The sequence below is a fragment of the Pogona vitticeps genome, chromosome 4 (genome assembly GCF_051106095.1).
Source record: "Pogona vitticeps strain Pit_001003342236 chromosome 4, PviZW2.1, whole genome shotgun sequence".
Taxonomy (NCBI): Eukaryota; Metazoa; Chordata; class Lepidosauria; order Squamata; family Agamidae; genus Pogona; species Pogona vitticeps.
The window spans coordinates 214,399,926-214,688,283 of NC_135786.1; the positions used below are offsets into that span (position 1 = coordinate 214,399,926).

Below are 288,358 nucleotides of genomic sequence, written 5' to 3' on the forward strand. Positions count from 1 at the left end.
TTGCATCTTCCTGAAAAAAAATCCCTCCTTCCATCCTAGTATAAAGTGAATTTAGCTTAAAAGATGACTAGTTAAATCTCTAAAATGTTATTAACAAAGCAAATTCACCATCAAATCAGACTCCAAAAAAATGGCTTACTCATTATAAAGCCTATGGCGTTTCTCCAGTTTCCAGATGGGGCCAGTCCAAGCTATTTGGTTGTCTGAGTCAAGAGAGGAAATGGTGGCTCATATCTCTTTTCATTCCATGTATGAAGACCAACTGGAGGTATAGTCAAATCTTACTTCAGCTGGTAACTGGGTGGCACTACAACTAATCGGGGGGTGGGGGGGTAAGGAAAGGGTTGGTGGCACTTACACAGCTCTTTTCTCCAACAGGTGGAAATAACCAGGGATCACATCTTCTTTTTGGAGTGGTGAGCACACACTGCCTAACGTAAGGGCTGCCCTGGCTACTGCTGAACTAGACTGTTGGGAAAGGCCAAAGGACAACATGGATCCACTGATGTTGTAAGAGCTGGTGGTAATTATTTTAGCAAATAGGAAACTAGTAAGGAGAGCATATGGCTATCCGTCCGGAATAATCACTCAGGATGCTTATGGTAAAGTAAGAAAAAAAACCTTGGTTTTGTTGTTCTAGGAAATCCATTCAGGACCAAATGTAGACTTCAATACAAAAATCCCTAGAAGCCCCTTCTCTATATACAATTGAAGACCAACATAGAGGTGGTCTTCCACTGCAGATGAAGGACAACAAAGAAAATCATCTCTCTGTGAACCAGACATTCTGGGGTTGTGCTGGGTTGTTCTGGTATTCTTTGTTACAGATTTAAATAGGTCATGCCATTATTAGCATCCACACATGAGGAGGATGCGGCTGGATGTATTGGGAAGCACAATGTCATCCTAGTACCAATCATCTACATACAGTACATCTGGAATTACTACCTGGCATCCCATACCAAAAATAGATTTTTCTTTGGCCCATCTGCTCCTCCATCTCCTTGCCTACTTCACTTTCTCCTCCCTGTTTTACTCACATACCATTCTCAAACCTTCACTTTTTGGGTACAATGCTTTCTAATTTTGGTTTTTAAAATGTTTTGCATTCTACCTTTGTGCTGTGCTGCAAAAACGGAAACATTTTTAAAAACGTGCTTCCTGTTGTAGATACGAACAAAAAGAAAAACAAGTACTGTATCCAAGTATCATGGAAGTCACAGTTCTTTTGGATACATCCTTTATAGAGCCTAGTGGGCAGAGCCGAAAGGCCCAGTATTTTAAAAAAAAATCCAAAGCCCTTTTCTAGAACGGTGAAACCAACTGATGTAGTGATTTGAGTTTCCGAGCTGCAGTTCAAAAACACAAAACAGCACACCTCTAATTGGCATCCGTAGGTTATTTTAAATGCAACATTGCTGCACTCATTCTAACATATGCCAACAGGAAACAAGGGAGGAAGATTGGCTTCATGTCCTTTTTGTGGTTTTTCTAGCAACAACTGGCTGGTCCTATCCAAATTATGATACTAAGTGCGACTCAACAAGATTCTTTTACATTCTTGGCTTTTTTGTATGTAAGATCTTCCTGTCCCATTTTCTGTCATTATATGCATACAATACTGCAGTGAATTTAGAATTGCAGGAGCTCATCAGGACCAGAGCATGGAAGATTCTGGGAACTGTAGTGCACAAAAACATGGAATAGTGAAGACAGAAGGGGCCTATAAGACCATCAAGTCCAACCCCCTGCTCGATGCAAGAATACAAGTCAAAGGATATTTGCCAGGTGGTTGTCTAAGTTTCTCTTGAATGCCTCCAGTATTGGAGCGCTCACCACCTCTTGAAGTAATTGTTTCCACTGTCTTACTGCTCTAACAGTTAGGAGGTTTCTCTTGATAGCCAATTGAAATCTGGCTTCCTGTAACTTGAGCCCAAAGTTTCAAAACTCTGGGTTGCAATATGTATGCACAAGAATTGATGGGAACCTTCAAGCCAATCAATCAAGCTTCATAAAACTATTGTTCTACCAACTGTGGCTGTGTCTGATTTTGGAGATCTCCCAGGAGAACAATAGATATTCAAACAGTAATTTGGTGGGTGAAGCATAGGCTGGAGTAGAATCAGCTCCCCTATTCCTGTGTTGTACTTCAGTAGCCCTTGAAACTATATAGTGTACTGTTTCATACCAGGCCAGTTCTTTTACCCACCTAGCAGCTAGATTCTTAACCAAAAAGGCCATTCCAGTCATCTGGAGTCCAGACTTTTTTATAAAGAAAAAATGCACTGAAAATTCAAGAATTTAAATCTTGACCACCCACATGAAAAGCTCTATCACTGAGCTATGGTCTCTTCCTTATGCAGATCTGAAAAAGTTGCACTTTTGGACTATGATTCCTAGAATCCCAGAGGCATCATCATGGCCAGCTTCTGGGATAACTAATATAAAAAGTAAGTCACATAAGCTCTTCCTCCAAGGAATCCTTTGAATGGCATAATGATTCCATGGCTACAAGCCTAGCATACATCCCAGTATATTAAGGCATTCACTAAGGCTGACAAACCACAACAGAGCACAAGATGATGCCTTTTCTGCCCTTCACTCCAGTGTCTGCTGCCTCTCTCTCTCTCTCTCTCTCCCCTCTCCCCCTCACACAGACAGACAGACAGACAGACAGACAGACAGACAGACAGACAGACAGACAGACAGACAGACAGACAGACAGACAGACAGACAGACAGACAGACAGACAGACAGAGAGCAACCATAGTTCTTTAGCTACCAGCCTCCAATTCACAAGTAGGCCCAGCCAGTGGGGGATGCTCTAATGGGCCAGGAGGCAAGCAGTCTACTTCTGAGAGGGAAGTTATTGGCTGCACCATCTCCTCCTGATCAGCCCTGAGTGGGCTTAGCTGGAAACAGAAGTAGCACTGTGGTGGGCTGATGGAGAGAAGCAACTGCACCATTACCATTTGCATGGGCAAGGAAGTTCTATTTTGCAAAGAAGGTAGAAGCACCATCACCTTAGAGAACGAGGGCCTGGTCACACAGGCAATAAAACTGGGATTTTACCTATGTTAAAAATAGTGATGAGTTTCACGTTCGCACAATTAATTCTGAAGTATGCATTTATTTTTTTCCAGACTTGTAGGAAGCAAGTTACAATAAATGGCCACCAGGGGACTGTTTGTTTTAGCATGCTGTCTTCTCCACCAATTAAAGCCATTGTGAATTTTAGAGCCAGTTTTAAAAGGGAGCATTTCAATTACTCAATAGGAAACTAGAAAACTACTAAAAACATGTGACTTGAATCAGCTCAAATTAAAACTCTACATACTGTGGGGTTTTTTGAGAAATGTAGACAGGTTCTGAGTAGCAATTGCTCTTAGGAATCATGATCAGCTGAGCTGATCTGCTGTCATAAGGATAACTAGATCACAATAGTCTCTATTTTTACTCTTTCTGTTTTATCCCTCACTAGCTGGAATTATCTCACTTTAGACAGAAGTAGACTGATTAGATTAGGCACCCTTCAATCTCGAGAGACTATGGTAACATACTCTGTATGGAGGACTTGAAACAGTGTCTAGTGTGGCTGAGAAGGCTAATTCGAGAGTGACAATCCCTTCCACACTGAAGACAAATACAATCTGTCTCCTGTTCAGTTCCCTGATTTTGCTGCTTTTGGGACTGCCTCTTTGCCTCGGCCTGCTGGACAAGTGTCTCTTCAAAATGGGAGAGGCGGTGATGCAATGCCTGCCTCCAGGCTGAGCGCTCAGATGTCAAGGTTTCCTATCTGTTGAGGTCCATTCCTAATGCCTTCAGATCCATATCCTTGTATCGCAGCTGTGGTCTCCCTCTGGGGCAATTTCCCTGCACTAATTCTCCATACAGAAGATCTTTCAGAATCCGACCATCAGCATTCTCACAACATGCCCAAGCCAATGTAGACGTTGCTGTTTCAGTAATGTATACATGCTGAATATTCCAGCTCATTCTAGAACTACTTTATTTGGAACTTTGTCCTGCCAGGTGATACCAAAAATGCGTTGGAGACAACGCATATGGAACGTGTTCAGCTTCCTCTCCTGCCGTGCACAAAGGGTCCAGGACTCACTGCAGTACAGGAGTCTGCTCATGACACAGGCTCTATGAACTAGGATCTTGGTATATGCCGTCAGCTTCTTAGACTGAAACTAGAAAATAAAATTGTCACATTTACAATATGCAATTAAGACATTTCTAATTAAAGACAAAAATCCCCCCTGCTATTTAACACTCTTCTGAATTGAGAAGGTGATGTGCATATCACATATGAGAAGAAATTAGAAGTCCGTTCAGTTATTTTATCTAGAATGAAGGTGTGAATTAGCCTGAACATTTTTCTATAGTAACAAATGAAAAGCACAACTTGCCTGTCCTAGTTCTCCCCTGCTCCCCACAACTGCAACTTCTGTGACAGACACTGAATAGAACAGATCAGAAATATGTTCTTAGAGCTTCAGAATCAGAAGGGACTGTATGGATCATCAAGTCCAGCCCCTGTCAAGGAGACACAATGGAGAATTAAACTCCCAACCTCTGGCTCTACAGCCAGATACCTAAACCACTGAGTCACCCATTATGCACAGAGCTGCAAAAAAGAAAATCCACTGAAAAATCTTTTATTATGTTGGATGCAGATTTAATTGTCCTTAGCCTAGATCCATTAGCTCAAATGCCCATCTGATCATACCGTTACAGTGCTAGGCAACAGGATTTCAGCCTATGTTTGTGTTTACTTGCACAGAAATAAGTTCAAACAGAAGGGGTTCAGTAAATTGTTCTCCTCTTTCCTCTCTTGGGGAAGTTCAGCAGCAATCTTTGTTGATCTGCCAAAAGTACCTGGTCTCTGTCAATTATAGATTGGATCATCTATGCCCAGGACATGACTGACCTGATATGCTGATAGATGCCTATGCTGGTGACTGCAGCTTGTGTCTGCTGAGAAGTTTTTGAAATGCATGCCCAACTGGGGGTGTATGTACCAAGAGCTCATTCTTCATGTTTTTAACCTCATAATGCCAATCTTATGGTGTGGGTGTGGAAAGCATGAACATCCAAATGTTGTTGGACTACAGCTACCACCAGTCCTAGCGAAAGTAGCCAAGGATGACAGACATATGCAGTCCAATAACTTCTGGTGGCTTACAGGTTCCCCACCCCTGCTTACACAATTCAATTGAGATGAGTATATGTTATAGTAACAAGAATCCATTTGCTACATATGATCAGAAAAAAAGGAAGCTGAAGTTTTGCACATGGTTGCCTATGATTAAAAAGCACACTTGCTCCCCCAGTGGGTTTTGATGGCTAAGTGGGGATTCAAACTGTTTGCCAGAGTCCTAGTCAATCACTCTATCCACTGCATCACACTGGGAATCACCCTGGCATTCAGATAAGGACCAGAAAGATCTGGATTTGAATCTTCACTCAGTCATAAACATTACTGGGTGACTGTGAGTCATTGACTATCTTTCATACTTAACCCAACTCACATGCATTTTGTTAAGAGAGAACTAGGAATATGTGTCGCTTCTTGGAAGAAGATAAAGTATAAAACATAACACGTAGTGTACATATAAAATGTTTTGCAGCATGGGCAGGGAGCCTTTAAGCTTTAGGGCCTCAAGCAACCCTCAAGCCTATCTCACATGGCCCTCAACCTCAAATCAAAAGCTGTCTCCAACTGGCTATATACAACTATCATCCTTGAAGCAAGTGCCTCAGCCATGCTTTAAAATCCCTGTTCAAGTGATCAGTTTCAATCCCAGATCAGTAGATGGAGAGAGGAAAAGATCATGTTGAGTGGAGAAGGTTGTGGCAGAAGAAGAGAGAAAAGAAGGGGTAGCTTGCCGACTTTTGGCTCTGGCTTCGTCTACCATTGGCTTTAGTCTCCCTCATCTCTGACATGGGGCTACTGACAAGTTACCCCCCCCCCCCGCAAAGGAATGAACCGACAGGGAAAAAGGCTGTCCAGACCTATCAGAGTTCTCAGCTGAAGATGACAGAAGTGCCTTTGGCAGGTGTTCTCAAACTATCCCAGTGAGACTATCCAGTTGTACAAATGCAACATGTTAATTGGCCAGAATTTCAACAAGGAGCCTAGGAATGGACAGTCCAGAGCAAATGTTTATCTATCATAACCACATAGACTGATGGAAAGCTACAGGCTCTCAAGTAGAGGTGCTAGGACAGAATTTGCATAAGCTACTTTGTTGACTACAGTTCCCGGAATTCCCAAGGTGATGTGGATGCTGTGGTCCAAAAACATAGCAACTTGAAGCAACCCCTCCCTTTTGGTTAAAAAATAATAGGGTATTGTAATGAACTATACCACCATCCATTTATATAAAGAAAAATTACAAAAGACTCACCAGTTTCCAATGTGTTTTCTCACGGCCACTAAACAACCACTGTATCAGTATGATCTTCCTCATGTGTATTCAGCTTGTGAAAGACATAAAAGAGAGATGAGTCATGGCAGAAAGAGATGTAGAGAGAAAGGTCACTGTGTGTCTAAATAATCTGAAAAAGAAGAAATGGTCTCCTCTCTGGACCACAATTAAATTTCACTCATAAGTACATTGATGCTGGGCAATGAGGAAAGAGAAAGACTGGTCTGTATTATTATCCAGCTGCCTATATGATGATCTGTTATTGGGAGAGGGGGTTATGCTTCCCATCTCCAAATCCCAAGGGCATCTTCCAAAATCCCACAATGCAATAAAGCAATTTAAAGTGTATTAACTGAAACCTACAAAAATATAGCAAGAGAGTAAAATCATAGTCTAAGAACAAAACAAACATATCAAAGAAAAATGAATCAAATTAAATTGTAAATCCAACAAAACCAAAAATAAGAGTCTTTGCACTGTGCCAAAATTGGTCCATAGTAGCTCCAGGAAGGATGACCGGCAAAGAATTGATGCTTTTTGAATTGTGGTGCTGGAGGAGGCTCTTGAGAGTCTTCTGGACTGCAAGGAGAACAAACCTATCCATTCTGAAAGAAATCAACCCTGAGTGCTCACTGGAAGGACAGATCCTGAAGCTGAGGCTCCAATACTTCGGCCATCTCATGAGAAGAGAAGACTCCCTGGAAAAGACCCTGATGCTGGGAAAATGTGAGGGCAAGAGGAGAAGGGGACAACAGAGGATGAGATGGTTGGACAGTGTCATCGAAGCTACCAACATGAATTTGACCCAACTCCGGGAGGCAGTGGAAGACAGAAGGGCCTGGCGTGCTCTGGTCCATGGGGTCACGAAGAGTCCGACACAACTTAATGACTAAACAACAACAACAACAACAATACCCATTGTCGTGTAGTGGATAGAGTGACACACTAGGAGGAGACCTGGGTTCAAATCCATCTTTGGGGATGGTGGCAAGACTCGTAGACCCACTGCTTAAGTTTCACACTTACCTCCAATGCCCTATGAGAGCTGTTGTAAACCAGTTCTGACTTGATGACATAGAACACATGAATCTATGCCTCCAAAATGAAAAGAGTACTATTGACTCAGGAAGTGTGTGAGCGTGGTGCACCTCAATCCCATTAATACCTCACAGTGCACAGATAAAGTGGTTGGTTCAAATACAGAAACTCCCATGTTAAGCTCTGGATTTAGTGAGATCAGAAAGCAGGAGGATTTGGGTGTAATCCAGAACATGTAGAAGGGCTTCCACTATCACCAAAGCTATTCTGCCAAAAGACAAGAGACTCACCTTCACTTCGAGAAACTGAGAAGCATTTTGGATCTTTGGCTCACTGTCTATTTTCCATCCCTGGCTTTTCCGGTAATGACCTCTCTCCATCCTGGTGTTATCTGGACAAAACCTTGGCACACAGGCACAACCATGATTTTGGAGAATTAGAGTGAAATTTGCATTGCTTACAGTAGAAAAATCATCCCCACATTAAAATGCTAGATAGAGGATACAGTATTGGATACAGATTGTGATTCATCCCCAGACACACACTTCTAGGGCAAAATCTACATTCCAAAAATTACATTCTGTCTTGGGTCCTTTGAGGAGAAAGTGGTGTAAAAACGTTTTTAATTAATTAATTAATTAAACGTATTTGTTAAAACATTATATCCTACTTTCCCCTCAAACCACAAGGTAGTGTGCAAGGTTTCCTTCTCGCTTTACCCTCAGAATAATCCTTGTGGTAAATTAGGCTGAGAGAGTGTTATTAGATTAAGGTCACCCAGAAAGTTTCGTGGCTAAGTGGGGATTTAAACCCAGGTCTCCAGAGTCTTAGGCCAACACTCTAGCCACTATAGCATATTAGCTTTTAGTCACATCTGATGATCCAGGTGAGTTTAGTGGATTTGAGTCCCTTTTTAGTTAATAAACAAGTTGCAACCATTCTTGAACAGGGATAGTGGACCTATGGTAACCTTAAGGCTGGACTATTGCAATATGCCATATGTGGGGCTGCCCTTTAGGCTGATCCAGAAGCCGCAACTGATGCTGAATGATTTTGCTAGCCTTGTGGATGAGGCAACACATAACACCTTTGATGAAGCAATTGCAGCCACTTTGCTACTGGGCCAAGTTTCAGGTTTTGTAACTTGTTTGTAACATCCTGATACACCCTGACACCAAATTATCTGGAGGACAACCTTCTCCTTGTAGACCACTCCTGAGCCCTCAAAATCATGTGGAAAGCCCTCCTAGTGGTACCACCTGCTTCTCTGGAAGTCTTCTCTGCAGCCATTTGGGGGCCAAACATTTAGAGTTTCTTCCCTCAGAGATTTCATGTGCTCCTTACATGCTTAGTCTTAGGACCATATTGAAAATGTAAGTATTTAGAAAGCCTTCTTTCTATAATCTATTTACATCATATATCTCATGGACTACACAGACATTGCATGTTAATTTTTGTATTATGAATATTTTGTTGTCTGTTTGTGTTCTGCATATATTCTATTGTGTATTGTGTCTATTATATATTTCATGTTACTGCACACCACCATATGAAGAAGGCAGAGTTGTTAATTACAGACTTGTTTGGCTTGGGTGGATGAGCTGCCTTTAGGTGAGACATAAAGACCCAGTTAACTGGTAGGCATCAATGCACGTTGGGAATGTAAAGACTAATGGCCTAATAATTGACCTCTTGTGTGTGTGCTTGTCTCTATGTGTTTCAGAGAAAGGGAGGGCGGAAGGTCGTACTTTTGATTTCTCCCATTCATTCATTCATTCCTGCCTGCAGGGACTAGGTCTCCTCCTGACTGGCTCGACAAAACACACCCATTTTCTGTCTGTGGCAGGTTGATAACCCAGCGGGTCACGCACAGGCTCCCAGTGTCGATGTGGGTAGCCCACCCTTTTTCCCTGGGCAACATAACGTCTTGCAAACTTGGGACTTTTTAAAGAAAAGGAGTCAGCAAATTAAAGAGAGGAAAGGAGCGCGGGGTGACCATTGATTGACTGACTGATTAATTGATTGATCCGCACGCCGGCTGCATTGCCATGTCGAGGCAGGGAGTGGGGAGGAACGTGGCTTGGCGATGACGGGAAAATTCAATCCCAGACACGAGGACGGCTCGGTCTTGTGTAAACGGACCTACTTAAACACACGCACACACACAGAGCAGCCCCCTCCGCCGCCCCCGCCCCCCACCAGGAGGGTGAATGCACCGGGCTGTGGGTCCCCATCGCAGGTACTTTTCAGCCTGCAGCTGGACCCAAGGCAAAGCAGGCGGCTCCCACCTGGGGATCGGTGCGCGGGAGCGGCGGCGGCCGTGGCAGGTGGGGGGGGGAGGCAGGCGCTCACTCTCCAGGCAGAGTTTGGCGGGGGAAGTGGGGGGGGGCTGCCGGTGGTCGCCATGACTGGTGCTGCTGCCGCAGCTGCCGCTTCTGCCTGGAGCTGAGTCGGGAGGCGCGGCAGGCGAGGAAGGCGCTGTCCATTCAGCACCACGGCGCCGCCACCGCCGCTTCGCTTCGGGGAGTAGCCCAACTCCAAAGCGCCGCTGATCCAAGCTGTAGTTGCCTTACTCCGTGGGGAAGAGGGGAATCCACACTGTTTATCTGCCTCTGTCAGAACCCAGGTTCGACAGCGATCGGTGCTCGGAAACGAAGGCATCATCATCATCCTGGAGGGAGGACCCCGCCCCAGAGATGCAGGCGAGGTGCTTAGGCAAGTTTCATGCTCCTAAGCAGGATCGGAGCAACAGCAGCTCTTGAGGTAAAGAGGGAGCGGGTCTCGTTGACGGGGTTAACCTTTTTTTGGGGGGCGGGGGAGGTTGAATCGGAGTGGGAACCGGGTGAAGGGCTGGAAATCATCTGCTTTCCCAATTCTTTCCTATGGTGGAGAAGGGCTTACTTTGTAAGCCTGAGAGGTGAAGGAAAAGCCCCAAAGGCACCTGCCTTGTCGCCAAAGCTCTACGACTTTAGGGAAAGAGGCTCTTGGTGTTTCACCTGGCACGGGGGAGCTGTTTTGGCTGCTCACCCCATCATTAAAACCCATGCCCTATTTCTGGTTTTTGCTCCACTCCACAGCAAGGAGGGGCTTTGACAGTCAAGAGCTACGTGTGGTATTGTGTCAGCTCCAGCACTGCCAAAAGGATGAGCGGAGAAAGAAAAGAGAGGAAGGTTAAGGAAATATAAGGTATTAATTTGTAATTTGTTCTGAATCCACCATATTCTCTGCTGTACCTAAGGACAAAAGCTACATTTCATAGAAAGGACCTGATAGCACAGCAATTTGAAGGGGCATAATGTGTTGTGTGTGCAATTGTATCTGATCCAAACAAAATTGGGGAGGGGGATGCAGATCTCTTGGCTAAAAGTGATTACTTCCTTTAATTATTCCATAGGTTTCCACTCTCCCTACCCTCTACAGATTTAGAAGACGTTCACTATGACGGGGCTCAGTCTAAGGGATTTATCCGATGTTGATTTTGAAGATAATGAGATCAGCATCAATGTTGGAGGATTTAAGAAGAAGATGAGATCCAACACCTTGCTGAGATTCCCTGAAACACGGCTGGGTAAACTGCTGAGCTGCAATTCAAAGGAATCAATTCTTGAGCTTTGTGATGATTACGATGATGCTAAGAATGAATTCTACTTTGATAGGAACCCCGAACTTTTCCCTTATGTATTACATTTTTACAACACTGGGAAGCTGCATGTGATGGGGGAGCTCTGTGTCTTTTCCTTCAGCCAAGAGATTGAATATTGGGGCATCAATGAATTCTTCATTGATTCTTGCTGCAGTTACAGCTATCATGGGAGGAAAATGGAACCAGATCAGGAAAAGTGGGAAGACCACAGTGACCAGGAAAGCACTAGCTCTTCATTTGATGAGATCTTGGCCTTCTACAACGATGCTGCTAAGTTTGACAATCAACCATTTGGGAAAGTCAGGCGACAGCTATGGCTCGCTTTAGACAACCCTGGCTATTCAGTCCTAAGCCGAATATTCAGTGTCCTTTCCATAATGGTTGTTCTTGGATCCATAGTAACCATGTGCCTCAACAGCCTCTCTGACTTTCAGATTATGAACAACAATGGGAATTTGGAAGAAGACCCTCGATTTGAAATTGTAGAACATTTTGGCATTGCATGGTTCACCTTTGAGCTTGTGGCAAGGTTTGCAGTGGCCCCAGACTTCTTGAAGTTCTTTAAGCATGCACTGAATCTGATTGACCTCATGTCCATCCTTCCATTTTATATCACTCTAATTGTTAACCTGGTAGTGGAAAGTAGCCCCGCTTTAGCTAATTTGGGTAGAGTAGCCCAAGTTCTGAGACTGATGAGAATATTTCGCATCTTAAAACTTGCTCGGCACTCAACAGGCCTCAGATCTCTGGGAGCCACCCTCAAGTATAGCTACAGAGAAGTAGGGCTTCTCCTGCTTTACCTCTCAGTTGGAATCTCTATATTCTCTGTAGTGGCCTATACCATTGAAAAAGAAGAAAACAGGGCCTTAGAGACCATCCCTGCTTGCTGGTGGTGGGCTACTGTTAGTATGACCACGGTTGGTTATGGAGATGTTGTCCCCATGACCACTGCAGGCAGGCTGACAGCTTCTGCCTGCATCCTGGCTGGCATCTTGGTAGTAGTCCTCCCTATCACACTCATTTTCAACAAATTCTCTCATTTCTATAGGCGTCAAAAGCAGCTAGAAAGTGCAATGAGGAGTTGTGATTTTGGGGATGGGATGAAAGTGGTTCCTTCAGTCAATTTAAGGGACTATTATGCCTACAAAGTTAAATCCCTTATGGCTAGTCTCACAAACATGAGCAGGAGCACACCCAGTGAACTAAGTCTGAATGATTCATTGCATTAGGCTCTGGTCTGAAGAATTATTTGCATGATGGAAAACCAAGAGTTGTATCTGTGTTTGTTGTTGCTCTCACCCCAAGGTCTAATGTTGTTGATAATTCCCCAGGGAACAGATGGTCCACATAACCATTTTTTCCACTGCAAGACATCCTTTTTTTGTGAAAACAAAAACAACAAAACTTTTGGTAAAATCTACATATGCACTGGTGTTGTGAATGGTTCATCAGGCATCCAGACAACATAAATTTTGAAGCTCACTTGGTTTGCACTGCATTTCAGGTGGAATTACTTTTGGAATTGTCACAAAGCCTAGATGCATATGAACTAACAAGCATATGCAAAGGCCCATGCAATGGAAAAGATGGTTACACAAAGCCACTTACCTTGGCAGTCCTGAAGAAGATGAATTTTAGTTACAGGTTGGCACTTAGTGGATCTTCATCCAGCTGCTCAGAAACAGTTTTCCTGTTTTCTCTGTGCAGCACATTGTTGTCTGTTGACGTTAGTACTGGTGGTGCTGTGCTTCTTTGCCACACATGCATTTTACTTAAGAAGTCCCTGTCTAAAATGAATGCTTCCAGAAAGGTAACCAAAAGAATAATTACCTGAAGAATTGGAAAAGTGGTTACTCCAGTTCCATGCACATTGTGATACAGGAGACATTACAAGCTCTATTTTTTAAAAAAAACTTGCCACAAACATACTTTGCTAACTAAATGATAATTCACTTCTGCCCCCACTGCCCTCTTAAACGTAATGATGTTGTAACTATAATCGTACAACCATGATTGAGTTTAAAATTCACAAGCAGCTGGTATTGATTTTCAGTTGTGTGGTACCTTAAACCTAACAAAAACCAAAGTCTGTCAACTATGAGGAGAAGGTGATCGCCATGGGGGGAAGGGGGAAAGTGCAAACACTCCCCCCATCCCACTTGAATGCTGTATTTGAACTGGACTGATTTTCTTACATACCCAGATTCATTGTGTTTCAATTTCTTGATGATCCTTGATTAAGGAACCATTCCTTGCCACTGGCTATGGTGGCAAATGTGATTAGAGTTGCACACCAACCACATCAGGAGAGTGGTACTTTGTCCAACTCTTGTCTAGACTCGGAGGGTGTAGAGCCAGGGTAAGAGACATGTGGTCCTTCAGAGGTTGCCGAATGAAATTCTCATCTGCTCTACTTAGCACAGCAAGAGGTAAGGGATGATGAGAGTTGTAGTTTAACGACATCTGAAGGGCTCAGGTTTTCCATTCCTGGCCCAGAATGAAAGAATATCAAGAAAGTGTGATGATGCTGGGAATGACTTTAGATCCAAAGGTAGACAGATAGATATGAAATATCCTAGGGTTTTTTTTAAAGGATCATGTGATAATGGCATATTCCTCTTCCATCTCAGGCTTACTAATAAATCTCTTATGCATAGAAGCAGAGCTCTGTCTGTGATGAGAGGTTCTGAACATACCTCTGCTCCTGAAACTCAGATTAAGGCCACCCTCACAAAATGATCTTCAACAATGACAACCTTCTCCCATTATTGTGCTCAAGGTGTAATGGGCCTAAGTAACCTAACCGATATTGCCTATAAATATCAGTTGCTGATTTCTGGGTGATTTCTGGGAGCTGTAGTCTTAAAAAGAAACTTTTCCCATCAGTGAAGTTTACACAGACATAGAAAAAAATGTGTCTGAGCAAAGTGTTCAGATTAAGCATCGATGTAACGAGAAGATGCTTTTGGCACTGTGTGTGAAGAGAAATATACCAAAGTCAGTGTGCAATGACAATAATATACAAAATGATGATTGCCTACTGGATACATAAAAATATTAAAAAGATGTAATATGCATCACCTGGACACTGTCCAATTTTCTCATGATGAACTGGTTTATAAACCTTTATGCATGAATGAAAATTGTTGTCAGGTTTTTAGCCAATCAAATACTGACATCTGGAGCCCAAACAGTAAGGATGGAACAATATATTACTGCCTCACCACCACATCTGTTTACCTCACACAGTAGTAGTTGGTAAGTAAAGGCATTAATAGTTGTTTTACTCATCCCTTTCCATTTATAATAAGTGCATGCCGTCAAGCCAATTCTGACTCATGGTGACCTTTTCTAGGGTTTCCTAGGTACAGAATACACAGAAGTGGTTGACCATTTATTTATTTCTAACTACTGTATATGCTATTCCACATATTCCCCTCACCTCAGGTTTTTTCCTTTCCCAAAGGCTAAAAGCTATGGAAACCATATAAAAAGAAAAAGAAATCTCTGAGATGTAAAAACATATAAGAGGAGATCAGTGACAAAAGTGACAAAAGCAACCAAGAGCTGAGGACTCCAAAATAATATCATAAAAATCGGTTAAGCTTAGCATTTGTTTGTATGTTTCTTTGGATTATAGCCTCCAGGGTCCTTAAACCAATGTGGCCTGGAACATGTTCGGGGGGATTCTGAGAGCTGAGGTTCAAGCAAGCAACAAAAACCCACAACCATCTGAGTCAGTTCTCCACTGATCTGCAGCTGTTTTTGTACAAGATGGATGATGGTGTACTGAAGAATAACATAACAGGAGTTGATTCTTAGAACTATTGATTTTACAGGATATGACCCGGTCAAAATTTAAATAATTTTATGCTCTCAGTGACAGAGAACAACCATCTGTCAGATATACTTTGATTTGGATTCTTGCATTGAGCAGAGGGTTGGATTTGATGGCCTTATAGACCCATTCCAACTCCTCGCTTAGTGATTGCCTTGTTTAACGATGTATTCACTTAGCGATGAGGTTTTAGGAGCGACCTTGCACTCCGTTTAGTGATGTTTCCAATGGGGGAATTTTGCATAGCGATGTTCGGGACCATGCCTCGCATAGTGATGGCAGTTTTCGCTATTTTTAAAGTGTCTTAAAAAGTTCAAAACTGTTTTAAATGCTTGGAATCGTTAGTGCACCCTGTAAAACCTTTGCAAACTTAATTTGCCTTTGTTCTGAGTCTCCGTTAATTTTTGGTGAATTTTTCCCCCCATTGGAATGCATTGACAGCTGTCAAACCTACAGTTCAATGCATTTCAATGGGGGGAGAAAAAATTCACCAAAAATTAACGAAGATTCAGAACAAAGCCAAATTAAGTTTGCAAAGGTTTTACAGGGTGCACTAACGATTCCAAGCATTTTAAACAGTTTTTGAACATTTTAAGACACTTTAAAAACAGCGAAAACGGACCTGTCAAAACCATTGAAATGCATTGAAACCTATTCAATGTATTCCAATGGGGGAACCGCGTTTCGCTTAGCGATATTTCCTATGGCGATTTTTGCTTAAGGACGGGAACGGATTATCCGGTTTTCAATGCATTCCTATGGGAAATGGTGTTTTGCTTAGCGATGTTTTCCCATAGCGATGGGGTTTTTTTGGAACCAATTAACATCGCTAAGCGAGGCACCACTGTATTCTGTGATCTATATATTTTACTCTCTCCCATTTGTTGTTATTCAGGAACTATTGAGGAAACAAGCCATGTATTTGTCACACAGTAATTATAAGTAACAAGGAGTCAGCTCATTGGAATTTTTCATCCTTACTTGGGGAATGTGCTGTAGTGTTTATAATCTCTGATAAGAAATCTCCATAAACTTTGGAGATGCAATAACTCCAAGGCTCCAGGTAAACACCAATAGATGAACATTTTAGTAACCAGAGTTAAGTTTTGTTTCAGAATCCACACAAAATTTGATCTACAATAGAGATGTTCTATGACATTTTACCTGAGTACAGAATACAGTACATGTGCATGCATGGATTGGACTACACTGCATTGTATATATTGATTGCTTTCCTTCTGAGTAGGGCACCCCAGCAATTTATAATATACATAGCAACCAATTTTAAACAAACCAAAGGCCCAATGAAACAACAGTTTCGATCATCCACTGAAAGCTCAGCAAGGACGGAGCCAGCTGGACTTCCCTGTGGAAAGAATTTCCCCACTGAGTTGCTGCTGCAGAGATAGGCATGTCTTGTGTACCCACAGAGTGAAGCCCTTTGGAATTTGTGAAAGATACACAATAACAGCAGATACCAGGAATTTTCCAAGCCACCCTCCCGCCCACTATCTGGCTTAAGGACTCCTCATGACTCATCATTAAATTGGCTGTCAGAAGTGCTACACATTAGCACCGATCTTTGAAAGCAGGAATGAGGATGCAGCAGCCACCTCCTCCATTTCCCTGTTGTCACCACCACCACTGCCCCTATCATCTGTTGCAACTGCCATGGATGGGCAGCAGCACAACCACCGCCATGTCCTTCTCCCTTTCCAGATGGAGAATTACTTCCTTCTATTTCATGGGCATAAAATAGAAGGAGGCACTTGGTATCCCAGCTGAGATGGTGTGAATGGTGGACTTTGAGATACCTTGGCTCCAAGGTCAACAACTGAACCTTGAAATGAACTCCGGAAGCAATTGGGAAGCAGTGCAGGACGCAGGTGATATTTTCACCTGATACACTGATCACAAAGCCTATGTGATGCACATTTAAATCTTGCTCTTCTGTAATGCTGTCACCAAGAGGCTTACAATGAAACAAATAAACTTCATAGGAGAAGTTCAGGAGAAAAGAACTTGGGAGCTGGGGTTCAGGCTAGGCAAAGCTGGGGAAGGGGGTATCCAGCAACCCCTTTTTCCTGCAGTCCTAAGCTGCCTTTCTTTGAAAAACTCTGGTCGTTCTGCCACCACCACCCTTGTTCTGTAATGGGAATAGAAGACAAAAATATCTCAGGTAGCTCAGCCAAGAGCGATGAGACACTTTGGACTTAAAATTGATTAGTTCTGCACCCACAACACAAGTGGACAGTTTAAAAGAGAGCAAAATTGATTCTGCAGAATCAAATTACTTAAAAGTAAAAATGGAATCTAACAAACTCCATGGCCACAGATCTTTGGGAGCTGAAATAAGGTTTTCTTCAAAATATCTATTATATCTTGCCTACACATGTCCACTTGGTAGTACACTAGTAGTTCAGTAGTGTTTACTCTCAGGTGAGTGGGTATAAAACCATAGCAACCAATTGTTTACAGATTCTCACTGACTGAATCTCATGGATAGCTCTTTCAGGTGAATTTCACAAAAGAAATGCTATAGTTTCATTAATAAAAAATATTTATAACTCACATATTGTCCCCTCACAAGGACACTCAAAGTGGTTTACAAAGATATAAAAGGAAGCCCTTAAGAAAACATAACATGTTTTAAGAACATGTAGCTTCTTCTGCTACACTGCAATTGAGAACTTGCAGTTCACTTTGTTCATGTAATGTTGACCAGTTGCCTTCTGTTAAGCTGGTGGAACAGTTCAGCCTATGCTAGATACGTATCCACTTACATTTTAACAGTTTTTGCATCGTGTTATGGAACGTGGATGAGCTCAGATAATGGCTTCATGCTAAATATGTAACATGGAAATAAGACGTGCTGATTTATGGGAGGATTATTTCTGTATCAACCCCAAACTCCACAAATAATAATATTAATGAACAGAACTGGTGGCTCCCCTATGAGCATCCACTGCCACTTTCCCGGATTTCCAATCACATGCAGGAGTGCAGCAAATTTTCTCACACTGTGAGGTAGGTCAATGGTTCAGATTACTACCTCACCAGATGGTTAGTTTTCACATATTATGGGCAGGCAAAACCGCTCAAATGGTCACGCTCCTCATAGAGACCACTACATAGTTGACATAAATATCCAAAGAGAGACTATTTCAGCTTCAGAAGGAGTTCTAAGGCAGAGCACCCCTGCTGTGTTCTACCTGGTATTTGAATCCCGAGCCGGATGCAAGACAATGGGATCTTGTTCGCAGACTTACAGTCTACAAAAGACAGGAGTAGCAGTGCAACAGGCATAGTATGTCTTTAGGGCAAAGTTCCTAGTCCCACTTAGCAGAAGAAGCAGGATAGCACCTCCAAACTGCATATTTTTTGCCAGACCATTTTGAAATAACATGCATTGCTACTAATAATTATATGCCATCAAGTCAATTCAGACTCATGACAGCCTTTTTCCAGAGTTTTCTAGCTGTAGAGAAGTGGTTTACTATTGTATTCTCGACACCCGTCAATCACAATGACAGATCATCTCACAGTGACAGATCATCACAAGGATACACCCATAACATACAAGCAAAAAACCCTGATCACCATAATCACCCAATCTCCTGAAAAGGACAAAAAGCTGATCCCACATCTATAAATACTCAACTATCCCACACACTACTCCAGAACACAGACAGAGTTCTAACTCCTGTCCTCTGAAGATGCCAGCCAGAGATTGATGAAACGTTAGGAAGAAACACCTTCAGAACGGATAAACAGCCCAAAAAACCTACAACAACCATTGGTTTACGATTCCTTTCTTCTTGTAGTACCCTGGAACTGTGCAGCTTGACCAAGGCTATACAGGCTAGCTCCTCTCCCAGAGAGGCACAGTAGAGAATTCAAAACACCCCCACTCTGACTCCGCAGCCAGCCTACCTATCCTGCCTACCCAACGAATCTCTGTAAGACCATAAATTCTTTAGTCCAAGACAGAAGTAAGGAACCTTTGGCCATCCCAAGGTTTTGGATATCAATTCATATAAATTAGTCCTACCAGGTACCATCTTCATACAATATCTCACTGTGTCAGACCATGAAAGCTATAAATAGGAAGTCCTTTCCTTATTTTTTTTTATATCTGGAAACTGCTGGAAGGTGTACTACCTATTATCCTATCGCAATGCAATTACTGTTGTGTTCTATGATGTGTATATTCTTGCTTTCACTCTCTGTTTGATGTTTAAAGACCACCTATCTAGCAGCAAAGGAAACACTGGTTGTACTATTACTCTGTGTATACAGAAAAGAGTTTTAAGTTGTTAAAGGCGGGTTAAGGAATTATTTATAACTAAGCAGCCTACTTTGTTAAAAGAGTTAGCATTTGGTCTGGAACAGAGGTTCCCAAGAAAAAGCTAGAGATTGCCACTGAAAAATTTCATATCATACATTCCTTTTGACAGCCTATGAATTATATTCTGGTTTGATATGAGGTTTAGTGGAAGTCAACATTAATTATAATAGTGGTTAATTACATCTGTCAGCAAACTTTAAGATTTTTTTTTGTCTTTTTCAAAATGACTCAACGGCGTATTTTCTCTTATTTGTTGATAATTTAATGAAAGAATTCAATTCTAAACTGATTCGATGCAATCTTCTGGGAGCAACATTGACACTTGAATAGGCACAGATTGTGATAGTAGCCTGTATCCAAGAAGTGTCTGTTGAGTTCAGGCTTTTCTGTAAACTGTTAAGTATGAACCTGCTGTTGCAAAATTTGCACACATTACATTCATAAACCACATTTATACATAAAAGCACAAGGATTTCCTGTGTAAGCCTGGAAATGGGAAATATGGGTCTAAATGTGATCAGGAGTCCCACTGAATGGTGTAAATTCTATGTAATACCTCCTGATCAAATGGTGTTACTCTAGCTGGAACTACCAATTTGATTTCGTCTATGGAGTTTGTTTCTGCCTTGTAAAACAGTATTTAGGATTATTAATATATCAAAATGGTTGCACCCAGTGTGGTGGCCTTGTGGTGCAGTGGCTAAACTGTAGTATTGCAGACAAAACTCTGCTCACAGTCAGCATTTGAAACCAACAGATCTGACAGCTGGCTCGAAGTTGATTCAGCATTTCATTCTTCCAAGGTTGGTAGAATGCGTACCCAGCTCACGGAGGGGGGCAATGTATATTTAAAAATGGTAAACCATTCAGAGAGTGCTTTGAGTACTATGATGTATATAAGCAGCACACACACACTTGGTATAGTGGAGAGAGAGCGATGTACTAGGATGCAGAAGACCTGAGTTCAAATCCCTGCTCAGGCATGGAAGAGAGCAGCACTGGTAAAAACCACTCCTTAAATATTTAAATTAACTTGAAAATCCTGTTAGGATTGCTGAAAGTTGGCTGCAGTTTAACGGCACACAACAGCAACATGTATTGAAGTAAGATGTGTTAGTTGCTATATGGGGGGGGGGGCAACATACATCTTATCAACCACATGTTTCCTCTTGCCTGTTTCTGTGTCCCCAAACCTCCAAATGTTTGTTTGTTTGTTTAAAGAGAACAATGCTCTTAGAAGTATAGTTCTCCTTTATAACAAGATGTGAAGTGTCATATGCTTAAAAAAACACATTAATAAGGGTATTGGAAGTGCAATTCTATCCTTTTTTGACATGGAGGGAACATTTGCTGGACCTCACCATGCTTCATGCATATTTCATATTTCAAAATGAATCGCAATAGCTTTAACATACAAAAATACACAATGTTAGAAGATGTATGTTTTGAGGTTTTAAAAACAATTATTTTTGTGTATCCCTTAAAACCTCCAAAGTGCATAAATAATCTCAGGTGACCCTGCTTACAGCCTGAATGGTTGGAGGCAGGCGAGGGTTAGGGATATGGTGTATCCTGAATTTGTGTTGCACATGGCCTGTATGTGGGGATCTACAGGTTTCATGGACATGATTCCAGCCCCTCCCTCTAGAATCACTATGCTGTTGCACCACAGTAAACAAGATATCAATCACATTTAAGGGCTGTCTATGCCCAACTCCTACATGAATTCAAAAAGCATTTTATAAATACAGAAGTGGAGGGCACTTGGTAGGTTACCTAGAGCAGTGGTTCTTAACTTGGGTAACCCAGGTGTTCTTGGACTGTAATTCCCAGAAGCCTTCACCACCAGCTATGCTGGTTGGGGCTTCTGCGATTTGCAGTCCAAGAACACTTGGGTTACCCAAGGTTAACCACTGACCTAGACCAACTTTCCACTTGGTCCAAGAAATCCTGAGCTAAAGCATCTCTCTCTCTCTCTCTCTCTCACACACACACACACACAGAGAGAGAGAGAGAGAGAGAGAGAGAGAGAGAGAGAGAGAGGGAGGGAGAGAGAGAGGGAGGGAGGGAGGGAGGGAGGGAGAGGGAGAGAGAGAGAGATGAATGCCAAGCCTCTGCTTGAAAGCCTCTAGTAAAGGAGAGCCCAGCACCTTCATAAGTCATTGGTTTCATTTCCCAACTATTCTTACTATCAAGAGGTTTATACTATGTAAATTGGAAGCTACTCTTCTAAGACTTTTAGGTCAAAAGAAGAAAGTGAGAAATAGTTTCATTTTTTCAGTCGTTTAATTTTGCAAGTGCTTTATTAAACCAACTGCTAACGAAAAAGCAGTCTCTTCTGTTTTTCCTTCCCTTCCTTATAAACGGATGACACCAATATTCCTGTTTTCTCTTTAGGAGACTGGGAACCATCAATAACACTCAGAGGTGCTACATCAATACGTGATCTTTCAGATCATCCACAAGGTGCTTTCTCTCTTGCTGTGCAAGTGACGGTGAGTCTGAGAAGAAAAGTGCTTCTTAAACTCACTATCCTGTACTGTATTGGTTATTTACTTTCACTCTCAACACATTTATGTTGTAATTTCTGAACTTCCCAATTATCACCAATGGGACTTTCATTTGTCCTGCCATCACTGGTTCTGTTTCTTGGAAAGCTCTAACAATGGTCGTACTATCCCTTTTCTGAGCTTCTCTGACTTTTTGTGGAGATGGTCAAATTTGGACGATGGTTTCTCTTTCCAGTTGCATGCAAGAAGGAAAGGCTATGATGAAACTCATCACCAGCTTTTATAAGTATCAGAACTACAACTTGAAGATAGAACAAGTAATTCCCATTTAATAATTTATAAGATTCTCTATATACAGAGAAAACAGCAAATAAAGAAGTAGAACTGGTTTGATTGCTTCTTTTGTCTACATATTACTTGCATTCTGTGTATTTGCAAAAACAAACAAACAAATCAAGATCTAGACAGAGATTGGAAAATTCACTCTTTGGGACTATGAGTTCCAGCACCAGCCGACTAGAATAGATTATGCAAGTTATAATTAAAAAATAAAACTTTTCCAAGGTCTGGATAAGAAGCCCTATTGGTTTGCAAGAAAAATATCAAGACCTGAATTCATGCAATACTGTAATGAAGACCAAGTGTTGGTCTTCCTCCTTTCCTGCAATCTTCAATGTTTTCCTGTATTATTGTCTTCTTCGGAGAATCCTGCCCGCTCATTATGTGCTCAAAGTAGGACAGCCTCATTTGCAACATTTTGCCTACAGAATAGTTCAGGTTTGATTTGATCTAGTACCCATTGCTCATCTTTCTGGCAGTCCAGGGTATCCACAAAGCTCTCCTCCAGCACCACATTTCAAATGAATCAGTTTTTTCATGTCAGCTTTCTTAACTGTCTAGCTTTCACACCCATACATGGTGTTTGGAAATACGATCGTGTGGATGGGTTTGGACTTGATCTCCAGTGTCACATCCTTACACTTGATGATCTTTTTAGCTCATTCATCCCTGCCCTAGTCTCAGTCTTCTTCTGATTTATTGGTTGATGTCTTTGATGATCGATCCAAGGTATACAAATTGCAGTTTCTTCATTATCAATGCCAGATTGAAATAATCACAAAATAATATTATTATTTTTGGTTCTCCAGAATTCTTTATCAGACAAGATATTAAGCAAAATGGACTAATTAGGGGGCAGAAAGCTGGTTGATGTTGAAGTCTGAAAGTCAAATTTTGCACGGAGCCAAAGTTTCAAGTTGGGGAGTAGGAGTAGATGGAAAAGTTAAGGAGATTAAACTTTATGTAAACCTATGTGGCTCTCCAAGTTATACTAACAGCTCCCAGGACAAAGAAACAAAATGGGGCTGAGCCCCCTTTGTGAAAATATCACATGCAGCAGCTGCTGAAATCTGTCTAAATGAAATAAAAGCCCTAGTTTTTTTTTTCCTCATGGAATCAAAAGTGGAAAGAGAAGGAAACTGTGGAATTATATCAGCAGAGTTAGAAATTAGTTTGAAAGAACATTATGGCTTATTGTGCCAGAACTTGGAAACCCAGTTTTTAAACTAAAGTCTTGAGAGAATTCTAGTTAAAAAAAAAATCCTCAAAGTTCCGTATACTGTAGATTGATGACTAAGCTGAAAATTCTGACACTGAGCTAGTTCGCTGTTATCTCTACAGCCTGGATTCTATAGCTACAGATGGTCTCTGCTCCTCTATACATGGCCTGTAACATTTATATTTTAAACAGGCAAAACAAATAAACATACTTAATTTTGTTTAAATAGTCCTATTTACATATTTGATTTATGCCCTAACCTTCTTCACGAAGAGCCAGTCTTATTATTTTATGTTTCAGCTGTAATACAACAATCATGATCCTAAAAGTACAAATAAGTGCCAAAGTATAATAAAGCCATGAGCTATAGTTAACAAATAAACAAATATAGCATGATACCTCCCCAACTTGCAAAAGAAAGCATGTTTTCTCCTGCTGCAACCAGCAGCACAGCCCAATTGCCACCTGGAGGGAATTCCACAGGTTTAGCGCTACATGTGCAGACTCCATTCCTCCAGGGACCCCAAGGACAGCCTTTAAGGCAGAATTTAAATCCCAGGCTAGTCAAGAGTGGGGAAGGCAGTCCTTCAAGCATTTTGTAAACTTGAATTCAGCACTTTGTGTTCAGTACTTAATATTGTGAGCTGGGCAAAGTAGCAGACTGGCAACCAGTCCTGTGATTTCAAAGCCAGTGTGATATACCCATGTTTCACTGCCCCATTAAGACTGTAATAGCAGTATCACTATCATTTTTAAGAGGCCATTAAGTGACAGAGAGGAAGAAGAGAGCTTGTTTTTCACATATTTTAAGCAGCTCTCCCTTTCATGGAGCAAAAGGCCAAATATGCACATGGTCTTTCCCTCAGTTTATCCTTGCAATAACCTTGTGCATAAGATAGACTGCCCAAATTCATAAAATGAATTACATGTCAGGGCATATTTGAACCCGATTCCTTCTGTTGCAAGTGTCTGCAGTTCTGCAGTAATTATTAACTCTAGTAGAAAACAGGACAATCAGCAAGTAATGTACAGAGAAAGGCAAACATATGGGTTCCAGGCCAATGTCGGGGCCTGGAAATGATGGCTGCTACTAGTGTTGTGATTAGAGATAAGAGTGATGGACATTAGGCATAGGAAAAAAAAATGCTTTTCCCAAGCTGGTCACCTCCAAATGTCTTAGACTACAGCTTATCTGACCACTGCTGCACTGGCTGGGGCTGATGTAGGTTGTGGTCCAAAACTTCTGCAGGTCATCAAACTGAGGAAAGCAACCAGAGACATACTAAGTAATATCATAGTCCAGACAAGGAATTCGCTCGGAGTTAACCAGACACATACTGTGCCCAGAATTCTGTTCCGTAATTTTACAATGTGCAGCTTGGATGATGTCAAAATGACTGTCATTCAAGTTGCATGGCAGAAGGTTCTGCAACAAGATTCTGGCTGCAGTCTCTCACTCTTTAAATGACTATTCTTTTTGCTCCTATCCCCACACCATTCCCATTACTATATTATCATGTATAATAACCTGTGGCCCAGATCCGGAGAAATCAATTGTATCAATGAAATCTCACAACAAAATAAATCTGTTAGTATCAAAGGTACTGAAATACTTTTTGTTTTGTTATTGCTGAAAGAGACTAATGCAGGTACCTCTGTGGAAGCTCTTTCAACTGTTATACCAGCTTAAATTGCTTGGAGATATACATCCATAAATGTGCTAACATATTTACAGACAGAAAGATTGGGTTGCCCCACATCTAGGATTAAAATGTTAATCTGGCATATATATTTCCAGTTGTGTCCAAATTTCTAAATAGCTCATTTACCTATTTTTGAGAGAGATAACACCGTCTATACCTACTACAAAAAAAAAAAAAAAAAAAAAAAAAAACTTATGCAAAACTTTCCTGTTGACATTCACGATTTTCTGCCTCTCCCCACTCTCCAAACCCCGTGTTTGACCAAAGAACACCTGACAGCTTTGGGTGTATAAACAGAACTGATCATTACGGTTAGCAATGGCACAAGGTTTAGGTTTGCCTAATTCTGCACAGTGCTATTGGGTAGCTACCAGTAACTTAAGGAATATTGCATTATGGAAGATAAACAAACCTGGATGCCATCGGATTTCCCTTCAAGTAGAGCAATCAGTCTTCAATATCCTTGACTAATGTTAGGCACCACTATGAAAACAGCCTATGGTTACAGTCAATCAACAATTTGTATCATATGTACACAAGCACAGTGGTCACACTTAAAAGGTTTCTGCTGTTTTCAAGGCTTTTCCACCAAGATGGCAGCAGCTCCCTGTGCCCAAGGACAAACCAAAGCCATTCAGCATAGCCAAATATGCAGGGTTCTTTTTTTGCTGGCACAGCCTATCTTGAGCAAGCATCAGATGAGAAAGCTGGGCAATGCAAATCTTCTGTCTCTTGCATCTCTTCAGACTGATGCTATGTGGGCTGTAGAAAAATGTACTCAAGGGAGCCACTTTAAGGGAGTCATGAGGACCCTCCTGTTCAATTGAACTGGGGGCCATTTGCATCCTATTACCTGCTTTTTTATATATGGGAGGGTGTGTTTTCAAGGAAAGAACAGCCCCCAAAACTGTAGAAGGATATATCAAGCTGGAAGGCAGTTATGTCATCATGAAGAGGGGATAGAGAAGGTGTTTTGATTTCCTTCAAATCAGATAGGCTGGATAACTGTGACAGTGGTCCCTCTGGGTTAAAAATGTGGCACCTGAATGCCAGTTTAGTCACGGATAAAACAACAGCCGCCCAGGACATGATTCTAGGTGAGTATGGCTTGACATTTTTTATGAAGATGTGGTTGGATGAGTTAACCTCACCTTTTGGGGGAGTTAATTTGTCCTGGCTCTGTTTACCAGGATACTCTGCGTGACAGCAAGTAAGACCTTGAGACAGAGACTTACACTGGTCTGTTATGATTCCATTCCCCTTACCAGGTGTCCTGTTCTACAGTCAGCTGGATATGAGCATCTGTATCTGAAAGTGGGGTCTCGGGACAGAATAGCAGCTCCAGTCCTTCCCTCTAGGCCTTCCTGGAGGGCTAGGGGCTTGGGGGAGAGTTGTTCACTATCTTGGTTGTTGGTCTGTGGGATCTCTCAGGGTTTGAGTAGATCCCATGTGCTATTCAACATTTATATGAAACTGCTGGGAGAGGCTGTCTAGACTTTTGGGGTTCAGTGTCACCAGTATGCTGATGACACTTATCTTCCATCTTAATTGAAGGAAACCGTCTCTGTCCTAAACCAGTGCCTGGGGTTGGTAATGGGACTAGATGTGGGGGAACAAATTGAAACATAATGCAGGCAAGATAAAAATGCTCCTGCTCACTCAGAAGGCAGACTGGGGAACAGGGATTCAACTTCAGCTGGGCAGAGTTACACTATTTCTGAAAACAGATGTGTCACTTGTGTGTACTTGTAGATTCCTCTCAGAGCCTGGATGCACAGGGCTTGAGAGTGGCCAGAAGTGTTTTTTGCACAATTTAAACTAGTGAGCCAGCTGCACTAGTTCCTTGAGAGGCCTGCCTCCTCCTGTTTGATGCAACACACTCTTCATGGGGCTGCCTCTGAAGATGGCTGAGAAATTCCAATGCTGTAGCCAGACTGCTGACTAAGGTTGTTTCCTGGGATCATGTGCTTCTCCCCCCACCTTGAAAACAACTTCACTGGCTGCCAGCTTGTTTCTTATTCAAAGTGCTGATCCCTACCTTTAAAACTCTTCATGGCTCAGGTGTGGGCTGATGGGCAGATACTGCAAGTCCAAGTGGACACGTGTAGTAGCATCCTCAGGGATGGCCTTATCTCGGTCTCTCAGCATGTCTGATGAGAACTCAAGTAATGAGTTTTTCTGTGACTGTCCCCACATTCTGAACCTCTGTCGATGGTCCTTCTGGTAGCAGCTGGAAACATATTATCTTCTAAGAGGCTTTGGGGTAGTCAGCAGGCAGTTGAGATGGCGAATACTTTTAAGATTGGATTTATAGTTTTGCGTAATGTTTTTAAATATCTGTACATTATTATTTTAAATATTAATTGGGTTCTTTTAATTAATTGTTGATTTTAAAATTTTGTACACCTCCTTGGGTCCTCATGAAGGGAGAAAAGCAGAATAAAAATCAAATAAATAAATAAATAAATTTCAGGGTAGTAAATCTGCAGAGGACAACCGTCACTGCTCTGCCGCGGTGAAAGCTCTCTACAAGTGATCAGCTTAGGTCTTTACAAGAAGGATCCATTCCTTCATGCAGTTTGGAGACTCTGAGAACTGTAGTCAAAAAGTAATTTTTGCAAGCTCTGGATTTTTGATACCAGACTAGTGCACCACTAGTTTTCAGATATGTCCACTACCACTGCCCCTCTTGGAAGGTTACTTTCAAGACTCCAGGCCCCATGCCCAGAAGAAAGACTGCCCACCCTACACTCTGAGAAAAAAAGTTAGTGAAGTAGATAGATAGATAGATAGATAGATAGATAGATAGATAGATAGATAGATAGATAGATAGATAGATAGATAGATAGATAGATAGATAGATAGATAGATAGACAGACAGACAGACAGACAGACAGGCAGGCAGGCAGGCAGGCAGGCAGGCAGGCAGGCAGGCAGGCAGGCAGGCAGGCAGGTAGATATCCAAAATACATATACATAAAACAATATACAAGTATAATGAAGTAAGATGTACTGCAAATATGTGGACATGTATAAAAAGCAACAGAATACTGTTATCCATCCCTTTAGCTATAGGATTTACAACTCACCAATGAAAGCATTTGTATTTTTTAAAAAAATACAAACACAAGGCTGCAGGAGATCAAAAGATATTGACAAGGACTTGAACTGAAGCTAAGCCGGAGGGTTTAAAAATGCCTGATAATGCCAATGTAGGAAAAAGATAATCTAATCTTTCCACAGGTATTACCTGCTTTTAGTAACCACTGGGGTATTTGGCTAGGCTGAAATACAAAGTGAAACAGCTGATGTAACAGATTACCAAGTATTTTTTCCCTTCTCTTTTGCAAGAACCTTGATATCAGAAGCATTTCCATGACCTTTCCTTTCTTTATTCCAAGCTGTTCTTTGTATCAGTGAGTCCAATTTAATGAAGCATAAGGTGAATACAGGCAGTTAAGGCTATAGAAACTGAAAAAGAAGCGGATATCTAATACACAGTATGTCAAATGCAGACATTTTCTTAAGAGCATTTTTCCTTCAAAAGTCAGGAAGCAGGTTAATGAAAAACAGTAATACCAGGCCTGGAAAAATATTATTAAAACAGAGAAGACGCTGTTCCTCCAATATTAGTATTCATCCCACTCTGTTCTTCAGGAAGACAGCGAATAAGAGACAAAGACAATCTCGATGGAAGATAAAACAGTCAAAGAAAACTAGCTTTGTCATGACGTGATAGCACAAGATTTCTTTTTATTATTATAAAAGACAACATCCTTCTATGCCGATTAGTGGGGAAATGAGGATACTCTTCCATTCTCCTCCTGCTTGTTGGTTTGATAAAGGCCGCTGTTGCAACACTGTGGGATTTTAAGGGGAACATGTTTCCCCTGCTGTTAACACACTTCCCCTCTCGTGACAAGAGTTCCTCATAGAATGACCACTCACTAAACAAAGCATGGCTAAATGCAAGATATGAAGGTGGGATAAAGCACAGATGTTATTCACCACTTGAAAAATCACCACTTCTAAATACGTATGTGCCAAGTGTGCCATTTTTGTTTGACCCAAACTGAGTAAAAAATATTGGTTCTAACAGGCCTTTTTTCTGACCCAGGAGGTTCCATTAGGATCTTAACTTCTTTGATTTCTATGCAGATGTTTAAGTGTAGTATGTATATTTCTTTGCACTACTGGGGGACCTGAAGGTGGTAATTCATCCAAGATACTATTGCCTTCACTGAACATATGCTAGTGTGATATCTTTGGGACAACATTGGCTTGAGAAACTGTTTCCACAGTGCTAGGATCTAGGCCCACTACACTGCCGGTTTAAATTTTGTCAATTTTTCTGTCAATCTTCATGAAAAGAAGGCCCAAAACAATGAAGGTAGTTGTAGAACCCTGATAATTTGAAGTACTATGTCAGTAATGAATAGCTTTTTGTTGCTATTTTTAACTAATTCTATCTATATACTGTACTGCCTTTCTCGCAATCCAGGGGTCCAAACTGGTTTGCCAAATGATTTTGGAAAGATAAGTTAATTATTACAATGCATGTTAAACATATACTAAAAATATTAAAAGACCACCTCAAAAATACAAAACATTTTAGAACACATAAAAAGAACTTTAAAAAGGTAACACCTCCCATTAAAAGTTCCTTTCTGTATAGTCCATTCACTTGTCAAAAGCTTGCCTGAAGGAAAAGGGAGCAACCATTAAAGAGGTCCTCTTTTATATCCTCACCAGGCATGCCAGTGGAAGCAAAGGAGCTGAGATGATTGGCTTCCATCACTGAGAAGGCTTACACAGGGAGGTGTAATGCTCCAAAATACCATTTGCATTCTTTAAAAAACTGACAGAGCTTGGCAACTGATTGTCAACATTAAACTAATAAGGGAAGCATTACTTCATAAAAATATGTTTGTTTCATTTTGATAAATTGTTATTTTAGACACCAAGCATCAACACTGTTAATTCTTGGGTAGCAATTAAGAAAGGGAATAAATTTGGGGCCGTGGCTCCTTCTAACTATATTCAGTAAATATAACTGATTTTTAAAAGTTAAAAAGTAACATATTAATAATGCATCAATAACAAAGGGAATGACTTACATCTATAGAGGTATTTCAACCCTTTGACATTAACAAATTACAATTCTTAAAGAGTTAACATAGTACTGCTAATGTTTCCAAACTGTTAAGTGGCATGCAGATAGATCCTGACAATATTTTGTATTTGGAGAAAAGAGAGAAATAATAGTGGTTTAGGACTCTGCTGTGGAGCCAAAGGTTGGGAGTTCAATTCCCCACTATGCCTCCTGCAAGTAGAACCAACCTGTGTCATCTTGGGAAAGCTGTACAGTTCCAGGGTGGCCCCAGAAGAAGGAATGATAAACCACTTCTTATTCTTAACCTGGAAAACGCTGAAAAGGGGCGTCATAAATAAATATTGACTCTACGGCACATGATTATTATAACAGAGTCAGAAACTATCACAGTGCAGAAAATGCAGGCTCTGAAGCTTCAAAAACAAAAATACTGCCCAGAATTCTATTATGCTCTTTTAGCAGAGCAATTTGTATTTATTGCCACACACCCAGTCATGCAACTGTTGTGTGGCAAGAAAAACAAGCACTGATTTGTTAATTGGTGGCAAGCAGCTGCTGAAATTTACCTTACTGGAGTTAGGCTGATGGGCATAAATAACAGGTTTCCATAGAAGTCACAGGAGTCACACAAAACCGAGCTTAGCTGAGTTTTGCTCATATTAGAGGAAGGCAGCAAGGCAACAGAGGTCTCCTTCCCCATTCTGAAGGGCTGGGTGGATGCACCACAAGAGGTAAGGCAGAGGAAGGGAGAGGCAGCAAAGATAATCTACTGGCTCTGTTCTTCCAGCAAAAGGTATGCATTGGATCTTGGTAAATTCCATGGATGAGCAGAGCCATTTATTTTACAGATGATTTAATCTAGATTCTCACCAACAGCTACGATGTTATATAATATCTTTAGTATAATTATAATTGTGTGCCTTCGATTCCAACTTCTGACAACCCTTTTCAGGATTTCCTAGGTACAGAGTACTCAGAAGTAGTTCACTATGCACTTCTGCTGGGGATGCTCAGGGACTGCACGGCTTGGCCCAAACTACTCGCAAGCTGGCTCTTCTCATTGCTTGTTTAATCCAGATAATAATTGTACATTTAAATATGCATCCTTTCAAGAAAGGAAGCAAACAAAATAGATTTAAAGCATTCAACCTGCTTATGACTTTTGAGATACAATTTTAACAGTAAATTGTAAAGTAATTGTTTAGTTCAGACAGTATTTGAAAATTCAACACGGTTATTTTGCTTTGCATGGTGGTTGCTTTAGAACAGATACTCTGAACTATTTTGTTTCATATTCAGACAGGAGAATCTACTATGCCTTCTAATGAGTTTCCAAATTCTTTTTTAAGGCATATACTATAGATGTATGTTGTAGCATACAATCCTAGCAGTACACAAAAAAGAACTGTATCTATTCCTCTGTTTCAATAAGGCATGCACCTAAATTTCAAATATGCGGGTTTGAACACTGCATTTATTTGTTTGTTTGTTTGTTTATTTATTTATTTCATTTATACCCCGCCTATCTAGTCAATTGTGACCACTCTAGGCGGCTTACAACATACACTTAAAAAATAAACATATAACAAACCTCATCACAAATAATAATTTACATAAATTAAAAGATAGAATAAACATTTTTCCCAGAGATGGCGAGAAACAGGATATATTATAACAGAAAAAGAATAATTAGGTATTAGGTGGAAAGGGGGAAGGCCTGCCTGAACATCCATGTTTTCAGTTGTTTCTTGAAAATACCAAGCGAGGGAGCTGCGCGAATGTCAGGAGGTAAGTTGTTCCAGAGGCGAGGAGCCACCGCCGAGAAGGCCCGGTTTTTTGTTTTTTCCTTCCGGGCCTCCCTCGCGTCAGACTCCTCAGGCTCACCTCCTGACTCGCTCGGGTGACACGGGTAGAACTGGGTGGGAGTAAGCGTTCCGCCAAATATCGAGGCCCTAAACCGTTTAGGGCTTTAAACGTAAGTGTCAAAACTTTGAAGTCAACGCGGAACCGAATGGGCAGCCAATGCAGCGCGGCCAAAATAGGAGAAATGTGATGGTATCTTCGAGCTCCACTTAGGAGTCTGGCCGCCGCATTCTGCACCACTTGGAGTTTCCGCGTCAGCCTCAAAGGTAGCCCCATGTAGAGCATGTTACAGTGGTCTAATCTTGAGATTACGAGCGCATGGACCAGGGTGGTGAGCGCCCCCACATCGAGATAGGGTCGCAGCCGGGCTATCCGCCAGAGATGAAAAAAGGCGGTGCGGACCACGGACGCCACCTGAGTCTCCATGGAGAGCGCCGGGTCCAGGTGGATCCCCAGACTGCGAACCCCACTCTTTGCGGCAAGAGTCACCCCCCCAAACGAGAGGGAGTCACCCAAGCTGCCAACAGAGGGGGCACCCACCCTCAAGACCTCCGTCTTGTCCGGGTTCAGCCTCAGCCCGTTCTCCTGCATCCGTTCTCCTGCATGATCACACTTAGCTGAAATTTATTATCAAAATGGGCACCACCTCAAAAAGTCATATAAAGCTTAAATGGAATTAACTTTTTGTTCATTTAGTTTCTAAATTGTGCCCGTTTTGCTTACAATTCTTGATCACCCCATGGTTTTATAAGATGTATTATCTATGGAAAGACTAAACTGCTGTTTTCTGGACATTGTTTTTTCAGCTCTTGCTTCTATCTACTTATGGGTGACCAGCCACGGTGGATTAAACTGGAAGCTTCATCTCCATGCAGAGGAAGGATTTCTGACTGCCAGGTGGTATGTACAAATTACAAAGGAAGACACCCTACCTGTGTCCTAAAGGTATCTGACACTGTAGCCTTGCTGCTGCTAAAAAGATTTGGGTCTGATCAGTGTATGAATGAGAGAGTACTTGGGAATTTAATGTACAAAATCTTTGAGGCCCCACTGAAGAAAGGCAGAGTTACAGTTAATACACTCAGTATGAATTTACCAGCATAGTTTCAAATGGATCTTCAGTCTGATCTCCCACAGCTATTTTGTCCATGTGAATTTTTTTATTCATAGGGCCCAAATCAACAGGTTGAATGAACATCTTTCTGAACTGTTCATTATGCCTGAATATGCTGTATGCGAATAATGCACAAAATAATATGAATATATTCATAGTTTCAAATATCCTTGTGAAACAGAACATTCTATTCTCCATGGTTTTTGATTTTGTATGGGCTATTTCAGGTCCTTTTGACTCAACATTAGTATTGGTTACAAGATGTATTTCTGATGTTAGGCTGAATTCATGTGCTCATTAGATGTTTCCTTTATGAATGGATTAGATAAATTACAGTGCAAGGAATTTTAAACAGCAAAATTCAATTTGGTAGATTCTCCATCATACTTCTGAATGACTTGTGAATGTGGCAAATGAATGGGAAGACAGGCAGCTGCGGCTCTGTTGTTTACACATTTTATGTGAACAGGGCCTTGCTCCTGACTGCTCACTTTCATGCATCTGTCCTCCTGTGCAACCCTATGCAATCACACACGTTATGAAAAACACATTAGAGTGCACAACCAGTCTTCCAACATTCTGGAAACAAATATTCTAAGTCAAGGATATTACCTGAGCAAAGAGAGCTCTAAATATTCTTCTCATCTGACACAGTTGGCTTTTCCAGCCTACTAGATGATCAACAAAGCACTCCTAAAACTTTGAGTTTGGCATCTGTCCCAAAGTTGACCTGTCTAGAAATGCACTTCGCATGGAAAAAATGAAAATAGCACAATGTCAGTGGCAAAAGTCTGGGGTGGCCAACTTTTGTGCTGCTGTGGAATACATCTAACTTTGAGTCAGGAATTGCATGCACCGGAAGACAGGACCAGGGATAGCTGCGGGCATGCTCAGAGCAGGACTCCATAGCCTTTCTGTGATAGACTCAGACACAAGAGACACACAGACCTCTCTCCCAAAATCCAACATGAGAAGATGAGGTTTATACATCCCACCAGCCTGCACCTTCACTAACGCTCCTCAGATGACTTGGAACCTTCCTCATTGCCACGAGGGTGTCTGGGAAATAATCATTCCCACACTTCTCCCCATCATAATTTCACTCCCTTCAACTTTCCAAACCACTGAGAGTGTTTGGACATTCAGCAGCAGGCCACAGTCCCTCTGCACGCTCGCCACTTATGAGTTGGGTGCATATGGAGATTGTTGAGGAATGCAGAGCTTGGAAAAGTCACTTTTTTGGACAACAACTTCCACGATAGCTAAGGGATCCCAGCAGTTGCAGTCCCAAAAAAATTACCTTTCCAAGTCCTGGAGGACTAAGATTATGAATAAAAGAATATTCCAAGCTCTCTCTCTCAAAAAAGGGTGGTTCTTAAAGAATTAAGATAGCAGGTAAAATAATTTTCTTCCAATAAAATGATTCTTCTTTTAAATTTCTCTGCATACAAGTAAAAATTCTGGCTCCAGGCTAGTCTACTAATAAGATCCTAAAAATAATCCATACTCTGAGCTCACAATCTGTTATTTTTAAACAGCTTCTGGGACTGAACTTTCAATCTTATTTTCAGAACAGCAGACTAAACATGCCTTCCCTTGGTGTCTACTGGAGAAAAGTCTAATACAAGGCTTAACATTAAAGCAAACAACCTTCTGAATAAAAGCTGGCAAGTTCTAAGATGTGCACATGTGGAATTAAATTCCTCTCAATCTGAATGGAATTTACTCCCAAGTAAGTATGCTTAAAATTGTAGCCTAACCACAAGTTTAAGTGTGTTTACTCAAAACTAAATCTTTCCAAGTTCAAGGGAACATTCTCTAATGAGTGTTTAGGACTGCAGCTTAAGAAAGCTTGAGCAAAAATATTATAACATCAGACACTGATGGAAAATATGTTTTATTCAAAATGTTTGGTAACAAACAATTATTTTTCAGAGTTTGGGGAAGCTGTACTTTAAAATTTTATGTACAAGACAGGAAACAAACCATAAACCAAGCTAGGTTAAAATTTCACTAAGGTTAATTGTCAACTCCATGGAATTTATTGCAAGTTTTAGTAAAATAAATACTTTACACAAGACGTATGCCTTCATTGGAGATAAAAGTGGTTATGCACACAAATTGTGTATGTTTCAGTAAATGCTCATAAATATGAAAGAATGATTAAAAAAGCCAATTATGCATATATCCTACCCCTGTCTTTCATTTCTTGAATGTGATTTGTTACCTGATCCTATAAACAGTGAATAAACTATAAATTATTTATGGGCGGAGTAGAACTTCAGAGACGAATAATTTTCAGTTCTACTTTTAGCTTAATTTTATTTCACTTCATACTGCACTGAATAAAATGTTAAATGGAGAAATGTAGTTTAGTTCATTTTTATCTTTTTGGCTGACAAATGCCATCATAAGACCAAATGGCCTGATTTAGACATATATATGCTGGCTTTTATAAGATGAGATAGACACAAATCTTGTGCCAATGAAGTCCACCTTATGGTACCCCTTCTCAGCTTTGCAGGCTGCAGTTAACGTGAGAAATCTGGGTCAACCACAGACAGTCATAGCTTCCTATTACATCCAAACCCATTAGATACAGAACAAGCTAGGTTCTGTAAACATGATTCCTAGAATGGAAAAGAAAAAGGTTGTGAGGTCTTGTACAAAATCCAAAACAAAGCTGAGTAATACCTTTACTGGACTACTAAAATATTTAAAACAGGTGAGTGTTCCAGCAGGAGATTTTATCAGGCTGAGCGCTACAGAGTTGTGGGTGGGGGGAAGCAGTAAATGCTAAATACTATCCTGAACAGTTGTTGCCATTGCAAGATCTATGTTAAAGAAATGCCTCAAGATGGAGGTATCACATTTATCCCATCAGCTTGAGGTATCAGGCTTCACTTTAGGCCATGTAGGCAAAGATCTTACAGTGTTGCTTTGTGCTGATGCATATAGCTCCACTTTGGGCTGGGAGTAGAGGCATAAAGAGACATGGCAATCCCTGTACCAGGTGGTTTAAGTTATTGGCTTGTTCCAGACCTGGGAATCATAGCTCAAATATAATGGAAAACTACTGTTAATTGAAGACTTCCTGGGTTAATCTTGGCAAGAATGAAGGTATGGGCAACATGAGGACAGAGTGCACAGTCCCAAGGCTTGTGCATATCTCAGCTTATTCAGCTGTAACTTATATATCTGAACTATGCCAGTATCTGAATAGAGACATTTCCAGATGTTCGAGATTTTAGCCTGACAGCTGACTTTCATATTGTCTTTCTAGCTAGCTCTGTGTAACAATAATCAAAGCAACACCAAAAGAGGAAGTCAAAGAATGTCTGATTGGTCAAAGATAATTATGCTTAAGGCACACCATGAAAAGACAAGGTTGAAGTACAGATTTTGAAAAGTTGTAGCTTCAAAATTTACGTTTTTTGTTAAAGGAAACTTAAGACCTTGGTTCTGCTTTGAAAAACTGTGGGCCCTTCTAAACTGCCTATAATACAGTAAGAATGATTTTTTCATTCTATGTTGTAGCTTATCTCAAAGCATAGCAATCGGAAGGTTTCATAGGTCACCTCATAAGTACCTATAATTACCAATATATCCATCTGTTAATTAGCAAAACATTTCAGATGTCAGATGTACAATAAAATGAACTACTAGTTTCACAGTACATCACAATAACTTTGATGTGATGAAAGATAGTGGAACGACCAGGAGCAAAACAGTACAGCTTTGACAAGGTTTGCAAGGACATTTTTTCCCATCACTTTTATACACAGTTTAGGATTTGAAAGAGTTTTTACTGAAAGTTATAAAAGATCAGGAAAAAATGGTTTAACATCACCATTCTGAAACATGTGCATACACATGTATACATAAAGATAACACGTGATAACGATCCTGCCCAGCTGAAAAATAAGGGAACAGTCCCATTACAGCAATCATTGTCTGTTTTAAGGCTTTTCACACTGTGTTGTGTGGCTTTACAGTTTGCAGTGTGTGGTGTCAATGTTTTACAATGATGGCAGTAGACTTTAAAAAGAGATGGAATGTCTGGTAAAATCCAGGACCCTTCAGAGAATAATATATTCTTAAGGGTTATTATGAAGATCCTTATTATGCCTGTGTACATGTAAATATATTAAGACATTTTAGATGTTATAAGAACACCACACACATGTTGTTTGGCAGCAAGAGGAAAAATAAGGACTCTATAAAAGGATACTTTCAGTTATTGGAAACAAGCACAGATTAAGGGCTGAAAAGCCCTTGCAAGCATATGATGGCAAATCCACTGAGACTGTCAATTTCCAAAAAAACCATCCAAACCTACAAATAAGCAAGCAAATGAAAAGAAAGCCCTAAACAATAGTGTTGGAATAACTTTTCCAGTAGCCAGCCTATTTAGCATGGGAATAACAGGCTGTCTAAAGGTTATAGGTATTACCTTTGCTCCTTCCTGTCACATGTACCCTGCTATAATTAAGGCTAGCTTGCTAATATATGTATAATGTATTAGTATCTTAATACATTATTTCTCAGAAGATTAAGCCTATTTCTCTTGTAGTCATATTTCCCTATAAAAATACGACTGAAAGGTATGCCACTATGGACATTAAAAGAGAATTGTAATGCTCAGAGTTTTTTGGGGGAACATTATTAAGCTTGGCTTAATGATCACTCACAATGCAGTTAGGTGACAGTGTTTTCCTTGTAAAAGTAGCAAAATGCAAATGCATTTTAAATACAGAGGCATGATGTATTTTTTTAAATGCCCTTGGCGTTTAAGGGAATATTTTTCTAAATGGCAAACTACAGCAGAGGATACCAGTATATGCTTGTACTGTAGATCAGAAGAGTAATTATCTCTGGCTTTTCAATTAGTGTTTCTTGGTGTTTATAAACAACAAAAATGTTTAGAAATTCCAATATGAGGATAAAAGAAAATGGGTAGGATAACTGAAAAAATAAGCAAAAACAATTCAAGCTGGCTTATTGATGCAAGCAAGGAGCCAAGAGGAATACTTAAATAGGTGAATACAGATGAAGGGTCGGGAACCTGCAGCCTTCCAGATGTTATCAATCCACATGTCAAACAGTCAGGGATAACAGGAGTAGGGAGAATCCTACATCATCTGGAGGGTTTAAGGATCTCTATTATAGATGGAAAACAGTGGTGAACAGAAATATGAACTGAAGGGTAGTGAACTGCATTTCTCCTGCATATAAAGTAGGGTAGGAAGAGAAAGAAATATAGGCACTTGTCTCCTCATCTACTCAGCAGAAGGGAAAGGTTGAGCTAAAAACCCAAGGGGAAACATGACATACGAAAATCACCTGGCCATAAATGAACATGGTTTAAGGTTCATTTCAGTTTATTCATTTCAAAGACAGAAGCTTAAGCTAATGTCTTTTTCTATATGAGTATTTCTCCAGGGTAGCCAGCAAACCACAAGCCCAGAACAGTGCATAAAACCACACTTCAGTTCTTGCTTCTAAAATAAATCCCATTAGACTTAATTGGGTGCATACAAGCCCACTAGAGTGAACACTCTTTACCTGAGTCAGGTTTCAATATAGTAGTAACTTCTGTTTAGAGTGTGACTTCTCTTTAGAGTGTGACATACACATTTTGCTTACTCCACCCTAACTTCCACTATTAGTATATGCATGCATCATTTATACTTAAGAAGCAAAAGCATAAAAATAAATAAGATCACCTAAGCATATACAATAAATATGCCTTTAAATGTGCGTGAAATTTAAGGCCCAGCTTTATTGAGCAATTAGGAAATAGCTTTAGGTCTTATCAAGGACCAGTTACTACTTCTTATTGTACAAGACACAGCATTGCTGAAACACAGCTGACAAGGGATCTGGAAGTGGAATGTGAAACGTCTCATTATTGAAACATGAAAAATAGGACAGTTTTTCACTTCGGTTGTAGAACATAAATTTGCTATCTTCTAGTATTTTAGCTTTAGCTGTTGTGATATTCAGAGTTGCTACTTTTCAAGACTTGTAGTTATGTACAGTTTTTACCAGAGTCCATAATGACTTGCAGCAGCATGTGAAGAAGTAATATCAGAAGTTCTGTTGCCTTCGTTTTTTTGCATCCATTGCATCAAGAATAGGTTGCCTCTTTGCGGTATATCTTTGACGAAGCTCTTCAATTTCTCTTTCCATCATAGGATCCAATGCTTTTAACCTCATCTGCAGCTCTTCCAAACTCAGATTTTTTAGCTGTTTAGACAAGAAGAAGCAGCAGCAATGGAATTTAACAGAAACAAGAAATTGTCTACTTAACATTTATTATGACTAAAACGTAACATAGCAAGACACACAACAACCAAGGAAAATTTAAAAGACTATCTTCTTACTTAATCTATCACATACTCACCACATCATGACCCTTTTATAGCATCTGCTATAAAATATATATCACGTATACATACACATAAACATATGAATGAACATACAAACAAAATGTGCAAACAAAACCTATCATGCTGCATCTTAGATTTCTTTACTCCACCAGTTTGGATTTATATGCCACTTTCTTGTATTTGGAGATTCAACCATTCCTATCTGTTCCAATATGGGTTATATACTTGTATTAAAGAGAACAACAGAGGTACTGAAATCCAAAGATGTAGACAGTAGGCTAAATTCTTGAATGACTCAACATGCTCCATTTTTTCTACCTTGGAAAGAGTAATTAACTAGGTAAAATTGGTATACTCTTGCTGGTGATCATGAACTCATAAAGGATGTAATATACTATTGAATCTGAAAGTGGTAGTTAGAAGTGCATTGCTAAAGAAGCCCTTCCTGAATCTACTTAGTTGAGGAATTACAGGTGGCATTATTCTAAACCAACTTTTTGGAGAGTCATTCTTAGCTACAGAACTTGATACAGTCATAAAAAATAGTACTGTGAATCCAGTGGAATAGCCACACCAGAAGTAATCTAAGTGCCAGCTCAGTATATCTGTATGGTGTGTGTTTGCAAATGTTGATTTAAAACAGTATTGGCCAGATTGGTGCTGAACTACAACTCTCATCATCTTCAGCTATCATGGTCACACCAAGATGAGAGTAGCTGATTCCAAATTTCCAAAGAACTAGGGAGAAAACAGCTAAACAACTTCACTAAAAGAACTGCATGTGTTTAAAGCAAGGAGACGAGTGATCCCTAATTTATTTTTTATTACCACTCTTTGAAGCACCTAGTCAAACCACTACTACACAAAATCTATTTTGAGTACACTAACCAGTCTCAAAGAGTCCTTAAAAAAAGAAACAGAATACAAACCCTTCACTGGGTCACTGCCTTGCCTATTCAAAGGTGAGTTGCTTTGAAATAACAAAGACCATTTGAAAAAATGGCCTTAGTTCAGGGCAGCTCATTAGCATTTTTCCGAAAGGGGCACTTGATTAATTGCTCACAAGCTATCTAAACATTCACATTACTGAGGGACATTTACCAAAAAAGTAGCTCTTTTGCATACCAGCTAGCTGCAATGAACATATGAAACTGGATTCTTGCAGGCAAGTAAGGGTGCTGCAGGCGGTTGGTCCTCCACCTGCATTTGCAGGAAATAATCCAGTTTCAAAATGGAAAACAAAACACTGAAGTTCATATTTATTACATTGTCCTGAGGCAGTAAGCCTTCACAGTCCTGTCAGAACTATTATTGTGTGTATATATGCCAATCAGGTTTTACTATGGTAAAAAAATCTGCCTATTTTAGGTAAAAACTGAAGAAAAAACATGAGAAAAACACACAGCATTTTCGTTTTCTAGGAACTCCACTATTTCTTAATACTTTGTAACAAACTGCTAAAAGAGAGCAAAATGAATGAAAACATGGTATCTGAATCAAGCTACTACTGAGTCAATATTGACTTCATAAATCTAGGGTATTTTTCTATCCACAAGGTCTATCTCCCTTGTGGGGATATAAATACTACTCTCAAATTTTATTTTTGTTGTCATCTAGCGCATACAAATTAACAAGAGGAATGAGTGCTATGTATGCAACGCAAGAGTGTGTTTCTTAAAAGCAATAAGCTAACTTTTGAAAAACAGTATTAGCATTTTACTTTTTAAAAAGAACATTCTAAAAAAAGAAATAAGATAAGTAAATTTTTGAAAAAGCAGAATTTGATAGTGCCCACTAAAGATATCCAACCTGTTTTTGATTCTAAGCTCTGGTTCTCTAAAAGATCCTGGAGATTGCCATATGAAAAGCCAGAACAAATAGAAAGGAAAATAAGGACAGAAGTTTTTAACAACTCTTTGTTTTGTTTTTTTAAATTTAGTACATGAGACAAGCATGGTAATAAAAAGAATGGAAAAGACTAGTGCTAACACAGTAGGTCAGAATCCCAGAACAGAGAAAGTAGATACGGCTACTGGCTTATTTATTTAAAATATTTCTATCCCATTCTTCAAAGCTTGAGTGCTTTCATGACAAAGAATAAAACAATAAATCATGGAATGATATACACATACAGTAGAATACGGATGCCGATATTTCCAACAAAACAAGAACCACAGAGGTAATGATAACAGTAGTAGTTCAAATCAATTGCAAGGAGAGTTATGTGCTAACTGTTGGTTTTGCATCAGCCAGAACCCCACTGAGCATACTTCAAGTCCTGATTCAGTCAAGAAGCCACTGTTGCCTTAGAAGATTTAGTGTATAAATGGTTAATACAGAAACAAAATTATACAACACATCAATATGTGTTGTATAATGCACTCTTACATGTTAGGGAGCCCCACATAGTCCAACTGGGTATGGTCTGTTGACATGTCACACTTAATGGATGACCAGTCCTCCCTCTCAGAGCAAAGGGGTTACTACACTCAGGGCTACCCAAAGAATTTTTATACCCTGTCCACCTTACTTTCAAACTGGCAGGGAGGAATGGAAGACATTTGCTTTTGCTGACCAAGTCAGCATGTTATCATCCTGATCAGGAAAGCTACTCTTAGAACAATAGGTCTGTAAGTACAGAATACAGTTTCTTTCTATGCTCATGTCTCTCATCAAATTTGTGATATTACAGTCATTAAATTCAGCAAACTTCTGATCCAATACAAGGTAATGGGGTCTTGAGATGAGAGGGCTTAAAAAGGCTAAGCTCCAGCATTGTGAATCATTTGCTTTGAAACAGATGGCTAGCTTGCATAACTGGTGCAATATGGGCTGTCTCTACCTATGTTAAATGTAAAGAAAAATGTTCACTAGATATGTCTGAGAAATTGGAAGAAGTTCTAAAAAACAAAATTGAGAGTAATAGTTCAAAGTAGTTTAATGTTTTATTATTATAATTATAAATTGCTTTCTTCAAAGTACACAGAAATAGCACAACCCATATGACTGTATAGAAGCAACTACTAAAATGCTATATATAACTTAGCAACTACTACAATGAATCACAAAATGTGACAGGATGGCATCCTTCGCAGAGCACTTCTCAAAGTCTAAGTCTGAGCATCTTCAGTGTGAAACTGCTATCAAAATCACATTTTTCAAGGCTACAAATCTGTGTGTTTTCCATATTTTCAAGCAGATTTCAATTTTTGCATTTTAGAATGGCAGTTACTTTCTTCGGGCCTAGGAAACAGATTAAGAAAAATGTAACAACTTTAAAAAAAATAATTTTAATTCTATGGAAGTGCATCTATTTGTTCCCTTAAAACTAGCAGCCCAAAGTGGAGACCAAAAGATATGTATTGTTTGCCTCAGTAGAATGGTTCTTGCGATTAAGTCTTCCCACATTCACATGTATGACCACCTTAAACACTGTTATTCCAATAGGCAATTTCAGAAAATGCAGCCATCCAGGAATAAATATGATTTATAAGCAAACTACACTAACAAAAAAATCTCTATGAAAGCCTTTCAAAAAGAAAATATACAAGCATGCGCTGAACCATTTAAGCCCATTATAGATTCCCTTCCACATTCCTTTTGCTATTAATTAAGTAAAAGCTAAGAATACAAATCCATAAACCACACAATTCAGCCTGAGAAGGACAGGGTAAAGCTATTGATTTGATTATTTCCGTCATTATTACTTAGGAAGGATTAAGCAGATAGCCTGTTTCCTGTTGAAGAAAACGCTCTGGCATGGAATACTCCATTGCTTTATCAGATAAAAACAATTTCCCTGTGAAGCTACTCTGTAGTCCAAAAATACCCTTTGTCTACAAAACTGAAAACACATATCATACTTTAATTATGTTGTCACACCAGAAAACAATTCTGGAATGCAAAAGAGTCTTGTTTTTGTTAGATATCAGTTGAAACAATGAAACTGCTGTTGAGAATCTCCTGGGGCAACCTCTCCTGCAATGGAGTAAGCAAGCACGGGAGCATTCCTATGTGAAAGCTGTAGACAAACAGAAAAGGCCTTTAAATGATACTTTGATGGGTTTTTTAAACTAACTGTAGCAATTCATGTACTCTTCCTAAACTAGATAACAGCACGCCATATCATCCTACCAAACTCTGCCTTTTGATTTTTTTCCAGGACTATACATCCACAATATGACAATCAACTAACTAGCTTTTATTGATAACAAACCAACAATCAATTTGGGATGTAAAATATTTACCTTTTTAAAAAGGAGGAAAGTTCCTCAAATAACTTGAATATTATAAAAACATCAGATTTCGAAACCACAAATATTTGGAAACAGATACCTTGGAGTATAAAAGTAACTACAAAGGAATGTGTACATAAAAAATAATCAAGGTATTTCCCCCCAATTGTGGCTATAGTATCTTATTTATTTATTTATTTATTTATTTATTTATTTATTTATTTATTTATTTATTTATTTATTTATTTATTTATTTATTTGTTTGTTTGTTTGTTTGTTTGTTTATTCATTCATTCATTCATTCATTCATTCATTCATTCATTCTATTTATATCCCACCTATCTGGTCAATATTATCTTAAATGTGCTAAGCTATTTTGCCCCTTTCCTGCTCCCCCCATACTTTTAGATTGCCAACATGTTGAACCAGACTAACTCAGCTACCTCTTTGAAAACTGCTTCTTTTTGTTTGCACTGCATCTCCCAACAGATACCTTCAGTGCATGAGCCTCAATTTCAATATTGAGAGAGAGAGAGAGAGAGAGAGAGAACATCTCTTTATCTATTTGTTCCACACCAGGCAGAATGTTATATCCTTCTATAATGTCTTCCCTTACTCACCTTTTTCCCCAACCTAAAAAGCTACTAAACAGTCATCATAACATCTCCTCCCATGGGAGTTGCTTCATCCATAAGTGCATAAATAGCACAATAGGGTCCTACAGAATTACATTATTTTCAACATGCAGATAAAATTCTTTATATTGCAGCTATAATCAAATGGTTTTAATATTTTCCTGTTCCAGCCTTCAGTGAAAATCCCTATATGACAACCATTTTGTTACAAACTCACTTTTTTTCTAAGTCGAAAAGTGTATTATTACATCCTTGGGTGCTTGTTCTATAGCCCAACTGATCTTACAAATATTCCCTCCTCACCAAAGCTCAACTCTGCAATTTAATCTGTACTGCTTCTAGTTTCCCCTTTGTTGCTTTTATAAAAACAGGAGCTTTTCTTTGCTCTAAAGCAGCTGAGAAAACACAGATGAAACAGAACACCTAACAAGAGCCACTTCAATGTTTCCGTCTTCTGCATGAAAGGGGCAGATAGGGGATGAGGCAAAGATTTAAGTCAGCACAACCCAGTGCATCATATTTTTCACTTGCCTTGGGAAGCTAATGAGTATAATTCATAATATTAGTACCATACATTTTAAAAGTAACTGCTAGGGGAAAGCACTGGATTGTGGAAATGAGTCATTTTCCTATTTGGAACAAGTAAGGAGTGTTTTCAGAAAACCCTCTAAAGGATCACTTGTAACATACAAGTGCCAGAGAGGTAGGCAGAACCATAATACAACATGTGGGTAAAAAGTGGCACAATGTGATGCTCACAGAGAGTCTGTTTTATTAACAGAAGCAATAGGTTTCAAAATAAAACATGGAGTTCCAATGCCAAGAGCATATTGTTACAAATACCATTTTAAAAGAATGTTAGATTTCAAGCAACATCAACATACCACAGCATCCTCTTATGTTCAAAAATTTCTCAAGATACTGTTCATGAAAAATTTACTCAAACCTAGGAATGTCTTTTTCTTTGCATGTGTTAATGAGCACAAGCTTCAAAGATTTAAAATAAATGCAACATGCTACCAAAAGAAAATGATGGCAAATGAGATCTTGGCTGAAGATCTGTATAAGAATAGCTGGGAGAACAGAACCTGGAACTCCCTTTTTCACCACCTTTTATACTACCCCATGCAGTAGTGAGAGATTGGCATCATGATTTGCACTGCAATAAGATCTGCACACATGTTATACACAAATCATTATGTCTCTTCATCAGGATCACAGAGGCAGAAGAGCTGAATATGTGATCGGTTGAACTGTGTTGCTTGGTTTCTTTTTAATACTTTGTTTTCATTCTTATGCCATTGAACGAGCTTCAAAATTGGGATTTTTTTTTTTTTGGACTTATATATCGCCCCATAGCGCTACAAGCACTCTCCGGGCGGTTTACAATTTAATTATACAGGCTACACATTGCCCCCCCCCCAGCAAGCTGGGTACTCATTTTACCGACCTTGGAAGGATAGAAGGCTGAGTCAACCTTGAGCCGCTACCTGGGATTTGAACCCCAGGTCGTGAGCACAGTTTTAGCTGCAGTACAGCGTTTTAACCAATCAACATGTCTTACTGAAAGAAGATTCAGAGTGAGGAGATTCACACATCATCATCTTTCACATGTAACCATCATGTGTTTTTCCACTACTTATTCTATCTTTCTGCTTCTACAAAAGGGTCCATTAAGGAGAAAATGAAAAATAGCTGCACAATACATTTTGACTGATAAGCATCAGGAGGTATTTCTCTTATCTGGATGAATCTTACAACTATCCTAAGCCAAACCAGTGTTCTGATCGTTAAATTCAATTTATACTTGCTAACTGAACAGGTAGGTATGACATTGTGCAGTTAGACATTTTTTAATATAATAATCACAGAAAACTACCTTCAAATTAAACTTTTGGAACAATATCCATCAATTGGTTTAATTAGGTTTCACAGTTGCAAATAGTGGCTATTTCTTAGCTCAGAAAAGGCAGAAAAGGCTCTCTCTTCGTATCATATATGATTGATGAAAAGATCAAATCTGTGCAATTACAATAAAGTGCAATGTGTTGACTGTCCTAGAGTGGCATGAGTTGATGACACAATAACTACAGTACTACAGTATTTAAATGTAGAAACATCTTAGCCATCTAAGAACAACATGTAGGTGATAGACAGCATTTGGCATGGCAATTTTCCCCTTCCTCAGTTAACTGCTAGGTGAGGAGGGAGAAACAGGGAGGGGTAGCAGGAAGGAATAAGTGGAGGGAGAAAAGTAGGTTTACCTACTTCAAGCTTTGTCCCTACCTACTGATGGCTTCAGTCCCATCCATGGTCCCTGGACGATTACATGTAAGGTCCCTGATAAGATTAGTATCTGTAAGGGATTTTTCTCCCAGGAAAAATGATAGCCCACCACTACCTTAGAGCCTACAGACCTCTTCTAACAGTGCTATGAAGAAGATGCTGGCAATCTGAAACTTCCCAGTAGGAGAAATTACTAGTAGAAGAAACATATCAGGTGATGTCAACATATTCTTGATTTGACTGCCACTGCAAGGAAGATAAAGGTTCCCCTTGATATTTAGTCCAGTTCTGTCCGACTCTAGGGCACAGTGCCCATCCCTGTCTCCAAGCTGTAGAGCCAGCGTTTGTCCGTAGACAGTTTCAGTGGTCATGTGGCCAGCGTGACTAGACACGGAACGCCATTACCTTCCCACCGTGGTGGTACCTATTTATCTACTTCTATTTATATGCGTTTGAACTGCTAGGTTGGCAGGAGCTGGGACAAGCGACAGGAGCTCACTCCGTTGCATGGATTCAGTCTTACGACTGGGATGGTCTTCTGACCTTGCAGCACAGAGGCTTCTGCAGTTTAACCCACAGCACCACCACATCCCAGCCACTGCAAGTAGCAGGCAATAAATTGGGAGAATGGTGGAAAAATGGGCTGGGTGGTGAGTACAGCTGGGAAGCAGCCACTTAATCCGTATAGTTAAGCCTCACAAGGTTCCTTCACAAAACCATCCTAAAAATTTTATTTTAACTAGGAGATTTCATAGCTGAATGGGGATCAGAAACCAGAGCTACCAGTTGCAACAAACCACAGCTGCCAAAGGTTTCAAGTTTGAAAAAATATTCAAAACTTTGAATAAATTATTTTCATTCAGGTTACTAAACAGCTGGGTCTTCATATGAAAATATCATTTTCATATCATTTCAGCCAATCACAGTAGATCTCAACCTAACCATCATATCATATAAATGAAAAATATTAATAGACTAAAGGTCTATCTAGCCCAGGATTTTCCCACAGGGATGCATGGAAAGCCCACAAGTAGGAAATGGGTGCTACTCATGCTTCCCAGCAATTGATATCCATAAATCTACTGGCCAAATTCCTGTTGCTTTGCACAGGCCAAAGCTGTAACTTTTGAAAATCATGTCAAAGATATTTTGTTTACAGGGAGAAATGGACCCCAAGTTACGATTTTGGCTTACACTAAGCAAATAAATTTCAGTCACTGCTTCATATGTCAGGGCAATGGCCAGAATCCTACTACAATTCTATTCCAGACTACGAATTGTGGCAACAAATTACAGATATTTAACAAGTATGGGTCATGTGCCTGGTTGTATGCCTGCCATGTGATCCACACTTTGATAATTTGAATTTACCACCATGACTTATTTATTTATTTATTTATTTATTTATTTAATTTATATGCCGCCCACACTACCCAAAGGTCTCTGGGTGGCTTACAGCATTTAAAATACAATAAAGTTATGTAGCAATTAAAATACAATTAAAATATATATAAAATTGCCATTGGACCCACAGCTAATATTATTTCAGTTAAAAGCCTTCTGGAACAGGAAGGTTTTGACCTGGCGCCATTTCATGTAGTCTAGAGTAAAATCCCAGTGGGATTCTGGATATTATGTAACTAGTATAACTAGCAGCCCTTTACATCCTTATCCATTGATCTCTATAATCCCATTTCAAGCCACTTGTTAGTAGAGTTCTGCCCCATCCTTTTTTGTTTTTGTGCTATATCATTTAGATTGTAACCCTGTGAACAAATATTATCTTGTTTTTATTGGATATTTGTAAGCTGCTCTATGAACATTTTCCACTGAACTTTTATAATGATGGTATAAACAAATTAATAAATAGTTCTCAGAAACAAGTCCCATTGGATTCAGTGGAATTATTTTCTGAGTGACCATGCACAGAATCAAACTGTCAATCATGGGGTGGGAAGGACACTGAGATTTTTCAAGATGCAGAGCAATCTCTAAGTAGTTTGCTGGAAGTAGCCCACTTACTGTTTAGAACAACAATGGCAGGAATGCATGGAAGCTCAAGTCTGCTTCAACAGTGGTCACAAACAATAGAAGTTTTGATTTCAGATTAAATACTGCTGTTAAATAACAGAAATGGAAGCCATCAGTTAACATCTAAAGAATAGCTAGTATTTAAACGTTTAAACAAAACAGACATTCACTCAGAAACAAGTTGTATAGACAAGTTTTGTTTGCTTCAAAAACAAGTTCTTCCTAGCAACTGTTTAAATGAATCTTGCAGATGCTACGGGCCTTATTAGAGGCCTTTGATTAAAAAAATATGGATAGCTAATACTGTATTTCTGAGTCATCTATTTTTCCATCTGCTAGTAATTCCTACAATGTGAACTATCAACATAACGACTAACAATAATTTTCTATGGCAATTGCAATGGTGAGTTGCCTGTAGCACTTTCTAAGATTTAACTAGTACATGCCTTAGATTGTTTTGAGTTGTTCCTAGATTCAAGTAACAGACACACTTTTCTTTTATTCCAAATCTGTATTCTAGTTCATTCTTCAGTGCTCGTAATAAGAAAATGGTTTTATTTTATGGACTTTAGTCCATCAAAGAGCTCATTTTATAAAAAGCTACGCTTAAAACAAAAACAAGCAACTTAAAGGTCAGCCAGTTTATTTCTTTGTCTGAAAAAACCTACAGCCCAAATATACTTATTTTTCACAGCATTAAAGTTTTGCAGGCGTTCATATGGCAACAGTTAATTGTCACTAAGGTGCCTAAAATATTGCTTTTTAAAGAAAAGAAGAGAGGTGTTGTTAGCTTTTTAAAAGCAAGATGTAATCAGTAAAACAGACATCTTTGCATCATTTGTGGTCCAAGTCCTCAGATATGAACAAGTCTTGAGAAATGAACACCCAGAAAGAAGATATCCTCTGATTCTCATCACCATAAAAGTGCACCTTAATCTTAAAACTGCAGAGCTGGAAACCACCTTATGGATCACTGAGTCCAGCTCCTGTTCAGGAAGCAGAGTGGGAAATCAAACTCTCAACTAGAGATGGGGGCATTCATATTCGAATATCCCTTAACAAGGGGCCAGCCCCTGGGGCCGGCCCTTCCACTCACACGTCCTGCTGTGGCGGCGGCGGCCTCGCTTATCCTTCCAATTGGCTCCAGAGAGCTGCTTTTGGTGCTCCAGGTGCGACTGGAAGGATGAGTGAGGCTGCCAGAGCACATGTGAGTGGATGGGCCAGCCCCAGGGGCCAAACCTCTTTAAGTCCAGCTGGGGATATTTGTATACTTATTTAATTGTATACTTACTTCTATACTCTTATCTCTACTCTGAACCGATGATGCAGCTGTTGTTGCCCACTCTGCTGAAGACCTCCAACAACACATGAATCGTTTTAGCAAGGCCTGCCAAGACTTTGGGCTAACAATCAGCCTGAAGAAAACACAAGTCATGGGCCAGGGTGTGGACCCACTTCCCTCTATTACCATCTCCACACAAGAATTGGAGGTTGTTCATGACTTTGGGTATCGTGGCTCAACGATCTCCGACACCCTCTCCCTAGATGCCTAAAACTCTCAACCTCTTGCTCTGTAGACAGATACCTAAACTACTGACCTATCCAGCAGTTCTTGAAAATAATAATTTGGGAAACTGACCAACCCCCACTGATGCAACTCCCTTCTGTGCATGTTTGGAGTGGAGAACCTGTGACCTTCCAGATGTTGTCAGACTTCAACTCTGCAACCACTGGCCAGACTGCATGGAGGAAAGGAAGAATCCAACAATATTTGGATGCCAAAATTTTTTACCCTGGCACAAATATTTCCTGATTATGGATTCCACTAATACACTACTGTCACTATGCAAGGACAAATTTGCAGACTTCTTTCACTGCTGCCATGAAAGAAGTTGTATCTAAGCACAAAGCACAGAAGACTCCAATACACAGTAGAAAGTGATGGAAGGAACAAGATTTTGCCTTTGTAGCCCAAGATTAACTAGTAGAGCAAGCAACCGCAATAAAAATCCTTTCACTAGTAAATTGACTATATTAAACTACAAGCTAAAATCACATGAATTGCTGTGATGGCATTATTACATAGGCTATTATGCTCAGAATTACATTTTAATGTACTACATTTTCTCCTTTCTAAATCCTTCTTTAAGCAGCAAGAATAATGAGTAAAGTAAAATATTCAATTGGATTATACTGAAACATAAATTGAAGTTTTACTTCAAATCTATTGCACTAAAGAGACAAAATAAAAACATTATTGAACATTTAACATAAATGTGAAAGTCAGAAGGCTTCACAGATGCTGTCTAATACGTTTAGCAATTATGTAGGACGGGTTTGCATTAGTACCTCCCCCTCAGAAAAAAAAGAGAGGCTTGTTTAAATCACTTAGAAATTCCATGGCAGAGGAGAACAGCAAACCAGTAATTTCTCAATACATAATTTAGTCTCATAGCCACTAGGTTAGATCAGCGCACACACTAAAAACAGATCAGCTCCATTGATCGTTTTATTGCCTTCCATAATACACACAATACCTGCTTTCAAAATATTCTATGCCAGGTACTTTAGATTGCAAACATTTTAGATTTTCAAACATTAGATAGCCATTCTGAAAGTTTGTTAATTTGAATAGACATTGCTGACTAAATGGAAAGAGGTGAAATGTAAACTAAAAAGGACAAGGATATAAATACATTTTTGGAGATTTAATGGTATCAAACAAAACCTTTTTAATATTTTTAAAATTACCTATGGATGTCTCAATAGGACAATAATTTGTTTGCAACTTGAAAATACAATTTCAATTTAGTACTGTATAATTTTGAGAGTGGATGTGGTGTAGTGAACAGAGTGTCAGGACTAGGAGTCAGCAGATCTGGATTCAAATCCTTGTCAGCTGTGGAAATTCACTGCGGAGGGGCAAAACATCTCACATATCTCAAAAATAGAGTTACTACACGGTGGAAGTAAAATGACAACATGTAAAAACAAGAATTAATTTTCAAAATTATCTTTTAATACCTTCTTCAAGTAGAAATTCATGATTTATAAATGCAGCAACATCAGTAATTCTGTAAATCAATAAAGTATTGTTTATGGAACAGTATATTTTGAAAAAAAGCCACTGAATACCTGTGTTTTTAAAGAGTTCAGACTACCAAGATATATATGAAATTGCAGTCCTACCTAAATATAAAGTGGTTAACAGCTGTACATGAAGTGAAAGGAAATAATATGGTGCTATACAGATTTCTGAAAATATAAATAATATTTATTCTAAAATAAATCTTCAAATAGGCCATAAGGCTCCTCTAAATATTCCACAGACTCAAGTCCATACTTAGTCATAGTTGGAGCAGACCTACTGAGACCAATATGACACAACTGAATTATGACTAACTTGAGTCCACTGATTTCAATCACTTTATAAACTGGATCCAGCTCCGGCCCACAACTCTCAAGAGCCAGTATAAAGGTTATTTTGTGGTACATAGAGTGAGTTTACTTATGGCAATTCATTATCCCATATCTGTAACTTCAAATAAAAATTTGCCTAAGTGCACAACCATCACAGGGCATTACCACAGAACTTTTTATTGCCTTCATACAATGCCTCAAACACAAAACTGCTCAGTGGCGATGACTCACATGTTCAACCCAGTGTTAATGAGGGACATCTTCAAGCAGAAGAACAGTAAACAATATGGATGTTTCTTGATTCAGCTATCTTTTATTCACATGTCCTTCCATACACGTGGCTAATTTATTATAATGTGAGATTTTGTGGATACTTGCAATCTCCTTTCTCTCTGTGGTCACACCAGGTAAGACAGGCATGCATGAGTTCTGAAGCTTGTGCATGTATCACAAAAGTATTCTTCAGTGATACACACAAAATGAGCCAAGCAGTATTAGTTGTACATAATACTGCATATTTTTACTTCATTGTAATCAAGAATATCCATGAAAATCATATGGAGATAGCATGGTAATAACCATTATGCACCATTTTCATGCTCTAGTCTACACAGAAAAGAAATAGGAAAAGTTCTCTAATTTGAGCAATGTGAAGTAAGTGAACAAATCACCCTAGATGAGCCTTAGATTACATCCCAGCATTATAGCTCTGAATAATGGCTGTTTCCGAGAACACAAAATGTTCATATGCAAAAATGGTGAGCAAAAATCATTACAGAATGAAAATGTATCCTAACTAGATATGTGTGCCGGAGAGCAATCTACAGTTCTTAAAACTCTTAAAACCATTTAATAGCACAGATATCACTAAGTTTCTACTGTGAAACTTGGCCAATCTGGAAAAAGAAGAAAATTCAGTACAGTTTAAAATTTTCCAATGTCAGCAGATTGCAGGAAACAAAACAAGGCAAGAACACCAACACATCATTTTAAATCACACTTTATGCAGAACCTCTGAAGATCTTGTGTAATAACATTCCAGGTTCCTGTACACAACTGACTAGTCTGTCCTCTTAAACTACTTCACTGATAAATGTGGACAGGAATACTGTAAGAAGTGGAGATAAGAAGAAGAAAAAAGAAAAAAACAATTGGGCTAACTACACATTATACATGTAAAACAGAAAGTTGAACAGCAGGAAAAAGGAAAAAGAAAGGTACAGTACACAATGGGAGGCAGATAGAAAAGTGAACTGAGTGATGGAAGTGACAGCTTATGTGGGGCACTATATTCTTCTGTTTTTCTGCAGAACCTTTTATTGCCAATTCCACAAAATTTCATGTATAGCACCCCTCTGAACATGCTACAAACAACCAGAAAATGCAGGTTCTAAAACACCCTGAATTGGTTGCTGTCACATTACCAGCCATTAGACCCAGCCTCTTTGCCTACTCTATCTGCCTATCCAAAAACTGAACTAAACAACTGCAAAATTACCATCTGTTGCACAGGGCTATATCAGATATCAGGCATGTCAGGTAGCTCTTTGAGGGCAAAGAGGCTTTCCAGAAACAACAAGGAGAGAAAGGTCAAGAAAACAAAATGTCCAAGAGGAAGAAAAGTAAGGTTTGGTACTCCTACTCACCTGGTTTTATGACCACAATGCAATACACATGGTCACCATTTGTTTGGCATGTCACTTGCAAATAGGATTTTCTACATATACTGTACACGGTAAAGATAACTAAATCTTTTTACTCACCAAAGTCCTGTAAGGATTCTTTTAATGGTAAATAGGCCTATCTTTTAGACTGGATTATTGAAATATGCTCAATCTAGGGTTGCCTTCAAAAACAGTTAAAAAATACAGCTGGCCCACAGTGCAGTGGCTAAATGGCTACTAGAGAACAAATTCAATTCCCCCCCCCCCCGGTTTGAAACATATGCACTGACTTCTGATCTATCTTTATGGTGAAATGAATATGTTTCTGTGATCTAGATGTGTGAATTGACCCAGGATTGTGGCTCTCCTCCAGGCTCTGTTATCTTTTGAAATACAGCGGGGACAGTTTTTTCAATGATTCCTTGTTTCTAGAATGCCCTTATACTATAAGCTTGCATCGTGCCTCGATTTATGTCACTTAAGCACCAGACAAGACATTTGTATTTTCCCAATTTTTATTGCACTTTAGTGGGATCATATTTGAATCTCACTGTGATATTTTTTCCTCATTATTATTTTTAATTGCATATTTTTACTTTTTTCTTATACATATTTTGTTATGTCCCTGTGAACTCCAGAGATTAAAGATTTTATATATATATATTGGGCTAACTACACATTTATATATATAAGATCTTTAATCTCTGGAGTTCACAGGCTAGAAGAACATAACAAAATATGTATAATAAAAAAAGTAATGCATCAAAGAATTCTGTCCATTTTCTGCCAACATGCTCATTAGTAGAGGGAAACTGCAATCTAAAAACACAATTTACTGCAGGGATGCATTAAAGTCATGTTCTTACTCCTCTGTCTGGAAGGAACTCAATCCCTCCTTGCTTCCATACGTTTTCATGAATGCCCACTGTACTACATATATTAAAATCCATACTACCAAAACCACACTACACAATATGTCTTGAATAGAGGCTGCAAAGCTACTTTTTCCAATTTAATTCATTATGCAAGTTGTGGCAAAATCTGTTATATGTATGTTACTTTTCTTGCGATTTTTTGTTTATTTTTAAAATCTAGATGCTTCAGAACAAATTACTAGTGGTGAAGACTGAAGAAGGGAGGTGAAGCAGGACTATGGCTGAATACCAAGCAGGCAAAAATCACGATTACTGAAGCATTAGAATTACATAACTTTAATATGGACAATGAAGAAATTTAATTATTGAAGACTTTCTATACTTCAACTCAATCAAATTGAGACTGTAGCAAAGAAATCAGATGACTGAGACCTGGAAAGGCAGCTATGCAGGACCAAGATCAAGATTATTCATACTATGGTACAATATTCCAAAAGTCCCAGAACCAAAACCAAATGAAATCTCCAAGGAAAGCATAGAGCTATTTAGTCACTTAATAACCATTAGCCTTGCAGAAGCTTCAGAGGCAAAGTTTCACACAAATCAAAGACATTAAGACACACAGAAAAGAACCGAGGAACCCAATGTTAGCTGAAAAAGAGCTACCAGTATCCCTCAACCCCTTTTATAGGAGAAGCAGATGAACCCATCTTATTGAACTGGCAATATATAGAACTTCAGAGAAAACTTGCCCAGTCCCCACTAAAAGTAGTTATACCAAATGTTGCAGTCTCCAGCCAAGCAACCATAAGATCTACAGTATTTCTTAGACTAAGCGAACCAAAAGACGTAAGAATTGCTTCCTCAAGGTATTCCAAATTGCTATATATGGATGTGAAAGTTGGACAATGAAGAAAGCTGTTCATTTAAAATGTGGTGTTGGATGGAAGAATTTATATGTACCATGTGCCACCAGAAAGACAAATACTGCAAGTGGGTACTAGATCAAATCAAGCCTGAACTATCTATCAGAAAAAATTAGTAAATTGAGGCAATATGCCCCATATATGATGAAAAGACAAAACTCACTGGAAAACACAAAAATGCTGGAGATAAATCAAAAGGCTGCAACTACAGGAGAAGATTGAGTATGAGGTAGATTGACTCAATAAAGGAAGACAAAGCCTTGACTACACAAAACCAGAGCAGGGCTTTTAACAAGAGCACCTTTTAGGGTTCACTAATTCGTAGGGGTGCCACAAGTAAGAAGCAATTTGATGGTACACTACAAAAATGTGTAACTCGCTCGAGCACCTCTTGCAATGAAGTGCAGATGCCAGAGTGCAAGAAAGTGCAGGGTAAGAAGACAGCAAGTTTAGCAGCTGTGAAAGTGAAAGGAGGATCTGCGTGAGGAAAAGGAGAGAGAGAGAAGGGGCTGTGCAAGAAGGTAAGTTTGTCTATTCTATATCTACTGTAATCTTCAGTTTTACATTCAGTATTCCTTAAAGACAGGGCTTACCTTAAAGGTGGGGCTTAAACTAACCTGTGAGGGTTTTTTAAAAGGACAGTAAGTAGGACACAGGGCTCAAGAGAAGTGGAGATAAGAAATATTAAGGGAGCAAGGCAGGAAATGGACTGAGTTCCTGCAGAGAATTACAGCTGAAATCTAAGCAGGTCTACTCTGAGTAGGACCAAGTCTTCTCAAGAGCAGGAGCCCTAGTACAACAGGAGCTGGATAAAAGAAGGGGGGGGGACACACTTTAGTGCCTAAACCTTAAACTAGACTGAAACTTAAAACCTAGATTTAAACTTTAAACCAGATTTAACTTAGATTTAATCTTCACCAAAGTTCTAAAATTGTAAAGTCAGTAAGTTTAAAATTGAGGGGGAACCAGTTTGAGGTCTAAACACAGGTTTAAAAACAGAGAGGTCAAAATTGGAATTAAGAAGTCAAAACTGTAGGCTTCCATTTCCCAGAGAATTACCTCAGCTAACCCTTTCTGGAGTTACAAATTTGATTAACAAAGTGCTACAGGCCCCAGGGAACCTGGAGCAGGCTATTCAGGGATCCATTGTCCTCCTGACCTTGTAGAGCAGTGGTTCTTAACCTTTGTTACTCGGATGTTTTTGAACTGCAACTCCCAGAAACCCCAGCCAGCACAGTTGGTGGTGAAGGCTTCTGGGAGTTGCAGTCCAAAGCTCCTGAGTAACCCAAGGTTAAGAAGCAGTGTTGTAGAGGACGCCCTTGCAGGCCTCTTCAGCCCGTTGCAATCAGCCAGAAGGACAAGCTAGGAAACAGCAAAAAAGCCAGACCTCCTAGCAAGTCCCCTTGCTCAAGCGCAAGTGCTTCCTGCGAGGAAGTGCTGCAGTGCAACAAAGTGCAGAGTAAGAAGACACAGTGAGTTTAGCAGCCTTGCTGAGAGAAAATCAGCATGGGTTTTGTAAGGGTAAGTCTTGCCTCACAAACCTTTTAGAATTCTCTGAAAAAGTCAACAGACATATGGACGTGGGGGAACCAGTGGATATTGTCTATCTGGATTTTCAGAAGGAGTCTGACGTAGTCCCTTACCAAAGGCTGCTGAGAAAACTCCACAGTTAAGGAATACAGTGCACCCTCGACTTACAGACGGCTCGACTTACAGACTTTTTGAGTTACAGACTTCTCTGGCCACAAAATTTAGGTTCGACTTGCAGCCGGAGAATCGACCTACAGACCAGAAAAAAACCAAAATGGAACAAAAACGGTTACGGCATCAATCGGTTTTCAATGCATTGTAAGTCAATGGAGACTCGACCTACAGACTTTTCGGCCTGCAGCCACCATTCCAATATGGATTAATTCCGTAAGTAGAGCGTCCACTGTAAGAGGGCAGGTCCTATTATGGACTGAGAATTAGTTGAGAACCAGGAAACAGAGAGTAGGTGTCAATGGGCAATTTTCACAATGGAGAGAGGTGAAGAGCGGTGGGCCCCAGGGATCTGTCCTGGGACTGGTGCTTTTCAACCTGTTCATAGATGATCTGGAGACAGGGCAACCACACACCCCAAGACCCATTGGAAATAAAACAAACAAACAAACAAACCCCCAAGACCCATCACAGCACAGAAACATAACCCCCCCAGCTCAAAACCACATTGCAAAAACACCCAGAACAGCTTTTAAAAAGCAGAAAACAGCACCTTACCTTACAAGGCAACCCAAAGCTTCCCTGCAAAACACACACACACACACACACACACACACACACACACACACACACACACACACACACACACACACAGAAGCAGGAGGTGGCAATACCAAGCCTCCGATGCACACTCTCTAACTGCTGGGGTGAAAGAGCTACAAAAAAGCAGCCTCTTTCGCCACCTACAGTTAGCAATTTGAATTTCCCGCCTTTTCCCCTGCCTTTTTCTGTTCATAAGTGGAAGCTCTGGTCGCAAGTAGAAGCAAAATTTTGCGGTCAGAGCTGGTTGTAACTCGAAATGGTCGTAAGTAAGGGTGTTCCTAATCAAGGCACCACTGTAATGCCATTGTACAAAATGATGGTAAGGCTGCGCCTGGAGTATTGCATACAGTTCAGGTCGCCACACATCAAAAAAGACAGTGGAACTGGAAAAGATGCAGAAGAGAGCAACTAAAATGATGACAGGGCTGAGGCACCTCCCTTATGAGGAAAGGCTACAACATTTGAAGCTCTTTAGTTCAGAGAAATATCCACTGAGGGGGGATATGATTGAGACATATAAAATTGTGCAGGGGATGGATTAAGTGAATAGAGGGAATCTCTTTTCCCTCTAATGCAATACCAGAATCAGGGGACATCCACTCCAATTGAGTGTGGGGAGAGTGGGAACAGACAAAAGAAAGTATTTCTTTACCCAGTGTGTTGTTAAGTGTGTGGAACCCCTTGCCACAGGATGTGGTGATGGCATCTGGTCTAGATGCCTTTAAAAGGGGATTGGACAGATTTCTAGAGGAAAATTCCATCACAGGTTACAAGCCATGTACTTCAAAATGCCAGATGCAGGGGAGGGGCATCAGGAGACAGGTATCTAGCTGTCTTGTGGCTCCCACAGGCATCTGGTGAGGCCACTGTGAGGTACAGGCAGCTGAATTAGAGGGGCCCTTGCATGATCCAGCAGGGCTCATCTTATGTTCTTAATTTGTAACATCAAACCTTACCCTGAAGAAATTATGAAGATTTTGGACTGCGCGGAAATAGACAGACATACACTGAAAATTAAAGAGAAGGAAGATTCAGAATATTTTTAAATGTGGAATCTGTTCTATCTATGGTTAGAAACACGGTGTAGAGACTAGGCCCTAATCTGTATCAACAAATGAATATAAGCTGAACCGATGTATCATGATGTTTAATAAGCATGGATTGATTTTACTAATAATAATTCAAAAAACCCCTTACCCTGCAAAAAATATAGGCTGAAATCCTAATGCTTAGTGTAATAGGTTGAACCAGAGTAGATTTACTGAAACAGTGGACATTTGCTAAATCATCTCCTCTGTTGGTTTCACTGATTCAAATGAGCTAAGCAACAAGATTTCAGTGATTGCTTCAGACTTCTTCTGAATTACCACACCGTGTCTGTAACTCGGAGCATTTTGAAAAGTAGCTTCAGAACAACAGTGGCACATTCATGGAGGGAACCTCTAAGAGAAATCCAGACATGCAACATCCTTCCTTCTGGATTGTGGCTTTAGTTGCTAAATCCTAATGTATATGGCACAGTGTATTAAATATATGAACATCATTCACTACAGTAAAAATAACAGCAAGATCTCAAAACTGATGCAGGCTGATATTTATGGTTGCTATAGAAACAAAAGGCATTCTTCTACAAAAATAAAGCTATAAAAAGTGAGCCGCATCTGTAAGATAGCAGAAGAATAAGTTGACTCAAGAGTCTCTTTAATAATTCAGAAAAACTTCCAACAAAAACAAATTATATAGTTAGGTACTGACAAAGAGATGAATTTAGACTGCAAGCTAAATGTGTGTTTTTTGGGACAGAAACCTGCATGTATAGCACATTGAAAACTGGAATAAGGAACTGTCTCCAAGCACTTTCTTGATCTTTAGTTCTTGTTCTTTTTGACTCTAGATGTCCCAAGGGTAGAATTTGGGTAACACCCAAGCTGTGAGATGTGGGATGGCATGATAATGGAGAATCTGTGCTGTGTATGATTCCTATAACAAATGTGTCCCAGTCAATTCAATCCTCCAGAAACCCAGAAACAAGCAAATTCTTTCCTCACCAGTCATCCCCGGTATGGATGATGGCAGAAGAACAGTCATATAATGGTATAATTGGAAATGAGGAACATAAAACAAATTGAAAATAAAAATGCATAAATTGAAGAACACAAACAAAGAAAGTTGTGAGAACAAGGCCTTTTTGGCAGAATACTACGTAGTATCTTCTTTTGTCAAATGCCATTGTAAACAAATAGGCTTACTCATGCCAGTTCACTGTCCATCTTCTCAAGTTTTGTTTCCCATAAAGTCCCAAGAGAGCTATTCCTCAAAATCTATTTCTTTTTCAATCTGGTTTGTTCATTTGCACTATTTTTATAAACACGGCACTACAATGCTCAGTTAAAACATGACTTCACCTGCTTGAAGGCTGATCAGATATTTAGGAACTGAAGCTGACTCCTGCACATCCTGCAGCAGCAGCATATTTTGATACCAATGAACACATATAAAATAAACACATTGAAAGTTCAATACTTCTTGCTTAACTGTTGACTATTTATGTGCCATGACTGGCCATTCTTTCTGGTTTTTTGTATGCATTATATATCAGATGGTGAAGAAATAACTCTTTTTAGAGCCTCTGTAAAAATAAATATTTTATAAACATTTTATTCTGCTTGTATCATATTCAATTGGCTAATTAAAAACATTCATATAATATTGCCACTTCAAATGAAACAACATGATTTATCCTCAAAAGAAGAGTGGGAGCGGGTGTCAGGTTCGCACAGTTCTTTCACATTTTGACATGCTATAAGAAGCAAATAACAATGAATAGGAGATCCCACATTTATCTGAATGCAGGAACTCATTTCCTCGTGTCTGTGACACAGAACCTGTTTGTAGGGTAAACAACAAACATTTGCACTTGCGATCACTCCCAATCTCATCAGTTGGGATATGGGACAAAGTACTGCCCAAACAAGGCCCATTTTACAGGTGTAAATTAAAATTATAAATTAGCAAAAGACAGGTTCAGAAAAGTTTTGGGAGACAGCAAATACAGGAATGTACACTGGTGTTTACAATGTATACAGAAAAAAATCACAGTTTTGACAAAAATGCTAACACTAAAGTGCAAATTCAGTCTGTAATGCAAAGCTTTACTATTTCCACAAGACAGCCAGCAATGTTCTTTAGAATCTACTCACCTAAACACTCAGTAGTTTAGGAAATAAATGTGAGAATTCACAGCTCCTGCCTAGGAAGAAGTCATAGGTCATTGATACACATGTGATCATCATGCATTAAAATGTCATTAGCCCCTTCACTCAAAAGATCACATGCAAGACCTAGGAAACCCTCTGCCCAAGACCTTATGGAACTGTCATATGACAAAGCAGGTCTAGAGAGAGAAATGGTCTGATCTCGCATAAGGCAGCTTCTCAAGTTCCATGTTATGTCTTCATTCTTCTCCACACTGTATCTGAGTTCCCTCTTCAGTTTCCTTTACTGGGTAACAGTATTAGACTAGGACACCCTTCAAATCCTTTCCAACTCTACAATTCTAATACACATAAATAAGTAGTTTATAATATGCAGAATTAAGTAGGATCATAAAACAAATAAATAAAGCAAATACATCTCTTTTTTCTGAATCTCTCAAAGCACAATGTTTAAGGCCCATTTCACATTAACAAGAGACACAGAGACTGTTTCAAACAGCATTGACAGGGCAGCAATGTTATTTAGTATGTGAACTGTGTTCATGTTCCCACAAAGAACATTTACATATGGTTTACAATAATTATGAAGAAAGATGTATAATACAGACTGAACTGGAGATATGCTGCTACAGAATTAATTCCAAGTGGCTTATATGCTGACTAGACATGGGCACTTCACATTTGTATCCTTGGTGATCCATACAGGAAGTGTGGCACCCCAATTCCTTCAGAACCGACCAGTCCACTCACCAATCATGGACGTAGCCTGGCTGGCACTTCCCTGCCTCCCTGCACAGCCAACTGCTCAACAGCTGAGCAGGGATAATCTTCCAGTTTCCTTGACAGACTGGTCAGCTGTGCAAGGAGGCGGGGAAGTGCCAGCTGGGCTAGTTTTGCAATTGACACAATGGCATTGATGATTACAGAAATGTGGACCATGCAGTGACCACTGAGTGGACAGTCCGGTTCTGGAGGGAGGGGATGGACCTCCATGGCACCTATGGTGCCACACTTTGCATTCTTATCCCCAGGATGAATACAAAGTGTCCATGGTCTAATGCTGACTGTTGTCTGTATGAAGCTGACCTACTTCATGAAATCATGACTACCACTTTTCCTGATCTTCCACCTTCACTTTTCATCTGTACTTACAATAGCTTAAAGAAAATTACATGATGATAAAAAATTCAGCTTTCCTTGTCACAAACCTGTTTTCACAAGCATTCAAAAAGGATGCTACAGTATGTGTCCTTTAAAAAATAGCAGAAAACATGAGACTTACATTCAACAATGGCCAACTCTACTTTAATGTGAAGGGCCATCACTTGATTATTATTAAATGCAAAACTAAATGCAAAAACAAGAAAGGATTTTTTTTTTTTTGCCTAACAAATAATTCTGTAAAAGGACACTAACAGGAAATTATTTCATTTTATCCTTAAACTTGTTTATGCTTGCATAAATCAACAGCCAGTCAACCAGTGCAGAGAAAGTGTAATTATAGTAGGGGAAAGTTGAAAACCAAAGCAAGAATCAGCCTCTTTGTACATGTGTTCTTCTATGCAACTCAACAGTGTACTTTTTTCCTTTAACAATACTGCTTTTGCTACTGCATGATATGTACAGTTAGGCACTCAACACAGTAGAGGAATTGTTAAAACTGCTGCCAGTTCGGCATGGTTTTCTATAATTTCCTCCAGTCGAGTTGAGCAAGTGACTTAGGAAGTTATGAGGAAATCCAAATGAAGTATTTTTTCCAGGTTGCCCCACTACTGCACAGTATAACAAAGGTAAACATAAAATGATATCATTTCATCTCTGCTGTTCACCTTTCCAATGACCTTTAAGAAAATACCCTGTAGCTGGATTTTTTAAAAGCATGCGAGTCATGCAAGAAGGCTAATATTACTTCCCTACCTACCAGCTAAACACCTTTAATGCATTAATCTATCCTGAAATAAAAATAAATATAGTCAGATAGTGATATGTCAAAGACAGAATTAAAATAAGCTAACATCAATTGAATTTTAACTAGTGTCCACAAGCATTTTCAATCATACTTATTGACACATAAGTGCACCAACAATTTAAATAGATTATAACGATCATTTGAAAAGAATAATTCATTAAGAAGCAGGTGGCAACTTGGCAGAGTTGAAAGAACAGCGAAAGCAAAATAAAACAGTTAATACCCATTTGCACACATTACAAGTCTGTACAAACACAAGCCATTTGTATTTTTCTTTTTAATAGACAGCCTGACAGAATGAGCAGATAATATTGGAATAACAGGGAAAGATACATGATCAATCACAAGAGATCTACTGCATTTTAAAGGTTTACAGTAATTTCTCCACCAGCAGCATTCAGAGAGACTACTCCAAAAAACAAGTGTTATCATTATTTTCATATATGAGAAACTGTTTACAGCCAGGCTATTCATAATGCCAACAAGAGCTCAGAGTACAGAGCAACAGGCAGCCTACAGTCACAGCTGGCATGTATCTCTTACTTAAAATTTGCAACAAATAGGAAATGGAGATAGACAATTCAGAATTTTGTACCACAAATGTGGTAGATGCTGCTGTTAGGTGCCGTCAAGTTGGAACTGACTTATAGTGACCCTAATAGGGCTTTCAAGGTAACTGAGATGTTTAAGAAGTTGTTTTACCAGTTCCACACCCTCACTGAAGTTCTATGGCTTAACAAGGATTCAAACCTAGGCCTTCTGAGTTCTAGTCCATCACTCTCTCACTAAACCACACTGGGTATCCTCAAAGCTACTATATAACACTATAACATGCAATCATCATGATAAAATCAGCTTCAGTATGGAACTACGGGAACAGTAAGGTTGTCCTACTATAACAGTAGTGGCCAATGTAAGCAAGTATGGCCAGGGCTAATTTGCCTCTCTCAAAATTTCTGCTCACACTATCAAGATTTAAAAAAATAATAATGAAACAAGGAATGGTTAGAAGGCCGTTTTGAGTTTTTAAAGACAGCTTTTTAAAATGTTAAAATCTGCAGATAACTCTGCAACCTATTTAAAGCTCTGCAATATATTTAAAAATTGACTGGGGTGAGATTAGGAAAAAAACATTTTGGGAGAAGAAAGAATTTGGTGGGGCTCCTATCTCCAAAAACTGTTTTGAGAGGAGCAAGCAGCCACACTCTATCTGCTCCTGCACCATAATGCACCTTCTTATTGAAGAGTGTTTCCTGAAATGGAAACTCATTGGAAAAACCATTTGGAAAGACTCCTCACTGTTAGACAAGTCTAACTATTTGCTGATGGTTTGCTTGTTTACTGCTTACATCTACTACATTCCCAAAAGTATTAATTTAACATTTTTACATAGTATTCCATGACTCCTTCACGCTTCTTTTTAAACAAGATATTCTGGGTGCAAATAAGGATTTATCTTACTGAGTCAAACTATTACTTCATCTTGTTTGATGTAGCCCCCCAAAAGTCTCAAGACACAAGCCTGACAGGACACTTACCTAGCTGTAGCAGTGAGGTGAAGAGCAGAGCAGAAAGTGTTTCTCACATATTATAGAAAAAACAATACCGCCAGTGTACTGGGAAACAGATGTTTCCTCTGCTTCCTCAGTTCTTTTCTCCTCGTTACTTACTCACATATAAGGACACATACTAAGCCCACATTTACTGATGGCAGCAGAGAACGGAGTGCTGTGTAGTCCAAAACCAGCTGGGGCTACAAGCTGATACAAGCCCAGAGCCCAGGGGCAAATGTCCCTGTATTTGCACTATATTGTAAGTGCAGGGAGAACTTCTATTTGCAGTTTAAAAGGGGTTCTGCTAGGTGAAAGTTTCACAAGCAAAAAGAGTCTGGTAAGTAGCACTACCCTGATTTTGATGGTATATGACCGCCTCATGGCGCCCTTTGCCTGCCCTCTCAATGAACTGCCATAAAAGAAGTAAGCTACGCAGTAGTAGTAGTAGTAGTAGTAGTAGTAGTAGTAGTAGTAGTAGTAGTAGTAGTAGTAGTAGTAGTAGTAGTAGTAATAGTAGTGACAACAACAAGAACAATAATAATAAGCAGTTGCAGATTCCAGAAATAACAATCAGACTACAAAAAAACCCCGTCAGTATTAGGAATAGCATATATACTTCGTCAGTATTTAACAAATACTTCAGTTTTTGTTTAAAACTTGTATCTGTTATATAATACCGGCCAATATTTTCAAAATCCAAGGTAAATGTGATGCCCTGAGTATTGCAATAGTTTTAAATGAAATAAGGAGATGGAATAAATGAAGCCATATAAAGGGCAAAAAGGAGAAGTAACACTGAATCTTGGTAGTGCAAAAGCATTTAGGGTTAGAGTTAGGGGTGAGGAATACATATTAATAAAAATAAATAGACTGAGGCTTGCAATTTAAGAGATGTCATAGTTTAGACCTACAAGAACAGAGTCAAAATTTAAAGTGGAGTACATTAATGTCTATGCTATTAATCTATCTGTGACTTTATTTTTGAACTTGACAACAGTAAAGATCTAGATGTTTCCAAATTTGTAAAAACGATGCTGTGACCTTTGAACACCATGAAATTCTGTTAGCGAAACATGTTAATTTCTGTTTACAAATTGCAGACATGAGTGTGATTAATGCTGCCAGGAAAATCTATGGCAATACTGACTATATCATCTTGGATTAGAAAAACAGCACAGCCTCTCCAAAACAGGCCATAAGAAGCGGTCACGCTTGCACAATACAAAATGAACAAAATTGATTTCATGTGGCATAATCACAAGTGCATTAATCATATCAAATATTTCCTCTAAAGTCTGGCAAAAGACTGACATGAATGTCTCCTCCTTAAAATTTAAGATATAATCCCAATTTATTAACTGGTACTCAAAAATCAGTAAACAAAACAAATTAACGTGTGTGTGTGTGTGTGTGTGTGTGTGTGTGTGTGTGTGTGTGTGTGTGTGTGTGTGTGTGTGTGTGTGTGTGTGTGTGTGTGTGTGTGTGTGTGTGTGTGTGTGTGCACGCGCGTGTAAGAGAGAGAGAGAATTTGTGCTACTTTATGTACAACAGATAGGAGTGCCAACTTCAGTAAGGATTGGAAATCTGTATGTACTTCGAACCTAACCTAACAGAGCATTTCTCAGAAGTAACAGTGGTTTTTTAAAATGAAATTGTGAGTATTTTATTTCATTTTATCTTATTATATTTCAATTTTCCATCTCAGGTGATAGAAACGGAATGGAAAGAAGGGAAAAAACTAAGGTCAGGATAAGATTCTCCTGGGAAAAGATACATTTCTTCCCAGTTCTTTCACTCCTACTCTCCTTTATTGCTTTCTTTGGTCACAGATTATCAAGTTGCACATAATGGCCCAAGAAATCCATATGCTTCTTCAAATTAAAAAATAAAATAATTTTGCATTAATGCAAAGTTGTCAGAAGACATTTCAGATTTTTTTTCTTTTAAATCAGTATTAGTAAATTGCAAAAAAGAAAAGACAAAGGAAAAAGAAAAAGAAAAAGAAATTATGGTTTTCACTTTGATTGGGGGGAAAATTTACAGTTCATACAGCTGTAGCAACACAAAATGTCCTGTGACTGGAATAGCCTCCAAGCCTCTGGACAAGTTTCTGGATAGTGATTTATAAACAATCTTCTACTTTGATAATTTTTTTGGACATTTAAAAAAAAACCCTGAAAAGCTGTCACTATCACAAATCAAAATTTTATATTTAAAACCTCAACTGTTAAGTGCCTTTGGACACATTTGAACCAGAATAAAGCATTCCAAGTAAAGAAGAACCAGTTAAACAAACAAATAAAAATCACACTGCAGGAAAACTAAGTAAAGCATCTCGTGATTTTTCATGATGGCTTGTGTCAAGCCCCAGTTCATAAACTTGCATAGTTACTTAAAATACATTCAGGTATCAATGTTTAATTGTGAGCGCTGAAAACATGGATTAATGAATACAGTTAAGATTACAGTGGTGCCTCGCTTAACGACGAATTCGCTTAGCGATGACTGTTTCGGAGCATTTTTGCGCTTCGTTTAACAATGGTCCCTATGGGCGATTTTCACTTAGCGATATTGGGACCATGCTTTGCATAACAATTAAATTTTTGGGTCCCCTGTTTCGCTTAACGATGGTTTAAACAGCCTCATGTTTGCTGTTTTTTAAATGTTATAAAGTTAAAGTTTACTGTTTAAAATGTTTGAAATCATAAAGTGCACTTAATGATTTGTTAACCAAATTTGACTTTGTTCTCTTTTTTAATTTGTTGTTGAATTTTTTCCCCCCATTGAGATGAATAGGTTTCAATGCATTTCAATTGGGGAACCGTGTTTCGTTTAGCGATGTTTCCTATGGCAATTTTCGCTTAAGGACGGCAGTTCATTCCTATTGGAACGGATTATCCGGTTTTCAATGCATTTCAATGGGAAACCGCATTTCGCTTAGCGATGTTTTCACTTAGCGATGAATTTTTTGGAACCAATTAACATCGTTAAGCGAGGCACCACTGTATATTAATTAATAGTACTACAGATACATCTATTAAAATTGCAGCTGGATTCAGGATCCTACCATTATAATATAATGTCTGCTTTCAGCTCTTTCTACCTCTCATGACTGCTGAGAAGCCAGGACTCAAAGGTACTGGCTCAAGAAATATTAATATCCACCAATTCTATTATATATAACATGAGTATACCCAATGTGATGTAGTAGATAGAGTGACAGTCCCAGGAATCAGGAGACTCGGGTTCAAAATCCCTGCTCAGCAGAAAAAAAAACCAGGGGGAGAGGGAACTGGTTAAATATCTCAATTACTCTGAAAGCTTATTAGGTCAGTTCCTACTCAATGGCATACAAAACAAACAAACAAACACACACACACTCTGTAGGAAACAAGAAGCTTTCATCATGGATTTTGATCCTCTGAGAGAAGTAACATGAATTTTGGCTTATACACTTGATACCTCACTATACTGCTGGTTTACATGTACTAAACAATTACAGTTCAGATAAATGTCAGCAGTGAACATGATCACATGAAAACTCTGAGGTCCAAAGCAGAAATTACATGCCACACAAATGCATGTGTGCATTTCAAAGTAAATTTTTTTTTAAGTAACATCAGAATCTAACAATATGATTGCTTTATTTTTAAAATGAAAAAGCATCAATAATAGGGCAGATAGAAAACGGAGAAGCAAAATAAAAATAAGGAGGAATGTAAGTTTCACCTCCTACTTATTTCAAGACTGCCCTATGACTGACTTTTACCCCTACAAGTTTCCAACTATCTAGGAGAGAAAGGAGGGAACACTTAGCCATGTTTGGATTTGACTATGGACTGAATGAGCTGTACATACTATTGTTAATTTGTAGCAGGATCTATTATGGATTGCTTCAGCCTCTTCCATTTAAGATGGATATGGGACAGAACAACTATGGAAGAACTATGTACACAAAGTATAGACTCTGAAATTTCTCATACAGAAACATGGGAAAAAGCACACTGGGGCTGATCCTAATCACTCGGCTTCTTGGCGTACCTATATGAGCCACACACTTTAAGCATTTAAACTGAATGAGATGAATTTTCTGACCCTTGAACAAAAAACAAACCAAAAAAGCATTACTCAACACCTTCTAGTAACAAATATCAAATTATTGGTTGTAACTGATAGGTTTTGCAAACTAGCCTAAAGACCAAAACAAAACAAAAAAAGCCTAAAATGCCAATTTATTTTGCAATGGAAAAGTCTATTTGAGAGACACAGCAGCTATAAATTAGCATTGTAATCTTATCCCTCTAGAAAGCTACTACTGGGCCTCCAGCAGTAAAAATAAATTATTAGGAGCACCCAATGTATTCAAACACTTTATAAATAGGAATGACAGACCTATTCCTGTCTTTGGAGGAAATAAGTGGTACTGATCCACTCCTTGGCTGAACTGCACGGCTCCTGTGTTCACCATGGAGGTCCCCAAATAGATCTCCATCTACTGTTCTGTCCCCTAAACCTTATTCGGTTATCTCGAGTGCAAAAAATAAAAATAAATTTTAAAAATCCTTTCCTATGAAACACAATGGAGCAGGTACATTCTACTACTTCCATAAGAAAAAGCAAAGCAATGTTGGTCTCATGCCTGCCCACAACATAACACTTGCTGTGCAATGCTGGATAAAAAATTATTTCATCATACAAATTGTTGAAGACTGACTGACTTGTGAGACAAAAAATAAGGCCAGCGCTTCCAAATAAAACACTGTGCAACACAATTCTTTTCTAGAGGAGTACACCCTTCCCTAAAAGCATTTCACAAAAAGATTATTGAAGGAAAATAGTTTTAATAGGATTTGGAGCCCTTAGATAGAATACATATTTGCAAAACATAAAGGTTATACCCCAACACAAGAACCATATTTTTGGAAAGAAATGGGGCATATGATATAAATTAAGATGAAGCCTATTGATGAGAATGCGTGTGTGTGTGTGTGTGTGTGTGTGTGTGTTACACTGTATATCTGAGTTGTGATTCTATTGGTCATTTATGTTTTTGTTATATTTTGTCATATTAAAAAAAAAGTATTTCATATTCACAAGTATTTCATCTGAAACATTTTTCAGTAACAATGAAAATGTATTTCTTACCTGCAGAGGATCTATCTGAATTCTATTCGGAGATTTAATTCAAATATAGGAATATAACATTTTGAAATAGCGAGAATTTACTTTTAAATCGTCTTCCGTTTAATAGATTTCTGATATTGCATGACCAGAATTCTCATGATATTCTTGTAAAGTTTGTATAACTTCCCACAGTTAATTGCAGATAAATGCTGATTTGTTAGGGTGAGTCCCCAGTCACATACCTGGTCATAACCTTGACTGCACAACCAATAAGCACCTTGGCATTTCATCAATTAGTTGTAATTAGCTGCAGATAGAAATGTGAATTCTAATCTATATTTCACAACATTCAAAATATTTTAAGTATTTTATGTTTTTGTCCTCTTTCCCACCCCCTTTGTAAGCCAAAGAAGGTCCCCAAACTGCGTTAAATGAAATACAATAAATGTGTATCCTTGGAAAGGATACAAATTTAGACAATACAAGTGTTGGACAGTTATACATATCCCAGCCTAGGATTGTGGACTCACTAACATGTATACCACTTATATTTTTCTGTTACCCCCCAAGCTTGGTTGAGAACCTGTAATTTCTTCCAAAGATTCTTTCTGCAACACACCTGTTCCTACTGGAGATGAACCCAACCCACAGTTAACCTAGAAACGCTAGGTGAATTTTAAGACTGTGTCACATCATGTTTCAAGTATAATAGGGTACACAAGGCTTCTGAGAGAAAACTTTGGTATCATTTATTATTCTAAGGCACTGTGGAAAGTGACTTTCTTCATTACACATGGGACACTTGCTACAGTGGAGTTTTCTGGTCAAATCTGCACTCAGTTGATTTATCTAGTTCAGCAGCTCTTAACCTTTTCTTTACCACGGAACCCTTTTAAATATTTTTTGTTGCTGTGGACCACCAAGACTTAACTCAAGATTTAAAACCCTAAAGTGCATCAAATATTTATTTAAAGTTTCTCGTGAAGGATCTCATCAACAGATATTCTTTGCTCTAACGGCAACACTTTTAAAGATGATTGGAAGAAAATTAATTTTGCTTTGAACAGGACGCACCCTCATCAACATCATCAGTACTTTTATATTTCAGATTCAGCCAAAGATCCATTCTGAGGCTCAGCCAAAATACTGTTAAGAAATTCATTGCAATAATATCGAGAAGTCACTTTACCCAACAATAACAAAATGGCTTTATTAGCAGAAATTGAAGAAGAATTGTCTAGAGGGGCGGGGTAAAAATCTAATAAATAAATAAATAATAAATAAAATAAGAAACACAATCACTAAGTCCATATGAACACTCACTCATACTGCTACTTACTGACTCCACCTCTCTCTTCCCATGGATTCTGACTGACTGTGCAGTGCAGTAGCAAGCAATGTCATGTGCTGACTCTCTGCCACTCAGCGTCACTCACTTGAATGTTTTCACCATGTGCAGAAATATGAAACAGTTATTTGTTATCAAACAGTTATTTTCATAATCAATTTTTACTTTAGTTTGTTTTTAATGGAGATGGTAGGTTAGAAAAGCCAGGCTTTACACAAACGAGCAAGGGAAATTAAAGTTTTGTTCTTCCTTCCCTTCCTTTCTATTTTAAGTGCAAAAGATCGTAACATTTATTCAAGCCTTTGCGGACCCCCTGTGAGGATATTGCAGCCACCTGGGGTCCATGGACTACAGGTTAAGAACCTATGATCTAGTTTATTCATGTAACTGAAATGAGCAGTCTAAGTCTGTCTTGAACCTGGGAAGGTATTAGCCTATCTGAAAGTATGAAAATAGTAGGGTTGTTTAAAGAAATTATTAGTCATTTAGGGCATGGCTAGCCACATAATGTCACTCAATTTAAATTCAGAAAATGAGATAAGGACATTATTTTTACAGGTATATTTTTAAAAAAACTTTGAGTGGTTTAATTTAATTTAAAGGCCATAGATAGCAATATAGAACAATACTTGACCATGCAAAATGTATTATAAATAGTTCCATGTGCATTGTTCATTTGGAAGCTTACTAGAGACGAATAATGACCTTGTATTTTGGTCTCATTTACTCTGAATTAGCCAAACTTCTGTTTCCAATACACCTGGCATGGTTTAATTACAGCAAACAAAACATCATTTAAACAAAAAGGCGACCTTGAGCGTAATCTATCAAAACACCAGTTAGCTTTAAAAGTTCGCAGGTTTTAACAAACTGCCAAGACATGCAAGACCAATTTTCCTTATACATTTGTACATCTTTAACACATTTAAGAAACATCTGCATAGAGTTCTTGAAACTGCAAACGTCTCTTCATTATTAATTCAAATCCTTAGAATCCAATAGCTTTATACGTAAATATTAAGCTCATACTAAAGACACTGCAAAATGTTATAAAGTGAGTGGTTTGTTAACCCTAGTGTACATTTAGGAGTAGAAAAAGAACACTGGCAATCATTACCCTAATACACATGCTCACAAGTAGGTTTCCACATTGTGGGAAATCATATCCTCCTAAGAGACATTAAAACTTAAAGGAGGTAACCCAAATTATTTTGGAAATGAAACTTTACTGGCTTAATGCACGAACAACAAACAGTAATGTCAGCAATGTACACAGCTTTATCCAAAAGCAAATAAAACAGATTCCTGCTGGAAGTTTTGGACCTAGACTATGAAAAATGTAAACAGAGTTAAGGAAGCAAAGAGTAATCCATACAGTGTTATAACAATAAGGTTGGACTGCTTAAGATGAGTTTACATGAGCAGTACTGAGCACTGCAAAAACTACTTCAATTCCAATATTTTTTGTACTTTCACAGATACCTCAAAAATATCACGGCAAATTAGTGAGAGCTCCTTAAGTGTTATCTGCTAGCACAATTTCACTTCAGCAGAATGAGACATGTTGTCATGTCTAAATCTTAATTCTGTAAGTTCTAACAGGCACATGTGGGACTAGTTCATATACAGCAAGACTTCTATCAGATAGCTACAACCACAGCAGCGTAGGTAAAAAATAACTGTAAGTACAATGGAAAGGAAATACAATTTTCTCAGAAGTTTGGAGACATGGCCTATTCTGTGTGGTGATGTCAGCAATCAAATTTCACTTCTTGAAAACCACTATGAAAGTGCAATGATATCGAACAGAGTTGTTCAATTGGAAAAAGGAGTGCAAGTTTCTGAATCTCCAAACATTAGAGGGGAACCTCTGGGTAGGCAATATAGCGAATTCTGCAAAAAATTTTTGGCAAAAATCCTATTTCCTTACAAGACTGCATAAGATCAATTGTGGAAGCATTTCCTTCCCTTTCTGTAGGCTTTCTTTCATGTGCCCACTCACACTGGTTGCAAAATCAGAACCTGAAGGTGCAATTGCCCTTCCATTCACAGATTTTCTCCAATTGGATTTCGTTCTTTATTGATAAAGTTGGTCACATCTCCTGTAACTAAGCTCGTTATGTTATTTAGAACTGAACAAGAATGGCTCAGAGTTCCCAGTTAAAGCTGTTCCTATCATTAGGGAAAATGAGACAACTGCCTCAGGAGGGAGATACAGTATTAGGAAGCACAGCTAGAGCCTCACAGCTGTTCTTTCTGAGCACTCTGGCCATCTCTCTCAAATTTTCTACCTAAATCAGTCTGCTGTCTTTAAGTGGTGGAGGATGCTACGCAACAGACAATGTTGATGTAGGGTTCAACTGTCAATCCAGTTAGCTTCTGCGTATTAAAGGGACACCATCTTGTTTTTTTCCTCACATCACAGAGGATCTTGACACAGTCCTACTTCTAGAAATGGTGCAGTAGAGTTCCAGACAAGACCTAAAGCAGAGGTGTTTGCCCTTTTTAAAGAAAACTGACATGCTGGAAAGAGCTTTCCTGCTCTGCCATGCCACTCCTATAAAGGATGCTGCTGTTATAGCAGAGCCTTTTAAAAGAGAACTCAACAAATTACCATTTCTTTAAGGCTTGAGGAAAGTTAAATATTTTATAACACACACAAAATTTAGATATTTATTTACCAGGAACCAACAGAAAGGGCAGAAAAGACAATTTGAGTACACAGTTAGAATCCACAAAAACTGGTGTTAGGCAAGTTAGGTGTAAGGCTGGTCTAAATCGCTGGGGCTAATTGCAGGTAATGTGGTGCCAAGTCACATCTGAGTTGTTCCTCTGGGCATGTGACTAGGAACGCAATGAGATATGTCTCCGTACATTGGCAATTAGCCACAATTAACCACAAATTATGCAAACATTATGCAAACAATACAATTCTGGCCCATATTTGTTTGTGTTGTTTTTCACTGGAACAAAAGATTCACAAATTCTAAGTAGGACAAAAATCACTCAGGATCATAAAATTAATCTGTTCATGGCAAATATGGTAATTATGCCACGATAAACTAAATCATTGTTAAGGTATTACACTCTTTGTTGTTTCACTGTCAATATGGCACTGTATCAAGACGATCTTTGAATCTCACATATAGAGCACAGTGGAGACAGCCACCCTTGTTTATTGCCTAGCATTTGGTGGTTAGGGGATTATACCCTCTGAACACAGAATTGCTTATAATAGATTTTAGTCACTGCAAGACCTATCTATTCCTTTGAAACCATACCAATGTGTTATGCTGGTCACCATCTCTTATGCAAAGGCAACTGCTTATTGAGTACATGCTAATTCACAAAAACTGGATTAGGCCCTTTCTCTGTTCATGAAAGCCATTAGAACCAACCACCCTGTGAGCAGACAAAGGAGAAGCAAAAATCTTTAAATAGCATGTTGTTTTTCATGATAATCATAACTCTTGTGGACCTTACGTACACAACTCAGGAAGCCTTGTCAACTACACAGTGAGATAGAAGCACATAAATTATAAGTAAGTAGGAAGGGAAAATTATCTAGCAAGTGTATTTTGTACTACCGTGCTGCAGTCAATAATGCTAGCGTGCACTTCTTGGTTTTGTGTGTGTGTGTGTGTGTGTGTGTGTGTGTATGTGTGTGTGTGTGTGTGTGTGTGTGTATGCACATACGCACGCATATTATGTTAGACTCCATGTATTTGAGCTACAAGTCTAACATTCAGACTAAATTACAAGAGACAGTTTCAAGGCAGCTCATGAATCTTGCTGTTCCAAGCATCACCAGCAGCTGCCAATATAAAACATTTCCGAAGAGCAGCTGGAGAGAGGCTTACTATCCAGAGAGCTCTTGGAACTATTGCTGTTCACATGCTATTGTGCTCTCAGGATTTCAGTTAGTGAAGCATTAACATAACCAATTTATAAACAACTCAGGTTATGTTTCCATGGGGGGGGGGACTTGAATGCCATGTGGCTTGCAGAAATCACATAAACATCTGATTCTCACAAGCCACATGGTGCCCGTTTTGTGGCCAATGATGCAAACAAAGGTTGGTTAATAATGGCAATGATATAATAGCATAAGCATTTCAGGATAATTGTAAACTCAGCTTTCTCGTTCCCTTTATACTGCCTAGGCGCTTTCAGATTTGCATCAATGTTAGGCACAAATTTTTAACTAGGCTTCCTCTTAGACAACCTTTTTGTATGTGCCTCTGTGCTTACATATATAGGAAAGCATATGAACCATGAAATCTTACACAGGAATAAAGCATCACATGATCATTTGTTATTTGAGGCCAAGCACACAATCCTAACTAGCAAAGATGGTTGAGGATTAAAAGATTAGATGAGCTGACATTAAGCTAGGTTAGGCTGCACTAAACACAAACCTTCCCCCCCCCTCCAGTTGGAAGTTACTTAGCACTACTGGGGGAGTTCTGTGATCAACCAGCAGAAGATGCTTCTGCCCATTCCAAACCCACAACAGCTTCCCGGTTTCTGCAAAGTATTTCCTATATGTTCTGCAATATAATTTCCCTACATACCTTAGTACACCTTACTTTTAAATGAAACAATAATTTTGCAGGATTTTCATCTACTGGCATAGCAAAACTGGTTTTTTTCTTCAGAACTTCCCTCTCCATTGTATACATTACTATTATTCTCTTTTCTCTAAAGCAATAAATCAAGCTGCATAAAGAACAAACAGTAAGACAGGATCTTAGCGATTGTATCTAATTATATCTGTTTGTCGGTGGAACAGATATTGTCATTGTGGTTATGCGCCATCAAGTAATCTCCAATTTATGACAATCTGATAAATGAATGGCCTCTAAAATGTCCTGTTCTCAACAACATTGTTCAGCTCTTACAAACTCAAGGCTGTGATCATTGTTGAGCCAATTCACCTCATATTTGATCTTCCTCTTTTCCTGCTGCGTAGCATTATTGTCTTTTCCAGCAAGTCTTGCTTTTTCATGATTTGCCAAAGTATGACAGTTTTTGCCTCCAGAGAAAAGTTCAGGCCTGATTGGATCTAAGATCCAATCTAAGATCCAATCTAAGATTCAATCAAGTCTAGCCCAAGCGAGTCCCTAGACCTCTTGGCGCAGTGGTTAGACGGCTGTACTGCAGCCAAAACTGTGCTCACGACCTGGGGTTCAATCTCAGGTAGCCGGCTGAAGGTTGACTCAGCTTTCTATGCTTCCAAGGTTGGTAAAATGAGTACCCAGCTCGCTGGGGGGGGGCAATGTGTAGCCTGCATGATTAACTTGTAAACCGCCCAGAGAGTGCTTGAAGTGCTATGGGGCGGTATATAAGCAGCACACTTTTTGCTTTCTGGAAGGACAGAGGGTGTAGGGATATGAGAGTGCAGGAGTACAAGGGGGAAGAGTAACAAGAGTCCCCAATATTTGAGGAGGCCTCTGTGCACCATTGGATAGCTACCTGCGTTTTTATGCCAAGTGGGTCCCATGTACTTGATTTGCCCAAAGGCAACCCGCTTGTGGAGTAAAGGGTCATTAACAGAGTTTTTTTGGGGGGGGGCAATTCTTGTGTCCTCTACACAAGAAAAAGTCCCACTGGCCAAATATCTCCTTGATCATGGCTGAAGTAGCTTTCTAGATCTTGGTATATATACACATTTACATATACAAAACCTGTCAGTAATATATAGTACTATCACATGCGTTTCTGAGTTACATAAACATAATTTCTACTCCATAAAGCTGCTAAGATGCAAGCTTTCTAAATGTGCACAAATTCATTACCTTAATGATGAGAACTGGAAAAAAGGTAACAGGTTCAAAGAAAGATAATTGCAGATGGATGCTGCTAGTCTCTGATCACCTCTAGAAATGCTATCAGTTTACCATGCAGAAATGTCTGGCATTCTTTTAAAAAAGGCTGATTTTTCTTTTTTTAAAAAACTATTGTATGTGCATACATAATTCTGTACATCTGCATGCAGATGGGTGGGTGGATGTATCTCCCTTCAGTCTTTGGGGGATCGAGATCTGTTTCACATATCATTATTAGAGCTGACAATGTATCCATCATTTCTCTTCACGTACAATCAGATTAAGACACAATTTGAACCACCTATGATTCCACAGCTGTTTAAAGCATCTTTTAAAACTGAAATGAATTAATAAAACACAACAAAATGCTTACATAATACCATATATTTAAATGTGACAGAAAAAGGAAATGCCATTGATATTTTAATAAATTTCGAAAATTGCACTTGATTAGCTTCCATTTGAAATAGCTTGGAAAGTTTGAACAGGATATTTTTGGCAACTGGTTACACAACACTAATAGTAGGCAATTACCACTCAGAAAACCGAGTATCAGGAACCTTTGGAAAAGTACCTGCAACTTAAACACATTACATATACCAGCACAGGAGGTATCATGTTGTCAAAACTGTGTTTTCATTAGATAATTTAAAACCATCAGAGGGATCACTTAATACATCCTGAAAAGCAGGATTTAGCCAATGGTTTATTAGTAAGCCACCTTAATCTTGAGTAGAAAGCAGAATCAGTTCCTAGTGGAATTTGTTACACCAGCATTCATCCTGTTAAATGTGAATGCAAATATGTATGCATTTTAAATCTACACAACATTCAATTTTCAATAATTTTCCAACTGAAGAAAAAAGGTAGCTCAATTTAGCATATAATTTTTTAAGCCTGAAGAATTCATTAAATATCTTAACTCCTTATTCAGTGCTAATTAGCACAATGATTAGCATTTATTTGCCTATGAGTACTGTATTTATTTATTATTTTATTTATTTTATTTATATCCCGCCTATCTGATCAATAGACCACTCTAGTAAGCAGATACAAATTCACCATGTTTCTTTGAAGTGTTTTGTAGACATCTATACCTCAATTACAAATCAAATACCACTTACATATTGCCACAAAAAGTTTTGATGCCAAAGATCTAATTGGAGATGAACATTTATCTTTTTATTTGGTTAAGCAGGTTTTCCACAGTGTATTGCACAGAAACAGTAACAAAGTTATTTTGCTCAAGTACCTCACCTGTAAAATAAATCCGCTAGCAGCTGTGTTGGGAAATGGATCTGCAGAAGTACCTTTATAGTATTAAGGAATACAATGTTACTTTAAAAAAATAGAATAAATCTAGACCATTAATAATAAAAATGTTAAAATAACTATTGAACAAAGTATCTAAAGTGTAACGATAACAAGAATTAAAAACTAAAGCAGGTTACAGAACACAGCCAAAAGAAACCATAGACAACCACTATTGACCAACATTCTCTGCACTAGTAAATCAGAAGCTGAACTTTGGGATTCTATCCTTTCTCTTCTGCTAGAATCAGGCAAATTCTCAGCAACATTAAAATAGCAAGTTCTGCATAAAACAGCAAGGTCTATATAGACAGAAATGTCAATTCTAAGCAAAGTCAGTGGAAATTATCTGAACTCTGGAAGTTAATTTTCCTTGTAAGCTTGTATCTGGAAGTGAAAATGCCCAAATTATTTTTACAGGTTTCTGCCCACATGTAGGTTGAGCTTCCAACCACATTTTCAAAGTATTCACAGTTTCTACAAAAATACTCCCTCCCTGAACATTTAGTACTAGATGAGTTGCTTCAATATCCTCTCTCTTACACACACATGCATAACACACATTAAAACGTGATATCAATTATAGTGGAATGCACTATGCAAATCTTCTCACAGCACTGCAGTTTACATCAATTTATACAGATTGAAAGTAAAACAGATTTCCACAAAGTCCTTCCTTTAAATATCTCAAACAAAAACCAAGTCTAGGTGCCTTTGGCTGCTTATGTGAAACTGAATTCAAATAGTCGAGAAAGCTCCTGGCAACAGTAAAAGTATCTGCATGAAGAAGTTTTGTTCTTACAACACCGCTAACTTTTCAGAATAATAAATTTTAAATGTTTGTTCTTAAGTATTTTAACAGAAAAGCTGCTTACCTACACATTTTTGTGGAATCCAGGAAGATACGGGAAAGCTATAGCTGATTACTATCACAGCTAAGACTTGTGCAGGCAAACTGAGTTTTTGTACCATGTACCAAAAATATTTATTGCCCTTTCTTTTTTATATCATGTGGTGACAACCAACAAAGGGAAAATGAAACAGACTGTCTTAACTGCTTAAGAGTTCCTCATCTCACTTTGTCTACCAATACAAATAACCTGCCACAGTGGCAAACAATTAGACAGAAAATAGTTTCCGAATACATATGTGATCAGACTAATATAGGATATTTACAAACAGATACTGAAGAAGAAAAAAAAGTATGGCTCACCATTTTGGAACCATACCTATTTGCTTTAGTAAACTCTTCATTTTAAAAAAACAACCGAGGGGGATACTGAATTAAGTTTATCCAAGTTAAAATAGTAGTGAAGATGACTTTTTAAAATCAATACAACAATAGGAACAGGTGATACCTGTAATCGACCATTAAGAATATAAAACAAAACAAAAAACCAAACCCAAAAGAGTGAGCTTTTGATGATAAAGCATCTTCTTCAATGCTGTGCATCAAGTTCTTGTACAGTGGTGCCCCGCTAGATGTTTACCCCACAAAACGGTTTTTTCACCATACGTTGACTTTTTGCGTTCGCTATAGCAATTTGCAAAACGGGTTTTCCTATGGGGGGAATTTTGCAAAACAATAATTTGGTCCATGCTTCGCAAGACGGGTATTTTTTTAGCAGTGTTTTTTGCAAGACGAGTTTGGCAGCTCCCTCTGCGCTCGCAAAATGGGTGTTTCGGGACTGATGCTTCGCAAGACAGTGATTTAAACAGCTGATTGGCGGTTAACAAAGCGGCTTTCCTATGGGCGATCTTCACAAAACATCAACTATTTTTCCCCATTGGAACGCATTAAACGGGTTTCAATGCATTCCAATGGGGAAATGCTTTTTGCTAGACGATGTTTTCACAAGACAGCAATTTCAATGGAACAGATTAACATTGTCTAGTGAGGTACCACTTTTTCTATTGTTTCCACAATCATGTAGCCTGTTCTTTTTTTAAAAAAAAATTATTTATCTCAAAAGCAGCTTAAAACATGGATGATATCCAATTACGGCCACATAGTTTAATTATCTTACCGTCTTCAAAATCATAGACTGACTCTGAATTGATCTTAAAGTATTTCTGAGCTGTGGCTATCAACCAACAAAACATAGGACACTTTTTGGTAAAGGATGAAATATATTCCCTTCCCACTCTATTTACTCCAATTCCCTTAATTTAAGATTGCTGCATTTTTCAATTTATCAGCACAAACAGTTGTTAAATATCCTTTAATATTTAAGATTATATGTTTTTTGCAGTTCATACTAAACTATGCTTTGTACACCTTAGCTTACACTAAACTGTATTTCATACTTTAAACTATGTATATTAATTTCTAAGTATCACCCCTTAAAAAGCTGTTAGACAAGGAGTGACATTCACTACTGCAAATCCAATAGAAAGAAAGAAGGAATATTGCATATTTAAATGCAGTGTAACATGAACACTGTTGCTATATCCCGTCAAGTCACCTCCGACTCATGGCGATTCTATGAATGAGAGAGTCCCAAAATGTCCTATCCTGCCCCTGCTCAGCTTTTGCAGACGCAAGCCCATGGTCTACATCAGTGGTTCTTAACCTTGGGTTACTCAGGTGTATTTGAACTGCAGTTCCCAGAAACCCCAGCCAGCACAGCTGGTGATGAAGGCTTCTGGGAGTTGCAGTCCAAAAACACTTGAATAACCCAAGGTTAAGAACCACTGATCTACATGAACACAGCCTCATGTAAAACAGCTTCTCTTATGACTAAAAATCTGCCACCTTGACCTTACGAGAAATGGCTCACCATTCACGGGCTTTATACACAACTATTTTATTCAGTCTCAACCACTTTGGGCCTTCAAAATCAATGACTAAGAGATGGATGATGAGCTATAACAGACCCATTTCACAAACAGGTCATGCCTCAGAGGTAAGCTTTTAAGTATTCTGAACTGGCCACAATTATCAAATATTTCCTAGCAACACTACAATTAAAGCTCAAATGCTTCCTTGCAATCTGGATTTGGAACCTTCTAGTGAATCTTAAGCAAGCTCATTCAAAATAGCTGAAGGGCAGAGGAGGGCAAAGTGTGTGGCCCTCCAGATGTTGTTGGACTGCAATGCCCATCAGCCCTAGTCAGCACAGACAATAATGAGGAATGGTGGGAACTATAATCCAAAAACATCTAGAAGGCTGTACTTTGCCCACTTCTGCTGTCAGAGTGTTTATGCACGCAAGCATGGAAGAAAGATCCCACTCTAAGCAAAGAACTTCACAAAGTGCCTCATGACATTTGGATCACCAAACTAACTCGGTGTGAGCTGATAGAACAACTGTCAGGTAGATACACAGTTGGTTACAGAATTGTACTCAAAGAGTGCTTATCAGTGGCTACTTCTCAAACTGGGAGGAGGCAACAAATGGGGTACCACAAGGCTAAATCCTGGACCAGGTTCTCGTCAACATTTTCATTAATAACTTGGATGATGGGGTGGAGGGAAATTTGTGGATGATAATAGAAGTGGGTGGAATAGCTAATACCTTGGAAGACACCAACAACATTCAAAAAGATCTTGATACGCTTGCGCACTAGGCTGAAAACAACAGAACGAAATTTAACAGTGATAACTGCAAAGTTCTACAACTAGGGAAAAACACCCAAATGCACAATTACAAGACGGGCAGTACTTGGCTCAGTAATACTACAAATGAGAAGGATCTTAGAAATGTTGTAGATCACAAGCTGAATATGAGCCAACAGTGTGAAAAAGGCAAACAATGTTTTAGGCTTCATTAACCAGTGCCCTCTATTTGGCACTGGTTAGGACTCATCTTCCATTCTGGACATGACACTTTTAGAAAGATGCCAACAAACTGGAACAAGTCCAGAGGAGGGCAACAGAAATGATCAGGGAACTGGAAACCAAGCCCTATGAGGAAAGACTGTTCTCTGTGCTTGTGTTTTGTCTTAAATTTCAAAAGGAACACTACTTGACGGGCAGCCAAGCTGGCACTTTCAATACAGTGAATGGTTTTGTTTTTTGTTATTTTAATAACTCAGCTGAATACTTCAATTAAAAAAAGATAAACCTATCCCTACATAATTTCCCACATCTAATTAGTGGCTGATATCCCTCCCTCCAAATTTTGCAGGGGACAAGCCTGTAAGGATAGATAGGTAGATAAAAAAGACAAATAGATGTAACAGATAAATAGCTGATATATCCCTATGAAAACAGGACAAAACAACATATGAATTTGTCATGTCAATTAAGATGGCAGTTCTTAATCTGCCGAGCCAGTGAAAACTTAGAACTAGCACTCTGTTCTCTTCTGCTCCTGTTCCTATGGCAACAGCTCTTTAAATCACAGAAAACAGGTCAGATTTTTAGAACTACCCACAGCTTTCTCCACTAGTTTTATACTAACCAACCTGTTTAAGATCATCAGAGGACTGTTGCCATAGCAGCTGCTGGAAACAGTGTAAAAGAGAGCACCATTATGTTTTAAAGGCACTGCAGAGAGAAGCAGCTGCTTACATTATCTGTCACTCCCCCACATCAACCTTCCCACCATCCCCTTTTCTAATATCATCTGTAAATGCTTTAGCCTCTTAAAAATTTCCCACACTCACCTATATTTCAGCATCATTAACACTCAGTAATTGTAAGTTGTCTGTCTAATTTGTTAAGAAAGATGCAAAAATAAAACAAAACAAAACAAAACAAAAAACCAAAACAAAAACAAAAAAGCTTTCCAGTTCTTAAAACAAGCAGCTCCAAACTAGTTTTGGACAATTCACACCATCACACAAACCGGGCAAAATTAATCACTTTATTCAAATAAGTGGCAGTTCTTTTACACAAATGATCAATTTTGATGATGCAAGACCCCCAGTGGAGCATCAGTATATTCTTCAACGCAGAGGAGAGAAATGTTACAGCTCCTCATCCTCAAGTATGAAGATGAGACAAGTAAGAATTTACTTTAACATGTGAATTAGAAGAGCCGAACACCTTCAAATACCAGTTGTAGTAAAAATAACAGATATACTCTTGCAACGCTGGGGGCATACCCTGAGGATAGCTTTTCATTTTCTACCAGGCTTTCTTTTACTCACCATTTTGGGGCTTACCAGATTTTAGAGACTTTAGTGATTCCAGGCAAACTTCACATGGGGCTGAGAGAAGATGTGTGGGGAGATCAAGTGTCTCAAGCTATCTGAGAGGAGGATGGGGATACAACATTGGTTGAAGAGAGGAAATTTATATTAAAAAGGATAGGAGGGGGAAAGGCTACCTGTGGCAATAGCTGCCAACAGACCAACAGTTTTATAAAGGCTTTTGGGATGGGGTGAGGAGCTTCATTGTAGGCAATCTCTCCTGACTCTGTTTTGGCACTCATGAGAGTAATACCTGAGATCACTGCCCATGCCACGTCTGCCACTGCAGAGTGGCAAAATGGGAATGGGCAGATGTTTCAGTACACCCAATCCTCTGCTATATCTGTCAAACTGTATCCCTTTCACCCACATGTTGAAAAGTTCTACAGTGGCAAAAAATGAAGCCAATACACTACTTCAGCACATAATTTCACTACTCTGGGAAACACAGATGTATATCCATCATCCATCCGCTATGGAGAAAAAAACTCTTCACATCTTTGGTGTAGTCACAAACACTTCAGACGTCCCCTTAACTTAGAAGGTTACTGAGTTATGGACACAAGCTATGGTAATATGAATAATTAGTTACCAAGGCAACAAGGACAAATATAACTATGCTGCTTCATCTCACTATTCTCACCATTTTCTTTTATTCATGATAGTTCTCAGACTGTTCATCTCTTATGCAACTAACCAGCTGTAGAAGAAGGCTGCTACCAGCCTTCACAATCCTACTGTTTCTTGAAATAGAATAAACAGATTGCAAAAACCAGTCAGTTTGACTTTTCTCAAAGGCCTTCTTTTGGCAATAGAACAAACATTTCTGAACTCTGTCCTGGTCTTTAAATAAGTCAGGAAATGAATAAGAAGAAATATTACAGAATGATTGATCATAAATTACTTTTTTTCAAATTATTCTGACATACACCTATCATTAATAGTTGGTGATGTGTGAATCCTCCAAAATCCAAGTAACAGCTTGCTGGGTAGCACTTACCCGATTCTCATTCCCAATCCCTTCTTTTAGCTTCTTGCACCACAGAGTTCTGGGACAAAATGCTAAACTACATATTAATGCTATGTGTACAAACCTCAGGGTCAGGTGCTTCTAATCCATAAATTCAGAGGATTCTAATTTTGCTTTTTAAAACTAACCAGGAACATTCTATTGTATCTGAATTTAGGAAAACAATAGTTGGTTCAAAGAAGTCAAATCCATTATTCTATTACACAATTGGTTGTCACGTTTAAATGTTGTAAGTCAATTAAACATTAGCCATGCAATAATTTTAGAGCACTTACTATGATTTAACCTAATTGCTATTGTAGAAGCATATTAAAGAATTATGAATGCACCAAAATTCCCTCTAATTTTCAGCCCTGATGGGCAGGACTCTGCCCCTTGTGCGTATGTTGCCACCCCTGGGCGGGCTTCTGTTGCAACTGGAAGCAAAGGGACTGAAAACTACTGCTGCGGGTGTGTGGAGGAGAAGTTACCCTGTACGCACGGGGCGGCCTCACATGTGTGCAGGCACATATCTTAGAGGAAACCTTGGACTGTATTTACAGATGCCTTTTTAAAAATTTTTTTGAAGGTAACAACAATGTGACTTAAATGACTGTAATGGGGATCCATGTTATATACAGTGGTGCCCCGCATAGCGACGTTAATCCGTTCCAGGATTAACGTCGCTATACGAAACCATCACTAAACGGAAAGAAAACCCCCATAGGAACGAATTAAACCCTGTTTAATTCGTTCCTATGGGGCAAAACTCACAGTTCAGCGAGGATCCTCCATGGGGCGGCCATTTTCGCCGCCTCGGTAAGCGAGGAATCCGTCCAGAAAACAGCGGGCAGCCATTTTGGAACCGCCGATCAGCTGGCATTTCCCCCCAGCTGGCCATTTCAGAAGTAGCCTCCGGAGGAAGAGGAGGAAGAGGAGGAGGTGAAGCGGAAGACGGGGAGCCAGGTGCCCGGCCCTTTCCCTTCCCCTGCCGCCGCCCCCACCCTGGGAGGAACAAGCCGGCCGGCTGCCGGCTTGAAGAAGAAGAGGAGGAGGTGAAGGGGGAGGCGCAGCCAGGCGCCCGGCCACGCCAGGGCCCTTTCTCTTCCCCCTTCCCCCTCCACGGCCCAGGAAGGAACAAGCCGGCCGGCTGCTGGCTTAAAGAAGAGGAGGAGGAGGTGAAGGGGGAGGCAGAACCAGGCGCCTGGCCGCGCCAGGGCTCTTTCTCTTCCCCTTCCCCCTCCACGGCCCGGGAGGAGCGAGCCGGCCGAAGCGCCGCTCGCCGCTGGCCTTCGGATGAGCCGCCTCCTCCTCCTCGGAAGAAGAGGGCTCCTCTGCGGTCCTTCTCAAGCTCCCACCTGCATTTTCCCCCAGCTGACTGGTGGGAGCTTGAGAAGAACCGCAGGGGAGCCCTCCCCTGCAGTCCTTCTGATGCCCCCGCCGGTCAGCTGGGGGAAAATGATGCCTATGGGGAAAAATCGCTTTGCGATCACAACATTGTAACATCGTAATGCGATCGCTTTTTCAATCGCAAAATCCGTATCGGTATGCGGATTCGTCGTTAAACGGGGCGCCCATTAAGCGAGGCACCACTGTATGTTCAATGTCCAATGCTAAACAATTGGGATACAAGATCTATTTGGATGAAAGTAAGCAAAGGCAAGAATCTTTTAATTGGTAGAAATGCATAATATGCTTGCCTTTTCTATTTTTCCTAGTTATTTTATCCAGGAGATAGGGAGAAACACTTCACTGAATGGATAGAATGCAGTTTGAACAATTGAATCAATCAGGCCCAATGAGGCCCTTAATACAAGTCCCTCTAAATTAAATCCGTTCTTAATACTCATTAGCAATTAGGAAAAGTTTATTTTTTTCAAACAATACATTCAGATTTCTTTTCCTAAGCAATAAAGAGAAAATTAGTAATTGTATTAAAACTGCTCCTTCAGTCACATTGAGATTCTTAAATGATATATGAAAGCCAAAGCAAAAACTGCAACACATATTCTAAGCCGAAAATCAGGCAAATGAAGTGTGATTTCACACACCACAGACAGAAGCTTGATAAGTTAGAATTTAAGAATAAGTAATTACATTTGCAAGGGCCCCCAAAGCTGTTAGCTACTAGCATATTTAGGGGACGTGGTGGCGCTGTGGGTTAAACCGCTGAAGCCTCTGTGCTGCAAGGTCAGAAGACCAGCAGTCATAAGATCGAATCCACGCGACGGAGTGAGCCCCCGTCGCTTGTCCCAGCTCCCGCCAACCTAGCAGTTCGAAAACATGCAGAAATGCAAAATTGCGAGTAGATAGATAGGTACCACCTCGGTCAGAAGGTAAACGGCGTTCCATGTCTAGTCACGCTGGCCACGTGACCACAGAGGATTGTCTGAGGACAAATGCTAGCTCTATGGGTTGGAAACAGAGATGAGCACCAGCGCCTAAAGTCGGACACGACTGGACGAAACTGTCAAGGGGAACCTTTTTACTAGTATATTTACACATTTTAAAGCAATTCTTTATTGACCTAGTTCTCTTAACTAAAGTAACACTTTTAATTGTTTTTAAGATGCTAATGTTAAAACCTATTGGTTTGTGGTGCAAACTATCCCATCGAACTCACTGTTCCTTTGGTAGCACACAGAGTATGGAGCAGCAGCACCATTTGTCTTTCACAGTGGGGTCTTGACTTGAGAACTTAATCCGTATTGGAAGGCGGTTCTCAAGTCAAAAAGTCTGTAAGTCAAGTCTCCATTGACCTACAGTGCATTGAAAACCGATTAATCCCGTAACAGGCCGTTTTTGTTCCATTTTGGTTTTTTTCTGGTCTGCAAGTCAAATCTCAGTCTGCAAGTCAAACCTAAATTTTGCGGCCAGAGAAGTCTGTAACTCAAAAAGTCTGTAAGTCAAGCCGTCTGTAAGTCAAGGGTCCACTGTAATAAGGCACAAATTAAGACAAACTGGGAATAATGTCACTGGCAGCTGCGGACTGCTTGTAAATAAACTGTCGCTGTTTTGTTTTGGGTATGCATGCTCTTGTTTCATTGTGCGCATGTTGTGCACGATCTGAAACTGATCCACGGACACCTTAATTACTGAAAATCTGCCATTGCTGGTAACATCATTTCCGCTACACTGGCTTAGCTACACAACAGGTCTGTTGTTCTTACAGAAATGACAATGAAAGTTTCATATTTGTATATACTGCTACATAGATGAGAAAAAAACTCTTGTCACCTGTTGACAGTATTGTTTGGTATCTTATAGACAGCTTTTGGTAGACGAGTGAGTTTTTTATACAAATTGTAATAACTTCTGAACAAATTTATAAGCACAATATCACAAAAAACTCTATAAGCACTAGGGATATTTTAATCTCCTAAAATGAAATAATGTCTTCCTTAGATGCTATTTTCCCTACTTAGTTTTAAATAAATAAAGAATGGAAACATTTTAAATTCTTATTTGCTTTTTTTAAAGTATTTTTTTCTATTTAGAGGCTCCAAGCTGTAGCTTACTTAGCCTGTTCAATAAATCCAGGACTGCATATATAGTTACAAAAAGTGTAACTATAATCCAAAAGTAACTAATAAGTTACACTTGCATTGCAAAAAGAAGAACTCTCTCCTTTTTAAGAACAATCATAATGCAACAGAATTACAATTTTGTTATTGAGCAAAATAATTACAAAAATACACAGTTATTTCTATTACTTCGAAGTTATCATCGCTTGCTGGACGGCAAACAACATCTGCAGCTACACACTGTATTATGTTTATCCTCTTTAAAAAGTAAAACAATATTTTTAAAAGTAAATATGGTATTTTTGAATAGGACTGACAATATGAGGGGGCACTGATAAGTACTGAGCCTTTTCCAGAAAAAAATTGAGCTACGAAGCTATAAATTGCCGGGTGTATTGGCCAATTTGTCTGTATTCAATGGTGCAAAAATCAACTACCTATGATTTTAACTTATCTTTCGTGTTCAGGTCTAAAGTGAACATGCTAACAACTCCAGAAAAGTTCAATGTGGAAAACCATAGGACCATAATCAAGTTCCTATTTCTCCAAGGGAAAGGTGCAAAGCAGATCCATGATGAAATGTCACAAACTATGGGTGACAGTGGCCCTTCATATGCAACATTTAAACATTGGGTTGTCAATTTTAAAACTGGCCATTTTGGTGTTGAAAGTGAAAAACCCAGTGGAAAGCCTGTTTCTGTCTCTGTTACTGCAAATGTGAAAGCCATCCATGACATGATCATGGAGGACTGCCGAATATCAGCCAAAAGTATTGCTATATATTTGAGAATATCACGTGAGAGAGTTGATGCCATTATCCACAATGACTTGGAAATGAGAAAGCTGGCAGCACAGTGGATCCCCAAACTTTTGACAACCGAAGAAAAGAGGAAACGTGTGGAGTCATCGGTGGCTGTTTTGGAACTTTTTGCAAGAAATGAGTCAGATTTCCTGGGCAAACTGGTAAATGGTGATGAAAGATGTATCTACTGTTATGATCCTGAGACAAAGGAACAGTCTAAGGAATGGAGGCACAGTGGTTCCCCCAGGCCAAAGAAGTTCTGAGTGCAAAGGTCGGTGCAGAAGCAAATGGCAACAGTTTTTGGGAATAAGAAGGAAGTTCAGCTGGTGGACTACCTCCAATAGGATTCAACCATCAATGCAAAATATTACTGTGCTTTATTGATGAAGTTGAGGCAAAACATCAAAGAAAAATGTCGAGGAAAGCTCTCCAAAGGTGTCATCCTGTTACATGACAACGCCTCATCACAAACTGCAGGTGAAACAATGGAAAAACTGATGACCTTAGGCTTTCAAGTGATGTCCCATCCACCCTACAGTGGTACCTCGCTAGACAACGACCTCCTAAAATGATGAATCCGCATGACGATGAGGTTTTGCGATTGCTATAGTGATTCACAAAACATTGATTCCAGTGGGGGATTTTCGCTGGATGATGATTTGATCTGTGTTTCAAGGACCATTTGTTCGCAAGAAGACGATTTCTACAGCTAATCAGCGGCTCCGCAAAATGGCTTCCCTGTGCTTTCAGGACCCATGCTACACAGGACAGCCATTTTAACAGCTGATCAGTGCTATGGGCGATCTTTGCTGGACCACGACTACACATTAAATGGGTTTCAATGCATTCCAATGGGGAAACGCTTTTCGCATGACGATTATTTCACTAAACAGCGATTTCTGTGGAACGGATTATCATTGTCATGCAGGGCACCACTGTAATCTCCCGACCTGGCTCCTTCTGACTATTACCTGGTCCCCAAACTCAAAAAACACCTAAAGGAACAACGATTTGGGAGTGTTCTGGAGGCAACTAATGCTGCAAATGAGTGGTTACACCAGCAGTCAGAAGAATTTTATTTGCAGGGACTTAAGAAGCTGCAGGACAGATGTTGCAAGTGCATTGACTTCCTGGGGAAATATGTAGAAGAGTGTGGCAGTTACAGCTTCCTAGCTCAATGTTTTCTGGGAAAGGCTCAATACTTATCAGCACCCCCATATAGATCTGCTAATGTTATATTGCCTTCATAAAAATTCATGGTGCAACCACACTTTGGATGAAATTGTGTTGCTTAGTGTACTAAGCCCCACTAGAATAGGCCATGTGATTTAGGGGGCTTTCAATTGGCAAGAAGCAATATCAGGCCACTGCTGCTAGGGCTGAGACCAACTTGGCAATCCAGCAATGATTTTTTTTTAATATTAAAAGCCCTCCTTCTTGTTCTGAGAGTCCCAAAGACCTTTCCAGGTCTAAGGGGAGATCTAGGGAGCCTCAGAAACAGAAACAGGGTGATAGGAAGCTTCACATTAAAATTAATTAATTCTGGCGACCCAATCTGGTTTAAGTTGACAGAAGTACATTTTATCTACTGTCTCCAACTCTGAACACTTCTTTCTCAAAAAAGGATACTGTAGAGTTGGAAAAGTACAAAAAAGTGCAGCTGATATCAGGGGCTTGGAATTTTGTGGGCTTGTTATTTTAAACAAAATGCAGTTACATAAGAGGCTGGTAAAATTATCATAGTGTAGGAAGTGAAGAGAGAGAAGTTTTTCTCCCACTTTCGTATGATGGGGTCATCGCCTTAAACTAAGTAGCAGGAAGATTCAGGAGAAACAAAACAATTGCTTGTTTATTGTTATTATTACATGCACATTTATTTATGGAATTTATTCTTACAAGGATGTGGTGATCAGCTTACAAGCCACTAGCCAGTGTGGCATTAGATGGAGATTAAACAAATGTGTGGAAGGTAATTCCTAACAACTAACTTCCAGAATGGTAGCCCTGAGGTAAATTCAGACTTACTGAAAAGCACCTTCTTCTCACTTGTGATGTAGACACACTAATGTTGATACATGTTAATATACCACACTACTATACCAGTGCTTGCATTTTTTTTCACCATCTTCTGGACTAGAAATTACATGAAACTCATTTAATATTTTCAGAGTCTGCTTTAAAAGTTATTAACTGTATTACATTACAATTTTAACTTAATGAGAGAGAGATCTTCGTCTGCATGGTAAATGGAACTTGTTCATTTTTCTCATTATAAGAGTACAACTTCACTAAATGGTGAAGGAAAAAAATCAGGTGAATCAAGGATTCACTCCTGCTGTGCCTCATTCTGCTTCCTCATGTTCGCAAGGTAGATGGGCAGTGTATTGTGTACATACAGGCCAACAACTCAGAGTAATAATATTTTCTTTTTCTGAGATACCAAAAGTACCTATTTTTGTTATATTTGGGGAATGGGAAAGTAAAGACCACTGTTATAAAGGTACAGTGGGGTCTCTACTTAAGAACTTAATCCGTATTGGAAGGCGGTTCTCAAGTGGAAAAGTTCTTATGCAGAATCTGCATTTCCCATAGGAATGCATTGAAAACCATTTAATCTGTATCTGCTCTTTTCCGTCCATAGAAACTAATGGGAAGCTGCTATTCCACCTTCTACCACTAGAGGGGGATATTTTTTCTTTTTTTTTCCCCTTAGGTCAGGGAACAGTGTTAAAAGCACTTCTGACGAAGCTAATTTTGAAGCAATGGACTGAAAACCAATTAATCTGTTCTGGCTGTTTTTTTGTTATGTAGAGGTGCGTTCGTACATTGAAGCATTAGTTCCCATAGGAACTAATGCAAAGCTGGTTAATACCACTACCACTATTAATTAAAGCTGGTTAATACCACTACCACAATTCTCTACCACTAGGGGGAGAACTTTTTTTAACTTAAGATGACCTAAGGTTAAAAAAAGAGCAGGAAAGTTTTTTTTTCCTGTTCTTATCTTGGATTTTTGTTCTCAAGTAGAAGCAAAATTCAGCAAATGGAGCTGTTCTTAAGTGGAATTGTTCTTAAGTAGGGACGTTCTTAAGTAGAGACCCCACTGTAACAATAATAGTAATTAATTTCCAGCCCTATAACAGCAGCTGTTATTCAATGTTTCTTAAAAGCAGTTTTCCAAGTGCTCAACTATATCACAATAATAAATAGGCAAAAGCATCTCCAGCCAACTATGGTCCTAAAAGCAACAAAAGAGTATAGCAGGCCTTGCCTGATTTCTTTTCGCTTATGTACTACATTCATGGACCAATACGCTGGATCATTTCATTGCATAGAGCTCATGCTTGCCATTAGTCAACCCAGGTGGAATTGTAACAAACCCACTGATGTGCGGGGTTGGGCATAGTATACTGACGTCTGTATCAGACTGGCATTAATTAATTTTTTTATCTAGATGGAAACAGTGACCTTATCCTAAAATCAGATTAGATGATGGCTCGTTTTTGGAATTTAAATTGCTAGCACATTTCTTTAAGAACACACAAAGTTAATAAATCTTGGTTTCTTTCACTAATAAAATCCTTAACTAGACACCATTAAGCCAAACTTCAACAAAAGGGGCAGAGCAGTGTTCTTTACCAATGAAAGCAATCCATTATTCATAATATGTATGAATTATTTAAGGACTGTACATCAGCAATCTAAAACATTTATATCAATTTTACAAAAGTATGAAATTCATGCTCCACAGTGATTTATTCTTCAGGCTTCTGACCAACTGTACACACTACCTTTTTGAAAGCCTTTTAATTCAAAAAATAAACCTAGATTCAAACATTCTTCAGGACAGTATGTAAAATTTTCTTCAGACTACACTGTTCAAAAAAAACAACACCAACTTACAATCTGGTCCTATACTAGAAGAACTCAAGAGTGTAATAATGAAAAAAAAATTACCTGTCTTGAGTTCTTTTCTAGGAGAAACGTGGGATAGAAATCAGTCAACCAATAAGACATTTGAAGAAGTCTGTAGTATTTTTATGTATGAGGGCTGTGAAAAAAACTAAAAATACATGGTCTCCTGAACGGCAATATCTCTAACGACAGGACAAGCTCCCTAAAAATAGCAGGATACAAAGTACAGAATAAAATATAAAAAATAACCTTATTTTTTTGGAATCTCACACACTGCCCCAAAACGAGACAGGGGAGCAAGCAAGAGACCACATAGATTGTATGAATCCTGGTCACTGCTTCTTGCATTTTGTACTTTTAGGGAAGTGGTTGCTGATTATGTGTGTTAATGCATGACTGTTATAGAAAGGTTGGTGTATTCAGCTCAGATTTGGGTAGTACAGTATTGAATAATGTTTGATACTGTTGATTTTGAACTGAATTAAAAATGTAAGCATTCAATGTTCCCTCTAATGTTTAACCTTCACGCATCCAATTCCTCCCCTGCACGAGGTTCCGTCACAACCAGAACCAAAGGGGCTGAAAACTATTGCTATCTGTGCACGGAAGGAGGAGGGAGGCTACATGGAGGGAGGTAGAGTTGCACAGGTGCACACCTTCAAGGAAACCTTGATAGCACTGTATTAATATTAATTAGTATTAATAACATGTTTGAATTGTTCGCAATAGACTTTTTTTGCATTTGTATTGCTGTTTCTGCATTGTAAGCTTCTTAGGGCACACTGTGTAGAAAACGGTCATATACATTAAATGGGATGATGATACAATGATGATGGATGCAATCAATGACTTGTGCCAGTCTACATACTGTTTCCTATTTAGTCTATAGGTAAAAAAAAACTTCTTTCCCAATACATGACGTACTGCACCAGTAACAAGTACTGCAGCTACACAAATACACATAACACAGACCACCTGTATATGGCTCACAATTCTAAAAATATATATGTATGGCATGTTTCATGTTTAAGAGCATCAGACTCTCTCCCAAATAAATACTGGATCAGACATAGAAAACCAAAGGGAGTTAGCAAACTGATGTCATGACTATGTTGTTGTTTAGTCATTTAGACGTGTCCGACTCTTCATGACCCCATGGACCAGAGCACGCCAGGCCGTCCTGTCTTCCACATCATGACTATAATATGATATAATTTCCAAAAAATACCAAACACTCAGAAACTCCCAAAGACAAGAAAAAACTGGAGGGAAAGGGCCCCAAACCACAGGCTTGATTTAGCAATTCACTTGGGAAAATTCTGTTTTGGTGGAGAGCACTTTAAAGCATGCTGGAGTAAATATAAATACTTATGTTTCTCACACTGACAAATAACACAGAGAGAATTCTAAAACAGAATGCAAAGACATTTAAAAAGCAAACTGCAGAAGTACTTACAAAATCAAAATCACCATCCTGAGGAACCTTCCAGTTATCAGGGAAGACGTTCTTCGATATGTGGTAGGATTCATGCATATTTTGATTGCAGTTTTCATGGCTTTTATTCTTGGAATCTTGTTTATCAAAATAATCCATAAAGGAAGGTCGCTGCGCCTGGGGTGATGTAGCATTTCCTAATTTAAAAATCAGAAAGTGGTAGCTATCATTAACCATCTAACAAAACATCCATGGTTGCATCCTAGCTATCAGGCTAACACAGTCAACAGGACAAACAAGCAGAAGGCATAATCAGAATGGAAAACACATGCTGAAACATTGTTGTGATCAGATGAAGTAATACATATGTCAGTAATTCAGGACAAATCACTACTACACTTTTAAATGTACTGTATGCATAGCGTAACCTGCTAATGAAACTCTGGAAACAATAAAATTTTACGAAGCTGCTATACTGTTTTCTACAGCAAATACTATCTTCATCACAAAATTACAATGTACATTACATTATACCTCTTTTTTTTTTAGTCATAGTTTCTCTCAATGAATTCTAGGTACTGTGGCTGCTATATGGGACTGCTTAGATTTCTCTGTGAGACATCCTTAATCCAAAGATTTATCTCAAAACAACAGTTTTCAGTATCACACAAGAAAAGAAATGACAATTCACAGGTAATTACACTTTGGAAAGATTATTACTTTCTTTCGCAAAACAAGAGAAAAATGGGAAAGAGAAATGTGTCAGTTTGTGGCGTAGAAATGTCCAATGTTACAGAAATAATTAATCTTTTGCAGAATAATTCTAACGTATTTCAAAGGCTTCCCCCCCCCTTTATTTGTGTCAGAAGGTGTGCAGTTTCCTGCTTTTCTCTGCATTTGCAAAGGATTGTATTGGTACAACACCCCAATTTTTTTCCTAGGTGCACTCTGTGGCCTATAAAGTGCCTTCCAAGTAATCCAGTTCTTTCTTTCTTTCTTTTTCTTTCTTCCACATGCTGCTCTGCTATTTCTTCAGGATTCACACATGTTCTGAAAATCTTCTTTCTTGATTTTAACCTGAGATGAGCCACTATATTTTTCTGAATGTCATTGAGTAAAACACTTACTAAGTAATAGATTTTATTCATAGGGCTTGGCTTCAGGCATCCAGTGATCATTCTAAAGCTTTCACAGAGTGCTACGTCTACCTGTTTTGTACGGGCTGAACTATAACTCTGTAGAGGTTTTCATCTACAGAGAAGCACAGGGCCAGGCTGAAGTTCTTCATTTTTGTGCTGTGTGCCCCAACTGGTTCCTGTTAATACTGCTCCTTGTGGAGACCTTTTGCTTTGAATCTTGGCAGTGTCTCTTACAGTCAGCATAAGATCCAAAGTAACACCTCAGTATTTAGGACAAGACAATTCTCTAGTTGGATACTCTTCCAGGTAATTTGACTTTCCAAGATGCCTGCCTGCTTCTCAGATGGAAGGCACATATTTGATTCTTAATATGTCTTGGTTTAAAATGATTTCTGTTATAATATTTGCCAGGTTTTTCTAATGTATCTGTTAGAAAATGTTCTGCCATCAGAAAGCGGTTCAACTGAGCAGCAAGTGCAAGATTGTCAGGACAAATAAATTAGTGGTGCCTCGAAGTGGTTGATTGTTGGTGTACATACTGTGAAACAAAGTAAGTCAATACGTTGCCTCCCAGCAGACCATTCTTATGATGCTTCCATTCTGCTGCATTGTCCTTGAAAGTTAATGAAAAATCTGCGATTTTACAAAATGGTTGCCATTATGTTAGTCAGCTTATAATTCTTCATTATAGAATTTTTGCAGTAGTACTTGATGATGTACAGTGTCATATGCAGCCAAGAGGTCGGCTGTGATATTTCTAGTTTCAAACCTATCGTCAATATATTGTGTTAAATGTTATATTTACAGTTTGTTCTGATATAAGGAGTAGTTCTTCTACTACCATTAGATATTTAAGAAAAATTATTTCCATCGCTTAATAAAGATGACAAAGTAGTAAGATTGGTATGAAGTGTTTTGGGTCTGTAGGTTCTTTACCAGCTTTCAAAATAGCAATCATTTGTGCCTTTCTCCAAATGTTCTGGAATCCTGAGAGAGTCAAGGAAATTCTTAAATAAATTAAGGAGCCACTCTTTTGTTACTATGCCAAAATACTTTATTTGTTCTATATAGATTTTATTTACATCTGCTGCCTTGCCATTTTTGCAGTTATAAACAATTTTGTTCAATTGGCTTAAGCTGAATTATCTTGTTAAGGTCACTGGCCTGCAGTTGCTTGTTTCTTTCTAGTTTAAATTTTGATTTCCTATGTTCAGATCTGTCACTCATGAGGAGTTGATAACCTATCTGATTTGCTACATAAAATGTTGCATGAGTAGGGCTCTAGGTTGGGTCGTTATTAAAAGGCTTTAATAATCTCCTAGCCTTTTAACTGCTTCTTGACATATTTGTTTCTTCCATGAGCTTTATCCAATTATCTCTTTTAGTTTCTGAGATGAAAGAAATTAATTGCTGCCCAGCCAAAATGGTTTCTTCCCTCAAGGGATTTTGTTCAAAAAGCGAAAAATAATTATTCTTTTGCATGACTATTTCCATCTAAAATACCGCATCTCCTTCTATGAGCCTGCTTGAGCTTCAAGATCATCAGGGAATGCCTTTCTCTCAGTCCAACCACCCTCACAAGTGGGCTTGGTGAGGCCATGGGAGAGGGCTTTCTCTGTTGCTGCTCCCAGGCTCTGGAACTCCCTTCTACAGGAAGATAGGCTGGCCCCATCTCTGTTGTCCTTCCACAAACAGACAAAGACCTTTCTCTGTAGACAGGCTTTCCCTTAATAACTGGTGGTCTGAGAGGAGTTTTTAAAATTGATTGTTGTGCTCTGTTGTTTTAAATGTGTTTTAGTATTGATTTTATTACCATTTCTAATACAGTGGTGCCCCGCTTGACGATGAAATCGCTTGATGATGAGGTTTTTGTGATCTCTATAGCAATCGCAAAACAATGATTCAATTGGGTTTTTTTGTTTTACAATGATCGGTTCCCTGCTTCGGGAACTAGTTTTTCACATTACGATGATTCAAACAGCTGCTTTTCCGGTTTTCAAATGGCTCCCTGCTGTTTTCCAGAGCTATTTCTGGAAGACAGCGATACAAAATGGCTTGCCCTATGGAGGATCTTTGCTGGACAAGCAGGTATTTCCCCCATTGGAACGCAACTTTTTAAAGGTTTTCAATATTGTCTTTTTAATGATATAAGCCAACTTGGGTTCTTTTTAAGGAGAAATGTGGGAAATAAATAAATAAATAAATAAATAAATAAATAAATAAATAAATAAATAAATGCATACATACATACATACATACATACATTACATACATACATACATACATACATACATACATACATACATACATACATACATACATACATACATACATACATACATACATACATACATGGAGACAGCTGGTTCTGTACCCCTGGATTACTTATTTCATATACCACTGGGTTATATGCTCACTAAAGGTAAAGGTTCCCCTTGACCATTTTTGTCCAGTCGTGTTCGACTCTAGGGGGTGGTGCTCATCCCCGTTTCCAAGCCATAGAGCCAGCGTTTTGTCCGAAGACAATCTTCCTTGGTCACATGACCAGTGCGACTTAGACACGGAACGCTGTTACCCTCCCACCGAGGTGGTCCCTATTTATCTACTTGCATTTGCATGCTTTCGAACCGCTAGGTTGGTGGGAGCTGGGACAAGCGACGGGCGCTCACTCCAACTGCTTGGTCTTCTGACCCTGCAGCACAGGCTTCTGCGGTTTAGCCCACAGCGCCACCACGTCCCAGCTCACTAGCAAATATAAAATCCAGGTTATGGCCACATTTTCATTTTCCACTATTGAAGGAGGGGGAAAGATTGTTATTATGAATGAAGACGAGTTGGGATGTTCCTGTCTGTTTTAACACAGCTTTTCCATTGTTTTCACCAAGAGCTGTGGCAACTGAAGTCTCCAAATTGTAAAATTTATTTATTTATTTTTTGCTCATGAAAATTGTTTGGGGTTTCTGAAGAAAAGGTTCCATTAGATGGTTTGTAAATGGAAGATACCACGCAATTACTTATCTGTACTGTTATTATCTCTATATAATCCTGTTCCATGACAGCAACAAATGGTATCTGGATGACAGGATTGAGTACTATAGTGCTTCCACATTGTCTATGAGGCCTCTCAGCTGCAAGTCTAATGCTAGACATTCTGGGGTGCTGATGGTGACTGTTTCTATGCATTTCTAAAATACAAGGTATATCACAATCATGTCTGTGGAATAGCTGATGCAACTGCTTTTCTTTAGATCAGGTTTCTCCAAACATCCAGCCCACCTTGCCATTTTATCCAGCCTGTTCCCTTCAGCCCATACGCACCTGCGGTGTCTGGGAGGGCAGGGGTGCCTGTCTGTGCAGGCAAGTGTCCATGTGGGCGGGCAGCCGGCTGCGTGTATGCACGAGTGCACAAGTTCCTTCAGCCCTCAAAAATGTGGAAAATATGCAATGCAGCCCTCACGCTCAGAAATTTGGAGACCCCAGCTTTAGATGCTGACAATCCCTCTATGTTGCACAAGTTTATGGTTAGCTTTGACCCTTACAAGGGCCCTTTTATTAGTGCTATCTTGTAGGCTTCAAAATCATATTGTCAAATTCATCCAATAGTATTTGTATCACCTCACACTGAAGCTTCTAGAATAGAAGGATCAGTTGATAGATGCTGTTACCCAGCATCTATGTGTTCACATTCTTCAGGGAGATTCCTTCTGTTTCCCACATTTCAGATACAATAGATGGTTATTTCTGTTGACTGTATGCATACAAAGTTAAAGAATGGCCATATGAACAAAAGCATCTGGTCTTTGTTTACAAGGTAACTTTGGTTTTTCATATGGATGTTATTTTATATAAATGCTTCCACATTTGTAAACAAGGTGGTAAAGGCACCATCTCTTAATTTGTAAAGATTCTTCAGGTTTCATTGCTACCACCTAGAGCTTTTGCATAAAAAAGAATGAAATGTTCTACACAAAGTTGCAAATTCAATCTCTTCCATACATTTTTGGTATTCTCTTGAACATGGGCTGAATGAGCCAAAGGTTTTCCATTGCTGATCTGATGTGTTTATGGGCCATCTAGTCACTTCAGATTTAGATGATGCTTTAAAAAATGAACTCCAAAATGTCCTATCATAAACAGACCTGATCAGGTATTGCAAACTGAAGGATGTTATAATACATCTCATGTTAGGTCCTTCACTTTTCCTAATTCTTTCAAATTTTCCTAGCATTATAATCCTTTCCAGTTAGTCTTGTCTGCTCATGATATACCCAAAGTACAATAGCTTCAGGTGAGCAAAATCATCAGAAAGCTAGACTTCATCAAGGATCTGGATTCCTGGACATATCTACTAAGATGAAACAGTCCTACCTATAATGTGTTCAGTCTCTCCAACAGAATTAGCAGTCACATCAGCAGAAGAGAATTTATCATTCAATCAGTGATGTGAGTGCAGAATTTCTTGAAGAGCAACTAATGGGCTGCAGCAGCAACAGAAGGTGACATTTTATAGACAACAGCACTGACAATCAATCTAATTTTTGTTAGTATTATGCAGAAGAAGGCAAGGCTAAACCAATTCTAGATATTTTATACATTAAAAACAGTATGTTGAGACAATCCCTGATCCAGGAATGTGTTATCCATTTAATTATTTCTTCACAGATTTAAACAAAATAATAGAATGAGGCATTTTATAAAATATGTACTTTAATAATATCTACCAAACAAATAAACCCATCAGAATACTATATAAACACAAAGGAATTCACATGAAAAGTCTCTATGAAGTAAAATAATATCCTACAGGGAACTTCACATATCTTTTTCTTTTATTAAAACCTAACTTAGGTGGAAAGTATTAAAGGAGTCCTACTCTGCAGCAAAATGGATGGTGACGTGTTTTAAAATATAAATCTAGCTTTTAGGCACACTGATAAGGAAAAAGAAATCCAAGCTCAGAACCTGTAAACACAAAGAAAGGCCTCTCAAGCACCAAGTTCAGATGTAAAATGTAAAATCAGTATCCAACTAGTAACTGCTAAAAAAGAACAGCTTCTTTTTTAAACTACTGTAGTTTTAAATCAATTTTTCAACCAGTTTTTTTTAAAAAATGGTAGGAAGATACATTCTACCACAGCGCTCTACAAAACTACATCTCAACAAAGCATTTTACAAGAGACACTACATATATGCAGACATCAGAATTCTCTTAGCCTAAGTATCTACAGCTCTTTCATTTTCCTTCTCAAAGCAAATAGCCAGGAAAGCTACAACCGACCATGGATTTCCATGGTTGTTTGGTGGTTTGTTTTACTACAGCTTCAGAAGAGCGTATGAAACCAAGATGGTTGTATGTCCTGGGTTGTACAAAAAGTGGCAACCATTGCCCACTCTAGGAAGAAAAGAATGAAGGAGCTTTGTTTTAATTGTTTGCATTTTATAACAATAGAGGGGGATGACCAGAAAATGTGTTTGCTTTCTCTTCTACCATGTATACTGAATTTGAAAATCAAATTCAGGTATTTAACAAAATTTACTTAACAAGAATGTTGTAAACATACCTGTCATACACATATTGAAATGCTAATAACGTTTAAGAGTTCAGTACAGTCATCCCACTCCACCCCTAAGCTGGCCCATCAAAAAGGGGAAAGGTTCTAATAATGAAAAACAATAGGTATGTGAAAGGGAACAGGGAAACCAGTCCTCTGCAAGCAAGCACAAATGATTCAAACTCTTTAGTGCCATTGTTGTATTTTTACAACCCGCAGTATTCCAGCACGGAGGAACAGTTTTTTAAAAACTTGAGGGCCCTCAGAGTTCCTGACACCTGAAGTCTGTATTTCACAAGCGGAATAACTGGGTGAAGATATTCAGAGAAGTGTACAGATGCAGATTAATTGCATTATGTTAAGCCTAATAGCAGTAAATGAGGCTCTGTGAATGAGTGAATGGTTGGGGAGTTATGTCCATATTTTAACATCACTGATTTCAAAATGAAAGGAGGTTGCTTTATCAAAACACTCATAGAGTTCATGTGACCTACATAAGTGCTGACCTATTCAGTCAATCTACTGTAGCTGGGACAAAATTTGGATTTCACTCTTATAAAGCACATCAACTAAAGACTCACAAAGTTGTTTTAAACTACTGTATATAGCAGATACCCGAAGACCAGGTGTGATGCTAAGGATACTTCTTGTTTTATGGAGAATAGGAAGAGAATCCTGGGCTTGTGAAGAAATTGTACATTAATTAGCTTGACAAATGTTTCAGGAGCAATCTTACAAATGATTTGGAACACTGCTTTGCTAAGAATAGCTACCAGAAAGAAAAAGCATGCTCCACTAACTTCTTGATATTCATTTCCATTGCTACATTAATACACAGGAGAATGGTACTGACATCACTTGATCTGAGGCTCACAAAATGTAGAAGTTTTACATTAAAGCATAATCTTCATGCTGACTTGCAAAATTCTTTGCAGACTCGCTCATTATTACATTTGCTGGGGAAAGCACTTACTCAAAGAAAACATTTGTTATTTGTTGAGAATCGAAGAGCAATATTCATAGATACAATATTCAAATTTTAAAAAGCAGGACAGATATTGACTGAATATTTACTATTAATGAGCAATGAAATTGCAGCATACTGTCCTTCCGAAGACCAATGAAATGCCTATGGGAACCCCACAAGCAAGATATGAATATACTAACATCGGCCCAATCACATTCTCTAGCAACTGATATTCAGTTGCTGGAAATAATATACAGCTATTACAACTCATAGCCATACTACTGATCTTTTACTTGTCCATTATCATAGTCTGTTAATTACACTGAGATTCAATGTACTGTAGTTGACAGCATGCTGGATCAGGTCTCAAGAGACCTGAATTCAAATCCCTGCTCGGCCATGCAAACTCATTGGAGGGTAGAAATAATAAACTACTCTCTGAGCATCTGATCTTACCTGCCTCAAGAAACCTACCAGAGTTGTCAAAAGTTAGAAGTGACATGCTTTGCACTGTATAGACCTAACTTTGCCATATGCTACTCACTGACTAATAAGCTGATTTCTGTCAATCAAGAGAGCAAGGGAAGCATTTCTTCTTCATTCTTAAATTTGCACAGGTACAGAAGCCTATTACTGTAAGTCAGAGACAACGTACCCTCTAACTTTCAGCTCCGCTGGGCAGGGCTCAACCTCTTACCTGCGCAACTTCGCTTCTGCATGTGTGTGCAACTCTCCCACCCCCTGTCCCCCCCACAGGGTTCCATCATCACCGGAACCTAACACGATCACTGTGAAGAGGGTTGTGTGGAGGCAGAGAGAGGAACATGCACACGCGCACATGCCCAGCATAGAGGGCAGAGACCAGAGAGAAGAACCTAAATTTATTTATTATTTAACCATACACAGGCTGACATCCTGCTGTGTAACATAAACAAAGTCATATGTTTCAGTCCATTCCTTTCAGGTAAATAAAGAGCGCCCACAGTGATTCTTGGGAGTGCATGCACACAACCCTAGGCACACCTAAGAATCATAGTGAGAGCTCTTTATTTACTAGCCAGGAACAGACCAAAAGTTACAATTTAGCTTACACAACAGGATTTCATCCACAGAAAGACATAAAGGCCACAATTCTGTTGTGTAAATTATGCAAAAACTCCTACTTTTAAAGGGAAATTGCTGTAAGATAAGAAGTCTCTTTTCCACTCATAGTTGTGCAACTCAGCATGCAACAGATAATGCCAATGCAGATTCCTTAACTTAAGGCAATTCATCTCTAGAAGTTATGCCTTTTGTGTCATCTCTAGAAGTTATGCCTTTTATGGAAGAGGATTTTGCCACTGGATTGTAATAGTGCATGCTATGCATATAAATTATAATACCATACAAACATACAACTCCTGTTCCAACAAATTCTTGTGGACACTCTTATCCTCCGGTATGACCTCCAAGGAATAGCAGACAAATAATTCAAAGCAATAAAAAAGCACTTCTTCGCTTCTTCTCTTGTGTATACCTGGTAACCCTCATGCACATGCATAATACCTCTAACAGAACTAAATGTGTCATATGTTCATTACATGTTCTTTCTCTTCCCTTCTCTTTGTGTCTTTTCTATCTTTAGCTAAAATCCTGCCTTGATACGGGCTTTTGCCTCAACCCCCCAGAATCTCCAACTTCATTTGCTATCCCTTCTCCAAAAGTCTGCCCTGTTGCCCAGAACAAAGACGAAGTCCACTTCTTGACTTTGTAGTAGGGCTGACTAATCCTATTATGAAAATATTTTGGTCCTGATTCTAAACTGATTGTACTTGCTTGCTGCTACCCTGTCAGTGTGTAGGTTGACCAATAACAGACTACACAACACAAATGTGTTGATTACTGAATCATGCATTCATTTTTGTTCCTTAGAATGATCTCCCCTTTCCCTTCTATTTACAGATTGCAACATCACCTCTACTTTTTCATATTGAAAAATTTAAATGGTAGCCAAGAAGAAGGCTATGTAATGTACAGATGGAGTCACTCAAAACTGCAAAATCGTAAGAAAAGGAGATGAATAAAAATCACAGGGAACTGATTTATGCAAACACTTAGGCATCCTTCAGTCTCGAAAGACTATGGTAACGTGCTCTGTATGGAGGACTTGGAACAGCATCTAGTGTGGCTGAGAAGGCCAATTTGAGAGTGACCATCCCTTTCACACTGAAGACAAATGCAATCTGTCCCCTGTCCAGCTCCCTGATTTTGTTGCCTTCGTGACTCCCTCTTTGCCTCGGCCTGCTAGACAAGGATCTCTTCAAAATGGGAGAGGCCGTGATGCAACGCCTGCATAGTATAAGAGAACCATCAAGTGCATTTAGTTATGTATGTGACTATCCGAACTAAAGGCAGATGCAGTTGTGGAAAAACAAAGGCAATCTGGTCAAATTTTCTGGTAAAGCTCTATAGTCCCACAAAAGGACTCTAATGCAGTGGGGTCTTGACTTAAGAACGGCTTGAGTTAAGAACATTTTGACTTAAGAACCACTCTCATAGGAAAATATTGACTTGACTTACATACTTAGATTTGAGTTAAGAACTGAAAAAAAACCACATGCGAGGCAGGGAAAGTGCAAAATTTGAACTTTCAGTTAACTGTTGGCCAGTGAAAAGGGTGCCTGTCTGCTTCCTCACTCCTCCCAGCGTTTAGAGAGTGGATTGGGAGACAGTCTTCAGACTGCCTGGTACTGCCTGGACTGTATTTTCCCTGCCTTCCCTGAACCTTTCTTGACCTAAGAAAAAAAAAAGAAACAATATATCCCCCTCTAGTGGTCGAAGGCAGAATAGCAGCTTCCCATTAGTTTCTATGGACGGAAAAGAGCAGATACGGATCAAATGGTTTTCAATGCATTCCTATGGGAAATGCAGATTTGACCTGAGAACTTTTTGACTTGAGAACCGCCTTCCAATACGGATTAAGTTCTCAAGTCAAGACCCCACTGTGGTCATCTAGTTTTTCTAACCTCAGTTTTCTATTTTTTCCTTACTGACAGAGTGAAATCCTCAGATTTATTTGGGCACAAAACCTTATTCCTGGGTTGTGGGAGAAATACGTTTTTGTTTTTATTTTTTGTCAAACGGCCCAAGGGCCTCCAAGTATGGGTAACTATAAATGAAAAAAAATAATTACAGGTTACTCGCCTGTAATTGTAGTTCTTTGAGTGGACCTTTGTGAATCACACCTGGATTATCCACACATGCGCGGAGCCTTATCGGATACAGTGGTGCCTAGCTTAACGGGCGCCCCGTTTAACGATGAAATCGCATAGCGATTAACTTTTTGTGATCGCTTTTGCAATCGCTTTGTGATGTTCCCTATGGGGAAAAATCGCTTTGCGATGATCGGTACCCTGTTTCGCTTACCAATCATCGCAAAGCAATGATTTTTTAAACAGCTGATCGGCGGTTCCAAAATGGCCGCTGGGTTTAAAAAAAAATGGTCGCCCACTGTTTTCTGGGACGGATTCCTCGCTTGCCGGGCAGCGAAAATGGCCGTCGTATGAAGGATTTTTGCTTAAAGGTGAGTCTGAAGCCCACAGGAATGCATTGAAGGGGTTTCAATGCATTCCTATGGTCTTTTTAATATCGCATAGCAACAAAATTGCTTTGCAGCCATTTTTGCTGCACCGATTATAATCGCTATGCGAGGCACCACTGTATTTCTAGAGCTTCTGTGGTAGCAAAAACACACATAACTGTAGACCCCCTCCCCCTTAGTACCTTGGCATCAAGACTCTCCCTTCAGTTAGGTCAACCGCGGCATAGAACAGCGACATGGCGTGACAGAAGAAAGGTCGGTTCAGGATGTGTGAATCGCAGAGGTCCACTCAAAGAACTACAATTACAGGTGAGTAACCTGTCCTTCATTGTGGCCTCTGTCAATCACACCCTGGTTGACTAACAAGGAGGTTGTTATGCCAAGGTAGAGGATAGCACAGCACGTCCAAAGGTCACATCAGATTTTTGCCGAACATCCAGTGTGTAATGCTTGATGAATGTGGACGTGTGTTGTGGAAAATGGTGGAAACAGGTAAGAGTCCTGGGCCAACGACCTATGAATGAGTCGCCACGGGAGTGTTTGCCAACTCCTGTGCGGGAACAGTAGTGTTTGCACTTCAAATTTGTCCAGAGGCAAAAAAGTTGATGGTGGGTATACCACCGCATGTGCAGAGGAGGAAAGATGGATTGGTATTGTTCCCATTCGTGAGCTTGGGATTCCTTGCAACTGAGAAGATCTGGCAGATTGTTGTCTTTACCAGCTATGTGTATTGCCATGAGGCAGATATGATGCGACAGACACCATTCCCAGAGATCAACAGCGAGATACAGAAAGCTTGGAGAGTGGGTGCCACCTTGTTTGAGGATATAATACATTGTGATAGTGTTGTCGGTGGTGACTTGGACCATTTTGCTGACAGATGGTTTCTGAAAACCTTGCACACTTTTATTACTGCTAACAGTTCCAGCTCGTTGATATGGAGCATTTTTTCTCTCTCTCTGACCATTGAACATTAATCTTTAAAGACTTGCAGTGAGCACCCAAGCCAGTAAGACTTCCATCGGTGGTGACCAGTATTTGAGGATATGGTTGTTGGAAAGGTCGTTCCATTGTAAGGTTTTGAGTAGAGCACCACCAAGAAAGTTGGGTGGTGAGTTCTGGGGTCACCTATAACAGGGTGTGAGGCAGGTCTGTTAGTGGATTGAAAAGGGCCAGGAACCATACCTGGAGTGACCTCATTTTGAGGCATACGTGTTGGACTACCGATGTCATGGATGCTATAATGCTGAGGACATGTTGAACTGTTAATACAGGTACCAGTGCATGAAGAGGGAAGATGCAAAGCAATGATATCAGTGGTTGTTGTGGGTTTTTTGGGCTCTTTGGCCATGTTCTGAAGGTTGTTCTTCCTAACATTTCCCCAGTCTCTGTGGCTGGCATCTTCAGAGGACAGCACAGGGACTGGCGAAACGTTAAGAAGAACAACCTTCAGAACACAGCCAAAGAGCCCGAAAAACCCACAACAACCATTAGATCCCAGCCGTGAAAGCCTTCGCGAATACAATGATATCAGGTTGAGTCTTTTGTCTGTTGGGAGGAATGCTCAGGTGTGAGTGGGGTCTATGAGTGCTCCTATATACTGGACAACCCCTGTGGGCTGTAACTTGGATTTCTGTATGTTTACAACAAAGTCGAGATTGTGGAGAACGGACAGTGTAAAATGAATGTCCCGTTGTGCTTTGCAACAGGAGCAAGCTACGAGGAGCCTGTCATCAATGCACAGGAAAATGTGGATCTTGTGAAGTCTGAGGTAAGCTGCTAAAAGAGCCATGCATTTAGTAAAGACTCTGGGAGCTGTTGCGAGTCTGAATGGGAATCTTTTGAACTGGTAGGCTTGGAATCCTAGCTGGAAGCGGAGATAGGGCCTGTGAGAGGGATGGATAGATACATGGAAATAGGTGCCCCTTAGGTCTATCACAGCAAACCAGTTGTTTTTTTCAGAGCAGGGGAAGGACAGACTCAAGGGTAACCATATGGAATTTGGTGGTAATGATGTAGCGATTGAGTTATCTGAGGTCTAGGATGGGGCAAAGGCCTCCGTCCTTTTTGGGGGTGGTGAAATGAGAGAGAAAACCTCTGTCTGTTTGGTATACTCTGCTTTTTTGATGCTAGCTGATAGTAAGCCATATGAATCTCTTGAGGATCATGAAGGTAAGACTGTTTCAACATCGATGGTTGCTGTGGATGAGGCTTCTGATGTGGCACTGCTGTTGAACCAAGGACAGCAACCGGTTGATAGTGCTTGGCAGGCTTATCGGTTGAGCACTGATAGGGGCAAATGGCTACCCGATGATAGTGCTGAGCATGGGTCGATGCCACACGTGAAGATATATTGCCAGTCTTGCATTGCCCTTGATAACGCATTGGAGGATGAGGTAGTAGGTCTGTTGGGATGGAGCAGGGAACAGTATCATGTTGCGTTTCGACTCCTTGCATATCGGGAGAAGCAACCAAGGAGGGCTCGCTGGGAAAGCCGGATTGTTGATAACTATCCGTTGAGTATGCGAGCTGATCCACCCGTTTGTCCCATTCTGGTCACTGTGATGGATAAGGTTGATGAGATGGAAGCACTTCTTCATCTGAGGGGGAACCCATGCATATCAGATCACTAGATTCTGGGAGCTGTGGGGAAGTAACCCTCAGGGGTTTCGCCTTCGAAGATTTAGGTTTCTTCAGCAGCAAGTGCTCTTGAGCCGAAGGCACATCTGTGGACGGCGTCTTTTTGTTTTTGATGTCAATGGTTTCGGCATGGAATGTTTGGCTTTGTGACCCTTAGTGGACGATGTTGAAGGGACATCGGAGCAGGATGGCATCTGCTGCCTCTGAAATGGCTTTATTCATGGCCTTAGCTTGTACGGTGGACTTACAGGCCGGCTGAGCCATAGACTTTGTAGGCTGGACGACTGCGAAGAACTCTGCATTTGAAATTCTTACAGTGAGGGCACGAAGAGGTTTGGTGGACCTCACCAAGACTGAAAAGACATTTAGCATAGATGTCAGAAAGGGAGATCTTGTTGTTGCAGCCCACGCAATGTTTAAACAGGCCCACAGCAGCCATGAAAATAAGGGAAAAGGGAAGGGGCGGGTCTTTGGCTGCAAGGCCACAGCAACAAAGAAAAAACTTCTTCTTTTAAAAAAATAGTAATAAATGAATCAAGAACAAAGTCTCTTTCACTTTAGGAAAAACTCACAGAAGTTAGGCTCTCAATGCTGTGGTTGAAAGAAACGGAAGGGAGAGTCTTGGCACCAAGGTACTTATACTAAGGGGGAGGGGCCTACACTAAAGTGTTTTTTTGCTACCGCAGAAACTCTGAAATGTTCCAACGAGGCTCTGCACATGCGCGGATTACCCAGGGTGCGATTCACAGAGGCCACAAAGAAGAATGATAGCCATTTTGTTTCTAAGCAAGGAAATAGAAATAAATGGATAAGATATACATACAATCTAAATTTAGCATAGTTTTTATAGATTTCAAATAGGAAACTGGAGGGAAAAAATCCTCTTTTGTCTAAACAGAATGATTTTTGCAATGGAAAGTCTTGCTATATTGTCATGTTAAAATGTGCCACCCAACAATCTCGGTATTTCAAGCAATCTGCAAGAAGAAGAAGCCAAAAAGTAAGTCCCATTATATTGCTGAATTCAGACTATTGCAAATACCACCAGATTGTGGGTACTTCCAAATGTTCCCTCTATGGCCTGCATTTGTATCCACAAGAACCTAGTCCTACCAACAAAAATTATAAAATGCTCCCCCAGACTCCTGCATACTATTAGATTCAGGACTGAGTTAGCATGCTTAGCTAGTGGCAGAGGATGGGTGATCGATCGATCGATCGATCGATCGATCGATCTATCTATCTATCTATCTATCTATCTATCTATCTATCTATCTATCTATCTATCTATCTATCTATCTATCTATCTATCTATCTATCTATCTATCTATCTATCTATCTAAAATACTTTTACCACACCTTTCTCTTTAAAAAGGATCTAAGATGGCTTACATCATAAAAGCACAATATTTAAAAACTAAAAACAGTAAGAGTTAAAAAGAATCAAACAAATGCCACATTTAAAATGGTAAACAAAATCAACACAAAAAACAGATATAAAGCAACAGGGCATGACACTTCATTTTAAAAACCCTCTCAAAAAGCCAATCAATACAGGAAAGCCTGTATGAGGAGAAATGTCTTTGCCTGAAGAAGAACAGCAATGATGAGGCCTATCTGGCATTCTGTGGGAGGGAGTTCCAGAGTCTGGGTGCAGCAACAGAGAATGCCGTATACGAATATCCCCATGCAGCTGGACATAACAAGAGTCCAGGACCTCCATCTTTCCAATGGCGCCCAGAGCTCCGCTCTCTTCCTGTTAAGCAGCCCACTTAGAAGCCGTCCGGGGAGACTCATCCTCTCACCCCCTGCCTGGAGTGGTCAACCAAGCAGGAAGAGAGCAGAGCTCCAGGTGCCACTGGAAGGACCAGCAGGACCAGCACTGAAGCAGGCTGCATGAGTGGATAGTCTGGTCCTGGGGGAGAAGGTGGAACCTCATTAGGTCTAGCTGTGTGGGGATATTCATATTTATATACCTCTAGTATACCCCACCAAACACACCTGTGAAAGTGATGGGAACAAGAGAAAGGTCTCCCTTGATCATCTTAAAACCCAAACAGACTCATTAAGGGACACATGGTCATCAGGGCTTTTTAGGTTAGAACCAGCACTTTGAATTGTGCCTAGAAACAGATCGGCAGCCAGTAGAGCTGGTGTGAGAGGGGAATTATGTGATCCCTGAAACAATCACCAGTTAACAATTGGTTGAAGCACTTTGGGCCTTTTACATGCTGATTGTAACCTGAAAGAGTTATGACTGATACAAAATGTGGAGACTGTGGGGTTGCCTCCAGAAATAGTTAATTGGGGCCTTCACATTCAAAGGGAATAAATTTTGCCTGAGTAACAGATGCCAAGAACAAACAATCAGGGAGGGCCTGTCGCCTCTATGCTTTACTTGGAGGCTTCTCTCTCACCACTGTCATGGACAAATTGCTAGATATATTGGTTTGATACATCAAGGTAGTTCTAATGGGACCCAAAAGATATAGCTTACCTTCTGAGATTTATAAAGGGCAAATCAACCGAAAATATTAATGTTACCCAATCTTCCTCTTGCCCCATCAGAGTGCAGGACTGAAACAGGGAAGCAAAGGCCAAATAAAGATTACAACAGCTCCAAATACCGTCATACTTTCTTGCACATGTTTTTGTAAATTAAAAGAGTGCATGTTCACAGACAAGACAAGAGCAAGAAGCTCTGTCTCACATCCTTCCTAGCAAGAAAATCCATGGAGGAGATGAGGGCAAACAGAAGTGCTTCTGCTGCTATTGCCCGGGTCAGAAGGATTTTTAATTTGCACAGGCTTTTTCACAACTGCATTGTAACATCACCCAAACCAAGGTGAGCTCCATGGTGGAGTGTGTGTGTGGAAAGGACAACAGGGATGGGCAAGCTCTTGGACTCAGTGGTCAATTTTCTTTCCCAGTATTAAAATCAGTGCAGGAACACTGCCTTTAAAGTAACCAGTGGGGACTGACAGGTGGGACAGTGCATCTTGGCTTCTCTGTAAGTGACCGCTTACACACACACACACACACACACGCACGCACGCACGCACGCACGCACGCACGCACGCACGCACGCACGCACGCACACATGCAGTCATTATTGACCATTCAAAAAATCAGACTCAAAGTATACAAAAAGATGCACAACAACAAATTCAATCCTTCTCAGTAAAAATAGCAATAGAAGAAAATAAGTCATGTTTGCTAAACATACATTCTGACTGCAATATAGAAGACATCTACAGATAAAGTAGGACAAAGAATTGTGTCAGAAACAATACTAATACTTTGCTGTCTCCTCTCTGAAAATTTAGAAAGAAGGGCAATAATTAATTCTTATAATGAAAATTGCAGCAAAGCACCGTACAACATACTGGATAATCGGAGACCCCACACCTACCTGGGCAGTGAACTTTAATGAGTAAATATCTTTTAACCTTCTCACAAGGAAGGCAGAATGCATGACATTCATATGTGCCAATGAAAACAAAGCTCTAAATAAGTTTGGGATTTCTTAGGTAACTTGTCTCCAAACAGACAAGGAATGCCAAGACAGACAGAACAAGAGTTTAGATGCCAAGGAAACTTGGCTCTGATGATCAACTAAATAACAACTACAGTAAATCAACATCAAATAATGTTTAAAGAAACAAATGTTCTCCCTCTTTCTTCATCTAGAAACAGACATCCCCCTGAAATAATCTCAGTGATAAAAACTTGGAATAAAAAAAATTAAATCAGCTATTTCTATATGAATCATAACAACTCACTATGCAGTAAGTGGAAGTCCCATTGTTATAGCAAAAACTGATTCATCGGCAAAAGATCAAAGCAAAGGCCATGTAGATCCAGATCTCCAGCCAGCTTTCAAACACACAACTACATTTGCCACACACTTAGCCACTCAAAGAATAGAAAGAATAACTCCGCTCTCTTGACCTCCCCATTAACACACATCATGCAGATGCCCACTTCATACAGACATTCAGCTAATGTTTTTGTAGCACAAAAGACCCAAAGTGCTAAATTAACAGCATGACCATTCTTGGTGTGGAAAAATTTATATTCAGTGGCTGAATTATTATGCACTACTAAAAGTGAAAAAGCTCTATAAAAATTCCAATCTGTAGCACAGTGGAAATTAATATCAATTACATTTGTAGTAGAAAGCGTTTTAAAATGTGTTTTTATTGAGTACCCAATGATCTTGTCTCTTAAATATGAAGAACACTAACATTTTAGATTTACTGTAATTTATGGTTATGTTGCTGGCACTGACATATGGAGCAAAGGCCTATATTAGATTATGTAAACCAAGTCCCAACAGGAACTATAGAAACATATCATCGGCATACATTAGTAACTGCACTTGAACAACAGCTGATCTCTGAGGGCAGGAGCCAACTTTTCAAAGGGCAGGAGTCAGACTGTTCACTAACAGGGTAAACAGGGTGGGTACCAGAACACAGCCATGTCTCATATTTCAAAGAGAAGTAATTGCATTAATTAGTTATCCCCCAAAACCATATCTTACTTGTAAGAAATATAAACTTTCAGTTAGAAAGAGTAATCTTTTCATTAATAGCGTTTTTAAATTTATCCCACAGAAAACTAAAGAGTATTAGATCAAAAGTGGCTTTCAAGTCCATAAAAGCTGCAAAAAGTTTCTGAATGGGACCCTGAAAGTATTTTTAGCTACTTTGAAAAGTATTTAACAACCAGGCCTAAATTCAAATTCCTCGCAATGTGCAGCATAACTGTTCCCAAATATTGGATGAGTCGGTAAGTAGATGAGTCAGGCTTAAAATGTTGATATTATCATGGTTCTGCACCATGTTATCTGATGAAATCCCTGATCTGATTATAGTTCTAAACAATCTACGTAGCACATTTGGATCCACTGGCTTATATCATCTGGATGAATAAAATCATGCCTAATGCCTTTTGCATTTTACAGCTGATCAACTGAACTCTTATTTCCTTAGTTGTAACCAGCTGCCACTGCAAGTGAGCACTTTGTTGCTCTTAGTGAAATTCTTCCTTAGGTCATTTTCCCATTTCTTCAAGACTCCACATTGGTCTCTTCAACATACCTGCACACATGAAAGCCAGCTCTATGGGCTTCTATATCTACATCTAGGTTTCACACTATTTTATCCTGAATTGATTTATTGTGACAATAAATGTAAGTTTTTTATTTTTACCTCACTGGAAGCATTACGGCTATGAATTAGGAATAGCATATGTGCACATTACTAGCCTCTTGAAATCTCCTTAACATCCTGCTGGCTGATAGAGGTGGAAGAGAAGGCAAAGACTTCCTCTCTCTCAAACCCAGAAGACCAGCGGGCCACAGGGAGTCCAATGTGGATTTGAAGATCAACTGTCTGGGCTGAGGTTGTACATAGAGAAAAAGTTTGATATGGCAATTGGCATAGACAGTGGGATTAACAGTTTATCAGGAGTGGTCATCAAGGTCAAAGGTAACTCAGCTGATATTGAGTATGGTGCACTTGTTAGTTTCTAGTATCATACAATTGTATGTTGCATGCAAGAGTTATACTGGTAGGGAAGTTGAGCATCAGGCAAGAATAATAATCCAAAATAATAGTTAAAGAACATGCAAAGTAAGAGCAAAGAAGCTAAGAAAACCATAGCAGATGAAAGGGAACTACAAGAGCCTGTCCCAGTCCTGCATGGTAGTGTGTAGGCATAGCTGCTACCCAAACCTTTAAGCTCTGCTTTAGAAAGGTCTGAATATTCTTGCACTGGTGTAGAACAAACCATGTGTGTAAGTTACAGAGACCACAAAGAAGAATGCTCTTCTACACATGTTAAACCTGATCAGTTCAAGATTTGGGTAATAAATCTTTCCATTACCCACAAAGTTTATGAAGGAAATATTTATTTCAACATCAAACACAAATTAAAATATATATGAAGTGTTTTATGGATTGAAGCATTTTACTCAAGAGTCATCACTCATCAACAAAACTGTTTATTTTCTTTCAGCTGAAGATAAAAGATCCCTCGTCCACTGTACATAAAAACCACAAAATTAATAAAAACCTGGCCTTACTTGCCAACTCCACTTAACACAACACTTAGTCACAACATGGGGTGTCTGTAACAGATAAAGAAGTAATAAATTGTATTGGACTTTAACATGGTGTATAAAATGTCCTCAATTCATCAGTAACAGTAGATTATATAGGACCAATTTTGTCACAATTTTTCATCTGACATACAAGATAAACACTAGATGAGCAACTGAAGCTCACTCTGCATTTCTGGAGAGCTAAAGATCTGACACTATGCTGTCTGGAGTTATGATTGATTTCTGTCACACCAAAGGTTCCCTCTAAGGTGCACACCCGCACAACTCCACCCCACCTCTGTGTAGCATTCCTCCTCCTCCGCGCCCACATTAATTGTTTTCAGCCCCCTTAGTTCTGGTTGCAACAGACCAGAAGGGGTGGAACCATGCAAGAGAGGGGCAGAGTCCCACCCAGTGGAACTAAAAACTAGAGGGAACATTGGTCACATCAGCAGTTTGCATTTGACTTCCAACAGGTCTTTTGCAAAACTCAAACATTCTCTAAGATAGTAGAAGCTGAGTGCTGCAAGAAGGCCTAGCTTAATCTGGTCCTCACTTCATCCAAAGTGCTCTTCACCATAACAAATTCATTTAGAAAGTCTTGCTAAACACATTAAGGCACAGAATATTAATAGAAGGCAAGCCATCTGAAGAGCAAGGAAAAAAAAGGGCTTGTGACAAGCAACTGACTCAATCATTGAACATTTACTTCCTCAGGAAAGAATATTTTATGTAATAAAAAAATAAATAAAGAGTTGATCATTCCTATCTCCTGATTGTAAGTTTACATAAATATCATAACGCTATCCACAAATAAGTCTGTGTTAAAAGGCATAGTCCACTACGTAGCATATACAATGCTCTTAATATGAAATATTCAATAGTTCTAGGATGCACTATAATTTTTCCAATTGTTTTACATTAAAATGTTGTATGAACTTAAATAAAACTTCAAGTTTTCAAACCCCCTGCATATTTATGTCCATAACACAGCATGAAGTATGTAAAGTCTATACAACTAATACACCGAAGATGGCAATCCAGAGGTCCTGAATCATCTTGAAAAAGAAATCCATGTGTTCATGGATTTTTTCTGGTTGGTCTTTTGTTTTGGAGGCTCATACAACCCAGCCAACGGAGAGCTGCTGCCAGGGAAAATTAAGAACAATGCTCAAGAACAAACTCCAGGAATGCAGCCAGTATCTATATGACCTATCTCCTTTCCCACAGTTTAAACTAACTTTATTTTGTAAGATCCAAATTATAATTTAAGTGTGTGTTTATTGAAAATGTATTACTATAGGTGAAAATGTACACAAAACGTTTTAAATAGAAAGCCAAAATCAAACATACTTTTCATGGTTCCATCCTCATCTTCATCATCGTCATCATCACTGTTGATCACCATAGTCCCCAAGTCTGATTCTAGCATAGTGCTATTATGTTCTATCATTGTTTGAGCACTGTCACTCATTGTACTAGTGGCTCTCATTGTGCCCGCACTCTCAGAGCTTGTCTTCACCATGGTGTGAGAGTCCAGTTCATCTTCATCCTGGAGGGGAAGAAAATGCAAAAACCATTTAAACTGGAAATTTAAACTCCCACACTGATCTCCAGGAAAGAACAGTTTTCTAATCATAAGAAATTGTTTCATATATATAAAGTAGAGTACTGGTTAAGTGTTCAGTCATATTTAAATTATACCATAAAGGTTGAAATTCTGTAAATTAGCATAGCAAGCCACATTAGTGTAGGCCCACTGAATCCATGGGGATTTGGTGAGTCAACCCCCCCCTTAAATTCAACTGATTCAAATAGGCCTACTCTAGTTGTGACTTACTTTAGCATAGTAAATTACAGCTAGAGTAGATAACTTGAATCAATGGAATTGATGGAGATGACTCATCAAAGCCCCACTGATTTAATGAGTTTGCTCTAGTGTGACTTACTTCGCTAAGCAACAGATTTCAACAATGAAGCATGTCCTCCGAGATAACATTCTTCATACGCCATACTGATTTTATGATGTAATGAAGTCAAATTAAGGATCTATGGTTCCATACCTCATTTTCAGTATTTGCTTTCCTGACCCACTCCCCCTTCTTCCAACCATTTAAGTGTGTACATGTGTTGCCTGCTATATTGCTGCCTCTCTCCCAACACATTGTACCTGTTTTCGACAGAAGTGTACAGACTTGAGCTTTAAGGTTGCTAATTACTAGAACTGTAATCCAAAAACACAGACCTATGTATGCTCACTTTCTGACAGTAAAAAATAGATCTTATATACAAACAGCTGACATGAAACTGGAATCAAAGGAAAATGTATATACATTTAGCACATCCCCAAATTGACTAATATATTTACCAAAATTTTGGGTGTTTTGATTTTTTTAAAGCATTTTAATCAGGTGTGTCTCTCCACCATATTTCACTGTCCCATCAACTTAAATCAGGATAGAGAATATACTGTCTTTCACACCTTATTTGCCTGCAACCTTCACCAGCCCGAGGCAGTAAAGCCAAGAGAAAGAAAAGAGGAACCACAGTTCAACAACATCTGAAAGGACACAAATTCTCTTGATTATTCTTCATCTCTCTGAGATATTGTGATATCTGAGATATCTCTCCTAGTAACAACAAAACACGCCATTTCAACACAAGCAACAAAAAGATGAAGAGGAGATCATACCATGAAAGAAGTTTCACCACATACATTATGACTTATACCAATGCTGTTTCCTCTGACTGCTGGTCTCAGATGAGGATCATGCCCAAACCTACTACCAAATATACTTTTAATGGATATTATGCAGATGGAACCTGGCATCTTCTTCACATAAAGCCTGAGCTCCACCACCGTTCTATGACTCCTACTCCAGGGACAGCCTTAAAAATCTCAGCAACGAGATTTCAGAATATCATTCCAGTGTTCAATTGGTAAGGCCAACTTCTCTCATTAGTATGTACTTAAAAGGGTTTCTTTGGCTATGACAAAGCGGGCAAGAAGAAAACCTGTTGGTGCTTTGCAGAAAAGTATCTGCTAAGCAGATGCTTCGGGATTGTGGAACAGAGTTAATTCCAGCAAAGGATACAAAAGCCTTTCCAATCAGTGGCAGTAATGTGCCAGGAATGTAAAACAGAGAACTGATGATAATCCAGTTCATGAATCATAAAATCCATATGGAATAGAAATATTTGAAAACATTATTAGGAAATCCTACTCTCTTTCTGAAGTTAGATTTAGAGGATGTGCACAATATCCTAGCTATTTAAGGACTAACATGCTGTTCTACGCTTCAAGTCCCTTTTACAAGGGCACATTCTACAACCCACAAAAAAATAATAATGGGAATGCAGAAGGAACTGTTTGTTGATTGTATAAAAGCTTCCAATTAAGTGCTTGATCTTAGGCAATTCAGGCAAAAAACAGTTCTTTGATTTTTAATCTGCTTTGAAAGCCAAATAAGATCAGTTAAATATACTTCTACAATCTATTCTAACATCATGGATGTTTTGTTTTGTTTTTTTAAACCCACCCCTACAGACTTCAATGGCTAATGAAAAACCACAAATCCATAAAGAAGTGTTCTCTAGCACATCATAAAAATTGTATTCTTGCCCTCTTGAAGGAAGGGAAAGAGTAAACTCAGGAAGCTCTGACTGTATCCATTGATGCACATGGCACACAAAAACTTTATCTGCCTTTACAAACAGTTTGACAATCAAGACAAATCTTACTTTAAATGCCACGGAACTAGTTCTTTATAGAGATATTTCTGAAGACTTGTTCATGTTCTCCGATCTATTAAGTGTTCTCTGATCTATTAAGATGTATCCAACAATAGTTTTGTACCAGAGTGAAATACAATACTGTACTTCTGAAAGGCAAGAAAACCACCAATACTTCCTAGCCAATGCAGCCAATTGAGCTTTCTGAAAAGTTGTTCCTGAGCACAGGAAACCTCTGCAACACTAATGATCATGCGCTATAGTAGGTAACAGAGAATGGCAAAAATCAGGTGCTTCACCTTAAGATAAAATATTAGATTTTTTAAAAGTAAGGGAAAGTCACTATACTGGAGTGTAATCTAGCTGTCCAAACTCCATTCATAAGGCTCAACAGTAAATACAATCCCTATCCTGCTTCTGAATAAAAAAACAACAATAGCATGTGGCTAACTACGCTTCTCTTAAAAACAGGCAATTAAATGATTTATGTTCATAGTGATAAGTTTCATTTTATTAGCTGTAATGAAAATCAGGAATGAAAAACATTGCAACAAGATATATATGAAAATCATTTGTTCCTGCCTGATTGACCTCTTCACCCATTATTTAAATATGTGCCCTTTAACATGCACTCTAAAATGTTTTGTTCCACATCATTCCTTTACCCCTCTTTCCTTTTTCAGATTCTTGTATTCTTTTAACTTAATTCACATTTCTAATATCTCATAATGACAAATCAATTTTTACTTCGATCCAGAAATAGAATGGAAAGCTCCAACTACACAATTTTTCCAATGCTTAGAACTGGAGCTTGAAAAATCAGTAAATTTGTTTTGATTAACATAATTACAGAAATCTGTAAACAGAAGTGCAGCTCATGTTTAATCTAATTTGGTTGCCCTACAAATAATCTAGCATGTTATCCCAACATCCAAATTCTGAAATTTCATCTATATCAGTATTCTAATTCTTTATGCGTGTCTGCTATTGACCTTCCCTCCAAATTGGATCAATTTATATATAAAACCCAAAAACTATTCATCTAGAAAATAGGACTATCAGCTTTTCACATTATCATTTCTATCTATTCTTCTTTCAATAGTATATTTTATTCTTCATCATTCTATTATCCAGGTGTCCAAAACTGACATTTAAGTCTTCAAAATATTTATCAAGCAGTCTCTACTTTATCCAATTTTTCTAATATGTAGACTAATCATATTTGTCTTATTTAATGCTTCAATCTTCTATGATACTAATTTTTCCATATCTTACACTTTGCCTCTAATACTGTAGTCCTTCATCCAATTTTTGTTTAAGCCTTTCATAGATATTGAAATATTTGTAATTTCATTTACAGTAAAATTAGATCCTCCTTTTGCCATATGTACAGCCAGTATGTATGTAAGAATAGAATGACCAAAATCCTGTTGCTTAGAAAAGTGTGCTACTTATTTACCTCCCTATATGGCTTAAAGCATTCTCTGGGTAGTTTACAATTTAATTATGCAGGATGCACAATGTCCCCCAACTAGCTAGGTACTCAATTTACAGATTTTAGAAGGATGGAAGCTAAGTCAACCCTGAGCCAGCTACCTGAACCCATTGGGATCAAACTCAGGTTGTGAGCAGAGGCTTGACTGCAGCACTGCAGTTTAACCACTGCACCTCAAGATTAGTATAGAATATTGCACTAGAATAGGCTTAATAAATCTATGGGGATTTGATGAGTTGCCTCCTCAATAAGTTCTATTGACAGGTCCACTCAAACTGTGATGTACTATACTAAAGTAAGTCACAGTTAGTCATGACACAGTGTAATGTCATATGTTGTTATTCATCTGAGATTGTATTTATCAAATTTTCAGACCTGCTAAGAACTAGATGAATTTATTATGTCCTGATACATAAAACAATAGAATGCAAAGAGGATGTACTTTCTTTTTCATTTGACTATATATGCACCATTTCCTAGGGCAAGTCTACAGAAACAAGACAGAGCAATATAAGAGGATAATATGTATACTCTGTACCACATCAGTGTTAATCACATTGCTTACAGATGACCTGTGATGTCCAGTTTCTGCCAATCTTTCAATCTGAATCACACTGGCCAGGTCGATGAAATGGAGAGGAGGAGGACAACTGTTATTATCTACATCTACACTAGATCCAGTCATTAGTCTCAGCTACAATAACCCACTGAATCAAAGGCTAGAATCTTACTGGCAGTATAAACTTATGTAAGAAAAATTACTAAATCTTGATAGCAAATTACAATCAAAATCCAATGTGATTGTCCATATGCAAATATGAATGATCAACAAGATTCTGGAAAACATGATTTTCTTCTTTTTAAAAAAGAAATATATTTTCTTAAGCATCAACACAAAAAGCTTCATTCATTATATGGATCTACTCTACCTAGAACTAACAATTTGGCTTTGTCCTTGAAGTCAAGTTTATACTAATATATCTTCATACAGTATCAATGTCCTAAGCCCCTGATATTCCAGGTCATTAAAAAGTAAATTCATAGCACTTTGCCTGAAAATAGTAATTTTTACACCACAGGGCAGGGTTTGTTTGGTTCAGACAAGCATGCCAGGATTTACATCCCAACAGTGGAGAGACAATACCTTCAAAACAGTCTGTGTACTCTACTTTTTAAAAAATTACTCATTTTGGAATAACTAATGGTTACCTATGAGGTTTTATCCTGAAAAGGTATCAAATATATGTGTTTAAACCTTGGTTTTAAAAAATTGTTCTCTATTATGGTTTAATAGTATAGTTTAGATAAAACAAATATTTTTGAATAGGTTAGACTGTGTAATTATGTAGATTCCCTTTCTTCCCCCTACATCATTCTGCCTTGCTCTGAAAGTTCTGCCAAGGATGTCTATTTTCTTAGTTTAACAAGCAGAACCTTCGTCTAGAAATTCTGAAGATTTCCAGAGGAAGTCAAACATTTTACATGTTCTAGGTGTTAAAAAAACATACTGCAACTGAATTTTTAATAATATGCTGGGTCCCCTCCCCTTTTTTAAAAATATAATTTGTAAAGGTTTTGTTTCAGAACTGAATACTGTAATTATCTTAACTAATCTCTGTATACAAAGGAGCACTAGAGGGCAGCAAAGACAATTAAGTAGAATGGAATGCTTATCTTTCAGAATTTAACATGGACAAAATTTAGTTTATACAACACAAGACTTGCACAAGGCTTAAATATAGGAATGCAGTTTAGATTATGCAATAAACACATCATAACTACCTTTGGAAGAAAATGTAAATTCGGTCATAGTTAACTTTCAAAAAAAGCACTGAGGGAGCTGATTTGAATGCAAAAGATAAAATAGTGCAAAACGGGGGTGGGAGGATCCATTAATACTAATGGGAGTCAGTTATCACAAATTTGAGCAAGTATATATCTTTTCAACAAATATTCATATCCTACTGATATTGTAGAAAAGTCCATGAATAATCTATGTTATGTATTACCAACAGCTGTAGTATTTCTAGTGCCTGCCCATCTGTATTGCCAGCTCTTATCAAGGATGGATAGACATTAGTGATTCTCTTCAAAAATACTAGAAAGATGAACCTATAATTTAGGTTACATTCTTTAATAGTTTAATTCTTATTCCAAACAGCAAGTAATAATGTGTCATTTTACAAGATACCCAGGAAACAGAGACAAGACCTCTAGAAATGAAGACAATATTTTTCCTTCATTCAATATATTAATTAAATAATCAAAGCCAGAACATTTAGAAAACAGCACATGGCAAAGAAGTATATGATATTATAATAAAAGTCAAAAGCAAAGAGTTTTGTCAATAAAAATGCAAACTTCATTTCTTGCCGCAAGGATCCAGACTTCCATGAGAATTTACACTATTTTAAGTCACAGCATCCATTATCACCAGCGTTTGTGTGCCCCCAGAGTCCTAATGCTACAAAATTTCGTGTTTCATATTTTCAGAATGGTGCAGAAATACAAGGATTAGAAACAAAACTTGTCAACAGGATAATTTTTTTTCAACCTCCCTAATTTTTAACTTTCTATAACTTCCTCTTCCTTTAATTGTAACTTCATTGACTTCCTTTAGTTTCAGTCAAAAATTAGTATTAACTATTCAACCACATAAAAGAAGTTGAGTTATCAGAACTGGCAGCATGGAAAAGCATACTGTACCAATAAGGTGAGTGTATTTTTTTTATTCTTTGTCAAATATTTCTCTGGATTTATTAAAAAGAAGTGTTTTACACAATGAAGTAATTTAAACATGAAGCAAAAAAAGAAATAAAAGTTGATTATTAGTTCATTTCTTTAAAAGATCCACAGAAATAAATATTTTGACTTGTTTTCTGAGGGCTGCCAGGCAACAAGTTGCTTTACGTTGCCATAATACAGCTGCCTGACCTCAGAATCAAATTTGCATCACACTTCAAAAATGCATAAAAGAGAAGATTGGTCATGTTTAGTAATGCTTAAACTAACATTTAAACTTTGATATTAGGATTAACCTTCTGTAGAGTACTCAGCCTGCACTTTTTACTTAATTAAATAAATCTGTAAAATTACCTCAGCACCTATCAAAACATGTCAGTTTGTCAGAATACATTCTCATCAGACAAGCTATTATTGTAACATGCCTAAACTTAATTTCAAGAGCATTATTTCCTATCATACTCGGCATATCTTTCAAAGAAGGTAGATTCTGCTACTTGTTTATCATTGCTGGCCATGCTACAGGTGTCCCATTTGAGCTTTTGAAGAGACAGTATATTTTGAAATAATTACCACAGGCTATTTTCATGTAACAAACTTCAAACAGATAATAAATCAAATAAAGCTGATTACCAACAAGCTCTAAATTAAACAGAATTTTATGAATGAAATATTTCCTTTAAATCTATGCCACAACTTTATTTATATAAGAACTGATTCTATTAACATCCTAACTGCTGACTATCACATCTAGATCCTATAACTGTTCCTTTTAGCATATCTAGTAAGAGAATGAGTGACAACAGATTTCATAAAGTCTGTTATCTCAGTGTTAACTTCATACTATTCAGTAGCACATGAATCAGACTTACAAAAAGTTTTGTCTCTATGGCCAGAATCCTATTTGTGTTTGAATAAGATTTGTGCAACTGGCCACAGCTGATTGTGTCTAACGTAGATGCCAGGGTACATTTTCAATACACGTAGATGCCAGGGTACATTTTCAATACACAACTGTGCATAACCAAGCATGCAACCAAAATGTATCACAGCAGTTTGTCAATTAGCAGTAACTGGCTGTGGCCAGTTATGCAAATACCAATATGATTTTGGCTTTTCTGTGATAACAGGTTATCCTTAACTCTGCCCTCTTCTACACAATGGCCAGAATCCTATTGTGGACTTATGTACATTTAAGTGTAAATGCGCAAATCATGCAACCTGGCCTGCAACCAGGAATGCAAGCAACAATTCATTGATTAGCTGCAATTTGCTGCTATAGTTTACACAATTACACTTATGCCGACATAAATCCACAATATGGCCAGTGTTCAAGGAAGTAAAAATATGACCTATGAACATACAGTGGTGCCTCGCATTACGACGTTAAATCGTTCCAGCGAAATCGCTGTAGAACGAAAATGTCGTAAAGTGAAAATAAAAAAGTCATTGAAACGCATTAAAACCTGGTTAATGCCTTCCAATCAGCTAAGAACTCACCATCCAGCGAAGATCCTCTATAGGGGCAGCCATTTTCGGGTGCCTGTGCAGCGAAAAATGGCTCCTAAACACAGCGGGGAGCCATTTTGAGCACCCAGCAGCCATTTTGAAGCCCCGACGATCAGCTGTTTTGATCATCGGGAAGCGAAAATCAGTTCCCGAAACAGGGAACCGATCATCACGCAGCGAAATTAACCCCATTCAAAACGTTGTTTCGTGATCGCTTTTGCGATCGCAAAAACCTCGTCGTAATGCGGATGCGTTGTTAAACGGAGCGCCTGTCTTGCGAGGCACCACTGTACTTTTCTCTCTTGTTTAAGGACATCTAGCTGCCTGGAGTAGACTTCAGTCTAGATGGGCGGGATATAAATTAAATTAAATAATTAAATAAATAAATAAATCTAGTGAAAATACTAAGCCAAAAATAAAGGACAAGATCCAACAATTTATTTCAGTACCTAACATTAGTAGAATTAAGGGCCAGATAACTACAGCAAGTAACTGGACATAGCTCTATAAGTCACCAAGACTATTTAGCAAGATGCCTCTCACATAACCAAGACTCTCATGCCCTAACATCCTGCACAGAAAACTGCATGACTAATTCTGAGTGAAGGAATAAAAACCACCAGAACTACATTACTGAACATTCCTGCCTTTTCCTATATAACCAGTATATTACTGCAGCAAAGCATGAAAAGAGAGAAATAAAACAGGAGGAAACGAGGTCTTGACAAACTTCAGGTAATAAAAGAAAAATACACAATCTTTCAAATTATGCAGAATTCTTTGTCATGTAGAAAAGGAACATAACTGCAGATGTTAATTGGTTTTATTATAATCTTACTGTTTGTCATGTTTTAATATTATGTTATAAACCACCCACAACAGTACTTTGCATTGATGGGTCAGTGGTATATAAATCTAAGAAGTAAATAAATAATGAATAAACGAGTACTCAACAGAGTAGATAACAAGAGCAAACCAATGCAGTACATTCTCTGAGTCACATCTGCTAGGTTTTAATGCTCTGAGTCACAAAACACTACAAGAATTAGAGTAAATAGTTGTGCACAGACTATTTCTGTATTTCACTGGCCTTCGCGTGCCTAATAAAGTTGTTTGTATTTGGCATGGTAGTATATTTAAAATTTCCCAGCACATTTGTTAAAAGGTGTGCACACAAACCTTTAAAGGTGAGAAGGGGAGCATACAGAGACACAGTCATACCAAACAAGAATCTGTGATGCCACGTAGGTGTAATAACCTTGATTATAATTGTTTTTCCTATAAGAATGGATTCCAAGTCTCCTCAAGCACATTTTGTTTTGTCCGTGTGAAACTTTTTAAAATCTCTTTATTTTCATTTTTATTCTCTTTAGGTTAATTTTCAATTAGTTTGTCTCCTTACTGGACAGAATAATTCAAGAGCAATATACTCCTGACTTTTATTTTTTTATATATATAAAAGTATACCTTACTTCATCATAACCGGCGGAAACATGGCAGCAGTCTTCCTACCTTATACACACCCTATAACAAAAGTCTTGGTTTTATTTATTCCAAATTGAGGCAAACATCTTCATAATAGAAAGAATGATTCAGACTGGCTGCAAAGCAGTGTCTTTTGCAATGTATCTAGGTAAGAGATGCATTTCTAGCTTATGCTACGGGAAACATACATGATGAATCAGACTATCAATATATTTCTATTTCTACAGTTAACTGTGGTTGATTGTCAGCAAGAATCACAGTTACAAAGCCTTTAATTAGTTTGCAAGTCAGAAAATATGGTCCATTGACTGTACATCATCTAAAACGATGAATTATTTGGAAAATCAGCTTTGTTTATTTTACTAACTAGAAGACCATCCTGAATGCATTCTGAATAGGAATTAAAACAAATATCAATCTAGTGAATACCAAGCACATACTGTGCATGATCCACAACAAATATTTACTCTCTTGTTCTGAGATGTACTCCTATACATATGATTCTTTATAATTTTAGTATATATCACAGTAATCTGAGTTCAGAATCCAATGTAAAATTTGTTTTCAACCCGTCAAAGTAATCAGACTCCTTCTACAAAGTAGACTTTAAACTTTATAGGAAAATACTCAACCCATTTCAAAGCGGGAGGAAGACTGGGCGCTGCAAGCAAATTCTAATGGTAATATGCTTTTAAAATGGTCTTCTGAGCTGTAAATTAACAATATCCAAGAGCACAACAATTAAAGTACCAAACACCTCAGATCTAGTTCTAGGTATCTCTACATAGGACTGGGGAAAACTCTTGCCTGAAACCCTGGACATCTGCTTCCAACAAGCCCTGGCAATACTGAACTAGAGGGACCAATACTCAGACTTGGTATAAGGCAGGTTTCTACTCTTCTGGAAGCAGACTGTTATGTTAATCATATGTGTATTATTTGACACATGAAAGAATGCAGACCACACATAACAGCAATAGTAGCTGTGATTTAGAGGAAGGGCATGCAGCATTCTCACATCTATTCAAACTGATCTCTTCTTAGGATATATTCTGCAGAAACTATTTTTAAAACTCCACTGAGTTCAAAGAACAGCCAAGATATTTCACACCAGAAATTTTTAAAAGGAACATGATGCTATTTGGTACATATTATCCTCCTCTCCATCTTCCCCATTTTTTGAAACATTCATGACGACGCGCTTTAGAACTCAAGTTTATGTATCATACTTGCTAAGACACACATTCTGAGAAGTATGCAGTTCTCTTGATGAAAACTGAATCACTATAAACATGCAGATTATCGAACTGGCCAAAAAAAAGGGGGGGGAAGAATACTTAATTAAATTCTCACGCACCGAGTTTTCATCTTCTTCTTCTAGTTCCCTCTGCTGTTCTTCATGTCTTTTTGCTTTAATTTCCATAGCTTCAGTAATCAGGTCTCTTAGAATTGAGACTGGTTTGGCATTCTTAATAAAAGGATGCTAGAAAATAAACCCACATAGTTATTTAAAAAAAAAAAAAAACCAAGCCCATAGACAATCTGTACATACAGTATAAATACAAGTAACATGTTAAAACAACATGTCAATCAACTTCACAGAGCTACATGAAGGAGCATTTCCCTTTGGACACCAATTAAATTCTGGAATAAGAGAATGTATGATCTGCTTAAGAGGTTTGCAACTAAATAGGATTTTTTTTGTTTGTTTAGATATACAGAAACCATGAGAAGACTGTTACTATAAAACATAACTGCTTTACTGCTAAGGATATAATTGTCCAAGGGAAATTCAAATTGGGTGGTAAATAAACAAAGTAAAGATAGCCTGACATAAATAAACAAACTGTTCAATGCCATTCTGTTATAGTATTTAATTCATTTTAACAAGCTGACAGTGCAAATTAACAATCATGAGAGGAGAAGCCACTCTACCTTAGCAAAGCAGCACTTTCGCACGGCATGAATCCCTTTGCCATTAATGATGATGAAATATAAATGGTGCCAAATAAAAATGCTCAGGGTAGGTAGACAATACCTATTTAAATGTGGTTAATTTATAAGCAACCAGTTAAATATAGTTGGACTCCTTATTAAAGGACTGGCATATATGTTATGCCACTAGCCCATGATTTAATTCCATTGAAAATGAATGTTCTCAGATTATAGTGTTCTCAGAAAATTCTATTAATATATTTGCATTAGCTGGAAACCAGCAGAAAGTGTTTCACACTTGAAAGTGGACTAAAAATATTTTAAATAAACATAAACCGAAAATATTTTAAATGTATTTTTAAAAATAAGGTGAAGTTTATAAATTGCTCTTTTGCCTCCAATGTCTCCTATTGGGGGTTAATAGGTATGGGATTTTTGCAAATTCTGGGCCACAAATCTCGTAATTCTTCATTCTGGGACTTCCACCTGAGAGAACTACACCTACAGACACATAAATGTGGCTCACCTGGAGAAAAGGCTTCCCAGCTGGGCCTTTTCCCCAGGTTAGCCATATTTAGGTGTCTCTAGGTATTGGCCTGTTAGAAGGGAAGGTCCAGAACAGATAATTATGAGATCTGTAGCCCCCCAAAAAATAAAAAAATCCATGCCTAGGGGTTAACACTGTACTAGCTGCCATTCTCCAAAAGGAATTCATTTAAAAGGTAAATAGTTGTTTGTAACTACTTATACTCTGTATCCAATGTAGTATCAAAGAATGGTAAAGAAAGGGGATAAGGAGACAAGGAAGACTCAAATGGAGGGTTACGACAACAAAAGTACAGCAACAGAGTCAAAAAACTCTTATCTAGAATCCTTGATTCTTAGAAGTGGATTGGAAAGTGTATGGGGCCAAGAAACTAACATCTGGTCCTGTTTAAAGTAAAGAAGATAAGATTGAAAGATTGAAAAGTTATATAATAACCATATTCAAATATGTGAAAAGTGTGTCACATGGAAGATGGAGCAAGCTTGTTTCATAATGCTCCAAAGGATAGGATCTAAACCAATGGATTTCAATTAGAAGAATGATAACTCTAAACATTAGGAAGACATGTCTGAGAGTAGGCACTATCCAACAGCTAAACAGACTTCTTCAAGAATTGCAGATTGCCCTGTGTTGGAAATTTTAAACAGAAGTGGATGGCCATCTGCAACGTGTGCTTTAGCTGTGGATAACCTGCAGAGTCAGAGAGTGGCCTAGGTGATTTCTGGCAATCCAACTTAACAATGCCATGATTTTTATGGCCAGGTAGGGACATAATGTCAACTTACTTAGGGACAACAACTTTTCAGATTATATTAGCTGAATACTAACCTGCAGAAGTTGTGTCGCAGTAGCTCTCTGCTCAGGATTTTTCACTAAACATTTTTTCACAAAATCGGTGAATTCATCAGACCAAAGTTCTGGCTTCCGGAATGTTGGAGGGGGATTTGTAGGAATCATGAAAATTGCCTTTTTTAAAGGAGAAAAGGAGAAACATCAACCAGAATATTAGCAAATTAAATACATTTTTCTTCCTTCATTTCTCTACTTGAATTCTGAAGGAAAAATTAGCAACTTTAAAATTTTCAGAAAATTCCAAGATAATAGAGTAAAATCCATCTGCTATCGACATGGCTACTTCCTATTACAATTTCTTCTTCTTAAATTGTGCCTTACTCTGCTCATCATTCTTTAGCTTATTTATTATTCCTAATCAGTCTGGACAGAACACACAATTGCCATTTAGTAAACTAGTAAACTAACTATATTACTCAAGCCCCTTCAAGGATTGCTGCCTTGTCGTGGCGAAGGGCCTTGGGTAATTCAGAGAAGCTATGGGCTATGGTGTGCAGGGACACCCAAGATGGACAGATCATAGTGGAGAGTTCTGACTAAACGCCATCCACTTGGAGCAGGAACTGGCAAGCCACTCCAGTATCTTTGCCAAGAAAACCCCATGAACAGAAACAAAAGGCCAGAAGATGAGCCCCTGAGATCGGAAGGCATCCAACATGCTACTGAGGAAAAGCGGAGGACAAGCACAAGTAGCTCCAGAGCTAATGAAGTGGTTGGGCCAAAGGTGAAAGGATGCTCAGCTGCGGACGTGCCTAGAAGTGAAAGGAAAGTCCGATGCTGCAAAGAAAAATACTGCATAGGAACCTGGAATGTAAGATCTATGAACCTAGGTAAGCTGGATGTGGTCAAACAGGAGATGGCAAGAATAAACATTAACATCCTGGGCATCAGTGAACTAAAATGGACAGGAATGGGCGAATTCAACTCAGACAATTACCATATCTACTATTGTAGGCAAGAACCCCATAGAAGAAATGGAGTAGCCCTCGTAGTCAACAAAAGAGTGGGAAAAGCTGTACTGGGATACAATCTCAAAAATGAATGATTTCAATACGAATCCAAGGCAGACCTTCCAAAATCACAGTAATCCAAGTTTATGCACCAACCACTGAGGCTGAAATTGACCAATTCAATGAAGACTTACAACACTGATTTCATATAGCCAAATGAACCACCAGGCAAGGAAAATGATTCAGCTTTCTTATCTCAGTCAACAGATATTACCATAGAGAGTTCCAAAATTATATGAATCATAAACCTTGGCTCTATAAGCTTTGAAAGGCATCTTGTTTTTAAAAATAAGATGACAGGCATTTTTGGCAGATTTTTGTTTTAATATATTTATTACAGAATGGAGAAAAAAAGCTACAAAATCAAAGACATAAAGACTGCCCAATTTTATATGTTCAACATTTGGTACTCAGAATATGAACACCATAGAGCTAGGTCTTTGGGCTTCAATAATAAGCTCTGTTGGTATGCAATACAAAAGGAAATCTCATCTGCTCTCCCTCTGCCAACTTCCACAAAGCATGAACAGCACAAATACGTCTTATATAAAAGTTAACATGCTTCCTTCAAGTGGCCACATTTTTGGATTGTTATTAGCAATACAAATATTTACTGTTTTATGTTGACCTAACCTCACAGCAGGTAACATCATTAAAAAAAATTAAATAATGCCGCAGAACATTTAAATCATTCTGTTTTTCAATACTTTGGCTACGGAATGTGCATAACAAAAAGTTCTGAAACAATTTAAATGCTAACATTGAAAATTCTGTGAGATTTGCCAAGTTAAATTATCTTCTGAAACCTGTCAAACAAACAAAAAAAGTTCATTGCATTTAAAATGTCTATTAAAGGGGGGGGGGTTGTATAATGGATATTAATGAAGGAAATGTCTGTGAAACAAATGAAATATTACCCCAGATAGGTCATTTGACGTTTCCAGTGGATTATTTAATTTCAATTTATCTAAAAACAAATATAAAAGAATGAAGCAAATTTCCATGTTAAGAGTAACACTGGAAATAACATGCCTCAGAAGTCTATCACTATCTCAAGGCAAAGTACTGTATTAGCCACCTCTGATTAAATTCAACAATTGTCAGTGTTCACTTAGAAAAGCCAGCACAACGAACTGGAGCTTTTAGTTGAAATCTGTGAATATCTAAAACTAGAAATTAGGTTTATAAAGTGGATCCAAATATCGAAAGGCAGATTTTCCTTAGGGATGTAGCTTTTAAGAAATATTCCTGCCTCATTCAAAATACTGAATGAAGCAGAAATTAAATAAAATACTCATCAGGAATTATTCATCAATGCAGTCTTCACCATCTTACATGTAAATTTTAAAAATTAAACAAAATTCTCATTGAACTTCTTTTTCTAACTTGCACCAGTAGTTTAACTATCCATACTCATAAACTGCATACTCTCTCAAAATGATGACCTTTGGATATTATCTAACACAAAGTCTGATGTACTTAAGATGATACAGTAATAAGTGACACAGAAGGGGGAAAATAGATAAGGAACAATTATCACATGATTAAGAGCAAAGATAGTTTCTCAGTGATAAGAATTTTATCTCCAGCTAAAAGATTATTCTGCACTTCTATTGCACTAGCAATTCAAGAGGTCAAGCGTATAAAGGTGACTTTCTGAACACTTTTCAAGCACTGTACCTTCAAAGAAACACATTTTGATACACATTAGTTATGCACATGAATAATGCTCTAGGTAGAAAAGTTAGAGTCAAATGACATGCAGTGGCAATAGTGCCATTTGTCCTGATGACACGCAAAACAAAAGGCAGGAGGCAACACAGAACTGAAAATGTTCTTGCAGGCTGGGGTGCTAAACTCTTCTCTGTTGCCCAATATTGCTCCAAAACATTTCGGGTAAAGGCTGCACAATCGCAGCCCTTTGATCCTGAAGCCCTTTCATTGCTGCTTTATCCACTTCCTAAGCCCCACAGGGTTTAGGAAGTGGGTAACACAGCCCTGAAAGGGCTACACAATTGCAGCCCTTTGATCCTGAAGCAGCCATGATAGGGCTTCAGGATCAAAGGGCTGCAATAATGCAGCCTTTTCATGGCTGCTTTAACCAAAGAGAGCCTTCCCTTCCTTTTTGCTAAGTCCTGTGGCTTCGCAAAAGGCAGGGGAAAGGGGTTGCCTTCCATGTATAAAATGACCCTCAATTTTTTGTCTAATTATTTAAGAAAAAAGTATCATTTTATACATGGAAAAGTTTGGTCTACTACAATTGCATGATATATGGTCCATAGATTACAGCTGTATGACAATGCAGCTATGCTACCGCGCAGCAGAATAAATCAACATGTTACAAGGCCAATCAAAAGGTTATGACTTTGACACTGGCTCAGGTGTAGCAGTCTGCTTTTGCACTATGCCAAATTTGGGGAATTTCAGAGATATAGTTTTCAAGTTATGATTTTTTTAGAAGTGTTTTACTCCATTCTTCAGAAGAGCCAGCCCCCCCAAAAAATCTCAGATTCAAACAAATCACATAAACTGAAAAGACCAATCTTACTTATCTTGAAAAGGAATGGTTGGCCCTACCCACTTTTTTTTAAATTTTGAAAGATTCCAAGCTGCACGGGCTGAAATACTGATACTCAAAAAAGGCCTTTCAAAAGGGGACAAACAGCTACTTTGTTAGAAGCACTACAAGTGAATTGGCTCAAAACGTTGACAATCTAAGAGAGCCTCCACATGGTGGTCACGACAATATATGAACACCATAAGTAATATATGGATTGTCATTAATTCAAACTTAACCTTTCATAAGTTGTTAATAGAAGGTGTGAAATAATGCAATTATAGTCTAAGTATGGCTATAACTTGGTACAGACTTCCTAAATCCACACCTGGGCCATATTTCCTACAAGCAAGAATATAGAAATAAGAAGTCTGAAAGTGAGATTCATTTCATCCTTCCCAATCCTTCTAGACATAATCAACATAAGGACCAAATAGCCTGGCATTTTAAACATGACATTTGCACTTCCAAAAACTATGAATAGCAGCCACAAAGGGAGGAAGAAAACAAGACTGAAACTATGGTGCACATAGAGCAGATCTAATTCTTTCTTCTCACACTGTGGTCCTAAACAAAACTCTACTCCATGGGTCAGGGAACAGGGGTAAATTACCCCAAGTGGGGTAAAAGTGAAAATCCTGGGGATAATGATCAGAGTGTTACCCCCTCCCTCCCACCCTCTGCAGTCAAGCTCAAATTGTAAACCACCTCGTCCTGTTACTTCCTTCCTTGCAGCAGGGGATTTCTAAATGCTCCGTTTGTTCAGAGATCGGGGAGATAAGCTTCCCTAATAGGTTACAGCTGGGGATTAGCCCCAGGCAATCAGCCAATCCGGGGCTTCTGAATGATTGCTTCCTCCGGAAGTGAATGCGAACAAGCAGAAGGCGGGAAAGGAGCAAGCAAGGGAAGGAGGGAAGAAAGGTGCGAGAGACCGAGGACTTCATCAGGCTTATTTAAATGTATGTAATTGGAGAAAATGGAGGGAGAAAATGGAGGGAGGGAGGAAATGGTGTGTGTTTGTGTGTGTGTGTGTGTGTGTGTGTGTCTGTGTGTCTGTGTGTCTGTGTGTGTGAGAGAGAGACAGACAGACAGACTGACTGACTCAAAACTGAAAATGAATAGGCAGTCAAGCAAAAGAGAAACTGAATTAAGGCGGAGGGAGGGTGGCTTTTTAAGGTGTTGTCTGGGTTTATCATTGCTTTGCTTCCAAGAAGCAGGCATCTTTGAATTTCGTGGCTGCTGTCTCTATCTGCAGTGATCATGGAGCCCAAGAAAGTAAAATCTGTCACTGCCTCCATATCTTCCCCTTTTATTTGCCAGGAGGTGATGGGACCAGTGGCCAGGATCTTGGTGTGTTTTTTTATGTTGAGCTTCAGACCATTTTTTGCGTTCTCCTCTTTCACCCTCATTAAGAGGTTCTTTAAGTCCTCACTTTCTGCCATGCTTTTGCATAGTCAATGAAGCAGAAGTAGATATTTTTCTGGAACTCTCTGGCTTTCTCCACAATCCAGCAGATGTTAGCAATTTGGTCTCTAGTTCCTCTGCCTCTTCGAAATCCAGCTTGTACTTCTGGGAGTTCTCGGTCCATGTACTGCTGAAGCCTGCCTTGGAGGATTTTGAGCATAACCTTGCTAGCGTGTGAAATGAGTGCAATTGTATGGTAGTTGGAGCATTCTTTGGCGCTTCCCTTCTTTGGGATTGGGATGTAGACTGATCTTTTCCAGTCCTCTGGCCACTGTTGAGTTTTCCATTGATGATGATAAAAAAGCACACAGGTCCTTTGATACTGGGCTGTGGCACCAGGGTGGGTGACATGACCTTTAGCCTGGTTTGTTCCTTTTTGCACACCACACATAGAATGATTAAAGTGGTAGGGAAAGCCCCCCCCCCCATTCTGCGTTGGCTGTCTCTAGCAAGCATGTCATTGCTAGCACCACTCTGGCAGCCACTAATGATCCTCTGCAAGTTAGCAAAAATTTTATGCAACTTGCTAGGCATGTTGGACACCTTACTACTCCCTATACCACACCATGGCTGGAGTGCAATGTGTTCCAGCAAAAATAGTGCACATCTTTATCAAATTTGGTGCATCCTGCTAGTTCAGTACACAGCCTGTGTAGATTCAATAATATTTTTAATTCAAATAATGTATGATTTCCTTCCTTTCGAATCAAGGGGGTAATGTCGGCGTATATAAATTTTGGGGGGAGTAAAAGGTAAAAAAGTTCCCTGACCCCTGCTCTACTCTCTCACAGCAGCTATTAGTCCTCCAAAAAGTTTTCAATTGTTTGTGCTCAATGCATGAATTGGAGGTTTTGATGAACAGATATCTTCTAAAAGACTCTGAGTAATTCCCAAATATCAGTCACACCTCTCACACTTGTCCTACCACCTTTCCTACACTATACCTAGCCATTCTACTTGTCTCTCCTCTTCTTGCTAGGCTTCTAAAATTAGTTATTCTTTGATTCAATGACTAAGTCATCACTTCTGAAGGATCTTAGTATAATTCTACAATTCATGGCAATACTAAAAACTAAACCTTATAGGTGATTGTAATCCTCAGCCCTGAGAATCGGTCTTGCATTAAGCCACCTAAACAAATCACAGCAAACTCAAGGTTCAAACCAGCCTGACTGAAGTACAGCTCATGCTATGCCAGCATACTCTTCTCATACTTGATGTAACTGGCTGAAATTCTGTTGTTTTAGCTGCACTACAGTAGACCCAGTGAATCAATGGGAATTTAATGAGTCAAATCTTCTGCAAGTTCCACTGACTGAAATGGGCCTATTGTAGTTTTAACTCACTACACTAATGAAAGTAATAAATGAAGTAGACCTATTTGAATCAAATGAATTTACAGAGGAGTTGACTCACCAAATCCCAACTGACTCAATGGACCTTGTGTGACTTGCTATGCTAAGTAATAGCATTTCATCCAACGAGACAAAATAAGCATAAGAGTTCTAAAAGTATCAAGCCCAAGCTATTAAAGAGTTCTTAGCTCAACAGAAGCTCGGCATTTCACAAACACTTTTAAGTCTGAAGGGATCTTACTTTCTGACAGTGAGAAACAAACACTAAAGGTTGGAAATTATTCTTGTGAATAGAACATATCAGGAAAAATTTGAGATAGGAAGGCCTGGGGAAAAATTGGGGGGAGGGGGACAATTTTTTCCATTTTTTGTTTTTGTTTTTTGTTTTCCCAGAAAAATGAAAAAAGAATATGGAGCATGGAATATATTTTTTACAATGGTAAATAATATGTCTGTGATATGGTCTTCAAACTATATAACATGAAGACCGTAATGAAATACTTCTGAAGCTTTATGTATTTCTGAAAAATAGATGTCTAAACCTGCTTCATATCCTCAGATTTTATTTATCTAACATAGAAGTTTTCCTAACTTTCTCCTTTCCTGTATGAGCCCCAAACTATGTGATATTTTGTTTGTGTTACAATTATACTAATTCAATGCAGGTCATTTGCTTTTTACTGAGTCCAGATGACATTCAGTAAACTAAATATGGAACAATTAGCTCTGAAAAAGTAAGGATTCTGATTGCCGGTGGGTAGGTCATACAGTGGCTATACAACACTACTGCCTTGGTTAGCACCAAAACAAAACAGTTAAAAGCAACCAGTATTTCTGCATTGTTTTTCTTTTTCTCAAGCCTAAACTGTCAGTTATATTTAAACTGCTTAATCAGTTGACAGGCTACTTAACAGCTTTCTACAACAGTTTTTGCCCTTGGCTTCAAATGCATTGTTGGTACCTCAGGGACAAAAATAATGCAATTTGCACTTCTATATAAATGTCAATTGACTATTTAACTTTCAAGGCTGTTAATTTTAACTTAATACCACACAAGAGAAAAAGTGCAAAAATGCTGATTCATTGGTCCTTAAAGACAAAGATGGTCTACATCTGGTTTTATGCTTTTGTTGTTGTTTAGTCCTTAAGTCGTGTCCGACTCTTCGTGACCCGATGGACCAGAGCACGCCAGGCCCTCCTGTCTTCCACTGCCTCCTGGAGTTGAGTCAAATTCATGTTGGTTGCTTCGATGACACTGTTCAACCATCTCGTCCTCTGTCGTCCCCTTCTCCTCTTGCCTTCACTCTTTCCCAACATCAGGGTCTTTTCCAGAGAGTCTTCTCTTCTCATGAGAGGGCCAACGTATTGGAACCTCAGCTTCAGGATGTGTCCTTCTGTCCTTCCAGTTATGCTTTAGCTCAGCCTAAATCACTACTATATTAAATGGGACTGTGAAAGAACAAATTATTCAGTCTGTACAACTAGCTTCATCCCACACAAACAGATGAGATTACAGTTACAATACAATGATCAATTACCATGTTGCCACAACTAACCAAAAAGAGCTTTCCTGTGATCCAGAAGATCTACTTATTCATAGTTTTCTATTGTTTCCTATGCAATTTTATATATGTGAGTGTGTTTATATAGAGAGGCTATCCGCCAGAATACAAAGTCAAAATTTTGCATAAGTGCTATTAGAAAGTAAATTCATAATAAAAATGAGAAAATCAAGACTAAGACTTTAAATATTTAAATATTCAATTTCCCAGGGGCTGCTGTACAATTTCCAATTCTACTTTTTTCACTGTATGTATAATAAATCAGGAATTCCTGTTTACCTTGAGAGCACGTCCTGAGACACACACACACACACACACACACACACAGAGAGAGAGAGAGAGAGAGAGAATTCAAGATGGTATCACTATTGAACCAACTGGATATCATGACCATATTACTAACAAAATCAATGTAATATGACGGGATTGCTCCTCCCAATCAGGTACATAAAATAGGAAGTGTTTCACATCAAAGATAGTTAAATGGATTGACTCTCTTGAAGATACATAGAGATTGTATAGTATTCACCATTACAACATATGATGATGTCAATTAGCTCAGACAATGTGAAAACAAAGGTTAGACAAACTTACAAAGGGGAAAAAAATCTATCAACAACTACCAGCTACGATGGTTATATACAGTATCCATATTTTCAGATAGTAGACCACCAAATTCCAATTGTAGGCAGCAACAGCCACACCATGAGGGCCTCTGTTTTAAGGTACTACTTGAGGATTTCCCAAAGTTATCTGGCTATAGGAAATATGATACCAGATTATGGATAATTGGCTTTGCCCACCAGGGCTCTTGTTGCTGGTGGCGGCGGCGGTACCGGTGTCACTACATGCAATCAGGTTGCTTCCAAAGTATGGCAGCTTGTTAGATTATTTAAAAGCATGACAATACAATTTTAGTTCATATACATATCACAGATTAAAAGACCACTATGATTATCCAACAGAATCAGAAAACTTCTTGAAGTCAAGAAGGCAAGGACATGAGGAGCATAAATCTCCCCACCCCCATGAGTTGACAAGAAGATAGGAAGAAAATAATTTGAAACATTTTTGATAAAAAAATATTTTGAAACTTATACTCTAAGTCTCTACAGTATCAAAATATATTTTAATTTTTGTTCTGAAACAGGTGCAGACTATGTTTGGCAGACTCCTACTATCTCTCAGTATTAGATCTGCTGCCTAGGAGTAACAAGAGTTGTGGTCAAAAATCATCCAGAAGACTAAATACTGCCTAACACGGTACCAAAATAAAAATGTGTTTTAATACTCCAGAAGCAAGAAATACACCAGGAAGAATACCAAGCGAAAACTGAGTGAAAGAGGGAACAAGAGTGGTTACCAAAAAGCTAGATTTCAAGTCACACTGCAGCTGTACAAGTGAGGAGATCATTGGCTTTCTTTACCATAACAAAAGAAACAGAAAAGGGATGTAAATTGAAAGCCACCCACCAGAAGTGCAAAACATGGATTCTGTATCTTGGAAAGAATAGCCTAAAATGTGCTTAACTTAGATGCCTCAGTAAAATTATATTTAAATTATAGTGAAATTACATTTAATCTTAATGCTAAATTCAAGAAGCACTCCTTTCTTTATTCTGCCAGTTATATTTCAGTATAGAATTAGATCTCTGGCATTTGGACTTAATAACATATTATAAATGATCCTCAAAAAAGGAAGGAAAAGCTATCTTTGCTTGACTGTCATTGGAATGGTTATTTAAACTTAAGCAATCACACAGTTCTTTCAAATTCTGATCATATTACCAATATTTCATCAGAAACATATGTGAGCAGCACAATTTAGCTAAAATTATTGAACAACTTTTCTTTCACTTTCATAACAAATTAGGCAATGCATAGTTGATGCATCTGAAAAAAGTTACAGAATCACAGGCCTTGAGGCAAAGCACTGGGTGTCATAATCTAAACCATCTCCAGCTGAAATTCAAAGGCAAAGGAAATCAACATATTACTTTGTACACCACATTACCCTTATTGATTATCATCTTTATTTGCTAATCCCAATGGGAAACTATAGACTTCCAATGAAGCATTAAAAACTTAAAGAAATCCTGAAGGTTCACTGTGAGATTCAAAACATTAAGAGAAAAATGGAATCTACATATTATGTCAACAAACATTCAACAAACTGTTTGATGCAATTGATGATTGTGGAAAAAGACCAAGAAACTCAAACAGTCATCTTTTGACACCTTACATAGAAGGAAGAACACTTTACTAAGAGATGTGAGGCAGAATCTATTCAAATTTGATTAAAACACCTAAACAGTGTTTTCACCATTTATAATTTTGCAATTGATTATGATGTTGCATTTTCAGGAAGTTTATAACACATCAACAAAACTACTAATTGATGACAGAAGCAAACATACTATACATTACAATGCGATGCGTATTTGTTTGAAAAACAGCAAAACAATGCAACTTTCCATATGGTTGGTATGGTATAAATATTACAAACTGTGGTCATGATCCAGACAAAATGATGCAGCTAATTCCTTCAAGAGAAAATGTCATTCCCGTTACAGGAAATGTGGACAGACAAAAACAGGTAAACAGTATCATCTCATTCACCCATACAGTATTGCCTAAATTGTCATTTGTTACTAATTGATACAAAGAATAGAATAATGACACTTCTAGATGGCTTGAAGACCTATGGATTTATTTTGCAATTTATCTAACTTTCTCCAGGCAACTGCAAAAGAAAAATTCACTTTTACTTTAAACCAAAAATCTAAAACCAAAATGTAAAACATAAAATATTCCAACAGTATTTTATTTTAAAGTTGGTAAAAATAAGCTCTTAAGACTCATGAAGAATTCAGAAAGATAATCAAAACTGCTCTTTCTAGGACAAGTACATTTTTCCTAAAACTATATGGTCTAATACCATAGAATTTGCTGCAAGTGTAAAACAGTTTTTTTTTTCTTTACTGATTAGTGATCACAGAATGCAAAGGACAATTTGTCCCTTTCTGCCCGATACAGAGATTTTATCTGCTGCTGGGGGATTCTACTTTTCCAGGCCAGAATGATTTGAACAGACTTTCCCACATGTGATCAGAGAGGGAGGGGGGATTTGACTGTGGTGACATACCAGGCTGTGCATGATATTCTGGACAGCAGGAATATCCATCCACTCCCATCTTCCTCCCTAATCACTTTGTTTTTTAAAAACTACAGTGGTGCCTCGTATAACGAGTGCCCAGTTTAACGATGAATCTGCATAGCGATGGCTTTTTTGCCATCGCTTTTGCGATCGCATTGCGATGTTGCCTATGGGAAAAAATCGCTTTGCGATTTTTTCCCCATAGGCCCCATTTTCCCCCAGCTGAGCGGCGGGAGCCTCCGAAGGACCGCTCCTGCCGCTCAGCTGGGGGAAATGCTGGCAGCAGCCTTGGAAGGACCCTTGATTGTTTGACAGACTGAATAGTAAGATATAGAATCGTAGAATAGGTGTTTTGAAAGGAGCCTATAAGGCCATTGAGTCCAACAATGAATTAAGTGATCTAGCACTTAATTCAGTACAGTGGTGCCCCGCACATGTGGAAACATCGCTAAACGGAATGGAAAAACCCATAGGAATGCATTAAACTTTGTTTAATGTCCCTACCTACAAACATGTCGACTTACGAACTGCTCCATTTGCAAAATTTTGCTTTCACTTGCGAATGGAGTTTCAACTTACGAACACAAAAAGGCAGGGGGAAAGGGTGGGAAATTTGAATTTACTGTACTAACTGTTCGTGGCAAAGAGGCTGCTTCTTTGTAGCTCTTTCACCCGAACAGTTAGGGAAAGGGATGCAGTGGGGGTAACCCAGAGCCAGGAGGCTTGAGCCTCCTGGGTGCACTGGCAGGGACAGCAGGGGCGGCGGAAGCAGCGGTCACCCAGCACCGGGAGGCTTGAGGTGGCTGGGTTTCTTCCGCTGCTCGCCTCCCAGCTCACCTCCTGCTCGCTCCTCGCCATCCTCTGTCATTTGAATTTCCTGCCATCAGCCCACAGAGGGTGGCGCGGAGCAAGTGGAAGGCAATCTGGAGGTGAGCGGCCGAAGACAACCCGGCCAGGCTCAAGCCTCCCAGAGGTGGCAGTCACAGCAGCAATGGAAGCCTGGGAGACTGAGGAGGCTTCGGACGGGTAAGGTGCTCCCTTTTCCTTTTAAAAAAGTTGTTCTGGGTGGGTTTTGGAGGGTGGGACTGGACTGGAGGGCTTATTTTTCTTTGTTGTGTTGTTTTGTTTTTGGATTATTATTTTTTTTTTTGCAGTCCCAGCGTGGGTGTTGCTCTGTTTATTTTTATTTTTGTTGTCGTTTTTTTAAATGCTGGAACGGATTAATCCCATTCCCATGCATTTCAATGGGAAATGGTGCTTCGATTTACGAACATTTCGACTTACAAACACCATTCCAATATGGATTAAATTCGTAAGTTGAGGTATCACTGTACTTCCCATCCAAGGAAAACTAGCTGTACTCTGAAGTGGTCAGACTTTTCATTTAATGTCCAAACTTCTCAATTAGTCGATGAAAGAAGGATCTTAACCTTACTACCATGTTTCCCCAAAAATAAGACAGGGTCCAAAAACGCATTGGGCTTATTTTCATGGGATTTTTTTCCATGTACAACAATCTACATGTATTCAAATACAGTAGTGCCTCAACTTACGAACGCCCCAACATACAAACATTTCGACTTACAATCAGCTCTGTTCACAAAATTTTGCTTCGACTTGCAAACGGAGCTTCAACTTACGAACAAAAAATGCGGGGAAAGCTGGAAATAGACTTTGGACTGCTTGATACTGTAATTTTAAAATGAAAAAATTGGTTTAAAAGGTGCTTGGTTTGGTTTAAAGCTCCTTGGTTTTAAAGGTGTTTTGTTTAAAAGGTGTTCGTTCCCTCGCTCCCTCATTGCCTGCCCTCTTTTAAACCTGTCATCTTAAGTCAAAAACAAAATTCCCCTAGTGTTAAAAATTACCCCCTAGAGGTAGACGATGGATTAATGCTTCGATTTACAAACGGCGCCTCTACATACAAACAAAAAACAGCCAGAACGGATTAATCGATTTTCAATGCATTCCTATGCGAAATGCTGATTCGACTTCTGAACTTTTCAATTTACGAACATCTTCTGGGACAGATTAAGTTCATAAGTCAAGGCACCACTGTACAGTCATGTCATCTTCTGGATGATGCACAATGGTGAAGGACGGGGTTTCACTTAACTGGGGCTTATTTTTGGGGTAGGGCTTATATTACGAGCCTCCTGAAGAATCATTTGTTGTTGTTGTTTAGTCATGTCCGACTCTTCGTGACCCCATGGACCAGAGCACGCCAGGCCCTCCTGTCTTCCACTGCCTCCCAGAGTTGGGTCAAATTAGCTTCAATGACACTGTCCAACCATCTCTTCCTCTGACATGCCCTTCTCCTCTTGCCTTCACACTTTCCCAACATCAAGGTCTTTTCCAGGGAGTCTTCTCTTCTCATGAGATAGGAATCACAAGAAAAATCATACTAGGGCTTATTTTCAGTTTCGGTCTTATTTTTGGAGAAACAGGGTATGTGATACAGAGCTTAGCGCTGGAATGTTAAGAATGGCTCATTCATGCCAAGCATTCGAGAGCAGTTCAGAATAATGCAGAAGTTGCCAACCTAGATCACATTTGGACCATATGCACTCTGCTTTCAATATGTATAGTAAACAGATCATATTCAAAGTTGAGGTGGGACTTATATCATGTCTGAGCATGTTCCTTAACATAACTTCAGCAGGTTGAGAAAAACATGGGAAGAAAGATGGTGAATAGCCAAAAGAAGCACGCGTTTTATATATGACAAAATTGGAGTATACAGTGGTGCCCCGTATAGCGACGTTAATCCGTTCCAGGATTAACATCGCTATACGGAAACATCGTAAAGCGAAATTAAAAAGCCCATTGAAACGCATTAAAACCCGGTTAACGCGTTCCAATGGACTAAAAACTGGCAGGGACAGGGTGGGTGGGGGATCCCGAAGGCTTCCAGGCCGCCCCGTGCTGCCTTCCCTAGCCGTGATCGGACTCCCAGGAGCCCGATCCAGGCTGGGGAAAGCGGTGGGGGTGGCTGCCAGCGAAGGGGACAGGGTGGATGGGGAGACCCCTCCACCCTGTCCCCGCCGCCCCCGCGCTGCCTTCCCTAGCCGAGGTCGGACTCCCAGGAGCCCGATCCAGGCTGGGGAAAGCGGCGGGGGTGGCTGCCAGCGAAGGGGACAGGGTGGGTGGGGAGACCCCTCCACCCTGTCCCCGCCACCCCGCGCTGCCGAGCCCAGGATGCCTGACAGGCATCCAATCTCCCCACCTTTCCCCCGCGGCTTGGATCGGACCCGCGGGGGCTAGCCCTGCCATGGCTGGACTCTTGGGAGTCCAGCCATGGCAGGGCTAGCCCCCGCGGGTCCGATCCAAGCCGCGGGGGGAGGGTGGAAGAGCAGGGGGATCCGGATGCCTTTCAGGCATCCCGGGCTCGGATCCCACCCGCCGCCGGTTACCCAAGGCTGAGTAACCGGCGGCGGGTGGGATCCGAACCCAGGATGCCTGACAGGCATCCGATCTCCCCACCTCCCCCCGCGGCTTGGATTGGACCTGCAGGGGCTAGCCCTGCCATGGGCAACTGCCGAGGCTTGGATCCGAGCCTCGGTAGTTGCCGAAGAGCCCGGCCATGCCTTCCACCCACCCCACCCCCGCGGCTTGGATCCAAGCCGTGGGGAGAGGATCGGAGGCATAGCTGGACTTCAGCCGGCTAAGAGGCTAAGAGGCCGGCGATCGGGCAGGAGGAGGTGGGAAGATTCCCCCACCACCTCCTGCCCGATTGCCGGCCTCTTAGCCGTCTGAAATCCCGGCGTTCGCTTGAGAGGGGTTGGGGGAAACTTCCCACCTCCTCCTGCCCGATCGCTGGCCTCTTAGCTTGCTGAAGCCCGGCTATGCTTCCGACCCTCCCCCCACGGCTGGGATCCAAGCCGTGGGGAGAGGATCGGAGGCATGAATGGGCTCTTCGGCAGCCGCCGAGGCTTGGATCCGAGCCTTGGCAGTTGCCGAAGAGCCCGGCCATGCCTTCCACCCTTCCCCACGGCTGGGATCCAAGCCGTCGGGAGAGGATCGTAGGCATGGATGGGTCTTCGGCAGCCGCCAAGGCTTGTATCTGAGCCTCGGCAGTTGCCGAAGAGCCCGGCCATGCCTTCCACTCTTCCCCCATGGCTGGGATCCAAGCCGTGGGGAGAGGATCGGAGGCATGGATGGGCCCTTCGGCAGCTGCCGAGGCTTGGATCTGAGCCCCGGCAGTTGCCGAAGAGCCCAGCCATGCCTTCCACCCTTCCCCCAAGGCTGGGATCCCACCCGCGGCCGACTACCCCAGGCATGGTTGGACTCCTGACAGTCCGACCATGGCCGGGGAAGCCGACCACGGGGAAGGGGAATCCTGGCGGTGGCCTCTGAAGGACCCTTCAGAAGGGTCCTTCCGAGGCCACCGCAGGCATTTTCCCCAGCTGAGCTGCGGGAGTGCTCCTTGGGAGGCTCCCACCGCTCAGCTGGGGGAAAATGGTGCCTATGGGGAAAACATCACAAAGCGATTTTTCCCCATAGGCAACATCGGTATGCAATCGCTTTTCCGATCGCAAAATCCGCATCAGTATGCGGATTTGTCGTTAAACGGGGCACTCGTTATACGAGGCACCACTGTATACGCTCCATACAGAGCAAAAGGAGCAGCTAACTTGCCTGATTTGGACAAGAAGAAATAGTAAATTATATGTGTAATGATCTATTTCTCCCAAAGGGAAGGAAAAAAGCAATACCATATGCCACAATGAGATCAGTTCACCCATAACTATTATTCTGGAGGGACAATGCTGTTATTATTTTATACTGCAGATGAGTAATTATTATTTTTGAAAGGACTAACCCCATTTCAAATTTCCTTTGGCCACCAGCATGCATAAAATCTATGCATGTACAGTTCAGCATGTACCCTTACATTAACCAGACTTTTAAAAATGTCAAACTCTTCTGGTATGTGGCAACCAAGGTTTTCCAAATTTTATTGTCTTCCCTTGCCCCGCCTCTGCTAACGCACCTCCCACAAAAATAAAACTAAAAAAATTCCACATACATCTTTAAACATTTTAACCAATGCTCATAGTAAATGTAAACTTACCAATGCTATCAAAAAGGCACAAAAATCTGGGGGTAACATTTGTGTTGGCTCTCTCTCTTTCCCATGGGAACCTCAATAATGAAAACTAACTCACATCTGGAAACAACGTTGGATTCATATAATGTTAAAAATAGAGCATTCCAAGCTAAAATGTGAACTTTTAGGTCTATGTCTCAGGAAGGATGTTCTTCCTTTAAAATACACATTCTTTACTCCTTGCCTTGTAATACACAAACCATAACTTCTTTTTTTGTTCTTTGAGTGATAAACATGAACACAACTTTAAGGTTAATCTGGAATTTTTCTTTAAATATTGAAAATTATGCACCACAAAATCCTGCTCTTCAGCTATGCCACAAACTGTAACAGATGTGCGATACCTCCGTTTAAATATTTAGTCAGCAAAGTAATCGCTAAAAAGAAAAGGCTGAAGTAATTTTATTCTTTGCTTGAACTAGGGTGGTCTACTGGTAACTTCTAGTACCAGTGGTGGTGCTGGGAGAATGAAAATGAAACCAGGTGCTATCAAATTCAAATTAAAGATTCTGTGCTCTTTTAAACAAGCTTAAACCATGTTTCCATAAGCTTCTTAACTGATACTGCTACAAAAACTGACTATTTTATACCAAGAACAGAATTATAAGGCACCCTTAGACCATCAAATTCTAGCTGCAACAAATTTAGATTGACTGGCACCTCTTCTTTACAAATACAGCTTTTATATTAAATATGCATCATACCCATCAAAACCTATCTTGCTGTAGTGCTTTCTTTGAATACGCACTACGTACAGACATTACATGTGTACACATTAGTCCAATCTTATATTTTAACCAACTAAATACTCTTAGGGTTTTGGCAAAGTCAGTCATTATACTAGATGTGTAAAGAGCAGGACTGGGTCTTAATATTCTTCAGACTACAGAGTATTCTTCTTTAACACTCTGACCCTCAGAGAGCAATGCTACTGTATTTTCAATCACGTGCATACAAATGTGGATGTTTCCAAGCCTAGGATTGGTGCATAGTTCTCTCAAATAAATCAGCAATTCTGACAGAAAACATGCTAGTGTTCAAAGGTTAGTCCAATTTCATATCTGGTACAAGTGCACACAAAGTACTGAAAAATCACTTCTGTGTTGATCATCTTTTGGTTTTGATAACATTAATCACAAAAATCATTTCCATATATCTGCTGACAATCAGATTCCATGCTGTTCAACAGAGCTCATATACTATCAGGCAATTTAGGATAAATGAAAAATGATTAAGAACTCATAGACAGAAGTGTGTGAGTGTATGTATGAGTGGGAAAGACAGAACTCTAGTTTGGTTTCTACTGTACAATCGCCTCAGAAACAAGTAAGTGGAAAGCAAAATTAAGAGCTACAGTGGTATCTCGCGAAACGACAACCCCGCTAAACAACAAATCCACGTAACGATGACTTTTTGCAATCGCTATAGTGATTCGTAAAACAGTGATTCCTATGGTGCATTTTCGCTGGACGTCTATTAGGTCCATGCTTCGCGAACTGTTTGTTCGCAAGACTATTTTTTTCGGCTCCACAAAATGGCTGCCCTGTGTTTTCCGGACCCATGCTTCGCAGGGCTGCCATTTAAACAGCTGATTGGTGCTCGCGAAATGGCTTCCCTATGGGTGATCTTCGCTGGACGACGAGGTATTTTCCCCATTGGAATGCATTAAACTGGGTTTCAATGCATTCCAATTGGGAAAGGGTTTTCGCATGACGATTTTGCTAAACAGCGATTTTCACGGGACGGTTTATCATCGTCATGTGGGGCACCACTGTAATCTGGATCTTGCTTTGCTTGCATTTTGCTTTGCTTTCTTTGCATTTCCAATGTGCTCTACTTGCTTTTTGCTTTGCTTTCTTTGCATTTCCAATGGATCTTGCATGCTTCGCTTGCTTTTCTCCCCCCCCCCTTCAGCCGGAAGGGATTAATCGTGTTTCCGATGGGTCTTGCAGTGATTTTTTTTGGTTATTTTTTCTTCAACCGGAATGGTTTAATTGCATTTTAATGCATTCCTATGGGAAATGGTGCTTCGACTTATTTCGAGTTACGACCGGAGTTCCGGAACCAATTAAGTTTGTAAGTCGAGGCACCACAGTACCTTAAACAGATTTTCAAGCTGTAACTATCAGACAGGCCAATAGAGGGAACCAAACACTATGTTATACTGTATAGATAAGCCACTGCCAGCAGCTTGAGGCAGCTTCCTTCCAGAGCAGCATTTGAAAGCTCAGAGCTGCATTGGCTGGAGAGGCAGGAGGAGGGCCACTAATGTAAGCCAAACTGCCTCCTAGGAGAGGTTTCCCACCTCCAACTCTTCCTGCCTTCCAGCCAGCCCCTTCCAAAATATTTCTGGGCAAACATGGAAATGGATTCCTAATTGAAGAAAACCCACAAAGCTGTTGAGAGTCTCTCTCTCTCTCTCTCTCTCTCTCTCTCTCTGTGTGTGTGTGTGTGTGTGTGTGTGTGTGTGTGTGTGTGAGTGAGTGAGTGAGTGAGTGAGTGAGTGAGTGAGTGAGTGAGTGAGTGAGTGAGTGAGAGAGAGGGAGGGGGGTCATCTTCAACAAGTTGAGGAATGAGAGATTTCAACTTGACTCTTATAGAGGCCCCAAAAGATAAAAAATTGCAGGTACAGAGGAGTCTTGGTTCCAACAGACTATACAGTGGTGCCTCGCACAGCGAGGGTTAATCCGTTCCAGATTAACCCTCGCTGTGTGAAAGCATAGTTGAACGGAACGTAAAAACCCATTGGAACCATGTTTAATGCGTTCCAATTGGGATGAATACTCACCGTTCAGCGATGCTTCAGGATGGCCGGCAGCCATTTTCACGCCCTCCCCTCGCTTTACGAGGGTGCGAAAACACTGCGCGCGGCCATTTTGGGGCTTCCAGCGGCCATTTTGTAGCCGCCGAACAGCTGATCGGCGGGTTGCAAAGTGAAGGTCGGTAAGCAAACCGCTTACCGACCTTCGCTCTGCGATTTTCGCCCTATGCAGGCACCGTTTTGTGATCACATTTGCGATCGCAAAACCGGCCTTGTAGAGCGAAGGCACCACTGTATTAGCAATTTGTTGTTTAGTCGTTTGCTCATGTCCAACTCTTCGTGACCCCACAGACCAGAGCACACCAGGCCCTCCTGTCTTCCACTGCCTCCCACAGTTGGGTCAAATTCATGTTGGTAGCTTCGGTGACACTGTCCAACCATCTCGTCCTCTGTCGTCCCCTTCTCCTCTTGCCTTCACATTTTCCTAACATCAGGGTCTTTTCCAGGGAGTCTTCTCTTCTCATGAGATGGCCAAAGTCTTGGAGCCTCACTTCAGGATCTGTCCTTCCAGTGAGCACACAGGGTGGATTTCCTTTAGAATTGATAGGTTTGTTATCCTTGCAGTCCAGGGGACTCTCAAGAGCCTCCTTCAGCACCATAATTCAAAAGCATCAATTCTTCAGCGGTCAGCTTTCTTTATGGTCCAGCTCTCACTTCCATACATCACTACAGGAAAAACCATAGCTTTGACTATGCGTACAGTACTTTTGTTGGCACGGTATATTAGCAATAATTCACACTTTTCATTATTCACAGGGGGATATAGAGGTCCTACTTTACTGTGATTCATGGCCCTTTCCCTCCACTCCTTTTTATGTTATTGGGAGCTTCTCTGAATGTTTTGTATACTTCACAAATTAGTATAAGTGCACTGTAGCAACATATAGGTGTGTTCATTTTGGGGGGAATTATAACATGTTGCAAGGTCAGTTTGCTAATTCTCTTTGGTTTTTTATCTCTTCTAAACTAATCTTTATTTGGGAGAGTCTGATGCTTTTAAACATTTAACAAACATAGTGGAACAAACAAGGGGCAAAGAAGGAAAAGGAATGGGTTTGGGGGATAAATTAACCTGGGTAGAAAGGGTAACCTGTGGCTGACCTCTAAATGAGATGAAAAGCAGGATGTGTCCCTCAGTGACCTTCCTGCTCCATCTTACTCTGCCATGGTCATGTGCTAAGGCAGTGGTTCCCAACCTTGGGTCCCCAGATGTTCTTAGACTAAAACTCCCAGAAGCGTTCACCACTAGCTTTGCTGGCCAGAATTTCTGGGAGTTGTAGTCCAAGAACATCTGGGAACCCAAGGTTAGGAACCACTGTGTTAAGGTCTGAGTGACAATGGTGCCTTTTAGTTGGCTGAAACGGCCACATGACTTTTTTTTTAAACTACCTTCCTTTCTTCATCCCCAGGTCTATCAAAAAGAGCCGGGGAAATGCCAGGTCAGTATTGGGAAAAATAACAAATATGTTCACCACAGCAAGTGCAAAATACAAAAGCAGGAACATTACAACCATAAATAGCTGTGTGTTCAGAAGGTTGGAAGGGACTGCTGGGCCCAAACAGGCATTAAATGTTCCAGGGAAGGCAAAAACCACTCCTATCTCTCATTGTTAATCTGGTTGGCAAGAAGAAGAAGAAAACCTTTTCTGGCCTCTAAAAGATTATGTCTGGGGCACTCTCAAACACAAAGGAGAAGATGATGCTCTTGCTGGCCTGCACAGAGGTTGGTGATAAGTTGGCATCCTATTCTGAGCCCCCACCCATTGAGGAAACTATTGTGAGAAGATGGGATCTCACAAGAGCTTCTACAAGCTGGAAATCTTCTCCCAATCTGAGGTGCCAGGCTCTCTCAGATGGTGCAGTACCTCTCCCTACCATCTCCCCTCTCAGTAAGTTGTCAGGGCACTAGATTTTTCCCTAACATCAACAGTTCCTATGATTTCAGTATTTGCAATATAGTTGGACTGAGTAAGCAGACAAACAATGGCGTGTATTACAGCCTTGTCAAGTTATCCAGGAGTCGAGGGGGGAAGATACATTGGGAGGCTTACAGTTCCCAGAATACTCAATCCAACATGCCCAGTTGCCATAATGAGCAGTGTTGTGTATGGTGTTAAGGCCAAAAAGTAACTTCTCCCATCTCTGAAAGGACAATGCCTAAGAAATGGCCACACAGAAAATTTGATTGTAAGAAGAGATCTTGGTTACCTGTAGCTTTAAACAGATTTGACCTTTCACAAATATTCAAGCTACAAGATAGTTTTGTGGTGCACTTTGGTCCACAGGGAGATTTCACTGTCTCATATCACAAGCAATCATGTTCTGAAGCAGTTTTATATTCCTTCAGCTAGTTCAAAGTTTTATTTATAACTCCTCTCTTGGGAAAAGCAAGCTAGCACATTACTACACAATAATAATTCACATTAAGCAAGATTTGTAGAATAATGTAACCACAATGACTGTTCCATCAAATATATCTCCAACAAAGCTTGAAAGCTATAGGTCCTGAGCAAGTATGTACAGAAGACCAAAGGAGACTTCTACTGACATCCACAAAGATTGAATAAGCTCATAACTATTGCTACAATGCCTTTGAAATTAATATTCCCAGCTCAAACATTTTCCTATTAAAACATCCTGAAAATAAAAGAACAGAACCATGGAGCTGCTCTTTTTTCAGATTAGCACTTGTAAGTATTTGAATTATATAACAAAAATATACCGCATCACATGAAACTAACCATCATCATACTTCCTTTACAGTTATTTTAGTTAAGGTTTCAAGTTAACTCACTGGCGTGTAATTATGAAATTATTGTTCTGATCCTCTGCTTACTTTGAAAGTGATTAATCAAAGTCAGAGAAAGCCAACCATCAAGTAAAATATGTTTCGAATTTCCTTATTCAAGGATAAAACTAAAAAGATGAGCTAGTTCTACTTTAATTAAATCCTCATTTGGAAGTCTGAAATAAATGTTTTATGTTTAAGTTTCAATTAAAGCCATGTTGTAGTCCAAATTTCATATATTCTTTCCTTCTGCTACTTTGTTACACATCCTCAGTCTTTTTCCTACTAAAATATTTTTTTCTTAGACTTAGTAACAATACAACACATTTTCTGATAACTTGCAATAAAAATTTATTCCTACCCTACCTACTATCTGTGGATGGGTACACAAAGTCTCACCCCCACACATTCACTAGGGGATTACTGATCCCAAAAGTTTGCAGACCCCAACTCAGGCTATATATGCACCTCCCTAATGGGTTAGGAAATGGCGGACTGGAATACACAGCCCCTGCCAATTTGAGACTGGGAGGAAGAAAGAGAGGGTAATGAACACTATAGACTGCTGTGTAATTTGTTTATTGCTTAGAGCAATAATGTTTCTGCATTCCTCTGGGTAGTGAGGTCCTCAAACAAAACCACAAATATTAACAAAACAAAATTAAGTCTTTCTTTCTCATCACCCCAACTAGCCACTAATGCCATAACCAAAAACAGGGGCCTTGTTATTTCTCTTACTAGAAGAATAAACAGTCCCATTTGGAAGGTCCAAATTTTCTCTAGTCCATTAAACTGGATGTACATCCTGTCCTTAACAATATCTGTAATAGAAGTAAAAAAGGAATCCCTTGTGCCTCAAATAGTGGGGGTAGAATGTTCACATGTGATTTAAATGCATGCTTCATGTAATTTATGCAAAGCTATCTATGGAAACACAAAGAAACACTAGCAAGCACCATGCGAGTCTGCAAGGATAAAGGCTGAAATCTTGTTCCTAAGGTAATCCAGAAAAAAAACTTGCTGTTAATTCCTCTCTGATAAAGTGCCCCCTGCTGAGATTCTCAGGAAGTACACAAGCATGTACAAAGCCAGCATGCACAAGATTTCAGCCAATATATACTGAAGTAAAATACTGTCAACTACCATTACCAGCAAGAGTATACAACAACAACAACTGTGTAGCATCAAGTCAATGCTGATGTATGATTACCCTTTTCAGGGTTTTCGAGGTAAAGAGTACTAAGAAGTGCTTTACCACACTCTGTTCTTCTGGGGGCACTTTTGGGGAACCTCAAGCTTCACAGAGCTATGACACAGCCAGCATAGTGTCAGATTAACTACTTACATTGTAAAGAGCAAAAACAAAAAATGTTCATGTTCATGAAACAGAATGGATTTAAATTATACTCTGTGAAAGTTTTCCGCATTCCAAACTGGTCTTCAAAACTACCCAATGATAGGGGGATGAACCTGTTGCTGAAGTCCATCTCATGTTGGGTCATACTCCACAAAGTCTGGAAATGGGAAGTGGGATGATGGTGTACAGCAGCAATGGCAAACTTATGGCAAATGTGCCACAGCTGGCATCCAGAGCCCTCTCTGTGGACACGCGAGCCATAAGTCGCCATCAAGAAATATTTACCCGTTCTCCAATCCCAGATTCTGGGAAGAACTCTTGGGAAGGGAGGTAGAGCCAAGAGAACAATGGCTACCACTGCCACAGAGACAGACATGCATACACAGGGCGCCTTTAAGGATTGTAGCTGGAGGCAGAGCGGGGAGTGTTCCGGGCAAGCACTGCAGATTGTCCAGCCAGAGGAGAGGGGCTCTTTGGGATGGTTGTGGTCGGTTTTGTGTTGCAGGTTGGGTACTCGGGCTCAAAAAGGTTCGCCATCACTGGTATATTGTATCAAAAGTTGCTTCCTTCTGTGCATTCAACCTATGTCTTGGTCTTTGATGTCCAAATATGGACTGGAAAAGTGAAGTGCCTGGGACTGTTAAAGAAGTTTCAACTTTGTTCAGATCCCACATCTCAGCTTCATTTTATTGCTAAAGAAATCCTATTGTGCTTGTTGCTTACATCACTAGCTGGCAAGATGAGCTCAACGGTGGAAGATGGCGGTCTCCTCTGATGCACTGTGGGTGAGTGACACTGGTAGCAGTGTCTCTCAATACTGCTATGACTGGCTATGCGATAATTGCAACAGGAGTCTGAAAATTATCTCCTACCCCCTCAGTTTCACAGATTTTTAAAAGGCATCATCAAAAGATGCTTCGTGGCACTGTGGGGTTGGGAAGTGTATTGACTGTGATTTAGAATGCTCACTTGTTTATGCAACACTTACACAGAATATCAAGTTAAACAACTGAGCTCACAAGGCATAGGTAAAAACATTTTTCAGAATTTGTCCTTTTTTCACCCTTTCTTCTTTTTCAAACTCACTTAACTTGCTCTTTTAATATTATTATTAATACCGCTGTCCTTATCAGTTGAAAGTTTTTTTCAATGCTGAACAATAAGAGTTACGTTTATCAGTGCTAGTGTAGCATTGCAAATGTCTGCCCATGATCAATTACAGTGGACCCTTGACTTACAGATGGCTTGACTTACAGACTTTTTGAGTTACAGACTTCTCTGGCCGCAAACTTTAGGTTTGACTTGCAGACTGAGATTTGACTTACAGACCAGAAAAAAACCCAAAATGGAACAAAAACGGCCTGTTACGGGATTAATCGGTTTTCAATGCACTGTAGGTCAATGGAGACTTGACTTACAGACTTTTTGACTTGAGAACCGCCTTCCAATACTGATTAAGTTCTCAAGTCAAGACCCCACTGTAATGTATAATTGGAATAGCATATCATGGTCAATAGAAAAGAACGTTGCAATCCCAGCCGGCAAACTTGGAAATAATTTCCACTAAAAGCAATGGGAGATTGTAAACATGGCAAAAAGCAGACTGCAAATACAGTATATCTATATAGTACAAATAAATTTGTTCGTTTTCAGCTGCTTCTCCTTTTCACCCTTCCTTTGTTGTCTTTCCACAACCCTTACCTCTAGCCAAATTTGGAGATCCTATGCCCCTATTCCACAGAACTATCTTCTCTATACACAAGTCTGTGTAAAACACCAATATATCTACAATATATCTACAATAGGACTAGCAACAATCTGACATGTTCACTATGAGTCAGAATTCAGCCCAAGAACTGGTTTTAGATTACAGAATATACAAACTCAAAACACATCAAGTAGACTGGAAAATTGCATACCACTTTCAAGAACAAAGGCCAGTTATGCCCTTCAGTGAAACTCAATCAGCATAAATATCAGCACAAAATGATGCAAGTAAAAATGTCAGCATAGGGACTTGTTGTGTGCTGAGTCATATGACTTATCAGTTAACAGCCAAATTCCTATGCCCACTTCGCAACCCACAACAATCTGCTGCTATGATTTACACTGTTTTACACAGATGTAAACAGGATTCCAGCCAATATCTTTCCTGGATCCTACTATTCATATGCCTGAAGGACCTCCTTGTCCCATATGTGACCCTTACAACTCTGCAGAGTGTATGTTGCATCCCAAATTGCCCAGGAGTGTCCTCTGTGGATTGATCACTGCTTGCTTTCCAGCCAACAGTAAAAATATGGCTATTCAAAATGGGCTTAGAGTCAAGCATGAAATGATGTTATTTTGTTGCTATTACTGTAATGTTAAATTTTACCCTCTTTAAGTGCTTCCTTGATACTCCTTTTTTGCATTTTTCAAGAGTCATTCCTGTTTTTCATATAGATCAGTTAGCCATCTTAGGAGCACTGTGAGTTCCAGAGACAAGTGCTGTAAATCTATAATATCAATGATATATTCTGTAAGGTCAATGAAAATAAAGCATGATCTATTCTCTGGCTGCATCTTATCAGAACCATATACATATTACCCTATAGGGCAGTTTATACTCTGAAGACTATCCTACAGCTGGGTTTATATTCTTTACTTACTATTAAAAATAATCACTAGAACTTCTAGTACTCCACTTAGACTGGACATGTACAAATCCAGAGGGAGACAACTAGATTAGTTTAAAAATAAAAGAATGGGAAAGATAGAGGTTGATTAATGTAAGATAAACATAATGATCCATCTATGAAGGCATGACACAGTTTCAGAAGATAAATTAAAACAGCAAAGAGTCTTGCTTAAACTGCAAATAGAAAAGCTGGTACAAATTTCAGATGTAACACCAGCATGCATAAAACAGAAAAGAAAGAATACAGAAATCTATACTGATGTAAAGAGCAAAATGGTAGAAAGCCAAACTAACAACATATTTTAATGTGTATCATTTAACCTTGCTGCAGTAGCTTTCTGGGTAAGTACTCCACCACCTGGCCAGCAGCATACAGCTAACAGATAGTAAACGCAAGTTAGTAAATGCCACCACTGTTCCTACAGACTGTATGTATGGACCTGTGTGCCTTCTACAGAATAATCTCTAGGACTATTTGTCACAGAAAATGTTTATCTAATCTCCTCATTTTGGTCCTTTGACAGATTGGCAAGTGGCAAAACAACATAGTTGATACCAATTTAATATTCACCAATATCACATCTTCTACTGCAAAGGAATTTTATTTATTTATTTATTTATTTATTTGATTTATAATTGCCTACGATATCATATTTCCTGCCTCAAAGGAAACAGATCTCTCAGAAAAAAAGTTAAGCAGCTATTAGCTTGCATGGTGCAGTCTTCTAAATGCAAGATATAATTTACCTACCATTGCTTATGGTTAAGAAAAGTATTCTTGCATATATTGAGAAGAAAAATGTAATTTTAATAACACGGTACTTGTTGTTTTTAACTATCATGTTACCGAGAAATGAAACATATTCATTATTTACAAGATATTGTTCTGGTAGCCAAAGTTTGCTAAGATCCATTAACTGATACAGTTACTGTATGTCTCCAATCATAGTTGAGGGTTACTTATTCTTTAATCCCATTTCTTTCTGTCTATTAACATTTAAACCTAGAATTTAAGCATAAAAAATCAACTAAAACAAGACATAAGCTAATATTACTACAAACTGACAAAATTTTCAAAACAACAACTTTAGCATTGCTTATTTACAGACTGGATCTTTGAAGGGAATCTCCTGTAGTGTCACCATGAACACTATGGTTGCGGCTTTTAATAGCAATGTTTGAGATAAGAAAATGTAAAGTCAACATGTACCTCTTCAAAATGAAAACTGCCTTTGTGCACTTTCTCCTACATCCATGTCAATTTTGTATATTTGTGGTTTGCTTGTTTTATTTAAAAATAATTCAGCTACCAACTACACTTAAGGACTTTCTCGACTGAAAAACAGGATAAAATCTAAACGCAAATCAATATAAATCTAAGTTCAAACATAAAACAACATAAAATCAAGCAGTACACTTTTATAATGCAGAATAAGTGCAGATCTATAGTATGTTAAAACGAAAATTCAGGATGTTCCGTACAGACACCAGACATGTAGAGTTTAGGTGCAATATAATAAGATCTGCTCTGTTTTTCTCACAATCTGTCATGTCATATGTTGTACATAATTATGTTGGGAAAATTATATATAGTAGCCAAATGTTGCCACAGCTGTCAACAAAAGAAAAAGGGTAGGGCCCTATTCAACAGCTAATAATACTCAAAGCCAACATTATATGGACAATTCCCTACAGAATGCCTAGATCCAGACTGAAGCTATATGACAATATAAACAACATCAAGAGTTCTGTGGAGAGGCAGCTGCTTAAAAGTTATATTGAAAAAAACCTAATGATCACACGCAGATCAGTCCATGGTGGCAGTGACACAAACTAAGCAGGAGGTATGGATAATCTGAGTAAGTGCCATGGAAAAATAAATATCATGATTGGACTTAAGGCAAATGGAAACATTTCAATTTGGCTTCCTACGGTACTTTGTGGAACATATGATGTCCACATGTCCATTACCAACAACTTCAGCACAGAACACAATAAAGACAAATGCCGGGTAAGTTTTCACAATCTTGCATTACCAGCCTCTTCCAACAAAAAAATAGAATAAATTAGATGACTGGGGTGGGTGGGATTTGCAATGCTAGCTTTTGTATACAAAAGACTGGCAATGTTTTCTTGGAGCACCACCAGGGTTGAAGCCTTCTTGGAACACTTTATGTGGGCGTAATCTAAAGGAAAAAGAAAACGTCAGCTCATCCTAGGGCTTCAGAGACTTCCGCAGTGTTCTCTGCATTTCTTATTTACTGGTTGATATTATGAAAAGCACAAATTCCATTCCTTACTTTCCAGTGTGTAACATAGGTATAAAAGTTCATACAATACATATATATGAAATGAAAGAAGTATATTGCCAGATGCCCAGAAATTACTACCTTCGGAATTTGCAAGCAGATTTAAAGAGCATTTTGAAACACTTTATATTTTTTATTTCAAACATATTTTAACAGTGCGTTCTTTTTTGTGTTTCTGGAATGCAGTTCCCAGAATTCTCTAAGAATTATTGGAACTGTAGCCCGTATCGCTTTCAGATGGGCTTTTGAGATTTACCTGCATCATCACCTTGTTGGGCCTTTTTTTTCCTGTTCTTTATTCCATTTTTTTTTTTAAAAAGCCAAGCTGCTACAATGGTTCCTGAGAGTGGTAGTCTCCCTACCCATTAAGGTCTATAGCAGGCACCTCCTCAAAAACTACACCCCCCAGGAAGAAAATTACAGCTTCCTTTTATAAGCAAATCAACAACAGGGAGCCAAGAAACTAATAATGGCACAGGTAAATAACCTGAAATCCCCTCCTTGTGGAAGGGACCTAAAGGTGTACTGATCTGGGTATCTGGGCTGCAATTCCTAGAAATCTTGGGAGAATTTTGGGAATTGCAATCCATAAACATGAAAGAGCACACTCCTAAATATTATTTGTCTATTATTCTAACCGAAGAACCCCAACCATGGTATATACATTGACATAAAGCTAAAGTGTTGATTATAAAAACAAAAAGTAAACACAACTGCTTCAGGTGTTTAAATATGTAAGTGCTTCAGACACACAAGAAGAGCAGGAAGACAGCTTGATTTGAAGAAGAAAATGAAACCCCTACCCATGCCCACAAAGCTTTGCTACAGAAAAACTCTTCTCAGCCAAATACAAGTGAAACAACAAAGGGGGGGGGGAAGCTGCTTGTTCCATGCACACAAAATGAAAATAAAGGAGTCGATACCTTTAGAGATCTAATAAAGATGTAAACCGCACTTGTCTTCAACCAGCAAAACAACAGTGGCTGAAAATAAAAATGCTTGGGAAAAACATTTGTAGGTAGAAGTGGCTTCTGCTCTCCCCATTCATGCAATTCTTGTATCCAATACTTCTGCCCAATTCAGATTGTATAGACACACTAGTCTCGTGTTTAAACACAGAAAATTGCCACCATTCTATTATGGGGAGCCTCATGACACAGTAGACACTTCAGCTGAACTCTTCTGTGAGTCTAGCTATAATATTTCAAGTGTGTTTTCAAAGTTTTCTAATGTTTTTAGATCATTATTTTTATACTAGTCTACATTTAAGTGTTTTTAACTTTACTCATATTTTCAGGATTGTGAGCTGCCTTGAGTCCCTTTAACGGACAGAGAGAGACATAAAAATGATAGATTTATATGTCAGAAGTATTAAGGTCTATCTTATACATAAAATGACGATGCCATGTCTATATGGAGGCACCACTGGTTTTGCCAAACATGGCAAAACCTTTGTTGGCCATTTTCAACATGATCCAGAAAGCTTATCACTTTTTGTTGATTGATAATAAAAGAGATTAGAGGCATATTCTTAAAACAAAAACCAGCTGTTGGATAAAGGAAAAGTGAAGTGAAAGCTAGAGTACCAATAATATGGCCTCCCTTAGCAAAACCACCTTCTCCTGCTTCCTTCTCCCATATCTAATACTACCAACATTGTGATACAATGTCACAGTGCTGAAAACTTCCCAGCTCTATCAACAATTTAACTTCCAGACACTATGTCACTACACTGTGAATTTCCATGACCTCGCTTGATTTTAGCACTTGGCATTTGCAGGGAGAGGAAACTTCACAATAAAGTTACATCTGTGAGGAGGAAGTAGCAGAAACATCAAAGAGTGAGCCGTCCCCTCAACCTCCCAAGATAGAGCAAGAGATAAAGCCTGAAAGAGAGTTAGGAGCGAGACCAAAGGAAAGGCAGATGACGGACGCGCGCGCGAAGGAGGAGGAAAAGACCCGCGAGGCTGAGATAGGAGAGGGAGAAAGAGGGGGAGAGCGCGAGGAGGAGAAACGGAAAAAACGGTCGGAGACATCGGTTGGGGGTGAAGAGGGAGAGTGGAACCGCGGCAGGGAGAGTGTAGACGTGTTCTTGACGACGGAAGAAGGAAATAAGTCAAAAGAGACACAGAAAGTAACCGTGATAGAGGAGAAAGTGACTGGAGAACCTGACGGAGATGTGAGAGTGTTCTCAGTCCCGCAGAAAAGGCTAGCCGAGGGTAACATAGACGAAGAATACAAAGATCCAGCGAAAGGAAAGTTCAAGCCCATAATACCTGGCCTGAGCCCTGAAGAATGGACAGTCCTGGTGTATCACAGGGCTCAAGGTCCAGAGAAGATGGTACATCAATTAGATCCGGAAGTAGAGAAAGAGCTGTCGAAAGAGGGGGATTGGGCCCGCCATCCTTGTTGCGGGACCCTTTGTGCGGTCCGCAACGGATTTCTGAGAATGCCAACCGAGAAAGAGAAAAGTGCGAAAACTTACTATTAAAAGAGTTACCTGTTGACAAATCATTAGCATGGTTTTGGGGTGATTCCCCACCTCATCTGACGTTACAAAATCCAGTTACTGTTCAAGAAAAGGTTGACTCAAGATGTGTTAATAAAAGTTCTTTATTTCTTAATTCTGAAGCCTCTTTCATCCTTCCTGATGTAGAGTTACCTAAACCGGTAGATGAACCCCCCCACATTGGCGCCCAACGTGGGGCTGGTTCTGAGATACCGACACAAAGAGAAGAAGACCTTAAACAAACAATAACGAGGCAAGAAAAAATGATAAAATTTTTGGCCGAGCAACAAAACCTCATTCTAACTCAGTTGACAAGAAATCCTGAAAGAAAGACGACTGGAACCGAAGAAGTAGTAAAGAATTCTTGGGTGGCGGGTCCAGCTCCTATTAGATTGCAAAAAATGACAGCTGAAGATGACCCCGAAGCTTATTTAAATACCTTTGAGAGAGTTGCATTGGCGGCAAGTTGGCCTAAAGAACAATGGACTCTAATTTTGACCCCCTGTCTATCTGGTAATTTGCAAGAAATAATTGACACGTTATCTCCGGCGGAAGCAATGCAATATGACAAAGTTAAGTCTACTATATTACAGACACTGAATTTAACGGAAGAAGCTTATCGGAAAAAATTTAGGAATTTGAAGATGAAGCATGGTTTACATCCCCGTACCTTAGTGCAAAAAATGAAGGCAAATTTGTTAAGGTGGTTAAGGCCAGAAGAAAAAACTAAAGAGGAAATTTTAAATGAGATAGTTATGGAGCAACTTGTGACGACGATGAATGTGAACATGAAGGCTTGGGTACAAAGGAACCACCCACGTGATTTGGAAGCTGCTATCCAATTGGTTGAAGATTTTTGTATTGCTGATGAGGGAACGCGCGAAAGCGGCTGGGCGAACCCGGAGAGGCTGAAAGTGAAAGAGAAGATGGCGTCCGAGAGTAATGGTGCTGCGCAACGTACCGGAACGGCGGGAAAAGAAGTGAAAATGGAGAGAACCGGAGGCAGCAGGCATAGGATCATGGAAGCGTACCCCAACTGGAAAGAACAACGTGAATTTAAGGGGGCTTGCTTCCGTTGTGGGGCCGAGGGCCATCAGAAGAAAAATTGCCCCGGAGTGGATTGTTCCTGGGTTAAACAGTGGAGTCAGGTGACTGGGGGAAATGCGGGTTTTAATAAAGAATGGGAAATAGAAGTTTCGGTTAACGGGGAAAAGAAGAAAGCCTTAATTGATTCTGGAAGTGGTAAAACTCTGGTAAAGAATCTAGAGGGGGTCGACGCAAATGGGGAAATGAAAATTAGATGTATTCATGGAGATGTAAAAGCTTATAAGACCACATACGCGACGGTAGAAATAAATGGGGAAAAGAGAAGAATGGAAGTAGGAGTGGTGCCCGGTTTAATCAGAGAAATGTTATTGGGAAGGGATTGGATGGGTATTGATAAATTGTTAAAAGATAAAGAATGTAAAAAGATTGAATATGTCAATATTGGAGCTGTAGATGATATGGAGGAGGTATCGCGGGAGGTAACGCGGTTTTGGCAACAAGACGACGCCTCATTGGCTAAATTCTTCGAAAGAGCCAAGAAAGAAGGAGAAGTAAAAAAAGGGGAAGTGGGATTTGAGCTATGTGATGGTTTAATTGTATAGATTGTCTATTGATGGGGTTAAACAACTGGTGGTGCCTGGAAAATGGAAGGAAAAATTGTTGCATTTGGCACACGATGTTCCTATGGCCGGCCATCTGGCTGCAAAGAAGATGAGTTCTCGAATTTTGCAAAGGTTTTGGTGGCCTAACGTATGGGCAGATATTGAGAAATATTGTAAGACATGTAAACAATGTCAATTAACACAGCCAAAGGTAGAACCAGGGGGAGAATTAATTCCCATGCCTTTGGTTGATACTCCATTTGAACGGGTTGGTTTAGATATTGTGGGACCTTTATTGAAATCAGCTGGAGGACATGCGTATATTTTGGTTATTATTGATTATGCAACGAGATATCCTGAGGCAATACCTTTAAGAACTATAACGTCTAAAGTTTTAGCTAAAGAATTAATGCAAGTTTTCTCTAGGTTGGGGTTTCCTAAGGAGGTGATAACAGACCAAGGCTCGAATTTTATGAGCCAGACTTTAAAAGAGATGTGGAAGCTGTTAGATGTAAAGCCCTTACATACTACTGTCTATCATCCTCAGTGTAACGGATTGGTGGAAAGATTTAATAAGACTTTAAAAAGTATGTTAAGGAAATTAGTTATAGATAGACCAAAACAATGGCATCTTTTAATTGCACCTTTGATGTTTGCAATTAGAGAAGTCCCACAGGCATCTACCGGTTTTACGCCCTTTGAACTCCTATATGGAAGAAATCCAAGAGGGATCTTGGATTTAGTTAAGGAAAGTTGGGAACATGGTAGAGACAAGTCTCAGATGCAAATTAAACAAATCATAGAAATGAGAGAGCATTTGAATCACATTTCTAAAGAAGCTAAAAATCACTTAAGAAGAATACAGGTTGAACAAAAGCGTAGATACGATAAAAATGTTAGAAAACGGACGTTTGAAGTAGGACAGAAGGTTCTGTTGTTACTCCCTTCTGAACAGTCCAAATTGTTCGCCAATTGGCAAGGGCCATATGAAATAGTAAAAAAATTAAATGATGTTAATTATGAGATCGCTACCCCAGATAAGAAAAAGAAAACAGGAATTTACCACGTGAATCTTTTAAAAGAATGGAGAGAAAGAGAGAGTTTCTTGAGTGAGGTAGAAGAAGAAAGTTTTGGACCAGAGGTTGTAGAATGTATAATGCCCGAAGAAGAATTAAAATTAGAAGATAATCTCAATACTGAAGAAAAATTGGAAATAAGGAAAATTGAGGAAAGTTATAGAGATGTGTTTTGCAATAAGCCAGGGTCTACTAATATGGGAATACATTGTATTAACACCTTACCCGGGAAGATAGCAAGGTCAGGAGCTAGGAATTGGCCTCACTATATTAAAGAAAAAATAAATAAGGAGGTAGATGAAATGTTATTGTTGGGAGTAATAGAACCATCTTATAGCCCATGGAGAAGCTATCCAGTAATGGTGCCTAAAGCAGACGGCAGTGTCAGACTATGTATAGATTTTAGGAAGCTGAATGAGATTTCCAAATTTGATGCCTACCCCATGCCTAAAATAGAGGACTTGTTAGAGAAGATAGGCGGGGCTAAAATTCTGAGTTCATTGGATCTAGTAAAAGGATATTGGCAGATTCCGCTGAGGGAGGAAGACAAAGAAAAAACAGCTTTTGCCACGCCTAAAGGGTTATTCCAGTATTTAAAAATGCCCTTTGGTTTGCATGGAGCTTCTGCCACATTTCAAAGAGTAATGGACAAGGTACTTGAACCGGTGAAGAAGTTCGCAGCTGCTTATATTGATGATATTTTAATATTCAGTAGAGATTTTAAAGAACATTTAGTACATTTAACCAAGGTATTAGAGGAGTTAAGGAGAGCTAGTTTGAAAGTAAATCCCTCCAAGTGTAAAATCGCTAGAGAAAGTATAAAATATTTAGGATTTCTAATTGAAGATGGAAGAATACGGCCTGTACCAGATAAAGTGGATAAAATAACCAAATGGCATGTTCCAAAGGATAAAAGAGAGGTACAACAATTTTTAGGTTTGGCAGGGTATTACCGTCAGTTTATTCCAAATTACTCAGAGGTTACAGCACCTTTGACAGATTTGACAAAAAAGAAAAAATTCAAAAAAATAATTTGGGGTGAAAAAGAACAATACGCCTTTGATAAGGTGAAAGAAATCTTAAATGCCTTGCCTCACCGATATGCTCCTGATTTTGAGTTGCCGTTCCTGGTTCAAACTGATGCATCCGAAAGGGGGATAGGGGCAGTGCTGTCTCAAACCAAAAATGGAAAGGAATATCCTGTCATGTTCATTAGTAAGAAGTTAAATGAGAGAGAGAGGAAATATTCTACGATTGAAAAGGAAGCTTTGGCTGTGAAATGGGCTATCCAATCATTTAAATATTATTTACTGGGTACCACATTTGTTTTAATGACTGATCATGCTCCTTTACAATGGTTAAACAAGATGAAGGACTCTAATGCAAGGTTAACCCGATGGTATCTCAGCCTACAACCATTTTCCTTCACGGTCCAGTATAGGAAGGGGAAAAATCATATTAATGCGGATTATTTTTCTCGGCAGGATATCGAGGAGGAAATAGATGTCGAGAGGACGGCCCACTCAAGGGAGGGGGCGTGTGAGGAGGAAGTAGCAGAAACATCAAAGAGTGAGCCGTCCCCTCAACCTCCCAAGATAGAGCAAGAGATAAAGCCTGAAAGAGAGTTAGGAGCGAGACCAAAGGAAAGGCAGATGACGGACGCGCGCGCGAAGGAGGAGGAAAAGACCCGCGAGGCTGAGATAGGAGAGGGAGAAAGAGGGGGAGAGCGCGAGGAGGAGAAACGGAAAAAACGGTCGGAGACATCGGTTGGGGGTGAAGAGGGAGAGTGGAACCGCGGCAGGGAGAGTGTAGACGTGTTCTTGACGACGGAAGAAGGAAATAAGTCAAAAGAGACACAGAAAGTAACCGTGATAGAGGAGAAAGTGACTGGAGAACCTGACGGAGATGTGAGAGTGTTCTCAGTCCCGCAGAAAAGGCTAGCCGAGGGTAACATAGACGAAGAATACAAAGATCCAGCGAAAGGAAAGTTCAAGCCCATAATACCTGGCCTGAGCCCTGAAGAATGGACAGTCCTGGTGTATCACAGGGCTCAAGGTCCAGAGAAGATGGTACATCAATTAGATCCGGAAGTAGAGAAAGAGCTGTCGAAAGAGGGGGATTGGGCCCGCCATCCTTGTTGCGGGACCCTTTGTGCGGTCCGCAACGGATTTCTGAGAATGCCAACCGAGAAAGAGAAAAGTGCGAAAACTTACTATTAAAAGAGTTACCTGTTGACAAATCATTAGCATGGTTTTGGGGTGATTCCCCACCTCATCTGACGTTACAAAATCCAGTTACTGTTCAAGAAAAGGTTGACTCAAGATGTGTTAATAAAAGTTCTTTATTTCTTAATTCTGAAGCCTCTTTCATCCTTCCTGATGTAGAGTTACCTAAACCGGTAGATGAACCCCCCCACAACATCATACTCCCACATTTTGTGGTACCGGATGTTTCAATGTTGCCAGATGAGTGATAATGGTCTTAGTAGCACCCATACAAATCATATTACGTGTAGCCATAATACTGAAATAGACAGAGACTCTACAACATTTCCATTATAGCATCCCTTTTATTTCCAATATCTGCTTTGTTTTAACTGCAGGTCAGCTGTATGAATACGAACTCTGAGGCACTTGATGCCAATCTTCTACCAACACCAATTGAATCATTTTCCTTTGAGCATTCCTGCCACAAAACATTAATAGAGGAAAAGTTTTAACATCTAAAAGAGCATTCATTCCCTGATGCCAGCAAAGCAGGTGGCCTATACATCTGACATTCCAAAGCTACTGGTAATATTAGATCAACGATGGAAAGAAGCCATAGGCAACCTCCACATACATAAAACATACTAAATAGTTTAGTACATTGGCTGGTTGTCACCAACTTTACAACCACAGCCAGCATGTTCAGTTTTAACAAAAAATGGGTATATGTTTCTACATACTCAGTACTCAGTCCTAAAGTTCTTCTATTGTAGTCTTTCAACCTAAATCCTTACCTTACCTTCTCACCCTTGCAAGCTTTGAACTAAACTCTTGAGTAGCTTGCATGTGGTTAGGAAGAGGAAGCTATGCTTGTTTGCATGGAATCTGCCGTTTCTGACCATGGCAAAACACTTGCTTAAAAAGTCATGTAATCTCTCTATTAGATTGTAAATGCAATTGACAAGGAAATGGCCTACTACCTTTGTGGTAGCGCCAAGCAGCCTACAGCAAAATAGCATACAGAATAACTTCAGCATGCATTCCCAAATAACAAAACAGTGTTTTACATAAATACCACAGGACCTAAGCAAGATCCAGAAAAAGCAATGCAAGTTTGCCCAAGCTTTCATGCTTGCCTATATCAATTGAATGTCTTAACTAGAACAAAATAAGAAAGCATCTACATATGTTCGGAAAGCTTGTGAAGTTGGATCATATAACACTGGGAAAACTATCACAATTGAAATCTGTGTATTTCTCTGTAACCACTGTAAAAGCTCACTAATAAAAATTAAGAAGAACTGTGGAGTATCAAATTTACAAAAGAGTATTAACTACGTACAAGCCCTTAAAGGCTAGCACATAAATTATTAACAAGAACATGTGTTCCATGTAAGCCAGAACTGTTATTTTAAAAATGACTGTATCCTTTGCTATAATACATTTGATTACAAGGATTAAAACAGACTCAAAATCCATCAAGTTCAAATACTGACTCTTCAAATACTGACTCTATAAGTGGCTATGGTCAAGCTTCTCTGATCATTTAAATCTTACCTTTCATTACCTAATGCAACTTACAAGCAATTATGTCAAAAAATGTCCCAGATGTAATGAAGATGATATCATTTTTTAAAAAGGGGGAACTATTGTTAAGTATAAGTAATTTCTGTTCATGACATATGTATGTCATGCCTGCCCGTCGTTACTTAACTGACCATTGTCTGAACAGAATGGTCGACTAGAAAGGCTTTCAGTCTGATTCTAACCTTCTTTTGTTCTTAGGCCACATATACCACCAATATGTAAACAGAATCTGTTTTGATTTTCACTCTATGCATAAAACTAATGCCGTCTCTATGAAAAAATAAAATTTGCATGGAATTATTTCTATAAATATAATTAAAAGTCCAAACTAAATCATACACTTCTAAATGGATGGAGAACAGTCCAAGTTGCAAACAGGGCTGTGAGGTTTCCATTTGTAGCCTGCAGCTTCCCCAGCTGTTCTCCACTATCAGTGATGGTGATGAGATATTATTTATAGAATGCAACTTTAAAGAATGCAACTTTAAATAATCCTGCAGAGAACTAAACTGCAAGGTACCATGAATAGAGCAGTCAGTTTTAATCAGCCTGATGTTATACTTCTGGATGAATTAAAAAAGGAAAACCTACTTTATAGACATTAGACTTTCATGAACAAGCAATCTCAAAAGCATAGAAAGTATAAAAATTGCAAAATACCGGACACTAAGACAAAAAAGATTATGGTAGCAAGACGACTTCATCCTACTCCCCATATTAATTTCAGCAACAGGAGTCATTCCAAAATCTTTGATTACCAGATTAAAATAATTGTCAATAGATGCTAATTTGCTTCATGAATCCAAAAAAGCAATGATTTTGCAAACATGTCATCTCATTGACAAATGTTTAGGACTTAATTTCTAACTTTTAGGCTTGACCCTTTGGTCAAACAGCATCAATGCAATGTCAATGCTAAGAACTAAGTATAACAAAAACAGTAAATTTAATGAACACGTTTTAAAGATCTTTCTCCAAATAACGTATGAAAGAATTAAAATAACATGCAAGAATAAAGCAAGCAATACACAGTTTGAATTTAGGTCACAAAAGAGCAGAAGAAAAGCACTCCTTTAATAGTTCTAACAGAAAAGTGTTTGGATGTATGACAAAATCTGAATGTATGCTTCACTGACTTTGAAAAAGCCTTTGATACAATTCAACATGAATTAATAGAAATATTACATCAACTACATATTAATGGAAAAAATACACATATAATAAAGAACACATACTGGAAACAAACAGTTACTGCTGAAATGATGGAGAATTTATTAATGAAGTAGAAATTATGAGTCCATCAAGGATACACCTTGTCACCAGGACTGCCTAATAAGAAATGAAACAAAGAACTTAGATAGCTAGAGCAACTTTATGTGATTGTTTTAATTACATGTGAGTCACCTGGATTCCTGCTTCAAGGAAAAAGGTGGCATGTAACTGCAAATAAATAAACAAAAAAAAACTTTTATGAAGTTGAAGAAAATGCTGTGTGACAAATGGCTTAATACATCCTTGAATCTGAGGATTTTAAAGTGTTCATATGGCCAATCCTCCTATACAGATGTGAGGTTTTGATTATCGAGAAGGAGATGTCAACAGAATAAATGCTTTAGAAATAAGAATATAAAGAAAAATATTTCACTTCCCATGAACTGACAGAACAAAGAAAGGATACCTCATTAATTAGGAAAAGAAAAAAACTACAGTTAATTATTAAAATAATACAAGCTCCCATATCTTAGACACATAACTCATAATGACAAAAACAATATACAGTGGTGTCTCGCTTAGCGATTGCCTCGTTTAACAATGTATTCGCTTAGCGATGAGGTTTTTGGAGCCATCTTGCGCTCCGTTTAGCGATGTTTCCTATGGGGAAATTTCGCATAGCGATGTTCGGGACCTTGCTTCGCTTAGCGATGACAGTTTAGGTCCCCCTGTTTCGCTTAGCGATATCCGTTTTCACTATTTTAAGTGTGTCTTAAAATGTTCAAAAACTGTTTAAAATGCTTGGAATCATTAGTGCACCTTGTAAAACCTTTGCAAACTTAATTTGGCTTTGTTCTGAGTCTTCGTTAATTTTTGGTGAATTTCCCCCCCCCTATTGGAATGCATTTCAATGCAGTTCAATGCATTCCAATGGGGGGGGGGAATTCACTAAAATTAACGAAGACTCAGAACAAAGCCAAATTAAGTTTGCAAAGGTTTTACAAGGTGCACTAACGATTCCAAGCATTTTAAACAGTTTTTGAACATTTTAAGACACTTTAAAAATAGCGAAAACGGACCTGTCAAAACCATTGAAATGCATTGAAATCTATTCAATGCATTCCAATGGGGGAACCCCGTTTTGCTTAGCGATGTTTCCTATGGCGATTTTCGCTTAAGGACGGTAATCCGATCCCACTGGAACGGATTATCCGGTTTTCAATGCATTCCTACGGGAAATGGTGTTTCGCTTAGCAATGTTTTCCCACAGCGATGTTTCTTTGGGAACCAATTAACATCGTTAAGCAAGGCACCACTGTACTGCAATACATCATTTAAAGGGAGATCATGGTAAATGTGGAAGAGATAGAAGATGGATTTCTTTGATGAATAACATCAGAGACTGGCTGGACCTCAATAAAAAACAACTAATCTACACAACAAAAGAAAGGTGGAGAGATACCACAATGATAGCCAACCTCAGGAACTGAGACGGAACCCAGAGAGAAAGATAATATCTTGTTTCCACTTTCAGATTTTTGTTGGTGTTGTTGTTTAGTCGTTAAGTTGTGTCCGACTCTTCATGACCCCATGGACCAGAGCACACCAGGCTCTCCTGTCTTCCACTGCCTCCTGGAGTTGGGTCATGTTGGTAGCTTCGATGACAACGTTCAGATTTACATTTTGCCAATAATGATTTAGCACTAAATTTCAGTTCTAACAGGTGAATATCAAGAAATTGTTATTGTTATTGTTGTTGTTGTATATTGTCAAGTTGCCTCAGACATTTAACCCTATGAACAAGTGACCTCCAAAATATCCTGTACTCAACATGGTTGGTCAGCTCTTAAAAACTCAATGTCATGGCTTTCTTTATGAAGTCAATTCATCTAATAGCGGGTCTCCTCTTTCCTTTCTGCCTTCAACTTTTCCTAGCACTGCCCCCTTGAGTGAGTTTTGTCTTCTCACTGTATGCCCACACTACACAAGCTTCAATTTTGCCATTTTTGCTTCTAGAAAGGATTCAGGCTTGATTTGGTCTAGGGCCTACTTGTTTGTGGTATCTGAAAAATTCTCATCCAGCAGCATAGTTGATATGATTCAAGTTTTTTTTCCTGTTAGTTGTTTGTTTGTATTTTAAACTGTCCAGCTTTCACATCCAAACATTGTAATTATGCAATAAATATTAGTGATCTTGGCCTTTTTCTCAGGGGATATGTTCTTCTACTGGTTCTTTCTTATTTCATAGTTGTCCTTCTGAATCTGTTTTCTGGTTTCTTAACTGCACTCTCCATTCAGATTGATAACTGAACCAACATACAGTCGTGCCCCACTTTACGATTACCCCACATTACGGCGAATCCGCTTCACGACGACGTTTCTGCAGTCGCTTTTGCGATCGCAAAACGATGGTCTAAATAGGGTTTTTTCACTTTGCGATGATCGGTTCCCTGCTTCGGGAATCAATTCTTCGCAAAACGATGCTTTTTTAACAGCTGATCGGCAGCTTCAAAATGGCCACCGGGTGATTAAAATGGCTCCCCGCTGTGTTTAGGGACGGATTCCTCGCTATACAGGCACCGAAAATTGCCGCCGCATGGAGGATCTTTGCTGCACTGTGCGTTTTTAGCCCACTGGAACGCATTGAACGGTTTTCAATGCATTTCAATGGGCTTTTTATTTTCGCTTTACGAAGTTTTCGCTTAACAGCGATTTTCCTGGAACGGATTATCGCCGTTAAGCAAGGCACCACTGTATAAAAATCTTTAATAATTTCAGTTTCAACATAGTCCACCCTAAAGTGACACAGTTTTTCTGCAGTAACAATTTTTGTCTTCTTAACATTCTTCAACTGCACTCCCACTTTCGCACTTCATTTTTTCCATCTTCAGCAGGAGTTGTTTCAAATCACTGCTGCTTTCTGCCAGTAATACAGTATCATCCACCTATCTTAAATTATTGAGATTTCTTCTACCAATTTTCACTCCTTTAGCTGATTCTAATCCGGTTTTCTATATGATATGGTCCACATACAGAATGAACAAAGAATAAGTCAAATACACCCTTGTTTGATACTTTTGCCTATATGAAACTATTCTATTCCTTTGTAATCCTAACACGAATTTCCTGCGCACAACATAGGTTACAGGTCAGGACAAGTGAGTGTTGATGCACACCAGTCTATTTTAGAACAATCATATCACTTCTCATTATCTATATAGTCAAAGGCAGCATATAAAGTACAGAGTGAATTCTTTGGTGTGCTCCAACAGCCAAGGTATGTTTGAAATATGAGTTCTAGTGCCTTTTCCTTTTTGGAAACCACCTGGAATATTGGGCATTTCTCACTCTACACAGGATAGAAGTCTTTGTTACGACACCTTGAGCATCGCATTCTTGTGTGAAAAATTAATGCAATGGTTTTATATTTCACTCTTTGGCATCTCCTTTCTTGGGGATTGGAATATATATGGAACTTTTCCAGTCTGTGAACCACTGTTATGTTTTCCATATTTGTTGGCCTATCTTTATTACGATTTTTACGATCAGCTCTCTGTAGCTTGGAATATTTCTATTGGTATCCCATCTATTCCTGGTGATTTATTTATCCCAAGTGCTTTGATAGCAGCTTTCATGCCATTTTCTAAAATTGTGCTGTTTTTCAGCTTTACTCTAATTTTGTTATTCATAGTTTGGGTTAACTGGCATAATCGGCTCCCAGTTGCATTTTGGTGATACAGTTTATCTATTATTTCCAATGATGTAGTCTAATTGATTTCTATATTAGCCACCTAGTGTCAAACCCATATACAACTGTCTACTTATTTATCTGAAGCATGCATTTGTAATAAACAAACTGCTGGCTTCACAAAATTTTGAGTTGTTCTCCTGCTTTGTTTATGATCCTCAGACCAAATTTTCTAACAAAGTTTGGCTCTGTTTTGTTGCCTACTTTTGTGTTCCAATCAAATATGATTATCAGCACATCTTGTTTTGGTGTTATTTCCTTCTGGATGCTTAGATAAAGGCTTTCAATTTCTTCTTCAGTAGCAGAAGCATAGATCTGAATGATGGTTATGTTGATTGATTTTCCAGGAAGTCTGACTGATTTTATTTGGTCAAATTGTGTATTACAGCTCCAATTGTGTGCGCCACATTTTGCCACTGTGTTTCTTCTGGGTTTGTCATTTCCAGAGCAAAACACTTCATAATTATCTGAATGAAAACATGTTCTTCCACTCTTTAGTTTGCTCACACTAAGTACTGCAATATTAAAACATTCTACTTCTTGCTTTTAGTTTCCCTTGATTTATACTGCTCACATTCCAGTTGTATGTGTTGTGCAGCACTGTACTTTCCTTTCACCTGTGTGTGCATCAGCCACTAGACATCCTTTCAGCTTTAATCTAATTGTTTCATAAGAGACTGAGCTATCCATGCTCATCCTCTGCTCTCCTCCAGTAACTAATTGAGTGTCTTCAAAACTGGGAGTCTTACTATCCAGCACTATATTTGCTCATCATAGCATTTTCAAGGTAAAAAATTATTCAGAAGTGGTTTACCATTGCCTTCTTCTATGCAGTACTAATAAAAATCTGCTCTCATATTATCTGCCTTTGCCTATGAAAGATCCTCTGCCAGTGTCACCTTTCACTACTGCTGCTGCCCAGTAGCTGACCTCCAGGAGTTTCACCATCCATCCCTATAGGAAATGCCCATTCTATTCTGCTGATATGATCATTAATCCTCAAGGGGGTGGATACATTTTAATGTGGTGTCAATTCTGACCATTCTGCCTCGGATGACCTTGGTAGGAATCCAGACTTATAATGGACTTTACTCTCCTGCTGCCATTTTCTCAGCTTCATTGGCACATTCAGACAACATTAAGGTATACATCCAAAACCAAACTAAGCATCTTTATCTTGAATGCCTCCACCTCACTTCTCTTCTTCTACCTTAACCAAATAAAGAGCTTCTGCTTCCATTTTACAATAACCACCATCTAATGTATGCCCAAAACGTAAACTGTGATTAATCTTAACAATGGTTAGTGAAAGCAAACCTTTTTAATAAACCAGAGTTTCATGGCTTGTTTCAATGAAACATAGTTATAGTTAATAACAGTTTCTTAAGGTTTAGACAAAATGCAGTTAATAAAGAACAGAAATAAAAACTTCCAATTTCGTTCTCTGGAGCTTTACTAATGGGATGAAACATATTTTATTTATTTACTTATTTATTTATTAGTTTTATTTATATGTCGCGTTTCTCCCAACAAGGGACCCAGAGCTGCTCACAACATTAAAATTCACACAATTTCAAAACACAGTAAGTTAAATATTAAAAGATAAATTTAACAATATATGATTTAAAATGCAATTAAAAGATTAAAACATTAAGACATTAAAAAGATTAAAATTTCTGCTGAAATGGGGTTCAGGGATACAGTTATAATTGTTAAAAGCCTGCCTGAAGAGATGGGTCTTTAGCTTTTCTCAAAAGGATAAAAGGGTAGGGGCCATCCTGATCTCCTGAGGGAGAGCATTCCATAGCCTGGGAGCTGCAACGGGACCGAGAGGAGGGTCTCCTCTGCTGATCTTAATCGCTGAGAAGGCGCATATAGGGATATACGGCCATTCAAGTAGCCTGGACCCAAGCTATATAAGGCTTCATAGATAATGACCAGTACTTTGAATTGGGTCCAGAAACAGAGTGGTAGCCAGTGCAGTTCTTGTAACAGGTCCGTTATATGCTTCCTGTAGCTGGCCCCAGTCAGTAGTCTGGCTGCATAGTTTTGAACAAGCTGAAGTTTCCAACCGTCTTCAAAGGCAGCCCCACATAAAGTGTGTTACAGTAATCCAAACAGGATGTAACTAAGGCATGTATCACTGTAGCCAGATCTGACATCTCAAGGAACGGGCGCAGTTGGCGCACCAGCTTTAGCTGTGCAAATGTATTCCTGGCCACAGCCAAGACCAGGGCATCTAAGCTTAAGGATGAATCCATGAGAACACCCAAGCTGCAAACCTGAGTTTTCAGGGGGAGTGTAACCGCATCCAGCACAGGTAGTATCCCTATTTCCTCATTTGCCTTCCAACTAACCAGGAGCACCTCTGTCTGGATTAAGTTTCAATTTGTTTGCCCTCATCCAGCCCATTACTGATGCCAAGCATGAGTCAAATTTAGAGTCAATTTTTTTAAAAAACCAGACTTGTTCTTGTAGTGTTAAACTATATTAAAACCTAAACTATAACCCATTATTTAATTCTGTTACCCCAAACAATTATATATGAAATTCTAAGTCATTGTTCTTACCCTCATAGGATGTATATCAGCGTATGGTGGCTTTCCTTCTGCCATCTCTATTGAAGTAATACCAAGAGACCAGATGTCTGCTACGCAGTTATAACCAATTTCCTGTATTACCTCTGGAGCCATCCAAAATGGAGTGCCTATGACGGTATTGCGTTTTGCCATTGTATCCTGTAATTACATTATTTAAAAGTGTAACATAGCTCAAAATATCTTCCTCTCGCTTCCTCTTCTACATTTGTAATATCACATCTAAACAAGATGAGCACAGCAGTACTTAACATTATGTGTTTATTAAAATTCAATAGTGAACTTTGTTTTAAAATATATCTATAAAAGAAAAGTTACTAAGAAATCTAGTGTTTAGATTGATGAATAATTTTTCTGCAATATTCTGCAAACCAAATTTGGAGTAGAGTAGGACCCCCACATATCTGCTGGGGGTTGTTTCCAAGCTCCCCGTGGATACTGAAAACAGTATTTACATTGGATCTATAGCTATAAAACATTCTTCAAGATGGATTATCCATGTAATACACAACTTCTGTCAGTTACAGAATGTCCTGGGGATGTGTCCTACTTCTGTTGACTAAGCCCTCACTGACTGATGATCCTCAAGTATGTTTCTCATTCTGAGATACTACTTATAATGGTATCTAAGAGTTACATTGCTAAGACTTATCCTATGTGTGTGACTTGTTATGTCACTGACTACTAGAGGATGTTGTATAGTTGTCATCATTCTCCTAAGCTTGTCTTCCGTATCTGAGAATAGTACAATCAGTTTTCCACACTAAAATCATGGGATAGCTAATAACAGTCTCAAGGCTTCAATACATGCAGATCCACTGTAGCATGTTACAAAAGCTTCTGTGAATGCAGCATGCCACCGCCAAAGTATGGAGCACAATGAAAGCTATTTCATAATGCATGCAGTAAAGCTTCCACTCACTTCTAAAATAGAATTTTATGCATAGATGCTGGCCACAGAAACTGGCAAAATGTCAGGAAGAAAAACCTCAAGAACACAACCAGACTGCCCGAAAAACCTACAACAACCATTTATGCATATCCTTTATACTTACAGTTAACTGTCCAGCCACTCCAAAGTCAGCTAACTTGGCATGCCCTTCAGTGTTTAAAAGGATGTTTCCAGCCTTTATATCTCTATGTATTTTTCTCATGAAGTGCAAATATTCAAGTCCTTTAAGCGTTGACTTAAGAATAGTAGCAATTTCATCTTCTGTAAGCTATACAGAAGGGTAAATAATAAACCATTTTAATTTTGTGTGTATACATTTACACACTGATTACACAATGACATCAACAATTTGAATGACTAAAAAAACTGCAACACAAAATTATGCAAATTGCTCTACGGTCTGTATATAGCTGTATAGGAAAAATATATATTTAAAGGTTTTACACAGAAAGGAAGACTGCCTCAAAGTCCTACTCCTGCAATCTAATCCACATCACTTGACCTCCTTATGTATGCACAAGATCCACACAGAAGCCAACAAACTCTGAAAACAAAGAACGTTCCATGTATACAAAACAAATTATGGGCAAAGGGACTAAACAAATAATGTGAAAAGTATAAACAAAGTCAAAGCCTGGATATGTGCCATTGGTTACAGATAGAGTTCTCCTCATCTTTCCAATTCATTAAAACAGGATTAAGCTACAGACTATTCAGGCCATATATTATCTTGTTTGCTGTGTATATCATGGAATTTTCAAAACACACAATTCTAAGTGCTGGTTTTATTTTTAAGGCCGTTCACAACAATAGTGGAAGAATTGCCTACCTGGCCTTTAACATAATTTTCTTAAGATAAGTGACAAATAACTTGGCATCATTTTAGTGCTAGGCTATGGCCTTTTCCTGCCAAGGTTACTAATCTGTACCTGTTTTAAATTAGGGTTTATATGTCCTGTGGATTTTATATACTTATTTTATGGCTTTACTGCATGTTTCTAATGTTTTTATCTATATTCTATGGTGACTAGAAAATGCATTATGGAGTGGCATATAAATAAAAGCAGTGTCCCAGTACAATCTAAAAATTTCAGGTGTCACTGCAATACCAAGTAGGAAGTCATGATTTTCAAACATGTTATTTTATTTCAAAATGCATTATGTTACTTTAAGAGCTCAAGTTCTCTGGACATCTTCCATAAACCTTAGGATGCTTCAACCAGAAACAGGCAGAATATCATATAAATGTTAATGCGATGTTTCTGGATCTGTGAATACCTCATGGATGCAAGATGCAGAAAGATCAGCTGGAGTTCATGGCTGCATTCACACGAGAAGACCACCTCTACCTTTAGAGCACATTCTAATTATTTTACTGCACATTATGACTGTGAAGGAATCATGGCACTTGAGAAATTTCTAATTAGGATTCAGTTAAGAAAGACAATTCTTACATTTAAGTAGGTTGGAAATCCGAGGAAGCTGTTTTAGCTCTAGATCAGTGTCTGGTATCAGTAATGGATTAGATGAGGATGAACAAACTGAAACTTAATCCAGACAAGACAGAGGTGATCCTGGTCAGTTGAAAGGCAGGTCAAGGAACTGTGCTGGGTACACTCACTCTTAAAACACAGGTGTGCAGCTTGGGGGTGCTCCTGGATTCATCTCTGAGTCTGGATGCCCAGGTTTCAATGGTTGTAAGGGGTCCATTTGCACCATTAAAACTAGTGCATCAGATGCATTCCTTTCTGGAGAGATCGGATCTGGCCATGGTAACACATGACTTACAGTGGGCCCTTGACTTACATACGGCTTGACTTACAGACTTTTTGAGTTTCAGACTTCTCTGGCCGCAAAATTTAGGTTTGACTTGCAGCCTGAGAATTGACTTACAGACCAGAAAAAAACCAAAATGGAACAAAAACGGCCTGTTACGGGATTAATCGGTTTTCAATGAACTGTAGGTCAATGGAGACTTGACTTACAGACTTTTTGACTTGAGAACCGCCTTCCAATACGGATTAAGTTCTCAAGTCAAGACCCCACTGTATGTTACATCCCAGCTGTATTACTATAATGTACTCTATGTAGGGCAGCCTTTGGAAAGTGTCAGGTCCAAAATGCAGCAGATTGCTGACTGGGGATGTTTACAGATATCACATAACCCCCTTGTTACAACTGTAATGGCGGTCAATCAATTTCCAGACACAATTCAAAGTGCTGGTTCTAAACTATAAAGACCTAAATTGCTTGGACCGAAGCTATCCTGTTTCCCTAAAAATAAGACCTAACCTGTTAATAAGCCCTAGTATGATTTTTCAGGATGACATGACTGTATTTGAATAAATGTAGATTGTTATACATGAAAAAATAAAACATTCCCTGAAAATAAGCCCTAATGCATTTTTGCAGCAAAAATTAATATAAGACTGTTTTATTTTCGGGGAAGCACAGTATCTCAGGGCCCACATATCTCCTACCAACTCTCCTCAGAGTGCAGAAGCTACTTGGATGAGTAGTGAAATGTTTCAACCTAATAAGAAAGAAGTCCAATTGCCATGACTCTACTTCCAGATAACATGAAAAGTAGTTTATTTTTTTAAAAAACCTTACCGTCTTGTTCCGTAATCTAATGATATCTGACACCGAACCAGCTCCACAGTACTCCATAACAATCCACAAGTCTGTGTTCTTAAAATAGCTGCCGTAGTACTTGACAACATAAGGGCTAAACACAAAAGCATGGATGTCAATATATAGAAATTAATGTTCAAAAATATTAGGAAGGTAAGTTTGCGTTCTGATTAAAAATAGATCTGGCTCATCTGCTGTGTAGATAACCTGTTGTGAGGTTTTAAAATTATATAAACCTCAACCTTAATTATTTTAAAACCTCACAACATGCAACATCAGGTACCATGATAAGCCATATATATATTCTTTTATATATAAAGAGTTCTTTAGATGGCTTATCATGGTACCTGATGTTGCATGTTGTGAGGATTTAAAATAATTAAGGTTGAGGTTTATATAATTTTAAAACCTCACAACATACAACATCAGGTACCATTCCTCCAGGCAGGAACAGCTGAGCAAAAAACCATGAATCTTACAGCAATTGTTTACTGTAATGCCCAAACCCAGCAATCTGGCTTGTCTATGCTACAACTAGAGAGGTTTAAACATACAACATAATGGCTGAAATCCTGTTGCTTAGCATAGTAAGTTACATTAGAATAAGTTCATTGAATCAGTAGGGGTTTGATGAGTCAACTCCATAACGATTTAGTGGGCTTACTCTCGTATAACTTATTCCGCTAAACTATAGGATTTCAGTCAATGTATGTAACTTCTCCAGTTCGCTGAAAATTGAAGGCCATTTTTTAACAGTTATGGTGATATTAATTTGCCATTAAGTTTGATTACTACAGCCTTAGCAGAAAGAAGTAGAAAAATCTCTTTCATGCTTTTACTTACTTTATTCTTTCCCCACTCCCCCCCCCCCCAAGGCAGAAGATACAGTTCTTTTCTCTACTTTGCTCAATAGAACCTGTGAAGTAGATGAGGGCTGGGGGAAATAATGAATAGTCGCCTAGTGAGCTTCATAGATCAGAAGGCATGTGAACCTGGATCTCTCGAGTCCTAATGCAACACCACAGCAACTGCAACATCATACTTTCGCAACACTAAGTGGACTGTCAACCTCTCATTGCTTTCTATAAATAATAATAATGGAATATTTGAGAAGCCAGTGGATAATTTGATAATTGGAACCAACTGACACTGTAAAACTGCCATTTATTTTATGGAATAAAAAGAACTAAAACACTCACACACCAAAATTCAGGGTGAAATTTGATAAATCTAGTTCAGCAGTCTTGAGGATCCATACTACTGTAACACAACTTGAAAAAAAATATGCACAGCAGCAGCAGTGGAAGGTGTCAGTATTAGAGGATCTTTGACAAGCAATAGCAGTAACAAGCAAGATAGCTATTGTTAGTACTGTGCAGGAGAAAGCAACGGCAAACCACTTCGATTAATTTATTTAAATATTTCTCCCTTTTAAGAAACTTAATTTTTATTTAAACCAGAAAAAATGCAAATAATACAAAAAAAAAAAACTAACAATGCAAACAAACCTAAGAAAAAACTTAATAGATTCAAAACAAAAAAAACATAAATGATACAACTGCACGAACAGTGCATCCCATTTGGAGATACATTAAATCAATTTTTCCCATTTACAAAGTCCCAGTTTCCTTCCAGAACTGCATAGGAAAAAAAATCTCCATCATCTCCTGGGCACAACTCCCAAGAATGTTCCTACACCAGCAGAATTTGCCAAAGCTCATGTATCATACTACTATTCACTCTATCCAAAACAAATAGGGTTGAAACTAGTAAAAAGATGACCACTATTAATGAATATTAGAGTAACCCATAACGACACTAAATTTGGTCAGGGAATCCATGAGAATGTTCTCACTTCAATCTGACCTCAGCTGTGGAATTCTTAAACAATGCTCCAAATTCAGTAGTAAGTTATAACTGTTACGTTATAGCCCCAATGAACAAATGGAACTCACAACAGAACTGACTCACCATATCCTCACTGATTCAATGGGCATGCTCAGGTTGCAACTTACTACTGGATTTCAGCCAATGAATTGTCTTGAGCAGCCATTCTCAACTGGTGCCACATGGCCTCCTGGGGGGGCCTGGCATATTTGAAGGGTGTCACAGCTTCATCTGTTCATGTATTATCCCTGTTTGCACACAGTCAAAGGCCCTCCTTGTTTGACAGCGGAGTCTGAAACCTAAGGAGACATCCTAAAAGGGCTCTGGCAAAAATGGATAAGCCCGAATGATACCATACTTCCAGGACTCTGAACTCTGGGCGATAGTCATGATTTAATGCATTAACAACAAGAAATTATAAGGATAACTCTATTGATGCATCAGGATTAATGTGGTGCAGTTCTCACATCAACCCAGGGTTAGATATAGACAAAGTCTTGAGTTTTAAAGACCAGAGTAGTGAATGTTTGTCTAATTCCATTAATGGCTCCCATGTATATCTGGTTATATCCTTATCTCAGAACTTCTCCAGGCTCAGGTAGTAAGTTTAGTAATTGATAACCAAGGTAACAATGACCACGTGCTTTGCTGCTGCTCTAGCATTATCTCACAAATTTTACTTCTAAAGTAAAGATATCTTTGATTATACTAGTTTAGCTATATCAGCTCTGTGGTTTAGGTATCTGGACGTGGAGCCAGAGGTTGAGCGTTCAATTCCCCACTGTGCCTCCTACAAGTAGAGCCAACCTTTGCAGGCTTGGGCAACCTGTACAGCCCCAGGGTGCCTCCAGAAGAAGGAAATGGTAAACCACTTCTGAGTACTCTGTAGCTGGAAAATCTTTGAAAAAAAACTCACTTGACAGCACATGTTTATTATTATTAATGGTGGCAGGATGAGATGGTCAAGCAAAATTGAAGAAGACTTTTCTGTTAAATCAGAAGAGTGTTTTCAACATTATCAAAACACTGTATACCAATTCTCAGTCCAGATGGGAGAGCTTTGAAAACTTTGTCTTAACCTTAACAGTCACTGGGTATGTGTTCAATGTCCAGACATTCTGATAAACACTCATCACACTAATTGTTTCCATCTGTGGAAGCAACTGAGATATATTTATAGTATCTACAAGAGGAATAATGATCTATTATTACCTCTGGTTTACTACCAGACCAAGAAGAGTCAATAAAGCCTATGGGTTCTATAGGAAGCAGGAGCCAGAAAGGGAAACTTTATAATTGCCAATTACTGCTTCAGTTCTTCCATTCTAGTAGAACTGTCTGGCAACTAGTGTTTTCTCACAGATAGGAGGGCCAGCTGTGCTGATGTATACCACCCAATATATGGATGTATATTTTCAATGTAAATACAGTGACCCCTTGCATTTTTCTACCATTCTATTCCCTTGTTCAAGCCACACGTTCCTGATTGGTCTAAAGAAACCCAATCAAAAGTCCAAGACTTTATCACATTGGATCCTAGGAAAGTGCCAGGTCCAGAAGACATTTCACATGAGGTTCTGAAGGCAAATTGGGGCTGACAAGTTTTTAAAAATCTTATTTAATGGTTAATAAGGAAACAAATTGAAATTGACCCTAATAATTACCACCACATAAGCTTTCACTCAGTTGTGAAAATAAACAGAAAGGCTGGGTTGAGTCTTATTTTTATTTGCAAGCAACAGGTCAGCTTTGGATCACTGTCTAACCCTCTCTTAGGGCTGAAAAATATTCCAATTCATCTGCATGGAAATTCATTGTGGTTTTTATCAGTTTTGAATTGGCACTTGATTCTACCTCATGAGAAATCCTGTGGAGAAAGCTGCAAAGTTTATCTATCAAGCTCTCACTGTTTTTTTCTGACAAGTTCACTTATAAGACCACTGTCCAAGTCAAAAGTGGCTCTGGAAGTCACTTAACCATTATTATTCCCTTATTCAATCAGATAAGTTTGTTAGCCCCCTTATTGTTCGATATTTACCTTAGTCTCTTAACCAAGAAATGAATTTATTAATTCCACAGCACCACGATTTTTAAAAAAATTTATTAATGAATGCACTCCCTGAGTGCCCTTCGCTCAGAGGTTGGTGTGCCAAACTGCAGAACCAAGGTCCAGGAGTTTGAATCCCCACTTCATCTCCTGGGGGAGGGATCAGACAGGATCGCCTGGAACACGTTTTGTTAATATTGTTACCTCCCCTGCCACATGTGTAGCTTTGGGCAAGATGCATGATCACAGAGAACAACCATAAGGAGAGACTAGTAAACCAGTTCTGAGTACTGTACCTTATTCCTAGATAATTCTGACATAAATCAGACTAGATAGCACATGATGATGGCAATGTAGTAGGAGGAGTAGGAGTAGAAGAGGAGACCATTGTTTTTAATAAGGATCAATGTCCTCTTTGATGTTGGAAGGATACTTTCAAGGTATATTCTGTAACTAAATACCTATGTTCATATGGGGCACTGAAGTTGTAGAAACCACAGCATCTGTGCTTTTTACTATAATTTTTACAAACATGCAAAGGACAGAATATTACACCCCATTCAGAAACAGTCTGCATTTTTTAAAAGAGAACAACACTTTTGCCTTCAATCATGCTAAGTGTTTAAATATTGTGATGAATGTCAGGTCCCAGATGCTAGAAATATCTGGTCTTCTAATGATAATAATTTTATTTCTAGAGACCAACAAACATTTGTTATTTTAGGGACTAAAAGGCTGAAATCAGAACATATATTATGAATGCTGAAGCCTACAATTGCAGCAACTGAAAATCATATGTAAAGGTACAAGAAAAAAAATTCCGGAAATACTCTTTGTTATTTCTATTAAGTTATTTTGGTGCTGTTATTATATCCAATAGCTATTTGACTAAAAAGACATTTTTCTGAGATTCAACATGGGAAATAAAAATTGGTCTATGGCTGTGATGCTTGAATCTAACACAGAAAAGGCTCTAAGACTTGAATCCTGCATGTGATCAATCGTTTAGAATGAGTACATGAGTACATCAAAGAGAAGATAAAACACTAAGAATTCCTAATGAACATACCTAGTGCTTTGAGAAAGAACTATCAAATCAGATGTTCAAGTAGCATGGCACAAAGCCTTTGGCCATTTTAAGGTATTTTTTTGAAGAAACAAAATGTCGCAACTCTTGGTCAACAGTGAAACCATTTTATTGGCACAATACCTGTAAGTTCAGGGGAATCTCACATAACAAACTCCCCATTTAATCATAGCTCCCAAACAGCAAGGAACTCACTCAGTATTCAGCACTGTTCACTGTCATCTGACTGAGGGAACTATGTCTAAAATAATCCCTAACGGATTTATTTGACTACTTGAGACAGCACTGTAATGTGTTGATTATATCTCCTGCAATTATATGTGCATAAAGAAAAAGAGACAACCTAAGTACTGGATGATGGCACGGGTGGTCTAAAGACAATAAAGATTAAAGGCTCCCTTTCTGCCTAAGTCAGGGAATTCTGTCTCCCTTCAAGTCTTAGTCCTTTTTTTATTATTATTATTCTCCCACTACCGAGTTAAGCACTACTACTACTACTATGGTATACTAATGTCAACAGCACATCTGAGACACTGCACAATGAGCACCCAACTCCCACCTGAATAAATGTATCATAAAATTCATTTCATCCTTATCAGTGATATATAGACTTTAAACCTTGCTCTTTACAATTGTACTATTCCTAGGATACCATATTTTAGGACAATCTCCACAACAAATTCTGAAGACCTTACATTAAAGATTAACAAGCTGCAATAAAAACAACGATTAAAAGCCAGCCGAAGTATATACAATACTTTAATATTTAGAGCCAAGTAGTATTCTTGCAATCCTATAATTCAGGTTCTGTTAGTCTTACTTTAACTACTGTGTGTTTTGAGACATTTTTAGTTTGTCCATAAAGATGATCACTGATATAAAACACGCCTCAAAAGAAAGGGAATTTTTCTTCCTGCAAATATTTTACAAGGGAGTGATTCACCAATATTTTACTAAGGACACACCCTTATCCTTGTTCAACACTTACCCATCACTATCAACCTTTGGCATGGAAGAAATCCTGTTTAATCCCTTCTGCTACACTGTCTAACTCTCACTAGAAACAATGTCAAGAAATACTTATAAAGGCTCCTCTCCCTACTACACACACACACACACACACACACACACACACACACACACACACACACACACACACACACACACACACACACACACACACACACACACACACATATTGTACACACCGATCTGTGCTATAACGAGCTTTCATATTTTGATACTGAAGCTCTTTTTCTTTTCCTAAAGCAAAGGAGCAGAAATACAAGTGTTTTAAATATCTTAAACAAAGTTTTGATCTACCTCCAGCATGTTATATTGGGCTAAAAACATACAATTGAAACAGACCATAAACACTTATTTGAAGCAGAGTATATTGTGGTCCAGTGGTTAAACTGCAGTACTGCAGCCAAAACTCTGCTCATGAGCAAACCTCTAATAACTTGAGCAACAGTCCCAGCTTATTGGTCAGGGGAAATCCATCTGCCACTGTCCGTTCAATGGCACATCTGCGATCAAAAAAAGAACAAAATCCAAGTGCCACTGTTCACTCAACAAAGATCATGAATGGGATGCTACTGTTGTGCAGCTTCATATGCACAAAGTAAACGATTACATCAGCAGTTGTAAATCACCACTGATTAAAGGCTTCCTTTGATGATTTTAGGATACATACAACTTCACTGCACTGTGTAAGAGTTGCATGCACCCTGAAATTGCCAAAAGCCTGAGAAAGAACTCTTAATCAGTGGTGTTTCATTAAAAAATGATAACATCGTTCCTATTGCACATGCAGAGCTGTGCAACATGATTTCAGCCTATAAATAGCTGGCAATGGGAAACGGAAAGGAGTTTGGGACCTCATGCAAGCTATCTCATGGACAAGCTTCCTGAAAAGCATATATGTATTTCTACATTATCAGGTATGCTCTACGAGACAATATTCTATAGAACAATAGCGCTTTATCATACATGCTGCCTCCAACAGTCATTTCAGAGCAGTATTTATCTTGTAACTAACCTCAATCATAACAGGTATCAAACAGTACTTTAAATGAACTTGAGACATTAATGAAATTAGGTCCTCACACATAAACAGCACCAAGGTATGTAAATACTTCAAAGGAATAATAAAAGTTACATCCACTATGGTTACCTCTATCAGCCCCCTATACTTCCTCAACCATCCAGCTGTTACAGTGAGCAAGCAGGAGAAAAAAAAATCTATATAAAAACAAAGTCCAAAATTTAAATTTTTCATAACTAAACTGAACATTTTAAAGATTATTTCAACCTCAGTTTTCCCAAATAATCAAACTTTATCAAGTAAAAATGGTTACTTTTTTAAAAGATGGCACAATTCTCACAATAAATGTAATCAATACCTGTCACACTGTTGCATTATTGAAATTTCTTTAATTATTTCCTGTAGATCAGATTCAACAGGGACTTGCTTGATTGCCACTACCTGCCCAGATTCCTTATGAATGGCTTTAAACACACTGCCATAAGACCTATGAAAGAACATAGTGCTGATTTAGGCTTTTAATAATAAAACTTATACATTAATTCAAACCATACATTAGAACAGTTTATCCAACACAACTAAAGTTATTACTTGGACCTAAGTATTTGCTACAGTACCATAAAGTATGAAATGTAGAATCATACCTGTCTGCAAAAATGGGACATGTTTCAGAGTCAAATGTGGCTCACCATTTCTATCCACAGGTATACATCCTCTTTCCATACTTTACAGCAGGGGTGGACAAGTGCGAACTTTCCCTGCTGAACTACAACTCTCATCAGTTCTATCCAGCAAAGGCAACAGCAAGGAGCTATGCTCAACAACATCTGAAAGAACACAGTTGCCCACCCCAATTTACAGTGTTTCCATTGTTAGGTTAGCTGCCTTTACAAGGACAGTAAAAGCTTTTATCATTATTCAGCTACTAGATAAAGCAATCTCAGCAAAATTCCAAATATGATATGTTGCTGTTATCTAATCACTACCACCCCAACTGAGAAGGCCAGATAACATCTACATTGGCAAAGTATTACTTATTAGTTGGGAGATTCACTTTTTGTCTCAGCAATTAAAATTAAAGCATCAATAAACTTTGAGAATACATCAATAAATTCTTATAAAAATGGCCACACTGTTCACATATACATACGTACTTGTGCTCATCATGTACTATTCAAAAGACTCAAGGACTGTTCAGCAAGTTGGAAGAACACACATTCTACAGTACACATGTTTGGATATGTGCCCTTGTGTCTGGTCATTAATTTGTAATTGCATTAGGTTAATTGCTAAAATGAGTAATAAGTATATGCTACATCAAATCTCCCAGAAAACTCAGGACTCTGCCTTCAGCACAGGAGCAAATATGCATGCGTCCAATAGGTGTCACAAGAGATTGCTCATAACTATATTTATTTTAGTGGGCTATAACATTTATGAGAAATAGATATGTGTTTTCTAGTTGTATGTTTTATTTTCACTAGCCTTTAAAACAGGAAGCCCCTGCTTAACACTTTCATAAAGCAAATCCTTAAACATATACAGGATTCTAACGTTTATTTTATTTCTTTTGGGACAAGTGGCCCTGCATTTTTAAAAAATTCTCTTCAGAGCTTCAACCACAAAGCTTCTTTTGAGTGTCCTTGAGGATCCACGCTACTACAGTACAACTTGAAATAGAAGGGAATTTTTAATTACTGAAGCCAAAAAGGGACACCGCTTGGTTATTTTGAGAGGATGGGCAGAGTATAATCCTACCAATTCTGCATGAAGCTCCTTCATGGAATTACTCATGGATGACTTGGAACAATACCCTAGGCAGTAGCTCACAACCCTGGGTTCCCAGATGCTCTTGGACTACAACTTCCAGAAATCCTGACCAACACAGCTAGTGGTTAAGGCTTCTGGGAATTTTAGTCCAAGAACATCCAAGGTTGAGAACCACTGCTCTAGGGTAACTGCAAACTCTATTAACTACAATTGTAATTTCTCAGTACATTCTACCAATTAATCTGGTGTAGTGGCAAATATAAAAAGATTCATGTTGCTAATTCCACTAGTAAAGATGCAGGTTAAATATGGAGATGTTCTATCTACAACAGAACTTGACCTTAAGGGCATACATACAACTAGAACTCTACAGGAGGGGAAAGTAATGGGATGAGGGCATAATTTTGAATTTAAAATATAGAAATCTAGTAGCCTTTATAATTGGAGAAACTGATTTTGGTAAATCCGTACTCTTCCAAATGGAAAAAAAATTCTATGAAATGTGAATAATGCATTGTAATGTTTCAATATTCTTTCTTATGTTTAGGACATTCTAGTTCCATGAGACCTTTGATTTCCATTCAGTTTTGCAGAACAGGAATCATTTATCTTTTTATTTACTACAGTGGACCCTTGACTTACAGACGGCTTGACTTACAGACTTTTTGAGTTTCAGACTTCTCTGGCCGCAAAATTTAGGTTTGACTTGCAGCCTGAGAATTGACTTACAGACCAGAAAAAAACCAAAATGGAACAAAAACGGCCTGTTACGGGATTAATCGGTTTTCAATGAACTGTAGGTCAATGGAGACTTGACCTACAGACTTTTTGACTTGAGAACCGCCTTCCAATACGGATTAAGTTCTCAAGTCAAGACCCCACTGTATTTTTAATTGTATGCCACCTTTCTCTCAATTAAAGGAATTAAATTCCTAAAAGTTGGTGGAAATCTTTATTACATTATGCAAAGTGGAAAATGCAAAAAACTGATAGTGATAGTGTAACACAGAGTTTAATATGACATTTGCCTAAAGTTTTCTTAGAATAATACATGACAAGATAAAAGATATCAGGTACAAAAATATTACAAAGAGTACAATAATGTACTCTTGCCAACGCTTTCCATTTAGGACTGCAGAAACATCTTTAGAAGAGCACTTCCTCATCCAAATTATGGTATTATTGATGGTCAGGTTATCAACAGAGATGTATTCTTTTGTATTTTGGGGCTGCAACCCTCAGAATTTTTCAGGAATTCTCCTGGAATTTCTTTACAGGGTCTAAGACCTTCTAAGACTATAGGGCTTATACCTCCACAATAGCCCAGTTGGAACCCTTTTCGAATACAAGGTTCATCTATGTTTCAACTTTTGTTCAATTATGTTCCTTTTGTCCATGTTTGTATGATATTTAACAGAGTCTTCACAATCACTTCACCCTCCCAATACAGACAGAGTTGTACATACCCTTCACCAAGCTTCTCCAAGACATCAAAAACTTCTTCGGGCTGCTTAGTCAAGCTGTCTTCACTTAGCTTTTTTAGCTTGCTAATGAAAAAAATTGAAATAGTCAACAATTAGTAACTTGCAACTGACTTTAAAAGTTCATTTCTTCTTCTAAACGCATTATTAATTTGTTAATTAATTTCATTTTAATTAATCTAATTTTACTAGGCATTCACAAGCTAAGGGAAGAAAAACTCACAATAACTTACAGATATTTTGTTTCAGAAATTAGGGTTCGGTCCCCCAGCTACCTTGTTGAGCAATGGCACTATAAAAGAGCAATGTGCAGCAGTATGGGGGGGGGGGCGGTCTCTGCCAAGGAGGTGGCAGAGAAACGTTTGGTTCAAGGCAGGACAGATAGCACTGAACTTCAGACATGGGAGATCTTTGTGCTATCCAGCCAAGGCAAGGGGGCAAAACAGATGGTGAAGAAGGCATTTTTCTCCCCAAGAGCTGATGTGCCAGAGAAGGACAAAGATGGTTTCAACATTCAGATTGACACTGTCAGCTTGGGTAGCAGCAGTGCTACTACTTTTGTGGTTGGAAAAGACATATAAGAAGAACACCAAACACTGCTTTCCATATCCACGCTATGCAGCTCTATCATATTCAAAGACGAGTTTACCTCTAGCCCCCATTCCCGGCAAATCTCTTCTGTGCAAAGCAGCACTGTGGTTGGCAGAAACTCCACTTTAAGTACATATATAATGGGGGAAGACAAGACTGAGGGGGCTCAGGTGGGCAATATTTCAGAAGCATGTGACATTGAAATCACCCCTGCCCCTCTAGCTGCACCAGTACTGTAGTTAGAATTAGTTAACAATGACAGATTAGCAATTCTTGTTAGGAACATGCAGTCAAAACCTTGAGCTCCCAAGGAATCAATAACCTGGAAGCATTTTCAACAATATGCAAGAGATATTCACATAGTTTAGTGCATGAAGTGCTCAAGCATAGGTAGGACCTGAGCCACTTCAATAGTAGCATGCTCAGCAACACAGTACAGGGCATTGCTGCTGGCAAATAAAGTGGGTACCATGGGGAGGGCAAAACGCTTCCTTATTGTGAAGGGCAGAAGTCATCAGAGGACAGATGTTGAGCCACCAGACCAAGGAAGAAAGGGAGGTCAATGGGCAAATAATGCAAGACAGCAAATGACAGATCCACATCTCAGGAATAAGTTACAGGCTACCCCAGAGGAGCTTGAAGGAGTGCAGGAAAAGGCCTTCTGCAAATGTAATTACTCATTACCTAGCAGAGATAATCACCCTGGATGACCAGCCATTCTCTTTGTTGAAGAACACTTGTCTCCACAGGTTTGCAGCTGGTACTCCATTACCAATTGCCATCCCAAATAACCCTTAGCCACAGTGTAGTGCCAGATTTATATTGGACTGTCAGGCAACTGGTACAGTAACAGTTGGCCATAGTTCAGGTGGAACATTGTACAAGTGACATCTAGAACAGCCAAGGCGCAACACATGCCTATCTCTCCCTGACAGGATGCTGGAGGCAGATGGAGGCATCAAGCATGAGTTAAACATCGTGGGCAGAATATAGATGGGCCCTGTTGAATATGGCTGTGAGGGAGGGCAGCCATAGAGCTCGCAACATTCAAGAGGCTCTGAGGAACACTCTGCAGCAGTGGAGTCTAGCTAGTGAAAAGCAAAGTCTGTTTGTCGCAGTGTGGCAAATATGGTGGCAGCACGGCAGCTGGGAAGATGAAAGGAGTCCACTCTCTCAGCATAATAATCTGGGGAAGATACATGCATACCTAATATAATTGAGTGGGGGTGAGAAAGGCAGTAAGAGGAAGCCACTTCCCACCCATATGTCATCCCCTCTATCCTGGAAAAGGGAAGGTGACTCAGAAAGTCAAGCCCCAAGACTTGGGGGCAGGGAGAAAGAAAACGCAGAGAAAAAAACTGACAGCGTGGGCTCAAAGGAACCAGTGGGGAAAGGAGAGGAAAAGAGAAGGGGAAGGGGTAAGAATGAGGAAGTATATAAATAAGGAACAAGAAGAGAGAAGGCAGGGGAGAGAGGGTGGACTGAGAGTGAGACAAAGGCAGAAAAAAAATTCTACCATACGGTTGGGAATGGTCTGAGTAGGACAATCCATGGACAGGAGCACGGGAGGAGTTAATGGTGCCCAGGGAAGAAGTAGAGAGACGATGAAAATCCCCAGGAAGCCCTCATATTGGGGACGGTGAGAGAAGAGAGAGAAAACAAGCCTTGGCATAGGGAGACACAACAAAGGAGAACCAATGAGACCTGGGAAAATCCCCCTCCAACACAAAGACAGGGGACAGATATGAAGGCTTCGGAGAACACTGGGGAATGCAAGAGGGCCAAGAGTGATGGAAACAGGAGCCAGTGCCATTGTTGCAAGTGTTGCTGCCCAAAGAATCAACACTGGACTAAGAACCAAGGTAGAAAACTTGTGAGCCATCGGTGGGATTGTGAAAGAGAGGGGAAAATTGTTGGAATCCTTTCTTCTCTTCTCTTGGAATCCTTTCTTCTGCTGTTGCAACAGCAATAGCAACAGCAGCAGCAGCAGCAGCAGCAGCAACAACAACAACAACAACAACAACAACAACAACAACAACAACAACAACAACACCTGGGATTGCCACTACACCACACAATCCAGGATGTGGCAACTCAGTAGAACTCCACTTTTGACCTGCTTGAAAAAGTGGTGGAGCAGCAAAGTGTATTCCATGATTTGGAGACTTTCACTGGTATGACTCCTTCTCTGGGCAAAGAAGAGTGGGATATTATGGGACAAGGGGTCTATGCCGTCTGAAAGTTTGAAAGAGCAATACAGGTCCTTAGTGGTAAGATAGCCATCCTTAGCCATGTGATCCCAATCTTCCTGGGCTTGTTTCGCAAGGTGTGAGGGGATAATGAGGGGATAGTCTATGTGGATGGAGGATTCCAAAGAAGAAAAACAGGATTTTTTTTTCTGGCCTGAAGTGGTGGCCCCAGCCAGCAAACTAAAAGACCTGCTTTAATACAGGTCTTCCTCCTTGTGGAAGAGGTATGCTGTAGCAACTCTCTTGGACACCCAAGTTAAACACCAAGTAATGGATATTAAGCTGCTGCAAGGGTGGTGGCCAATGCCAGCCAACTTTCCATGCTAATGCAGCAGCATCTAGTGAAGATCTGGTCAGCAGTGAAGGGCCACACAGAGCAGGAAGAAACTAGCAATGGTCATAGCACCCTAAACAGCAGTACTGTATTAGCAGTTGTTTTCTGGAGTTCAAGTCTCTAACCCCTGCAACAACAGGGCAAGCTTTCTGGGACACTGTTTTGACAAGCATGGCAGGGTCCTGTCCTCTGGAGACACCACCCCAGAGGAAGGACATGGAGAGGCAGAAGCAGAGACATATATGCAGGAGACCTGCAAGTGAAAAGAGACACATTCATTGTCTTACTACGCTGAGGAACAGCCTATTTGGAGATATCAGGGTGGGTAAAAAAAAAATCAATGATTTTTTTAAAATCAAATTGATTTAAATCCCAATTTAAATAATGATTTAAATTTAAAAATATAATTTTTATTTAAATAATGAAAACATTTTTGTTCATTTAAAGCATGATTTAAATCAATTAATCAAATGCACCACGGGAGGTATCTACCCAAGGTGGCAGTGAGACTACTGTCTTGCCTGCCAACTAGTGTGTTCCCTCTCAGGCAGGGAACATTATCAGTCCACACGGCCCTTGTCTAGAACCTGGATCTGTAGGGAAAAAAAACACATTTTCCTTAAGGTCAACCTACCATTGCTGGGCTTTGTCAAAGTCCCATTTAAGTAAGAGAGAATGGCATACTCTGATCACAGAGCACTAGGCATATCATTCTTCCGTTTGTTGCCCTTTCCTTTTGCCTCTTTTATTCTTCCAACTGCTACTCCAAGATTGTGCTCATTCACTTAACTGTGCCGTGCCCCATGTGGCTGGCACAGTTCCCACCCACCATACGCTATCTGCTCCTCCAGTCTGCCTGCCATTGCTGCCCAGGGTATTTGCCCACTCCCCAGTGCAACCTATCCTCTGCTTCCCCAATGCTGTTGACATTTCCTGTTGACATTCCCAACGTTCAGGGTTCAATCAGTCTCTTACAGACATTTCAGAAAACCTAGGTAATGCTGACTGTTGGTGTACACTCTTCTTGTTTGGCATAATCACTGAAAAGGTAGCATGCATGCAACTGAGAGTATATACCTACTGAATTCAGGGACACTTATCCCTGAGCAGACATGCAAAGTTTTTTTTTATGTAACTAAGTATGCTACTTTTCTTCTGGCAAAATAATCAGATTTTGCTCCAAAATGGCTTGCAGAGACACATCCCCTTTTGCTTTGGGTCACACTGTGGATAGGGAGAAAAAAGAAATATGCCTGTCTGTAGTGTGTAAGATCATAGAAAAAATATACACCATGAAAACACAGCTTTTTAAAAATATGAGGTTTCCCATCCATGAAAGCATATTCTCCAGTTGCACCTACAGAATTTAAGCACATCCTGCCTCTGTACAGCATCCCTCTTCCAACACTCTAAAGAAATTTTTAAAAAAACAGATAACAGGTTAGATCCAAAAATTCTATTAGCAGACAGCTCTATTCATGAACAGGCCATTCAACCTAGAAGACCACACAAAATAATCCCAAATCCTGAGAAGTTCTCCTATTCAGATAAACTCATTCTCAAAACTTTTCAACTGTTTCTAGATACTAAATGCTATGATCAGTATATTTTCCACTTATTGTGCCCCATAATGGAATACAGCCACTAGTACATTGTGGGTCTGCTTCACAGTAAGTGTTCCACTAGCACATAAAACAGAAACAAATATCATTCATATATTCCCTAATAACTCACAGTTCTTTTGGATCCACAATTACTGTCTACATTTATAGTCTTTAATGAATTAATAATATATTTCATGCCAGACACATAGGTGATAATCAGATTTTAGGAGAAAATATTATTATTTATTATTATTATTATTTATTTGATTTATATCCCGCTCATCTGGTCAGATTGACCATTCTGAGCGGCAAAATGTAAACTAGTATGGCACAGTTGACAGCAAATCAGGGCCACTTCATAATTATACTGTTGCATGTACGAAGTCCCAAATTCCATTATCCAGTGCTCTGTAATAGAGGATTTGTTCACTATTTCCTGCCACATTCACAGATCAGACAACAAGTTGTGTTCTGCCTATTCTTACAAACTAGTCCCACAAAGTTCTTATTTGCTGAGTGATATTTCAATATTGTTTTTTTGGAAATTTGAATCCATGAGATTGCTTTGTCCATACCTGTGGCTACAATGAACCTGAAAATAGGCAACACAGGACATGAGTTCCTAACATACTTTTTGTGCCAAAATCAGTACTAAGTACAGTATAAGCGTATTTAGTTTAGAAATGAAGCCAGGAAATTTCCATTAATCGCTTCGTTGTCTTTTTGCTTGTTACAATGGTTTGTTTTAGACATTTATCAGACCATTTCATTTTAAATTAAAAACGGCATTCCCTTCCCAAACTGGCATTCAACAACCCCCCACTCCAAAAAAGCTTTAAGAAAACAAATCGACAAAGGAACAAGTTGCTTATATAGACTTGAATATTTATAACCACATGTAAAAACAAACAGCTTCCTTAATTTAAAAGCATAGAATGAGAAAAGAATATATATGGAAATTGTAATCATTTCTCACGTTTACAGAAGTTAGGAATGAACTTACTTTCTAAAAGTAGAAAAACTCTTCCATGAAAATTATCTAGGCTTGGAGAAGCATAAGGGCGGGTGGAGAGAAAAACACAGTAAAGCAATTCTCAGCAATTACTAATTCATGTGTTGTAACTTAAACATCATTAATAGTTTCTGGAAACAAGAAATTTCAAAAAATAAAATGTATTTTATTATTGTTATTAAACTGAAAATAACAGAACATAAGACTTGCAGCTGAAGTGCTGTGCAATAAAGCCCATTAGATAGCTGTCTCTTTCAGTCGTCTTAGGGTTTCAAACAGCTTTTATAATTTTTTGGACAGATGCAGACTAAGTTATAATTTACATATATTTCAATTTCACATGTTAGATGCCTTAAAACCAAATCATATTGGCTTCTTACACAAAGGTACCAGCAGTAGCAGCCCATCCATACACCCTGCCATGATAGTGGTGCCTCGCTAGACAGTTACCCCATAGGACAGTTTTTTTGCTAGACACTGACTTTTTGCGATCGCTATAGCGATTCGCAAAACAGTGATTCCTATGGGGGAATTTTGCTGGACAACGTTTGGTCCCTGCTTCGCAAACCGATTTTCACTAGACGATGATTTTGATGGCTCCCTCTGCACTCGCAAAACAGGTGTTTTCGGGACCTAAGGTTCGCAAGACAGCGATTTAAACAGCTGATCGGCGGTTCGCAAAGTGGCTTTCCTATGGCCGATCTTCGCTAGACAATGACGATTCTTCCCCATTGGAACGCATTAAACAGGTTTTAAACAGGTTTCAATGCATTCAAATGAGGAAATGCTTTTCGCTAGACAATTATTTCGCTAAACAGCGATTTCAGTGGAAAGGATTATCGTCTAGCGAGGAACCACTGTACAAATAGGTTTCGTGAACATGAACAGATAATACAAACCATAACTAGATGCCTTTAACTGCAACAAGTTTCTTACTACCTTGATGCTGTTGCTTTAACACTATGTTATAGAAAAATTTAGAGGTCAGTGGTAGAGTACATGCTTTACAAACAGAAGGTCGTAGGTTCAGGCCCTGGCACTGCCAATTAAAGGGATTAATTAGGCAACAGAGTTACCACTTGTCAAGATAGACAGTGTTTACCTAGATAAACACTATGACCAATGATAAGGCATCTTTCAATATTCTCCATAGGAATTAGGCAATTTTCTATTATATGCAGACAGCTTTATAATTCTGCATCAACCTTATGAATGAGTGCTCTCCAAAAAGTCCTGTCCTCAGCTGTCCTGCTCAGCTCTTGTGAACCCAAGCCTGTGGTTTCCTTTAGAGAATCAGTCCATCTCATGTTTGGTTTTCCTCTTCTGCTACCTTCAACTTTTCCCACCACTGTCTTTTCCAGAGAATCCTTCCTTCTCATAATGTGACCAAAGTAGGATGCCTCAGTTTTAATATTTGCCTCCAGAGATAGATCAGGCTTGATTTGATCTAGGACCCACTTGTCTTTCTGGCAATCAAGGATATCCACAAAGCTCTCCTCCAACATGACATTTCAAATGAATAAATGATTGCCTATCAGCTTTCTTAACTATTCAGCTTTCACACCCATATGTGGTGATTGGAAATACAAGAATGGGGATGGTCTTAGTCTCCAATGACACATCCTTACACTTGATGATCTTTTCTAATTGCTGCCCTTCCTAATCTCAGTCTTCTGACTCCTTGGTTGCAGTCTCCATTTGGATTAAGAATTCAACTAAGGTATACAAAATCTCTAACTACTTCAATTTCTTCATTGTCAGTGTTAAAGTTGTGTAGTTCTTCAGTAGTCGTGATTTATGTCTTAACATTTCATAGAATCTAGAATCTTTGTAGGGTTGGAAGGGACCTTGGAGGTCTTCTAGTCCAACCCCCTGCCCAAAGCAGGACACTTCATACCATCTCGGACAGATGGCTGTCCAATCTTTTCTTGAAAATGTCCAGCTATGGGGCACCCACAACATTGGGACTCAAGCCGTTCCACTGCTTAATGGTTCTCACCGTCAGGAAATTCCTCCTTATTTCCAGATTGGATCTCCCTCTGACAGGTTTCCACCCATTGGTTCCTGTCCTACCCTCAGGCACAATGGAGAATAAATCAATGCCCTCTTCCCTGTGGCAACCCAGATATTGGAAGACTGCTATCATGTCTTCAGTCTTCTCTTCATTAAGCTAAACATACCTGGTTCTTTTTAGTCCTTCTTCATAGATTTAGCCTCCAGTCCCCTTATCATCTATGTTGCTCTTCTCTGCACCCCTTCCAGGGTCTCAGCATCTTTTTGTATTGTGGTGACCAGAACTGGACACAGCACTCCAAGTGACGCCTCACCAGTGCGGTATAGAGTGGTACTATCACTTCCCATGATCGTGATGCTATCCCCGTTGATGCAGCCTAGGACTGTGTTGGCTTTCTTGGCAGCTGCAGCACAGTGATGACTCATCCTTAGGCAGTGGTCGACCAGGATACCTAAATCGCTCTCACAGGTACTACTGCCAAGCCAGGTACCACGTATCCTGTACCTGTGCATCTGGTTTCTCCTGCCTAAGTGCAGGACTGTACTTTTCCCGCCACTGAACTGCATCTTATTGGATAGGGCCAATGTTCAAGTCTGTCTAGATCCTTCTGAATGTTGAGTCTATCTTCCAAAGTATTATCAATTCTCCCCAGCTTAGTGTCATCAGCAAATCTGATGAGAGCTCCTTCAATCCCCTCACACAGATCATTGATGAAGATGTTGAAGAGTACTGGGCCCAAGACAGAACCTTGAGGGACCCCACTGCACACTTCCCTTCACGTAGATGTGCTTCCACTGAGGAACACATGTTGAGTGTGGTTGGTCAGTCAGCTGCAAATCCATCAAATGCCTTACTGAAGTCTAAGTATACACTACTATATCCGCTGCATTTCCTTGGTCCACTAATTTAGTCACTTTATCAAAGAAGACAATAAGATTTTTTTGGCATGACCTGTTCTTAACAAACCTATGCTGGCTTTTAGTAATCAACTTATTTTCTAGGTGCTCACAAATCTCCTGCTTGATTATTTTTTTCCAGGATTTTCCCAGATACTGATGTCAAGCTGATTGGTCTGTAGTTTCCTGGATCTACTTTTTCCCCTTTTTGAAGACTGGAACCACATCAGTCCATTTTCTCCAGTCCTCTGGCAGTTTGCCCATGCTCCAGGACCTCTCAAATATTTCATTCAGTGGTTCCTAGATCACATCTGCCAGTTCTCTTAGTACCCTGGGATGAAAACCATCCAGTCCAGGAGACAAACTCATTCAAAGCAGCTAGGTATTCTTTTACCACTTCCTCATCTATTTTGACCTGCTTCCATCTCCTGTCTCCCACAGTGCTGCTTTTGACAGGGCGGACCAATTTTTCCTTTTGCATCAATACAGATACAAAAAAAAGCAGTTTCGCTTTCTCCCTGGTGACTGTCACCTTCTTGTCATCTTCTCCCACTAGTGGACCAACCATTTCCTTGACTTTCCTCTTGCTCCTTACGTGCTGAAACTCTTTTTGTTATTTTTCACATTTGTTGCAATTCTTAGCTCTTTCTGAGCCTTAGCCTTCCTGACTCCATCCTTGCAGATTCGAGCTATTTGCTGGTATTACTGTTCTAGTTATGAGCCCCTTTTTCAGTTTTTTATACTTATCCTTTTTGTCCCTTAGCTTGTCAGAGAGCTCTGTGTGCATCCACACTTGTCTTCTCAGACGTCTCTTGCTTTTCTTTCTCTGTAGTATTGTTTTGTTTTGGTATTTATTATCTCACCTTTCAGGGTTTCCCAAGCATCCTGAACTGTTTTTTCCCTTTAGGATTTCCATCCATGGAATCCTTCCTATTACATCTCATAGTTTGTTAAAGCCAGCTCTCTTAAAATCTAAACATTAGTCTGATTAGGTACAGTATAGTTACCCTTGCCTGCATTATGGTGAATTCTAACATGACATGGTCGCTGTCTCCTAAAGTTCCTACAATTTCCACTCCCTCAACTATTTCCTCCCTATTAGTAAGTATTAAGTCTAGTATGGCTGACCCTCTAGTTCCCTCCTCCACCTTTTGGATGATAAAGTTGTCAGCCAGGCATGTCAGGAACCTGTTAGATTTCCCATTTAATTTACATGCAGTCCTCCTTTGGCCCTTCTTTCACTTTTCCTAACCAACAGTTACTTGCTCTTTATGTGAGGAAGTATGATTGCACTGAAACAGGACTAAATTTTTCTACATTAGCCCAAAAACGTATTCAGTCTAACTAATTTTATTAATGATTGTGTTTTGCTTCAGCTGACTTGTTTTACCAATTTTCTCTTAAAGAGACAGAGCAAACCTGAGATAGCAAAAGCAAAGCATGCTACTTATATATTGCCCCATAGTGCTTCAAGCACTCTCTGGGAGGTTTACAAGTTAATTATGCAGGTTACACATTGCCTCCCCAGCAAGCTGGGTACTCATTTTACCGACCTCAGAAGGATAGAAGGCTGAGTCAACCTTGAGCCGGCTACCTGGGATTGAATCCCAACTCGTGAGCACAATTTTGGCTGCAATACAGAGGTTTAACCACTGTGCCAAGAGGCACAGGTATCTCTGCCCCTCTAGATGTCGGTAAACTAATACAGTACTTCCATCATCACTGAGCACCAAGAAAGTTGAAAAATGGAGTTCAGTAACTGGGACAGTCACAGGTTTTTCAGTCGCAACTCAAAACAAATTAAAACTTTATACTGTACAGTATTTTCTTTTCCAGGAGTTTATTTAAGCAAAGCAAATTCAAAGTATTGAAAGGTAAATATATAATACAACATATTTTAACCAAGTTCCTTCAGCACTGATTACACATTGCACAGCCTCTTTACTACATTTGTACAAACAAATAGTTAAGAATAAGCCATTCATCAAGCCATTCAAATTAAACTGATATGCATTGCAGATGGAGCTACACAAACAGAACAGTCTCCAAAGACTTTAATTGAGAATCTATTTCTCAGTGTCTGGATATATTATCCCAGCATGTACCCATGTCCAATTTCAGATCAAAAGACTGTAAGTACACCTTCATGAGAACTATTCAAATTTCTTGCTTAGCAAATAAACAGCCTGAAAAGCAAAGACACTTTTACTGTGCTGATAAGTGATAACATATCCTGAATGGCAACTTAGTTTATGTTTTACTTACTGGTCTTCCTATCTGCAACACACACATGCTGGCAAAGATGTGTTGCAAAACTATTATACAATGCTTGAATCAACCCCACTGAAGAAATACCCTATGTCAGAGTCAAAAAAGTCTCAAATAGTCTCATCTCATCAACCTGTTATACTGGAAGCAGGGAAGGCAAGGAAGCAAAAAAAAATCATATAGTCATGTACACACCACACAATTAGAATTTGGTGTGTTTTTGGCAGCTTATGGATCAGGAACTAACATAGTATAGTCAAATGGAAAAAAAACTACAGTACATGCATACCTTAGGAAGGAAGGAATTCATGCAGAATGCTTACCACCCTCTCAAAAAAAGAAAAGGGGAAAGGAAAAAAGAAAAAGTTGCTTGTCCACTGTGGCATGACAGAGAGAGAACTGCCCTTCTCTGTTTGCCAGAAGAGATGGGGCTTCCCTCCACTATCATCCCATCTGAGGTGTGCCAGGCATAGACAATGGATGGCAAAATCATCCCTCCTCTCTCAGTCCACTCACTGTGTCTGCACTGAATCCCTGATGATCAATGTGACTAAGCTGACACTTTACAAAGCTGAATCAATAACAGGAAGATCTATCAGCACAGAAAGCCTTTCACTTCTCGAAGATGAGAAGTAGACAGGGAGAGATAACTGTTTGGAGCAACTGCACTTCTACTATAAATCATGTCAAGGAAAAGTCCAGTTTCCACTAACTTCTGATGCAGTAACAACATCTGCAAAGAACTTCCTGGGAACTTCTAGTTAAATACATTACAGTACAGGCAGGCTCCATGACGGAGAGATCCCAAGAACAGACCTCCAATATATCTTATGCTCATAGCATTCAGAGACTGAAAACAGATAGGATAATCTAAAATTACCATAATAGGGCTGTCAACCCTCTTTTGATACAGAAGCTCCCTATTTCTCAGAGGTTCAGACTGCCACAACTAAGCTGATCTCTCCCACATCCTCTGTGTAATGAAATCCAGCAGAATGATTTGAATTGAAGCATGTTCTGAGACTCAGAAGCTGCTTTCCATTCCCTCCCTATACTTAAAGAAACCGCTGTAATACAGTACTGCAAACAGGCAGCACTACAAATGAGATTCTCCAAGCATCTTCTCCCATACTCCTTTAATGGTCAGATGTCTCAGCAGGTCTCTTCTAAGAAAAGGGGCATTCAGGAAAATGTAACTTTTTTTTGTCCCATGGGAAAGACCAACAGGGAGGTCTGACATAGTGTGGCTTGTGTGCATGAGAGGTTAATTTCTACCCCACTCCTACATGGACCACAGATGGAACTATGTGGGGAGTCTTCATCTCTCTCTGTGGGATTTAAACAAAAAGTGTGCAACCAATGGTGCAATGACTGAAGGGAAAGCCCAGTGCAAGCCAGTGGGACTTTCATATCCACTTATCATATACCCTCATGCTCACTAGCAGAGAATACCAAGGGGATAGGTATTGTTTACTACCAATGCATACTTAAGGGTGAGCATCACACAACCACATCTGTGCTTCCACACACCAATCCAGAGGATGGTAGCTGTTAGGAGGAACAAACCGGGGCATGACCTTGGGAAATGAGACGATGGGAGTTGGTGGGAGTTTAAACGCGTCTGAGGGATCACTGTGGGATATGGTTTTTCCGTAGGGGGAGGAGAAGAGACGGAATGGGACACATGGATTCACATCGTTGTGCATTTCATTGGCGTGTATGTTCACACCCAGGCTACAGACCCACTTCTTCACGTGTGCAGAAAGACACACACACACACACACACACACAGAGAGAGAGAGAGAGAGAGAGAGAGAGAGAGAGCCACCCACAAACCCAAGCAGGCGAAAAAACGCTCCTGGGTGGCGTTCACACGAGCCAGAGAGCCTCTCCGGCAGAGGAAGGAAGCTCCAGGGAGGCGCCCGACCGACAGCTGCGAGACGCGGCCTAGGCCGGCCTTCTTCCTTGCCCCCAAAATACACCCTGGCCCCCGCCCGCCCCCGCCTTCTTTCTCCCGGGAGCGGGGGAGGCCCTGCTTAGGGTTACCTTTTAGGCGCTGCCTGCTCCATTCTGCGGCCGGAGGCTCCAGGGAGACTTCCTCTACCACCAAGGCACGGCGCGTTTATACCACCCTGACAGGACCTAGTTTTTTTTTTAGGGGGGGGAGGAAATCTCCTCAAGAAACTCTCCTCACAACTTTCTTCCGCTACGGGCCCTTTAAGAGCCACCTTCTTCCCTTTCTGCCTCCTCCGCCCCCCCCTCCCCGCTTTGCGTCGCGTCGCGTCCGCGGCCTGACTTCGCTCCTCTCCAGAGGGCTACGCCGTGTTACTGGAGAACGCCCCCTCAGCCCCGCGATTGGCGGCCAGGAAGGGATGCGGGAAATGCATTGGTCTGGCCCAAAGCCACTCAGGGACCCCAGAAGGCGGAAGAGAAAGTTACTTCAGGCCGGGGGAAACTAGGAGCAAGCGATTCTGAATCTACAGCGGCCGGTAAAGGAGCAGCTACGTCACGGCGCCTTATTGACGGAGGAACCATAAGACAAGGTTTTCTTTGCCCATCATGCTTCGCGCCAACACGTTCCCTGTCTGGAAGGAAGCCTAGTGGGTTTTGTAGTTTTCCAGTCCTGGCAGCTTTCTAGGAAGTAGCTGCGTGTTTATTTATTAATAGCTAGAGTCGTCCCGATATATTATGCTGCCTGAGGCTGAACAATGAACGGTGTCCTGCCTACTCAGCCAAACTGCATAATACCGTAAAACAGGCGCATTACAAAAGCAGAGGTGGACCTCTAAGATGTTAAATACAGTAGAAGCAGCTTTCATTAGGCACTCTTAGGGATGAGGGGACAGAATAATCCCCCCCCCAAAAAGCAGGTTGGTAGGATTAATTGAACAGAAATCTGGGTTTCTCTTGCTTGAGAGGAAACCTGGTACTCCAAGCTGATGTAGCAATTTTGCAGGCTCTGTTTGGGATCTTATTTTAACTCAAATGCTGAACGTGCAGGATGGTCAGGAATTATTTATTTATTTATTTGCTGTTCTGTGTTTTTTTCTTCCATCTCCAGCTCTGCAGTACCCCACTTCGTGAAGGGTCCTGTTGGACACAAAAACTTGCCTATGTATAATATTTTGTGTTCCAAGAAAGAGATTGTCCTCCTTTAAATCTAAAATATATGCAGTACACATGTGGGTATTGTTGTTGTTTTTTAGGATTGGCAGTGCAGGGTAGTGGGCCAAAAGGTCAAGCTTAAAAATTAGGAGTCATGTACTAAAAATCTGTAGGTGAGATGGCATGTTTGCAAAATCACTGATCTTTTTGAATTCCAGGAAGCAAATTAGCTATTGGTAATTGCTCTAAATTGGTAACTAAAGGTTTTGGAATGACTTCAGTTGCTGAAATAAATATGGGAAGAGGATAGCCTTGTATTGCTTCCATATTCTTTTAATTTATTGCCTTAACATTTGGTACTTTGCAGTTTTTGAACTTTTTGAACATTTGAGGTTGCTTCTTGATGGAACTCAAGCTTCTAAGGTATGTTTTTCTTGGTTGCTTATCCAGAAGCAACTTATTTAAACAACTGCTTTATCCGTGATAATTTGTTTGTCCCAATATAATATAATAATGGCAAACATTTCATCCTATTTCATGGTTTTCACATAGTGACTGAAATAACCTTTCTGATGCTCTAATAATCATCATCACATGCTGTCCAAGTCAATTCTGAGAAAAGGTTGAGATTCCAGCTTGACCTCCTGGCCACAGTCATTCCAGTTGGCGCCCTAGTCGAATCCACTGGAGTCCCTGTTAAAGGCTAGTGCTTCTCCCAGACCCTCCTTTGCCATGCCTGTTGCTGCTTGCATCTTCAGTGCCAAAGCTGGGTTGCAATAGGCTCGATGGCTCCTGTTGGGTAGAAAGGATGCAAAGACTGGGGTGGCGCTAGATCAACTGGGGCTGTGTTGCTGCAGCATCAGGTCTTTGACCCCTTCCATAGCTGCACAGCCTGAGTGGGAGGAGGTGGCTCCCCTTGTCCTCTATCCCTGTTTGTACCTCTGTGTAAGTGCAGAAGATGGGGTCCTGGTGCTCAGCTGTGTTCCCTTCAGCTGATGTGGTTGATTATGACAACACCGAGCCTTGCAACTCCAGCCCTCTTACTCCTGCCATTATGCCCTCCTTCAGCTGCCCCACATTAAGCAGCGGTCCTTCCTCCACCTGTGGTGGTGCTTCATCTCTGCTGACTAGGGGCCCAGGAGACTCACTCTCACCCAAGCTCCCCTGTGCTTGTGGGGAAAGGCCAGACAGCCTTCTGGGGACATTAAAGGAAACCTTCTTACATGAATGCACAGCTCTGGTATCCAAGGACTTGTTACCGCTCTCCAGTCCTCAGTATCTGCTGCTTGCAGTTGCCATTCCACTTTGCTTAATGGTAGGGCTGGCCTGGGCATCTCACTGCCCATTTTCTATGTATGTGACAAAAAATATTTTGCAGATGAGATGGGGAAATGGGCAAAACAATACAGTACTAGGTAAAAAGTTCCTACAGCATTTTTCTGAGGCATTACTGAGGGGCGTGGATTCCTCTCTGACAGCATAATTTTCACATATAAGATCGGAGTTTAATTCCTGTCATTTCCAGCTAACGTGTTTCTCCAAAAAGAAGACAGGGTCTTATATTAATTTTTGCTCCAAAAAAAACACCTTAGGGCTTATTTTCAGGGGGTGTTTTATTTTATTTTTTTCATGTACAACAATCAGCATTTATTCAAATACAGTCATGTCATCTTCTGGTTGCAGCACAATGGTGGAGGGCAGAGTTTCACTCAACTGGGGCTTACTTTTGGGGTAGGGCTTATATTATGAGCACCCTGAAAAATCATATAAGGGCTGGTTTTGGGGAAAACAGGGTTGTATAAAACAGTAATCCTGCTTAAAATTCTGAAGAGATTCTGCTAGTCAAAGTTGGCTAGGTTGACAGATCTACCATGCTTCCTGAAGTTTCAAGGAACTGCTATACTGCTCCAGATGGAGAATTGAATCATGGGATAAGAAGTGCTGGTCTCAAGGAGTAGAGAGTTTTATTTTTCTGAATTTGATGATTCCAAAGCATGGATACTTATCTCCACCTATTCCCAGCTGTCACCAGGACTCAACACAAAAAAATTGAGCTTGTACAATGTTGGTGCACCAAAATGAAAAACTCCCCAAAATAGCACAGATGGAGGAGATTGGAGAGATTACTGCTGGGTGTATAGACTTCTGCCTCGCATGTCATGTGGAACAAGACAGAGAGTGAAACACCGGTATCACAAGTTGTGAGCTTCTTGTTACGCCCTATCAGCAGCAACACAAGAAGAAAAACGTGTCCAACTGATTGTGATGTCCCTTGTACTAAAATTCCCCCTTGTGTCATATGTATTATAGGTACATCTGCACAGGATGATAGCATTCTTGGAACTGCTGGATGCATTTTGCTACTTGTCTAGCCATCGCATGGTTTGCAAAAAAATTTCCCAGACTCTGACCAGCTATTTCAGTTTCTACAGTCAGTTAGCAGAGAAGAAATTCTGCCCTTCCAACTATTTCTTCTCAATTCCTGTGATATCACAAGGACCTGCACCCTAGTTTCAGGCTTTGTTCTCTGAACTCTTGGAGAATGGGATGTGGCTGAGGTTGCGACACTTACTGTTGTCAATACTGGATTAGATAGACCAAGCCTCTGACTTGGTAGAAGGCAGCTTCCTTGGTCTTGTGTGGTGCTTTTTAACAGAGCAGAACAGGCCACATACCTCTCACTTATCATTTCAAAAAGCCTTTGTTTTGTTTTAAATCTTAATAGGTAAATGAAATATATATGGGAACACCAGCTACAGAAATAATTCCAAAAAACAAAAACTCTTATTTAAAAATAATTATTTATTTAAATGAAATTCAAAATGCTGTGATTCTGCACTTTTTCATTTCATCTCTCAAAATCATATTATTTTAATTACCAAATATTACTGACCAGTTATCTGTTGCAGAGTTTTGAATTTCTGGTAAAATTGTCTTTTTGCTACAAAGCAGAAGTACAGAGATCCACAGAGGAGAATAGCTTCAAGTTCCTTAGAATCCACTCCTTTTTTTATTAACTAGCACTTAAAATCTCAATAATTCTATCTGAGGCATTTGTAGGAGAACAAATGAAAATGTTTCTTTACTTACAATTGCTTGAAATTACAGATTTGTGTATACTGCTTTCTTTACTGCACACATATTGGCAACAAACGGAAGAGATCAACAGCAAACAACTGCCACCAATGGAAAAGATGGACAGAAAACTCAGCAGAGAGAAAGCGCTGTCTTTCAATTTCAAAAGCTGGGAGGAACAATTGTTTAGTGCTAGATAGATAAACAATTGTCCCAGCCCAGGAAAGGCCCTACCAGTCACTCAAACTAAAGAGAGCATGTGACTTTGTAAATAAAACTCCAACATTATCACCATAACAACTGACAATAAAACAGCTATAATATATAGCCAGAATCCTTTAATGTCTGCATAAAGTTTTATGTAATCTTCTGTGAGTAGTCAGCAGAGTGCCAGGGTGCCTCTCAATTGCACAGTTGGATGTGTGACTAAGCACATGACTAAGGACCACTGCAGTTAGCTGTGATCAGTTATGCAAAGTTTACACAAAAGAACACCAATAGGATCCTGGTCATGATAGGGGGGAAAACTGGCTTTGAATAATATATAGTCAATTGGATTCAGGTTTAGTCTGCTTCCTGTAGACCCACTGGTATCAGAAGGGATTTGTATCAGCGATATCAGATCATCTGAAGAAACGGGCTACAGTCCCCAAAAGCTTATACCCAATGAAACATCCTAGTCTATAAGGTGATGTAAGATTGTGTTGCTTTCACTACAGTGCAGCTACTTTCACTTATTTACATTATTACTAACTTGCCCCACTGATTCTGTTGTATTCAAGTCTGGATCCTATCCAATTCCTGTAGATTGTTAATTATAGAAGATTTGGTGTGAGATTCATATTTCATGGTCTCTTTTCTGAAACAGTCAACAACAGCATTGGATATAAAACCTTGACCACAGTGGAGCTGTTTGTTTAGGAGATAAGAGAATCATAGTTCCTTCTCCGTACTTTTCACGTGGGGGAAGGCATTGCAACAATCCTGTCAAACACAAAATAACCTTGTGAGCCTATCTTATAATTCCTTATGTTGTTGGTTGTAAATGATACTGCTGCAAATAAATTGAAGGCTGAAGATTCTGTCTTCTAGCAATTGGCACACAACCATCCACTTCTGTAGAAACACAGTGCTAGAGTGTTTATTTGTTCTTTTATTATTTTGCTTTTACCTCTAATGTTAGAGTACTGCAGACTGATGATGAAATTGATCCACATAGGATTAGGCATCCTTCAGTCTCCAGAGACTATGGTAACGTGCTCTGAATAGAGGACGTGGAACAGCATCTAGTGTGACTGAGAAGGCCAATTTGAGAGTGACAATCCCTTCCACATTGAAGACAAATACAATCTGTCCCCTGTCCAGCTCCCTGATTTGGCTGAATTTGAGACTGCCTCTTTGCCTCGGCCTGCTAAACAAGTGTCTCTTCAAAATGGGAGAGGCCATGATGCACCGCCTGCCTCCAGGCTGAACACTCAGATGTCAAGGTTTCCCTTCTGATGAGGTCCATTCCTAAGGCCTTCAGATCCCGCTTGCAGATATCCTTGTATCGCAGCTGTGGTCTCCCTCTGGGACGCTTTCTCTGCACTAATTCTCCATACAGGAGACATTTTGGAATCTGACCATCAGCCATTCTCATGACATGCCCAAGCCAACGTAGTTGTCACTGTTTCAGTAATGTATAGATGCTAAAAATTCCAGCTCGTTCTAGGACTACTCTGTTTGGAACTTCGTCCTGCCAGGTGATACAAAAAATGTGTTTGGAGATAACACATATGGAACATGTTCAGCTTCCTCTCCTGCTGTGCACAAAGGGTCCAAGACTCACTGCAGTACAGGAGTGTACTCTTGACACAGACTCTATAGACTTGGATCTTGGTATATGCCGTCAGATTCTTATTAACCCATACTCTCTTTGTGAGTCTAGAGAACATGGTTGCTGCTTTATCATTGCATTTATCCAGCTCAACATCTAGGGAGAGAGTGTCAAAGATCGTTGAGCCAAGGTACCAAAAATCATGAACAACCTCCAATTCTTGTGTGGAGATGGTAACAGAGGAAGGTGAGTCCATGCCCTGGCCCATGACTTGTGTTTTCTTCAGGCTGGTTGTTAATCCAGAGTCTTGGCAGGCCTTTATAAAACGATTCATAAATTGTTGGAGGTCTTCAGCAGGATGATCCACGTAATTGGTACATAATTCTGGCTTTTTTTGTGAATAGAAATGCAGTCGACAAATTATATAGCAGTATGATTGATAGCATAGTTGACGTCCCAGAATAGATCCGCTCAAAAGCAACTGTGGTCCCAGTGTGTTCATTCAGCACAAACTCAATTAATTTGTGCTAAATGAACACACCGTGATGTGGACCTGAAATATTTCTAAAATACCTTGATGTTTTAAATGTTTGATTTTAAATGCAGTTTAAATATACAGTATATTTCCTGGTTGGAAATTCTTAAAATAATTCTTTGTGAAAACATTTGTTTTTATTATGTGCCATCAAGCCACTTACAGCAGCCCTCATTGCCACACACCCCAGTCAAGGTCTCCATGGTGGAGCAGAGATCTGAATCCCAATCTCCTGTGTCCAACTCTGTCATTCTGTCCACTGTATCATAGAAGCTCATGTGAAAGAGTAAAGAAACAAAAACAAAAACATTACATATTCATTTATTTATTATTTGTTTTATTTAAAATATTTCCCCACCTTTCTCCTTTAAAAGGATCCAAGATGGCTTAGGTGGCTTACATAATTAAAATACAGTGCTCAAAGCTAACAACAGTGAGTATACAGATACGTACTAAAAAGAATCAAACAAATGCCATGCTAAAAAAAACTAAACAAAAGCAACCCCAAAACACATTCAAAGCAGTAAGGTACAACTATCCATTTAAAAACCCCACTCAGGCAGCCAGTCATGAAAAGAAGCCTTGTTTGCAAAAATGCAGCAAAGATGAAGCCAGCCTGTCATCCTGTGGGAGAGAGTTCCAAAGTCTGGGAGTAGCAACAGAAAAGGCCATCTCCCATGTCCCTGCCAAATGCACCAACCCTGTGAAGGTGGTGGGACCAAGAGAAAGGTCACTCCTGATCATCTTGACACCCAAGCAGGCTCATAAAGGGAGGTGCAGTCCTTGAGACAGCTTTGATGCAAGTCATTTTGGGCTTTAGAGGTTAGAAGCAGATTTTGAATTCTGCCTGGAAACAGATCAGCAGCCAGTGGAGCTGCTGAAACATGGGGTTTATGTGATCCCTGTGACCAGCCTCTGACAGCCACATTTTGGACCACTGAAGTTTCCGGTCGCTTTCCAGAGGCAGCCCCACATAGAGCGTGTTACAGTAATCCAGCTGGGATATAACTAAGGCACGTGCCACCATGGCCAGTTTAGACCTCTCCAGGAACAGGCGCAGCGAGCACACTAGTTTTAATTGTGCAAATGCACTCCTGGGCACCGCTGAAATCTGAGCATCCAGGCTCAGAAACATGTACCACTCCCATCCACTCTTGGGACAACCAGTTAGAAGTATTTTCTCTCAGATAAGTTACAAAGTCGTCATATAGTGATTTCTAGTTGGTAGCTTGAAAGCTTTCTAACAAAGGCATCTTTTGCTGCAAACAAAAACAAGCATTGCTTGCAAAATTACTTTTTTAAAGCTGCAGATAGACGTTACCCCTGGAAACCCATGGAAACTATAGTACACAAAAGTAACTTTTCCAAGGTCTCAGAATAAAGATAAACCTTCTTGCTGGTGCATCGGATCATACCTCCACCAACAGGTCTGTCTACTCATTTATCTGTCATAAAGTTCTGGGTCCACCAATAAACTGATCTAGCCAACTACCTACCATTAATTTATTTATTCACTTGTTTGCTTCATAAATAGTTTTTCAAATGTTCAAGGCTATGTATAAAGAATAATTACATCCAACAAATATTAAAACAAAACACAATGTTAATACACACACACTTGCACACTTCAACAAAAACAAGTAACAACATTAGGTAGCAATACAGTATATAGATTCGTGGTATGCTAAAATAAAAGTGGTTCCTTGATTGTAAAAACTCAGTAAAAGTATTGACAAGCAAACTTTCTTGAAGAAAGAGTTCCTTTAGATGTGGTGCACTTACTGCACCTCCATCCATAGTCCAGGTGTTTGCTATCATTTAATCTGAGGGGAGAGAGCAGAAACAGATTGTGGCAGTAAATAAACAGTCACAGAGGACCATAGAGAAGAAGTAACTTCTTTAAAGTACATGGGACCTAGGTTGTTTAGGGCTTTGTAGTTCATCACCAGTTGTTTGAACTGAGCTTCAAACTGAACTGCAAGCATTACAGTAATCGGTCTACGAGATTATTAAAGCATGACGAACTAGATCCCATGTAGGCCTTGAGTCAGATGATCCAGCAGGATTCTCCTTGTGTACTTATTATTGGGAATCATCCTTATACATAACTCAAGAAGACATAGTAGATGACAAAGGTGCCAAGGAAGAAAGAGGCAGATGAAAAATTGTCCCAGAAATGCAAATATTTGTACAAGGTTTGTGTTTTGAAAGAAAAATCTCAAAATTGATGGTTTCAACATAAGCATTTAAATTGGTAAATATCTTGCATGTACTACTTGCACGTATATTAGAGGTACCTTCTTGATTACAAGTACAAATGAGTTAGATGAAGATAGGTAGTGCTAAATAGCAGGTTTTTGCTCCAACTACCTGCATGATTAATTCCAAATTTATGTAAGTTCAATTAATTCAATATAGCTATTCTTGTTTGAACTACTATTGGATTTAGCACATTTTTTAAACTTCTGTAAGTCATAACTATATTCATGCCATTTCTGATCAAGAGGTTCATACTCTTCCCTTTTTTCTGCATAATGGCTTTGCCCTTTTGTTACCTTTTTCTGAGCATCCCAACTGGAATAACATTTTTCCCACACCATATTATCATTACAGTTATCTAATGTCGTGATTGATCCATTTCCCTTTTTGTATTGAGGTTCTGAGGAATGTTTCTAAGAACATGAAGCTCCTTTATTCAAAAGTGGGGTTTAACACAAGTTTCAGAAACCTGCAGCTGCAACAATAAGAGATGGAAATTTAATACACTCTGGATTGGAGGTGATGATTAGAAGGACGATATTAGAGAACCTTGCCCTGCTGGATAAAACACACTACATAAATCAACCAATAACCTTGGTTGTGATTTCTTTTTCAAATAAAATGCAGAAGTGCAGCTAATTCTGTTATCAGCAGTGGTCATCTTACTCCTACTAAGACAGCAAATGTAACTACGTATGTGCTTGAAAGTGGAAGCTAGGAGAACAGGAGGCAAACTTACTAATTGCAGTGGCAATAAATGTACCCCCAATCTGATACGAAAAATAAATTTCATAATACTGGGGACCAGTTTGTAAAACTCAATAACAGTTGAATGCACATTGCTGCCTGCTAGGCCAGTCTAACTAGAAAGGGTACTGGCCACTGCTAATAAAATTGTTATTTAAATTTTGGATATTGATGGTGGTGGTGGTAATTATGGATGTATTATTTATTACTTAATGGCTGAAATCCTTTTGCTTAGCATAGTAAGTCACAACTAGAGTAGGCCTATTGAATCAGTGGGAATTTTGTAGGAGTCAGCTTCTCCATGAGTTCTATTGATTCAGTGAGCCTACCCTATTAGTGACTGACTATGCTAAACAACAGGATTTCAGCCAATAACTAACAAAGAATGCCAATAATAAGTGAATACATGATTTAGCATATGGTGTCAACATTTTTATTTTCTTCTGATGTTTACTGTACATCATATTCACAGCTGCTTTGTTCTGCCTTTAGAGGTTCTTACAGATACAGAGGAAAGGAGGGGAGTGTTACCAGCATGTATCAATTCTCTTCACATCTTAAAACTATAATTGGGTGGGGCAGTGGTGTTCTGGTGAGTTAAAATGATGGTGGTTTTATTCTGCTCCCTGAGGAAGAGAAGCAAATGGCTTCCACCCACCTACCCACATTGGTGTATCAAAGCCAAAATACATAATATCCAAAGCCAGCCAAATTATTTTGGCACCTCAGGCAGAAAATCTTGCAAGTATCTCTTTGCTTGCCTGGCAGTAAAAAAATGCACTAGTAATACATTAGATTAAGAACAATTTCTTGCCCTTTCCTGACACACATAGCATTGCTGAGCATGTGTATGCCATACTAGTTCAGTTCCCTTTAATTCATAATTCTATTATAACTATTTGAATTTACTACATCTATTTACTACATCTATATACTGGGACGTGGTGGCACTGTGGGCTAAACCGCAGAAGCCTGTGCTGCAGGGTCAGAAGACCAAGCAGTCGTAAGATCGAATCCACGTGACGGAGTGAGCACCCGTTGCTTGTCCCAGCTCCCGCCAACCTAGCGGTTCGAAAGCATGCAAATGCGAGTAGATAAATAGGTACCATCTCGATGGGAAGGTAAACAGCGTTCCCTGTCTAAATCACACTGGCCATGTGACCACGGAAAGATTGTCTTCGGACAAACGCTGGCTCTATGGCTTGAAGAGCGGGATGAGCGCCGCCCCCTAGAGTCGGACACGACTGGACAAAAATTGTCAAGGGGAACCTTTACCTTTACCTTTATATACTGAAAGAACAGTGTGTACCAGAAAGTGTTTGTATTTATACTTTTGTATTCAAAAATAAATGCATCAAGATCAAAAGGTATTATTGCACTCATTTAAGGAAAAAACATACATTATTTGCAGAGTTTACCATGCAAGCCATATGGATTGACATGTTCTGGGAGTCACTTTTGAAAAAAAAAAAATTAAAATCCCATCTTTGTGCCATGCCAGTAATACTGAGGGAATGAACAGTTAAAAGGAATAATTGTGCCATCCAAATTATCACAAAAGCAGTACCATAGGAAAACATGTCTATTAGACCCAACAAAAAAATTGAAGAATCCATCTTCCCACAACTTTTATTCAGGCTGAATACTGACAAAAATAACGTCAGCACTGAATGTGCTATGCAGAGAGACCGATGGAATCCTTCTCCCTCCTTGTACCCAACCCAGCTGAACCTTCCATCAACACTGGTGATGAAACAGCATTCTCCACCACATCTAGTGATCACAGTCTGACATAACCAGGCCACATGGCATACACAGGTGTGAACTCCTATTTCCTGTTGCCCCCTCCTACCATTTGTCACTTCAGGTCACCACATTGTTTTGCCTTATATTACAACTGCTGGCCCTGCACCCTATGCAAGAGTTCACAGGGGTACATCAAGGCAAGGGTTTAGGGCAGATGTCCAGGGCCTCACTTGAAATAATAAACATGCCCCCCCACTGTCTTACCACATTTTAAGGTAAATGAAGTAATAAACATGAACCTTAAGATTTGGCTCTCAATAATACCAGTAAATACAACACTACTAAGAATTCAGAAGAACTCCCGTTTGTGACGTTTTGGTTAGTCACAGTAGAAGTATTACTGTAACTACAGTATTACTTTTGGTGCAGTGGTTAAAACTGCTGTACTGCAGCCAAAACTGTGCTCATGACCTGGCATTCAGTCCCAGGTAGCCAGCTCAAGGTTGGCTCAGCCTTCTATCCTTCCAAGGGGGCAATGTGTAGCCTGTATAAGTAACTTGTAAACCACGTGGAGGGTGCTTTAAGCCCTATGGGGCAGTATATAAGCAGCATTTTGTTGTTGTCGTTTAGTCATTAAGTCGTGTCCATCTCTTCGTGACCCCATGGTCAGGAAGCACACCAGGCCCTCCTGTCTTCCACTGCCTCCCGGAGTTGGGTCAAATTCATGTTGGTCCCTTCGATGACACTGTCCAACCATCTCATCCTCTGTCATCCTCATCTTGCCTTCACACTTCATTCTTTGCTTTTTATGTGACTTCTAGATTATTTTTTCCTAAATGACCAATGTCATAATCCATGATAACAGTCCCCATTATTAACATCAATCTTGACTACCGGCACTCTTCTGCCTGTATAGATTTTTTTAAACGATGTATTTTGAAATACAGTCTAGCAATACGTCCATGTAACTAACCTATCAGAATTAGGGAGTGAACTGATAAATGAACATTAGCCGGTAAAACTCAAGAATGCAGGGAGAGGTTGCAGGGGAGGACCTCAGGGGTGAAAAAAGAATGCCAGTCCTCTCATCGTAAAGTACCCTTCTGTAGGAGAGGTAACATTAGTCCCTGCAGTGATAGATGTCTGAATTTCCTCCCCATAAATTTTGTTCAAAGTGCAAAAAGCAAATGCATTTGTCAAGATTGTAATTTTTGAGGGCTCTCTTAAGTACCAGAAATAGACTTGCTCCACACCTTATAAATTTTCAACATGGAAAACACTACCATACTGTAGAGGCAAAAGTGTGCAGACCATATGTAGATTATCACTCCTGATTATCACACTCAGAGAGAAAACTTTGGATGTACATGAAGCACATATGTTGGAAAGCTGTGACCAAAGTGTGCAAGTATTTAAGAAAAGTGACTGAAGATTGTCATCAGTACTTTGCAGAACATCACAGTGTACGGAATGCCCCCCCCCCCAATGCAAAGAAAAAGGTCTGCACCAGCTTCCCAGCTTTCAAAAATGATTCCTATTTCTGGCACCATACTTTTTCTTGGAAATGGATCTCACTGGTTCTTGTTGAGAATACAGTACTTTCAAGACTGCATGGTAAAAATGGCTTTCTCCTATTTATAGTACATCCTGTTTTAAAATAAATCTATTTCAGAGTATAACAATTTACAAAACAGTTAACATGACTCCTCAAGATCTTAAGGGTAAAAGTTCGACTTTTTCCATTTCACACGACAATGTTACTTCGCGTTTTCATTCCAGTAGACTGAATTTCAGGATGCAAAAGTGCAAATTCAGGCATTGGAAATGTTTCTTTATTACAGCATTATGTTCACAAAGTGTCAACTATTTTCTGGCAGTCCTTATTTCCCTGTAACATTAAAATACGCTTGCAGTTACTGCCTCCTGGGAGAATGTAGGAAACAAAAATAGGTATAGAAAAACTTTTCCCATGTGCTGTATACCTTTGTCACACAAATAGCAAACGGCAGTACTGTGTAGTTTCTTTTAAAAAAAAAAAGCATTCCTGTACAACTTTAAGACATATTCCGGAGGCCCAGCGAAAAACGATAGAGGAGTCATTGGGACATTCCCAAGCCAGCCTGTAGGGCACATTGTTTCTCGCTACTGACCCCAGCGAAGAGCTGCACTGCTCTCTTATCTAAGAGCCAAAACATTCGTACGAATGTATTCCCCGAGTTCTCTTTTAAGGTACCAGAGAACTACCTACATACAATCCCTTAGGGCTAAACTCAGATGGCGGGAAAGCTGCAGAACGTGAGACTTCGCGCCCGATTGGCTGTGCGTCTTTCCATACGTCCGATGTGACGTCATCTATTGTTGCTTTGCCCCTCCCTCTCTCGCTTGCACCGAGAGACCGAACTAGCAGAGGTTCTGTTTGATCGCTCGCTTTCTCCGTCCCTTCTGATGTTGTTCCCGGTCCTTTCGTTCGGAGACAAATCCAGAACCCTTCTGAATTGTCCCCCGACCCACTGCCTCCAGAGATCAGTTGATAAGGGCTGAAGAACCATCCGTTATGCCTTGCTGCGGTGCATACACAAATTGCTGTGCATCTGAAAAAGTGGAAATATGCCCAATAAAATATATTAGTCTTCATGTTACCAGAAGACTCCTTTTCGTTTTAAGTGAACGGTGATCTAGTATAAGGTAGATTCGGGTAAGACCTTACTGTTCACAGCGTAATGAAAGAGAAAGCGTGGCCACGAAATGTTTGTCATTTTGCTCGCAGAATTCGTAATAGAGGCAATAGGTATAATAAAAGCGAAACGCATTTTAAAAAAATTCGATAGTGTTAAATTCTGAATTAGCAGAATTAATTCCTAGATGTATGTTTGATGGGAGTCCTTCTACCATCTTTCATGTGTGAGTTCTTGTAATCAAATCGAAACTTCATTCTGTTTCCTGTCTTCTCTTTTGAGTGGTGTTTGTATCACCCGACACCCCCCCCCTTCTCTGGTAATAATCTTTACATTCTCAACTTTGCAGTCCCGTCATCATGTTTAACTTCCTCGTTTGTTTAACCCGTTGAAAATAAGATCACGGACTTACAAACATTTAAACAGATGGACAGAAACGTTCATTTTTTGTTAATGAAAAGGTTAACAGAATTAAAGTAATTGTGTCACCTGTTGTTTATTGATGGGTTTTCCCATTTTTATTGATTAATTAGTTAATGGCGTCCACAAGCCCCAGAAGTGGGATAACTGACTGAATTTAACCTGCCACGCTTCGAAGCAGTCCTTCGACTATTTGGGTGTTCATTTCCTGTGAAATGCTCCGTGGGTTCTGTTATCAGCGACGTTTGTAATCTGGGAAAAGAGAAGGATCGGTGGAATGGTAGACTTACGTGAGGTCCTTCCTCCTGCCCCCGTTTTTGATCAGTTCTCAGCGCTTCACATCTGAAGAGCATAAATCACTTCCCATCGCGTGGCAGAGGCATGACAGATTTGCATGGAATACCTGCTGGTCCTTTCTGAAATCTAGCAACCTGAAGGCGAATTCCTAAATAAGCCAAACAAATAATGAACTATGGGGAAAATGAGAATATAACTTGCGCAATTGTGCAAATGTAGTTCCTATCTCTCCTACGCACTTTTATGATCAGATGGTCTGGAAGAGATGTTTTATTCAGCCCCACTCCAGATTTGCCCCAAGTCAACTGCAGAGGTCCAATGCTCCTGGACTGACAAGGGATATTTGCAAGTCAAAATCAGGAAAAGTTATTTTTCAGGCTTGCTGTCTCCCATTTAGAATAGCCAGTGGACCTGGGAGATTCTGGAAGTTATAGCCTTAAAAAGTAGCTTTTCTAAGTTCTGTTACGAATTGCTCCCAGTCAATGTACTGTCCTCCCCATATATTTTAATGGAACTTGTTGGCTGGAGAATTCAGGGAATTGTAGTCCAAGAAAGTAACTTTTCCAAAGTGTTGCAGATTGCTTCCCATGAGACATCCTCATTATCCCTTTGAGCACAAACGAGCTTGTTTGACCTTGCAGTATATTTAGGAGACGGCGAAATCACCACTGAATTCAGCTAGAACTCTTTGGAGGCGGTCTGTGAACGATCTTGGTCCGAATAGCACATTCTTGGACGTTAAACCAGATACATGTACTCAAATTGTTAGCATTGAATTTAGGAGTATGGAAGAGGGTGTTAATCAAATCCAGGGATCTCTTTTTCCCCTCTTCCAAGTAAAAAAAATAAGGGTGGCGCAGGGGTTACGAGAGTCTGGCTTCAAAGTCACGGTTCACGGTAAAATAAACTACCCCCTTCCATTTCTTCCTTTTCCAATAGGAATAAATAAAGCTAAAATGTTTTCATGCTTCTGGGACAAAGTCCAGGGATTATAAAAAGGTTGTTGCTGTTTTGAAAACTCAATAAATTAAATTAAAGTAACAAACCATTTCTTGCAGCCTGATCCATTCTTTCTCCTGGTAAAGCCTACACGCTCGGGTTTCGAACGAAGGATGTGCGAGCCGCTCAAGCTGAAGCCAAACGACTCGGGCTTAAGGAGATCCAGCAATTGATCTGGATTACCCAAAGGAAGAACACGAAGGGCAAGAGGGGAAAGGTAAGGCATTACCTGCGCGATGATTCGAATTAACCGCAATGGGCAAGTCAAACGGCTGAGATCTGTGTAAATTCAGATATTCCGCCTTGATTCATTTGCAGAAGTACTTAGAAACACTACCTGTGTTCCCTGAGGCGTTCCTCGCATGCTCAAATTCTTGACGGTTTCCCGGAGCATTGTCAGCTTGCATCCAAAGGAGGGACTAAATGGGCCATGCTTGGATTCTGGGTGGGCACTGAGAGTAAGAGAAAACACGAAGTCTCTCCGCGTTGTGTCTCCTGTTCAGTTCTGGGTCTTTGAGGTCGACCTTTAAGACAGTTCTGAATGTCTCTGGAATACGAACTCACCTCCAGTGAAGGAAAGCGGGTTGCAGTTGAGACTGACCCCGTTCAATGTTTTCATACTCGCAGCCAGGAAGTTATTAAGAATCTCGACCTGTTGAAAGACAGTTTGTTTTCCTGGGAAGAATATACTAAGGTCTCAAAAGATATTTAAGGTCAGCTCATCAGCGTGGCTAGAAGTTGCCCATCGAAAGGTTTAAAAGTAAATGAGCGCAACAGGCAACGCCACGATCCCTCCAGACCAGGCATTTATTCCAGTGGCACTGCCGCAGTAGTAGCAGCTAGTGGTCAGAGGCCTTCAACAGGGAGCAGTTCTTCCTGCAACTCCATCGTATGCTTGCTTACTGGGAGGGCGAGCGTCACAGTGAGTCACGTGAGGCTTGTTGTTGTTTAGTCGTTTAGTCGTGTCGACTCCTCGTGACCCCATGGACCAGAGCATGCCAGGCCCTCTTATCTTCTACTGCCTCCCGGAGTTGGGTCAGGTTCATGTTGGTTGCTTCGCAGACACTGTCCAGCCATCTCATCCTCGGTCGTCCCCTTCTCCTCTTGCCTTCACACTTTCCCAACATCAGGGTCTTTTCCAGGGAGTCTTTTCTTCTCATCAGATGGCCAAAGTACTGGAGCCTCCGCTTCAGGATCTGTCCTTCCAGTGAGCACTCAGGGTTGATTTCCTTTAGAATTGATAGGTTTGTTCTCCTTGCAGTCCAGGGGATTCTTAAGAGTCTCCTCCAGCACCACAATTCAAAGGCATCAATTCTTCGGCGGTCTGCTTTCTTTATGGTCCAGCTCTCACTTCCATACATCACGACAGGAAAGACCATAGCTTTGACTATTCGGACTTTTGTTGGCAAGGTGATGTCTCTGCTTTTTAAGATGCTGTCAAGATTTGTCATCGCTTTCCTCCAAAGAAGCAGGCATCTTTTAATTTCGTGGCTGCTGTCTCCATCTGCAGTGATCATGGAGCCCAGGAAAATAAAATCTGTCACTGCCTCCGTATCTTCCCCTTCTATTTCCCAGGAGGTGATGGGACCAGTGGCCATGATCATAGTTTTTTTGATGTTGAGTTTCAGGCCGTTTTTTGCACTCTCTTCTTTCACCCTCATTACAAGGTTCTTTAATTCCTCATTTTCTGCCATCAGAGTGGTATCATCTGCATATCGGAGGTTGTTGATATTTCTTCCGGCAGTCTTAATTCCCGTTTGGGATTCCTCCAGTCCGGCCTTCCGCATGATGTATTCTGCATATAAATTAAATAAGCCGGGAGACAATATACAGCCTTGTCGTACTCCTTTCCCAATTTTGAACCAATCAGTTGTTCCATATCCAGTTCTAACTGTTGCTTCCTGTCCCAAATATAGGTTTCTCAGGAGACAGACAAGGTGGTCAGGCACTCCCATTTCTCACGTGAGGCTTACTCTTGAGTAAATGCCTTCGGGTATCCAAGCAGCGCTTCTTGCGTGGTTCCCCATTCATTTCAGACAGAATTACACGAGAACACACTCTGTGGAATCGTGTCCTGTATTTGGATACATGTCCCGCTGAATTGAAATCGTGTTACTTCTTAGGGTAAGGACAGGAGCAAGGGAGCCTGGGGCCCTCCGAATGTTGTTGGACTACAACTCCCATCAACCCCCAGCAGCAACCATGGGATGTTGTAGTCTGCCAACCAAGGAAAAAACACTGGTTCCCCGAGGCTGGGTTTGGCATCAAGTTCGCATTAAATGTGCGTTCGTGTCTCCGCTAGGCTCCTTAATACTCGACCTGAGTTACGTACTTCTGGCCAACGGAGTATAAGATGGTCTCGCCGTTCAGGGAGAAACTTCGACTTTGGGCAGTCATTAAGGGGGCGGCGTGTTTCAAGAGGCATTTACTCGGAAGGAAGACTTCCGGCTCTCAGAGGGGTTTCCTCTCCTCTCCTCTCCTCTCGAACGGCATCCTCTTTCTCCTGGCGTTTCCTTTAATCTTGCATTACAAGCGGAAATCTGGACGTTTCCAGGAATCTGGATGGCGGCTTTCATATGTTTGCAAGTTTCTGACGCTCTAAATCCTGAAAGGGAATGTGGCGGGGGGGGGGGAGCGTTGCGGCGATGAGAGATAACAGGTAATGAAAAAAGTGCTCTCTGCAGGGTTTGATCTCCGTTGGCTCTTTCGCAAAGGAAAAGGCACCGCCGCCCCGTCATCTGTCCACCACGTGTGCCTCAGCGGTCTTCCACCAGAGCAGGTGCAAGGGAACGGGGCCTTCTCTGCGCCGGCCACCTTGATGGTTCTCACCTTGCCTTGCTTACCGGCACTGCCACCCCCTCACACACACACCATTTTGTTTCCTCATCAGAGGTGAGCTTTTGCAGGTGCTGGCAGCGAGACAGAAGCCTTGTTATCTCGGTGTAAGTCTCTCATGGAAGTCAATGTAGCTGTTTCCAATTCCAATGAGGGCCAGGGCTAGCTGAGCCTCAGATTTGTCCATTTTGGATTTATTTTTCCAGCGGAGATGTCAAAAGTGCCTCTGAACATGGGCAGAAGACCCTTCTCTAACCAACTGATGGGTTTAATGAGGGTCGTTTCAGAGCAGTGGATAAAGCTTATACCTCTAATATAAAGTATTAAATTCAGATAAAGCAGCTTGTTGGATTAGTAGAAAAATGAGTTGGTCTAATCAAATTAATTTATTAAATTGTACAAGCCTTCTACTTCCCTCCCCCACCTGTTTTTGAGTCTCAGTGACAAACCCCACAAGCTGCAGTCGCAATATTTATTTTTATTTTAAATATTCTTTACCCTGCCTTTCTCCTTAAAAAGGATCCAATGAGGTTAACATCATAAAAAGACAATATTTCAAAGCTAAAATCAGTAAGTATACAAAGATCTTAAAATAATTTAAAATAGTAAAATCAATACTAAAAGCACATTTAAAAGCAACGAGGCACAACAGTCCATTTAAAAATCCCTCTCAGACAGCTGGTCGCTAAGGGAACGCCTGCCTGCAGAGAAAGGTCTTTGTCTGCTTGCAGAACAGCAAAGATGAGGCCAGGCTGACCCCCTATGGGAGGGAGTTCCAGAGTCCGGGTGCAGGGACAGAGAAGGCCCTCTTCCATGTCCCCACCTGACGATCTTAACACCCGGGCAGGCTCATAAAAGAAGAGGTCCTTGAGATAGCTTGTACCGAAGCCCCTTAAAGCTTTAGGACTTTATAGATCAAAACCAGCCCTTTGAATTATGCCCGGAAAGTGGATTGGCAATCAGTGGCGCTGCTGTAACAAGGGGGTTATGTGATCTTTGTAACCAGTCCCAGTCAGCGATCTGGCAGCGGCATTTCTGACCCGCTGAAGTTTCTGAACAGTTTCCAAAGGCAGTCCCAAATAGAGCGCATTACAGCAATCCAGCCAAGAGGTAACATGCAATAGATGCTACACCTTGAGGAATCCCATCCACCGTCAAGCATCTGAATTAGCCTCCTTGACACCGAGGAGGTCTAGGCGTTCAACCCTACCTTTCTCATCCGGTTTCTTGAGCCAAAGCCCCCACCATCCCTTCTTCACTCTCCATGCAAGAGAAAATACCTTCCTGGTCATCAATGCCCTAGAATTCCTCCCTGCCCCCAGGATCCTTTCTCGGTACCCCTGGTTCCCTGTTTCTTCTGTCCCCCCCACACACACCTAAAACAAGAAAAACACCAATTTTCTTTGGGTCCTTCTCTCCTGGGTCCATCCTTTGCTCTGCCCTGTCTCTCCACGCCCCTTCTTCGGCCACTTTGCCTTTCCTTTCTGAAGGCCTGCACCCCAGGATCTCTGTCCCGCCGCCCACCCGAGGCTTCTGCCAACTTCCACTGGTAGCCAAAGGGGCAACTCTCCCTTCCCTCCCAGAATTTGGCCTGCGGCCTGTTTAGTGAGCTGAGAGTGCGCGTTTCCGGCCAGCATCCTGTCACCTCCTCCGATCTGACCAGAACGTTTCAGTGTCATCGGCACGATGGCGCTGCTGTGGCTCCTGTCTGATTCTGTCACGTTTCGATCACACGAACTACAGAAGCGGGCAAGGTCAGAGAGCCATCTGTCAAGCCGAGGCCTCACGCAGGATGCCTAAACTTTTGGTTCCAGACCAAACAAAAACGTCGCTTGTTTCCTCTGCCACGAACAGCCCCAGGGAATAGCCTCCTTCAGCCGACCTCTTGCTAAACTGACTAGGTCTAGCCCGATTAGAGTCGCCTCGAAGTTACCTCAGAGCAGCGAGGAACGTTTTCGCCGCAACATAGCAGAGATTCAAAGAGCCTAAGCATCTCTAGCTCTGATTTAAACGATCGCTTTCATGAGGAACCTAAATCTCTTTCCTGAGTCCCATGCCATCCTGTTAGTGACGCTGAAAACAAAACCACGTTTGTTTGTTTGTTGTTTCCTTGGAGAGAATTTGCAGGAACCCCATATAAACCGCTCTGCGCTTCTAAGAAGACGACGAATAAGTTTATATGAACGCGCGTTGTTGAATGCATGCTCTGTTGATCAATGTATGCAATACTGTAGTCTAAGCATATGCAATAAGAATGCCATACGTTCAGATCGACACAAGTGAAGATCTTCTTTCCAACCATATTGGCCTGGAGTTTCGAACAGAAGTCGGGCCTCCTCCCGACGAAACGGGCCAGAAGTCGGTGGAGGAGCGAGCGAGCCCTTGTCCTCTTGCTGTTTCCCAGGCAGTCGCGCGGGGAGTAAGGCAGGAAGTAGGAACTTAAGGTCTTAGCAAGAGAGGGCTTCAGTCCAGGTCCACGTGGGGAGACCTGCATCCAACCTCCCAAGCAGAATTGGCAAGCCTTCAGCAGAAACAAGGGGTCCATAAATAAATTGACCGTGTGGGATGAATGGAGCTACAGTCCACAGGCCTTCCGCTGGGCCGCTTTCTCTTCCATAATACAGTACATCTCCTTTACCTTTTGACACCCATTCTATCTCCCACGTAGGTCTCTCTCTAAATTGTACTGCTGTACTGGAAAGCTAGTAGTGAATAGGCGATAAAACACAGCAACGACGGATGCCAGAGTTCTTTGGTCTGTACTGAATATTGGCCGCATTAGTAACAGCGATGGTAAGCAGGGGTAGTCCTCACAGCGCCGTGAGCGCACCACCTGGCACCTGTAAGGTACAAGTAACACAGGTTCACGGCCCAGCTTCATACCTCGATTCACACGTGTCAGCCTTGTTCCGGGTGCGAACGGCCTGGGTTAACCAGCTACAATCTTCACGATTTTGTGAAATAAGGCTGCAGTCTCACTACTACTACGCATTTAGCCGCAAGCGCTCCTGAGGTCAGCGGAGTTTTCCTTTCGAACTGATTTATGCAGGATGGTGGCGCAGAAATCTGATTTGCATCTTCTTCGTCCCACTTCGGGGAGCAGGGCCCTGGGGTGCAGGTACTTTTTGGGCTGAGGGGGTGAGTCCCCCGCCCCGTACCGCGGGTTGCGTTCTCCGACGACCGTGCGCAGGAAGGAAAGTCGTGCTGAACTTGGTTTCCCAGTGCAACGGTATGGACGCTTGTTTTACAGGGTTTCCAAGGGGGATCTGCTCCCGGACTGAGTGGGTGGGTTGGCTGGGCGTAGGGCTGGAGCCCAAACAGAGTCATCCTCAGCGAGCTCAACGAGATGTCTTTTTCTTCCTGATGTATTTAGGATTTGCTAAAAAAAATATTTAGAACTCCCCACCTTTGCCCCGAAAGACCTCTTCCTTTAAGTAAGAGCGTTGAAACGTTTCGAGTCTCAAGGCCGGGGATGGGACATTCCGCTACCGGGGAAGTTTCGGAACAGTGACGGGTTGGCCTTAACCTCGGCCGGGCCTAAGGGCATCTGTTGCGGCGGCGGAGGCTGAAAAAGGCGAGCCTCCGGTACAGTACCTTGGCGTTCAGCCTTGCGCCCCGGTGTAAGCAAAGACAGCCGAGGCCTCCAGGGGGCGCCGGAGCTCTTCGCTTCCCCGCGGCAGCTACGGCGGCGCAACTCCGCAGTCCGGGATGGTCGGCTAACCTGAACGCTTCCTCCTCGCTCCTCTTCTTAATCCTAACCTCCGCCTTTGCCGTCCAGCGGCTTCCTCAGCAGCTGCGCCGCCTGCGTCTCAGGGCTGCTCCCTTTCCCCTGCTTCCCCGCCTCCCTCGAGAAGGCTGCCCGGCTTCTCTCCCCGAGGCTACTCCGGTCCTTTCTTGGACCGATTGGCAGGCCGTTAAGACAAGGCAGGGGCGCAGCGAGGGCCGGGAAAGGCCCCGAGTGGCCGACACGCCGCGCCGGCCGAGCGGAAGGAGCGCGCATCCGCGTCGCCTCCGCGCGTCTCCCTTGCTGGCCGGACGGGCAGGGCTCGTTCTTCTGAAGGACCGGCTCGGCTTCACTGAGAAACCGGCCGGCGCGGAGGTAACCCCAGCTCGAGCGGACACGCGAGCCGTCTCTCGTGGAAACGGATCGCGAGACTGCGGGCCGCTCTTCGCCGTCGTGGGGGGGGGGAGGGCAGCAGGCGCTTGACCTTTGCCGTGGCTCGCCAAGGAAGAGCCTTCTGCCCTACCGCTTCGGGGCAGGGTCTCCGGCACACGCACGCTTTGCTCCTCAGAACCAGACTCAGCGTCGAGAGTGCGCCCAAGCATGTACAGAGTGGAAAGACCACGTCTGGGGCAGGGAGCAGAACCCGACTCGGGAAGCCCCGCTCCCTTTCTCATTTGAGAATATGGGGGTGGGGGTGGGGAGGAGAGGAAGGTGATTGGCACCGGAGGCCAGGCCCTGACAGGTCTCCCCTCCCGGCTCCCAAGCTCCCGCAGGGGACCCCCCCCCCGCCGCCGCCGCCCGCCCAGCCCTGCCTTCTTTGGTGGCATCCGAAACCCGAACTCTCTTTAGAGGAAGGAGCGGGGCCGAGTGGAGGCCGCTCAAGGTGTATGAGCGGCGAGGAGGGGGCGCTTCAGAAAGGGGGAGGACGAGCTACACGAGGCGGAGGGGGCGCTGAATGTCTCCTGGCTGAGCGGGAGGAAGAGGAGGAGGCGGATCCGGCCTCGGAGCGCAGATCCGAGGTGGGATCGCTCCTGGCAGGCCTCCCCCGGCCGGTGAGGAGACCCTGGGGCCGCTTTCTCAGGGACGGGGCCGCGGCCAAGGGGGTGCAGAAAAAGAGAGACGCAGAGAAAGTGGCCATCGATCGCCTCTTTCCCGCTCTCCCTGAGTCTGGTATGGGAGGAACCCAGACGGCTCCAGAGGCAACAGGAGTGTGAGTCGTGGGTTCGAATCTCGGCTCAGTGGGTGATCTTGTGCTATCGCTTCCTCTCTCTTTCTCTCTCTCGGACCTTATCTAGCCTAGAAAGTTGAGCGCGTCCTGCCCGGCTGTTTGTGAGGGGTACACAGTGTCAGGGACGGAGAGAAGAGGAAGCCTTCGGTCACAGACGGCGGATAGCGAGCCAGGCCCTCCCAGCTTGCCTCCCACGCAGGCCCTTCTCGTGCTGGTTTGCTGGGGATTAAGTCCCCGCTGAGTGCAATGGGATTTACTTCCAAGTAAGCGTGCGGCCTTGAGCGCTCTCTGCCTCTCCCCAAGCGCCGGTGGAAAAACAATTACCGTGACTTCGTTCCCCACACACGGCGTTGAGGTTGGGCGAGGCCAAGGTGGGTTTTTTGGGGTGAGGAGAGGTGGGGTGGGGGTGGGGGTTATTTTGTCCTTGTTGTTGTTACCCAGCTGCAGATCATGGGACTCCTGTAAACATGGGACGCTAATCCTCCGTGTTTCTTCGCCCCGGGGAGGGGATGGCGGAAACAGACCTTAAAAGACGCGTGTTTAACCCCGAACGCCGTTGGCAAAGGGTGGCATTAGCCAGTCTGCCCGGTTCCGCCCGAAAGAGGGACGCACCTGTTTAGCCCTGCTAAATCTTAACCCCGGCACTGACATTTCGGGGAAACACACGTTTCCAAGGACGATGGGCTCAAACTAATAGTACTTGTATTTGTTCTGCCGTTGTTCTCTACAACTTGTTACTTTTATCACGGTAGTGGCAACAATAAACTAATTCTTCTTCTTCCTGTTCTTCCTCCTTCTATTATTGTTGTCACTGATACACAATATGCAAATTAATAATGATAATAGTGATGGGATAACAGCAATCCCAGCAGCAACAGCAGCTCCGTAATCGTTTCCAGGTTTCTTCATTCCAAGATAAAGATCTTATTCGCCCATTGCGCCAACTATTTTAGTTTCTCTTATTTTTGATCCCCCACTAATACAGAACTCTAAAAATATTGGCCGGTAAAATCTGAGGCAGGACTTTCTCTTTGGAAATAATCTGTCTTTTCTTTTTCTTTTTTAAACATAACATAAAACACAGCAACAATACTACTGAGTGTGGGTTGTCATTTAATTTATTCCTCCGTTTTATAGGGGCGAGAGGTGTTCCCTGTTGTGGGCAGAGGGGAAAAGAACGAGCAAGAAAGAGAGACGGAGTGATTGGAACTGACAAATCACAAGCTGCCACATTCCCTGAAAGTGCCAGATGTTTAAATGCGGCAGGTGGGGGATTTTTCTCAGTTAGACCACCTTCTGCGTCGCCAGCCAATAATGTAGCCTTGACTTCACGTACTTTATAAAATAAAGCCATAGTAGCCTAGCGAAAGGAAACGGCTGCCGGCTCTGTTGTGAGCGCAGGGGAAGCTACTATAATACGAATTCACTCCTGTTCCCTATATTCTATTCTCTGTTCGATTCCGGAGTTCAGAGTTGAGGACACGAACTTCTTAGACGAAAGGGTGCCCTCCCAAAAGTTGGCAGAGACCGTACTCCTACTTTGGAGTAAGCCTCATGGAAAATTGAAGCTTTTATTTGTGGGCTGCACATGGTAGATTTTACTTCATTGATTTATAGGATTGTGTTGTTGAAACTGGAACGAAGCCGTGTTGACTGCGGAGTAGATCTCATTGCTTTCAATGGCATTTATTTCCACATTACGATCTTCACTACTGCGGCCTTACTGGACTAATTCCTCTAAGGATTTACACACACACACCCCAAATTATTATTACACCTGCCTTTTAGCGTTGAAGTAGGAGACAGGAAAATATCTAACTGCATAATCGAATGGCTTCTTCAGACTGGAATCAACAGCCCCAAATGACTTAACTCTTCCACCGCCTTTCCTACCTAATTGCCTAGCCCCCTCCTAGCTTCCAGCGAACACCTCCTTTTATAATTTGGAGACCTCATTCTCAATTTCAGACAAGCCTGAATTTCGTTTTGTTTTTGTTTTTCTATCCGAGAATGTTTAACAAAACAAAACAAAAACAATACATTTCTCGAAGTGGCGCTTCCCAGGAAGGAAAAGTGCATTATCCAATTTTGGTTTCTCAGGGAAAGACTTCAGACAGGAGACTGGTTTCTTTTCGTTGCTTCTTTCAGTGTCTGACATTTTCAAAATTGTCATTACAAACAGGTTTATTGGTCTTATTTGTTTCACGCTCATCGCTTGGATCACACACACTTTTGCATCTGACTCACTGGCTTTTGCGCTCCCTCGCTCGCTCTCATCTCCCCCTGAAGCTCTCAACCAGCACGATTTTGCTCCCGACTACGGGGAGGTAGAAGGGGGGGGGGGGAGAGAGATAGAGGAAAAGCCTTTAAACGTCATTTCGCCATGTGGATTGTTTTAGGTTTCAAAGAGCCAGTGCTGCAAAATTCCGTTCTGGGGGTGGGGGGTGGGGTGTAATAGCCAGACCTCCTCTCTACCCTTCGCTCCATTAATGAATAGTTAACAAATAGTCCTCTGAAATGCTGTGTGCAGGCAGGAAAAAAAAACAGCCCAACCGCAAGTTAAGAGTACTGTAGTAATGTGTTTTTATTTATCCAGGGGCTCAAGTTAAAGAACGCGTGATTGGTCACTTGGGATGGATAAGTAAGGAAAGGAAAAGAAAGGAAAGGAAAGGAAAGGAAAGATCGTTCTCGAAATGGACAAAAAGTAGCCCTAAGAGATATTGAGCGCCTATACATAACCTATAATTTCCACAGTTGGTGTTTTAGGGAGTGGGGGACTGAGGGGATTTGCTCACCCAATATCATGGACAGACATTTCTGGAAGAGTTGTCAAATCTGCTTTCCTTCTGTGGGTAAAAAAATTTTTTGCAGCGGAATATTGGTTTTCCCTTGAAATCCACCTGTCTGAAAATAAATTGTTTCTCTTGAAAGACAATTCAATAGATTTGTTTTAATTTTGTTTTGAATTAGCGCTATATTGTTGCTGCTGCTGCTGCTGTCACCACCCCACCGCTACCAACCACAACAATACCATGCATTCGCTGTAACGACGTGGCGGTGTGTAAAACTGGCAATCTCACTAACCCATGACGGGGGGGGGGGGGTAAGAGAAGAAAAAAATGGCCAAGATTAGACGACTCAACGGAGGTTTATAAGCGATCAGTTTACATCGATGTGGTTAATCTGCGGCTAAATAAAATATCTAAATCTTAAAATTAGCAACTTTCATTCCTGGTCCTGGAAATGTTGTTCTGGGGACGTTTACATTTGGGGGCTTGCTCTGAGCTAGCTACCGAAGTTCCTGCAGCTGATGTACTCAGGGTCAATGAACTGTAAGGGAGGAAGATACGATTAATGAACCGAACGTGTTTTCTCACAGGAGAAAGTCACTTTAGGTAATGAGCTTCTTGGGATGGAGCGAAAAGGAGCACTGTCCCTTTAAAGGCTAGTTGCTATCCAAACAGAAGTAAACAGAGTGGTGGAAAAGGGAGTGGAGGCGGGATTTTACGGGGGCGGTCTCAGAACTTTACAACCTTGTGAACGTTCGGGGCTGGGCGTGGTTAGAATGTTCAAGCCGTGAACATTCGAATCCTTGCGGCTTGGGGTGGGACCTGCGGGCGGGGACAGAGCTGCACGCCACTTAAGCTGCTGAAATGTGATGGATCTGGGAGGGGGAGTTCCAGACTTGTATCAAACTTCGCTAGAGTCGAAGGCGAGGGGCTCGGAAAGAAGCGCAGTTAGGAAGACCTTCTTCTATGCGGGGCCGTTAGAGCGAGCGGGGACTTGACCCACTTCCGAGCCGAGAGAGGCGGGAGGGCTCGGCCTTCTCCACCGCTTCGCTGATTCCTCCAGATCCCTCCCTAACATGCTTGAAACCCCGGGGACTCGCCCGCTTTAAGGCACTCCGGTGGAGTTTTCCGCCTCCTCCGCGTGGATCTAATGCCGCGACGAAAGCACTAGGGTCGTTCGCGGGGCGATCTCGGTCGTGCGAAGCCCGTCTAAAGAAGGTGGCAAGTCAGAGGTAGGTAAGCCCCTTTTACGCGCCTCTTCCTGACAACCATTCCGAAATTGTACCCTGCAGAACTAGGGAAGGCATCTCGGCTTATGAATGCACGCGGGAGGTGGGGAGGTGCACAAACTCTCGTACACAAGTCCTGGAGGTGCGAGTACCCCAGAATAGCCGGAATCGAGATTATGTCCGAATCGGTCCCGGGTTTGTCCGATGAGCTTTCGGTGAGATCCGTTGCCTGAAAACGTGCTGTAAGCTGACGCTGAGGAGTGCAAACGCCGCGCCCCTGTGTTCTCTTGACCTGGGAGTGAGGGCCAGGGAGCACACGGAGGTTTGCCTTCGAATTCGCCTGCAGAAAATTCGGGCTGCCTGTGGCTCCCCCCCCCCCCCCCGTCTGCTGAGTCTGTCTAGCTCGGCGCTTCACCCTTACTTTCGTTTTGAACCGCTGCTCCTCTTCCCCTCCTCATCGACGAGGGCCAGATCTGTCTTTCTGTGCACACCGCCAGCGGTGAGCCCGGTCCGCTCCGGAACACTTCGGCTCTGTTAAGGCCTCCCGCCTGGCCAGAAAAACGAGCATTTTGTACTCTCTGCTTCTAGGGGAGAGGGATCAAGGATAGCCGTGCCCTTGGGTAAATAAATCTTAGATAAAGATTTCCTTTGCCTCCCATCCATCCCGGGCCTGATTTATATTTATATATACCCCAGACAGCACAAGATGACCTTCTGAAAAAGGCTGAAACCTCTTTTTAAGCAAGAAATAAATAAAAGACCCGGGATGATCTGGAATGGACGTCACTTCAAACGGCCTGCCCATGTCTGTGTACCTGATGGCTGAGGGTCGCCGAAGCTTTTTCTTAGTTCCCGCCTCTGCGAACAGCAGTTGTTTGACTCTCACTTCAAAGCAAGGGCTACTTTCTCTGCGTTTAACTCCTAGCTATCGGAAGCGCTTGAAGATTTTATTTTTTTTAAAAACAGCCTTAGCCAAAGACCACATTAGAATGACGCTTGTTCGGTAGACACCGATCTTAATTAAATTAAGGATCCTGAGTAGAAAGGGAAATGACAGTGTGTCTAAATAACATCCGTGTTTGATTCACACCCTGACTACCAGCGGGCTGCCAAAGAGAAACACTATTATTTCTGGCCTGATTCTCTTCCCCCTTCCCCCCATTTCTGATGGTCAAGTTTAGAATTTAAACGAATTGACTTTGTGACATCTGAATGGTTTCGCCGGAACTTAGAGTATGTGTTCTGATCGCACCCTCTAAGTCCAATTACAGATCCAGCAGGAGTTTATCGTCAGATTTCTGGGTGTTTTTTCTGTTTTTTAATTTTTAAAAAGGGCGCGTGTGTGCATGTTTTCAGTGTGTTTTACATTCAGTTACCGTTTTGTGAAGTAATGTGTCATCACACAGATGATTTAGTAGAAAATATATATCCTAATAACCATAGAAGAGATACATATTTTTGCTATTTCATATTTTAAAAACACCTCTTTGCAGTGTGTTGCACCGGTTTTTTAAAGCAGCAACAAAATCAACACTTTGGAATTAGCATTATGTGTCTATTACAAAAGTTGTGCATTTTCAAAAATGAAACATCTGAAGCTTTAAAAAAATGAAATTAACTATAAGCGGTAATGTCTATCCCACTGAACGAATGAGACATATTTCTAAGTAAGCTTGTTTAGGATGTGCTTGTAAAGGTGTGATTGGGAACGAATGGGACGTTTTGGCCAAAATTATTGTTCTCACCCCTACATAATTCTTTTCCCATGAAAGTATATTGCTTGCATCTAAATATGGCATTTTTGGGTATATATTGCAGAGCAAACATAACTAAAATTATCTTTTGGCTTATACATATCTATTGGGATGTAAGCCAATTTAATGTAATGAGGCTTACTCTCGGAGAAGTGTATAAAAGATTGCGATCTAAATATATTTGTGTTTTTAACCAGGTCAGCAAAGTTATCTTCAAACAATAAAAACATGTTTTGTCATACCCCTCCCTAACTCTAATAAGAAAATATAACAATTGTCAGCATATTAAAAAATAATTTAATATAAAACAAAGGATGAACAAGTTATCACTCTCTTTATATAAAAGGCCTAAGGCTGCCTTTCCTATCTACCAGATGGGATTATATGGGAAATAGCTTTCAGTGGTTTAATAAACTTCTGTTTTACTGGCAGCACAATCCTGTGTATGCCTAATCAGAAGTAAATCCCATTTAATTCGAAAACCTTACCAGCAATTCAAAGGATTGAAGTGTATTGTGCCCACCAGGTAGAAGCAAATTCTACTTAAACCCTGAGATTTTCCTAATCACTTCGTTGTTGTGATGTATATGTGGAAGACACTTGTAATATGCATTGCATAGTCCATTAAGTTTGAAAGAAAGGGGCAAATAATATTGGAATTATTTTTCCTTCTGGACATGGTTACTTGGAAGCAGGGGTCATGAAAATCGAGGTGCTGAGAGTACTGTAGGTTTGGGAGGGAAGGCCTTCCCATACTCATAATCTCAGCGCTTTGCTGTTATGCATTACAGGGTTGTTAATGCAGAACATGGGCTTTTAAAAACACATGTTTAGGCCGTGTGTGTTTTTAATCTCCGTGGGAGGACTCCTGCTTTTATTTATTTATTGATTTCTTTTCAAATTGGACCCTCCTCTGGCCTTCTGAATGACTAGGGGGAGGTGTAAGGACTGGAAATGTTGGGGAGAGGTGGTGGGGGAGACAATACTCGACGATGTTCCACATAAATCAAATAATCCAATACAGATTTCTGAGATTCCCTTCTCGTGGTTCGGGAAGGACCCCCTTGAAGAAGGAAACCGTTTGACCTCAGTATAATTGAAACCCAGGCAGGAGAGCAAACGAATCCATTATTAACACTAAAGTTAAGGTTTCTTCCCCCCCCCCGCACCTCCCCCCCCCCGCACTCCCACGGCAGCGTCTCTGCCGATTCTCAGTCCCGGGCAGTTCTGTTTGCGGGGGGGGGGGCAGAGACTCAGTGATTTATGTCGGCACTTATTTATTTTGGAAGGGGGGGAGTGATGAGTTGTGGGAAAGTTGAATTAGGGATGGAGTTTATAGTTTCGGTTGAATGGGCTGAGTGAAACCCTCTGACTGTCACACATCTCTCATTAACTCCCTCCCTGCACTCTCGGATCGCAGGCCGCACACAAGAAAGGGTTTAGGCGGCATTCGTGTAAAAAGGCGACCCCACCACCACCACCACCTCCAGTAGCCGTCCCAGAAGCACAAGATGGTCGGCGCGCGAGGAAGAGAGATGCCCGGGAGAGGCTGGGCGCCGGGACCTTGCGATCCAGCAAATGCTGAAGCCAAGCAAAAGAAGAAGAAGAAGAAGAAGAACACAACCTTCCGGGGCCTTTTGTGACAAGGCCACAGGCCACCAGTTCGGGAGGAGAGGGCCCTGCTGGGGCCTGGAGCTGCCTCTCCAGCAGGCTCTGAAGTCTTTATTCGCAGCCCAAACCGCTGGATCCGAACTGCTCGCTCCTTCCCATCGGCGAGCCACCATGTATCTGTTGTGATGGGATTTCGTGATTGAAAAGGGCGCCAAACGGGTCACTCGCCACCCACACCTCTTTACTCCGAGTTTGGCCCAGTTGTGCGCGGGGGGGGGGGGAGTCCGACCCGCCAGGCCACCCGCCGAGCGCGCTCTCAGGTGGAGAAAGGCGAAGTTCAAAGAAGGCTGGCGGTCCTACCGGCGCTTCTACCAAAGGGATTGTTTTGTTTTATTTCATTTTATAAAGGCGGCTCAGGAAGGGATCGAGAGAGAGAGAGAGAGAGAGAGAGAGAGAATGAGTGTGTAAAAGGGGGAAAGAGAGAGGCGAACAGATGCGGCCGCGTCGAGTTGTCCCAGCCACCAGCCTTTAACTCCTAGCTCCCAATTGGATTTAAGTGCCTCTTTATTATTATTTTTTTCCCCTTGAAGTACAGGTATCATATTTCCCACAACTCTTTTCAAAAACTCGGAAAAGAGGTTCCAAATGTAGGAAGAGAGCGGAGCGGAGCCAGCTTCCTGAGGAGCAGCGATGGCCACAGAGCGACCACTGCTGTTTGGGAAGGAGAAAGGGGGGGGCGGTCAGAAAAGAGGCAACGCTCCCAGGGCAATGGGGGGGGGCGGGCTCGGCGATGCGCGGTCCTGATACGCCTGCTGGGTTTTTAAACACATCCCCCTACCCCCCCCCCCACACACACCAGCGCCCTAGTCCCAAACCAAGGTCCCCCCCCCCCGTTGGGGTCCGAGGCGGATCCCTTCCTGGTGGCCCACCTAAGGGCCTGGATCGCAGGCAGGAGAGGAGGGGGACCCAGGCCCGCTGCCTCCCCCTGCGCCTGTTTGGCCTCTGTCGCCGGTGGCAGGAAGGGGGGCAGCAGCGCTTTGGAAAATATCCTTTCTGGATAGTTCGGGGCGTTCTAGGGAAAAAGTAACTTTCCTCCCTGAGGAGGCGGGCTCTCCCGTGAACTCCGAATGAACAGTTGCCATTTGCGATCCCTTGCCACGCTTTCCTCCGAGCGTGGCTCTTTCCCGGCTCCAGGTCCCTTCGGATTCTCTCCCGGCGGTCCGGCGGGAGTCGAGGTCTCGGCCCGAGTCCTCTCGGGTGGCGGCTCCTGCCCTCGGCCAGCTGGGAGGGCTCTGCCAGGCCGACACATGTTTGTGAGAACCTGCGGCGCTGGATTTTCGCGCGCGGGGGGGGGGGCGAGAGCGAAATGTTCTTTTTCTCTTCCAGTTATCTTGACAAATGAGTTGTTGCTGAAGGAAGAAAAATAAGCACACCGGGGAAAGGAAGGTCGGCAGCCCCAGAAGGACCCGGCAAAGGTCGACTCTGACCCCCCCCCCCCTCCCCAGGTTCGCTGCTTGTTATGGGTGATCTTTGCTTCCCCTTCAGCGATTCCTCCCCCCTCCCCCTTTACCCCAAGGTCAGTCTCAGCCGAAGACTTTGAAAGCCTTGAAAGTTGAAAACCGGAGCAAGGAAGAAACCAACAAAGCACCGGGGGACCCTATCATTCCGACCCAAACCTGAGAAGCTGGTTCCTACAAATGGAACACAACGAGCTTGCAAAGGAGGACAAAGAGTCCCGGGCTGGCACCTGACCGCTGAAAAAGGCGCTTGATATTTCCTCGGGAGCGGGACCGCCACCGGCATGTGGATTTTACCTTGAGACACACTCTTTATATTGTCAAGCGACTCATAAAATAAAAGAGACAAGGACTCCGAATGTGGAAAGCGCCCGAAGTTCTCCCAGTTCAAGGACAAGAACGGTGGGCTGGGCTTTGTCTCCCACCCTCCCTCCTCCCCGTTTCCCCTTCGTTTTTACTTCCCGCTGCTCTCGGGGAGAACGACCGAAACCCAGAACCAGGCTTTTATTCTAAGTTCGTACACTTGACAGCAAGCCCATCAAGAGGAATCCTCCATGAAACTATATTTACTCGGAAGTAAATTTTCATGTCAACGGACTTTTCTTCCACAGAGGCAAAGGGTCCCCAGCATGGCCCCGCAGCGCACAGTTGCAATCCTGTCCACACTCCCAATGATTTGGGCTTATTGAACTGAATGGGGCTTCCAAGGGTGGGAGGGGGGTGCATGGATTGTACCCATGCTGACAAGAGGTGGGCAAGTGAGTTTGCAGGGTTCTTGGTTCTTGCTGAGAGCTGATTTTCAACCCTGCAAGTAAGGCCGTTTCTGAGAGCTGCGATCCACACAGGATCGTTCAGAAGAAGTTTGGACGGGCAGCTGAGCAGGCTTACTGCGGCTTGTTATTGTGGGAAGCTGCGATATTGAGGTTACTTTCGAGTCCCCTGTTCGGGATCGAGGTTCGTTCCGTTTTCGGGCATCAGGCATTGAGGGCTTGGAGATGTCAGACTACAGCTCCCAGTAGCCACGGCTGGGAAATTCTTGGGCATTGCAGCCCAAAATACATCATCTCCAAAACTCGAGAAACTTAGTTAAAAAGAGCTTCTCTTCTTTTAGTGCATTTATTTTCCCTTCTAGAGTGGGAATCGTCCGTGTATCACGTTTCCCTTTCCCAGACGCTGCATCTTGAAAAACTGTCAGCGCAGAGAAGGCAGCTTCCCCGGGGGCTTCCGGTGGTCATAAGAGCTTCCCCATCCCCTTCGGAAGCGCCGTCAAAAGCCCGCTTGGGACTCTCTCAGGAACAAGAAGACTGGCAGCCAAGGCCTTGTCCGGTCCTTTTATCCATTTACCAAGCTGGCTAACAGTGGAGTTTCCGAAGGACGCGCGCAGGGAGGGCGCTGAAGTTGCCGCGATGCCACGGTCCGCCTGCGCGCGGGCCCAGGACGCGCAAACTGCGGGTCGCTCACCCCGGCGCTTTGGGAAGGGAGCGATGCGCTTCTGCTGGTGAGTTTCGAAAATACTGACCGAGTAGCCATCCTTGGCATCAAGGAAGTCCCAGGGAATCGCGCGCACTGAGAGACGCGTTGGACTTGGATTTGGATTCCCCATGCACACACGGTAAAGTTTCTGGCCCTCGTGATCCCCTCGACCTGCTATGTGACAGCTGTGTGACAGCCCTGTTTACGGTTTCATCCGATACCAGGCGGGATACAGAGTCTCTTACAGAGCAATTTGCCCTCAGCAACTGCAGTAGAGAAAAACCTGCGCCGGGCCGGCCACCTTGCGAGGCACCTGCAAACTTGCAAGGTGAGCCGTGTCGCGGCTCCGTGCGCGCCCGCTCCTCCTCCTCCTCCTCCTCCTCCTCCTCGCGAGTCTCCCTCCCCATCTGACTTGGCCTTCCGGACTCAGCTTTGGGTTGAGGAATCCCACCGCCCACTGACTGGCCCGGTGTCTTTTGGAGCCGGTGTTCGCCGCGGTTCGGCCTTTTGGTCCTGACCGCTCTTTCCTTTGCCTTTCATTGTTACTGCTTCTGGTATTATGAGTTGTTCTTAGTTATTACTTCGATTGCTATGATTATTTTGGGGATACTTGTTCCACTGTCACGAGATATCTTGATATCTTATGAAAATCTCGTCCCTTCTTTCAATATACTGTAACGGCTAGGGCACCTTGTGTTGCCCATCAAGTAACTTTTTTTGGTGCCTTTTTTCCCCCTTGTCTCTTGTTTTTGCGCAGGATTTGCGTCCCGGACGGCAGGCGCCTGGGCGTGCGCTCCGACCCGCGGCTCTCCTCCCGCCGAGTCTAGCCGAGGCCGGGCTGGGGACGATGGGCAGCAAGGCCCTCCCGGCGCCGATCCCGCTGCACCCGTCCCTGCAGCTGACCAACTACTCCTTCCTGCAGGCGGTCAACACCTTCCCGGCCGCCGTGGACCACCTGCAAGGCCTGTACGGCCTGAGCGCCGTTCACACGATGCACATGAACCACTGGACGCTGGGCTGCTACGCCGCCGCCGCGGCCACCGCCACGGGCGTCGGCGGGGGCGGCGGCGCGGGGGGTCCGGCGGAGATCAGCCGCTGCTCGGCGCTGAGCGAGATGGCGGCGGCGCAAGGCCTGGTGGAGCGCTTCCCCTTCCCGGCGCTGCCCTTCACCACGCACCTTTTCCACCCCAAGCAGGCGGCCGCCATCGCCCACGTCCTGCCGGCCCTGCGCAAGGAGCGGCCCCGCTTTGACTTTGCCAACCTGGCCGCGGCCGCCACCCAGGAGGACCCGCCCAAAGCGCACCAGGTGGCCGCGGCGGCGGCGGCGGCGGCGGCGGCGGCGCAGGCTCACGGCGAGCTGGCCAAGCTGAGCGGCCCCCTGTCGGCGGCGCTGGGCAAGCTCTCGTCCCCGGACCGGAAGCCCGCGCGCGGCCGCCTGCCTTCCAAGACCAAGAAGGAGTTCATCTGCAAGTTCTGCGGCCGGCACTTCACCAAGTCTTACAACCTGCTCATCCACGAGAGGACCCACACGGACGAGCGGCCCTACACCTGCGACATCTGCCACAAGGCCTTCCGGAGGCAGGACCACCTCCGCGACCACAGGTCAGCTTTTGCCGCCTTCCCTCCAGCCCCAATAGGAACCGGCTCAACTCCCTTGTTCATGTTCCCCCCCCACACACACACACACACACCCCTCCTCCCACTTAAGCCTCTGCCCTGCTGAGAAAGTATGCATCGCCCTACCAGGGCCGGATTCTGTGTTCTTGGAAATAAATGGTGGTGAAGTGATTTGTGTAGCTCTAAGAAAGCCCCGGTCTCCTTCTGTCTCCCTGTGTGTGTAGTGTGGGAGTAACCTCATGCTGGCCTACCTTACAGGGTCGATGTCAGGCTGTGGGAAAGAGGGCTAGCACTTGGAAAGTTCAAGCCCTCTCTGAACACTAGGTATTGGTTTTCTCACTGTCCACTGATACTATTCATTTTCAAGAAACTGAACTTGAGGCTGGAGGTCGTGCGGGTTTTTATTTGCATGGAAGTACAGTACCATGAATGATAGCCAGGGGTTTGCCTGGTTTTGAACCAGGCCTCTTTCCTTTTCAGTGGAGACAACTTACTTGGCAGGAAAAAATGCTGTGCTGCAGAGGAGTGTGTGTGCTGAATTACCTCCCATTGACTTTGATGGAACAGATTTATCACTGTGGTTAAAAGTGCAGTCTGAATCACACGATCTCCAGAGACCTTTCACTGGACTGCTCTTAATGAGTGTCTGTAACTTCAAATTTAAGAAAAAGCTCTAGGGGTACTTTTGCTGGCACTTTCCAACTATCACTAAGTGCTTGGTGATTACAGCAAAACTCTTTATTTACCTCCATACAAGAAATTTACTTGTTGCAAATCCAGTTACAAAGCAGCAGGTAACATCAGGAGATTTATTGCTTAGAAAAACTAATGTGGATCAAAATGGAAAGGGAAGTAGAGAGCAGCAGGGCTCTGGGAGAGGAAAATTGCCTAATGCCAATGGAAACAAACAATATTTACAGTGGTTTTGTTTACAAATTTGAATAAATAGCCCCTTTCCTCAACAGCCAAAACATTGGGGTCTCTTCCTACCCCCTACCCACCCCTGAATAGACACCCCTGGTTACTTTTTGATCACAGGAAGAGAAGACCTGCTCCTGTTAGATCTATGAGCCTCTAGGTACACACCCCACTGACATTAACAAGACATGGGGTCAACTTGTGTGTGTTTGCTTGGAAGTCCCACTGTATTCAAGTTGGTCTTACTTTTCAGCAAATGGGCATGGAATGGACATCCTTGTGTAGTGACTCCACGTATTTTGATTTGGTGGAATATTCTAATATGTTTAATGGTGCTTATGGCACACAGGAAAGTGTGTATCTGCTTGTTTCCTTTCATTTTGTTAGCAGAGAGGGGAAATGAAGCTCTGAGGAGAATTACTGTCAAGCCTTTGAAAACTGCTGAAAGAGAAAAGGAATTTGGCTTACTATTATGTGGTTTTCAGAGGCTTGAATTACCAAGAGGCTGTTGTGGCTTTTTTGGTGTGTTTACAAATACTGATTGCAAATGCCTCTATTGGTTTCCAGGTATATCCATTCCAAAGAGAAACCGTTCAAATGTCAGGAATGTGGGAAAGGATTTTGCCAGTCCAGGACTCTAGCAGTTCATAAAACATTACACATGCAGGTAAGGTTAGATCACATCACTTTATAGACAGTCTATTTTGACTCTGAGTTTGTTCCACCTCTTTCTGCGGAATGGATATAAGTATTAAAGATAAGTTTCTCTTTAGATATCTAAAGAAACAGTAAGTCAGTTAGCTGGATATTCCTTTAAGCAGAGTATCTTTTCTGCCTTTACCTTCTAAATGCATCCCAGTACTGTGAAAATCGAACACACACCTGGAGTCTTTATTTGTTCAGAATCATTTAATTTATTTTGGGGAGGTGAAGCAAGTGGGGTGGGGTGGGGGGCAGGGGAAGATCACTTGGTGAATAAGTGTGTCCCTTGAAACTTTCCAGTGCAATCTTAATCTCATGTCCCATTGAATTTAGCAGCATTTCTTCAGGCTGTATTGGTTCATTTACAACTTACATGATCCAAAACTGGAATTTTATTTTATTTTTTGGAGGGTGCTTCCAATAACAACTATTATGCACCATCAGTTCTGACTTATGGTGAGACTTCCCAGGGTTCTCTAGGTATACTCTGAAGTAGTTTACCTTTCCCTTTTTGGAGGGAGAGCACCTTGGAACTATACAGCTTGCCTAAGGCAACACAGGCTGGCTCTTCTCCTGGGACCCACAATGAGGAGCTGAACATTCAGACTCTGGCTCCACAGCCAAACTAGCTTGTAAACAGCTGAATTACGTGCATGCTCTGTTTGAAAAGTTTAGATTAGAAAGACATCTGTGGAGAGCTTTTCCCTGATAGAGATGAGGCAAGTATCCCTGGGAAGCCTGGCAGATTAGCAGAAGGCATTTTTCTGTAGATCCTACTGATGGGGAAATGTGATGAAGTGAGAAGAGAACTGACCTTGACGTGCAGGAAGATATATCCTTGCACTCCAGCCTATAATCTTAAGCATACTTACTAAGAGCGTCTCCCAGGGAACTCCTGTAGAATAACATCCGACTAAACATCCATAGGATCAACCTGTAAAATGCCCTATTGCAGATATGTACGTGATCTGTTGTACCTGCATGGCAGATGCATTTACTGAGAAATAAACTGAGTCTCAGCACAGGAAAACTGGCCTTCGGGTAAGGCTGTAATCCCGTGCTTAGCCAAAGAGATAAGTGACTGGCAGAAAGTCATTTGGGAAGGGGAGTTGGCTAGGGAAGGGTTTTAATTCAGGTCTCCCTTCTTTGGCCAAAACAACCTAGTTTGCTTTCTATTACCTTTCTTGGAAGTTACTTCCAAGGAAATATTCATGAGTGGATATCGTGCATGCTAGGATCCTCATCCAGGCTTCCTATCATCCTATGGATGTTAACCATTGAGTAAAGCTCACTGAAGTCTAAGTACATGTTCTACAACTGATTTATAGACAGCATGGGTAGTTTAGTCTAATATATTTTACAAGTATGGGTGGCACCTTACCTCAAACGGTAGCAGGTGATACCCCTTACACTTGATCCCCAGGTTGCTGCTGCACATGAACATGTGGTCATCAGCAGTATTTTCTGCTAATTTTGAGGTGCATGGAATCACAGCTTTACCTGGAGACCGTTTCAGCTGATCATATTTCTCAACGTGATTTGGGATGGCAAGTTTATTCCTGCTCTCCACACACACACACACACACACCCATGGTAGTATTATATAGTTTAAGCCAAAACAGGGGACACGGGGAAAATCTAGCTCTGAAGCTGGGGTGGAGAGGGGGGGGAGTGTGAAATTTGAAAAGCAACAGCTCAGTAATTTAGGTAGTTTGTAAAGGGTTTAATCCTTTGCTTGCTTCAAATCTGAACAGGAATCTCCACACAAATGCCCCACATGTGGAAGAACCTTTAATCAAAGAAGTAACCTGAAAACTCACCTTCTCACCCATACAGACATCAAGCCCTACAACTGTGAGCGGTGCGGCAAAGTGTTCAGGCGAAACTGTGATCTGCGGAGGCACAGTCTAACTCACACCCCACGGCAGGACTTCTAGAGCAGCCGAGAACCTCCACAGGGAGCTAACTCTGGCTCAAGGACTTGAACTGTAGGAGAACTGTCTTTTTGCCCGCACACATGCGGAAAGATATACGCAAGGGGCCCAGTCCTCTCTGTCTCCTTGCTCCAGCCAAATCCTCTGCGAGATGGACGGGGGAGTAATATCAGCCCCAAGTCTTCTCCCCACGCTGAGAGTTCAGGCTGATTTTTTTGTAGATAATAAGAGCGTAGCTCATTTTCGAGCTCTGTACAGAAGACAAGTGGTACAATGTGTTTGCTTCCTTTTGTCTTACCGAATGCACATTGGTAACAACAACAAAATCCGGGAGTGAAAGTATCTTTTTGTCCCCAACGTGTATTTCCAAATAAACATCTCCCCCCCAACAAAATTCTCTCATACTTGGTTTGTGTAAATAATGTGATTATTTAATCCTCCTCCTTTTGTGCCAATTAAAAAAAATAAAGAAAGTAATTTCTTAAGGGCTAGCTGTTGAAGCCAATTTTGTTTCTACATTTCAGTCTGACTTTTCCCTCTAAGAAACTGGTCTGATTTTGAAAATTATTGATACGTTTGTGGGAATGTTTGCAAATGTGTATAATGTTGTAATTATGTGCATGACTACCCAGATGTCAAATGAGCAGGACACTGGCGCTTCCAGACAGAAGGTTTCCTGTACTGCTGATCAAAATATATTGTGCTGCTATTGTATTTTGCTCTGTTTTACAGCTTTCTTTTCCTGGAAGAAGTTGTGGGAAAATATGGAGAGGTTACAAAGGGAAGATGGCATTACCCATCCCCTGTAAAATTGTATTTTTAGGGTGGGTAATGCCATCTTCCAGAATTAGAAGGTGCATTAGCATAGCTGTTTCCCAGTGCTACTCATTGAGTGTCCATTGAGACCTAAGTCCAGCTGAATCCAGTGGGTATAAATACATTTATCTGAGTATGATTTTTAGGGTGAGGCTCACTTCTAAGTGAATATGCTGAGAACTGGGTTGCACCCTTCATGTCTACTCAGTCCCTTTTGAGGACAGTGTGAGGTTGACTCCAGAACTAGAAAAACTTGAGTTTTGGGGCTACAACTCCCGGATGGCCCCTGCAGTCTAGGGTTTCGGGGAGTTGTAGTCCAAAAATAAACCCTTCTAAATGTTGAGGCTGTCATTGCATTTCTAACAGCACCCCAGTAGCATGTAAACTCTGGGCCAGCCCCGTTGTGATCAATGGGATTGACTCCAAGGTCAATACGTAGAGAGCAGGGTAGCCGAGGTGCGCCGCCGTCTTTTCTTCCAAACGCTTGCATTTTTGGGTGCTTTTCCTCCCGCCTTCTCCTCACCCCCGACCCTTTTACTCCCTCGGCCTGCCTGTTCGGGAGTCCTCCTACAACGAGTTAAAGAAAAACAAACGGGGAGGGGAGGGCGGGTTGAGAAATCCTTCAGAATCCTCCCTAAACCCTAAAGTGACTTATTAGTAACTTATTGGCAATCAGGCCCCAGCAGCCATAATCTGCTCTTCTCGACAGATTGCCCGAGATAGCCGACGACGACGACGACGCCTCCCTTCCCGCTTAGACCTTTGAACGGGGGCGGCAGTTCAGGAGTTGGGCGGGGGAGGCCGGCCCTTTTCGTCCTCCCGCCCGGGACGAGGCGGCGCGCCGAGGAGCGCTGCGAAACCCGCAGGCCGGCGCCCGCCAAGGCCCTGCTGGCGGGACTTGGGGGGGGGGGCGGATGGGCCGCATTCGGGTCATCGGCCGCGTCCTCCTCCTCCTCCACCACCACCCCGGCCTCCTCAGCCCCGGTGCATTGGGGGGGGGGGGAGAGAGAGTTACGTTTCGCCGAGCTTATCAAACCCGAAGCGGTGGTATCAGGCTCTGGGATCTGCTGAATGGGGGGTCCTTATCAGAGCCCGGGTCCTGCCGCCGCCGCCGCCGCCGCCGCCGGGGTGGCTGGAAAAGGTGCCAAAGCCATAAACCCGCCAAGCGCCCAAGGTAGACCGGACCTCCGAAGGTCAGCAGCAGCAGGAACAGCAGCGTCGAGCGGTTGAGGCCGGCCGGCCCTGCCGCTGGGCAGGCACGAGGAAGGTTGCCGCCGCCTCTGGCCGCGGACTGGGTGGGTGGGGGGAGCGGGCAGAGCTGGGAAAGAGACCTCGGGAGACGACTTCTCCCTGAATTGCTGGTGGATTCTGGGACCTGTAGTCCCAAGAAAGGAGAGGAAAATGGAAGTCGGGTCTTTGAAACGAAAAGTAACTCTCCCAGTCACTTTTCTGATTTGGGGTGTCATGGCAAGGGAGCGAATGGTTCTCTCAGAAGTTTATGGGATGTTCCGCCTCTGGTGCGAAAAATCCTTGACTTCCCTGACACGGAGTCCTGCGGCTCGAGTGGGACGGACCAGGCGGCAGATATTCTTGGTCGGCCCGGCAGGGCAGGTTAGCGGATTGAAGCGGCTCATAAAACGAAAGGAAAATTTAAAAAATAAAATAAAGGAGAGGGCGCGGAGGGAACGTCGGGAGTAAACAATGCTCATCGGAGACGGAGGCGGCTAAGCTGTCAGCTGGCTTGGCTGACGCGAGGGGAGGTGGCGGTCCGGAGCGGGAGAAAAGCGGGGAGAGGCAAGGGTGTGTGTGTGTGTCTTGATGGGCTTCTGCTAAAGGTCCCCCTTTCCTAGGATATCCACTTTCTTCCCCAACATTCCCTCCTTGCTTTGAATCCCAGCCGGGAAAGGAGGCGTGGGAAGATACCGTTTGGGCTTACAAGGGGACGCCTTTTAGTAAATTGGTATTGGCGTTCAAATTATCCACGATTTAACCATTCTCTTCTGCCGGCCTGGGTTGCGGTCACTTGATAGCTCACCTGGTAGGTACAGTGAAGTCCTCACTGCTACAGACCGACAAGGAATGGGGATGGGAAGAGAAGAGAAGTGGGGTTGGGTGCCGTGGTTCGGGCGGCATCGAGAGGGATGCTGCCGGTGTACCTCTGTGGGCTCATATCCAGTCACATAGACCCCGGGTTGTACCTGTAGCAAAAGGCGGTGGTGGTGGGGGGCTAGAATGGCCGCTTGGATGGTCCCACCTATAGACTGCGGGGGGGGGGGGGGAGAGACCTGCCTCTTAGGGAGGCTACCGCTGCTCTGACCCTGCCGGCCAGGGAGACTGTCGGGGGCTGGCCGTGGTATCACATAGTCTTTTTTGTTGCTCATCAGGAAGGACACCCAATGCGAAACCTGGGATTTTCTGCAGGCAAGCATTATGGGCTGCCAGATGCTGGTGTTCTCTGTTTTTGTCTTTTAAAAACACTCCTTGCAAATAAACAGCAACGTAAGAGGTAACCTGTGCTACATATTACTGTGAGTTTTAATTGTTTAAAATATAAGGGAGCATCAAAAACGCACCTGCCTCAAATGCAATGTTAAGTGGGGCAGTCTGTTCTCCCCCAAACTGAGAGAGCTTTATGCCTCAGATCTAACTTCAGTGTTGCAGTGAATTGTCCAGAAAGGGAGTCAACCCTGAAAGGCAAATAAATGCATTGAGTTTTGTGACAGCTCACACACCACAGGTGGCATTTCTGCAGATGGGCACAGAGGAAGGCATTATTATTCAATGAAGCTTGGGCTGGGAGGGGGGGGGAGGGAAGCCATCCACACGCCTTCAAAGTAATTCTTCTTTAGTGTTATTTTACATGCTGGAGAGCTGAGCCTTGGCATGGGAGAGTGTGCTGGTGCCCTGGCTCAGATTAAGCAGAATGGCCACAGCCTTGGAAAAATTCTACCAGCCAATGTTCACAGTGAGACGTTCCAGTTTTGGCATTACATATAGGAAAGCCTGTAAAGCACAGGTTGGTTTGAATCAAGACTTTATTGGAACCACTGACGCTGCACATGTTATTGCAAAGGGTACCAGGATCGAAGCTTGTGCCTTCCACTTTACAGGGTCTGTGAAACTTCTTACCTTTAAAAACTGAAGGAGTAACCCTATAAGACAGGTGACAGCTTCTCCTGCCCGACATTTCAGAGCACAAATACTTACATCTCAGGAACGGGACCTGTGAACTTTTACTTTCATTGAATAACCTCAGAATGCAATACTTTAGGGCAGCTTAATATTGAATATACCCAGCCACCGAACCTTGACAGCTGAAATCCCTTCCTTCCTCAAGTGTTACTGAATGATATATCTAGCTCCATTTTTTGTATATCTTATTGAGTTCTATGTGTCTGCAGTCTTTTGTGCTCAGTCTATATTTTAGGAGTTAGTAAATATCAGAGCTTGAAAAATTACATTTTATTTCTTTATTCTGGATAAAGCAGGGCATTACTGTACTTTGGGAAGTACAGTCCCAATAGGGTACTTGTCCTAATTTTCTATCACAACTAAAGTGGGAACCCTTCTGTATCCCTAATATAAAGCAGGGCATGATTGTATTTTGAGAAGATAATAGCTCCTGAAACTAAATCACCAGCATCACCAGCACCAATATCATCATCATGTGCTGTCAAGTCAATTCTGAATTATGATGACCCTATTCAGGGTTTTCCAGGTAATGAGTACTCCTCAGAAGTGGTTTACCCTTCTCTTCTTCTGGGAGAATCCCGGGACTGTGCCACTTGCCCAAGGCCACCCAGGCTGGCTCTTCTGAGATGCACAGTGGGAGACTGAATTCTCAACCTCTAACTCTAGCCATAGACCTAAACCACTAGGCTATTTGGGTAGCCGTACAGTCTCAAATAGTACAGCCCAAACAGAGAAAACAAGGCCTAAGTGCGGGACTGTTGGGGGTTTATCTGTAACTTCCAAAATCACATTTTGAAAAAAGAAAACGACTTTGAGGGTAATTCCATCTTCCCTAGCCTGTAACTCAGCTTGGAAAAGTTACTCTTGTGGAATACAATTCTCCCGGTCCCCCAGCCAGCCAGGATATGTTTGTAATCCAAAAAATAACTTAGCCCAGAAATGTTGACCCTGATGAACCAGGATGTGACAGCAATTTTGTCTTTGAAAGAGACAAGAGCTTCCAGACATCACAAGATGGATGTGGCGAGGGGAGCTCACATCAATCCAGGGAAAACCAATTAATTTCGTGACATCTTTTAGTATCATAAAAGAGTTTTAAAATAAAGAAGGTGAACGCACATCTGCAGCTGGATCACACCAAAGTCCAGTGAGTAGAGTGTTTCCTCTTCAGTTTATTCCAGGCTCCCAAACAATAAAATAAAAATAAGGCACAAAATCCATTCTCTCTTCAGCAAACTCAGTTGTTGTTAAGGTCTCCCCAAGATATGAACTGAGGTGATAAGGTATATTTGAGCTGAGGTGCAACATAACCACTTTAAACAGGTACATTCATTTATCTATGGTCTGAATTGCAAGTTGGAAAAGAATGGCAATGAGAGCAACAGAATCACACTTTCTCTACGTTCAAAAAATATGTGTTTCAAACATTGTTAAAAGGTGTTACTACGATAATTATTACCAGCAGTTGATTTAAAACAGAGAGGTGTTGGGGCTCCAGTCTGTCATTAGGCAAGCAAGGCAGGCCTCTTCATGCAGTTGATTTGGGGCACAATTAAAAGCAACAAGCTGTCAGTTCTTTAATTAACATTTCTACTGCATGCATGTGGGGGAAGGGGTGGATTTTCTACCTCTGGTGTCAAAATGTCTTAGGCTGACTCTGCTTATCATTTGATTTAGAAGCCTTAATCCCAAATGTCCTGAGATGAGCTGCGGTTACTCAGCAATGACGGGCAAATTCATTCTGCACCTCCTTAGATGACTGTTTTTCAAAAATGGTTACTTCATGTACTTCAGGGCTGAGATCTCACATTGGGAAATAGGTTCTGACTCAGGCTGAGTTCTGCTTACCCCATCCAACCTCACCATGACCGACCATTACATGATCTTTTAAATAATTGAAGTTGACGTTAACCATCACCTGTCCATTGTGGTGTTTTATTCTATTGTAGATAAAAGAGTTTCATATAAACTTCTGTAGTTGTTGCTTGCTTCTTCAGATGCAGCCTGAAGTAGGTTATAGTTCAAGACAGCTTATGCCAAATAAAACTTTTTTTCTAGTCTAAAAGGTGCTGTTGTTTCTCCAGCCGACTTTAACAGCTACACCAGGGGAATTTTTTTATTATCTGTGAGACATGGCAACATTTAGGTTTATGGAGCGTTTACTCTTCAGTTTTATTATTATCATCATTAGTTGCACGTTGTTCATTAGAGTGATAATTTTCTTTCTGTTGTTTCAAACATAATAGCAAACTTGCTAGATATTCTTTTTAAAAAATCAGAACAGATTCTTTTAAGTGTATCTGTATTAGTAGAAGTTAAATAGTATTATTAGGTAAAAATATAGATGTCTAGTTTTGAATCCTGAGGTCCACATTTGAGGCTGACCTCAGGGTCAAAGGTTGTTCTGCACATGGACATCTGAGCCATTTTCTTGTCTTCCACTGCAGAACATGCCTTTTCCCCTCTCAAACTTCCAGGGATTCTGCTATAGATCAGAAGCTGGAAGCAATATGTTTCAGGCAACAGTTTTGCCAGCAATGAGTTACTTTTTTTGGTAACGAGGGCGCAATTAAATTACATTTCAAAAGCAATACAGTGAGTGGAAATGTGATTAGATTGTGCATGCAGGTGGACTGGGTGTATTAAGCAACATTTTCTAGTTACATTTTAAATTGCCTTTAAAGCACATTTTAAGGGAAATATATCACATGTTAAGCCGTTCCTCCGTCAATTCTAATATCTTAGCCTGCCCCAAAAGAAAGAAACTGAAAGTCCAACAAAAAGGAAAGAGTGATGGAATGACCCCTGCCAAGCAAAAGTAATGGGAATGAATCACTGTTGTTAGTGATTTATAATGTGATGTTTAATGAATGGTTTTTAAAAGGTAGCTTTTACCTTTTTGGAAAGAAACTAGCCAAGATGGCTGCGAAACTCTCAGTGTCTGGTTAGGAGAAAATAACCATATTCTATCTCAGCCTTGGCTGGGGGTGGTGGTGGTTTACACATAAGGCTTTGGGGAACCCTGGTATGTGGCTCCGGTACTACAAGTTGTACTCCTCAGCTTGAAACAGAAATCTGCATTAAGTGTGATTGCTCCCTCCGCGTGATGCCTGTGTCACATTCAATCTGCTCTCACACTGTGGGCAATGTAAACAACATGATTTCCTAGTGCTGTGGTTTTTCAGTCTCTGGTCAATGGCTTAGGGCCAGCCCACAGGCTGCTGTTTGTTGCTGGCCATGAAGGGACTCTCATCTTCTTGCTGCCAGATGGGAACTTCTCTTGTGTCCTTCCCACCCACCCCTGAATTAGCTCTGGAGACCAAGTGCTCGCTGAAAGCCTCCACACTGGAATCTGAACCAACTGCTCATACAGGGTGGAGTGGAGCAGAATGCATAACTGCCATGGCAGCCCCAAGGCATTTTACTGCTTGAGGCAGACCAGCAAAAGGTGTCCCCCTTCGTCCAAGGTTATATCCCAGAATCAGGCAAACTGTTTTGGCACAAGAGGTGGAGAATCCCACAACTTCACCTCCGTATTCACACTTGCAATGTAATTTTAGGAAAATAATTTTGTTCCTGCCCCCGCTTTTAATAATTATGTGCCATCATGCCAATTAGGCCCTATGGAGACCATATCCGGGGTTTTTCTAGGTACAGAGTACTGTGAACTGCTTTACCTGTCTCTTCCTGTGGGGATATTCTGGGACTGTGCATCTTGCTACAGGCTACATAGGCTGGGTCATCCCCCAGAAGGCACAACAGGGAATTGAGCTTTTGGCTCTACGGCAGTGGTCCCCAACCTTGGGCCTCCAGATGTTCTTGGACTTCGGCTCCCAGAAATCCTGACCAGCAGAGGTGGTGGTGAAGGCTTCTGGGAGTTGTAGTCCAAGAATATCTGGAGGCCCAAGGTTGGGGACCAATGCTCTACGGGACACTCAATGAGTCCTCCAGACAGCATATTCTCACTCAAACGTGTTTCAGGGAACTACGCCAATTGCAACTAGTTATGTCCAGGCAGGGGTTATTAGAGGGGGCTGCATGTCCATGATGGATGGAGCTATGCCCAGCAGCAGGTGGAGATGAAATCAGCAACAGGTGGGGACAGAACAAAAAGGGGGAGTGGGCACCCATCTTTTCCTCCCTGTTTCAGCCATCCCATTTTATGGGTGGGGACTTGAGTTACAGGACTTGCTGTCAAGTAAGTCACACTGGTGACTCAATTCGTTTTCTTCACTATCGTGAAGTGACTTCACTATTGTTAATCATTTTACATTTCAGAGACATGTACTAACAAGAAATTTCCTTGGACGCTAAAAAAAAAGCCAGTGCTTCCTTCCCACAAGAGTTTTCAAATGATGTTTTAAGGAATTTTAATTCCTTCAGTGAAGATGAAGGTATATCAATAAGAAGATCACTAATAGCAGACAAACTTTCCGTTATTATAGGCACACTGTTTGCTTTTTCTGGACTATGGAGGATACTCTGTTTATTGAATTAACTGATTAGATTTGTAGGAATTCGTGGTGGTTATTTTAGTGAAATGCACTACGCTAGAAAGCTGACCTTATAACTATGGATTAGGAGTAATTGCTCAGGATTTTCTTGGTTGTGCTTCTTTGTTGTGCTTCTTGTTCCAAGAAGTCCATTCAAGATAACACAAAATAAAACCTAAGGCCCTAGAGCTGCGTTCTGTGGCTAGCACCTTGTTACCTAAAAGTGTAGTGGAACGGAAATTACTTAAGGGTCTCCCTCCCATCATATTTATTTATTTATTTATTTATTTATTTATTTATTTATTTATTTATTTATTTATTTATTCATTCATTCATTCATTCATTCATTCATTCATTCATTCATTCATTCATTCATTCATTCATTTATTTATTTATTTGATTTATATCCCGCCCATCTGGTCTGGTTGACCACTCTGGGCGGCTTACAATAAAATATACAATAAACCATAGAATATACAAAAAATACAATAGACCATAAAGATTTAACAAACAAACTGTGGCACATACAATAATAAAACAAAAAATAAATAAGAAGAAAAAGAAATTAAGTATTGACAGGAGGGAAGGCCTGAACGTACAACCATGTCTTTAGTTGGCTCTTAAAGGTGCCCAGCGTAGGGGCTGCACGAATTGCCAGAGGAAGGCTATTCCAGAGGCGAGGAGCCACCGCCGAGAAGGCCCGGTTTTGTGTCCTTTCCTTCCGGGCCTCCCTCGGCATTAGGCTCCTCAGCCTTACCTCCTGGCTCGTGTGGGTGATCCGAGTAGATCTCGGTGGGAGCAGGCGTTCCGCCAAGTATCAAGGTCCTAAACCGTTTAGGGCCTTATATGTAAGCATTAACACTTTGAAGTCAATGTGGAAATGAATGGGCAGACAGTGCAGCATGGCCAGAGTAGGAGAAATATGATGGTACTTTCTCACTCCAGTAAGGAGTCTGGCCGCTGCATTCTGCACCACCTGAAGTTTCTGCATCAACCTCAAAGGAAGCCCCACATAGAGCGCGTTACAGTGATCTAATCTAGAGATTACGAGTGCATGTACTAAGGTGATGAGGGCCCCTGTGTCAAGGTAAGGTCGCAGCCAGGCAATCCGCCAAAGATGGAAAAAGGCGGTGCGGACTACCGGCACCACCACCACCTGCGTTTCCATGGTGAGCGTCGGGTCCAGGTGTACCCCCAGGCTGCGGACCCCACTCTTTGCGGCCAGGGCCACCCCCCAAACATGAAGGGGCCGCCAAAGCCACCATCCACAGGGCCGCCCACCCTCAGAACTTCTGTCTTGTCCGGGTTCAGCCTCAGCCCGTTCTCCCGCATCCATTGCAGTACGGCCTCCAGGCTGCGCTGGAGGGACAGGACAGCATCACCTGCAGTTGGTGAAAAGGAGATGTAGAGCTGAGTGTCATCAGCATATTGTCATATGCTTGTTCTCGTGGTGGTTTGAGGTAGGTGAGTAGGCTGCTCACTAGTCGTGCAGTGAGGAGCCTACTGGAGTGTTGGATCTCCTAATACTACTTTCCACTCCACTTTTAGCCAACAGAATGCTTACCAATGTGTGAAAGTGTGCTTAAAGCCACTATGGAAGCATCCTCATGGAAAGCCCTCTATTGCAGATGAAAGAAAGCAAACAGCAAAAATCATTCCCTTGAAGAAGGGGATAGTGAACTGAGGAGGAAGTGATCAATGAATAATTACTTACAAATGTAAAAATGAACACAATGTCCAGGGCCACCTGCCTAATCACTAGTCTCTTCTCTGCACAAATTGAAATACACCATTGCTTTGTATATTCTGGTCAGATTAATTGATTGAAACACATCTGATTAATTCAAAGGAGTGTACATGATTAATGGTTGGTTGGCTGCTTTTCAAAAATCTGAACAGCGCTTCTTGCTGAAAAACTAACACAACACAATGATCTGATTAGGAGGATGATTAGACAAAACTTGTTTATGGAAACATGTTTTCATGTTTAACTCATATTAACATGAATTCCACTAGCATAATTTACAAAGTGTACAATCTTATTTTTGAAGGACACAGTTTCTAGAAAAATGATAAACTGAGCATGAGGACATGAGAAATTAGTATACAGGTTATAATCATGCATTTCTATGCTATAGTTCTTAATACTGAAAACAGTATACCAAGGAAAATGTGTGTTCTTTAACCATTTTTTATGCTGCCTCCACTCAAGGTGGTATACGGACTTTAAAAATTAACAACTAAAATCACATTTAGCTAAAACAAAATTATAAAATCATATAACATTCCCCTCCTGTAAAAGCCATTAAACTGTTTACTTTGAATTACTTCAGGCCAGTGGCAAAGCTGCATAGACATGGCTGGTGCATAGCATAAATGGAAACCATCCACTGGAAAATGCTAACGTCCCATTGATTTCAGAGAGTATCTTCGAAATATGATTGAGTCTGGATCCAATACCTTTTGCTTACCACTAACTAACAAACTGAGTTGTTATGTGCTGTCATGTCAGAACTGACATACAGCAACCCTAATAGGGTTTTCAAAGTAAGGGAGGTATTTAAGGAGTGGTTTTATCAGTTCCAACGCACACACCTCGGTTTTCATGGCAGTGCAGTGGAATCAAACTCACTTCTCCTGAATCTTGATTCATTATTCTTTCCACTACACCACTCTGAGTTCCCCAAGACACTGGGACCTCAGTAAAAGCCCATGGTTTCAGCAGAGATAGTTGGAGTAACTTTTCTTTCTTTCTTTCTTTTCTTTTTTTTGCATTGTATGGCTATCATGGCAGTTGAAACAGCAACATTCTTGACTTGATTTAGAGAAAATGGATCCTCTGTCAGACTTTTAATTACAATGTTAAAAGACTTCAGAACTCCTTCAGTAGTGGAAAATCTTGAACGCTTCACAAATAAGTTACAGGGGGGCAGTTTGATGGATTTTACTAAAAGGAAAAGGCAGCAAAATATCTTACAAAGAAAAGATTTGATGTTGTCTGCAAGGCATACTCACTTGAATCATCAACAGACATCCTTCAGCATCATTATCATATTGGTGAAAGGGTTGGGATTGCTCCCTGAGGGGGTTGGAAGACGCTTCAAGGTATGTCACCTACATGTCAATCCTGCATCTCCTTGGCATGGACTGAACAGCACACTTTCTAAATCTCCCAGTGACCCATTATCTATGGATCACCGATAAGGGAGAATGCTATTGCTTCTGCCTATCATATTAATGCTAGTTTGCCTCTGTACAAAACACCCCCGCCCCATAAAAACCAACCCTTCCCCCCAGCAGTATTCAATATATTTTTCTGTATATACTTTGCTCAAAGGCCTTAGTAAAAATGTGCAAATTCATTAAAGGAATGTGGATTAAGCAGTTTCATTCATATGATGCAATGGGATGCAATGTTTCCAGCTGGCTGTTGTGCAAGGGAGCAAAAGTCTTGCTCAGATCCAAAACATGTAATTTATTGGTCACATTTATATCTGCACTTCCATTAAAGAATTTAGCACGATGTACATGTGATGAACCTGTACCTCCACAACACCTTTGAGCAATAGGTGAAACGAATAGACAATTACATGCCCATGTTGCATCCTGACTTTGTGAAGACTAGACACCAGGTCAGCCAGCACCTGGTCTAATATTCTAACCTGGTCTAATCTTTTCCATCACTCCATTATAACCTATTCATGTACTTGACAATCCCATTAAAATGGAAATTTGGGCTGCATCACATGAATACCTCTGGTGTAATTACCCTTGTACACCATATGCCCAGACAGTAATATGAATGGCATACATGTGCACAAAATTCTGTGCAAATTGGAATTATGACCATGACTGCTAGACTAAGCAGAAACATAATGAAAGACTGTCCATACACATCTCCTAGTGTATGAACACTACATGATCTCATGACCTCCATAATCTACCGTACGAGCAAAAGTATGCTGTGGTTACCATGCCCAAAGATGGTACTGTGTTACATAGATAACATCTAGTTAGCAAACCATGTGGTTCTGTGGTGCTGCTTTGTTATGATTGTATGTAGAGATGGACACAAACTGCCAGTTTGGAAGTTTGTGCTGGTTCATTTATTAGACAAACAAGTGTTTAGTGCTTCAAAGCCTTGTCTCCTCTAGTGGGTGCCCACTTAGATGTAATGCCTGGAGGAGGTGGTGCAATGAAGCCAGGCCACTGTCTCTGAGTGGCCACCCACTGGAAGATGTGGGCTTTGAAGCACCAAATATCTGTTCAGCCAAGAAACAAACTGCCACAAACTGCCACTGGGTCACCCTGCTTTGGCTCAGGTAGAAGATTATTGGCATGTACCAATCAGAGCTGTTGGGAGGTGGAGCCAGAGAAACTAGAAAGGAGGGGTGAGTCTGAGTCTACAGTCGGTTCAGTCAGAGAAAGAGAAGAGAAAAGAGTTTGGGGGTCTGAGGCAGGGACAGTGTTTAGGGAGTGATTAGTCAGAGTGTGACCTGTATTAATTAAGATAGAAGAGGTTAAAGTAAAATACTGAAGCTTTGTGTAATGTTAAGAATGTGCTTAAGAACTATTCCTAAAACAACTTGTAACCAATAAACCTGTTTCTGTTTAAAAGTTCAGTACTGAATGGACCTCAGTCTTTCATAGGAAATATAGGTTGATAAAGAGATCAACTGGTGGCAGCGAGGAAAAGGGTGTGTTGGGATACTTGCGTGAGCTCTGGGTTTGGTGAAGCAAATATTTTTTAAGGTAACTCTGTTCTAGAATGGAAGGAATAGTGAGAGGCAGACAATGATCAAATGAAATCTGGATCACCTGGATAGGAGCATGTTTGTTTGCCTAGTTTGTTTGTTACTGCATTTGTGTATTACTTTCTAGTCCATCAAGTTCCAAAGCAAATTACATTAATTTACAAATGACAGAAAACAGATTAAAAGGGTTTAAAAATGAAATCTAAAAGAAATTAATACATTTAACACAGAAATCTTACAGTATATTTCTGTAAAAGCAGGTCTAGGTATTCTTTTAAAATAATGTTTTTAGAAAATCGTTTCGTCCCTGCGCTATTTGTTTTGCTTTCACAATCCAAAAAAGTAACCTTCTGAAACTCTTAACACATATATATAGGCTTACAGCAAGCCAAACTTGTTTGTCCACCATTCCAATATTGTCTGCTCTGACCGGTAGCAGCTGCTAGGGCCTCCGGCCTTTCTCCATCATCTACTAATTAATCCTTTTAAATGAAGATAATTGCAAAGCATTTGCTCTACCACATAGTCACCCCTACCCCCTACTTAAACATAACAGAAGTCTCTTTCTATTTGCTACATGCCTTCTACCTGGTGATTTTTTTTCTATGATCTACTATGATTGCAGGTAGGAACAGATACATTGAGAGCTGTGAGTTCAAAGCAATATGTCTCAAGGTAGCTGAAGGCTACACAACCTGGTGGACTTTTCTGTCAAATATGTATTACCGGTGCATGAAACCTTGCCCTACACTTCCATTCTCACCTTTTTACCTGCGATCAACTTTGATCAAATGTCACAATATCCAGGTAACCACACTGTCAGGTCTACTGCTGCCTCCTCCCTGTCTTTTTTCTTAGACACTTTCTTTTTGCATACCTTTCTAGCACTTAATCCAGGTTTTACACTTCTAACAGACATTTTCCTTTACTGATTAATGTACACTGTGTTCAATAAAGGAAATGACTCACTGTGTGTTTATTATGCGTGCATGTCTACCCAGACATAAGTCCCATAGTGTTAAATGGAACTTACTGCTAGGTAAGTGTATCTTGGATTGTGGTCTGAGGTTCAATGTTCTTGAGAGTAGCACCCTTTGAACTCAGTGGAATTTACGAAAACATGGTCAATTATCTTGGGCACTACCTCTCTTCTCTTTTTTAACACCAAGATTGCTGTGTTTAGTCAGTTAGACAATAACTGGTGAAATGGTCTGGTGTGTGATAAATATATGACAACTTTCAGGGTCTTGCTGGGTTCAGACCAGAAGATGGAGAAAATTTTGTTGTTGTCATCATTTCTTTTTCTTCTTTCCTTTTGGTCAGGGGATGTTTCTTTGCTTTGCTTTTTGTTCCTCCTTTTTCTTTTTGTGCTTCCGTTACTTTCACCTAGAGAGAGATATAAACAACCCATCCTTAGGAATAGTGTACATCCCTGCACCCTGAATCTTCTCCTCAGTCTGTTCCAGGATGGCTCCTTTTTTCCCTCTCTTTGGAGAGCATGCTTCTGCCTGCTTAAAACATCAGAGAACTCTGCAACATCAGGACTGAGGATCATTGGACAGTTGGGGCGTAGGTTTTGCAGCTCCTGAGGCCCTTCTGCCATTTTCATTTTTTTGTTTTTATGAAAAAGGGGTTTACTGCTCTAGGAGTGGTAATTCTCTTTCTAAGCACCTTGGAAAAGTTATTTTGAAAAGAATTTATAGAAAATAAGAAGTAGACTTCCTGCAGGCCCCTTTTTCATTTCCCCCAGGGAATGGAAATTGGCTCCTGGACCCCTTATAGTTACTCACAGTTGTACAAGGACTTGTGGCTCCTGGAACAACTTAGATTGCACACACCCAGCCCCCAATCCAGGGTACCTCCCTGACGTCCTCTCCAACATAGCACCTTTTTAAAGGCCTCCATTGGCATCAATGGAGCTCTTTGAAAAGCCTGAAAAGCCAGGGACATTATTTCACAGCAGAGGCCTCAGGATCAGGAAAGGGAGGATTAGCTCTTCATTCTGCAATCAGGCCTTTTAGAAACAAGGCAGCAGCTTTTAAAAGATGGAGGAAGTTGTTCTATTGGAGAAGGTCTGCTCTTCCTTTCCTAGCTACACCCCTGTCCTTAAATGCCCCCGATGCTATAATCAGATTTCCTAAAAGGCTCTCTTTGCCCTCAAGCCTAAATGTGAAGTGAATATGGCTCACAGGACATTAAAAACACGCAATACCTCATGATCCAATAAAGCAACAACTTTATGTGAGGTACAACTGGCAGCAGAAAATAAAGTATTTCTGCTTGTTTCAGAATTTCACTGTTTTTGTTGCCTCTATGTGGCAGACGGAGCCTTGTTAGCAGGATTATGCCTTTTCCCTTGTTCTTAAGGAATTCCTCTTCCAAGATGGTGCCTTGATACTTACACTTTCCTTTAAAAGATAATTTTATCTGTATGTATGCAAATGTACATAGATGAAATAAAGCACTTGATTACCAAACTAGTTCTTAGAGTTTGGGTTAAAAAAACAACCCTTTTATACAGAGTGCTCTAAAGATGCCGGCCACAGAGACTGGTGAAACATTAGGAAGAACAACCTTCAGAACACGGCCAAAGAGCCCAAATAACCCACAACAAACGATCCTTTTATATATTTCAAGGTTAATACTAACATGAATGAAAGCTGGAGTGAATTACCCTTTATAAATATTGGGGGCCCTCAATGTTTCATTATAAATAAGGGCCAAAGAGCACACGGCAGGGGCAGGTAGTTTGCAAAGGATTAAGCGAGGAAGGGAGGACTGGTAGAGTGAATATTTGCCTTCTTCTCCTTCTTGCTATTCACCAATTTGTTGTTGGTGGTGTTTAGTCATTAAGTCATGTCCAACTCTTTGTGACCCCATGGACCAGAGCACACCAGGCCCTCCTGTCTTCCACTGCCTCCCAGACTTTGGTCAAATTCATGCTGGTATCGTCGGTGACACTGTCCCACCATCTCGTCCTCTGTCGTCCCCTTCTCCTCTTGCCTTCACACTTTCCCAACATCAGGGTCTTTTCCAGGGAGTCTTCTCTTCTCATGAGATGGCCAAAGTATTGGAGCCTCAGCTTCAGGATCTGTCCTTCCAGTGAGTACTCAGGGTTGATTTCCTTCAAAATGGATAGGTTTGGTCTCTTTGCATTCTAGGGGACTCTCAAGAGCCTCCTCCAGCACTACAATTCAAAAGCATCCATTCTTCAGCGGTCAGCCTTCTTCATGGTCCAGCTCTCACTTCCATAAATCGCTACTGGAAAAACCATAGCTTTGACTATGTGGATCTTTGTTGGCAAGGTGGTGTCTCTGCTTTTTAAAATGCCATCTAGGTTTTCACCATTCACCAATCAAAACCTTCACCAATTAAAAACTATGTTTTCCAAGCTATTTCCTCCCCACAGTGAAAAGGGTTTGATTCCATTCTCCTGTGGGTATGAGAGCTGGGAGGAGCAATGAGAAAACAGAGAAAGAGTTAAGCAGCTCCTCACTTCTGCCAGTGCTCCTGTCCTCATTTCAGCCTCTTATAAATACTGCAATTTTCCCTAACTCTGACAGGATGAAAAACAACAGAGCTGTCCATCACATTGAGTTTTGGCCTTACATGTTTAGTTTTTGTTGGACCGTTTCATATGTGGAAATTCATTTCCAGATAATCATGATACAAATAAAACATTTCCTCACTGGAGTGGGGAGAATGAGTCACCTGAGACTCAAGGCAGTCTGTCTAGAGTTATTTTGATATGCAACAGGTCCTGTTTTTATTACCTTCGAAAGACGGTCAGAAAAAGCATCAACTATTCTTGTCCTTTGAGATTTAGCACTCTTCTCTTTCTGTTCCAGATAAAGCAGTTGGGTTAGCATTTTTCAGTCATCTTTGTCTTGAGATGCTGCTTCCAGAATTGTGGGTTTTGTGTTTGTTTGTTTGTTTGTTTTCATTTGGGTCCATCTTCCAAATACTTACATAGACATCCATTTCATGGATGAGAGCAGTTAAATAACACAGGGGATACTTACAGGAGCAACATTGGCCAGGTATTTGCAACACCAGGGTGAATGGAGGGCTAAAATTATATCAAACACTGAAGGCATTTTTAGGAACAGGTACTTGGGCCATTGCCTAAAACATGTTAGGCTGGAGGATGATTTATACCAAGGAAAGTGTATTTTAGATATTGTCATAGCAAAGGAAATATAATAAATAAATAAGAAATCAAAAGCCCAACATTATAATTTATTGATGAGCAGAGCAATCCTATACTGTACACAAACTATTCTGGGTGTATGGAAAACTACTGTATCCTACACTCAAGAGTTTGGAAAGATTAATTTTTTGGACGCCAACCCCTAAAGTCTCTCTGGTTTGACAGGGAGCAGTGTTCCAGGCTTTTTGGTTTTACCCTGTCACCTGCTACCTAATGTAATGACCGCTTCTAGTAGGGGTGGAGGGATCTGGGAGGTGCAGTCCAAAACCTCAGCTTTTTCAAGGTCTGGGAGAAACCACAGCTTACAAAAGGGTGGGTAACCAGCAGATATTCCCACCATGTCCAAGGGAGGGATGCCAAAAGCTCACCAATCAGGGACTTTGCCTGCAAGGACTCCACACACTGCATCTTCCACATTCAGAGGAAGACCGTTCACTCAGGATGAGGAGGGCATGCCTCCAATGTCCACCTGCATTCCCACACCAACAACATACAAAACATTGCCACAGCACTCCCAATCTATGGCCAGCTCTAACTCCATTCGTGTGGGTCCCTAGGCATCCTCCAGGATCTTGTTTTTACTGACAGTGCAAGCAAATATAAAGAGACAGACTGGAGGCAGGGGTGGGGGAGTTATATATTGCAAATGGATCAAAACAGAATAATACTGTAGCTGGAATAATTATGCAGTTAAAATGTAACAAGTCAGTTTTGATTGGGCATGATTAATGAAACCATGCATTCTCTAGATTCCTGTTATAGTCATGTGGAAGTATAAACAACTGCATTCCAATGATGTGTAACCTCTGCTTTGGCAAAGTCCTGTAGGCAGAGCTGTTCCATGTTTCATGAAAACAAGACTGAAAAAAGTGAAATGCACGCCATTTCCCCCCTTGATATTGAACAGGAGCCCATTCAGACTCTACAAAAAATAGCCTGTGGGATATATCGAAGGGTTAAAATAAAAATACATTAATTTGTCATTACTTCATTTTGTGCAAGTTTCTCACATTCTCAAGATTGACATGGAAAATGTTGTTGAATGTGTGTGTGTGTGTGTGTGTGTGTGTGTGTGTGAGAGAGAGAGAGAGAGAGAGAGAGAGGTTTTTTGACCTAAGGAAAAAATCCTGCCAAAATACTGTAAATGGAAAATTGAACAGAGATCGATAGGGATCTTAGAAAGAGAATCGAAAGTGTGTGTTGTTTTTTCATTTTTGTGCCACTTCCTGCAAACTGTTCAAGGCAATTCAAAAGCTTGTTTATTTTTAAAATCAGTATGAGAAACTGCACAGCCACCCAAAAAATATTCAGTTCGTTAGCACAAACAGAGATCACAACACACATATAGTGTTGTGATACTTCAGTGGACTCACAGGGCAAATGTTTAGGGCCTTGTCTCACATTCGTATCAATAGAACTAATTCTGTGAATGTTTCACCTGACTGAAACTCCGTCAGGAAGATTTTCGTAGTGCCTATAACTTACGTATCTTAAAAGAAAAACCTGATAGTGTAGAATCTGAAAAATGTTGGAGACCTAACTCCACATTCAACTGTAAACATAAATCCATGGATACTTGATAAACCGTGCTGAGTTTCACAATGTTAACTGTTAACTTCCTTTCTTTGAAAATCTCTGATTTAACTAATGTGGGTAGTGCCTCTTCTGATGCAGATGGCAGCTATTCTATACGTTGCTGCTCTGTGCTATTGCTACAGGTAGGGTGCCAGATATTCTTCTGGCGATGAGTCTTTTTGTAGTCCGCAAGGGTGGTCAGTGGGTGACAGATATACTGTCTATTTCTAGGGGCATGCTTAATGCATTCCCAGCCTGGCAGAATCCAACCTAGGTTTTCCTTCTGCTGCTATAGTCTTAAAAAAAAAAACCAAGGTAATTTCCTTGCCAAAAAGAGGTGGCAAAATAGAACTTCGTGGGGGTTTGCCTTATCGGTTTCTACATATGGGAAAGAATTCCATTTCACTTCAGCAGCTGATGCAAATTCATGAGTTCTGCATTTAATAATAATATTATAATTCTAGATCTGCGGAGCTGGAAGGAACCTTATGGATCATCGAGGACAGCCCCTTGTCAAGGAGGCACAGTGGGGTATTGATCTCCCAACTTCTAATTCCTCAGTCAGAGACCTAAACCACTGAGCTATCCTTTTCCCAAATCAAAATGTGAATCCATACTTCTTTTTTTATTTGCATTTTTTCTGATTTCATGATGCACTTCTGTTTTCAAACTGAAAATACATACAATCCATATGAGGTGAAACTATTGGGTTATATTATATTAGAGAAAGTAATATATGTTGATTATGAAATGGAAATTGCTTGCAAAATGCATGTCCTTATGCAAAACTGCATACTTGGCATAGTTACACTAAATAATGCATATATTAAGAGAAATTCCAACAAAAATCCCCATGGATATCTACAATGAAACAATCACACATTGATGAGGAAATGAAATGGAGTGAACTGAAGGCTGGACAAATAAAAAACTAAGAGAAAGTGAAACATCTCTCTTTCTTTCTAACACACACACACACACACACACACACACACACACACACACACACACACACACACACACACACACACACACACACTCCTTCAAAACAATTTTTACTAATACCTCATGAGATTCTTTTTCATCATTACTTCTCCTTTGGGTTCACTTTTCCCTTCCGTTGAGTCCATTGCACAGGGAGTGTTTGCCTATATCTGGTTGTAGAAAACAGGGTCTTACTTTCATTAAGCTCAGCTTCCTGCTGATGTCATTCATGCATTACAAAGGTCTTAATTTAAACCATGACATAAATGCTTTTCATCAGGGTGGTATTGTTTTGGGTTTTTTTGTTCTTTCTGCCAAAGTTCTTGCATTTTGAAAATAAAGTGTAGGTTGTATAATAATGGCTGCAGGACAGGCTGCTTTATTCTTAAATATGAAAGACAACTGGGGTGTGACATGTATATGTTTCAACATGCAGGAGTTATTTCTTCAGGACCTCACTTTTTTCTGTTAAATATTTTGCTTCCTTTGAATTTGACCTAATGATAACACTAGGTTTTTCAGTGCAATTCCCAGCTATGATAGATAAGGAGGTGGGAAATATTTTGCCTTTTAAATGATCTTCTCTCATCAGGTGCTGTGGATGCATTTCATGACATCTTTGGAAAGAAGAGATAGGACCCTGCAATGCTCTCGTAGGCTGCTGCATGGAACACCTCAATAAAAATCCTAACGGATCTGTTGGAAGAAGTAAGGATATCAAAACCCAACAGCTGTTGTTGTTGGAACTGACTGATAGCAACCTTAACAGAGCTTTGAAGGTAAGTGAAATATTTAAGGAGTGGTTTTACCAGTTCCACTTCCCCAGTGAGCTTCCATGGCAGAGTGGGGATTCGAACCCAGAGCTCCTGAGTTCTAACTTGTCATTCTGTCCACCACACCACACTGGGTATCTACCGAACAGTTGCTGTTGTTGTTTAGTCGTTAAATCATGTCCAACTCTTCGTGACCCCATGGACCAGAGCACGCCAGGCCCTCCTGTCCTCCACTGCCTCCCAGAGTTGGGTCAAATTCATGTTGGTTGCTTCGCTGACACTGTCCAGCCATCTCAACCTCTGTTGTCCCCTTCTCCTCTTGCCTTCACACTTTCCCAACATCAGGGTCTTTTCCAGGGAGTCTTCTCTTCTCATGAGATGGCCAAAGTACTGGAGCCTCAGCTTCAGGATCTGTCCTTCCAGTGAGCACCTAACAGTTACTGAGTCCTAACTGCCTAATTTCAGAGTGAAATCTCCCTCTACCGACCCTCATACAATAGAAATAGCAATGCACTATATAGCTAACTCACTAGAGATTTCCAGCCATGAATATATACAGTGGAGATGTTTCTTCGGAGAACAACTGGAAGAACATAGTATTGAAATTTCTCTTTAAATCTAGCTTTGTGTTGGCGTTTTTTCAGAGTAAACCAGTAGCAGCTGAACTTGATTTAGACATTTATTCCCAATGGATTTTAGACTAGAGATGGGCATGAAGTGGCATAATGCTTGCAAAACCTCGATTTGGAGGTTCATGCCAGTTCGTCGTGTTCCCTCACCCTCAGCTGGCTCCCCCTCGTACCAGTGCTGATAAACTGGCCCAAAACTCCAAACGGAGGTTCGTGCCCATCTCTGTTTGAGACCATACATTTACCCTAAACTGTTGTGTTGTGCTTTTAGAAAATTAGACAGATGGCTAGAGAAAACAGTGTTACACCTTTTTGCTTTCTGTACTTTTTAACCCTTTCCACGATTTTATTTTCTTAAAGACTTCTTTGCCCCACAATATATGGACCTGCCCCTAGGAAAAACGGGAGAAGAAAGATCCTTGAGATGTCTGATTTTGCCACAATGACACATGCCTTAGTTATATCCCATTTGGATTACTGCAACACACTCTGTGTAGGGCTGCTTTTGAAGACAGTTCAAAAACATATGCTGGTTCAAAATGCAGCTGCTAGAGTAATGACTGGGGTCAGTTATAGGGATCACTTTAACAGCCCTGCTACAACAACTGCACTAGCTACCAGTCCAGTTCTGGGCCCAACTCAAAGTGGTGGTCATTATCCACGCATTCTTATACAGCTGGGATGCAGGCTACCTGAAGGATCGTATCTCCTTACATGAGCCTTTTCAGCACTTAAAGATGATCAGAGGAGGCCCTCCTCTCAGTCACATTGCAATCACAGGGATGCATCATAAGTGCACGAGAAAGGGCCTCTCCGTAGCTGCTATGCCTGGATTTTCTTTCCTTTTTCCTTCCCAATCCCCTCACTTTTTTGCAGATTTCATTACTACTGTAGTCTCCCTCCTTTTTGTTTTTGTTCTTTCTTTCATTCTTTCTTTCTCTTTGGGATAATTTTCTTGGGATTTTGGTCTCTTCTTGTTTTGTTGCTTTTCACAGTTTAAGCACAATAAAAAGATTCAAGAAAAGAATGGGAGATATTTCCCTTGCACCCAACATTCTTCTACCAATGAAGAATTAACAATATGTTATTTACACACCCATCACTGAATCATACTTAAAGTAGATCCAATAAAATCTTTGGAACATATAGTGATTATAACCTGCTTATGTCTAATTGATTTAAATGGGTCTTAAATAAATAAATTAAAAATTGGGATGCACAACATTTCTAATTTTCCTTCGTTAGCTGGATATGATTCGCCACCAAACAAAGTTATAATGTGTTTTACTTTATAGATCATATCTGAACAAGAGTAGTTACCTGTACTTATTTACCACCAGATACTAAGTTTCATGGGCAAATTTAATGTTTTCCATTTTAAAGATTACATTAAACATTATCATAGATATTTGGAATGTGCTTGTATCTCAAGAAGATATATGCAAAAGAAGGCAAAGCCTTGACAGTTACGTATCTCCTTTGTATGTTCTCATAATACTAGAGTTCTGACATTTCAAAGACGTGCTAATTTTCATAATCCTCGACAAGCCATTTCTTAGATCCAATATTGCTTTTTGATAGGAAGCTACAGGGTGTAATGTCAAGAGAGAGATAATGCTGCTATATTACCTTTGCTTTTCATCCATTGTAAAGAGGGAAAAGAAACAGCTCATAAATCTAAGAAGCAGGCATCTACATGCAAAAGATCCATTACTGCATTGATGCTAGAGGGATGTCAGCTACTGGATTAATTCAAGCTTCAACAAAGAAAGGTTCAGCTGAGGAGCATTTTGGGAAAGAATTGTCTACGTTATAATAAGGGAGAACATTCTTCTCATGTGGTCTTGCCTTTGAAGACATCTTGGCAAGCTCAGCTAGTCCAGAATCCAGCTGCCCCTGTGCTTCTGAGTGCTAAGTATTTAGAACAGAGCCTTCCATTTCCATAGCAGTAGTCCTGGCTGCCAATTGATGTCCAAGTCTAAATTAAAAGTGCTAAAGCTAACCTTGCAAAGCCTAAATGGCTGGGTGCCGTAGGACTTGAACCACCATTTGCACCCACACCAGTCTGCTTAGACTGAACGAAAAACATCCGGAATCATTTTTAAAGAATCTTAGAATATGGATTACCAAAAAGACAAATATGCAGGAACTAGATCAAATTCAGTCCAAAGTGTCTCTAGAAGCAGCAATTACTAAATTGAGGCTACCATGTTCTAAGCATATCTTGAGAAAACAAGACTCACTGGAAAAGGCAAGAGTCATCTGAGAAAAAGGGAAGGCAGAAGGCGAATAGAAAAAAATGAACAAAAGATAGATGTGCTCAATAAAGGGAAGCCACAAGCTATCATGTCACCAGCCACCCAAGATCTTTCAATTCCCTGATTTCAAAAAACAATGGCATACATGGAGGTCATCCAGCATCTCTTTCTGGGTGTCAACTAATGGATAGGCATATTGATGGTATAGTTGATGCTCAATAGAGCAGTAATACAACTTAAAGGCTCCCTTCACTCTGACCACTCCTGAAGAAACATCTGCTTTCTTTGGGAGCTCTCCCAGGTCCTGAATAGCCCAAGTATTGCCCTCTACAAGGAGAGAGGGCAAAAGAATTAGAAAAAGGCCAGCAGATTCCAAGAACGTGTTCTTGGTGCCAAAGAATGAGATAATTTTCTTTCTCTCAGACATTTCACAGCTCAGAAGAGGGGCTCAAGATGTTAGTTTCTTATTTGTTTTGTCAGAACAGACAGATTGGGGAACCGTTGTGCTTTCAAGCCGGCAGAATAAATCACTAGGTAGAACCTCTGGCCAGGGAGATAGGCAAACAGTGGGAACAAGTCACTTTCGACTTCCTCCATCTGTTGCATTATATAATTAAGGTTTCAGCATATAACAATAAAATATCAAGATATGTTGGAAAAGTAAATTATAATCAGGAAGAGGTCAGGTTGAATTAGATCTGGTATTCTTAAACGAGCCACGAGGCCTTGTTGTAATTGTGGTTAGATATGCTGAAACAGCTAACATTACTCCCTCTTTCAATATTGTTGGTTTTAGAAATTGCTACTTTTGAATGTACTTGTGCACTAATGATTTTTGAAAAACTCTTAATGGTCACATTTGAAATCTGAAATTATAATCTCCCAAGGAATATTGAATGATCCTGAATGACCTTTGTTAAGATCATCACCATGCTGGACTTTTTGCATTTCTGTTACATTTCACATTCCCTTCCTTTCTTGTGTGTGATCAGTGTCCTATGGAGAATTTTTATTGTGTCATAAATGTAATTGTGTAACGCATAGGTAGCAAACTGCAGCTAGCATCAGCCAACATTTACTTTCATACTGAGGCAAACTGCATGATTTTGCATGCAACAAGCAATGTGAGCAGTAGCTCATTAATTATAAGCAAGTTGCCACTTAACACCAGCATAAATCCCCACTAGGATTCAGGTCTCTCTCTCTCTCTGTATGTCTGTATGTAAATATCTGATGCTATACTCCATGCATCTGGAGTGGAGTATATTCTACAAAACAGCTAGCTTGATAGGTTTAGGTATCTGGCTATGGAGACAGAGGTTGGGAGTTCCATTTCCCACTGTACCTCCTGGGAGAAGAGCTACTCTGTGTAGCCATGGGCAAGCTGTACAGTCTCACGCCCCCCTCAGAAGAAGGGAATAATAAACCACTTCTGAGCATTCCCTACTTAGAAAACCTTGCAAAAGGTCAGCGTAATTTCATTATCAAATAGATGGTGCACAATTTATGATGATTATTATGATGATTATGATTATGATTATCATTATCATCATTATTATCATAGTCTATAAAACCTTATACTAAATAAAACTGGTTAGTCTTTAAGATACCACAATATTTCTTGCTGGTTTTGGTATCACATTAATGTGAGTTACATTCCAGAACAAAAAGCCAACCTGTTTGTTTGTTTGTTAAGACATCTAAAATTGTGTTATCAAGCCCCAACGCCCTTTCTTTGGTTTTCTTTCTTTCAGTTTTTTTTTTTTTTGAACTAGGAAAGTATGGCCAGTCCACCACTGCCACCACTTTCAGAAAGGAGTTTTCCATAAAGGCCATCAACACCTGTAATACAAAATGTACAAAGTGGTACAGTCCAGGACCACCTTGATCTCGGACTGCTATAAGAAGCTACAGAAAGAATTGAGTTCAATTTTTTAAAAGAGTGGTTTCAGAACTGGTAGGGTCTGAAGTGGAACTCTCAACAAAATTACGCACATGTTGCTAAGATTTATTAGTTCATTATCTTCTTACAAGTAGCTTTCAGAAACTCCTATATGCCTGCAAGTACACGTATGGAGACTCAAGAATTTTGCAAAGTGTAGAAGCCTCACCCCTCGACACTTAGCTTCGCTTCCATTTGTAAGCCTTTCATGAACCACAGCAGACATATTGGTAGTGCTTTATACACCGAAGCACTCAAAATAATCTGGACTAGAAACTTGCTTTTAAAAAGGGCTTTAAATCTGCACATTTGTCAGCAGTTATTTCGAAATTCAGATTCTCCAGGCATGCCTGTATCAGGGAGCGTCCCACATTGCCCACTGAATAGTTTGGTGCAATGCTTGGAGTGTGACAATAAATACCTGGAAAAGGAATTAGATTGTTGTGTGTAGTTGCATGTGCCAGCTTTCCCCCTGTTGTGTACATGAATGTGTTAATGAATGTGTGTAAAACCAACCTACCTACCATCACCATGTATGGACAAGCCACAAGACATAGATAAGTACCCTGAGGGTTACAAACCCTGCTTCTACTACCTATTACAGAAGTATTATTTTATATATATTTGAGTCGGTCTTATCAGATGCTCACGCTACATCGTGGAGGTGTTTGTCCCTAACATAAGAACCTATCGCTACCTAGGGCAAAATAAACACTTTAAAACATGAACAGACTGTATAGTGTTTAGTAACAGAGGAATGCATCCAAGTCATACAGGGATTGTCCTCAGGCCATTCAATCATCGTAATTGCAATCTCACGCTCTTGTCTTCTGACATATCCTTCTCGGTGGAGTCCAGGATCTGGGATTCTTTTATTTTGAATGAATGTGGATGGCTCCTTCAGGGTCTAAAAGAGCAAAAAAACTGTCAAACGCATTCCAAAACAAACTCTCCTAGATAAAAAAAATGACTGTTTGCAGCACACTCCTACACTGGTCCTTTTCCTTGGGGAAAAAAAGAAATCAGGTAGAAAATCTGTTCTTCTTCAGAAGTAGTGAGAGGTGCAGAGGTGATAAACATTAAGTCTAAAGCAAATTTTACTGTGTTCATTTTGGATGCTTTTCGTCCTCCCTGAAGTCAGCGAGGGATTTTCCCATTCAGTTTCACAGAAAACAGCTTTTCACTGTTTATGGGCTAGTTTTAAGGTTTTGTTATGAAGCACAAGACAGATAGTTTCACATGCTGCTAATAAGTGGAGATGTTAAGACTGGTTTACAAGAACTTTAATCTATGTTTGTCTACATCCTTTGCTTGGAAGCCAATAAATTACTATAAAAACTGTCATACATTTGACTGAGGGAAGAAAGCAATAGGTTGTGGCTGTTATTGAGTTTATACTCTAATTCAGTCTAGTCAATAGCAACCACAACCTATTGTTTCATAAGAGGAAGAGCCACTAAAACCATTAAGAAAGGCAGTTAACAAAAACTTTCATTTGATCAGGATCCAACCACTGGTTTTCTCCAGGGAGTGGGAAAAGGCATCCACAGAACACAACCTGGTTATATCTAGAAGGATCTAGGGAGGCTTTCTAACATGATTCATGGATGATGCACTACAGAGGAATACTGTACTTAATGCGTAATATATTGAAGATTGCAAGAGCAGAGAATCAAGGTGATTCTCCTCTTTTACTCTTAACTGTCACTTATGAGATGGCTAATCAGTGGTATGTGGTAAATTTGGAGGTACAGGTGCTCATCATGACACTTACCATAGTTATGACACCCTGTAAGGAGAATCAAATGATGCAGGCGGCTGGATTGGTCCATATTAACAAATGGTAAGCAGGTCTTGTTTTGGTCTTGAATGGACAACTGCCATACAATATTTTGCATTATAACAGAAATAACTTTCAGCAATATACTGTTCCTGAGAACGTCTGCTTCTTTTCTAACTACTCTAAGGCCTGCAGATAAACAGGGAAGCCTCAGAGAATGTAAGACAATGTCACAGGTTGTGTTTCACAGAAAGCATCAGGTTTTTGACTCTGAGAGCCCTGACCTTGCTAAAGTTCTGCTGATAACTAAGACAGAAAAAATCCCCCACAGCCTTTGGAACAATACAGAAAATATATTATTAGAATTGAAATCATGTTAACATTCAGACATGGATTCTAAAAGACCATCATTTGGATCTTTGGCCCTGAGAAATTAGACGTACAAAGATATGCTTAGGTCCTGAAAACTAATCACAAAGCAAAGCAAACTGACTTGCAAGAGGTGAGAAAAACTCCAGCTGTAATAATTGTATGCTTTGTGCAGTTAAGGAATTCCCCATTATTCAGGACCAACAGTTAAGTTCATCTGTTGGTCCTAAATAATGAGGCCAATAAATCTACCCATAGTGTTTGTGTACTAGTAATATATATGCATGTTGGTTACCAAGTAAACTCCTTTGGAAACAACAAAAGATAGGAGTGTATAATTGCACTTAATGGGAATGGGAGGGTTATAATGAGCAACTTCACTCCCAGGCACTATCTTTACCTTTTCCAGGACATGTTATTGATCATTGGCACATATGATGCATACTTTGAGAGCTAATTTATACAACGTAATGAGCTTGGGGCAAGTTATTCAGACCATGCAAACTTCAATTCATGCAGCTACAAGGTGATGTGATTGTCTATCTGCTGCCAATGTGTGTGAAGCTCTGAGATACCGGACAAAGTGACTAATTAATGGGTGGATGGGTTTTGATCCTACTTTACTCCCAAAGGATGGCCCCCAAGGAAGCTAACACAAAACAAATACATCAAAGCATAAAATCCAAAGCAGAAGAAGGAACAGAAGAGCAGCATCCACTGCCAAAACCGTTCAAAAGCAGCTGAGCATAATTGCCAAAGATCTATCTGAACTGGAAGGCAAGAAAGGAAACAGAATCAGCCTGTTCTCCATTGTCTGAAGAGTTCCACTGCGTGGAAGTACCCATTAAAACAGCCTGTTTTCACATTCTCCTCCAATGTGCCTTGATGTCGGTGGGAGCAAGAGAAAGTCCTCCCACAAAAATCTCAAAGGTAATGTCCCAAAATACTTGGAGCACACTTGTGTTCAACTGTCCTGCTCGGAACAAGCATTTTGAATTGTTTGTTGTTGAAATTATTGTAACAAGGGAGACACCTTATTGGCCTCCGTAAGCAGTCACATGGATTCTCGACCAGCTGAAGTTTCTGAATCTTTTTGAAAAGCAGCCCCACATAGAATGTGTAGCAATAATGCAATAATGTGAGGTAACTTTCGCATGTCTCAACATGGGTTGATCAGACATCTCCAACAAAAGAAAGGCTACTGTGTAGAAAGAACGGATGAGGAGAGAAAAGGTAAAGTGAGACCACAGAACAGTTGTGAACTAACGTGACTCGTTCTCCATTTAGGAGGGAACTGAAAGAAACTGAATACATTCTTTTATCAGAACCCAAGGAGCTACTCCCAGTGTGCCCAGGGACTTGGTCATGTCCAGCAAGACTACAACTTTCTCCTTTTGCCTTTTGTTTCCACCAGAGAGGTATCTAGGCTTTTCAATAGAATGTTGGGTGGGGCATAAGATGTGAAAGCATGACAAAGCAAAGCAAAGTGTGCTGCTTATATACTGCCCCATAGAGTTTAAATCATTCTCTGGGTGGTTTACAATTTAATGATGCAGGCTACACTTTGCCCCTCACCCAGCCAGCTGGATACTTAATTTACCAACCTTGGAAAGGTGGAAGGCTGAGTCCAGCTTGAGCTGGCTACCTGAGGCCACTGAGAGCAAACTTAGGTTGTGAAGAGAGTCTTGGCTGCAGTACAGCAGTTTAAACACTGCACCACAAGGCTCAGTGTGACAACCACTCACTTAAAACAACTCGGGGAGGGTCAAAACTGTCTCCATATCAGGTTTATGTTTAATATGGCAGTGATCATTTGAGACATTTTCTTCCTTTCAGATTTCCAGAAATTCTCTCATTCCCTTTTAGGTATTCTTTGTTCAATGGCTTTTTTTCAAAGGTCTGTCCAATTCATTGTGCAAGCGAGGCTGAAAGAAAAAGGAAAAAAGAAAAAGCCCAATATGGGTACAGCTAATTCCCTCAGCCATGGCTAAATCAATTTGTTCCTCAAGTGAATTATTCTTGTTTGGGAGGTGAGGTATGAATGCACCTGGCATGTTAAATTTATCCAGCAAGTCTCCCCAGTCAACCAGTTCTGAACATAGCATTTCAACAAACTTGGAGAGTTTGTTATCTCTTGTTTTCTTTTGAGGCATGGTTCAGATTTTCTATTTTGAAATAAAGATGCATTAATCGTGCTGATTCCGATTCTTACAAACCACAAAATGATTCCAAGATGTTTTAACTCTAAAACTGAGTAGACACCGCTCTATACAGATATTATTTGTCAGACTGGAAATCTAGAAAGCTTCCAGGAAGAAACAATTAGTTCCATGTTAAAATCTGAATTAGGTACCAAAGTCAAATTCACAAACATATCTGAGAGTTGAGATATACAATACAAACACAACTATAATTTACAGATCCATTGACTTGGTGCCCGTGGCAGTGCCCCTTTGTTTTTATACTTTTTGTTCTGTCACATGAGGTTAACACTAGCTCCTAATGTGGCGTGCCCAAAATTGGGGGGGGGGGGGGGGCGACAGTGGGTGTTGTGCCGCCACCGCTATGGACCCAGACCCAGAAGAATGGAACTGGAAGTGGCAGTTTAAGGGGGAATCATGGCGACAGACCTGGAGGACCTGGAAATGGTGGTGGAAGGGGGAATCCCGACTGCAGCTGCCTCATGAGGTTTGGCTGTGCGGGGGGGGGGGGGAAGTAGCAACCTATGGCTCGCATGCCAGAAGAAAGGGCTCCACGTGCCAGCTGTGGCACATGTGCCATAGGTTCACCATCACTGTCCTAATGTAATCTAATCTGTTCAACATATAGATATGTACTGGTAGCTAGAACCTGAAATTTCTACATCTCTATAGCCTAGCATATATTTTGTTTGGGCCATCTCCTAAATCATAGAAAGGCTGTCTCTTTCAAAGATGTCCTGGCATTGTTTCTGGTCCACAACATAGCTGATCATGCAATATCTCCAAATCAGGCATGGGAATAATGAAACGCAGCTTTTCCATGGGCCACCCCAACCTTGACATTATCTCTTTTTAATCTCCCTAGTTATGACACAATTGACTGTTAAGGTGAGGCTGCCTCCTACTTCCTGTCATGCTACTGACTGAATGCTGCAGTTTCATGGCCTATTAAACACTAAAAAGTACCGTATCTATGCTGCTTAATTCTCCAAGTAGTGGATGGGTAGGAGTGGGAAGTTTTTGCTCCTGAGTAGAAGGAAGGAAGGAAGGAAGGAAGGAAGGAAGGAAGGAAGGAAGGAAGGAAGGAAGGAAGGAAGGAAGGAAGGAAGGAAGGAAGGAAGGAAGGAAGGAGCATATGAGGGAACTTTCAGTTCATCTGAGAAAGTTTGTGTTTCCCAGCCTTGGAGATTATTTGTGTTGCTTCTGACAAACCATTTCATCAGTCTATGTTTCTGATTTCTGATCTGTTCAGTGGGGAACTATGGAATGCTCTGGGGATGAATTAATGTTTGCAGTGCAAGACCAAGATGTATTGTTAAACATTCATGACACAAGATAGCATTCAACCTTTCTTCTCTTTAATCATTATTTTTCTTAATTCAAAAAATATTGGCAAAGAATCAACAAAATAAAGAATGAGAGAAGGCAAGTGCGTGAGGCACAGGCAGTGTGATCATTAGCTTCTCACAAAGCAGATATGTTCTTGAGAAGCACTTATAATTTTTCTCCTTCATCAGTCACTCAGGCTGCCTCTTGAATTCAAGCACACCTATTTCATACCTGTATTTACACTTCTCAAGTATTCTTTACCCACAGCTTTTCGTTACTTTACAGCAGTATTTAAAGCACAACAGAGCAGACACACTTCTCTTAATAGAGATGTACATCAATATTCACATGTTACCAGCATAATTAGACGAGTATAAGTTGTAAAGCTATTATAAGCTCAAAAGTTGTAAAGCACAATTGTAAAGCTATTATAAATTATTAGCTGTCACTGACAGCCACCTTTTTAGTTTTCTGTGGCCCCATTTCCCTTTTGTATGTTTGTTGCTTCAGTGCCTGGTTCTGTGTTTGAAAAATAAATAGTCTCTCTTTACTTTTCTAAGTTAATCAAATCTATTTCTCCCATCTATACTAAACAACAGTGCTTCTGACAGCTGCAAGCACATCCTGATACACCCACACACACTTGTCAATTGGGTGTAATGTTGCCAAAAATGCTGCTTGTGTTGCAAGAGAGACACCCATACAAAGAAGATTAATCTACTGTTAACACACTCATATTACACTTCCATTTACTTTGCACGTCTGTTGACTAAGCAGTGAGCTATACATTGCACGAAAACATGGTATGTTGCCCTTCTTCCTGCAAATACTGCTGAAACCAGGCCTAGGTTTTATATATGGTGATTGGTTTTGCAAGGTACATCAAGGTTTAATTTCACATACCTTCCTCATCATTGCATTTGTAGCTCTCATCTTGCAGATTTCAGGGAGTTACAGTCTAAAAAAGTAAGACTGAAAAATGCAGCTGGACGTCTTGGTACCTTTTCACTCTGCTGTTGAAAACTACTGCATTATGTTAGTATGTGCAGGATCATTTTGCTTCTTCTGCTCTGCAGGTTAATGGCATTCGAAATTTCTTCAGAAATGGGAACCTGGCACAGCCTTCCAACATATGATAAGGAAACAGCTGCTTTATTGAAGAAAAGAGAAGAAAGCTTTAAATAAGATTGGCGCAGGGCAGAGAAGAATCATGTTACCTATCCAAGGGCTGGAGAACATGTGGCTATGCAGATGTTGCTGGGCAGTAATTCTAATCAGTCAGAGTCAGTGCAGCCAGTGGTGAAGGATTAGGAGAGTCATCATCCAACATCTGGTGACAATGTATGCACATGCAATTTACGTCCTATCAGACTTACAAAGAAGATATAGCAAATGGCCGATATAATGCTATTGATGTAGCCCGCTTCTGGTCAAAAATAGTTTAATTATCTTAACATTTTGATTTCACTGTGTTTTTAATTTTACCTATATTTCACACAAGTCCATAATTTTTAAGAGTGCAACACTTGGATATGGATAAAGAAAGAGATCTGATGGGCCATGTATTCCACAAGGCTGCCCCACTCCAGTCATAAGTACTCTCAAATTGCCACAACATGACAATTTTATGGTTCATGTTCTCCAATGTTTCTCAGATCATAGAATGCACTCTCCTAGCTGAAAATGTGCTTTGTGGCTTTCAGCTGATTGAGAGAAGTAGTCAATGGGAAGAAATGGAACTGATGCAAAACACTAGGAATTGATTATATTGGTATATTTTTAAAAAAACTGGCATAAACCTTACCAGAAATGAAATTCTAATTATGCTGTTCTGTTTTATGAAAAATGAAGAAGGAACCCTTTTTCTAAGTTTCATGTGCAGCCTAGTACTTATATCCCAATCCCCAGAAAAATACATCTCCTAAGCCAACTCTGCATGTCAATTTGTGGGAGACGTTGGGTGGGATAAATCTCACTTCGGAGAACAGAGGTTTGAGATGGGCTTCCTATGGGTTTCCCCATAGGAAAGGCTGAACAGCTAGGGAGAATTCTTTTCCAACTTTCAGAATCTTGCCTATAGTGGTGCTTACAGAACTGTTTCAAAGTAATTAACTTTCAACCAAAATCTGAAGCAAAATGGTAAAGCACGCATTTGTTTCAATGGCAGAACGCCACAGAAATTACATTGAGGTTAACTACTGTATTTCATGATATATCCCACCATAGACACAAGTCTTTGGAGGACTAGATCCTAAGAATCAAAAGACAATTATCACAGTTGGTGTCCTGACTGAATAAACTGAATAACTAAAACCTTATTTTAAAATAGTATTGACTCTTTTGAAACATAGTTTGAGGATATCTGCATTTGTTATCAGGAAGAAAACACTGAACAACTGGGCAATCCCAAGGTAAATGACATGCCACTGTTGTCTGCCCTCGGTCTTTGCACAACATTCTTTATGCATACTTTGCAAAAATAATAAAACATCTAATTATATATTATTTTATAATTAAATACAAAATAAATCTAGCTCACGGGCAAGTTCTGACAGACCGATATTTTATATTATAAAAAGTTATAGATAAGTGACATTTAGTTTAGTTGCTTGACACTAATACAGTACAAATAAGTATTATACGGAACCTCATTATACTTCTTACTTGTCAAGTTTCAACTTCAGCATCTTTCCCCTTTGGAAAATGTTGCCTTCATTTTGATCTCCTTCAGCAGAATGTTGATCAGTCAATCACAAAGCAAGAGCTGAAAATATCTAACTAGATATTTTTACCACCATGCAATCTTGAACGTAACATAATAAAGAGCCTCATGGTGCAGTGGTTAGAACGCTGTACTGCAGCTAAAACTGTGCTCACGACCTGGGGTTCAAATCCCAGGTAGCCGGCTCAAGGTTGACTCAGCCTTCCATCCTTCCGAGGTCGGTAAAATGAGTACCCAGCTTGCTGGGGGGGCAATGTGTAGCCTGTATAATGAAATTGTAAACCGCCCGGAGAGTGCTTGTAGCACTATGGGGCGGTATATAAGTCCAAAAATAAATAAAATAAATAAATAATACTAGGCTAAGACACTATTAGATTCTATGTTTAAGTCATTTCCCATTAGAAACTGGGTTACTAATCTTGTATGAGTTAAAGTCAGCAATCTTATGCTAAACAACGTAATTACACTCGGCATGTGACCAAGACATATCCTAAACACCTTGTCAATTGGTCACAATTACTTACAGCAGGTTATGCAAACCTTACACAAACACCAAGAGCAGTGGTTCACAATTTTGGGTAACTCATGTCTTTTTGAACTGTAATTCCCAGAAGCCTTCACCACCAGCTACATATCTGGCCAAGGTTTCTGGGAGCTGCAGTCCAAGGAGACCTGGGTTATCCAAGGTTGGGAACCATTGACCTAGAGGAATCTGGACAATCTGGACAGGAATCTGGTGAAATCACAAACACTTTATCTTGTGATTTGTATCAGCTTGGAACCAGGTAAGACCTCATGACTTACAAGCAACTGCAAACCAGCCTGACTCTAATCTGTGCCTACCTGCACCTTGGCAGGGGCTACAATTTTTGTCTGTTTGATTTCCAGCATGCATACGTAGATTGCAAATATTGAACCAAAGTGGCAATGGAGAGTGTTTCCCCAACAATTCAGTGCTACGTTACTTGGGTGGCAAATCACTGAGGCAGTTATATCACTTGAACATTCTTTTTCCACCTTTCCCTTCCTTGCTACAGAGTGGGTGGCAGGAGAGAATGTAGAGGGTTATTTCCAGCCCCCTTTTTCTTTACAATCCAGAGTTGTTCCAATTTGCTGGCAAACCAATGAAGTGATACGACACTTACCAATGAATGAAAAAAATCCACCTTCACACGTCCTCCCTGTGTAGGGGGGGGGGTAGATAGGAGAGGATGCAGGGGTGAGGAAGAGAAAAGCTAGATAAGGTTGCTTTGAGGTGTGGTGTAGTTTCCTATCCCAAAACCGCCTGTTACTTGACTGTGGACACAAGGATAATTCTAACTCTCAGATTTCATTTTCATGTGAGCCTGTTTAGTCTGATACAGCCCAGAATAATTTCATATTGCAGCACCTTTAGACTGTGGACAGCCCCTCCAGATAATACTTCATTTTCTCTTTTGTTCCTCATAGTAAGTGTTTGGATGCACAACACACAAGAGGAAGGGTGAATTCATGCAAATCACCTCCATGACCCCCTGCCTAGATCCATGCTGAGCCCTCCCTGGGACTGCATGAACCTGATGAATGAAAGATCCTTTTGATAAGCAAGCAAGGGTAGGAAGGGCCAGGAGATGCAAAAGGTTCTCTCCCACATTCTCATTCTCTCTCTCTCTTTCTCTGACACACACTACAGACTGACAGTAACATCCTCTGGTTGCTCACTGTAGAACACAAGAACAGATAGCTCTTGAGATGTTCTTGATTTGCCTTTGCTGGGAGAGGCAATGGTGAAATGTCATGGGAAATGCATTCGAGCAACATCTGCAGGGCCACATGGTCCCAATCCCTGTCACAGAGTAAAGCAGGCTTGTCCAACCTTGGCCCTCCAGAGGTTCTTAGACTATGGCTCCCAGAAGCCTTCACCACCACCTCTGCTGGCCAGGATTTCTGGGAGTTGAAGTCCAAGAACATCTGGAGGGCCAAGGTTGGACACCACTGGAGTAAAGGTAAAGATAAAGGTTTTCCTTGACATTTTTAGTCCAGTTGTATCTGACTCTAGGGGGCAGTGCTCATCCCGTTTTTCAAGCCGTAGAGCCAGCGCTTGTCCGAAGACAGTTTTCATTGTCATGTGGCCAGCATGACTAAAGGGCTAGGAGCAAAAGATGGGAATTTGACCACACCAGAGGAGAGGGGAAAAAACTGACTCTTCTGCCGTTCACATCCCAACCTCCATTGTATTATGGGCAAAACAGCAGGAGTTCCACAAATTCAAGTTGCCTCTGGAAACACAAGGGGAAAATTCCTTACACACATAAACAGCCATAGGGGCCTCATTACACTTTGCCTGCCTCTGCCTTATTGTCCTAGACAGATCCCACCATTCGTGTGAGAACAATTAAATCAACCTAGTTTACAATTCAGCAAAGGCAAATATATTCGTGACTGTTTGGCTGGCAGTTCCTCTTGACTGAATGAGGTGCCCAGTCTTTGCCAGCAACATGCTTATCTACTTAACCAAGATTAAATGTCTCACTGTATTTAGGAGACACTGCCCCCTGCTGTTGGGGGGAAGTGTGTTACAACAAAGTAGGTCAGACATACTGCAAAAGAGGGTTGGTTGAGGGGATATGCAAGATGTTTGCAGAGCTCACCCCTCCCCCACTTTTAAGTAGTATGGGGTGGTATATAAGCAGCACACTTTGCTTTTGAAGACAGGCTCTCGTTGTGCACAAAGTAGATGTTATCTGTAGTTTCCTGTCACCATAGACCCTCTTTTAGCAAGCACTACAAAGAGCTAGAGTTTTCCCTATGCACACAGCACGGGGCCAAATATAGTAGAGTCACATGCGTTATGATCAAACATACAGCCCCTCTGTGCGGTTTTACACACGGGGTGGTTTGCTGTGGCTGTGCGATGAATCCCTTGCCTACCTTCTGCAGCAACAGGAGCAGGGCAGTTGTCGAGGCAGAGAAAGCTTTCCTGTGTCTCACATTAAATTAAATTTATTTACTTATTTATTTCTGAAATGTATATACTGCGCCATTAGTGCACATCACTATTCTGGGCAGTGTACTTATAAAAACCTGGACAGAAAAACAAAATGACATAATCAAACATAATAGTAGGCAAACAACAAACAAGAAAAAAATAAATAAACAAAGCTATTAAAGATATTTAAGTCAATGGAAGGGACATTCCTTATGCGAGATCTGGTGTAAAGTTGCACTAGTTAAAGTTAAGTGGTGTACCATTGGTGGGGAAATGGTTGCTAAATGAAAGGGTAAAGGATACACTCTCTTGATTTATCCCATTTTAAGCGCACCCATCATATGGGTGGCATATCTTCAGTTCTACCAGTTCCAGTGCCATAGAAAAACTTTTGCTAAGACCCACAGCTCTTCAGCCTGCTTAGCCAAGGTACCATAGCCTACTAACATGTCTTCACATACAAGGAAGGAAGGAAGGAAATTACCTGCCTGCTTATATCCTCTCCCCTTGCTTTGTGAGTTTCTTTTCCATCCTTCTTCCTTCCCTTTCTTTCAGCTTTCTTTCCCCTTCCTTTCTTCCTTAATCTTTCAGAGGAAAGCAAGAGAGAGAATAAAGAAGCAGCAGGTTTTACCAAATCAGCAAACCTTGTTGGTGTTTCCCTCATGCAATTCTTACCATTTTAGCCTCCTTACATTGTGAAACAGGCAGTGAGCAGCAGTCATTCTCCAATTTATATTCTATCTTGTGGAATCCAATGAAGACTTTTGCACAAGAATCATTCTATGGGGAAAAATGGATGTAGAATTGCAGGACTATTCATCTGGCAGTAGACTCTACTAGACCATATTGATTCTTCTCTTGTTTGATTTGAAGCATTTGCCAAGGCGTAATTAATAGTATATCTTCCATACAACAGTTCAATTTATTAAATGCTGATAAAATTTCAGATCCTGTTCTGACTTCTCTGGTACTCACAAATGCTTGCCAACACAATAGTTCTGTGTATCGCTTTAAATATACTCTGCCTGTACATGCTATAGCTCTTTGCACAGACAGTCAACACTATATTTCCACAGCCAATAATTATACCAATATTCTCCATCCATTTAAAGATGGACAGTAAAATGTCTTATCAAGATGTCATCCTTTGGCTTAGACAGGGTCCCCTTTTTTCTTTTTTTGCCCCCTGTAATTCATATTGCACACACAGTACATTGCTTAAAGTGTTTCCAAGAGCAAGTTATTCAACAGTTTAACCTTTGACAAAGGCAGTATTTTTAGATTTAACTGAAAGCACTTAGTTAAGAAAAATCTGTTTCCACTTTGCTGATGAGATGTTTTTAACCAAAAGGCAGGTTACAGCTACATATGGCAAACGATGGCTTTACTGAGGGCTTCAGCTTCCATCCGTTATTCCTATGAAGTCCAGGGATGTAATCAGACTCATATGACCAGGGGCATAGATTATGACAATGAAATTCCAAATTAAATCCCTTGACAAATTATACTATACCACAATAAACCCCTCTTGAAGTAACATCTGATCTTTCCCTGTGCCAGACTAACGGAGCAATCATATGCATGTCTGCTCAGAAGTAGGTCCCACTGCGTTCAATTAGTCAGTCTCAGGTGAGTGTGTACCAGATTTCAGCAGTAGACATGCGTAGAACTATGCTGTAACTCTAATAAGATTACTGTTTATTAATATTCTATATATACCATAATGACATTGTTAAAATAGTATCAGAAAATCCCGTATAACGCAGCTGTCTATCAAACAAATGTTCTTGCAAACCTCTTGAAAAGTTTGTTTGTTTGTTTGTTTGTTTGTTTATACTCCACCCCTCTAGACCATGTCTACTCGGGGCGACTTAAAGTTAACTACATCAGGCTTTTAGAAGATGATCTACATACAGCGTGCAAGAAGTCATACTTGGGAAATGTAGTATATTCTACAGTTGAATAATCTGATCACTTTCAAAACTGGAAAAACAGAAGTAATGTCAGTATTCCATTTAAGCTGGGAACTGATTCAGAACCTTAAATTGGATACAGCAGTTTCAGTCTTTCAAACTGTGGCTTAGGTAGGAGTAAGATTTTATGGAACACCAACCCTTCCCACATAATTGTTCCAGCTAGCTACTTTACATCTGAGTTTGTTTAAGAGAAGGGCATTCCTCAGGATCATGGCTTGCAGAAAAAGTGTTTGATTATTTGACTCTCTTTTATAGATGCAGCATTATATGTAGACCATATGCCTATCCATTTTTTAATTTAGATCCTCCTGGATATCAAGGCAGGTTGTTAATACATATAAAAATAAACTTATATATGGTATTTGAAAGATCACACACCTTGACAACCATCTGTTTTAGTCTACCAATTCTGATGATGCCTACTGTCATCATTAATACAAATGGAATTTAAAGCAGTCTGGTGTATCTGTGTGACGGATATGTCTTGGAAGTAAACTAGAACTTTTCCAAATGTAACTTGTAAGCCTCAGGATACCTTGAAAGCATTTCCAACAAAGACCAGTGCAGATGATCAGGAACAAGTATGAGCAAATGGCATGATGTTTAGATGTGAATTACTGTAAATTAACAAATCTCCGTAGACACTGCCTGTTGCATACTGAGTGTGCAGTTCAGTATGTAAGAGATAATGCCTAGTGAGATATTTTGTTAACTCTTGGCATTTTGTGTCTATAAATTATGCCATTCGCATAACTGCGTAACAGGATTTCAGCCATTGACTCTACTTTTAGTTAGACCTAAAGATCTACAGAATTAGCAACTGACCAGAGCATTGTTACTGTATTCATGTAATTTATTGTACATTAAGGTCTTCATTTAAGTGTTTAATGAAAATGCCTTGGTACTTTCTGAGAATGATATGTATAACTGGACTGTACATAATGCTATAATTTAAATTAGAGGAGATTATTGTTAATGGCTGGCAGTGGTAAACTACTTCTTGAACATCTCCTATACTCATACCTCAGAAATACTTTAGTGCTATCCTTTGTTAGAAGCAATTTGACCACATGTAATAACAGCAATGTCCATCTCTGGTCACAATACTATTCTTGTAGACCCCTTTTGTGCCATACTGGCTGAATACCGTATACTATTCTGTGGTTTGTTGTAGTTTGTAGTAATAGCAGTAGCAGTTGTTGTTGTTGTCAGATATGAACATTTTAGCTGGAATTTATGAGCAATCTACATTTTTTTTAGTTTATATCACCATCCAAAATAAAAATTCCACAACAGTAAAAGAAGTTTGATTCTCCTGATCATATTGAGCTGGAACCTTGGCTTATATTTCCTCCCCCCCCCCCCCGAAATTCCAGGATACCACAGAAAGAAAGCTCACAAACATAGTTTTCACAAGATTTGTAGGCAGAGGAATTGCTTCCTCACATTGTCACAGTATATGGATTTTACTTGTAATCACAAAAAAAAATTCTAGTTCAATGTTTTCACAGAATACAACTTCTATGAAGGAAATACTCAATAGAATCAGAATCTATTCTGATCTGTCATTTCCTTTTGAAATACAACATATTTGTCTCCATTTTTATATACAACATAAGCAGTTGGGAATACATGTCTTAACAGAAATGTTTCAAATGCAAGTGGAATGGAAGGAAAATCAGGGTTGCTGCCATGTTAATCTGAAGTGTGCAATGATCCCACCCTTATTGCCTTTTGGGATTTAAAGAATCAGAGACAGCTGTTTTGGAGAGAGATACAAATGTCTTGAGTGTTGAGTGTTAAAGGCTTAAATTGTAGTTAGAATCAACACATTTACTATGTTGTTAAAAGATATGCTCTGACTCCTCTGCTCTCTTCTCCCCAAATCATTCTTACTATTTTGGCATTCTCAAAGCAATATTTCTTAGAAGGAAGAAGGGAACTATTTTACCCCCTTTGTATCATCATTTGGATCCTGTCAAAAACCACTAGCTTCATTATAAAAATAAATTATGATTGCAAATACAAACTGGGGAACACTGGAGGCAGCTTAACAAAGACATAGCCAAACAAACATAAATGATTCTGTGCCATTTGTTGGTGTAGAATTAAGTTTTCCCTTTTAACAATAAATTGCCTCTTTAAATGAACAGAGACAAATCTTAACAACAGCAACAAACAAAGAAAGAAACCAAAGGCTTGATTTTTGTTGCACAAGAACAAGCACTCCAAACCAATGTGATGAAAGCTAAGATTCAAGGAATTAGTGCTAACAGCAAATGTCAACTCTGCCAAGAAAAAGATGAAACTGTGTCACACCTCATCTGTGAATGTCCGGAGACTGCACAAACAGATTAGAAAATCAGACACGATAGAGTGGCAAAATCAGTGCACTAGTCATTATGTAAAAAATACAATTTGCCAGCCTCCAAAAACCCATGGGACCATCAGGTAGAGAAGGTGTAAGAAAATGATGAAGTCAAGATTTGGGATTTCCGGATCCAAACTGATAGGCACCTTGAACATAATACACCAGACATAGTAATGATAGAACAAAGAAATGTCTGGATCATTGACAGTGCAATTCCAGGGGATGCCAATGTTGAAAATAAAGAATTGGGGAAAAAAATAACAAAACACAGAGAACTGGCAATTGGACATCTCGCTTGTGGATGAAACACATTTCAGTGGTCCACATAGTCATAAGGGTTCGGGAACAATATCAAGAAATTTCACACAGTATTAGAAGCAGTTGTAGATCTCAGAAATAACACCATCAGAGCTACAAAACAGATACTTAGGTTTTTGGTTAGAACTTGTATCTGTTATATAATGCCTGTCAATATTTTTATAATTTTGATTGACTGTGTCTGGTATTTTTGAATCATCCTCATCATCATTTTAGAATTGCAGAGCTGGATCATTGGATTTATGTATCATTGAATCCAGCCAATTTCAAGGAGGAACAGCAGGGACTCAAACTTCTTCAGCATCTGGCTCTGCACCCAGATGCCTAAGCCACTGAACTATCCAGCAGTTCTTGATTGAGAAGACAGTAGAAGCTGTTTAATTGTGTCTGTTTCCTTTTAGTTTATCATTTACGTGTTAAAATTTATATTTCATCACATTAATCGAGGTGTTGGTTGTCATGATGCTTAATAATTAACAGCAACATTAGTCAAACAGATGAAAAACTACCAACAGTTAAAGTGTCACATAACTAGGGAAATTTTTTTAAGAAGTAGGTAAAAAAGCTCTTCTAAATGGAATGTGCTTTCCTAGAGAATTTGCCAAGCAAGCCCATCTAGGCAGGAATTCCACAAAGAGGATTCAACAACTTAAAAAAAGAACCTGTTTCCAGTAACCCCCCCCCACCCCAACTCCCAATATCCCTTAGCTGGCACTGATAAAAACGATTGAACCAGAGAGAGTTCACACAACCTGTGTTCCCCAATTCACACACATGTATTGTAGCCACAGGGTGGAATACAAAGTGCATATTCCGCAGGAGGAATGTAGATGCATTGAGCCATTATTTTCAGAAAAGTGGAAGCAGTTCTTTCAAGTTGCAGTGATCGCGGTAAATGCTATTGGTTGTACCTATGCAAACTATGCATTCCACAGACGAACAAGGAATGCTCACATGGAGGAGGCACTTTTGCTGTGAACCTGTCCCTAGCTAATAATTTTATTTATTCTTCATTTAATTATTTAAAACATTTATAGCCTGCCCTATATCACAGGCTCCCAAGGCAGGTTAGGACCGTGTAAAACTAATTAAAAACATGAGATGTTTAAAATGTTTAAGCAGTTTGAAATACAACATTAAAGCCATTGCATTAAAACCTGCACAAGCACAATCCTGAACCTGCCCAAACATAAATAAGTATGTTTTGACTTGGTACTGAAATGCTACTGCTGTAGGCACCAGTCGACAAATGAAGGGCATTCCACAGTCGAGGTGCTATGCCTGAGAAAGCACTTCCCATGTCTCCACATAATGAATTGTTCTCAATGGTGGGACATGGAGGAGAGCCTCTCCAGCAGATCTTAGTCGTTGGGCCGGTTTAAATCAAGCAGGTTACTAAGAGGTTTGACTTTAGTATGTAACATTCTTATTTTTGCACTGAAGGAATAATAAGGTTGCCACTTCGCTTAAGATGCATATCTGTTGATATTTGCACAGCATTCTTTTCATGTTCTGCCATGGATCTGATGTAATCCCGTCATCGGATAACCAGGTCAGCAAACAATTAGCATAGATATTTACAGGACAGTAAGAAAATAAGGACTTGTCCTGCTGCCGCCGCCACTGCGGCTTCCTATCCTCCCACACAATGGGTAAAACTAACTTGAGCCATCTAGTGAATGTATATATTTCCTCAGACCCAAAAACGGAAGCAACGAAAGCGATCAGAATTTTTTTCTTGCTACTAGTATTAAATGGGAGCAATTCCCAGCTGCCATGCTGCATTGTATGTGGATATTTTTGGAGTTTGTTTTGTGTGGGGATCCAGGATTTATAGCCAGATTTCCGGGCAGCATGCTGTGCAGGTTGCATGTGGAATCTGATTGAGGTGAGTGAATTAATGTGGTGGCTGTTTGGAATGTCCTCCAGCTGCCAGTTAGAATTACGTTTGTTTGCCTTTGGCACAAAGTGTGAATGGAGCAGCCATACATTTTAGAAGTGTGAGTCTACATTTTTATATCTCACACTAATGAATACATTTTTTTATATCCTTCTCACTCCGGAGAATGCATTTGTAATGGTTGTTTACCACTTGTGTGGCAGGAGGGAGAGGTGGAAGAAAGAGAGATTTATTCTCACCTTTTGATATGACAAAGAAAATGTTTGATAGATGAACACGTTTTTATAATGTTTGGAACCACAGCTAAGGCTGAGGGATTTTGGTATTCTAACAAATTTTCTGGTGGCTGAATGGAAGCTGTAAGTTATAACGATAAAACATTCTGACAGCAAAAGTTACTGAAAGATTTCATATTTAGTGGCATGACTTCAGAGAGACCTTTTGTGAACAGTCAAGGCACCAGTTTCACACACATGCCCTACTCCTCATCTTAATAGACGACCTCTTTTATTAACAAGATGGTGGTACTACAGTTTACAATGTGTTTTTGATGTGAAAGGTGCTATATAAAATTGAATTGCTGTTAATGTTCACAAGAGCAGAATTTTTTCCCAGAGATGTCAATGACTGACACTAAACCACTAAGGTACAAAGTACACCTCAAGAGCAAGTTTCTCTCCCTCACCTAGATAAACTCTTTTCTAGATTGCTGATTTGATTTAGCTTTCTCGAACCAAATTATAGCCATTTGTGCATATATGTATGTTTATGGCGGGGAGGGGATAAAGAAACAGTATTTATGTATAACCCGACAGTATTCATCAGCTTGTATTTTTTACATATAAAACTATCCTTATACATGCATGTAGTAATTTAGACATGGGACTTTCAGAAAAACAGACATATCGGATTATGTAATCCTGTGTATAGCTTCATTTATTTTTAATGAGGGTGTGCCCATTGTACAGATGCCCAGTTGCAAAGTACGCATATATTTTATCTGTTGTGAAAAGCACACACATTGTAAATAGTGACTAGCAGTGACTAGAAAACTATCCACCCTGGCCTCTGCATTCTAAAGTGAAAGGCAGGCATTTAGACATGACTACAACCTTCAGAAATGTGCCAGGTAATTTAGTATACTGGGATCATCTACACAATTATATAATAATATTTGCAAAGGAGGAGTTTGTTAGCCTGTTACAGCAAAAACAATGAGAAGTCTCATGGCACATTCACAGCTATCAAAATTTATTTGGCATAAATATTCATGGACTGTAGTCCTCTTATTCAGATGCATGGACTATAGACTTAGTACACAATAACATATAAGGGCTGAAACATTATGGGCGAAACTCAATTGTTAGTTTCAACTATAACTGATGAATTGAATCAATGGGATCTACATAAAGTTTTAATTAACAAGTCTTCTTTATTCAGTAAGGATATCCAGTGTAATGCAATGGATTGAATGACGTAACAATAGCCCAGAGATTCATAATGCTTTATTTATAATTCTGTTCTCATCCTTGGAGCAAGCCAAGAATTTTAAATCTCCAGAAATGCAGAGTATCTTTATTAGAATAAATTGTAAATGTACAGAATATGCAAATGAGCCTAGTGAATGTATTATTTATCTGTTAATTTAAGCGTTTGTTTTATTCTTAACGATCAACACAGCCTCGTTGCTTGTTTGTTCAATGTCTAGGGTATTTTTTGGTTGCCACTGACAATCCTTCCACCAGCACACACCTCTTTGGCAATTTTAAGTTGTTTTCATATTAAGCAGGAATGCCAAGTCATATCTGAGAGACAAACTGGCACTCTTGAGGTGATTGTGTCGATGTACAGGCCATAGACATAGTATAGGAATACATCAATATCTTGGAAACCAATTCATTTTTCTATGATCAGAAGAATCTGAGTCTAATGTATGAAGACATCTGAAATTGTGGTTCAAAACAATAATAACTATTTTGAAGAATTCAGAGTCCATAGAAGAAACATGTAGATCTGACAAAGCATGCTTCCAGATGGAGGGGTTCTAGTCATGTTGGCTGGGGGTGGGGATTCTCAGGGCTATCATCTGAAATGTCATCCTCCCCAAGCTGTGCTCCTAGAACTACCAGTCAAAAGCACCTCATTTCTCTTTTGGGATTGTTTCATGAAAAGAAAAGAAAAAGTGAATGTTAGAAAGACACAAGTGTTTACAAATGAAAGATGACAGTGTCATCTGTAAAATTCCTTAAAGGAGGCAGAACTATTGAATGAAAATAAGTCTGATCTGGAAGTATCCAACATCACCAATTATTGTACCAAGGTTGTTCTTGCAAGTTCAGTATCCCTCCATTTATACTGTACCCTATAGACATGAAAACTCTTCCTATCTCCTTCTCTTGAATTTAAAATAAAACTGACCCACCCACTCCTTATGTTGCCAAAATGGCTCCATTTGTCAGCAGCAAATCCAAACATAATTTTTTGCTGACTTTCACTCCCTCTACTGGTTGGCATCTACCACTTCAGCACCAGCAAGGATTTAAAACTTGTTTCACACATGTCCAGATTTATTAGAAACAACATTTCAATGTTTACATCTTCTAAATCTCCGTAAGTGTTGGGCGGTTGTTCGTTTTTATGAGATATTAGTTGTGGGGCTGACAAAAGAGGACACAGGCATACAGCACACAGCTGGAGTTGTTCAAAAACTGCCTGGTGCACGATACACATTTTTCCTCTTCAGAGTCAAGGAATAAGTTGAGGTATTCTGCAATAGCAACACTGTAGAAGACAACGGCGATGCTAAGTCACAACTTCTGATGATCTGTACCCAGCTGTTGTTTTTTACATTACTATTTTGTATGTTGCTTTTCTGAGTTCCCTATCAAGGGTTCCCAACTATAGAGACTATGTTTTGGCTGAAATTTTGAGAAACATAACAGTATTATTTATTTTATTGCTCATCTTTTTTTCCTTTCTGGAACACTAGGCTGCCTACAATATAGGGTTTTTTTAAATGTATAAGCCACATTAAATGTACAATATTAAATAAACTGGCACATCAACATATTTACTGTACAACTGATCACATTTAAAAACAACATACCATCACCTCCAGCAAAACACTTAACATTAAAAGTTCCTGGTCATGACCCAAGGGCTGTTTACCTAAAAAGGTTTTCATTTGTTGGTGGAAAGACAGCTAGGAGGGACCAGCCTAACCTCCCTTAAAAGGGAATTACAGAGCTTGGAAGCAGCTACCAAGAAAGCCCTCTCTTTTGTTCTCATTAAATATCCCTGTGAGGGTTGAGGAGCAGAGAGAAATCTGAGGATTTTAAGACATGGTCAGGCTTGCATAGGGAAACATGGTCCTTTACATAACCTGGACCCAAACTGTATAGGGCTTTATAGGTCATCACCAGCACTTTCAATTGAACCCAGAAATGGATTAGAAGCCAAAATCGGTGCTGTAGCAGCACAGAATTTCTATTTTCACTGTTAACTGGCTCTAGTCAATAGTATGGCTGCAGCACTTTGAAGCTGCTGGAGATTCTATCCTCTTTCCAAAGGCAGCCCCACATAGACCACATTATAATAATCCAAATGGAATGTAACTAAGGCATGTGTCATTGGGGCCTGATCAGATTTCTCCAGGAACAGGAACAACTGCCAAATTACTTTAAACTGTACAAACACACTCCTGGCCACCACAGATCCTGGACGTTCAGGGTCAGGTTAAAGTAGTTTAACCATGGAAACAATTAGCTAAGGGACAGCGGGTTCTCCATTGGAGGGTATGCACAAACAGAGGCTGGAAAGGTGCAACTTTCCTAGCCTATGTCTTTTGGCTCCTGGTACCAGTTGTTAACCATCTGAGAGTAAACTGCCTCCCTACAGCTACAAAAACCACTTCCTTCTCATTAAATTGTGACTCACTCAAACCCCTGATTCTAGATCTAAGCAGACAGGACTAGGAAGATAAACAGACCTCTAAGCTTGAGAGAAAGTTAGGACTCCAGTCAAGCTAGGCAGAGCCCTACCTCTGATCGCCCTGACATTCTGACAAAAGACCCAGTCAAGAATGAGAAAAGGTTTAACAGTGCTCAAACAACTGGGTAACAACTTAGGTAAACAAATGTAAGACTAAGGAGTCAATTACTTAAAAATTTGATACTTACTTGAATCTTTCTTTCCTGTTGTTTGATGCTTCAAGCCCACCTTAAATACGGAACCCATACATGTGGTTTCAAGTATTGTACATCTTGTTGGCAACCAAGTGCTCAAATGACAAAGTCCTGTGTAGGAGTGTGTGCATGAATGTGTGTGTTTGTCCCAGCACCTAACCTTCTCTAAGACACCAGCATTCTTTTGTGAAGAGTTCTCAGCCTTGCTGGCTACATTCTGGACTTCAAGGCTGTAGTACTTCTGTCCACCCCATTATCCAGTCTACCCCCAAGCAACAGGCTCAAAGCCCTGTCAATTCTGGATCAGAAGTGGTCAACTTTGGGAGATATGAGGCTATGTTTTTGCCTGGATGATGGGACACAAAAGAGCAAAAAAGAAAAGAAACTGGAAGTACCGAGATGTTTTGGAGTGGGCGGGGTGGGTGAGGCATTACAGCCTGTTTAAATCATGGCATATTTAAAAGGTGAATAATCTTTCTTGGAATATTCTTGAAGAAGCAATTCATTCTTCTCTCTGAAAAAAAAAGGAGGGGAAGTGGGGGAAGGCTGGGAATTATAAAATATGCTTGGAAGGATGCATGCAGTCCCAGGCTCACCTCTTATTTAAAACCTGGCTCCTTAGTTCAAGCGATGGTTCTTGACAATGAAAACTCAGCGAGACTCCTGTTTTTTTTCTTTTTCTTTTTTAAATGCCTCCTGCCTTGACTGCCTCTGGACCACCTGGATGGATGGCCAGCTTCTTGGGTTTCAGAATCTCATGGGCCAGACTGTGACATTGGTGAGACCGAACACCGATCAGTCTGTACAGCTTTTAAAGACAAGAGTTTATTATTATTATTTTTAAAAGCATGATTGCTCTTGCCCAGTTTAAACCAGTGAAAGCAAATGACCATTAAATCACAACAATGTAACCATTTCAAAACTTGGTTCAATTCTGTGAACAGAAATGGCAAAAGAGTAGACACTTATATGCAGGGTGCTGGACCAGTAAATGTTTCTTGTACAAACAACAACAAGAAGAATTTATCCATCTCTGATTCAAATGTCAGCTAGATAATTAACACATTTCAAACAATGTATGTTAATTGGAAGTATACTTAGGATTTCTCGACCACCTCAAACAATTTCTGTGCTCTTGAGGTGTGTGGGAGAAACAGTTTTAAAATCCATGGAATTAATTTTACAGTCATTTGAAACAAATTTCACAGATACAACACTGACATACTGAATCAGTGAAGAATAAAATAATACAATAAAGAGTGTTATGTGTACATTTTGCTGCTGTTTTTACATGTCTTCAAGTCACTTCCAACTTATGGTGACCCTAAGAAAGAGTGACTTCCAAACTATCCTGTCCTTAACAGCCCTACTCAGCTTTTGTAAACTGAAGGCTGTGGAGACTCCTTTATGGAGTCAACCCACGTCACATAAAGTTTTCCTCTTTTCCTGCTACCTTCAACTTTTCCTGGCATTGTCATCTTTTTCAGCAAGTCTCGTCTTTTAATTATGTGCCCCAATTACAATAGTCTCCGTTTTGCCAGATTTGCTTCTAGATAAAGTTCAGGCTTGATTTGATCTAGAACCCACTTGTTCAT

The 288,358-nt window shown here is 40.5% G+C and overlaps 3 protein-coding genes and 2 long non-coding RNA genes across 13 annotated transcripts; 2 read left to right on the forward strand and 3 right to left on the reverse strand.

Moving 5' to 3' along the window:
• Positions 1-3,128: 3,128 nt before the first annotated feature.
• Positions 3,129-7,901, reverse strand: LOC140706408 (uncharacterized). Its single transcript, XR_012086051.2, has 3 exons — positions 7,766-7,901; positions 6,417-6,489; positions 3,129-4,196 (listed from the first exon to the last, which is right to left on the reverse strand). It is a non-coding gene; the product is annotated as an uncharacterized LOC140706408 (long non-coding RNA).
• Positions 7,902-9,665: 1,764 nt separating this feature from the next.
• KCNS2 (potassium voltage-gated channel modifier subfamily S member 2) lies at positions 9,666-14,261 on the forward strand. Of its 3 annotated transcripts, XM_078393609.1 has the most exons (4): positions 9,666-9,714; positions 10,095-10,238; positions 10,553-10,661; positions 10,870-14,261. In XM_078393609.1, exon 4 carries the CDS (start codon positions 10,914-10,916, stop codon positions 12,345-12,347), a length of 1,434 nt encoding a protein of 477 aa, XP_078249735.1. In that variant the 5' UTR covers positions 9,666-9,714; positions 10,095-10,238; positions 10,553-10,661; positions 10,870-10,913; the 3' UTR covers positions 12,348-14,261. The 3 variants fall into 3 exon arrangements, with proteins under 3 accessions (XP_078249735.1, XP_020640926.2, XP_020640927.2); XM_020785268.3 differs by lacking the exon at positions 9,666-9,714 and having other exon boundaries at positions 9,956-10,238; XM_020785267.3 differs by lacking the exons at positions 9,666-9,714; positions 10,553-10,661 and having other exon boundaries at positions 9,940-10,238.
• Positions 14,262-35,046: 20,785 nt separating this feature from the next.
• On the reverse strand, positions 35,047-200,324 carry STK3 (serine/threonine kinase 3). 3 transcript variants are annotated; one of them, XM_020785274.3, is made up of 11 exons: positions 200,061-200,324; positions 187,032-187,112; positions 184,154-184,282; positions 176,707-176,821; positions 174,197-174,361; positions 173,115-173,282; positions 128,366-128,503; positions 126,413-126,538; positions 115,446-115,644; positions 94,127-94,302; positions 35,047-39,414 (listed from the first exon to the last, which is right to left on the reverse strand). In XM_020785274.3, the coding sequence occupies exons 1-11, from the start codon at positions 200,081-200,083 to the stop codon at positions 39,256-39,258; spliced, it is 1,479 nt and encodes a 492-aa protein (XP_020640933.1). In that variant the 5' UTR covers positions 200,084-200,324; the 3' UTR covers positions 35,047-39,255. The 3 variants fall into 3 exon arrangements, with proteins under 3 accessions (XP_020640933.1, XP_072855274.1, XP_020640932.1); XM_072999173.2 differs by lacking the exon at positions 35,047-39,414 and adding an exon at positions 77,942-78,280 and having other exon boundaries at positions 200,061-200,301; XM_020785273.3 differs by lacking the exons at positions 35,047-39,414; positions 94,127-94,302 and adding an exon at positions 113,978-115,237 and having other exon boundaries at positions 200,061-200,301.
• A 23,563-nt stretch (positions 200,325-223,887) lies between these two features.
• OSR2 (odd-skipped related transciption factor 2) lies at positions 223,888-239,492 on the forward strand. 5 transcript variants are annotated; one of them, XM_072999174.2, is made up of 4 exons: positions 223,888-227,496; positions 234,606-235,450; positions 236,951-237,050; positions 238,840-239,492. In XM_072999174.2, exons 2-4 carry the CDS (start codon positions 234,696-234,698, stop codon positions 239,020-239,022), a joined length of 1,038 nt encoding a protein of 345 aa, XP_072855275.2. In that variant the 5' UTR covers positions 223,888-227,496; positions 234,606-234,695; the 3' UTR covers positions 239,023-239,492. The 5 variants fall into 5 exon arrangements, with proteins under 5 accessions (XP_072855275.2, XP_072855280.2, XP_072855278.2 ...); XM_072999179.2 differs by having other exon boundaries at positions 224,899-227,496; positions 238,922-239,492; XM_072999177.2 differs by having other exon boundaries at positions 224,910-227,500.
• Positions 239,493-253,630: 14,138 nt separating this feature from the next.
• Positions 253,631-259,207, reverse strand: LOC144589294 (uncharacterized). The gene is made up of 2 exons (XR_013545341.1): positions 259,125-259,207; positions 253,631-253,660 (listed from the first exon to the last, which is right to left on the reverse strand). It is a non-coding gene; the product is annotated as an uncharacterized LOC144589294 (long non-coding RNA).
• Between the last annotated feature and the right edge of the window lie 29,151 nt (positions 259,208-288,358).

Coding starts and splice junctions, on each gene's coding strand:
- STK3 (XM_020785274.3), bottom strand. CDS start 200,083: ATGGAGCAGGCAGCGCCTAAAAG. Junction 173,283..174,196: donor GAGTGGCTGGACAGTTAACT/GTAAGTATAAAG, acceptor ATGTAATTACAG/GATACAATGGCAAAACGCAA. Junction 94,303..115,445: donor TGAGGATGGAACCATGAAAA/GTATGTTTGATT, acceptor TTTTTAAATTAG/GAAATGCTACATCACCCCAG.
- OSR2 (XM_072999174.2), top strand. CDS start 234,696: ATGGGCAGCAAGGCCCTCCCGGCGCCGATCCCGCTGCACCCGTCCCTG. Junction 235,451..236,950: donor GACCACCTCCGCGACCACAG/GTCAGCTTTTGC, acceptor ATTGGTTTCCAG/GTATATCCATTCCAAAGAGA. Junction 237,051..238,839: donor ATAAAACATTACACATGCAG/GTAAGGTTAGAT, acceptor AAATCTGAACAG/GAATCTCCACACAAATGCCC.
- KCNS2 (XM_078393609.1), top strand. CDS start 10,914: ATGACGGGGCTCAGTCTAAGGGATTTATCCGATGTTGATTTTGAAGAT.